This window comes from Cydia fagiglandana, chromosome 3 (genome assembly GCF_963556715.1).
Source record: "Cydia fagiglandana chromosome 3, ilCydFagi1.1, whole genome shotgun sequence".
In the NCBI taxonomy this organism is placed as follows: domain Eukaryota; kingdom Metazoa; phylum Arthropoda; class Insecta; order Lepidoptera; family Tortricidae; genus Cydia; species Cydia fagiglandana.
This window is the reverse complement of record NC_085934.1, coordinates 17,377,402-17,596,460: the sequence shown is the minus strand read 5'-3', so window position 1 is coordinate 17,596,460 and position 219,059 is coordinate 17,377,402. Positions and strand designations below refer to the sequence as shown.

The 219,059-nt window shown below is 38.0% G+C and overlaps 1 protein-coding gene across 1 annotated transcript; it reads right to left on the bottom strand.

The window, feature by feature from the left end:
- Positions 1 to 993: 993 nt before the first annotated feature.
- On the bottom strand, positions 994 to 213,819 carry LOC134680300 (cell adhesion molecule Dscam2). Its single transcript, XM_063539410.1, has 39 exons — positions 213,680 to 213,819; positions 199,024 to 199,124; positions 183,154 to 183,325; positions 144,757 to 144,899; positions 110,377 to 110,535; positions 108,855 to 109,004; positions 108,087 to 108,207; positions 52,167 to 52,389; positions 44,382 to 44,628; positions 43,391 to 43,544; positions 38,058 to 38,209; positions 37,454 to 37,544; positions 37,010 to 37,176; positions 30,820 to 30,965; positions 30,466 to 30,601; positions 27,922 to 28,041; positions 27,431 to 27,607; positions 26,699 to 26,843; positions 26,264 to 26,412; positions 25,329 to 25,548; positions 24,601 to 24,746; positions 23,998 to 24,166; positions 23,523 to 23,671; positions 20,510 to 20,656; positions 19,943 to 20,095; positions 18,465 to 18,594; positions 18,186 to 18,364; positions 17,399 to 17,578; positions 14,503 to 14,691; positions 13,503 to 13,691; positions 12,973 to 13,118; positions 12,246 to 12,387; positions 10,170 to 10,320; positions 7,924 to 8,075; positions 4,678 to 4,821; positions 4,004 to 4,150; positions 3,409 to 3,475; positions 2,395 to 2,469; positions 994 to 1,843 (listed from the first exon to the last, which is right to left on the bottom strand). The coding sequence occupies exons 2-39, from the start codon at positions 199,067 to 199,069 to the stop codon at positions 1,792 to 1,794; spliced, it is 5,625 nt and encodes a 1,874-aa protein (XP_063395480.1). The 5' UTR covers positions 199,070 to 199,124; positions 213,680 to 213,819; the 3' UTR covers positions 994 to 1,791.
- Between the last annotated feature and the right edge of the window lie 5,240 nt (positions 213,820 to 219,059).

Sequence of the window (219,059 nt, the reverse complement as noted above, 5' to 3'; positions counted from 1 at the left end):
TTTAAGCAAGCAAGCAATTGTAAGCAAGCCATTTTTCGATTTGCTTTGGAAACCTTGCTCCTTAGGGGCTGCGAGAAAGTGTGAGCTTTCCGTAATCGTAATTACCTCTATATGTTAATACATAGCTGTTGATAGTATCTGCTACTTCATCAGCAAACTAATTATGTAAACATTAAGTACTTCTAACTGTACAATCTTACAAACGATTAAAAATCTAATCGCCACTCTGTGGCCTATTTTATAAAGCCTCGCTGTGGAAGTCTCGCTTCCGACTTCCGCTTGTAAATTGTAACTTGTAGCTTTCTAAAATAGGCCACTGGTCAACTCTGTGATTTTCCAATATGCCATTGATGGGAAAACTTTCTACTTAAAGTGTCGTATTCAAAAACGCCATTATTACGTTTTTTTTAGTGTTCTTTGCCAAACACTTTTTTTCTGTATGTTTTTGTAAAACACATATTTTGTATTATTTTCTCTTAAGTAAGAAAATATTCCTACCATCGCACATTTGAAGACAAGAGCGGCTAAATTATCATATTATAACATCGTTATTTATACCACGGTATCGAATAAATGCTGCAACAATTAACGTTAACAGTTATGGGGTATTTGCTGCAGCGAGTTCGCATCACAATTATATTAGCCCATTATTTAGAAACTACACAGAACGGTTAGAATTACGTTTTACTTCTTGGATATGGAGAAACAGACGCACGATAATCGGTATAATACCGATTACTCTATAATTTCAGCTTAAGAGTGCGAAAATAGTAAAACCTCTTAAATATCCAAAGTTTATCTATTATAATAATTACTTCGCATCTGCATCAGTCCACAATAGTTGCATTATGTACCTCCATTACCGTATTTTAATTATTGAAAAACTATTAACCCTTCGTAGGTATGTCTAAGCACTGATCAGTGCTAACGAATTTAAACCTATTGTATTAAACAAAGGATTTTAATTCGAGCGCACTGATCAGTGCTTAGACAGATGAAAGGTTAAGATTTCGCTAACACTGACATGGAAAGGACGTAGGTAATGCTATCCGTTCTGATTAGGCAAAAGTTTATATTAAACATTAAGGACTTCATTTTATTACATTCTGTAGTGGTCTCATAATTAAGTATAAAATAGTTGAATTATGAATAGGATGAAAGTTTAAATGTGTACAAATAATTTAATTTATAAATATTAATAGGTACTTGAAATAATTAACTCCTTAGAAGTATCGTAGATTACAAATGACCGCTTGCTTAGCAACAAAATTACAAAATTAATTAATCTTAATGTCTATTGTATATTAAGGCTAGCGTCCAAAATAATCTAAATCCAGGCAATGACAGTACGAAATGTATAAAAAAGCACATCACACGTCCATATGTTGATATCTATTCATACAATTGCATTAGTCTCTTTTTCAGAATTAAACCACAATCTTATTTGAAGCTTTTGTTAATAGGACGAGCGAAATAGGTACTTACTTCCGTATTTCCAATCGAACGGCATCTGAATGTTGGACGGACCAATCAGTTGATCGGATTGTTCATCACCATAACATAAATTAGGAAAAATATAAGGGTTTCTTAGATTTTTTTTGTAGATCAGACATTCTTAAATTTTTTTCTGATGGCTGATTGATAAAATAACTATAACTATTTCATAGTGTTTAGTAAAAATAGGGAATGATCCTAATATGTATAGTAAGTTTTGGCTTTGAAACAGCGCAGACTTCATTAAATGCTATAAAAAGTCGTTTTTTTCACTGTCAGTCATTGGTCATTTTACTGTTAAACGTGGATTGTGCATTCTCGACGTTCTTGTTCTTTTCTTTGTTGATATCTGAAAATATATAAATAGGTAGGTATAGCATGTAAGAGGATAAGTTTATAAAAAAATACAAAAATGTAATAACAAGAACTAGAATTGTTCAAATAAATAATTTTAAATAGACGTCTAAGATAGACGAACAAAATTTTGACCCAGGTTTTTATTTTTTGTCACGACGACAAATTGATTTTAAAACATTCCATATAGTATAATATTTCCACAAGCGTGATGCCGAGCGAGGAGATGTTTGTAAGTAGTTTGGTTAGCAGCATAAGTATTTTAGTGCCACTTGCACCATCCCACTAACCCGGGGTTAACCGGTTGAACCTGGAGTTACCAGTACAATTTGACACCGAGTTAACGGTTTAACCAGTTAACCCCGCCGGGTTAGCGGGATGGTGCAAGTGGCCCTTAGGGGATGAGTTTAAAATGATTTTCTCACGCTCGTATATACCCCTTTAACAATAAAGTTCTTCTTTAACTATTTTGAACACCTCACCCGTTTAGCAACTTTTTCTGTTGACTGTACCTACTACCATAGACCCTATATAAAATGTACTCACTTGTCAATAAGAGAAGATATATCGGCAGGCGCGGGCGCGTAGACGGAATGTCCGTCGCTCCCGTTCGGTCCCCCACTGCGGACAAATCCCGTCAAACATTACAGAGTACAGGGCTACAATCGCGAAAATCGAAGTTCGTAAATTGCGGGGATTTTTCTTTGTCACTCTAATTACGCCTTCACTGAAGTAAAAGAGAGAGATCCCCGCAATTTGTATATTTCGGTTTTCGCGGTAGTCCCTCAGATTTATTGGTAATTCTGTACCTACCTGTAGTCTTTATACAAGGTGCCTCTACCTGGAGCATTCAGTGCAGGGGTCGGTCTTATTTACTTTTAACACTACTTCTGATCTACAATTTTTAAACCAGACAAGAAGCAAAATACCGAAAAATTTACAAAAATGCATCGCTACGTTATTGAGTTCGTATAATTAGGTAGGTACTACGTTGTGCTTCTAGTTCGACATTCGTTATGTTTATTTTTGATTAGTGTATATTTAATTACGTGCTTAGTTTTTTTCATTTGGCTTAAGGATTTTACAAAAATGCGGCTGCTCAGTTTTTTTTTGTAACATGATATATATGTAAATTATAAGAATCCTTAAAAATATTTTAAAAACATATATTATTTATTTATTTACTTGATTGCTAAGAGCCACAGCAAAGATATACATATATAACTCAATCCTCTCTGGCCACAGTGAAATACTATAATAATTTTCTCTGTCACTCTTAGCACAAAGTGTTCGGGGGTCGGATAAATGTAACAACCTCTTAAGCGGCCCACAGATTACCAGTTTGCCGGACGATATCAGCCTGTCAGTTGTTCGGAACTGTCACCTTTTGCGTTTAACTGACAGGCTGATCGTCCGGCGAACTGGTATATAATCTGTGGGCTCCTTTGCAACGAAGCAGCCGCATAGTGCCGTGTAAGGTAGACTCGGCGCTCCTGGGTGCGACACTCTGCGTGCGGTGTGGGTGTGGGTGTGGGAGGGCGGGGAGGTACCTGAGTCTACCTGCTGGTGGTGCGCGCCGCGCTGCGCCGCCCGCTGCCGTACACACTGCCCGGGGACCCGCCCGAACCTACACCATAGTGCATGGGAATAAAAATCACTTACAAGAACGCATACAAGGCTAGTTACTTTTGCATTTTTTTAAATCAAGTACTGACTATAATAATTCTACTATGGCCTACCGGCCTGCTACCCTACCACGAATTAAGAGTGTAGTTCGTAAAATTATTCAATTGTTTACCATACTATGTTCGAATTTAAACAAATTTTCTGCGATAGGGTACCTAATGTAAACGCACGCTTCACGTTCACGCTGACCGCCACACATTGGTTAAAAAAACAAATCAGTGTCAAGCTCCTAGACCACGAAACGCACACTCAGAGCGTGCACTTTCGTCGCTAATACATCGGTATACCATGCATGGGATCGCCCAGGATGCGTTATACCGTTTGCTGGAACGCGGAACCGCGTACGAGGAAACTAAGAAAAAAATAATCCCGGGACACGAGCGGTCAAGACAGCCGGCGACAGTGTTGAGCGAGCTTTTCTTTTCCGAGGTTTGAGAGTGTGCCTTCCATGACCCCAGAGTCGTATTACCTTTAGTAGTAGTGTTGGCGGCGCTGTCGCTATCGTCGCCGGAGTCGGTGTGCGTGTCGCGCCAGCCCTGCGCGCCGGCGCCGGCGCACGCGGCGCGCATGCGGTGCCGCGCCTCCACTGTCGAGCATTTAGACAGGCTCGATTCGTCTACGCAGAAAGCTGGGCTCATACCCTCGTGGAGCGTTAGAAGGGGACTACCAGCCAATTTGTGTGGGGGTAATTTTGATTTCTACTTTTATTCATTAATTAGAGGAATATCAATTTTAATTTGTGATCATTGTTGTATTTTCATTACTCAATAGTTAGGGAAGGGACCAAATTCGACCAGAATGACAGTATTGTGACATGGCTACCGTACTTAAGACTATTTAATGCTCATAATATGCTCAACTAGAACAGGATCGTGCCTTGCCACAAATGCCGAAAATCAATGATGCATTATTTTCCTCTCTATCGCTCTTGCATTTTAAAGCGATAGAAAGCCAGGTAATAAGATTTTGGTTTTTGTTGTTCGCAGTAGATTATCTGGTTAAATTTTCTATCATTAAGTAGGTACTAATGCAGGTATAAGTCGAAAAAAAAATTCGTTATGTTAACCCAAAGCTATGAGAGTTACCAGGAAACATCGCAAATAATGAATGATCGTGAGATATAAGTATGTAAGTGTAGTTTACCGTATCGGTAGTGCTCGCAGGTGCGGTGGCGGCGGCGGTGCGGCGGCGCGGCGTCGTCGTCGCGGCGCGCCAGCGTGCGGAACTGCAGCGAGTGCGCCGCCGACACGCCGAACGTCGCGTACGGGCTGATCTCGTACAGCTCTGCTGGGAAACCAAACAAACCATTGACGTATATCTCACGACGGGCCTTACGGGCACTAAAAATGATACTAGTTTAGCGGTGTCACTCACGAATTCGAGCCAATCGCGCAGTCTAATGGTAACATTCCATTTCTAACCGCTGCTGCACTACCGGCACTGAACGCGTCGCTGTCATTGTCAATTTCCATAGTAAATTCAACAGTACTCGTAGTGCAGCAGCTGTCGTTGGAAATGGACTGTCACCTTAACGCTACTAGTTGCGGCCAATCGCGCGCGTGGTGCGAACTCATCAACCAATCGCGTTGCAGCGATGTCACACCGTTGTACTGCCCCATTCATGCTCCTTTCTTACTGCCCGTAAGGCCAGTCCTGAGATATACGTTAATGAACCAAACACTCACACTCATGTAAATCAGCAGCAGCGGTTATTTCATGATGGCGTGAAATAATTTATTTTAAATACAGTCAAATACCTATTGAGCGTGATTTTACATACAGACAACGCTTGTTAAATACAATTTCTATTTAATAAAACGCATATAAATATAAAAAGCATGTATAGTAGTCACTGGATACACAGAAGCATGCTTACCAGAGGAGTCGTCATTGGACTTCTCATTTCCGTTGATAGACGAGGAGGAGTATAGCTTCTGTCCCTCTCTCAGCTTCTCTCTCTCCGCTTCGTTGCTCTCGCTCAGCTTGCGGTCGTCGCGCATGTAGTGGTCACTGGATATACAGAAGCATGCTTACCAGAGGAGTCGTCATTAGACTTCTCATTTCCGTTGATAGACGAGGAGTATAGCTTCTGTCCCTCTCTCAGCTTCTCTCTCTCCGCTTCGTTGCTCTCGCTCAGCTTGCGGTCGTCGCGCATGTAGTGGTCACTGGATATACAGAAGCATGCTTACCAGAGGAGTCGTCATTGGACTTCTCATTTCCGTTGATAGACGAGGAGGAGTATAGCTTCTGTCCCTCTCTCAGCTTCTCTTCCTCCGCTTCGTTGCTCTCGCTCAGCTTGCGGTCGTCGCGCATGTAGTAGTCACTGGATATACAGAAGCATGCTTACCAGAGGAGTCGTCATTAGACTTCTCATTTCCGTTGATAGACGAGGAGGAGTATAGCTTCTGTCCCTCTCTCAGCTTCTCTCTCTCCGCTTCGTTGCTCTCGCTCAGCTTGCGGTCGTCGCGCATGTAGTGGTCACTGGATATACAGAAGCATGCTTACCAGAGGAGTCGTCATTAGACTTCTCATTTCCGTTGATAGACGAGGAGTATAGCTTCTGTCCCTCTCTCAGCTTCTCTCTCTCCGCTTCGTTGCTCTCGCTCAGCTTGCGGTCGTCGCGCATGTAGTGGTCACTGGATATACAGAAGCATGCTTACCAGAGGAGTCGTCATTGGACTTCTCATTTCCGTTGATAGACGAGGAGGAGTATAGCTTCTGTCCCTCTCTCAGCTTCTCTCTCTCCGCTTCGTTGCTCTCGCTCAGCTTGCGGTCGTCGCGCATGTAGTAGTCACTGGATATACAGAAGCATGCTTACCAGAGGAGTCGTCATTAGACTTCTCATTTCCGTTGATAGACGAGGAGTATAGCTTCTGTCCCTCTCTCAGCTTCTCTCTCTCCGCTTCGTTGCTCTCGCTCAGCTTGCGGTCGTCGCGCATGTAGTGGTCACTGGATATACAGAAGCATGCTTACCAGAGGAGTCGTCATTGGACTTCTCATTTCCGTTGATAGACGAGGAGGAGTATAGCTTCTGTCCCTCTCTCAGCTTCTCTCTCTCCGCTTCGTTGCTCTCGCTCAGCTTGCGGTCGTCGCGCATGTAGTAGTCACTGGATATACAGAAGCATGCTTACCAGAGGAGTCGTCATTAGACTTCTCATTTCCGTTGATAGACGAGGAGTATAGCTTCTGTCCCTCTCTCAGCTTCTCTCTCTCCGCTTCGTTGCTCTCGCTCAGCTTGCGGTCGTCGCGCATGTAGTGGTCACTGGATATACAGAAGCATGCTTACCAGAGGAGTCGTCATTGGACTTCTCATTTCCGTTGATAGACGAGGAGGAGTATAGCTTCTGTCCCTCTCTCAGCTTCTCTTCCTCCGCTTCGTTGCTCTCGCTCAGCTTGCGGTCGTCGCGCATGTAGTAGTCACTGGATATACAGAAGCATGCTTACCAGAGGAGTCGTCATTAGACTTCTCATTTCCGTTGATAGACGAGGAGGAGTATAGCTTCTGTCCCTCTCTCAGCTTCTCTCTCTCCGCTTCGTTGCTCTCGCTCAGCTTGCGGTCGTCGCGCATGTAGTGGTCACTGGATATACAGAAGCATGCTTACCAGAGGAGTCGTCATTAGACTTCTCATTTCCGTTGATAGACGAGGAGTATAGCTTCTGTCCCTCTCTCAGCTTCTCTCTCTCCGCTTCGTTGCTCTCGCTCAGCTTGCGGTCGTCGCGCATGTAGTGGTCACTGGATATACAGAAGCATGCTTACCAGAGGAGTCGTCATTGGACTTCTCATTTCCGTTGATAGACGAGGAGGAGTATAGCTTCTGTCCCTCTCTCAGCTTCTCTTCCTCCGCTTCGTTGCTCTCGCTCAGCTTGCGGTCGTCGCGCATGTAGTAGTCACTGGATATACAGAAGCATGCTTACCAGAGGAGTCGTCATTAGACTTCTCATTTCCGTTGATAGACGAGGAGGAGTATAGCTTCTGTCCCTCTCTCAGCTTCTCTCTCTCCGCTTCGTTGCTCTCGCTCAGCTTGCGGTCGTCGCGCATGTAGTGGTCACTGGATATACAGAAGCATGCTTACCAGAGGAGTCGTCATTGGACTTCTCATTTCCGTTGATAGACGAGGAGGAGTATAGCTTCTGTCCCTCTCTCAGCTTCTCTCTCTCCGCTTCGTTGCTCTCGCTCAGCTTGCGGTCGTCGCGCATGTAGTGGTCACTGGATATACAGAAGCATGCTTACCAGAGGAGTCGTCATTGGACTTCTCATTTCCGTTGATAGACGAGGAGGAGTATAGCTTCTGTCCCTCTCTCAGCTTCTCTCTCTCCGCTTCGTTGCTCTCGCTCAGCTTGCGGTCGTCGCGCATGTAGTGGTCACTGGATATACAGAAGCATGCTTACCAGAGGAGTCGTCATTGGACTTCTCATTTCCGTTGATAGACGAGGAGGAGTATAGCTTCTGTCCCTCTCTCAGCTTCTCTCTCTCCGCTTCGTTGCTCTCGCTCAGCTTGCGGTCGTCGCGCATGTAGTGGTCACTGGATATACAGAAGAATCTGAAAGTGTTTTGTTTAAAAATGTTCACTTTCTTCATCGACTTGATTATAGTAATTTGTGATTTAAGAGCCCATTCACGTGCACACTAGCGCCACAGCTAAATAATCTGTATAATAAAATAAAAATAAGTTTATTGCGCACAAAACAGGCAGTACAGTACATAAGTAAATTGTTGTGACATCGGGTGGGTGCATAGCATGGTAAATATAGTACCGAATTTCCAGGGGTCCCCGCACTAGGCTAGGCCTGTACCGCGGGAGACCAAGTATGCATTTGTATGTCATGCATGTTGTAGCAACATAAAAACTAGTTTGATGTATTCAAAAGGTACTTAAATACACAATACAGTACGTAGCGGCTTCCTTTTTTAAATACCTGTCGTTAAATTTAAATAATCATGATTATTTTGCAGTGGCGCTAGTGTGCACGTTGATGGGCTCTTAAACAATAAGTAGCGACATTGATTTGGTTAATTCAATTTTATAACTGAAATTTTATATACAGATGGAGTCTACACATCAGCTAACCGCGCTGACAATTGTCACCTCACAATGACAGTTTTATTCACCGTATATTGCTGGTTCACCAAGTAAACATTGACGCTAGGTGCCGTCGTTACTTACTGAACCACTTGAAGCTTGAAGCAGAATCACAGAATAATAGTACTACCGTACAGAAAGGAAACTTCCTACAAAACCGAAGTTTGACAGCGGTTCAGGGTCGAATCATGCTGTCCCTTTCTAATATATGGCACTATCCCTTTCGGCTATTTAGGGTTGTCAAAAATCAAGTGATTGTCTTATCTGTGGTCGTGCACGCTAAAGGAAGTCAAGTGGTGCCAACCCTAATAATTGCTCGGAGCAATGCTGAGCCGAGCGGAGCCGAGTTTGACCGAAGTTAGGAGTTTCGCACCCCAAATCTCTGCATAGGGGGCGCCACTACCACTATCCATCACAATCTGGGGCTAAAACCGCGAAACAAGAAAATCGAAATTTCCCTTTAGTACCGTTTGGTAACCAAAATTTCGTAACCAGCTACAGAATGGGAATCAAGATTCCCAGTTTGTAGCCGGTTACGTATCGGGCCAGCGTGGTACCGCTTGGTAACTAAATTTGGTAACTAGCTACAAAATGGGAATCCAAAATTACCTGTTTGTAGCCGGTTACGAATTAGGCCAGAGTGGTACCATTTGGTAACTAAATTTTGTGACCGGCTACAAAATGGGAATCCAAAATTACCTGTTTGTAGCCGGTTACGTATTGGGCCAGAGTTACTGATCGGAGTTTATTCTACCAAATCTAGGCTAAAACGGTGTAGGTACATACGAAAGCACTTCAGACCTATTGTCATTGCATACGTTTATTTTAAGTTTTAATGATAATTTCTAGCTGACTGTACATTTTATCAAAAATCTTTGAATGCCAAATGCCACCACTTAAACAGTTAGAGATGGCTTCCCAAGACCATATTCGAGTGACAGCAAGCTGCCTTTACTGCCCCATCTCTACTTTTCACCCTTAATACAACCTAATGAACCACTTCAAAAGTCCCATTTTGTAACCAGTTACAACGCGGGATATTTTTTCCCGTATGGAAGCTGGTTACCAACCGTGGCTATGAATCGGTAATTCAAAAGTCCCATATTTTGTAACCACTTACAAACCGGGATTTATTTTTCCCGTTTCGAAGCCGGTTACTAAACGCGGTTACAAATTGGTAATGGAAAAGTCCCAATTTCAAGCCAGTTACGAATTCATATTTCTTTCCCTTTTCGAAGCTGGTTACCAATTTTTAGTTACCAATCGGTACTAAAGGGAAATTTCGTTATCTAACCTCTCTATCACTCTTGCATATTCTTACAGATAACTAAATTTCGATTTTTGCGTTTCCTGGTAGGTTGCTAACAAACCGCCTTGATCCATCAATGTCATATTTTATTGTCGGTGAAAATTTGTCAAAAAACAGTTTAAGGTACAGTATGTATAAGTTACCTACTCTATGGTTTACTAGCTAGCTTAGTGCTGCACTCTGGCGGCAGAACATTGCAGTAATACCCCCTATTGTCAAGTTGGCTATACCAACGCTTCACTCACTTGCGCTTGCCCTGCACTACGCAGATGATGGCCGCGACGGTGACCACGATGACAACGGCGCTCGCTATGCAAGACAGTACCACTGTACGTAGTGACGTGCGGCGGTCTCCACCCGATAGGGGGGACATCGGTTTTGTTGGAGGTATGCGACCTGGAAGTGTCAAGGAATGATTGAAACGATTGATTGATTATAGTGTAAACAACATTATTTGCGGTATTTGACGTCTGTCACTCACAACAGCAATACTACGTAAAATGTCTTGCACATCGAAATCACAAAGGAAAACAACTGCACTGCGAACGTTTACGTTCTACGTCTTTTTTTTTAATTTTAGGGTTGGCCGGACACCACCGTCATGAATCGGTAGTCGTCTAAATAAATCGATATAAATTTTTCATTTTTCTTTTAATAAAAATAAGGAAAAGGTGGATAATTAACTGTAAATATGGATATATTTATCGTCACTTAACAGACAACAAATTTGACACAGAAATAACATATATAAACTTTAAAATAGATCCCCAGTTAGTTTCAATTTTGACAGTGGGTGCGACCTACTCGGTCGGTGTATTAAATGCATTTAGCTTGCGGGAAAACCATATAATTCTAGCTTTATTTAAATCTCAAATAAAAATTCATTATACGTCACAATTCGATACCTCAGTCTACGTGCCATCCAATCGTAATCGCTTGCTGTGACAATCGATTTGCGTTAGTTACATCTCTATATACGTCAGTCATAATGTGTCAAATACCGCAAATAATGTTGTTTATACTATAGAAGGATTGATTGAAGGGAGGATTGTAGCAGAATTATAATCATACCTCCTGTCAAAGACATATGTAACTTCGTATAAGATGAATAAAGTCTTAAGAAAAAAACGTGCCTCGGAAATCAAGAAATAGTCATTCTCGGATAGATGGCGCACACACCTTTAGCCTATGCTCGGCTAGATGGCGTGACGACACCGTTTCATATTTAACAATTTCAACACAGAGATATCAGTGAATGAACATGGGTCAAAATGATATAAAAATAATAAAATCATTTATCCATACACATGTATAAATTTTTTGATAATTTTATACGTGTTTATTTTGAGTTATAGTCGTGTCGTGTGTCGATAGATGGCAGTAAATTTACAGTGACTAAAACATTTACTATGACAGGACCGCTCTATACTATGTATTCTTTTTGCTCCTGTTAACGCCTGTGTGTGCGTCAGGGTGGTTTGTTAGGGTGGTATTCCATCCGTCCAATAACTTGGTCCAATGACATTGCGGCTCACTCTTTCATTAAGCAAAATCTGAGATAAAATACACATTGGACAAAGAAATTGGACAGTAAAGGCACCAGCATCTTTCACGATTTATATCGAGAGTCCAGGGCACTAGTATTTCTTTGAAGTGCATCCAAATCTTGCTCATCTCGTGAACACTCACGAGATGTTTGCTGTAGACTATGTGCTTTTGGTTAACAGAACTGGAAGAGATCCCTCTTAACTAGGGATAAGTTCGCGCTTGTACTATATTTAAGTTCTATCTGATCTAACTGTATTCCTCTCTTCTGTACAATAAAGTGTTACTTACTTTTTGCAAAACTTGCATTTGTTGTGCGCACTATCTCTAAATCCGGAATTCACCTTTTTAGGGCTCCGTACCCAAAGGGTAAAACGGGACCCTATTACTAAGACTCTGCTGTCCGTCCGTCCGTCCGTCCGTCTGTCACCAGGCTGTATCTCACGAACCGTGATAGCTAGACAGTTGAAATTTTCACAGATGTATTTCTGTTGCCGCTATAACAACAAATACTAAAAACAGAATAAAACAAAGATTTAAGTGGGGCTCCCATACAACAAACGTGATTTTTGATCGAAGTTAAGCAAACGTCGGGCGGGGTCAGTCCTTGGATGGGTGACCGTTTTTTTTTGCCTTTTTTTGCTTTTTTTTTGCCTTTTTTTGCATTATGGTACGGAACCCTTCGTGCGCGAGTCCGACTCGCACTTGCCCGGTTTTTGGTAGTAGCCTTCCAATCTCATACTATTTCTTAACTTAATAGTATAAGTAATAGGTACCTCCTGCTAGCGTGTGTGTGTCTGCCAAAAGCGTGACTCGCTCGGTGCCAGCATCGTTGACGCCTTCTATGGCCAGTTCGTACCAGGTCCCCGGCGTCAGGTCACCTATGACGTGGCTAGCCGAGCTCAGGCTGTCGCCCACCTGAAATAATACGTATTTTTTTATGTAAATACTTAAATCACAAGGATTTATTGTCACGTGTTGATTCTACAGTTTAACTTAGGGTTTTCATGCTTTGGAATCTCTGGCTTCCAGGCTCACCTTCAAAACCTGACATTAAAAACCATGTAAAATTTGGTGACGGCAGCGAGAAAAGGTAAGGATTTATACAGTGGAGCATTTATATTAGTCAAAATGGCTTGTCACTTGGAAGAATAAGAGACATAAGAATATGAAGGGCTCCGAAGTGGCTCCCAACTAAGGGTGGCAAAATTTTCTAAGATCTGACCACATCTGGGATATCCTGGGATATATAGGGAAGAATGTCAATCTCTAGTGTCGAAGGTCAATTTATCTTTGGGACACTGAGTCCGCGTAGTTAGTAGGTACAGCCTGGCAAAAAAGAGTAAAAATTAAAAAGTGACAATACTGTAAGTGCCGTCCCGTTCTCTTATATAAATTGATTTGGAAAGAGACGACACTACAGTATTGTCACTTTTTAATTTCTACTGTTTTTTGCCAGGCTGTAACTGGTAGGTAAGCATACACTTGTTCATTATCAATTACCTTGATCCAATGCTCAGTGTCCGCCCTCCGGTACGACACTCGGAAGCCCAGTATGGGACAGCCGCCGTCTCGCCACGCGTAGAAGTTTATCTTTATTGCAGTGGAGTTCATGTAGACATGGTCCTCCGGCTTTGGTGGCTTAGGCCCTTTAAAAAAGTGCAAGATAAGTTAGACAAATTAAGCGCGTTATAGAGGCAGACAGTTACTTGGTCTAAACAGAGTCTCAAAAGTAACAAGTAAGTTCTTGTCTGACATTTTCGTTTTGTGAATGTGTTTCAATGCGATCCGGATAATTTTCAGTATGTAATATACTTATGCTTGTAAAAAAATGCAACTACCGACTGTTTATAATGATCCAATGCTTATGGAAGTCACAGAGATAGCGAGCGGCATTTGTTTAGTACAGACGCTGTTGCATAAGCATGAGCTGTGTAACTATAGACTTTTACTGGTGTTGATTGATCGCACATGTGTGTAAAACCTGTATTAAAGAAAAAAAGGTTTTATTGCTAAACATTGCAAGTACTCACTTCCGCCTCTGGTTGTCGCAGTCAGCACTTCACAGGGTGGTCCTATGGAGACCTTGTTCCGCGCCTGTATCCTGGCGTTGTACGTGGAGCCGCATTTCAGCATGTCCATGGTGTACGATGTGACCTCGGGAGACAACTCCACGGTGTGCCAATCGGTGTCGGCAGCTTGCTTGTATTGGAGAATGTAGCCTAGAATAACAGAGTACTTCGTTTTTATTTTGATAAGCTAATAATAGATAAATCATAAGGTCATTCTTAAATTAAGGTCATACAATGATTAGATTCCTTTTATATTCCCTAAAGTTAAGAACATAACTAACAAAAAACGTCAATTTTGATTTTTGAGAGTTACGACACTGCTTCGGGCGCGGTTGTTGCTAATGCAAGACACGACCAGAAACAAGGCTCGAAAAAAAGAAAGAAAAAGAGAAACATTTATTTTCCGAGTGTCTATAACCCTATATTTACCTAAGTGAGGTGATCCCCCGTCAGCCGGCGGCAGCCAATGTAACCGTGCGCTGGACGCCGTAGTGTACTGCAGGGTGAGGGCGGGCGCGGCCGGCGCCAGCACCGCGATCACGCTGTACGTGGTGGCGTCCTCTCCCAGCGTGTTGCTGGCCGACTGTATATCACTGCATATTCATCTAATAGCGGCGATCCACCGTCAGCCGGCGGCAGCCAATGTAACCGTGCGCTGGACGCCGTAGTGTACTGCAGGGTGAGGGCGGGCGCGGCCGGCGCCAGCACCGCGATCACGCTGTACGTGGTGGCGTCCTCTCCCAGCGTGTTGCTGGCCGACTGTATATCACTGCATATTCATCTAATAGCGGCGATCCACCGTCAGCCGGCGGCAGCCAATGTAACCGTGCGCTGGACGCCGTAGTGTACTGCAGGGTGAGGGCGGGCGCGGCCGGCGCCAGCACCGCGATCACGCTGTACGTGATGGCGTCATCTCCCAGCGTGTTGCTGGCCGACTGTATATCACTACATATATATTTACCTAACAGCGGCGATCCACCGTCAGCCGGCGGCAGCCAATGTAACCGTGCGCTGGACGCCGTAGTGTACTGCAGGGTGAGGGCGGGCGCGGCCGGCGCCAGCACCGCGATCACGCTGTACGTGATGGCGTCCTCCCCCAGCGTGTTGCTGGCCGTGCACGTGAAGTTGCCAGATGATTGCTCGTTTACTTCTGCAAAAAATACAAGAAATAGTTTTGGTTCGAAGTTTTTTAGGTGGTCGGCATTCTTGTAATAGTGCTTCTCTTGTTGTATAGGCAATGTCGTCTGCGTTGCCGAAGGTCTTAGTAGATATTACAAGAAAGTAGAGAACTACAGTCTCCACGCGAGGTTCGAGAGCAGAATGCGGCGGGTCAATCAATGATCGAAATCGGGCTAAGCGTCATTTATTTATTCTTCATTTTATTTATGCGTTCAAGTCATCTTCTTAGCGATTCTCCTAGTAGTGTTCTATGAAGGTTTTTTGTAGAAGGCTGAGCTAAGGTTGCCTCCAGAATCTCGCGAACTAAATTGACAGGTCAATGTGCACAAATGATACCACAGTTTGGCCAGTGCTGTTCATATCGATATTTTCAAAAAAGTTTGAATTAGAGAATAACGCGAGAATTCACCGCTAGCGGCGCTACTGTTGCGCGGTCAGTTAAAATGTATCTTTAAGTAATTTAAATTATTTTACAAATCTTACTTGGTATTTAGAAAATTGTGCAATTTAATAATAATAGACAAAAGGATATTGGATAAACATATTGTAGGTAATTAAATAAATATTTTATTATATTTATTTTATTTTATTTGTTAGGAAAACTTGCAGCTAGAGTAACAAGTTGTGGGTGATAACATAGAAACAGTGATTTTGGCTCAAAATACAAATAAGGCCGACCCAGACGGGGAAATAAGATACTCGTAAGATTTCTCATTTATTTTGTGTGGTGTGGACGTAAAAATTAAATCGTCTCGGTGATCCCTATTGCTTCGATTGTAAAGAAGACCAGTCCCTAAACTGGACATTCAAGTTGACAATTAGGTCAGAATTTAAATACATCATCATCATCATCATCATCATCAGCCTACTCTCGTCCACTGCTGGACATAGGCCTCTCCTATTGCACGCCATTGAGCACGATTTGCGGCAACTCAGATCCAGCTCTTGCCTTAGAATTTAAATACAGTCAGACCAAAAAAAGTCTGCAGCGAATTTAATAGCCCACGCAGTGCAAGTATTATTTTAAACGTCAAAATTCTATGAAATTACGACGTATTAAATAACAGTTGCATTGCGTGGGCTATCAAAATCGCTGCAGACTTTTCTTGGTCTAACTTTAATTATCGATCAATCTCATCTACCGGTCACATTGTATAAAATTAAAACACCAATTTTAGATTTATGGCCACAACCGCGAGCTCTTGATATAAACAACTTGCCCTCAAACCTGCATATTAAGAGACAACAGGAGTGGTCATATCTCCATACAAACGTACTCGACTGTTTCCTCCGTGGGTTTTGATGCTAGAGTAATGATTTTTTCAACACCGATTAATATTGTCAATATATGTGTCGGACCGTTATGCTTTTTTTGATATTTTTGTTTTTTAAGGCGCTAGAGCCTTTCAAAAATGGCCAAAATGGCCTCATTGACTATGCCGCAATGAGACGCGTAGTATTCAAAACTGTTATCAATTAGCCAAAAAAGCAAAACGGTCCGGCACAGATAATATCATAATCATTTAATTGGTTAAGTTTTGGAGGAGTAAACACTAAACAGTCGAGTACGAAACTTCGATTTCTGAGATTTTTACGCAGGATTTTTCGCCTTGTCCTTATCGCACTAGTTTTAGGAGCCGCTTCCGTTAGCGAGATGAGTATTTTTACCTAAAATATTTAAAACTCAGCTCCGGTTTCGTCTTAACATTGAAATTTGTCAGTTTCACATCCGCACCTCCTGATTTGATTGGTAACGTCACAATGTTACAATCGAATCAAGCACTTTTCTCGTCACATTCATACAAATCGAAATCGTTTGTGACCCCTTTACTCGTATAACTATCACATGGGTAGTAAGTGCATCTTACTTATCAATATCATTTTATCGACATATACCTCTGACTATTTTTTCTTTGCTATTCCTGGTATCATTTTATTTGTCAAACTCATGTCAATTTAGTTCGCGAGTTTCTGGAGGCAACTGCAGGTATTTCAAATTTTATAAATATTAAAAAATATCCAATATACACAATACAGTACACAATTTAAAATATGTCTCACGAAAGTTTAATATCGAATATCCAATATTTTGGAAAAACTTTCGCGTGTTTCTGGTAGGCTTCCGTAGCTCAATTGGTTAAGAGCAACGCACGGATTGCGGAGGTTGCGGGTTCAAGTCCTGCTGGAAGCGTAAATATTTTTTTCCTTTAATATAAAATTTGTAATATCGCTCGCAAACGTAGGTATATATCTGCTTGTTTAAAACTTGGTTGAGCTAGGTATTGTTAGCGGGATTTTGAACGTGCCCTAACTGACAGCGTATGTTCCACCCACTCTGTCAAGATGGATTCCCGCGAAAAGGACAGTAGCGTCGGTCTCAGCATTGTCGTATATATTCAGTCCAAGAATAAATCGTTTACTTAAGACCTAGTGCGTTTCCCTGTTATTAGTATATAGGTACAGTCCGTTTTTTTTAGCATTAGAAAGAACTTCGCAGAAGTAAGCTTGTGGTTCCAAATCCGGCACTATTAGCGGTAATAATTTGAAGTAAATTATATGTATTGACCATGCTTCATTAGATAATTCAATAATTATTAACAATTAAAGAGCCTGATAAAAACTGCACGCTTGCTTCTGTGGAGTTCTTTCTAATGCTAAAAAAAACGAACTATAGGTACCTCTGATGTGCAAGTGTCCGCGCGGCGTGACCTGGTAGAAGGCGTGGTGCGTGACGGGCGCCTGGCGGTGCGTCCAGCGCGAGCGCGGCGCCGGCAGCCCCACGCACGAGCACGCCAGCAGCGCCGCGCGCCCCGCGCCCACCACCACCACGCCGCCGAACGATGCTATGCGTGCTGGAACTGAAAACGATACTTATCACTCCGGATCAATAAATTAATATAAACTTATTCGTGGGTTATTAGGCACAGGAAACATAGCCGGTGCTCTGTTTAACGGATATGTTACAGCTTCGAACCGGAGATCATTAGAACCTTTAGGTACCGTCAAATCACGCCATGCGCGTAGGTATAGGAGTTGATGACGTGATAATAGCCCAAAAAGTTTTCTTGCACCCGTTATCTATTGATTTGGTTTGATTTAAACTACGCAATTTAAAAATGACTGGAAAAAAACTTTGTCGATACAATTAAACGTAAGGGCTGATTTAGACGGCACGCGAACGGGCATACGATTTTAGTTACATTGCGGTCTGTTGGTTACGTCCAATTCAACCGACCGATAACCGATTCAAAAACCGCAATGCAATGAAACTCACATGCGAGTTCTCGCATCGTACAAGTGAGTCCTTAAGCCCTATTTAGGTGATGCCAGAACTTGCATGAGTGTTTCATTACATTGCGGTTTTTGATCGGTCGGTTGAATTGGACGTAACAAACAGTCCGCAATGTAACTAAAATCGAATGCGAATTCACGCGCCGCGCCATCTAAATCAGCCTTCATGCTTACTTCTAGCGTTCGGGCCTTGCCCCACCACGAGCGTACTCTCCCCCTCTCCTGAGCCCGTTGTGGCGGACACCCAGAACTCGTACAGCTGACTCTCCTGCAAGTTCCGGACGGGGAACATCAGCTCCAGCTCCGACTTCATCTTGTCCACGGTTACCGTGTAGCTTTGGTGTTTGCCTAACCTGAAAATGTGACACTTGGTTTCAAGTTTGCTGAAGAAAAATGTCAGGGAATGTAAATATCTAGGTGTAGCTTTGTAGGCTTATTTTGTAGATATCTTACCGGCCTGCTTCCCTGTAGTACACAGTGTAGTGAGAGATGATCCCGTTAGGGTGAAGTGGCGGGAGCCAGCTCACGAGGACGGAATCGCTGGAGTAGGCCAGCGCTTTGATTTTTTGAGGGGCTGATGGAACTGAAAAACGATACCAAATGACATGTATTACACATTAGTGTCTGTTTGAGGATATTTGCCTACTTCTTTTCTAAGGACGGGAACGTGCCAGAATTTCCCCGAACCGAGTGTCACTAGAGTCAGTCCAAGAAAAGGCTGCAGTGGATTTGATAGCCCACGCAGTGCAAGTGTTATTTATACGTCATAATTTCATATAAGTTTTTACTTTTCTAGGTCCGACCCTATTCTTAAACGAAAAACAAGATGGCGGTTTCATTCTTTATGGGATAAAGTAGGGCCTTGCTAATCTAGATCCCTTAAAATCCACTGTCCGCGGTTATCCAAAAAAACTCGACGCAAACAGTGGATTTACAGGGGGTCTGGATTAGCGAGGTTCTGATAACTAATTATATATCTAAATATTATCTATTGATTTTTTATATCTATAGATTGTGGCTATCTTCGAGCAACACCGGCTTCCAACACGGAAGGGAGGCGGCATTCGCACTATTTCCCCTCTGCCGAGGTACAAGATTAGCGCGTCAATCTAATATACCGCGGGTAATAAAACTAGTTGCACTTGGATTTTTCACTAGACCGAGTCCAGACGCGCGCGTGAACAGTGCTGCACAAAAATGCCTGTTTGCTCGGTTTTTTGCTATAAAAAGAGGTCAGGGACATCAAATTTACAAAAAGAAAGTGTTATATTCCACATGTAATTTTTTTTTACATATCATACGTTTAATTACATTTAAATACAATGATTATATTTTAGTCACAAGTATTTGTTGGATTTATCGATTTTGCTCGCTCAGTACAAATTGCGGATCGGTCGAGCGACAAATCCGACTTCTCATCTCTCAGAATACAATGACATACTTCAACGAAAATGTGTTAGTGTGCGTGTTGTGACACTAGTCACTCGTCCGTACACAAAAAGAGAACGAGGTTTGCAAGATTTGTCTTTGACGTGTGTCATTTTCTCTGTATTTGTGTCGTCATTACAGAGGGCCTACCGCGAACCACGTTCGACGTGTTGCCTCCCTGTCACACTTACGTATGAATTTACAAGTGCCATAGAGAGGCAACACGTCGAACGTGGTTCGCGGTAGGGCCTATGATTGGATTTTGTATGTAAGTGTGTGAGAAGTGCGACTGTGTGCACCTTCCCCGCGCGAAAAATGGCAGAAAGATTTGTACGGTGAGATATCGCTTGGGCACCTCCCTTCCGACGTGTCGGAAGCCGGTGTTGCTCGAAGGTGGCTATGGACTACTTGCTGGTATTTCTTGCGTATAGCATATGCAAGTACGTATAGGTTGTCAATAGTCACTTGATTTCACTTCCTAAATGTGTACCCATTAAACTTACCGTCTTCTTCAGTCATGCAGTACACTGGAGGGCTCCGCTTGCCATCGCCCGCGTTGGTGAACGCAAGCACTTGCACAGAGTAGTTGGTGTACTTGCGTAGCGTGTGCAAGTACGTATCGGTCGTTGTTACTCGCTTGATTTCACCCACGTCAGCTAAATGTACGAAAAGAAATGATTAATTTGCATGAAATCGCGAATCTAAGGAAAATTAGAATAAGTCCGAGTTAGAGCCGCCATACACGGACTGCTCGAGCAGTAACCCAGTGATCAAATACACGGACTGCTTTTGCAGCTTGACCGCATGATGAAATTTCACCGCGCAGCCAACCGCCCGAAGTAGTTGCAACTGCTTGAGCGGTTCGTGTATTGCGAATGACGATTTTGTATTGAAACTGCAGATCACCCAACGGCGACCGCTTGAAGCTGTTGGCATTGACTGCTCAAAGCAGTCCGTGTATGGCGGCCCTTACAGTCAACATCAAGACGGACGGTAAGTGATGAAACACAACAATATAATCTTACAGATTAGATATGGTAGGGAAATTTGGATGAATAAACAATAATTACCATGGTCACTAGTAAGCGGCGAGTAGATGACTTTGTATCCTTGGATAAGCCCGCCGTGCTGACCCAGGGGTGGCGGAGTCCATACCACCTTCATGCTTGACGATGAGAGTGGGGAACAAGTCACTCTGGTCGGGTGGGACTCTGGCACTGGATGAAATAGACGTGTGCGATTAATCAAAAGTATATTAAGGCACTTGTCCCACCGCCGACGATGAGCGATAAGCGAGTAGAACGATAAACTAGAAACGAGTAGGCGAGCGGCGAGAAGCGAGTGTTAGCTCCAATAGTTTTGTCGCTCGGCTATAGGCGAGTGTTCGAGTGCCACGGGCTATTACTCGCGTCACTCGCTCGGGCGGTGCAGCGTAGCCGAATACGCAGACTGATTGGTCTCGCAGCTTGAGTCCTAGTTCTTGAGTACCGCTGAGCTAGTTTTATCTTATCGCGGCGACAAACTAGTAGAGCGAGTGTTCTCGCCGGCAGTGTGAACAGCCAGCGATGAACTATTAATATATGTGTCTCTTTTACTAACACAGGATCCTAATCTTTTGTTCGTTTCTTGGGCGAGAAAATTGCCGATAGTTAATCGCTTACTCGCTCTTGGTGGGACAAGTGCCTAAACAATACTCGTTAGGTTTGAATTTCGTAATAAGTACTCCTTCTTGTTCTTCTGCATTTCATACCTATTGATACAGTAACCTCAGCCATTTTTTCTAGCGATGGCGCCTTACCTTTGGCCTACTTTCGAATAGTTGGCGATACTTTTAGATATTTAACAAATGTAACACATATCAGTGAAAGAATAAGGATCAAAGTCAAATGGCGTGCTAAAAGTTTTAAAGATTTGTGTCGAAAGATGGCAGTAAATGTACTGACTACATAATTTACTTTGACAATATTCCTCTAAATCAATTTTTTTTTATTATGAACATATCAAAACCGGATCAATTTATTTATTAACCCTTTATAAGGCATAAGGGTGCCAGAAATTATGCAAAATTGAACCGTATTACTTTGAAATAAAGTGCAAAATCAGGTGGGAAATATATTCCCTCTGCCTTATAAAGGCTTAACAAATATATGTGTACATTAGTAATTACAAATAAATCCATATTTTAAACATGCAGATACGTCTGCGAGCGATATTCCAAATTTTATAGGACCGTTTGGCCGGAAGCGTAATTTTTCCATTTTTTAATAAAAAAATTATCCTATATAAAATGTGGAATATTCCTCTAATCTAAATTCCCTTTGACTCAAGTAAGACGTGTAATGACTCCAGCCGTTTGTTGTGTTTTGTATAGTTCACCCAGTTAAAGCGGTTATCTCCTTCTAAATAATGTGGTGGCGAATAAGAGTAAACGACACGCACTCTGTACCAAATGAATGGGCCGCCGCGGCTGTACCTCGCATGCGAGATAAACTACCAGTTTCTTTCTAGAGTCAGACCAGGAATAGATTGAAGCGGATTTGATAGCCCACGCAGCGAAAGTGTTATTTTAAACGTCAAACTTCTATGACAATATGACGTATAAATGACACTTGCACTGCGTGGGGTATCAAATCCGCTCCAGACTTTTTTCGGTCGGCCTCTATAGTCCGTTTTTTTTAGCATTAGAAAGAACTTCGCAGAAGTTCGCTTGTGGTTCTAAATCTGGCACTTTTAGCGGTAACAATTTGGAGTAAATTATATGTATTGACCATGCTACATTAGATAATTCAATAATTATTAACAATTAACAAGCCTGATAAAAACTGCACGCTTGCTTCTGCGCAGTTCTTTCTAATGCTAAAAAAACGAACTATAACTGTATACTCCTTGGCGCCACTTGCACCATTCCACCATTCTGGGGTTAAGCGGTTAAACCGTTAACCTAGTGTCAAACTGTACTGGTAACCGTGGTAACCGGTTAACCCCGGGTTAGTGGAATGGTGCAAGTGGCTAGATAGTAGATATACTGGAATCAGTTATGTAACGCTGCCATACATGACCCAAAATTTTTTTATTAAGCTATGAGCTTCATCCCATCTGATATTTGAGTAATTCTAAGCATTTCTAGCCTGGGGTAGGGAGGGAGGGTGGGGTACAAAGACGGCCGCCACCCGTCATCTTTAAAAAAATCTATTCTGATCCTGGTGGGTACTAGGGCAAGTTTGGTATCATTTTCGTATAAACCAAAGACGTAGAATTCATTGCTGATATTTGTTTTTTTCAGTTTCATAGTAATTTTACAAGAAAAACGTAAAAAGGTGAAAAATTTGGTTGGAGATTTTTGCTACTCGGAGCCGAAACTACAAAAGATAGAAAGTTGAAATTTGCAGACTAGATTACATTTATAAAGTGTACAAGAGATAAGAAGCGATTTTGAGAAATTCAGCCCCTAAGGGGGTTAAAAAGGGGATGAAAGTTTGTATGGGGTTCAAGTTTTATTTTAAGCTAGGAATTTGAAACTTCGTAAAACGATATATTATTAAAATACAAGAAAACTAATTTCAGCGTTTTTGAAAATTCATCCCCTTAGGTGGCGAAAAAGGGGTTGAAAGTTTGTATGGATATCAAAAAAATTTTCGAACGCGGGACTTGAATCTTTGTATTTAGGAATATTATTAAAAGACAGGAAAAGTAATTTCAGCGTTTTGTAAAATTCATCCCCTAACAGGGTTAAAAAGGGGTTGAAAGTTTGAATCCATTACAAATCCGAGTAGACACACATTTCTTATTGGCTCCCAGGCTTGAAATGCTTAGAATTACTCAAGGAACATATGTGATGAAGCTCATAGCTTAATAAAAAATTTTTGGGTCAACTTTATAACTGACTCCGCTAATAGTTAGAAACCGTAATGGCTCCTCTACACGATGGGCCAGCGCCGGCCACTCCAAGGGACGCATTTATGCGTTAGAGGGAGCAAGTGATATCGCTATCTCATTCAACCACATGGCTGCGTCCCTTAGAGTGGCCGGCGCTGGCCCATCGTGTAGAGGAGCCATAAAGTTTGCGAGTCACAGTAGAGTTACCTCCTTCCAAAGTGGTGGCGGCGACCGGCGCAGACGGCGGGCCTGCAGCGACGCCATTGAACGCGCGCACGCGCACCTCGTACCGCGTGAACTTCCTTAGTGCTGACAGGCTCAGCTCCGTCGCTGACCACCCATTTACCGTTAATGTCCTGAAATAACGTTTAAGGTATATTTCTTGCCACTATTTTATCCTGACCCTGTGTTATCCAGAGGAAGCCCGTAAGCAGTGTGTACGCAAAAGATAACGACTTCTTACATAGCGAGAATGATAGGTGCCTACATCAGTTTGTCTAAGCTCCTACCCCCTACCGACAAAAATGACAAAATACCTCATTGAATTGACTCGTAGCATATAATTGTAGCATGTCCTCACGTATCAGGGCTTCTAAAATCACGTGTTTGTGTATTTTTATGTTTTGAAAGTTATCTAACAATTTCCATAAGTTAACTTTGATTAAAACATAAAATGTAGTACCTAGTAGAGTTCCTAACAGGCGTGCCTCCCGGGCTGATCTCGGTACAAGAGACAGTGTAGCCCAGCAGTTCGCCGTGCCACGCTTCCCGCGGCGGCGGGCGCCATGCGGCGTGCAGCTCGCCCGGCCCGCCCGGAGTCACGTGCACGTTCGTTGGGGGCTCGGATGGTGCTGGAAATAGGACATTTTAAATCTTTTCCGAGTTTATATAAATTTATTAAATCTTTTATGAACAAGAAAATTTAAACCCAGACAAAATCTGTCTACAAAACTTTCTAAAACTTGACCATCAACCCTCACAGATACACAGCATTGGCGAGGAACTTAAAGAAGACAAATGTGTTAGTGTAGGATATCTGTGTACGAGTACCTACTAGCAGCTACCATGAGTACCCCTATTAAAATTCCCAGATGACTGCGAACCTCTTAATTTTAAACACGTAAACTATATATTTAGTCACCCGTTCCCTACTATACCTATGTTGCGTCTTGTCAATGAACTCTGCAAACCCCTAGGAGATCGCGCACTCCAGTTTAAGAAACCCTGATTTTGGGTCCTACAGTTCCATTAAAGATTTCACATAATATCCAAGTGACAATTTTACCTTCTTCTTGCGTCTTCACGACGACGGGTTCGGTGTAGGCACTTCGGTCGATTTGGTTCACGGCTGCTAACCGAATCATGTAGGCCGTGTGTGGCTTGAGTCCACTGAGCAGTGCCTCGTAATGGATATCGCCTTTTTTAGTCAGCCTATAACAAAATTTTAATATTACACTTCGCTAAGTAGCTGGAAGTATAGTAGAGTTTGCGAATTGAAAAGATAAAGTCCATCAATGGTTAGTCTGTTAGTACAGTGTTGGTATGGTATATCCCATGATGATGCTGATGATGATGCTTCCAGCCGATTTCGACCAAGGCGACCACTTCGACTCCTAGTTAGCTCGGCGCTCGTGCGCCCGAATATGGCTGACGTGACCGATCTTTCATGTGAACCCCCGCGCACATTGAGGGCACGTGAGAATATCAGCCACATAGAGGTAGTGAATGGAAGCAGGCTGGCGTGCTTTCAGCTCGCGTTTAGCGTCGAGGTCAACTTTAAGTTGTTCCTCGAAATCGCGCACTATAACCCATAACCGGTGACTTGCCTTCTACCTTCCTACACCCTGACTACAGGATAAGGGCTGATTTAGACGGCGCGCGAACTCGCATGCGATTTTAGTTACATTGCGGACTGTTGGTTACGTTCAATCCAATCGAATCGATCAAAAACCACAATGGAACTCGCATGCGAGTTCTCGCATCGTCTAAATAGGGCTTAAGCTGAAGACTTACGCGACTTGTGGCTGCTGTGCCGCCCCATGGACGGACACGTTGATAGTGACAGCGGCGTGCCACTGGTCTACGCGGACTGCGCCGACAGCGCTCAGGGTACAGTGCTGAATGGTGTAACCCATGAGCGGCGAATTGCCGTCGAAGCCCTGACTCCAGGATAGCCGCACCGCGCGGCTTAGGATCTCCGTCACGGATAGAGAGTGGGGCGTGTCGGGTTTCTCTGAGGAGTGAAAAGATATATGTAAGCGTGATTCTTTTCACTAGATGGTCGTACTTATCGGAAGATCAGCTCTGGAAGCCACCAGCAACATGCTGAGATGGGGCCATTTGGTGGGGCCATTTCATATTATGTATTGTCTCATTCGTTTGTGCTTACGAATAAATTAATTCTAATTTATTCTAGAGTCAGACCGAGAAAAGTCTGCAGTGATTTTGATAGCCCACGCAGTGCAAGTGTCATTTTAAACGTCAAACTTTTATGTAATTATGACGTATAAATAACACTTGCACTACGTAGGCTATCAAAATCGCTGCAGACTTTTCTTGGTGTAACTATATTCAAATGTCAGTAATAGTATAAAAGTAAATAGCTATTACAACGTAAAAGTAAATAGGAATACAGGAACGAGATCAAAATGACGAAAATTTCGGAGTTTATTAGCAATGGGATCATAGACTAGGAATCCTCTAGCCCACGTTTAGAGCAATTATTTCATGTAACCGATAATGCCAAAAATGCGGGGGTGCGCGGGACGAGGTGAATGAAGTCCCGTGCCGTGATTGGTCCGTTCAAAGACACGGACGTCACACAAAGACACTTTTGACTCGAACATGCGCAGAGGGGGTAGCGCGACTATGCTGTCTGGAGGATGTTTTGTCTGTGCATGGGATAGACAACGGGACGTAATCGAAAGAATCATGAACTTGTTACTCACCTTGGACGGATAGGTAAATATAATGGTCGCTATGACCATAGGCGTTGACGGCTTGGCACTTGTACACCCCAGAGTCCGGTCTATCGGCTCTGCTGATATATAATTGGGACCTTAAACCACTATCAGTCTTTGCTTCGGAGACACTTAGCCTGAAACAAAAGATTTTGTTTGAGTACGAAAAGAAAGTAGATTGTCTTAAAATGCTGAATATTGAACTGTAGGATTGTTTTTGGTCAGTAGATTTTACTTGCTTATATGAGTCTATATTCTCTGCGTTCTCTAAATGACTCATTTTTAGTGACCTAACCATTTTTATCTATCTAATAAAAGGAGTTAAAGGATATTACGTAAACGACACTACTTCTTTTCTAAACTAAAATAAATTGTAAACAGAAACATTAAAAAGGTTTTCCAAATCAGGTTTCCCGTGCTCACCTATAAGTATTAAGATCTAGGTGGTTCATGTTGTGCGACCATTGCACGCGTATGGGGTTGTCGCCCCGCACGTCGCAGAGAAGCGTGGCTGGAGAATCACGACGTGCCGTCATGTTGGTCGACGTCAATTCAAACCGTGCTGGTTCTAAAGAAAATATAATAAGTTATTCTACATTTTCTTATACACGTATCTTACTTTTATATGTCATCTTCTGTACATAGTTTTAGTTTGTCAATAAAGTGTATATATTCTATTACAAGCGACCCGGTCCGGCTTCGCACGGGTTAACAAATTATACATCTAAACCAGCGGCCTCTCACTTGCGGCCCGCGAGCCTGCCTGGCTATTTTGTATGTAATATTGACAAATGACAATGTCTGATAAAGTCCTAATTATTAACAAAGTGCGGCCCTCGACCACTTCGTTGACTGCTATGTGGCTCTTGGCTGCTAAAAGGTTGCCGACCGCTGATCTAAACCTTCCTCAAGAATCACTCTGTTGATAGGTGGAAACCCAATGAAAATCCGTTCAGTAGTAGTTTTCAGTTTATCGCGATTACAAACATACAAACACACAGACAGACGCAGCGGGGGACTTTGTTTTATAAGGTGTAGTGATATTTTACCTGTGATGACTTAGCGATAGCGGCCCCTACACAATAGATATAATTTTAAGGTTAGGTAATCAAAGTCTGCATTGGCTGATATTATTGATGTTGAGCTAGTACCTACCATTGACATCAACCTTAATGGTTTTAGACAGGGGCGAACCGACCCCGTTCTCAGCTTTGCACATGTATTGCCCCTCGTCATAGGGCAGTGCCGACTCGATCCACAGGGTCCCGTTTGAATAGAACTGGAAACGTCCACCGAGGTTCACCAGCGGGACGAAGTCGGATGATGCAGGACCTGGAGTTACAACGAAAATATAGATGTAGTGAATCATTCATTATCATCATCAAATATGACAAACTGTTGGGGTCGACTACAAAGTTATTAAGTAGGCTTAGCATGAGTGAACCTGTCTTTTTTTATTTCTTAATTAGAAATGGTCGGGTAATTTCGCTCAAGCGCGGTAAAGTAGGAATATCTACTGTTTTATTGCTTGTTGTCATAAAATTGTGGTTTAGCAGAGTTGTACGCTCTTGGCAACGTAATCCAGAACGGCGGCGTCGAAATTTTGTATCTTCTTGAAATGAGTCAGGCCATTATAATGAAATTACCTCTCTGCTTCATCCATGTGACTTGGGGACTGGGCGAGCCCGTAGTCTGGCAATGTAAAGCCACTGGCTCCCCGGCTAGAATGGCTTCGTCTTTTGGTTCTGTCAACCATTTTGGTGACACTGCAGCATGAAAATAAGGCAAAAAGTTAGGCGACGAAATGGTGTTGGGTTATGTCATTTGTTTGGACATGCTGTTTGGTTTCACTCATTATATAATGTACGAGACGAATTAATGTCATAAGGACGTATTTTTAAAGTGAGGGTACAAAAGGAATAGATTAAAGAAGGACATAGTGCGTCAAGCAAATCTTGTCAGTAGCAATGTAAAGCAAACTAAAGTAGGGCAACACTCAAAGAGTAGTATTGCGCTAAGAAAAGCAGCAATGTACAATGTACATCGAACCTAAACTTTTTTTTCCGCTGAGCGCGCCCGTCAATTCAAATTGTCACTCGCGGATTCTCTATTGGAAATGTTTGAAATTGTTATTAATAGGTATGGACGGACAATTTAAAAGCGGTGTGTGATGTTGATAAAAATGATTAACTAATTTGAAGATCTCAAAATAAAATTAGAAGTGGACTATGCCGTTAAACAAGAATGTATGAATAAAATCATTGCTTCAGCAGGTAGATGTCCTACTACTGGATTTTAATATTTTATTAGATTTCTCAGTTGCCACCGTAGGCATTGTAGGCATCTTAGCTTTGATTAAGCACAATCTTATTTAATATATTCGTATTTAATGGTGACACAGCAGAAATATCTCTTGAAATAGAATCGATTCAGAATGTAAACAAAGATGATGGCTGTCATTCGCGATCCACATTCCACAGATAAAGCACAGATGACACGCGATTTTCGAATTATTCGAACACAGTGTTGCTAACCCGCGATTTTTCAAATTTGCCGCCGTTTGCTACTGACAAGATTTGCTTGACCCAGTATAGCTTGGTAAAAAAGAGTAGAAATTAAAAGTGGCAACACTGTAGTGTCGTCCCATTTTCTTATATAAATTGGTTTGAAAGGGACGACACTATGGTATTACCAGTTTTTAATTTCTACTCTTTTTTGCCAAGCTGTAGGGAAATTTAGGGTGCAGGGACTGCAGGGCGTATAAACATAATCAGGAGAGGAAGAAGAAGATGAGTGATTAACTTACCCTATTTTACCTAAAACATAATGAATAGCCCTATGACCTACAACACATTACCTTGTCCTGCTGCTTTAAATATTTAAATTGCTAACCATCAATGTAAACTAATACCTATAAGTTATTTATTAAGAAAAATCGTTATTCAGCTCACTAGCGAGCTCGCCAGACAAAAACATCCACCATGTTTTTTCGCCATCGGGCAAAACATAGTTAGTTTACATACCTATATTATGTTATGATTTTCATCTAGAGCTCCTTTAAATGTAATAAATCTTCATCCAAGGTAAAACCGGTAGAAATCTCTTGTCAGTCGAAACATTTATAATCAAACAGGCATCACGCGCATCATTAATTCACAAAATATATTCAAAACATAGTATCTTACTGAATTTTCCTAAATCGTTACCATTTTCATAATCAAGTAGTTTTAACCCCCGGCGCAAAAAGAGGGGTGTTATAAGTTTGACGCGAATGTCTGTTTGTCTTTGGCATCGTAGCTCTCAAACGGAGGGACTGATTTCGATGCTGTTTTTTTTTATACGTGAAAGCGAGTTTCCTTGCTGTGGTTTTTATCTATGTTTGACAAACATCGATCCAGCAGTTTGGATAGTATCAGCTCTTTTCTAAAATGGTGTATAGATATTATGTGATACAACCTCAAAAATATCTGTATAATAATAGATTTCGAATCTTCTTATAAGCTAACATAGTAAAACTTTGCAAAAAAAGTTAGGCAAGAAGTTTCGAAGTCAGGATATTATTTTATGTATGCGTGATGCGTAGAAAAAACGTCGTCCAAACTTAAAGACTATTTGGTATCTCCTTTCATACACACTCACAGGTAATGTTACCAACTCCTCTAGCTGTCTGTATTCCAATGCTGAGCGAAACAAACATAAAATACAACTTTATAACACTGCATGTGAACATTAAATATAGAGGGAAGTGCTTTTATGGGGTGTACCATTATTATATTATTATATAATGAGTGGTTATGTGCACACTGACTCCTTTATATCTGGGTCACGTTTCATAAAACCTGTAACTTGTAATACAAGAGAAATTTCCTATTATAAAAGAAAATAAAAAGAAACTGCCGTAATTTTATTACGAGTTACTGGCGACGCCCAATATAAGACTACTTGTGTATATATTTCATATCAACTTTACAAAAACAGCTGTTGTAGGTTTCATATAGTATAGTTTGAACTCTATCTCGTCAGAAATAAGACTCAGTTTACACAAACCACACAGTGCACGTTTTTAAACTAGATGACAAGTGAACATCGCCAATCTTTTACAAACATAACTCGGTGCTCGTTAAGCGTGATAGTGCTTGTGCTCGGATGCTCAGGTGCTCAAGTGCTCATGTGCTTGCTCAAGTGGGTACCTTTGACGACCAGTTCGGCGGTATAATTGACTTTGGCTGCGGAGTTGGATGCAACGCAAGTGTATAGACCGCTGTGTCTTGCGAACACCTCTTTGAATACGAGGTTGCTAAAGAAATCAGCGCCTCGCTCTTCCACCTATATAAGTATTTTTATTTTGATTTCGTGGACATTACACATGTTTGTAGTTTAAGTTAAATCTATATTTATTACAAATTAAATGAAGACACGCTGATGCGTAGAACGAGTATTGACATATTATGTCGCTTTAGTGACTAAAAACAAGTGAGTCTAAACCGTAAAACTATTCAATGTTAGTATGTCTCACAACACTTTAAATTCGATTGTGAACTTACCTGTAGAGACGAGGGTATGGGCACATTGTCTTTCAGCCAGGTGAAGTGAACTGGCATGTCACCAGAGGTCACGCTGCAGCTGACCTGGGCGCGCTTGCCCTCCTGCAGGTTCGCAGAGAACGAGAATGGTTCGATTTCTGGAGGATCTGGAAAATTGATTCGAAGTTAGGAAAGTTGATAGTGTTGAGTATGTATAGATTTATACTGGCTGATTAGTCGTTAAATGTTAGTATGAAACTTGACGAGTTCTATGTCAATATGTCACAGCGTCAATAAGAAAGGAATATCTGTTTTTGTATATTATGATGGTTTAATTTAAATATATATATTATGTTTCGGACCTCTGAGTATTACTTAATATGGTAGCAGCATCGTGTGAATGGTTAATGAAGAAAGATATATACAAGTAAGTGGAAAAATGAGTAGTAACGATAAAATAATTATACCCGTGTTTGACGGAACCGAATATGCGAATTGGAAAATTCGGTTGATGAAATATTTACAGTTTAAAAAATGCAAGGAAGTAGCTACAAGAGATAAAACAGACAAGGACGATGCTAGTAAATGGGAAGAAATGGATATTCAGGCTACGAATTATATTTACAGCGCTATTACCAACCGGCAGTTAGAATATATAAGCGAGGTAGAGTCGGCATATAAAATAATATTAAAATTCGACGAAATGTATTTGAAAGAATCAACCGCTTTACAAATTGTGTGCAGAAATAATCTAGAAAATATAAAGCTAGCTAAATATACGGATATAAATGTTTTCTTCGACGATTTTGAACGATGTGTCAATGATTTGAAAAATGCCGGCGCCATTATTTCTGAAAGTGAAAAATTAAATTATATGCTAAAAGCGCTACCGGAAAGTTATAGCTATATAGGCGATTTAATAGACGTGTTACCGGAATCTGAAAGAACTGTTGAATACCTGAAAAGTAAAATACGAATGAAAAATTTACAAAAAGTAGATGAAGAGCTACCTAACCGATCGAACGCATTTAAAGTAAATACTGAAAATAAACCGACTTGTTTTACGTGTGGAAAGCCCGGTCACGTGCGCAGAGATTGCTGGCACGGAAGTCGTGGTCGCGGACGCGGACATTCAGGTCCACATCATGGTCGTGGACGCGGTGACCATAATTTTAGACCAAATAGAGGTAGAGGATCTTACCAGAGCAATACATATTATAACAGAAATAGCTTCCACACATCTATTGTGCATAATTCGACGAAAAGTGAAGAGAATACGGTAAAGTCGGGTCAGATAAATTGGCTTTTAGACAGCGGCTGCACAGATCACATCGTAAATACTGATGAATATTTTGACAAATATATAACTTTAAAGATGCCCGTAAAAGTAAAAGTTGGCGATGGAAGATTTTTGAACGCAACGAAAGTTGGCAGCATTGCGACATATTTTCCTGTTTATGAGAATAAAAATAAAGTGGTCATAGGTAATGTATTTTACATAAAAGAGATGAAAGCAAACTTGTTGAGCTATGCGAAGATTACAGACAATCACACAATAATTTCGTCAGGACATTTGTCAAAGATATATAACCGGAATAGAGAACTAATAGCAATTGCGAAGAAGGAGGACAGATTATATAAAATGACAAGCTTCATTACAAAAACAATTGGTGTAAATGTCGCAAGCAGTAATATGACAATTAAAGAAAAACTTCATAGAACACTTGGTCATGTAAATTTCAATCATCTTGACGTTATGTGCAGAAAACAACTATTGGAAGGAATACCTGAGCAATTAGAGACAGACTATATGAAATGTGCGATCTGCGTTGAAAACAAAATGCATAACTTACCATTTAATAATAATAGGACGAAAGCGGAAGATATATTACAGATTGTGCATACGGATGTTAATGGACCACATAGAACGACAGGACATCAAGGAGAAAAATATTTTCTAACATTTATAGATGATTTTAGCAAGCTGGCAAAAGTATTTTGTATCGGATCAAAGGAAGAAGTATATGACTGTTTTGTGGAATATGTAAATGAGCTACAAAATTTAACAGGAAAAGTAATAAAGGAATTGAGATGCGACAATGGTAGAGAATATATTAACAAAAGAATTTTTAATTATGCGAGAGAAAAGGGTATTATGATTAAGCCCTGCCCGGCATATGTGCATGAGTTGAACGGTACAGCAGAAAGATATAATAGATCGATTATGGATATGGCACGATGCCTTTTAGCAGAAGCAAAAGTTGACAGACGATTTTGGCCAGAAGCCGTAAAAACAGCAGCTTATTTAAAGAACCGAATATTGACAAATACTCAAGAAAGAATGACTCCCTATGAACTATTTTTCCAGAAGAAACCATCTGCAAAATATTTAAAAATGTATGGCAGTAAAGTTTATGTTAGAACGCCAGAAGAAAGGCGAAGGTCAAAATGGGACCATAAATCAGAAATGGGAATTCTACTCGGATATACAGATGTTGGTTATAGAGTACTGATTAATGACAGAATTATCATAGCAAGACACGTAGATATAATTGAAAAAGATGTGAAATTAATTGCTTTTGACGGTGAGGAAGAAAGTAAAGAGGAAAATAAAAAAGAAGAAGAAAAGTGGGAAGATACCCTAAATGAATATGAACCTGAAGATACAGTACAAGAGAATGATAATGATAATGACGACAACGTAATCGATGAGACGAGAAAGTCTAAGAGACAAACTAAAGCACCAGTCCGTTTCGACGAAGAATTCGGCTACTATTGTATAACTGTTAATTATTGTGATGCGATGATTCCAGATACTTTTCAGGAGGCGACCAAATCTGACGAGGCAGAGCAATGGAAAGAGGCAATGGATAGAGAGATGAACAGTCTTGTGAAAAATAATACTTGGACGCTGGTAAATGCTCCAGAGAACAAAAAGGTACTTGACGTTAAATGGGTGTATACGAAGAAAACCAACGGTCTCTATAAAGCAAGGTTAGTGGTACGAGGCTTTCAACAGACAGATAATGTCGAAGATACATATTCACCTGTAGCTAGAATGCAAACTTTGAAATTGCTTTTATCATTTTGTTGTCAATTTAACCTACATGTACATCAAATGGATGTAGAGACTGCCTTTTTAAACGGTAAAGTGTTATCCGAAGTGTATGTCAAACAACCGTTAGGATATAACGATGATACTGGTAAAGTATATAAATTATATAAGTCCTTATACGGATTAAAGGAAAGCCCACGTGCGTGGTACGAATGTTTTCATAAATTTGTGTTGACCTTAGGGTTTCGACGAAGTAAATATGACTATTGTCTCTATGTGAAAACTGATAATAAGCAAACAGTATATATATTAGTATATGTAGATGATTTATTAATTGCTTGCAAAGATGAACAAATGGTTGCTACGATAAAAAATAAATTGAGTAGTTATTTTAGAATGAAGGACATGGGAAAAGTTAAAAACTATATAGGAATTGATGTTGAGTATGATTACAGTAAAGCGAATATTTTAACTTTGAGCCAAGAAAAATATATAGAGTCGTTAGCAAAAAAGTATAAAATTGAAAATTCTAAATTGTATAAAACACCGATGGAGATTAATATGAAACTTGACAGATGTGAGCTGAATGAGGATGTAAAATATCGAAATTTGATAGGAGCGTTGCTCTATATTAGTTCTGGTACTCGACCAGATATAGCTTATTGTGTCAATTATTTGAGCAGGTTTCAAAATAGTTATAACGAGACTCATTTTAAATGTGCATTGCGTGTTTTAAAATATTTATACGCGACAAAGAGCCTTAAGCTCACGTATTGCCAAAACTTGAAGGCTAATATTATGGATTGTTATGTAGATGCCGATTGGGCCGGAGATGTTTTAGATAGAAAATCTACCACAGGATTTGTAATAAGGTTATTCGGAAACGCTGTGTATTGGAAGTCAAAGAAACAAAGCAGTGTAACTAAGTCTTCAACATTTGCCGAATATATAGCGTTATCCGAAGCCGTAACTGAGATCATTCTTTTACGAAGTGTGCTTAATGATGTGTTTTTAACGTTCAATGATCCAGTCAATATGTACGAAGATAATTCAGGTGCGATGATTATCGCCAAGTATGGTAATTTTACGAAAAACTCAAAACACATTGAAGTGCATTATCACTATGTACATGAGAATTTTAAAAATGGTGTTATAGATATTATAAAAGTGAATTCTGAAAATAATGTGGCGGATATCCTGACTAAATCGTTAGGTCATGTTAAATTCTTTAAATTTAGACAAATGTTAAATGTAACATAATATACACCGTGTTATACATCGTGTTCATGATAAAGTTTAACAATTGTAATTGTTCAAAAAATGTGATTTCAATTTAATTTAATATTGTACATTAGTGTTGCAAGTGTTTATGTGTTGCCATGTATAAATCTAAGGAGGCGTGTTGAGTATGTATAGATTTATACTGGCTGATTAGTCGTTAAATGTTAGTATGAAACTTGACGAGTTCTATGTCAATATGTCACAGCGTCAATAAGAAAGGAATATCTGTTTTTGTATATTATGATGGTTTAATTTAAATATATATATTATGTTTCGGACCTCTGAGTATTACTTAATAGATAGGTTGCTGTTTTATCTCATGAAGCTCTGTTACCACAAATAAAATACTTGTTATATTCGAAAACTCATTTAAACTGTACTTTGGGCAATAAAGTACAAGTAGAAACTAGTATATTTTATGTCAATTAGGTGAGTTTTTAAGATTTTTCGTGGTTGGGCAGATGTGTATTATTATTGTGTAAATGAAAGAAAGCGCCTGGCGTCCGTTGGCTCGTTGAGTGGACGACATCCGGAAAACTGCGGGTCACTTCTGGATGAGATTAGCTCAGGACCGGGACAAGTGGCGTACTAGAAGAGAGGCCTATGCTCAGCAGTGGGCGATAAAGGGGTGATATGATGATTAAAAGTTTTAGTTTTGATGAACAAAAATTTTATTATCACTTCTATACTGTGGCTTATTCTTATAAGATAGGATTTAGAGGCCCTTGTGGACCTAAATCTTTTACTTCGACCCATAAGGAGCTGTTACACATTTGCACCCTATTTTAAACTGTGTTTCTAAGTAAAGTTAAAAGAACTTTACCTATACATTACATGTTTAAATACTTTGAAAAACGTTGCCACTTCATCTTCGTTAGCCAAGTAAAATGCTAAGTAATGGTGTCACTAACTCCATTTGGAGATCGAATACGCGCGTATAACGTTTTACTGCAAAGAACACTGAAGCGGCATTTGAACTATATCATTTCAACTATTTTTATACAACTTAAACGATTCTTGTTTGGAACAACAATTAAGTTGGAATAAGTATCGCCCCTAGATATAATGCAGATTTCCAAGGAGACTATTCATGTCTAACAATTAAGCAACGTCTAATTAGCGATGAATTACCATGACAAAGAGCTTGCTTTTCAATTCATAACAAAGCGAGTCTAAGTAGGCACTCTATTGTACTGCATTAAGCGAATTATGCAAGCTACATTTTAACCTTTAGAGCATTTTGTGTATATTTTAAGTTCTTTCTAAAGCTTTGATTTATATGTATGTGGTATGTGTTGTTATACTGTTTTGGTAGTTTGGAAAGGAAAATTAGGTAAGTGTAACCTATATTGCTTAATTGACTTTGAATTATTTTTTAAACACATTTTTTTCAACCTAAACTTTTCTTTTTGCAGTTCAATACGTTTGGCTTTGTACAAATATTTACCTGAAAAAAGACGCAGAATCAAGAAAATCTTGCTTCCTGCGGGCGCAGCATAGTTCCATTTCTATCGTCTGTCACTATGCCCGTCACTTTTGCACTTACATACTTGTTAGAACGTGACAAGCAAGGTAACAAACGATAAAATTGCTACCGCCGCGCCGCTGGTATTTTATAAGTTTGTTTAAGCATAGGTATAGGATAATTCGCCAGTGTTACTGTTAGTAATTGGCCACCCTGAACTAAAAATGAATTCTATTCACCTATAAACAGAATTTATTTTAATATAAGGCGGCTAATTATTGAAACCTTATATTAAAATGAATTCTGTTTGTAGGTGAATAGAATTCATTTTTAGTTTAGGATGGCCAATTACTGGCGGTGGCCAGTTACTGGCGAATTACCCTATTTACACGTTGATTAAAACTACTCACTGCTAACAACAAGCTGCAATTCCCTGCGCGCGATTTCCCCATGTGGGCCAGTCACAGTGCACATGTAAGCGCCGGCCTGTGAGGGCTCCACTCGGGACACACGCAATGCTCCCTCCATGTTACTGTCCCATTCTACAGGACTCCCGTCCCGCTCCCATTTGACTGAACTATAACAAAAATAGCACGCATTAGCATGACGGGCCTACAAACGCTTTTCGCTGCAAGACCAGCATGACAGATTCGCAGTGGCATAGCGTGAACTAATCTTGCCATGGGCGAAGTCGCATCTGCGAGACCGTTTTCTTTCAATGTGCCTTCGGCGGCGGCCCACTTCGCCCACGCCTATAGCTACGCCACTGCAGACTCGCTACGCGATTACTATGCTACGTGCTACGGAGTAACGTAGCGTCGAATGGGTTAGTCTAGAACCGAACCAAACATTACCTGATGGGATAACCGGAGTAAGGACAGTACATCACTAGCTCCCGGCCGGCCACTGCTCTGATTGGGCCAACGGAACGGACATACGGTGGACCTGCGAGAAAAAATAACACCGTAAATACCTTGAGAGTCAAAACAAGTTGTATTTAGGAATGGCGACACTTATGTTGCGTAACTAAAGTAGAAATATTTCGTAGCCCTAAATGAAAACCACAAAGATTCATTCGATGTATTATTTAGAGGTCTGGTCTGGAGGTGACTTTTACTAACAAGATCGGCTACATCAGACACTTGCGAGCACACCAGCGACAGCAATGGAGTTGACAACAGTCGCCGTGACCGAAGTCGGCCGTGGAGTTATTATTATTACTGAAGGTGACGGTAGAAGCTTGATGATTATGATGATCTGACCAATTTCGGCCACAGCAGCGATTGTGTGCTCTGGAGTAGGCAATTTTTAGGTCCTGTTAAATTAAAGTGTAGCTGTTCCACTCTCTGGTGCGCCCTTAGGTGGCTCACGTACCCTATCTTCTCGCTAAATTTTGGGCACATTTTGGGCACGTCAGCACACCACCTATATAGTTGCAGGAAATTGAGGTAGGCTTACCGTAAATATTAAGCCTAGAGGTATGCGAGACTTCGCCGAGAGAGTTGGCCGCCTTACACGTGTATAGGCCGCCGTCGTCCGACCTCACCGCCGAGATGTTGAGGTAGCTCACTACATCATTGGTTTTGGTCGCAAACTGTTCTACGCTGTAACTGGACACAGATTATTTATTATTTATTTATTTAATCTTTATTGCACAAAAGAAAACCTTATAGTACAAAAGGCAGACTTAATGCCATAAGGCATTCTCTACCAGTCAACCTTAAACAGTTAGGCATTCTTTACCAGTTACCTTATTCGTAAGTACGAGCAGGCCGCGTAGCCAAGATGCCAATCGCTTACGCTCCGTAGCGATCGAAACGCAACTGTCACTTTCGCACTAATATGGAAGAGTGATAGAGAGACATAATGGTTTTCGTTGTCGAAGCGATAGCGATTGCAACCTTGGCTAGGCCGGCTGGTTCTTCTATATTCTATACTCTGTCTCTTTAGGTGTTTAAATAAAAGTAAACAAAATCTACCCTCAAATGACTCCTAAAATTCCTAAAGCCAGTTTAGGGTAGATGAAAACATTACATGATCAAATAATGTAGGTTAAAGGCAGGTCGTTCAATGACAGTTTTGGTTTTTTATTTGCTTGGTTAACCAATAAATGTTATAGGTACTACAAAAAAATGCACAAATTATTTGTTTACTTTTATCAGGCGTGGCTCCCTCCGCGATTTCGTCGCTTTGCTACAGGTAGCTAAAAGTACATATCCGTTCCACCCCAATTTTGATATCTGTGCTGATCGTAACAGATGCGTTTTGTTAGAGAGTGAGTCTTCTGTACCTAGTACTATTATTTATTCTGTGCTTTTATTTAAATAGGTACCTAAAGATACAGAGTATAGAAACTTAAAGTGTCAAGCATTATAACTTACTAAAATAACCCATACAACCATTTCCAGTCGCCGTTACGACGCGGTGTAGACACATCTTGTGTCGACACCGTCTGTTTCGGTCACAATTCCAGTCGCAGAGTCGTCGCCGTGTCGACACAGTTACCAGAAATGGGGAAGGGTCGACACATGACACAAAGTGACATAAAGTGTGGTCGCCGTGTGCACACATTGTTACGAGTTTGCGACTACTTTATGCCAAAATCATTCGTTCATTCGTTCATTTTGTTCCTGTCAAATGGAAACTGTCAGATGGAAAAATAGTTAAATAAAAATAAGTGACATTAATACGCCATCTCTAAAACGGATTACAAGACGTAATTATATATTGTTTGCATTTATATTACAATAGGATTTAAATTATTATGGGGAATTAAACTGCTCGAGTGATTTGATAAACTAAGTGTAATATAATCAACGCGCCACCACATTGTTTTAGTTTAGCCGGAAATGAAATTGTTTACTTCTCAGTGCCTGTGTTCATAACTATATTATTTGATGCATTTTTAGTACTTCGATGCGTATACTATACTTAAATAACAGAAATAACGCTTTACATACTACGAAACTTGTTAATTATGATGTATAAATATGGTTTAAGGCTGAGAAATATTGCAGTCACAAAGTAGTCGCAAATGTTTCGACTTTGTGTCGACTCTGTGTAGACACATGACACGCGCTGTCAAAAGTAATAACAAAGTTACTGGATTTGCAAAATGGCTCCTTGTGTTCATTTGTTTTCAGATATTCTCAAAGTGTAAAAATGCCGTGGTCAGAGATGGGACTTAATAGATTGAACTGTTTATTCGACTAATTAATGGAATAAAAAAAGTTAATCCTCAAATTTTAATCGCGATTAGTTTAGTCGACCTAACATAGATTGAAATTGAATTAATCTGAATATTAATCGAATAAATTATCGATTAAATCTCGGTTGGAAGTTTTTGTACGTAAAAATAATAAAAATGTCTTGCATGCAGATGGTAGCCAAACACTTTGTCATAAAAGTCGAGATGGGTGTCGATTTATAGGTTTTAGGGAGTGCCGATTTCGAAAATGATGACCATTTTGGAATCATAAGAGCTTGTTGCTAAGCCTACATGAATAAAGTATATTTTGATTTTGATTTTGATTTTGAATCCAAAATGGCGGCCATGCACTGTGTCATAAAAGTCGTCATGGATGTCGTTTTATACGTTTTAGGGGGCCCCAATTTTGAAAATGATGACCATTTTGGAATCCAAAATGGCGGCCATGCACTATGCCATAAAAGTCGTCATGGGTGTCGTTTAATAGGTTTTAGGAGGCGCAGATTTCAAAAATGATGACGATTTTGGAGTCCAAGATGGCGGCCATGTACTATGTCATAAAAGTCGTCATGGATGTCGTTTTAAAGGTTTTGGGGGGCGCAGATTTAGAAAATGATGACCATTTTGGATTCCAAAATGGTGGCCATGCACTATGTCATAAAAGTCGTCATGGGTGTCGTTTTATAGGTTTTAGGGGGCGCAGATTCCGAAAACGATGACCATTTTGAATTCCAAGATGGCGGCCATGCACTATGTCATAAAAGTCGTCATGGGTGTCGTTTTATAGGTTTTAGGGGGCCCCGCTTTCGAAAATGATGACCATTTTGTAATCCAGAATGGCGGCCATGCACTATGTCATAAAAGTCGTCATGGATGTCGTTTTAAAGGTTTTGGGGGACGCAGATTTCGAAAATGATGGCCATTTTGGAATCTAAAATGTCGGCCATGCACTATGTCATAAAAGTTGTCATGGGTGTCGTTTTATAGGTTTTAGGAGGCCCTGATTTCGAAAATGATGACCATTTTGGAATCCAAAATGGCGGCCATGTAGTATGTCATAAAAGTCGTCATGGCTGTCGTTTTATAGGTTTTAGGGAGCGCAGATTTCGAAAATAATAACTATTTGGAATCCAAGATGGCGGCCATGCACTATGTTAAAAGTCGACTTGGATGTCGTTTTATTGGTCATGGTCATCATTTTCGAAATCTGCTCTTCCTAACACCTATAAGTCAACATCTATGACGGCTTATATGACAAAGTGCACGGCAGACATCTTGGAATCCAAAATGGTCATCATTTTCGAATTCTGCACTCCCTAAAACCAATAAAACGATATCCATGACGACTTTTATGACAAAGTGCACGGCACACATCTTGGATTCCAAACTGGTCATCATTTTCGAAATTCATGACGACTTTTATGACAAAATACGTAGCCGCCATCTTGGATTATAAAATGATCATCGTTTTCGAATTCTGCACTCCCTAAAACCTATAAATCGACATCCGTGACGACGCAAGTTATCTTTATTTTCAGATTTAACAAATTGCTACAGAATACAAAGGACAAAAAAAGAAGCGAGGAGGTAATGAAACAAGCAAAAATACAGATGATTCCTCGACGCAATTGGATGCTTCTTAAATTGTGTCCAGATTTTTTTGTCATAAAAGTTTTTATTTTTCACATATTACTCACAAGTTCCGTGACATTTCGACCTTGTAATTTTTTAAGTAAATGTTTTTGTTTATCTATGAGGATCTCACTAGAATAATATAATCATGTTTCTATTTGATGATTGAAATAGTAACGCAAAAAAAATATATATATTTGCGTCTTATATTCCTGCCGAAGACTTTTATTTTTCCTTTTCCTTCTACACAAGTTTGGCCACGTAATAATAATTTAGGGCTCTCAATTTTATTTTGACTTTTACAACAGTAAAGCTACGAGGCCATGTTTGGTATCGTTTTCGTATAAATTCGCAGTACCAAATTTAGTTATGGTATCACATTGACACCATTCCAAAGTAAAAACATATAAACTTATTATGAGTAAAATACTTTCTTTCAAACTCCTCTTCACGCTTAAACTGCTGAACAGTTTTAATTTAAATTAGTACACATATATTTTTAGTCCCGAGACACGACATAATAAGTTATCTCAAAAATCATCCTTTAAAGGTGTGAAATGAGGTGTAGGGGGGAATTCAGAATTGACTTCTTGAAGTTAATACTGTTTAAGTTTAGGTTTGAAGTCATGTTTTTTTATAATTTTTAACTAAATCAAAGATGTAGACCATCCCAAATTTAATATAAATCAGTTCAGCGGTTATTGATTTCCCGTACAAATTTCCACGCCACTTTTCACACCTTCAAAAGATGATTTCGGTTATAAGATCTATCCTATGTCCTGTTCCGGGACGCAAACTATTTCTATACCAAATTTCAACGAAATCGGTTCAGCGGTTAAGCGTCAAGAGGAGTTTAAAAAAAACCGGCCAAGTGCGAGTCGGACTCGCGTAATAAGGGTTCCGTACATTAAGTCCGACACGCGCTTGACTGCACATTTCTAATAGGTTTTCCTGTCATCTATAGGTAAAGAACTATTTTGTGTATTCAGACGGACAGACATACAGACGCACGAGTGATCCTATAAGGATTCCGTTTTTTGCTTTTGAGGTACGGAACCCTAAAAAGATTTTTTTTAATTTTGTGGAATGGTGTCAATGTGATACCTTAAATGGATTCAGCAACCCAGATTTATACAAAAACGATACCATACACGGCCTAGCACCTTCACCGATGTAGATATAACAAGATAAAATTGAGAGCCCTAAATAAACTTTCAAGAGCGGATATCTCAAAAACTATTCAACATATCGAAAAAATTGACTGAATAAACTTGTAACAAATTAAATTAACTTTCATTTTGTATAAGTGGCCATGTCGCTAAGATGCATAGTTTCCGAGATATAATCGAAAAACCGGAAAATGGGACCTTCAAAGCCCCCTCTCTTCCCCCCGCTCTACGGCCGGGGACTTTTGATATGTTCACCTCCTAACTTGTCCAAACCAAGTTACAGAGTCAAAAATTGTGTTCCGAGCATTTCCCTCTACAACTTTTTGGGGCATTCGTTGGCTGACCTAAGTAGCTTATTGCATTTCTTTAGAAACTTTTCTGTAAAAGGTTGACGGGTGTTGGGTGGTTATATGGTTTTGGTCGATTATTATCATTTGCATCGCATTATCATTTGCATCGCCTATGATGACTTACTAGAATTACTTACGAGCACACAAGACACTAATAGTAGTTTGACAAACCTTGGTTTTCAAGAGGTATTTTATATTGACATTTGCTGTCACAAATTTGCTGTCAGATTTAGTCGCAAACCGCACGCAAAGTGCACACAAATGTGTCGACACCTTGTTACGGAAAAGTGTACACACGGCGACGACACTTTGTTTCGAAACAATTCTAGACACATTGTGTGGACTCTGTTACGACACATCTGACATTTAGTTACCACTTTGATGATTCTGCGACTGGAATGGTTATATGGGAAGATTGATGGTATAACTTACCGATGCCCCTTGGCCATTGTGTTAAGGGTCTGGCCATCCAGCATCCAAGTAAAGTGTGGAGGAGGAGACCCCGCAGCCGAGCATTTGAGGGTCACCACCTGCCCTGGTCTCAGGACTTGTTCTATGAATGTGTACTGGAGTTCTGGTGCGGTATCTGTTGAAAAATCACATATTTAGTTATGTCCACTATAATTTGTTAAAATGGATACCAATTTTTTCAAGCTGCCTAAGAAAAAACTAACAAACAACAGGACGTATGGATTTCGGTCAATGAGGTTGTCTATGTTGCTCTAAGAAATATGTTATGGATTGATGACGTCACTGCTTAGAACGCTTCTGATTGGATGAGAATTGTGGTTAAAGCCACCAACACCAACGCCAACACCACACCATACTGCATCTTGTTTACTGTGCCAGCACTGCACCCATAAACAGCCGTTACCACTATTGGCGAACTCATGTAATTATTGAGTTATTTTGCGTATTCCTGCGCTACCAGTTCCAAATTTAAAATGTTTTTGAATGGCTACGAGTATCACAACTTTAAGGGCTGATTGAAACGGCGCACGAACTCGTATGCGATTTTAGTTTCATTGCAGTTGGTTACGTCCAATTCAACCGACCGATCAAAAACCGCAATGTAATGAAACTTGCATGCGAGTTCTCGCATTGTCTAAATGAGCCCTAAAAATGCGTATTGCAAGTCAAACCAACTAACCTCCTAGCCGCAGCTCAGCGCTGGCTTGCGCCGAGTCCCTCTCGTTCCTGGCCATGCACTGATACACGCCCTTATCCGCCCGGTGCACCGCCGATATGACCAGCTGCTCCCCATGTCCCGTGATCCTGACACGTCCACCGGACACGCCCGCCCCGAGCGGCATTCCGTAGTGCAGCCACTCTAGTCGCGGTGATGGCCAACCGCTCCATGAGCAGACAAAAAGTTATACAGACGTGTGATAGAGCCTCTACTAAAACTGCAACTCGATCTAACCTCCTAGCCGCAGCTCAGCGCTGGCTTGCGACGAGTCCCTCTCATTCCTGGCCATGCACTGATACACGCCCTTATCCGCCCGGTGCACCGCCGATATGACCAGCTGCTCCCCATGTCCCGTGATCCTGACGCGTCCGCCGGACACGCCCGCCCCGAGCGGCACTCCGTTGTGCAGCCACTCTAGTCGCGGTGATGGCCAACCGCTCCATGAACAGTTGATGGTGGCTGTGCCACCACTGTTCACCACCTGAGAAATAAATTAGAGTTAATTGTTTTTTTTATTAGGTTCGATCAGCCGTCGGCAACCTTTTAGCAACCAAGTTGTCGCGAGCCGCACTTTATCAGACATTGTCGTTTGTCAACATTATATACAAAATAGCCAAGGAGGCTCGCGCGCCGCAAGTGAAGCGTTCGCAGGCCGCATGCGCTGGGTTAGATGGTTTAATTTTCAGGATTGTGTGTTTTTATGTGAGTGCCAAATAATATGATTACAGGGATGCGAATGTCAATTTCTCTACTTGACAATTTTTTTTATATGGGGCTAAAGAAAACGACTTTTATGCGATCATGAAAGTCAAGCCAAGGTCAAGAATATGCGCTCAGGATATCGATTAAAATAGCAATGTCACAAGAACTTGGAATAGGGGTGGAAGTTTTCCAACTTTACTTTACTTTGAAGGGCGGCAGAGGGTTAGAATAAAAAAAAGTTAAGTTGTTAATCTGTTAACTTTGAAATCTAAATTAGTGTCCGCATGTTGAGCTTCTATTAAACTTATCCAAGTTCTTCAGTAACGCTACATTAGAGTTGAGTGGCCATTAATGGACTAAAACTTTGTCTTTGTTACTAAGCCCCCTGCAGCGTACATAAACTTTCACCACGTTAGATATACCGTCTACTTACATTGTAATATGATAACATGATCAAAACTCCACCGAAAGTCATGCTCGGATTATTAAAGTTGTGACCGACTATGTAGGTATGGTAAAACAATAGTCAACTTTAATGTAAACAAGCTCTGCCGGCGTATTATGGATGGCTTTATCCATCTTTATCCACGTGATAAAATAACTGTCACTTTTTAACACCGTGGGATAGAATGTGACGGACACCGTTTTATCAGACTTGGTGACGAAAACGACTACCTTTTTTGTTCCCGACAACTACTTACGTTGTGGTAGCTATCACCTCCTAGATAATGGAACCATTCACACGACTGCACACCAGTACTCTCCAATTGTCCGTTCCCGGACACTCCTTAATAATTTCTTATCTTTTGCACCTAACTCCGACTTGTTTGCCGACGAAAGTCATAAACTTTTTAAAGATTTTTTACGTTTTTGCGAATCAAACATGTAATATCTTAGTAGCTTATTAATCGCTTTATTATTACTTAGGTACTTTAATTTTACTACTTGATTTTACAGTGCATTGGTGTTAGCTGTAATGCTGTAAAATTTGATTTCAATAAATATCAATATCAATCAATCAGGCTCTCACGTAGACAAGAACGACCATCATATCCGTACTGATGATAGACAATCAGGCCAATTCGAACGTAGCTACACTAAATCTAACTGATGTCATTCGAAGTTATCGTGTCTTTTGCTCGTTCTTGGCCGTATACTTATTATGTATTGGCGGGGGCGAGACGCACGATAATTAATCATGTATCAAATATCAATCTCATGTCAGTGTACGTTCGAATTGGCCTGAATATACCTTAGCCCAATAATAAAAAAAAACCCTAACATGTCAATGCACGTAAATAGCAGGATACCCAAATAAAATCTCCGCCGTTTTCAAAACTATTCATCAATGTGCGGCCTGTTTAAAAATTGATGTGACCTACAGTTCTTCATCTCATTTGCAATTCCTTCGTTCTAAACTATAAAGGGTCAGGAGCATCCCGAACAAATGTTTGCGTCGTCCGGCCCAATTGAAACAATCAGAAAGGGACCGCTCTTTCTCACTGCTGCTTCAGCTAAGGATTTATTACACGAGAGGAATTTTAAGTGTCTGAGAAAAGACTCGGCAATTCTGGTGTGTGTTCTTATGTAGGTAGGTATGTACATATAATCAGCAGCAAACGTTGCTAATAGGGTGAGGTGTGCCAAATGTATTGAGTCAAACATTATTATTTTTGTGCGGAAATCATTTTGAATTTGACACCCGCTGTTTCAATAGGTAATACTTCAGGTGGCTATGTGTGCAAATTACCTAGCTGAACATGAATTTCATTGCGAAGGTGTTATTATAATTAAATTAAATTAATTTATTTAATAGACAACAGTGGTCCATAATGGTTAGTAAAAAAGATGAAAAACTAAGTATTAGTGACAAAATCACAAATTACTTTTAATTAAATAAAGTCTAATCTGGCTGTTTTGTTATCGCTAATCGTCAATTTTTGGCTACAACTACAAACCGCTTGATACCCGTAAAAATAGAATTATTTATTAATGGCTAAACCAACGTTTTAATATAATATTATATTAAAACTTAATCTGGCTGAAATCATCACTAAGCGTAAAAATAAAAGCTGCTAAAACTACTTACTAATTTTGTCAATGGATATTGGATAAACATCAAAGTTAAATTTAAGATAATAGGTCATCTATAGGTCATCCGTTTTTTGCAGAATAATACTGTGCAAGCGTTCTATGACGTCATAAACCGCAGCTTTTACCGCCAAATGGAAAAACGCGACAATTTATTTTAAAACACATCAAGTTTGGTCGTGCTCTATTATTTTTGGGGTTAAAGCACAACATGTTGGTTTATATTTAATTGCACTGCAATACAGATGACGCACACATACACAATATTTAATAAAAGAAGCGACTACTACTCGCTTGGCAACGAGGCTTTCGTATTTTGTAACCAAATATTGCGACCTTAGTAGCTTCCAACCGTGTAGTAGCCACGGCTACCAAATTATACCTATTGCACTCCAAAGGTAGGTAGGTACCTAAGATAAAGTAAGGCTAACCGTGTACTATGCCATAGACGCCAAGATATGGTTCGATGGCTTATTAATAATTTGTATATATAAGTAGTTGCTAACTATTGATACTCGATTTTAAATGTAGTCTAGGTCACCCGGCTCACAACTGGAATCGGTTTTGCTACGCCCATGCATTAATCAAAACCGTATATCACGATTTATCATGCCACACATTACGGTTGAACATATACGTTTATACCGGGTGTGGCCTGTAACATGAGCAAATAATTAATACATAGATTGTACTCCTCAAACGGTGACACTTTTGTTCTACAACTTTTAAAAATTATGAATTATTTAGACTCCCTATTTTTCATACAAAATAAATATTATCTTCAATGGACGCCGTCGCCACGCCATATCATTGTGATTGACGTTGCTAGTCACGCCTTAAACAAAACAAAATTCGCAATACATTCCATCTTAGAATAAACTTTAAAGTGTATTAAAAATCAAACCATAAGTTATTTTTAAAAGTCGCTGAACAAATGTTAGTCAGTAAGAGGAGTACAGCCGACAGTTTAATTTTTTGCTCATATTACAGGCCACACCCGGTATATATTTTTGTAATAGCCCTTTAGAACATTTTACACAAGAGTGCATGAAACCACTTAAAGTTATATTAGTAAAAAGCCATTACAAGTCCCTACAGTCACGTTGCCGGCTAATCCAGTCATAATAACACAATTCACGACGAATACATGAGTAAGGAACGAAAATATATTATCGTTTGACCCATCCGGGGCCGCGAGGACGGGTCGGAAAGGACAAATTAGTTACCCCTAGGGACGTTTGCTTACTGCGACCTTCCGCACCCTTCATTTCGCAAAAAGTTATTATATATTTTCGTTGTACAGCACTGGCAAAATGTTACACAATGAAGGCCACAAAAATATCTGACACGATCTTATAATTAGAGCCATAAGACCGTGTTATATATTTTTGCGGCCTTCGAAGAGTAACATGTTTTTCTAACCGCCAGTAGGGAAATATTTAAAGCACATTTAATGTTTTTATTTTTCTAAAGTAATAGCTTGTCCGAAGTAAGATATTATTTCCGAATTACAAAATTCTAATTACGATTTCTTACTAGGCATTTAATAAAGCATACTAACCTACTTAATAATGTTTCTAAATATAATTTTTAAGAAAAAAAACCGACTTCTATGGGGCCCGGTGAAAGATTATGGTAGATGGTGCACTATGTAGAAAAGGAGGTAAAAACAGTACTTTCTAGTAGCATTTCGTGTCCGTAAGGGTCGTAGTTCTAGCCTAACCTAACCCACTTCTCTGATAGCAGTTCGGTTCTGTGAGGATCGCAGTTCGAGCCTAATCAAACCCATTTTTCTAGTAGCATTTCGTTTCTGTAAGGCTCGCAGTTCTAACCAAACCTAACCCACTTTTGTTCGGTTCTGTGAGGATCGCAGTTCAAACCTAACCTAACCCACTTAACGGCGCATGCGGTGCGGTGTACGGGGGTTTGAGCGGGAGGGGTTTGGCATCATCATACTTTATACCTACATTTTATGGTAGGTAATCATAGCGGTTTATTTAGTTTAGGTATCATAGGGGTTTTCCGGGTCAAGTTCCGGGTCTCTGAGTCAGAGTCCGGGTCCGAGTCCCGGTCCAAGTCCGGGTCCGGGTCCGGGTCCGAGTCTGGGTCCGAGTCCGGGTCCGAGTCCGGGTCCGAGTCCGGGTCCGAGTCCGAGTCCGAGTCCGGGTCCGAACCGGATCCGGGTATGAGTCCGGGTCCCAGTCCAAGTCAAAATCGAAATTCGAAATCACCAAACATGTACTATGCGTCGTTGAAGAGTTCTGTTCTGATCATCATCAGCAGTTCCACTTCATCAAATGCGACAGTTTTTAATGTAAATGCTTGATTTTATGATGAAAATACAAAAAATTCTATACGTATGCCTTTAAGATTTGAGGAGTTCCCTCGATTTCTTATGGATCCCATCATCAGAACTCGAGCTTGACAGAAATGTGGCTTAAAAACTAAACTTGCTTAACAAACATAACGAAGAGGACAAATCGCCAAACGTGAACTATGCGTCGTTGAAGAGTTCCGTTCTAATCATCATCAGCAGTTCCACTTCATCAAATGCGACAGTGTTTAATGAAAATGCTTGATTTTCTGATGAAAATACAAAAATCTCTATACGCATGCCTTTAAAATTTGAGGAGTTCCCTCGATTTCTCATGGATCCCATCATCAGAACTCAAGCTTGATAAAATTGTGGCTTAAAAACTTAACTTGCTTAACAAACATAACGAAGAGGACAAATCGCCAAAGGTGAACTATGCGTCGTTGAAGAGTTCCGTTCTGATCATCATCAGCAGTTCCACTTCATCAAATGTCACGTTTTTGAATGTATATGCTTGATTTGTTGATAAAAACACAAAAATCACCATATGTATGCCTTTAAGATTTGAGGAGTTCCGTCGATTCCTCATGGATCCCATCATCAGAACTGGATTTTGACAAAAACGGGACCAATCTGTATGCATATACATACAATCAAAAAAATAATTTTCAAAATCGGTCCAGTAATGACGGAGATATGGAGTAACAAACATAAAATATAAAAAAAAAATAAAAAAAAAAAAAAAAAACATACAACCGAATTGATAACCTCCTCCTTTGGGATTTGGAAGTCGGTTAAAAAGAGACACGGCGATATTTATAGTTACTCGCCCAGCGGTGAGCTATAAATATCGCCGTGTCTCTTTTATTTACACGGGAGTGCTTATCTTTTGTTCGTGTTTATAGCCGATAGCTCATAGCTTACTAGCTCGCGGTGGGACCAGTGCCTAAAGCAAGTTTATCTCCAAATTACAAAAAAAATATAACGATCTCTTACTAATGCCGAAAGCAATATTGTTCCCTTCGGCTCGATTCGGGAAATGAATAAGAGATGCACTAGATATGAAATAGTAAAGATATGTGACGTTCCACGGAAAAAGGTATCTTAATCGGAAGATCAGCGCTGGAAGTCGCCAGCAACATGCTGAGATGGGACCATTTCGTGACACTTTATTTTTCACTATGTTTTTTCTATGTATGTCTGTTGTCTGTGTGTTTACGAATAAAAAACTATTCTATTCTATTCTATTCTAATGGCGGCTGGCGCCGCGATTCGGGAAATTAATTAGAGATTCACTAGATATTAAATAGTAAAGTTATGTGACGTTCCACGACAAAAGGTACCTTATGGCGGCTGGCGCTTACGTCGCATAGCGCCGCAATAATATTGGAGCGACGTTAATAATCGTAAGCGCCAACCGCCATAAGGTACCTTTATCCGTGGGACGTCACATATCTTTACTATATTATCTAGTTAATCTCTAATTCACTTTCCGAATCGCGCCGCTTATCTTATTTCCTCGCCATGTTGACTTCAAAGCAATATAAACTTACTTTTATTTATTTCACTTTAGGGTTCAGGGGATAGAATTTTATCAAGTTGTGCTGTGCTTGTTTTGTACGCGTATCCTTTTATTCATGAGTGTTATTAGATTGTTATGTGACTTACTTTATTTATACATAAATTACGTAAATTGGGTTGATGAAGGATTTGTTCCGGCAAAATTGATAATAAATATTTCATTACAAAAGACATTTTAATGAGTTAAAACCCGATGTTCTCATTCATACTTTACTCGTTTAAAATTATGTAGGTATAATAATTGGATTAGTTACCCTAATCTCCTATTATGAACGTTTCGTACAATATATAATTAAATTCCATTATGAATAAAACAATGTTAAATCTTATAGTAACGATTGGTATGAAGCTAATACAAAGTAACTAGCACATACGTAAATACGTCATACAGTTTCATTATTTTGTATTACAATATATTTATTATTTTGCTATATATAATAATATTTCTGTACCGTAATATACTGTAATATTCCTGTATATATAATATTTCTGTTCTTAAGAGACCTAGTTGAATCATGAAAGTGTCCGTGAGACATGCTTTTAGCTTACAGTGACACGAAATGTGACAACACAGACTGCTCGGTTAAATTCGGTTCGTCCAAAATTTATCATAGAAAACTCTACAAATAATGCAGGTTGTGTCCAGTCTGCATTATTTGTGCTGAAATGTGCTGAATAAAGAATGCACTGAGCAGCTTACCCGTAAATGTTACAAATAAACTATTTTGAAATAGAAACTTTAGACACATTTATGAACTGTAGTACCATTGGCAGACAGTTTACTTTACTAATGTCAAATATGTTATGGTGCTTCTACACTAGGAGTTATAACATGACTAATGTTATATTGATGAGTTTATCATCGTGTGACATAGCATGGACGTATCGATCGATAGTGTTAGATTATGTTGTCCCACGATGTGACAACGTTATATAATTGCCAGTGTATTGAGAGCACCATAAATTAAAACAAACTATATAAACACAATCATCGATTGGCTGTTCTTCGCAAACCGAACACCTGGAGGGTGCACTTGCAATCTAGGAGAAGGATACAAGTGGCTGCTCATGCGTCTCATTAACTGACTGCCTGTGCAACGTATTTGTGTGAGTAGAGATTCCAGTCTATCCTCCTGTAGCGTTCACAGCAGTTTAAAGGCCTGTGCACACCGGCTGCGTGTGCGTGGCGTGTGCGTGCGGCGTTGTAGTATACAGGTCCTTATGAGAGACGACACACCGCTTGCGTGACGTGTGCGTGTGCGGCTCCAACATTTTAGCCCACGTGCACATCACGCACACGCAAGCCGGTGTGCACGGGCCTTAATTCTCACCTGCGTGTGTGGCTGCACGTGCGTCGTGAGATGAGCGCGCACATTGAGCTGCAGCCGCAGCGTGATGTGTCCGTGCGCATTGGCGGCGCGGCACGCCCACCGGCCGCCATCTTGGATGTCGGCGCGGCGCACGCCCAGCGCGTCGTGCGAGCGCGTGTAGCGCCCGCCGGCCTCGCCGTCGCGGAGCTCTCTGAGCACTCCACCGGCGCTTTCACGGTACCAGCTGTGAACAAGGAACAATAGCTACATTATTGGTGAAATGATAGTGTGGATATTATTGTAAGAAAAATCATTGCAGCAATTTAGCTGAGTCTGCAGAGCCTCCCAACCCAATTCAGTTAAACCGTATTATAGCGCTGCAGCGCGTAGCACTCTCAAACAATTAGTTACGCGTCAGTGCGAGTTAGCTCGTACAGTAGGTGCACGTCATATACGCTCATTACGCATACATACGTTTTAACAATTGAAATACGTTCGTCGCTAGCATGCGATAATGCACAGTTATAATACTTTTTGTTTTTGTTACAATGCATTTTAATTTAGTTTACATAAGTATTTATAATATTTATGCTGGTTTCAAAATGAGCAAATTGAACAATGTTTAAAAGCTCTTAATCGTAAAATATCTAGCTAATTGGGAATGAAACTTTAATCGCTTTATAGAAATCTGTAATTTATTTAATTTAATTTAATATTTTAAGAATTTATATGTAGCCGTTTTAATTGTTTAAGATAATATAATGTGAGTGACGCGTGAGTGAGGAAGAATGTACAAACTAAAAATAATTTATGTTAATTTATTTGTTTTATAATTTATGTTGTAATTGTAATATGGATATCTTATCCGAAATAAAAGCTTTTTAATTTTTTTAATTTAATTTATGAGACAAAAGCACCTCTTGACTTGAAGTTTGAAATCAAATTTCATAGTTTTGCCTCGGTTTATAATAATGAACAATAATAATATAGCCCTGTATTAATATATAATATAACATTAATATAATAAATTATTATTACAATAAAGAATAAGTACCTATAAGTAAATGAACAAAACACACTACACCCCATCCTTTCATTATATCTTCTACTCAAGAGCCGTCTTCCGCCTCGAATGGCGGAAGCCTGGAAAGTGACGTCTCTATTATTAAAGGCACCGTTCGAATAGTGACAGTAAGCTTAAAGTAAGTCGCGGTCGATTGCGGCGTCACTTATTACCTAATGGTATGATTTTATCTATATATATAAATGCAAGTGTCCTGACTGACTGATTCATCACCGCAGAGCCGAAACTACAAAAGCCAGAAAGTTGAAATTTGCACACCAGATTACATTTATAAAGTGTACACGAGATAAGAAGTGATTTTGAGAAATTCAACCCCTAAGGGGGTTAAAAAGGGGATGAAAGTTTGTATGGGGTTAAAGTCTTTTTTTAAGCTAGGAATTTGAAACTTCGTAAAAAGATATATTATTAAAATACAAGAAAACTATTTTCAGCGTTTTTGAAAATTCATCCCCTAAGGTGGTGAAAAAGGGGTTGAAAGTTTGTATGTATTTCAAAAAATTTTTCGAGAGGTGGAGTTGAATCTTTGTATTTAGAGATATTATTAGAAAACAGGAAAAGTAATTTCAGCATTTTGTCAAATTCATCCCCTAACAGGGTTAAAAAGGGGGTGAAAATTTTAATCCATTACAAATACTTTGAAACTTCTTAGAAAAGCATAATAGCCGATTACAAAAAAAAGTGATTGCAACGTTTTTGGAAATTCAACCCCTAAGGGGGTTTAAAAGGGGATGAAAATTCGTCTTCGGGTGCAAATTTTATTTTAAGCTAGGAACTTGAAACTTTGTAAAAAAGTATCAAATTCAAATACAAGAAAACTAATTTCAGCGTTTTAGAAAATTCATCCCCCAAGGTGGTGAAAAAGGGGTTGAAAGTTTGTATGGATATCAAAAAATTTTTCGAGCGCGGGACTTGAATCTTTGTATTTAGGGATATTATTAGAAGACAATAAAAGTAATTTCAGGGTTTTGTAAAGTTCATCCCCTAACAGGGTTAAAAAGGGGATGAAAGTTTGTATAGGGTTAAAGTTTTCTTTTGAGCTAGGAATTTGAAACTTCGTAAAAAGATATATTATTAAAATACAAGAAAACTAATTTCAGCGTTTTTGAAAATTCATCCCCTAAGGTGGTGAAAAAGGGGTTGAAAGTTTGTATGGATATCAAAAATTTTTTCGAGTGGTGGAGTTGAATCTTTGTATTTAGGGATATTATTAGAAGACAGGAAAAGTAATTTCAGCGTTTTGTAAAATTCATCCCCTAACAGGGTTAAAAAGGGGTTGAAAATTTTAATCCATTACAAATGCTTTGAAATTTCTTAGAAAGGCATAATAGCCGATTTAAAAAAAAAAGTGATTGCAACGTTTTTGGAAATTCAACCCCTAAGGGGGTTAAAAAGGGGATGAAAGTTCGTCTTCGGGTGCAAATTTTATTCTAAGCTAGCAACTTGAAACTTTGTAAAAAGGTATTAAATTAAAATACAAGAAAACTAATTCAAGCATTTTTGTAAATTATCCCCCAAGGTGGTGAGAAAAGGGTTTGAAAGTTTGTATGGAGATCGGATATTTTGTGAGTGCGGAACTTGAATCTTTGTATAAGGGCATTAAGGGTAAAAGTAATTTCAGCAACCAACATCAAAATTCACTTGACTTAAAACTTCATACAACTTTGCTAAAAAAGAAAAGTACTTAATTTCAACATTGCTTGGATATGAAAATTATAGGTACTAAAAGATGTAAAATGTTGAAGATAAAGATTCCACGCGGACGAAGTCGCGGGCAACAGCTATATGAAATACATTTCAATCACGGCGGAAATGCATCCGATGAACCGCAAAACCAGTAGGTAGGTATTGTCGCTGGCTGGCCGCACTTTTTAAAATCAGAGCGAGTACATTCGCTGTAGAAAAAAAAATCAATCTTTTAATACACGTAAATTTACGTCGCATCACAAATGACTTAATCAACTGCCTATTTCTCTTTCAAGATAAATAATTTTTGACCTAACCGCTTCATAGTGCTGCCAGCAACGCTGCCAGCAGTCGAAATTGGAATGTAGGATACCTTATGTTACACGTGTTATGTTATGGTAATAAAGTTAATGTGCCTAGCTAGACATATATTCTTAACTTATTTATTTATCAGTGTGAGGTGAAAATTTCGTATGCTAGGGATGCTGGCGCAAAAGGATGACAGGACGGGACACAATAAGTGTTAAAACAATTGGAAGCTCCTGATTTAAGCAGTGTTGTTTTTAGGTTTCCGTAGCCAAATGGCAAAAAACGGAACCCTTATGGATTCGTCATGGCTGTCTGTCTGTCTGTCCGTCCGTATGTCACAGCCACTTTTCTCCGAAACTATAAGAACTATACTGTTGAAACTTGGTAAGTAGATGTATTCTGTTAACCACATTAAGATTTTCACACACAAATAGAAAAAAAAACAATAAATTTTGGGGGTTCCCCATACTTAGAACTGAAACTAAAAAAATGATTTCTCATCAAACCCATTTAGGGCAACTATTATAGCGACTGTCAACAAGATGTGCCGAGTGCCGCTAAATTTATATATCGCTGGGTTTAAATATCCACGAGGCCCCTATTTCACCGCGGTGACAGGTGCGACAATTGTCGACATCACTATTCTTGACGTCACAGGCCTCAATAGAATACGGTAACCGCTTACCATCGGACGGGCGATGTGCTTGTTTGCCACCAACATATTAATTAAAAAAAAACTCCATTATATCGCCAATAAATAAGTAGGTACCTACTTATTTTGCGAAGCTAATGACAATTGTCAGAAGAAACACGACAATTGTCACGAAATTCCGACTCAACTCATTTCCTGTCAAAAATTACTTACCGAAAGTTCTATTAAATCGTGTGTCAATTGCCATCATTATCATCATTTGATATTTGATATTTGATATTTATTGAAATAAAATTTTTCAGCGTTACAGCTCCAATCCATCATAAACTAAGTACGCAAGAGAAATACCTGTTTTGTGCCGACATAATAAAGTTTTTATTAAATAATACAATGATGTTGGAAAACAAAAATACGGCCCGCCTGATGGTAAGCGGTAACCGTAGCCCATGGATGCCTGTGAAGTCAGCAACAGTGACATTTTTCAAATTGTCGCACCTGTCGCCGTGGTGAAATAGGGGCCAGATTTCACAATACAAATTGGACTTTTACGAAATATCATGTTGTAAAAAAACGGTACGGGGACGTAAAGTCCCGTTTTAGTTGACTGTGCACAAGAGTTCTTAGCTAAAGGAAAAATAAAATTATATTCGAGTAAACGACAGTCCATCGGTATCCCAGGAACGGCACGCGCGCCGTCATTAGCGGGACAAACACGCCGCCGGGATTAGGGGAAAAATGCGTGACATGTCACTTCGCGCAAATACTGAAGCGAAACGAACTTTTTGTACTACATATTTGTCTCTTTCTAATAAATAGAAACGGGGTGTTGGGGGTCTGACGCCATAGCTTTTATAAGGGAGGTGGGAGGTAGAATCAGGGAGAGAACCTCTGATGCTCGCGCGGGTTCGTACCTGGTGCAAAGGCTGGCCATCGCTATCCAACGTGGTAACGCGGCAAGTATCATGGGCACCTTTGCACTTGGTACAGCCCGCGGAGGTCTTTTAGATTAAAATATTTTAATATTTAGATATATTTAAGTTACTTTTGTATGATTATTTATATACCATTAACCTTTTGTATAATAAATAAATATATTTTTGTTATAAATAGAAATGGATTAACGTGATCACGAAAACTCTTAGCAAATACGATATTTTCGATAAAAAATATGAACGATCAATGAACTAAGTATTTGCACCAGGTGATTGGGCCCAAAGGAATAATTTTGCCAGTTGAATTCCTTTGAAAGAGTATTTCTCTTATACGTTTGAAGCGATGGGTCTAATTCAAAGTAATTATGGAGCATAATTCTGCCTTTGATGTCAGACGCAGCCCGAGTAAACGAGCAAAATAAAAAGAACAAGGTCTAGTTACGTTTAAGAGTTCCATCATTTAATTATTTACCGATTTGTGTGGGTTCGGTCGGGCCGGCGAGGCGCGGGCCGCGGGGCGTCTACTGATCAGGTAGCGGGTACAGAGCGGCTACCGCGAAAACCGAAATTCGCAAATTGCGGGGATCTTTCTCTTTTACTCCAATGAAGGCGTAATTAGAGTGACAGAGAAAAATCCCCGCAATTTGCGAACTTCGATTTTCGCAGTTATAGCCCAGTACCTACTACCTTAGGGATGTTGCGAATATTCGCAACCGCACCCGCAACCGCGGAACTTCCGCATTGCAATCGATGCGGAGCTTGATGCGGATGCGGATGTCGAACAAGTCCGAGCCTTTAAATATCGGCATCTGCGGATGTCCAAAATTCTGCATCCGCAACATCCCTGATGCCTACTTATAAAATATTAGGTACGTAAAACAATTCCAAATTTTAGTTCAATCAGTGTGGCTACCATCAGTTTGGCACTGTCATAAACGCTATCGAGAACGTAAGTTTCTTCGTATGCATCTTGCTCGTACTCGCATTTTAGTGCGAGCGAGATGTATAGAGAGTAAATTACGTAGACGTTAGCGTTTATGCCAGTTTTGACACTGTCAGAGACTTACCTACAGATACATACTTAACAAGGTAACGGTACCGGGCCCATGTAATGTAAGAAGGCCCACCTTATTTATTTCTAGACACAAAATACAACTATGAATATCAGGAAAAAATAACTGAATTAAATTATTTATTTTATCACTGACGTAGGTATCTAATAGTAGCTTTGGTTTAGGAAACAATGTTTAATATTAACATGAACCATTTTGATAAAAGGATCTAATATTTAAAAAGTGGGCTTTGTTAGGCACTGGGCCTTACATGGGTCAGGTACTCAGGTACCTTAGTTGTCAAAAATTGTATAACAATTTTTTAATACAATTTACATGTACTTATAATACATATACATGTATAATATATATACATTGTAAGATAAATTAAAGTTTGTAAAAATACAGTCATAACATAACACGAGTAGACCGTTAAACGGTTTCATTTTTATGTTATAACCTTTTAACCGCAGACTCCTAAAATGATGCACTACCGTTGATTGCACCTACATGTTACCGTGGCATGCAATTTGTAATTTTATTGTTGGTTTTGCTCAAAACTTGCCCATTTTATTTTACGGTGTAGTCTCAATTCTCTTTGTCTGGAAATTCTGAAATGTATGAGTAACAGAAAGTAATTATTCGATTATACACAACACAATTTTCGATTGTGCGCATATTGCAATTACGAGTAATTAATCCTGTCATGTCGTATCATATTACAATTATTATTTGGGAACCTACTTATTTTAATATTTTAAATGTAGTTGAAAAGCTCTCTTACCATTTATATGACTATTTTTTACGAGCCAATTACATTCGTGAATAGAAGTCGCGTTAATGTATAAATCTATCGGCCCGATTCGAACAATGTTCATAAGAAGTCACAGCGGTACGATACCGATCTTTCAGTGTCAAGAGTGACGTTTTTTGGTTGAATGAATGTGGCTGACAGATCGGTAACGTACCGCTGTGATTTCGTCTAAGCATTGTTCAAATCGGTCCGCTAGATTCCACAAATCTAATACAATGTACAAGATATATGTACATACAATGTCAAAATATCAAAAGTACGACCAAAATGGCACGCGTCATTGAAAGTATTGATTTTAAAAACAATGTGATTGCGTAAATTATAAGTACATATTACTTTTATGACAGAAGATTTCAGAAGAAACAACCACCTAGTGCAAGTCCTGAATAGTTCTTCGTATTTTCCAGTCCGCTAACCTTACGTTTCGGTACGTACGACGTACGAGCAGCCGCTAGCCCGCTAGACCGCTCTCTAAAGTGGCCATGTTTTTTTCATTGGTAGTCTGCCTAAAGAGGCAAAGAGGAGGAGGAGGAGGTGGCGAAAGCGCACTCATGAAATGATCATAAACGTGATTGTTTCCCTTTTAAATAGGTTTAATTATCTTTAAGCGTACGCGTCATTCTAGACCTGGATGTCCTGGATATAACCGCAACACGTCTTGCATGTAAACTGAGGGCCTACCGCGAACAACGTGCTGTTATATACATATGTATAATTATTTTGCTTACCAGGTAAAACTAAAATGTAGGTGAAGCATTGACAGCAATATTACTGTATAAAAATTCGAATAATAGTAAAAACATTGTCACTCGTAATTTACTCTTTAACATCTAGTAATATCCTAAATCTTTTAGTGTGTAAGTTTGTGCAGTGTATTTTGGGTTTAATAAACTGTTTGGGTTGTATTCAAGAGTTTTCTTCGAAACTCCAACGGAGGCTGCCCCAATAACAGTTCGAAGTGTTGCCTCCCTGTCACGAATTTACAAGCGCCACAGAGAGGCAACACGTCGAATGTGGACTGCGGTAGACCCTCTGCGTCAAATTCGGTGTTGTCAGTTTTGAAATGGTATTCGTGTATTGTATTCAAGTGTGGAAATTGTGAGTGAACGCTAAACTGACTCCTGACAACCTTTCCAAATCACAAACACGTTTAACAGACTGGCAGCCATTTTTTGGCTTCTATTGTATATTTTAGGACAAGCAAAACCTTTTCCGGTCTGTAAGCTTTACCAATTTGAATAACAAATGGCCGTCCCAAGGATTGTTTACTTAGGTAAATATATTTTGAAATTGAAAAGCTAAATTACTAAGAACTTGGAACATATTGTACAATAGACAAGGAAAATTTTGGAGGTTAGAAATTCACTGTCCTAACACTCCTAACAGATGCTGGTCACGGAACGTTTGTAGTCTAGTATTTGTTTCTTCAGCTTGATTAAAACAGTGATAATTGATACTAAGTACGTACTTGCCTCGGCTACAACTCATTCCTCTCGTAATAAAATTGAAAAGTTTGAAAGAACCATTTTGAGAGCTATCCGAACTAGCTTGTATGAACTATGTTAATGAAAATTTGAACATTACTCACTTAAACATCAAATTCCGTCTCCAGTGTCTCCACTAGTTTATCTAATACATCCTTACCAATAAGTTATAAGTGACATTTCTTCAACCAAAAACATCACATTGACACTGACAGATCGGTATCGTATCGCCGTGACTACTTATAAATATTGTACGAATCGGGCCGTTATCAAAAAGCTTTTATAAGTCATAAATGGCGTAAGCTTATTTCTTCATATTAAGTACAATTTAAAATTCAAATTCCTTATTTACATTTAGGAGGCTTTATCTACATCGGAGGCCTGTGGGATAATTTAATTTGGAACCTATCTTAAGCCTTCATATAAGTATCTTACGGCATAGATTGGTAGAACGTAAAGACAAAAATGTTTTGTAATAAAATAGGAGGCGTATTTTCAGATTGTAATATTACCTTATGAATTTGATCTGGATGTGTTAGATTTGATCTTTCAGTATTAAAAGTTAAGTTTCTGGTTGAATAAATCTCACTATTGACACTGACATATCACATCCATAACAAAATCCAGTTTAAATTCATAACCAGGGGCCTATTACTGCATAATAAAATACTAGGTATACTATTGCCGAGTTTGTATGTAATATCATTACCTTGGATTTTATTATGCAATAGGCCCCTGTTATTACATCAGAATACGCTTCCTGTTACATGTATATCTTAGTCTCAAGTGAAGCTTCTATATATAGTATCGTTCCACGGCAGAGGATATAGACACCGTACATGCACAGACCTCTCCCGTCAGGGGTTAAAAATAGGGGTTGTATAACAAAAGAGTGCAGCAATTCGTCGCAACGCCGGGGTTAGGCATCAAGTGAGCTCAATTTCACAAAGGGTGCATTTTCTCTACGTTTTACTGGCAATTTGAAGCATCGTGCTGACATAGCTCTTGGAAACTTGATAAACTATGTAACTTAACGATCTGCATTGCAGTAATAGAAATAGTTAATTAATGCATATATTCACTATGCTTTATAAAACAAAGGCCTGCCGCGTCTGTCTGCTTGTGTGTATGCATGTTCGCGATAATCTCGAAAACTACTAAACGGATTTTCACCTATCAATAGAGTGATTCTTAATGAAGGTTTAGGTGTATAATTTGTTAAGGTTTTGTGTAACCCGTGCGAAGTCAGGGCGGGTCGCTAGTGTGTAGGTATTTAATCATAAAATTATGTTTATGAGAAGTTCGGCGTTTGCAATACAAGCATCAAAGAATGGTTAAGAAAACTTGTCTATTAACTATGAACAACAAGACATACATACGATAGAACATGCAATTACATTATTTACAGAAAAGCCACCATATAAATTTCAAGTTTCGGTTACTTTAATTTAAGGAGTCACAATAAAATCTCTAAACTAAAAGAAAAGTATAGTACATAAATATTAATAGACTGGCTGCCATATTCTATAATTTTACTACCTGTTGTACTTTACGATAGTCTTTGTATATCAGTCTCATTTTATGTACACAAAGCTAAAATTAATTAGTACCTATAGTTCGTTTTTTTTAGCATTAGAAATTAGGTAAACAATCTTGATGTGTCTTTTAATTGAAAAACACATTTTAAAAATAAGTTACGGCAAATATGTAACAATTATGAATCTAATACGATCATTTATATTCTTCTGCTTTCATCAGTAATAGTTTTTGAATTTTAAAAAGCGATTCAATTAAAAGACATGTCAAAATCGCTTACCTTCTTGCAAGTTCTTTCTAATGCTAAAAAAACGAACTATAAGCTTAAAAATGTTATTTGATATTGGTCAGACAATCCACAACCAAACAGAAAAGTAAGCGGATTTTACAATCGTTGGTGCAAAAGTACGTAAAAAAGCAGTAAAATATATATGAGTATATATGTATGTGCTACTTTGTAAGAGGCTCGGTAACGGCCAAGGCGATTAGGAGAAACCCGGAGAATATGAGCTGTAAAAACTACGAGAAATATTACCGTTTTACTGGAGTATGCCGCGTCTGTCTATATATACCATGTATACAGTAAAGTAAATGGCCATTGAGCTTTATTCTAGTTCCTGAGGTAAATTAAACAAAGAAACTTTATGTAAAATTCGATGAACTAATCTCACGAGTTGACTTTCGATCTCTTTGAGTCGTTGTATTTCTTTCAGCTGCCTTTTCTTAAAACCAATCTACACAGCTTCTTTGTTTACAAAGTAGACAAAGTCGTATGAGCTATCCGGTAATAAAACCGTGTAATAAAGTGGGGGTCGATCAGGTTTACGAGGGGGATATGTTCTGTCCACGAGTCGAAGGCGACTCAATTTTAAATACAGATCGTCTCAATGGGCGTGACAATTTCTTGTTAACGGTTATTGTGAACCGTTCCGTATTGTCATCGAAGCGAAAATGTACTCGTATGGCTCGATATATTTTTGATTAGATACGCGAGGAGATATATTTTTACGCATATGTGAAAATCATGTCGAAGTTTACATTTATGTTTTAAACTTGACACTACAAGAAGTGCAAAAATTGATGAGGGTTTAGTTTTGTATATTTAGTTCAACGTTAATAAACAAATACCATTAACAGTTTATGACATTGAAAAATGTTGATTAAAAAAAGCTTTTAATTACCTAATTAAAAATAGGAAATAAAGAAAGACTTTCCAAGTGTATTTAAATGTACCTAGTAAAATGTGAACTCTGCAGATGTATCACTTAGAGGTTTAACATAAATATCGTAAATTATCTCAGTAAACAATTGTCTCATGTATTTCTTATTAGGTATGTGCATTCGAAATTAAGCTTCCAGGAAATCTGCGTGGATGCCTCGCACACTCCCTTACGAGTCTACACATTTATTTCCATTATACGGAGCAAATGTAAACGCTTCTCAATTTTTTAATTCAAAATGTTTAGTATTAAGAATTCCGCAAGTTGATATAAAATTAAAGTAGCAAAATTGAATTTGTTTCTAGCCAAACTTGATATTTTCCTTAACAACATTTTAATTAAGGATCCACTTGTAGACCTGTGTCTGTAACTATAGTCTTTATTGCGTCGATATAAGGTTTATTATTGTCCAATTTGTTTTTGGTGGTTGTTTATTTGTTGAGTAATTACCACGGCGAATGGATTTTGTCGGCGTTTATGGAAAATATAAATTTTCTAAATGTGATATTGTTTTCATATTCATTTTAGTGTATCTATATCGCACGGAATTGACCACGGGCGTAGTCAGGTTTTAGTATCGGGGAATAAAAAATGGAACCTCGACACGAAAAGAAGAAGAAGTATCGGGGAGGGTTCAAGAAAATAAAACGACTAAAAGTACATAAAATAACCCTTATACAAGAAAAATATTAGAGATGTGAAAAATAAAAATATATTCTGAAGTTTTCGGGGGGGGGGGGGGGGGGGGTTTGAACCCCCAAAACCCTTCCCCTGGCTACGCCCGTGGAATTGACTACAGCAGTCACCCGACTGCTATAGTTATTGGCCACTAATACATAGTAATTGGCCACTCCTAACAAATCAGAAAGAAACAAGCCAATTGAAGCCTTGTTGTTAAGTTTGGCCAATTACTATGTAGCGTCCAATAAATAGTTATTGGACTGCTATATAGCAGTCACCCTAGGTAGGTATTGTTTTTGTTGCGATCGGTCAACTTACGCCGAGAACACTACGCTCTAACGCGCGTTGCAAACTTTAACCCTTTATACGCTACGCCTATATAAAGCTATCAACAACCTCTACACTATCTCAGAATTAGGATATTAAATATGAGAATACAATTGGGTAATTACCTAAATGTACTAATCAAAGTGATTAAACTAGGTTGCAGAGAAATTAATCTAAGGTAATTTATTTTGATGTTTCTTATTGAGATTTAAGGTTTTTCGAGCTTTGTCTTAACTAAATATCCTTTCTTTCGATTAAAACAAAACACTTAAGAATTAAACCTTGAAAACGCTTATCAGTATGCAGAAAGAGGACGTAAGTGGGGCTGTTGGTTCTTACGATCCCACTAGGAATGCCGCGAGCGTACACGGCAGCACCGGCAAGGGATTTAAATGTAAGCAAACAACTTCACAACTGTGAACTTCGCATCCCTTGGTGCTTTTAAGAAATCTGAATACGAATAGGCTGTTTTATGCCATTTAGTCGGCCTTTTCCTGACAGATGAAGATGGAAGTCACAAATTAAGAAGAAGAAGAATGAAAGATGAATGAATGAGATGATGATGAATGAAGATGAAGGTGGAAGTGGTTTTTATTAGTCACATAATGTCACAATAATTCTTGAGGTCAATACTTCCGTGTCAGTATGGAGCATTTTTTAACATTTTTGGCGTGTCTAAATATTTTAATAGACTTAAATCGTATTTAGTCAGAAATTTCAGACGAAAAGAGCAAATTACTTTAAATGCAAGACTACGGTAATATTGAAATTAAGATGTAGTCGGCAAGCTGTGTAAAATTAGGTAGGTACTGGGCAAATAAAGGTGAAAATTAAATAAAGGCCAGTATAAACAGTATTTCATGTTCGCTGAACCATTTAGTGCCCTTTCCAACTTCATTACAAGGGTCGCTATGATGTCGCTCACGGCAGCGTGACTACGTCTTGTTAGAGACAGGTCAAGAAGAAGGACTAGGTACTGATCTGCCCATCATGCTTCAGAATCTTCATGACTTATAAACGCATCTTACATATAATTATGTTTGTTGATTTCAATGTAGTATTTTAAAATTGTCATTTTGCCAACGATATTTTTATAATTTAAAGCTGCAATTGTTTTCTATCCCATTGTGAAATTCGTATAATAAAGTAATCTTCTGAATTCTTCCTTATAAATAAGGATTCAGGAGACGTGAGCAATATAAAACTTGCGCATTTAGTACAACTGTTTTGTACCCGTAATACTTAGTAGTATTATTAACGTTATTTATTCTACTACTTATAAAAAAAAAATATTTACGACATGCATGGATGGACACCCTACAATTTAGAATATGTCCGTCAAATACCGATAGAGTCCGTGCGGAAATAGAAGAGTCGTGGAATAGAAAGGACCTTTAAGAAGATGATTTAATACATTCCGCACAGACTTCGGGTTCGATTATAAAGATAGTTAAAAGGGCAGGTCAAATCAGAAAACATATTGTTACCTAGTTTAGTATTGAATTATAATCCACTGTTGGGTTCATATTTATGCTATGTTTGTGTAGATCTGATCGCTAAACCGTTGGCCACGCGAAGTTGACAACCCTCGCGGGACTCCACTCAGCGATATGTGATGGATATGGCCTCGCGCCGCAAGTCAAACAAGTTACAAGCTGCAGCGGTCTCAAGTGTCCCAGGAGAGTCAAACTTCTGACGTCATAGCCTCTAACATACTCGTATTTGCGCAGTGGATTTTCATGACAAAGAAATTTTCTAGTTACAGACGATTGACCCCTGAACAGGCAATATACCTACCTACTTTATCAAGCGCTACCATACCTACTTGTTATTAAATAGGTAGACACTGTTAGTCAACCTCGTTTAACAATATCTCTGCCGTGATAGCTATTCTCTTTAATCAGGGCAGAGACGAATCCAAAACCCCAAAAGCAATAGGTCCAGCTGTTCTCAAGTAATAAATGGTATAACAAATGACTACCTACCTATCTCCTTTTTTTGTAACTATATGTCGGCGGTCGATCGTCGATCGTCAGATCTTGAATCATGAAATTCCTAGGCGTATCATGAAACGCCGCCATTTCATGATATGCCAATAATTTGCTCAGGCATATCACGAGCAATGTAGGAATTCGTCGATATTCCTACTGGCGTATTAGGTAACAGAAATAATGAGATTGTGCACAAAATAATGTTAAAATTTAAGAGAAGAGCATTTCTTTTGATATCTCATTTTATTTGTGAATTTTTTATTACCTACTTTTTGGTTCGCTTAAAGTAATGAAAATATTGTTTTGCTTTATTATCAATTCAATATTTTGTCTAATTCTCATCGTTTGTTTTAGGTGAAGCTTAATTTTGCACATGAACAATAACCAATAACCACTATGGGTTGAAATGAATAGAGATCATAATAACAAATATAAAAACTTCCTAATGATAAACTAAACATTTTTTTAAATTACGTTTTCTCCAATATGCTCGGAAATGTTCACCTTACTGTAGCAAAAATAGTACGGGAAGTTCTTCGTTAATGTCAAACTCTAACTAAAAAACATCAAACTATCGCTGTCCTGTTCTAGCGGACGGGAAGTAAAAAACACTACAGTAATAACTTATTACTGTAGTGTTTTTTACTTTTTAATAATAAAAAACGCAAACAGCCAATTATTATTGCCGCGAGCCGCTTCTACACGACCCGATCAGCTATCATTTCACGTGTATGATCGTGCGAATACTGCTTAATAAAATCAAAGATTAATTTAATATTTTTTTTAAATCTCATCCGTGTTCATAAAGCTTACATAGTTTGTCAAAGGACTTTCTCATTTCAAACATAGACAAAGAGAATCATACTATCTTTGTCTTACACTAGTACTAGCACCCAAAAGAAAAGGATGGGTGTAGTTTTCCTGGTTCTTACTGACTGACAAGTTGGTTTGACAAACTATATTGCGCAATTATATTGAATGAACGAATATTGAATGGTACTGAATGGCAGAATAAGTTAGTGCCTTTAACTTTTAAAAATTAATTAAAGAGGGAAATTGTTTTTGACATTTTGGATGTGAAGGTTTGATTTGAGTGATGCTTGATGCTTAAATAATAATTATTTTAGCTTATTTCCTCGCATGTTTGGAGAAAAGCACTATTTATGCCTCGGCAGGAATAGCAATTCGTGGATTCGTAAAATCGAAACTCATCCACGAATTGCCCTTTCCCGGCCTCTGCAATAATGTACTATTATTTGTACTTACTGATGAAATTGTCACAATTGTGTACACTTAAAAAAATACATATTAATTACTAAAACTCACATTTAAGATTTAATTACAAATATTAATCGGACTAGAGAAGCAAAATAATAATACAACTGAATATGAATACTAGAGCTCGTAAAAAATAAGCTGCCAAGACCTTGAACACGCCAAAGATCGAAACAGATTGGCTATCGCGTTATTGGTCAATCTGGGCTCCCGAGGGAGCGAGCTCAGCGCCATGATATGCCGCTCGGGGCGAGGCGAGGATGTAGCGCTTGCTCAAGTTACAGAAAGCAGCGATTTTGTGAAGCTTATAAATCATCATAACAGTTGGGAATTTTAATGCCTTGGGTATTGCTAATTTAGAAAAAAATGCTATATACTACTAGTACAGGAGGTACCTAGTAGGAAGGTAACAATTTTAAACTAAAAATCGTTATTTTGCGTGAGGAAATTTTTTACTTAGATATATATGAACCTTTTCAGATACACAAAGAGAAAACGAACTAGAGTTAGACCATGAAAAGTCTGCAGCGATTTTGACAGCCCTCGCCGTGCCAGTGATATTTTAAACGTCACACTTCTATGATATTATGACGTATAAATAACACTTTTACTGCGTGAGCTATCAAAATCGCTGCAGACTTTTCTTGGTGTAACTCTATTATAATGCCTTTATGAAGTTTTTTATTTGAGTTAAGAAGAATAAGGAAAACTGCACAGTACAAATAAGCTACATAACATAAATCAATCATAACGTAAAAGGAAATTTTACTGGTAGACAGGATTAAATAATCGGAGCTGCACGCTTCATTAGGCACTAGCTTCGCCAAAAGTAAAACTTGAAAACTCAAATATACTATGTACATATACTTAGAAATGTAGTTCTCCGCTAGTTTCCTTATAAGACCCCTAAGAGAACCCCGACGGTGATAAGTGTGATAACCAACGACATTATTTATGTCACCGCTCACCGCCACGAATGTTCTCGTTTACTCCTCCCGAATATTGTCATATTGTCATAACGCGTGTTTTTTGCGACATCATATCATTTCATTGCGAGGGTACATCTTCCTCAACCTAATAATTTTGAAAGCGACAAAATGTCAAAAGGTTCGTGAATGAAATTGGAGATTGAAGGAAAACGTAATAACAAACTTTGCGAGAAAATTGAATAAGGAAATGAATGCGATTTAGTCGGCGTTCTAAATGGAAAGTTCGCAAGGATTCCTTAACTTCTTGAATCTTTTCATGCTAAACCTTTGGACGTGAAAGTTTCATGGGTATCCAATAACCGTTGTGTTGAAAGCAAAAGATGGTCGGCTCGCCCGAGGCGTAATGCGAAATGGCTGTTGCACCCCGGAGGGATATCAAGGCGGAGATACCTTCGATAGGCAATAAGCAGGGTTTGCGGCAACCACATGGTATACCTACGTAGGTAATGAAATAACTAAAATACTATACATGCAGCAATTCATAATAAACATACTTGGATAAGATACAAAAGACTTTTACCAAAAGTAAGATGGAAATGCGTTAACTGATAACGAAATAGAAGCATTAAATGAAATAGAAGAATTTAACAATCAGAAGTATGGTCAACAATTGATCAAAGTTACATTTTAAATAAATTAGAATACGTTCAATATACCAGTTCAAACAATGTAATACTTAGGTAACATTCGGCCTAATAATTAAAACATTAATACTTGGTACAGTCAGTTTACCAATGTTTTTAAAGTAAGCGTTACGATATATTTGGCTACATTTGTCGTCACTATCTATTTGATTTTGGCTATACAGTAAGGAGGAAATTCGAATTTTAAGGCTAAACATTTCACATTCAACAATGTTTTTAAAATAAACGTTTCAAGAAACCTTGATTAAAAATTGTCTGAGATGTTCGTAACCAAGCAGTCTGCTCGAACCCGTTTTTATTGAAGCTAAGAAAACAATGTGGTCGATGGAATGTTTACACACTGAAACTGTTTTAAAACTGAGCCCTTTTGTAATGAGCAAACTTTACACAATCGATTGTCGACAGCAACGCGATAGTCTTCTCAGCAAGGTTCGAATGGTTGGCAAAACTTGGCGAGCACAGGAACATCAAAGGCTGGAGTAAACCAGTATAATTGTGCTCTCCTGTTACCCATTGTTACCTACCATGAATCTAGCAATTTCTGTACACTGGTTCGTCCAAAAACTGGACTCGCCGGGATTGGCGCATCCAATGAGTACGTTTATGACCGGCCTAAGTTTGAACAACTTGTTCAAGATTGTCGACAATTTCCGGCGATAGAACAGGTCACGTCGAAGAAATCTTCTTTCATGAGATATTTCTAAAGAAAACAAAGTTGCTGAGTTTGAATTCAGCTGTCTCTACTTACCTAAATAAATAAAAGGTGTGTAGACAACTACAATTCTTCCAAGAACTCACAATAATAATGAAAATTTAACATTTATTTTGTACCTGTTTAAGTCCATGAAAAACCCACATGTAATTTTCAGAACTTTTCCTATATCCTCTGCTTAACACAGGGCGCACAGGCCGTCTCCCATGAATGATAGAGGTTTTACTATAGAATATAATAAATTGGCTATCATTCTAAAACATAATACCTACTAAAAGGTCCTGACCATGACCACGGTTCTTCCAGTAAAGAAACTCGGTCTTACGGTGGCAGAGCCTTGCTCTTGTAATCTCTTTGTACTCATATTTACAGTGCCATGTGTGATACTAAGGTTAGTATTTGTACAAGTTAAGTTAGCTAACCTAATACGACGCTTGTAAACAATGATATAACTGGTTTTTATATCACTTGAACCAAAATATTTTGGTGCCGTAAACAAACACAATTTAAAAGTTGAATTTGTTTTTATGCGATAGGCTCGCAAACAGCGACATCAAATATTACGACTCCTGAATTATGAAGTTGGGTTCGATGTTATGGGGATGGCTTGCGGGCATCGATTCTCGTTAAAGTGTGAGGTACGATGTTGGTGACGTCATTCTACTTATAACAATTATAATATATATCTTGTAGAGTCTGTGTGAAAAGAGTCGAGTCTTGGAATATAAGGGAACCAATACATTCTACGATTCTTCTCTTTCCGCACCGACTGTGATTGTAGGTATAATGGCGATTTCAAATAAGTTGGTAGACCCTGTTTTTGAGACCCGTGCGTTATTTGTGTGATGAACAGGGCCCATTTCTCGAACGGTACTCAACTAGAGTAACTAGACTAATATTATTAGTCCACGGACTGTATAGGTTTCCATGACAACACATTAATTATGTTAGCTTTGTCCGAGCAATGGGCCCCTGTCAGAGTATTTTATTCGCAGTGCATATCGCTTGTACCTAAAATATAAAGATCTTACCAAATAATGTATTTTAACTAAAATATAACTTAATTGTAAATAATTTATACAAATAAATTAAACTTAAAGTAAAATAATATTTTAAGGACTAAACTATTTACGTTAGGAAACGGTCGCTTGGTGATGAATGAGGGAAAACCATCGCTCCCTTTGAAATATATCGACTTTCTGTTAACTTCATCTATTTATTGCACTCTAGAGATTTCATGTCGGCCCACAATTCCACACAACATAAACTAATTACAAGCAAAGCGAACTATGAGTCGTTAGTTCAATTTAGAGAAGCCTCCTCGGCTTAACGTGACCGGAGTGGCGTAAAATTACCCAAGTTGCTAATAACGCGTCCGAAAACTCACAATTTAACTACTTTTGTACTTAATTATAGTACTTATTTATATACGAATATCAGATATTGAAAAATGTTTAAGTATAAAATAGAAGCTAAACCTGGGATTATACAAGAGCACAACGAGATAAAGCAAACTAAAGCCGGATGTTTTAGAAAACGTGATACTGACGGTGAATGAAAAGGAGCGACTGGATAAAAAACAATAAAAAGTGTTTCATGTAATAAAAGAGAAAAGTGTGCTAATAATAAAGATAGAAAAGGTAAGATGCTAGTAGAATAATTGCTTTAAAGTTTGCAGTCGCTAATAAAAGTAGAATGTACGGTACCTATTATTTTATACTACCTATATAGAAACCATTTATTAGAATAGAATAGAAATACATATTAATAGTTTTATTCGTGAGCACAAACATAAAAGAGACACATACAACAATTAACAACAGAATTAACATATTTATCAACATTAATCTTTTGTAGGAAGCTGGAATTCATAACGGAACCCTAAAACGATTATACATACACGTATGATAAATCAATTCAAGTCGTCTTCATTATCTATTCAAATTCAATCTAAAGCCAGAGGTATTCAGAATCGTACGAGCTTAATAACAATAATAACATTCTCCTAACACGAGAAGAAGATGTAATGTAGAAAGGAAATACGTCGTTTAATACGCTAGGAATTAGAAAAGTTGTTGAGACATTGGTAAGCGCTAAGAAGGAATACCTAACTCACAAAATTTAACAACCTCCCTGAACAAATTATAACAGCGCCCATAAGCTAAAACTTATCTAAGAACCATCGTTTGTATATCTCGAATCCTTTAGCGAAAACTGCAACCAAATGACCAACAAACAGCCTTTCACCGTAAATCCATATATATATCGTATCTGTTTCGTCAAGGATAATAAATACATAGTAACTAATCTAAGTGCCAAATAAGTAAGACCTAAAATAAAACTGATAAATTTTTATCTTGCCCAACTTATTTTCAACATCTGTACCAGAAATCCTGTCGCACGTTTGGCAGCCGACAAGCGGAAGCGGTGGCGACAGCGGATGCGCTAGCGGGAAACGTTCCAACGATTTATATGTTCCGCCCACTCTGGCGACCCATTGCCCTATAATGGGGGAATGAGACGTTTGATTTTCCGTAGTTGCTTCATTCACTATTATTTTTCTGAGCTCGGGCTTACGACTCAATGTTTCCTGTAGGGCTATGATGGTCGACTGGATAAATGATATGGCTGTATAAATGATGATAAAACTGACATTTTATCCAGTTTTTATTGATTTGTCGTCTTTTCCACTTTTGACAGCGATAGTCGTTAAATGATTAACTGCATAACATGGTCGTTGGATAATATGTCATTTGTCTACATTTCCAACTTAAACTTAGTGGATAAGTGGATAAGTTAAATGATATAAATGCCACTTGTCTAGATTTATACAGTTTTATAACACTCATACCGTTTTGTCCACTTAGACAACAATACACGGTAAATGGCTACGATTGTTGGATAATTAGACATATAGTCGATTTTTGACGGCTAGCCTTTGATTAATTTGTCGTAGTGCTCACTGGGTCACGATAAGCGCCGTTAAGAAGCTGTGATTAGTCTTAACTTAATTGATTCATTTGTGTTACGAAAATTAACTATGTAAATTGTATTGTTTGTATTTTATTGTACTTAAATCGTACACATATAAGTCTATAGCATTCGCTAACACACTTTCATGCATCTAACTTAATTAGAAATGGCTTAACTGTGGTAACACAATGGAATCAATTAACTTTGGACTAATTACAGGTGCTTAACTATGTACAACTTGTTTGCACTTCACTCATAAGTCATAAATGTTCTTGTGGTATATAAGTGGTAAAAAATGCAATTTCTTGAAGTTAAAATATCAGTAGGTAAGTATCTGTTTTTTTTTCTTAAATTTGAATTTACATATAACATTATCAATACGTACATTATTTCTACGGATGGCAAGATAATAATATCATTTCTTCTTGGCAGCTGCTGCTATCGAAGAAAAATAGCATAAATAGATAACTCCAACGACGGGCCATTAAGGACTACATGCAATCCATTTGATATGCCCAGAGAGGAGTTTCGGCACATATATAGAGTGCGCAAAGAATTGGCACTCTATTTGTGTGCCAAACTCGACGCTGACCTCAAGCCTCAACATGGCGATGGATTGCCGGCACATTTTAAAGTAAAGATACTCGTATTATGTTGCACTATTCCTCAAATCATTCTTATCACCTTATCTAATAACGACATACCAACTTACAACTCTTTGTTTTAGGTTCTAACATCACTATCACTGCATCTACTGGCTGACGGTAGTTACTAAAGAGGAACTGGACAAGACCATGGAGAAGAAGTAGGAATAGTTGAAGTTGAAGAAGTTAGAGAAGTTGAAGTTGAAGAAGTTGGAGAAGTCGAAGTTGAAAAACTTGAAGAAGTTGGAGAATTTGAAGTTGAAGAAGTTAAATAAGTTGGAGAATTTGAAGTTGAAGAAGTTAAATAAGTTGGAAAAGTTTAAGTTGAAGAAGTTGAAGTTCAACAAGATGAAGATGTTGGAGAAGTTGAAGAAGGTTAGGAAGATAAAGTTGGAGAAGTTAAAAGTTGCTTTTTATTTATTCTCCATACAAACTTCCACCACCATGTCATCTCTTTTTCACCCTTATGGTATGGCTTAGGTATGGCTAATAAAATTGGTCACAAATACATAAACATTCTTTATCTCTTACGAAGTTTTAAATGATAAAAGGCAAGTCCCATTTCAAGAAATTATTGAACCCCTATACAAATTTCCACCCTTTGTTTACACCCCTAAGGGATGATTTCGGGGATAAAAACTATTCTCTATCCTTCCTCACAACTCAAACTATCACCATACCAAATTTCATTTAAATCGGTTCAGCGGTTATTGATTGCCCATACAAACTTCCATCCCCCTTTTCGCCCCCTTAAGGGGTGAGTTCTGAGATAAAAAGTATCCGATGTTCTTCCCCGGGAGTCAAACTACCCCTATACCAAATTTCAACTAAATCGGTTCAGCGGTTTAAGCGTGAAGAGGTAACAGACAGACAGACAGACACACTTTCGCATTTATAATATACTAGCTTTTGCCCGCGACTTCGTCTGCGTGGAATTAGTGACAGCAGCTAAAGTAGGTATAGCGCCTGGATAATGCTAATAGCAGTTATTTAATTCGCGCATTGCTTACTTCAATTAATAGATAATTCATTAACTCTTTCAATTCCACCCCCCTTTGATTTTTTCCTTCCTTCCTTTGATAATTTCCGACATAAAAACTATCCTAATATATATCCTTCCCCGGGAGTCAAACTATCTCTATACCAAATTTACTAAATCGATTCAGCGGCTTAAGCGTGAAGAGGTAACAGACAGACTGACACACACACTTTCGCCTTTATAATACTAGCTTTTGCCCGCGACTTCGTCAGCGTGGAATTATTAATTTAGGTACGTAGCTATTAAATATTTTATTCAACCTGCGTTTTGTTGATTCCCCATACAAACTTCAACCCCCCTTTTCACCCCCTTAAAGGGTGATTTCTTGAATGAAAACTACCCTTTGTCCTTCCCCGGGACTCAAACTATCTTACTTACTTACTTACTCCTCTGGCGCCGCGACCCAAAGTGTGTCTTGGCCTCCAACACGACTGCTCGCCACTGATCCCGGTCCTGTGCCGTGTCTCGCCAGTTCTCAACCCGGAGCTCGCGCAGATCAGCGTCCACCACATCCGACCATCGATACCTAGGTCGACCAACCGGGCGGCGTCCTATCGGTTTTCCCTCAAACGCTCTCTTCACCGCCCGATCACCTTCCATTCGCTGAAGATGGCCGAGCCACCGAAGCCTTACCAAACTATCTCCATACCAAAATTCGACTAAATTCTGCACCAGCGCCGGTCCTGCACCGCGCGGGCGGGACAGTTCCTATTGACAATGTTTGTTGTGCAGTTGTTGTTAAGTCCCCATACAAAATTCCACCCCTTTAAGGCATGAAATGGTAGGCCCGTATATTTACATGTTTATGCAAGTAACTGACGGTCTTTCCACCGCTATACATATACAACCGGCTGACCGTTTTTAGGGTTCCGTACCCAAAGGGTAAAACGGGACCCTATTACTAAGACCCTGCTGTCCGTCCGTCCGTCCGTCCGTCTGTCACCAGCCTGTATCTCACGAACCGTGACAGCTAGACAATTGAAATTTTCACAGATGATGTATTTCTGTTGCCGCTATAACAACAAATACTAAAAACAGAATAAAATAAAGATTTAAGTGAGGGGCTCCCATAAACGTGATTTTTGACCGAAGTTAAGCAACGTCGGGCGGGGTCAGTACTTGGATGGGTGACCGTTTTTTTTTGCATTATGGTACGGATCCCTTCGTGCGCGAGTCCGACTCGCACTTGCCCGGTTTTTTTTATTTATAATGGCATCTAAACTATCATCTGGCAAAGTATCAGGAGGCGATGATTGAAAACAAAAATTACAATTTCATGTGATCAACTGACGGTCTTTCCACAGCGATACAACCGGCTGACAATTTTTTAATTCACGATAACATCTAAGAAACTATCATCTCAGTCAAATGACTGACGATATTTGCTTCTGCCGCAACATATAGGGCTAGTATAAGGTGACGCTTACGGGAAAGGGGCTGTGACCCTCGCTCTGGTTCATTCCTTGTCCAACAAATATCACTGGCCATTTAGCGAGGTAATGCCGCCAGTATTTTTGGCACATTACGTCCGGGGTATAATCAGAGTGGGGGGTAATATTGTATTTGTTAAGTCATTTAGTTTTACTTATTACTAGAAGAGGTACAGTCATCAGCAATAGTATCTTACACAACTAGGGCCGCAAAAATATGTGACACGTTCTTATTTGGAGCGCAATAAGAGCGCGTCATATATTTTTGCGGTCCTAGTTGTGTAAGATACTATTGCTGATGACTGTACATATTATTCGCTGGGTCGGAGAACCACGAATCGATCACAACGCGCACCGTGGCCCAAAAAGAAACTTTCGGCAGACCAACTGTCACTTTTTACTAGCGAGGTTTACCTACGTATCTGTGTATTTAAAGTAATAATAATAAATAAAGCACCAGGACCAGCTTCCATTATTAACTTTAATGCTGACTCTCCCTTCAATTCCAACATGTAACGGCAAAGGATTACACCTAATTTTCTTTGCAGGTGCATACATTTCTTCAAAGTAGGTATTTCCCTTTTGAGTTATTTTCTTTGGCGAACTGTCTGGCACTAGGTCTGCCCAATTGCTGCTCTTTACTGGTTTTTGGGAAGTTTTCTTAGTAGTAGATGTAGTATATCAGAGCCGCGATATGTTTACTGCTAACGTACACACAATCACATTTTCCACTCGTAATATAACGACTAGAATCAATCTGTAAAAAATAAATTATTTCTTTACTTTCTATTACATTAATGGATCATAATATTATGTATGTACTACGTCAAAGATTGAAAAAACAGAAAAAACAGCTTACATTCAAGGACTTTTGTCACTGAAGTTTGACGAATTAGGTACATGAGCTTCAATGGTGTGGCTCTTATGAATCTTATGATCTTCACATTTGATTTCTTTTAGGTACATCTTGCACATGTTAAGCCAAAACTTATTATTATCCTTTTGGAAAAACACGAAAAGTCTGCATTATTAACGACACTACAGTCATATCTAATACCTTTAAACGAGCAATTCTTGGATATTTATTTATTTATATGTAAGTATATATATTTCGGGGATCTCGGAAACGGCTCTAACGATTTCGATGAAATTTGTTATATGGGGGTTTTCGGGGGCGAAAAATTGATCTAGCTAGGTTTTTATATGTTTTCCGAGCATAGCTCGGTCTCCCAGATATTAGTTACCTACTTATATGAAATGCGTTATTCGATTTTTATTTCTTTACTTCTCGTAAAGTCGGCCATGAGGAAGTCCGTGTGAGTGTACTACCTGAAATTTATTGATTGTGCCATTTATGCCATTTTAGAGGGGAAATGTTAGATTTACCTGTTCGAATAGAATGTAAATTACAATATCTCATTGAAATTATTTGTTCTCTTCGTTGACAGCCAGCCATGTGACATTTCAAAGTCCGCTGTCATATCGCACCCAGCGAATAGGTTATGTTTTATTTTCAAATTAAACGATTTCTTTTTCTAAACTGCAACATTCCTAACTGTATGTACATCGGTAGACCTTATTTCAAAAGGCATAAAGTCCACCGTGGGTGATTGTACAATTCGGCCGTGCTTATAATAAGAGCAGTAGAGTCAGACCAAGAAAAGTCTGAAGCGGATTTGATAGCCCACGCAGTGCAAGTGTTATTTTAAACGTCAAAATTCTATGAAATTATGATTATGACGTATAAATAACACTTGCACTGCGTGGGCTATCAAATCCGCTGCAGACTTTTCTTGGTCCGACTCTAACTCATTTTGAAGTGTCATTCAATTGGATACTTTGTACTTGTACAATATGTTCTACAACTGAAAGAGATTTCAAAATGAGTTACTGCTCTTTTAATAAGCACGGCAGAATTATTTATTTGATTTTGACAGATCACCGTATTTTAGGTTAATAAGGTCGACTACTGTCCTTAAAATTTTGTATGACATTACAAGCAAATAACAGCAATCGTGAATTAAGTATTGTAGCCGAGTCTACTTTAGTCCGATAATGTAAACGCTTATTTCAAAGACTATGAATTCTAAGTACTAGAAATAAAGTAGATTTTGCGACATGACATGATAAAGACGGTTAAATTTGAGGCGATGGAATAAAAGATTCACTTTTAAAAAAAACCTTATATAAACTCAATTAGAATCTATATTCCAAAATCTTAAACCATCCAATAACTTTTAACTATCAATGCCACATGTGCATAAGTGGTGTGTGCGGCATGTCATTTAGCCAACTATTCATTAAAATACGCTTTAAGTAAACTTGTTTAGAATTGATTTTTCAAAAGCTCAAACTATAGATAAATTTAACTGTCAATGACATATCTAGATAAACGGTAGAATGTGGTTTAACCACCTTTTCTTTAAAATACACCTTAAGTCATCGAGTATAAATATGATTTTTCAAAACCTCACAACATGTCACGCTATCATTAGTCACATATACGTTATCCTCGCGAACTATTAATTAAAATACGCTTTATGTAAACTTGTGCAGAATTGATTTTTCAAAAGCTCAAATCATGGATAAGTTTTAACTCTCAATGACATATGTGGATAAGTGGTAGAATGTGATTTAACCATCTTTTCTTTAATATACACCTTAAGTCATCGAGTTTAAAATTGATTTTTATAAACCTCAAAACATATCACGCTATCATTAGCCACTTATACGTTATCCTCGCGACTTTTTACCGAATTATATCATTTATCAGATAGTCGTCATATCATGCATTAAGTGATTAATGATACGGTGACATAACCATCATAGCCCTCCTGGAAAATGAAACTTAAGTTTCTCTTAGCAAAGTAGTTTTTGTCACACTAGATATATTGTCAGCTTAAAAAAAGGTTCTGCTGCTGTAACCGCTCATTTCCTTTTTTAATTGGAAACATTATCGGTTGAATTATTATACAGATAAATGTACCGCTTTTTTATAAAGTAAAGGAAGGGAAATAATGGCATGTAAGTATATTTCGAAAAGAAAAATGCTGGTCGAACATTGTTTTTAAGTAGCTTATTATTTTAGAAGTACCTTGGTGAGAGAAACAGCTGTTATGTCTTTTATTGAGCACTATGTTACAGTCTGTAAAAAACATATTTTGTGGCGAATGGAATAATAAGTAAGTTTCAAGTACCTAAATAATAAGTTGATAAGAAATGTGTTGTTCTGCGTGGCCGTGCGATGTTTAAAATAAATGTTTTTGTGTATAATCCTTTCTTTTTTGTTCGTAATTAACTACCTAATTAAATTATTCGAAGGTGGAATAGAATTCAAGCCAGACATGACTAAGACAATCATTAAGGAAAGAATCGAAACTAAAAAAGTTGTAAGGTTTTTACTGGAATAAATAGGTACATACATTTAATTATCTTTAGAAATAAATGTAAAGAATACGTCGTTCTGTTCTGACTAATTGAGCACTATTTAATTATACACTAGCGATGAATCAATAATGGCGGTTTACTGAGAGTCACTAAACCGGGTTTCCACTAAATGTTAATCGAAATAACAAAAACTTACTGGCCTATTCGGATTTCGAGATAATCACAAGATCTAGAGACGATTTAGAGATCAACTAGATCTACATTAGATATCGACTAGATGTGACTTGGATATCTAAGTCATAACTTGTCGAAATCGTTCAAGAGGTCCTCCAGAATCGCGGAAACGTCAAATTTGACATATCGGGGGGTGCAATGGTGTCATGGAGCACCTGGTTTTGTACCCTTGTGTACCCTTCAACGGCCAAGTCACACAACATTAACTATAATAATAAAGAAATCGCAGTAAGGAACCTTAGACTTGGCACGACTTTGTCTAGATTTCATTACTTTTTAGAGATAAACAAGCAGCTCCATCGAGACTTGGCTAGTTTTTTACAGAATGTTTTTGGTGGGATCTATCTTACAAATATCTTTAAATTATCCATATCGTAACTTGTTGAAGTCAAGTAGAGATCTAATTCATTTTCCGAATCGAGCCGTCAATTCGTAAACAAGCCACCGTATCACTGGGGTTCTAAATTGGCATACCTTTTTTCCGGTTCGGTATTTTACTTAATATTTACGGAATGCTTCCAATACCCGGAAACAATAAGATTATTTCGAGAGTAACTAGAAAACTCGGTTATTTAGACGTAGAATATGAAATAGAATTAAGGTTACATCACAATTCCTAATAACCTCAACCACCTACTCGCAAGTAATAATAACCGTACCAATAGCCGAGCAATTGAGCATGCGTCTGTAGTTAAAACCTCTTTTTTTAACAACTTATATCAGTAATGTAGTATCTCTCTCTTTAGCCCTTCTCTACCCTTCGGGTGTAAGTAGGCCTCGCTTCATTTTACGCCATTCGTCATAGTTCTGTGCAACCTGGAGCCACTACTTCCCCGCAGTCCTTTTGATATCGTCGTCCCAACGCATCTGGGGTCTACTTTGGGGACTACCATGGTCACCACTCGAGTAGTCGTTTACTCCACGATTAGGTCTTTCGTGCTATATATGACCAGCTCATTCCCACTTCAAACTGGCTACGCGTTCTACAACATCAGTAATTTGGTACTTAACAAAAGTAATGAGCGATCAAAATTAACCAAAACTGCCCTGCGTGTCTAAAATCCACTATGTATCCGTATCCACAATACCTAAGCTATGTAAACACCCATCATTCGTAATGAAGCTCATCCATCTTGCTCGGCCATTTACGGCCCGTGATGTCATACGGACGATTTGATACCGTAAATGATGATTTCAGTAAGCCCACCAGAAGTATTGTGTTGAATTTGAGTACGTAGTATGTTGTAGTTAGGTGTATTTTCAAACTTTCAGTTTTATATACTTTAGCGAATAAAGAACCGACGCTACTTACGGCGCGATTCGGGAAATGAATTAGAGATGCACTAGATATGAAATAGTAAAGATATGTGACGTTCCACGGCAAAAGGTACCTTATGGCGGCTGGCGCTTACGCTATTATTAACGCCGCTCCAATATTCAGCCGGGCAATGGTACCTTTTGCCGTGGAACGTCACATATCTTTACTATTTATTATCTAGTCATCTCTAATTAATTTCCCGAATCGCGCCATCATTTACAGATCTGGTATTGGGAAATTAGTTTGATTAAAAAAGTAATTTTTATCTGACGTGCCGTAGTAAAAGTTGCTCAGTTGGACCTACACATTAACGGGTTTAATAAAGGTATTTCGTTCATTTACAGTTACTGTATATACTAGTTAATGTCGCATCAAAATAAAGGATGACTCAAGTTAGACCAGGCCGTCTCCGCGCCGGAGCTTCCGGTATCCTTTTCTATGGAAAGCATCACATGATCGCCTGTCATGTCATAGAAAAGTAAGCGCCGGAAGCTCCGGTTCGGACACGGCCCGGTCTAACGTGAGTCATCCTTAACACTCTTCGCAGTACGTGAAAGATATATTATATTCCACGCTTAACGATAGTTTCACAGTTTAAAATAAATGGGTTTTGTCCAACTCTCGCTGCATTTCTGTTTTACAGTTTAAAATATTATAAAATCCGTTCACAATTTAAACCTCGAGCTGTGTATTGATATGATTCACACGGCAATTGGAATAAATCAAAACTATTTTATTTACACGCCAATCAGCGATAACAAGGCCTTGCTTGCGTCATGTTCATAATTGGGTTCTGTTCTAGTATAATTTGATGCATTGTAAAACTGGTTGTTATGTTTATTTTTTATTTAACCGTGTATTTATTTCATGCTTTATTTTCTTCAAACATAGGACATAATATGATTATATTGATTATCACACTATATAGTTACAGTTTTGGTACATGGAAGAAAAAATAGTTTATAAAACATATGGCAGAAACCATATCTCAACGGTGGAACCGTTCTCTAAGCACCATACTGGGCTGGCTGAGATGTAGGATCAGTATCGCCGTTATACGCGCCACCAGCATGTGTATCCGAGGCACACGCCACCGTTTTAAGTCGATCAATTATAAGTATCGTCCGATGCAGTCTCGATTTAAAAAGAATAGTTTGTAAGTCCTCATTTCCCAGTTCACTACAGTTTCTAGCGAATGGCGAATAGACGAGACGGTAGCTTTTACCATATTATAAAGCAAATAATCTTTAATAGGTACAAAATATCGGCTTCACAAGCATCTCATAACAATTACAAGTTTGTAGCGCCATCCCTAAATACAGAAAACGTTATACTGTGTATATCACGATCAACGAATTTTTTTTTCTCGCAAAAATGCCACAAGAAATCGCTTAGTCTAAAATAATTTATCAATTCGACGCAAACATGTTTTCTCAGTTCCCATGTCTTCTAAACTCACAGAACACAGAACAGTGACAGCTGGATAGTAACCAAACATGTAGTTATGTCAATATCGATGTACTCGTAACTATATGAAAACTAACCTTTTGTAATTTTTTCGATGTATATGCAATTCAAATAAACAATTCACTGAACACAAGTACCTGGTACCTGGACACCTGCCAAAATCTTATGAAATTGTAAATGTGTCGTTTTCAAGAAAAACGTACGACAATGTCGCTTGCTATAAGGGACAAGGGTGCTCTGACAGGTTATTTCGTGTAAAGATAGGTACAAGAAATTTCGTCCTTATGGGAAGGGACAATGTGGTACCTTTTTCTTGAAAACGACACATATGTGTATTTATGTAATGTATAAAAAATCATAAAAATGAGAATAAATACATAACATGTTATTGGATAGAAACATATTTATGTATGACATATCATCAACACAAGTCACAAATATTTTGAAATAAATACGGCTGCTAAATGGCCGACCCAAGCCTGCTAAAGACACGATCATTCCAAATGATGTTTTAAGACGTGAAATTTAGTAATTAGGTACTCCAAATTTTGAAAGGTAAAGTAAGAAGAAGACGTACAAAAGCACCTTGCTCATTAGCATAAACTTCATACTTATAATTTGAACCTTCCTAAGCAAGAGTTTCTCCAAGATAAATATTCTGTGTTACTGTGTAATAAAGGGCGTTGAGGGTGTATTCTGAGAAAGATCCATTAGTGGCCGCCCGGATGAGTGACACGTGACAAATGGCTGGCGGTTTGGTAAATGGACCCCGCCGTAGATTCGGGACTGGCCAACCAAAACTATAATACGATTATGGGAGTAGCTGCCAGATTAGAACTTTAAGATACGTCAATTAATAGATCTAGAAACGATATGGATTATATGTGCCAGTGTCAAAAGTGACGTTTTTGATTGAAGAAGCGTCACATTTGACACTGACATATCTAATCCATATCGTTTCTAGATCTAAGTGACGTATCTTAAAGTTAGAATCGGGCCGTAGGTAGGTAGGTACGTAAGATGTGTCGAGTGGGCTACGGATGAGATTCATTGTGATATCCCATATCCCATATTGGGATACCCTCTTCCAATTGAGGGGGGATTTAAATCTTCTCGGGGCAGAGGTGTACGGTTGGAGCCGGTAAAGGTTTATTTGGCGTTCATAAGTGCATTGTAATATGCCTACTTGAATAAACTATTTTTTATCTTTTTTTTATCTTTTTTTTTTATACTCATAACTGTTAAACATTTTAGCTCCATGTATATTCATAATGTAGGTAAATACGGTTTGTCTATATGATTTAAGTACATACCTATTTATATTTAGCCCACTGAAGATATTTTTCTTACTTACTTAATTACTTGGTTGGCGCGAAGACTCAAAATGAGTATTGGCCTCCGACACAAGAGCGCGCCATTTTATTTATGTTTCTTATAAATGATGAAATACACATACTCACATTAGACCCCGTTCTTTATGAAGTTGAAGGAAGTCGTCCTTCAGATTCCGAGATTGTATGTGCGTAGTAAGTATGTATGTATTTCTGTTTGTCTCATATTGATTGGCAGACATTACACGTGTGTGCCGAAAATTAAGGCTTCCACGAATGAACAATAAATAAGTACCTACGTACTTACAAACGAAATATTGTTGAGCAATAAACAACGTTCTTATGATTTATAAGCTCACATCACACAAAATAAGAGCCATAATGTATATTTTATCTGTGCAGCCTGAATAACCTATCTGGAAGATTTGTAGACATGTCGGTGTCGAGTCGGATCTAGGTTTCCATTACTTGTCCAGTGTTATTTTCAACGTGGTATATTATTGCTTTTACTATTGGACTAATGTAACTGACAGATAATTTAAATTACACCTTAACACTTTAATAACAAGGTGCAATTGTAAATAATTAGGTAATAAATAAGATACCTTTGTAAAACGGCCGTTGTATTCTATCGTTCGGAAAGTGCGCCCGCGGGACGTGTGAAAAGAATTACTGAATTTTTGTATCTACTTACAGACAAATTGTTTAGGTAAATACTTTTATAATAATACTGTAAAAAAGGAATTTTTCTGCTTACTTTCATATATTTTTTTTTTAATTCTATCTCTGGGGTAACATATTGTTCGTATCACGAAACTACCCATGACGAACTTCTTAGCATAAGAAAATTCACACAGGTGTTCCATATAGGTACTGGATTAGGGATAAATAAACATTTTTTTTAACAACTATCTACCACTTATTAGTAATAACTAACACGATCTCAAAGTCCGGTGTTAATACAATGTTAAAGATATGAAGAGTGTGTAAAGTTCTAGCTACTATTAAACATTAAACAGAAACTTCGTAAAACCGTTAAGAACTCGAGTAAAATTTTACTGCGTTACCGTTACTTACAATTTAACGCCTAAACCCATTCCAAGAATGTAACGTAAAATAGTTTGGGCTATATTTGTTTGAGTAGAAATTGGAATAAATCGATAGTTGTAATTGAGTAGCAGGTGGCCGATGGCCAGTTTGTATTGAGTAATATTTACGTTTCTTATACTCGTACATCTATCTAATATTTGCAACTGAACGAACGTACGAGTGTTATGTACAAAAGACACAGTGTGGAACAAAGGAATCAATTTAATTAGTTAGGTACGAGTAGGGGTTAGTTAGTTTTGCTGGGCATTTTCCGCAAGCCGACAACCATTGTGCCTATTTTACGTGAAAACGAGGTAGCGATACTCTAGCTGCCCCAGCTCCTCCACGAAACCTAGCAGTATCTTTAGGTTGCTAACTGCCTCCTTTAGTGTGCACGGAGTCCCTAGGTATTGATTCCTGTACCTATACTTCTACCTGTTTACAGTCTAAGAGTTTTGCTGTTTCCTCTTCCTCCATGCATGAAGAGGGGTAAACGCAAAGTTGTAATTTATGTAGGTAGGTATTAAATAATTTAAATTTGATTAAAATATTAATTTAAATTTAATATTTTAATAAAGGCAAGGGCATATGCCTTGAAAAAATTCACGCGGAAACGATATTATATTTGCAAAGACAGACTCCAATCAAATCCTGATTAAGGTAAAAGCCGAGTAAAGTATGTACTAATTTTCTTTACTGCGGAATACGGTAGATATGTATGTTTAAAAATAAACACGATCCGTGTCTTCCACTTACATCATACATCTACAGCGGCGGAGCTGTCAGGACGAATCCTCCGGAGCTTGTGCAGGATAATTATGCCACGTTTGAGTTTCCCAGAAATATGCCCCTTGTATTACGCCACTGTCAATCTTGACGACATGGCGTATGACGTACGCTTTTACGGAGCAGCAGCCCTGTGTTGGGTAATTAAATTGTTCCTCGTGGTAAACATAGTAAAGCGACAGAGTCATTTCCTGTTAAGTTCTATTTGTCATGTCATTTTATTTGTCGTAATTCCGGATTCAAATTAAACCACATAGATAGCCATTGTAAAAATTAATATAAATAATAGAAATAACGAAAAAAATGGCGCTCACTTTTAACCCCACTTATGTTTTAAGTTTGCGGCTTTCACATTAATAATACAATTGATACGTAGTTGACAATATTATAGACCGTTTGTGTTTTCGAATACCTCTACCAATATTTGGTCTCGCCTCCGTTATACTTACTACAAAACCAATTACGTAAAAATGCCTACCATATTTGAAGTAATAATGGATATCTACATTTTAATTGTTTGTTCATTCTCATAGCTTAATCAATATTACCTATTGCTCTCCACTGTAATATTTCATAGTGTTAAATTAAATCCCTATGCCATCGGCACTAGGTTTAGTTTCGCTTGGCGCGTGTAAAAGCTTTATTTACTACCTGTACAAGTTTCATAAGCGCAAACACGAATTTATGCATGTTTGTTCGGGGCTCTAATGCGACAAGGCTTGAGAAGATTCGACCGACTTAACAACGAGGTCAGATTAATTCTGGATCTTGCCCCACAAAGGCGTTTGAGACCAATGTATTACTAGGTAGGCAATTACCAATGCAAAATTGTTACCCGAATTTCGCTTGTGCTTGTTATCCATAAGCGCTTCGATGTACTTGCGTACCTATACGAAAATCCTCCAGTACCTTAAACTACAAGTGGCAGGTACTTTTTGAATTAGGTAGGTACTTATAATAGATCACCAGTAAATAACTTTTTGGCAAAAATTTCATTTTTGGTACAAGCTTTTATCGCTGACTGTATTTTTCTTACGACAGACAACTAATACTCATCGAGACAATTCTAAAAACCCCTAACACAATTAGGTTGCGTTGTTTCATCACAGAGTTCCTATGGCCACCTCCTGTCTCCATCATCAGATCAGTTCGACAGTACCATATTATTGTATTGTCACCAGAAGTACATAAAGCTGCCAATTTTCATGACGCTACGATCCTTGGAAGATGGTTAAATTAGTTACCTTAGATTCCATTACATAGTTAGTTACATACAGATCGAGAGTTCATGGCCACCTCCTGTCTCCATGATCAGATAAGTTCGACAGTACCATATTATTGTATTGTCATCAAAACTACATACAGCTGCCAATTTTCATGACGCTACGATCCTTGGAAGATGGTTAAATTAGTTACCTTAGATTCCATTACATAGTTAGTTACATACAGATCGAGATCGACCTAATAAAAGCTTGTTAAAATCGTGATATTCGTGATAAGATGAGGTGGAAAGAGCCCGATAAATCAACACTTTGATAAATTTTTGTGTCGAGGGAGGGATCTATTTGTAGTCTTGCAATGTAATATAGCAATGTTATGATATAGTTCGAAATTTACTGCATAAATTCGATATTCGATAACGATACATAATAATGTTTGATCAATATATATGTATAGGGAATCGGTTGAGAAATTCGAAACATCGGACTGGGCTGAACTCACATTAAATAATACATATATTGAGGTTGTACGACACGGATTTTTCTTTGCTACAAAAGCACATATTATTATACCTACATGTCGTGTTTGGATACTCGTACAGTTATAATAATTTTAATCAAACTTCATCTGTAAGTTCATTTGAATATTACACTTTTCGACGCCGTGTCAAACACAATAGCTGTCACTCGGACGCCACGTCACTGAAGTGTCAAAACTAAAATTGAGCTTTATGCATATGCATGTGTTGCTCTGTGGTATGTGACCGATTAATCGGTCTTTGTCGTTGGACCGGAGGTACAGATATATCGGTCATTGGCGTCTAAAAGGTTAATGTGATCCAATAATGACTGTTGTGTTGTGCAATAAGGAAGGAATCCAAAAAATCGATAAGATACAAAACTATTAAATTCCCTTCCCTTCAACATTTTTTTCTTCTATATATTGATAGAAAAACTTCCTCAAAAAATAGAATAAGTAAGTTTTTAGAAAATAATCGTGAAGATGTCGAACATTCATTAACCATCGTCGCAGTTTTTTAAGAACATTTAAGAAGGAAAATGTCAAGGAAAAAGAATTGTAACATTTTTCAATCACACTTTCAATGTTGGAGCTACGGAGTGTTTTACTTTACTGAATCAGCTGGTAAGAATTACGTAGCCATTTTTATCAATGGATGTTAATTGAATTTTGAGATGTATCTCAGTGTATTTTTATTTGAAATCTTTTTATCCGACCGGTCAAGGCCACGCGCTCCAAAATTTCGTAAAATAGACTCGCTATTTTGAAGTGCGGATTTATGTTTAACGAAACCGAGAAAAAGTATCTACTTACGTGGTAGGAATTTTTTCTTAGTTTCGTTCACTGTAGAAAAATACACGTGAGGTCTCTATACTCACTTTATACGAGTAGAATGACTTTGTCATACGGTTTCTCTTGCCCTGAGCAAAATAAAATATGTTTCTCTTACCCCACCTGGGCTATAACGGCGAAAATCGAAGTTCACAAATTGCGGGCACCTCCTTCTCTGTCACTCTAAAAGCATCTATTGGAGTAAAAGAGAAAGATCCCCGCAATTTGCGATTTTCTTTTTTAGGCCCCATGTACCCCTAGTATAAATTTCGTTCGATAGCGTGACGTGACGCGCCCAGGTCACCAGGCTTACTGGAACCTGGCGCGTTCCCTGAGGAAAGACACGGTGGTGGCAATGCCCCCACTAGTCGTCCCTGGATCCGGCGCTTCGGCCTTCTTCGACGCTGAAAAAGCGGAATGTCTGGCCAGCAGTCTGGAGGCGCAATGCTCCCCCAGCCTGCAGCCAGCTGACCCAACCCATGTAAACTTCATAGACAAAGAGGTGGAAATTTTTTCCAAACAGCCCATTTCACATCCCCCGTTAGAACAAGTTACCAACAGTGAAGTTAAGACCCTAATTAAAAAGCTCAAAAATCGTAAATCTCCCGGAAATGACACTATACCTAATAGAGTCTACAAATTATTACCAGATGCTATAATTACATTTCTAACGTTAATCTACAACGCAGCACTATCGAATTGCCACTTCCCAGAGGCGTGGAAGTCGGCAAACGTAATTGGAATACACAAACCTGGAAAACCGGCCAATAACCCCACCAGCTACCGTCCCATTAGTCTATTGAGCACTATGGGCAAACTCTATGAGCGCATAGTGCTCAATAGACTAGTCAAACACATAGGTAAGGAAAATATCATAATAGATGAGCAGTTTGGCTTTCGAGCCAGACACTCATGCCCCCAACAAATCCATAGGATAGTGGAGCCCTCGCTCTACTGGCTCACTACCTTCAGGCATTCGATCCCCACTGGAGCCATATTTTTGGACGTGGCGAAAGCGTTCGACAAGGTTTGGCACAACGGCTTGTTATACAAGCTGTACACATCCGGAGTGCCGAACCAGATAGTCCATGTCATCGGGGACTATCTGAATTGTCGAACCTTTCGCTACAAAGTTGAGGGTACGCTCTCCGATGCCCACCCAGTTAGAGCGGGTGTTCCACAAGGGTCTGTCCTTGCCCCCACCCTTTTTACATTATTCATCAATGATATCCCAAAGATCCCTGGAGCAAATTATGCCCTGTTTGCGGATGACACGGCAGTTTATGCCACGTCTCCGCACCCTTCTAGATTGACCAAGATCCTCCAGTCCGCCATTGATGCCCTTGGGGATTGGTGTCGGCGCTGGAGGGTTGAGGTCAACCCGGAAAAGAGCCAGGGCATAATCTTCACCAGGGGGCCTCTGCCGACTCGTCGGTGGAGGTAACCCGGCCTCTCCCTCTTCCTCTCACCACCACTGCCGTCACATCCCTATCACCAACATCCCATCCCTCAGATCCGCCCCCACCACTGATGCCAGGTGGCAAACCCCTACTACCGCGAACATTGTACCGACCCAAAATGGTTCGGCGCTCTTGTCCGTCGTCTGTACTCAAGAAAATAGCTAATGTTACCTCTGGAACTGCTGTCGCTGCTTCTATTCCAGCTACTTCTCCTGCGTGGGAAGAAAGTGACCCGTTCGAGTTCTTCACCATGAGCCCCTAACGGGGCTCATGGTGAGAGACTCGAACCTTGTCACATTTAGTTGATAAGTTAGATTTAAGGTAAATAATTTGCTATGCCTTAAGGGCACATGTCACAATTATCCGATATTAAGCATAAGAGCCCAAACCGGGCTCGGCTTAAAAAGTCCTATTCAAAAAAAAAAAAGACGTGACGCGCTTGCGTTAAGTGTCATTTTGTATGTGATTTTGAGTTTCCAAAACGTCCCACTTGACGCGCTGTTCAAAATCCTAAACAAAAATAGACATAATGTAATCACGAATGCTCGATCACTTCAGAAGGGCTCCCACGAAAACCGAAAATCGCGGGGATCTTTCTCTTTTACTCCAATGAAGGCGTAATTATAGTGACAGAGAAAGATCCCCGCAATTTGCGAACTTCGATTTTCGCGTTTATAGCCCAGACCTTAGTGGGAAAACTCGTAGTTATGACTGGTTTTCTTCTTGAGTTAGGGAACAATACACGATAAATGCACTACTATGACAAATGCGTGAAACTTTAATTAAATTCATGTTCATCTAATTCAACGTCATGCCAGCTGCATGTCACTAACTTCGTACCATTAGAGGCAAACTAAATTATGGTTCGACAGTTTGCGTATTTGACACGTATTTTACACTGACATTAGAATGGTATCTGAATGTTACAAGTTTACTTCGTACGTCGCGCTCGCGCAAATACATGTAGGTACTAGGTACGAACAAATACAGCGAAATACACGTGCAAATGACATCAGTTTAACGTCAAACGTAAGTTCGTATTGGCCTCCCGAACTCTTCTCGGATAATTATAGTGTGCTAAAACAAAAGATAAGCGCAACTGCAATAGTTATTTTATATGTTTTACAAGGGGGCAAAGATGTTGTTTAACCGCTCGTGCTAATATTGATACCGCAAGCTAAAGATTCCAAAATTGATTCCAAAATTCCAAAATTGGTTCAAAAAATGGAATCTTGAGCGTTGCGAGGGTTTCAAAGCACGAGGGTTAGGTAAACAAAATTTGCCCCCGAGTGTAACACAAAATGTTTTACCACACCAACCCGAAGCAAATATTAAATTTAAAATATCAAACAAAATCAAATCAAATCAAATTTAAATGAATGTTATTAAATATTTACCATCCAAAATCATCATTTAAAAGTCAATTCTAAAGAATACAAAATGTTTTTTTGAGAGCACTTTGTTACAGAACCCGTACTCCTCTGGAATCATCAGCCAAGTCAGCCAAACATTTCAATATGATTTCCCTTTGTAATAGAAGACTCTTCTTAGACACAATTTTCTTCTTCAAAATCTTAAAAAATGAAATTAATTGTCCAAATTTGCTACAAAATATTATGTTTAATGTACCGCATCGCTCCTTACGTCCTCGTAATTTGTTTTATGTGAGTTTCGCACGAACTAATTATTCTAGACATACTTTTTTCAAACGAGTATCAAAAAACTATAATGAGTATTTCTGTGACATCGATCCATTTATGCACTCTCTTGCAGCTTTAAAAGAATATACGAGATCCAAACTGCTCTTGATAAAATAAATTATGACTATAATTAGTAGGTAGTAGTATTATCAGTTATGTTTTACTTATTTTCTCTTCGCAAAACGCTTTTGTACCTTTTAATGTTTACATTATGAACCTCCAGGTCTGTTCTTATATCTTTTTGTAAGTTATATCTATATTTTTATGTATGACTGTATGTGTTCTGAACAATAAATAAAATAAAAAAATCTACCAGCAAACATAAGAAAACAACTCAAAATTCATTTAATTCAACGCATTTGATTACTTTGCCTCACATGTGAATAAAATACAACTTGGCTATCAGTTTTTTAAGTTCAAAGTAAGGCTTTCCCAGCTGGTGTGGTGAAAATAATTACACCGTATCGAAATTAGTAATCAATACGAGTAAATGTTGTACCAGACCGAATGGGGTAGATAAAATAAAATTACGAAGAGTAAAACGCGTGTCAAACTGCCAGTTTTATGCCGGTAACAATTCCTGAAAACATACGACAGTGTGGTGCGAGCTGGGAAGCGGTAGTGTTTACTTTAGAAAAGTTAACTGAAGGTACGGCATGTAAGGTCATGGGGAAGACTGGTTAAAAAAATATTGTCCTTTGACGATTTGGGCGGTAGGTGTCAGTTTCGACAGAAACCAGTTGAGATTTTGGACAAAATCTCTATAATTTAGATTCTGGTTACTTCAGATTACCTATAGTTCGGTTTCTGAATGAGACGGTTTCGGAAAAAAACGTATGAAGTTTAAGTCACTTTTTTTTCAATTCAATTTCTGAGTAGGTCAGATTCTTAGCAGGTTACGGTCATTATAGTATCAAATCAGATGACCATTAAGTTTGATACGAAAACATGAGATTTCTCATGTATACGTACCTAACGTAAACATAGCCATGTCAGATAAACGTCAGTCCATACATGTGGTTGACCATTGGCCGCCTATTTTCGACAGAGGGGAACGCCTGTTAATGACCACTCAGTTTGGTTATGTTCTCTAAGCTCGGGAGACGCGGTTGGCAATGTCAAACTTAATGATCTTCTGATTTGATACTATAATGACCGTAACCTGCTAAGAATCTGACCTACTCAGAAATTGAATTGAAAAAAAAAGTGACTTAAACTTCATACGTTTTTTTCCGAAACCGTCTCATTCAGAAACCGAACTATAGGTAATCTGAAGTAACCAGAATCTAAATTATAGAGATTTTGTCCAAAATCTCAACTGGTTTCTGTCGAAACTGACACCTACCGCCCAAATCGCTTTGACCACCGTGCACCGTCATAATTAGATTTATACAGGGTCGCCAAGAAATAAGTGCAGTCCCGTTGCCAGGGAGCTTACGGAATTATACTTACTGAGCAACTTTTACTATTGGACCAACCCCGAAAAAGCGAAAGAAAATTCGGATGTTCCATACATTTTGGCTGGTCTAATTTCTATGGGAGAGTAAATTTTTTTCGCGATTTCGGGGTTAGTTAAAATAGTAGTATACATAGATAGTAAAAGTTGCTCAGTATAATCAATGTGGACAAACGCAAGAGTTGTCTAATTTTTATTTATTTTCAGTTGTATAGGTACTCGTATCGTTAGCCTGCGTACTATGGCAGGATAATTTAAGTACCTATATAGGTAAGATAGCAAATAGTAATATTGCCACAGGATTAGACCCGCAAACTTTTAAACAGAAGTAAATTTTCGCGCGATATCTTTTGACCCCTTCTAATTTCCTGGCTTTACGCCTGTCTTAAGTATCGCCGATTCCAAAGTCAAATCCAGAGCGGAAGTCAAACAGGCTCGGTGCCGTATCATACCGTGGGTAACGCAGAGCACACACGCTTAAAACTTAACTGCCGCGTCACGCGCGCCGCTTAATGAGGGCCCTCGTGTGAGCATACATGGATGACGTACGTGCGTTCACATATGTTACTGCGTGGAATAATTGAGGGGGTAAATTCTTAGTAATTTGTAATTTGATCATGACATGTAGTTTCGCTTTTTCCTCTAGATTACCTATTCCATATAACTGGTACTATCGATTTTTAACAAGACCGTTTACAAATGCTTGGTCACCTCACATTGTCGCTTCATTTTTCAGGATGATGAAAAGGGTGCAGAAGAAAAAAGTGACTTGTATGCCTGTATGTCAAATCAAAGCAAACTTAGCTGCTGAGTAAAACGCAAAATTATTCATCTTAACCACCATGAGCCAAATATTTTTATACTTTGTATTGAAGCCATCTCATAAAATATAATATTACCAGCTAATGTGAAGAAACAACTAAATTGATATGTTCCTACAAATAACTTTTCACTCTACGGGTGCGGGTGTGATTACTCGTAAAACTTAATTAAGTAAGTACTTAAATTTCTTTCCAAAGCTCAGATTTGCTTTCAAAATCTTAGAGCATGAAAGCTTCTACATACTTGTAAGTACTTTGCTACTTGTAATAAGTACTCGTAATTTCAGTGTTCACTGAACAACTGTGGGACATTTAATAATGATTAGGATCAAAGATGCACACATAAATTCTAATTTACTTGCTAGCTAGGTTTTAAATTTTGATGCAAACGACCTAAGCACGGCAAGTAAAGTTTGTGCAGCTGTATAAAAGAGCATCTTTTATTTTCATTGCTTCTTTTAAAAAGTAAATATTAACGAGGATAGTGGACGCGGCCGCTTCTCTATACAAACGTAGTCCCCATGGACACTACGTAGTCCCCATGGACACTACGTTTGTATGGAAAATCGATCACTTGAATTCGTCCTCTTTCGTCTTAAAAGCGAAAATGATAGAAAATAATATGCATCCTAATAAAAGTGGTTCTGGTCCCTGTCGAAAGCGGTCGAATCCAACTTCTGCCGACCCACATTGCCACCTCTGCAGAAACCTGATGGGACACTGGCCCACTCCGCGACAGAGAAAGCAAACTTGTTTGCTTCTCTGTTTGCGAGCAATTCACGTCTAGACGCAGGCTCAAAACTTCCACCTACGCTACCTCAATGCAGTTCCTCTATGCAGAGAATTGCTATTCATCAAAAAGAGGTACGCCGAGCTCTGCAGAATCTTGACGTGAATAAGGCCAGTGGACCAGACGGTATACCTGCACGTCTACTAAAGCAGTGTGCGCCTGAGTTGTCTTCTGTACTGACACGCCTGTACCGCCTCTCTCTCCAAACAAGAACGGTGCCGAAATCCTGGAAGCTTGCAAACGTGCAGCCAGTACCCAAGAAGGGTAGTCGTGCTGATCCCTGCAATTACCGACCAATCGCCATTACCTCCATGCTCTGTAAAGTCATGGAAAGGGTACTTAACGGCAAGCTGCTGGCATACCTCGAAGCAAATGATCTGCTCAGTGACCGTCAATATGGCTTTCGCCGAGGTCGGTCTACTGGGGATCTTTTAGCGTATGTCACGCACTGCTGCGGCGAGGCCATCGAGAGGAACGGTGAAGCGCTTGCTGTTTCACTGGACATCTCGAAGGCCTTTGACAGGGTTTGGCACGCAAGTCTCCTTAGCAAGCTTCCTGCATACGGCATCCCTGCTGACTTTTGTAGCTGGCTATCTGATTTCTTGAGTGAACGGTCGATCAGAGTAGTTATTGATGGCTGCTCTTCGGACCTCATGGCCATTGACGCCGGTGTTCCTCAGGGGTCTGTTCTCTCCGCAACCCTTTTCCTGCTCCACATTAACGACATGCTGCAACCCAGCATTGTAGGTTATGCAGATGACAGTACGGTTGTTGAGAGATATTTGGCTAGTGCAGGGGACAGCAGGGAGGATATACGTTCACAGAGAGAGGCCATGGTTGAGCGAATGAACTTGACCCTTAGTCTCGTTTCCCAGTGGGGTGATGACAATCTGGTCACGTTCAATGCCTCCAAAACGCAGACGTGTCTATTTTCCGCAAAACGGAGTCCATTCGACCTGACTCCTTCTTTCCAGGGTGCATCTGTACCTATTGCCGACAGCCTGGAACTCCTCGGCATGGAGCTGAGTTCAGTCCTCAGCTTCGGCAGCTTCATTGAGTCTAAAGCACAAACTGCGGCCAGAAAGCTGGGCGTCCTAAATAAGGTGAAGTGATACTTCACACCTGGACAGCTTCTATCACTTTACAAAGCTCAAGTCCGGTCGTGTATGGAGTATTGCAGCCACCTGTGGGATGGCTCAGCTAAATACCAACTCGCCGCTTTGGACTCAGTGGAGCGCAGAGCCAGGAGGATGATTGGCGACAAGAAGCTAACGGCTAAGCTTCAGTCTTTGGCCCATCGGCGGAAAGTCGCCAGCCTGTCGGTATTCTACAGGTTGCACTTCGGGGAGTGTGCCCAAGAGCTACACGAGCTTATTCCACCGTCCCCATTCTACCATCGGACTTTTAGACGCACGGCCGGTTTCCATCCTTACTTGGTAGATATTCCACCAATTCGCACGAAGCGCTTTGCTTCTACTTTCCTTATGCGCACTGCCAAGGAATGGAATTCCTTGCCGGCGTCTATATTTCCGTGTTCTTATAACCCGGCAACCTTCAAATCAAGAGTGAACAGGCACCTTCTGGGCGAGCTCGCTCCATCGTAGGCCACGTCTACGCCTCGGCTAGTCTGTGGCCATGAGTAAGCCCATTCATAATAAAAAAAAAAAGTTAATTATTTTCTAACTAAGTAGGTATACTTACAATACATCCACCAACCTACTCGTACCTCGCCCAACCGGCCCAACCCACCAACTAAAGGAAAGAGCCGATGACCCGACATTGAGTATAATGATGTCTTAACTTGTTAACGTAGGTACACCTACGTTTTCTAGATATAACCTGCCTAGACAAGTTAATTTACTTACAAATTTCATCATAATATTTACCGAGTTAGAAGTTTTAAATTTAAGCAGGTCAAATAGCAGTCACTTATGATATGTAAGTGACCTAATTCTCTATCTATGTGACCTAATACTCAATCTGTATAATATATCCTATGCTCAATCTCGGGATTTGGTGTCTCAGACCAGAAAGTCATCCAAGATTAGAGAACGGCTATTAAACCACCTTAGCCGGGGTTAGCAACGGATGTCCTGACTCTCGACCATAACTCAAACGCGAACGAACTCGCCGTAATTGAATAAGGAAATACTTAATAAAACGAGGGCGGCGCGGCGGTGAAACAGTTGTAACTACGCGGTTTTTGCTAGCACGGCTAGCAGAAAACACGGACGTGTATCACAATGAAAGTTTCTGCGATCTAGATTCTCACTAGATGGAAGCACCGTGACGAGAGGTCTTTTGACAGCTGCTGTCAAAATCTACCAATAAAAAAAACATGGTTAAACATGATTGGTGGACTATGACAGCTAGAACTCTCGCCACGGTGCTGTCATCTAGAAAAAAACTCGATCGTGGAAACCCTTATTAACGTAGCAGGCAAACAACTATAAATCACATGTAAGTTTTTAGCCAAAGGATTATTTCGTTTGCAGGGCAAGTGATACCTCTGTGTTTGTTAAATTCACATCTGCTATAGATGCATACCTTATAGCTAAAGTGAAAAGCAGAGTGTTTAACGCTGGTGTAAATATCCATTTCCTCTCGAATCATTGCCACTCTCTCTTCGTCGATATGTCGGCGGCCGATCGTAAGATCAGGCAGATCGTAATGTTCCTGTGTAATGTTTTGACGATAGTCACATTAAACCAATATATAGGTAGGATAGGTTCGTTAGGTTGCTTCAGATGCCCGAAGGGCAAACTGCCCAGAAATAGGAGAACCGCGTAGCGGGGCTCCGTCAACTCAGGGAACGAGTCAAAGATTTTCACGTTTCACGACATGCCTAGGAATTTCACGATATGCCTGATCTTACGATCGGCCGCCGACAGATATATGTATGCATTTATGTAGTATATTGGTGGAATGGGTCGCTTTGACCCTTGGTTAACAATTTACTGTCCTTGCTTAATGCTATTCGTGGAGTATTTGAGGTTTAATTTAATTATTATTAATGTAAAGCTAAATTAATGATATTTATTCAAATAAATACGATTTAACCACAATCACATTATAGTAATGTAATTGAAAAGCTAGCTGCCCTGGGGCTGCGTTAAGCAATAATCAACTGAATTCATTAAAATGAATGACATTATCCGCATGTAATGCTCCCACATATTATTTAGTGAGATGCTAAAACGATAGGTAGGTAGTTTCGTTATTGAGCTGATTCTCAGCTTTGCCTAACACTACCTTTGTAGCAGTGAGTGTAGAAGAAAAAATGGAAACATGAAAAATTAAAACTTACTTAATGCTTTGCAGAGCATACGTAATAAATTATTGTGGTCTTTATTAATACATAATTAAATAATGTCCGACATATCTTAATGTTTATATTTATAATACTGCAAGCAAGAGTGACAGAGATTTGGCAAAATAAGTGCCTACATTATGTATTAAAAAATATATTTTGTTCCGTACACAACACTGACACATTACTTACAACTCTTGACACGGAATCCGTCAGATTGCCCCATAATAACAACCCGTACCTATCTTACCTATGATGAGTGCACAAAATAATAAACACATGAATCATCTCCCTTATGATTTGATTTTTTTTTCCATAAATTTATGTTAAATCCATGATAAACTTCGTCGACGTCGCCAGTTTTAACAACACTAATCCGTTATCGCAAGTTATAATTAAACCAGGCCAAGGCGCTTACCGAGGCTTAGGATATGCACATTAAATGTCACCTTTATGCGTCTGCCGACGGTACCCAAAGGCACTTCGCAGAGGTTAATGAGGGCTAAGCTAGGGTTGCCATATTTAAGGATTATGGCTGACTTTTTATAAACGAGGGGTCCTGTTTCACCACCAATAATTTAAGCCGGTTGATGTTTACGTATAAAATAACGTGTTATACTATAAAGATGAATAAGACCTAAAATGCAAAAATTTAATACTTTTTGCAAGAAAGCTAGACCTCAATGAATGTTACATTCAGAATACCTTTGTCTTGTAGCTTTAAATTGACGAAAATAATATTTTAAAGACCAAACCAAACAAATACAAAGGTACATTTTCACGCCACTGTTCGGAAATGTGGCAATAGATGGTCTAAAACCAAGCTGGAAAGTAGGCAATAGCTGTAGCACCTGAAGCACCACTACTACAATGTTTCATTGTTGTCATCATCTGTCATTGGTGACAGTTCGCTACAGCAATGAGTATCATTTAAAACATAAGAATCAATAAAAGGTCTTTTTTTGCGCAACTTTTTCCTTCAAAAATAAAATTAGGTTATTTATAGCACCAATTTCTTGTTTAAAAAAAAAAAAGAAATATCAAAACCATTCACTTAATTTTTTTTTACAATTATCCATTCAGTTCACGCTTAAGGCGTTTTTTACTTTTGTAGCTGTTTGTGGTTTTATTAGCAAAAACGCTTCTAATTTTAGAGTCGGTTTGAAGCAAATAACAGAAAAACGCCTCTTAAAAGTGGTAAAAAAAGTAAAAAAAGGCGGGATCTGAAAATACCTACTGAATTGGATAGTGTAAATTATGTTTGACTAAAAAATACGCTCTACGCTCGCTATAAAAATGAGTTCTTCTAGTGAAGAAAATGATATTCTTACGCCTACCGAAATTCAAGAGACAGTACAGGCAGTGGCTATTAGTAATTTGCTACCAGAGAAATCGCGGGCTAGTACTTATAGTTATGCAAATGTTGTCTTATTTCCTCGCAGTAGTCGTGAAAAGCACTATGTAATGCCTCGACCGGAAACGCTAAAGATGGACTCGTATTATTCGAGGGCCTCCACTAACGTGTCGGCCCTCGAATTCACTCGTCCATCTTTTAGCGATTTTCCGTCCTCTCCTACAATGTACTATAGATACAGGATAATAAAACATCTGTAAATGAAGTTGGTTGTTTTTTTACGACCTTCTAATTATGTGCTAATAAATATCAAGTGGGTGCTTCATTTATATTTTATTTTCTTTATTGAGGAAAAGACAGATGACTTGCTATTTGCTAATTTTCACAGAAATGGCACCCGATGAGTACCTATAAATGACCCCGCAGCAAACATAAGGAAAAAAGTGGTTTCAGTCAAATCTCACGAAATTTTAATAAATATGGTGTAGATTCATGAAGAAGAATACTTTCATAAATAATCAATTTAGTTATTTCATACAGTCAACAACAGAACTATGAATACAGGCAAAGTGCCAAAAATATGTATACACGACCTTAATGTACAGGCAATAAAGTACTGTATACATATTTTTGACACTTTGCCTGTATTCATAGCTCTGTTGTTGACTGTACAATATGCATAATTATATTTTGTACCATACCTAGTTTTCGTAAATCTTAACATCAGCAACTGTTACTCGATTTTAGGAAAGACATCAAAGAAAAAAAACAATAAAACCTAACTATTTCTGGAAGTATACCTACTCCAGAGAGTCATGCTCTTATAAAAAAAAAAACCAGGAGACTTTCACCTAGACCATACTAGAATTTCGTGAGATTTGACTGAAATACTTTATACTGAATACTTTTTCCCTATGTTTGCTGTGGGGTCCTTTGTTCTACGGACAGTTCGACACTGCACAGATTACTGGGACTAAGGTACGCATATATTTGTTATATAATTTATATACATTACATGCAATCAAACCTACCTACGTTATTAGATTGTATTAGTTTTGAAAACTCACTTGTTTAAAATTGTCACATTTGCTGAGGTACCTACGAGTAACTAAAGTAAGATTATTCTACTGTATCATTACTAATTGTAAAGAAGAATAAAAGGCTATCTACTCGAATTCCTGCGGGGCTTCGAGAGGAAACGATGCATTTTGCTCACACTTTCCAGAGACCAGTTTTGACGAAATATTTGAAGACTTAATTGAATATTGTTGTTTGTGCAGTCAAGACTCAACTGCTCACCTTAACAGGCAAAGATAAGATAAAAATATAACAAAATCAAGATTCGCATGTCATGTCATAGAGGATTAGGAAAATCATGTCACATATTTTATAAGCAACGTTTCTCGAGCATTTAAAATATTCAAACAGCACTCAAAAATATATCAGAGGTGAGGCTAAATTGCAAAAATATACATTCATTACCCATTCAAGCTTTATTTATTTGCATGAAGCGGCTTAATTCTCATCCCGTGACGTCACGGCGGATAAAAACATGGCCGTCCTCTTGTCATGTTGACAGCGCGGACCGCGTCGTTTGTTCCACGCTTTTCTCTTGTTTTTGCGTGGGGGATGAGTGACGATGTACGAGGGGGCTGTTGACGTGATACCGAGAAGGTCGCGCTTTAACCATGTTAGAATACATAACTTTTTTCGCCTACAGGCTTCAGTTTCTTGATAAGGGTGGCTGTTACCTTATATTATCTCTTTATCATCATTATTTCAGCCTATATACGTCCCACTGCTGAGCACAGGCCTCCTCTCATGCGCGAGAGGGTTTGGGCTATAGTCCCCACGCTAGCCCAATGCGGATTGGGGACTTCACATACACCTTTGAATTTCTTCGCAAATGTATGCAGGTTTCCTCACGATGTTTTTCCTTCACCGAAAAGCTAGTGGTAAATATCAAATAATATTTCGTACATAAGTTCCGAAAAACTCATTGGTACGAGCCAGGATTTGAACCCGCGACCTCCGGATTGAAAGTCAGGCGTCATATCCACTCGGCCACCACGGCTAGCGTAATATAAGTAAGATACGTTAAGCTTCACCGTGAATTGGACGCTGCATACAGCAAATTACATTACAGTTTTATATTTTCAATTATATAAATATGTTAGGGTCGGTTAGGCAATATGTGTAAAATTTCGAATGCCGCCAAAGTCTTCCGTGATCAAAGTTTTGCACGGGACTCTAAAAACGTGATATTAGTAACTTCATGTCAGAATAATGAGGTTAAAATCCCACAGATTATAAATGGATCTAACAGTCAGGAACCCAAAAAAGTCTGTAGTTTGTAATTTATGTATTTTACGATTCGCATATCTAATTACATAATATCACCTTAATCTGTTTTAAGATTTGCACGTTTATCATCATTAGATTGATGATACTTCACGGCATGACTTGCCTTCCAGCTAAGAGACGGAGTTTAATATAATGATATTACGCTATGATTAAGTAAACGCTGATCCAACGCGAGTTGTAATTAATAGTAAACGTAGATGAAAACGCTCTTACGAGTAACTAATACATTTTAGCATAGGTTATAAGTTGCCAGTTTTGTATTTATGCCAACTTATAACCTTATTACAGATATACAATTTCATAACGGTTTTGTATCTATTCTGTATGTATATTAATGTGTTTATTTAAGTAAAGATAATATTTTGTCAATAATGGCGATTAACAAGCACTGAACCTTTTTTGAAAGATTCAATAAATTCAAATTCATCCTAGAATTTTATTTAGTTCATCCTAGAATTTTATTTATTCCAGTCCCCAAAGTGTTTTTAAAAAATGAGCCCTATAGGTTAATATAAATCCTCCATTCGTTTGACTTGAAATCTACTTATTTATTTATTATAATATAAAAATCTCCAATTAAAAGTATCAATTTATGTGCTAAAGTACTAAATGGCAGGTTATCAAGAAATATCTTATTTACGGTTCGTCGACTACACTTGCAGGCAACTACGAGTAGTTATAATCCTTACTAATCTAACTAACGAATCACTACTGAGAAATTCTCGTTTTTAGGGTTCCGTACCCAAAGGGTAAAACGGGACCCTATTACTAAGACTTCGCTGTCCGTCCGTCCGTCTGTCACCAGGCTGTATCTCACGAACCGTGATAGCTAGAAAGTAGAAATTTTCACAGATGATGTATTTCTGTTGCCGCTATAACAACAAATACTTAAAACAGAATAAAATAAAGATTTAAATGGGTCTCCCATACAACAAACGTGATTTTTGACCAAAGTTAAGCAACGTCGGGAGTGGTCAGTACTTGGACTTGGGTGACCGTTTTTTTTTTGGTTTTTGTTGTTTTTTTTTTGCATTATGGTACGGAACCCTTCGTGCGCGAGTCCGACTCGCACTTGCCCGGTTTTTAATATCACTACCTAAGCTAATTAAGGAAAATAGCATGTTATTTCAATGTAGACTTTACTCATTTTATTGCTCATAACGTAGCTTACAGTACCTTGTTTACAACTACGTAAACATAATTAGGAGGTAAATGCAGAGGAAACAACAAGTAGCAGCGGCGATATTCTGGAAAACATTAAATTATAAGATACTGAAGACGTAATCGATATTTCACAGCAACAGGCAAACTGTTAGAAAAATTAGGGTCACTAATTTACATATGTGTACCAAATTTCAATTTAATTGGTCCAGTAGTTTCTGAGAAAATAGGCTGTGACAGACGGACAGACAGACAAACGCACGAGTGATCCTTTAAGGTTTCCGTTTTTTCCTTTTGAGGTACGGAACCCTAAGTAAGCTAGGTATACAAAGTATTCCAACGCCCTAGTAAAGTCGGGCAAAATGTCTGAATTCAAATAAAAATCAGCCTAGATTTTCTATCTCTGGTTATCGGTCAGGCTTCCTTCCTTTAGAATTAATCATTTAAGTTCTATCGGGATCAAAATGTGACGAAGCTACATTTGTTTGCTTTTGAGTTTGATACTACCTACGTGCATAGGAGCCTGAAACAGGAGCAAACATTTAGACAGGTGTCTCCTTTCTTTGAGTAACTCGTTTCTTGCTATACTCAACATATTTTTTGTTGCGTCTTAAGTATTTTTATTGTACTACAGGCCCATGTTTTTGTTTGCTTGTGAGTTCTACTTTAACGCGTAGGTTTATTAACTCGCGTAGCATTAGTAGCTAACAACGTTAAATCCTTAACGGCAACATAACGCGTACGTTCGCTTTACGTTTTATTACGCGCGTTAACGATGAGGTGACTCTAATGTACGAGGGTTTAGTGGAAAAGGTATAAAAGTAGATATAAAATGAATACAGTATGTTTATCTAGTTTGTTTGTCCTACTTTAAAACGAAATACCACTACTTTTGTTGACGTGAAATAAAACCTTCCTAGTTACAATCTTCGATCCAAGATATAAAAATATGATAAACTTGAACGGAATTGGACGCAACCTACGTAGTACTCTGTAGGGTACTAAAGTTATGTTCTTACCTATATAATAGCAGAGACATATATAACCCTTAGTGCCATGCCTTATGGGAAACGGTCGCAGAGATAGTTCAGAGCCGGAAACCGCTACCAACTTTTAGTATGTTGTTGGGCATGGCATTGGGTCTCCAAAACTGCCGGGAGACGGCGGCGCCGGCCATCTACACACTACCTATACACTCTCTGATAATAGTCAATCAAGTCGCAGCTAACTAGTCGCGTTGCTACGTATACAATTAAATAGTTGGTGATGACTTCTGTGATTAAATCTTGATGATATTAAATCTTCCTGGAATCGCCATCACACAAAACTTTACTTATTGTATTATTTGGTGTCCTCGTAAGTTTATCTTCAATTAAAAAAGATGTTACGGGTAGCGGTCAATGACAGTTTAATTTTCTCATTTAGGAAACACCATAATTTTAGATCAATATTGGAACTTAATTATACCCCTGCATTACTAACCATCAATTAAAAATGAACTAAACTTAAATAATAAGTAAGAAAAAAGACAACTAGCCCGCTTTAAAATATACAATTGTGTATGGTCCGTCCGTTCTATCTAATAATAATCGAGGCTAAAAAAGTCTTTCGTGAAATTAAAACATTAATAAAATTTAAAATTCATTCAATTAAGAGCCAACAGGAGTGGTCATTTCTCCATACAAACGTACTCCTCTGATTTGACTTTGGAATCGGCGATACTTAAGACAGGCGTAAAGCCAGGAAATTAGAAGGGGTCAAAAGATATGGCTCGAAAATTTACTTCTGTTTAAAATTTTGCTGGTCTAATCCCTGGGCAATATTAGCTATCTTACCTATATAGGTACTTAAGAGCCAACAGGAGTGGTCATTTCCCCATACAAACGTACTCCTCGTTTTCCTCCGTGGTTTTTGAAGCTAGAGCAATGATTTTTTCAACACAGATTAATATAGTCAATATCTGTGTCGGACCGTCTTGCTTTTTTAATATTTTTGTTTTTTAAGGCGCTAAAGCCCTTCAAAAATGGCCAAAATGGCCTAATTGACTATGCCGCAATGAGAGGCGTGGCATTCAAAACTGATATCAATTAGCCAAAAGAGCAAAACGGTCCGACACAGATAATTTCATAATCATTTAGATTTCCAAATTTGTTTACGATTGGTTAAGTTTTGGAGCAGGAAACAGAGGAGTACGAAACCTCGAATTTTGAGATTTTTACGCAGGATTTTTCGCCATGTCCTTATCGCACTACTTTTAGGTGCCGCTTCTGTTAGCGAGACGGGTATACATACCTAAGATATTTAAAACTGAGCTCCTGTTTCGTCTTAATGTCGACATGACAGTCATGCAATTAATTTTAAATGGATGAGGCTAGAAGTAACAAACACAAACTTATAAAAAGTATGCTAATTAAAACACTAAGTAAGGTTGTCAATTGCTTTTATTTTCGTCTTGTAAATTTCTAAGGATCTCTTTAATGAAAATTAACAGATATGAAAAAACTTATTAAAAAAGAATACGTAGTTATTTGTTTTACAAGGGGAAAAGTTGTTGTTTAACCTCTCGTGCTAATATTCATATCTGAACAAGCAAAAGATAAATTGAACCGTTGCGAGAGTTAAACAACTTTGCCACCGAGTGAAACACGAAATTTTTCACCACACCAACACAGGGCAAACACTAACTGTAAAATATCAAACAAAATCAAAGCAATTCAAAATGATCGTTTTTAAATATGTATCATCCAAAATCATCATTTAATAAAAGTCAATCCTACCAACCAACATAAGGAAACAACTCAAATTTTTCATTTGATTACTTTGCCTCACATGTGGATAAAATACAACTTTCTTTTCAGTTTTTGAATAATCAAGAAAGCCCTTACCAGCTGGTGTGGTGAAAATGACCTAGTTTATGTGACTGCTACATAATGAAAGGCATTAAAATACGAGTGTGGGTTTATGAAACGAATGAAATGAGTTTCATAATAGTATCACACGAGTGTTTTATGCCTAATTATGTACAGTTACATACACTGCTTTATCTACTTACATATTATAAACTTTCTATGATATATTCTCTAACCTCATATAAGCCGACATTGGGGCACTTTCCTCTCTGGCGGAACTCGCGGATATGAAGTGGCGTCTCCGAAATATCTTTATCGCACATTTTCACGAAACTTTTGTTATAGTTACTTTAAAAACAACAACACAAATTATTTTTTACTTACAAACTAATTAAAAGATAAACTGTACGTCAAATGGCGGCAAATGAAAACTTTTTTCACGCATGTCACGTATCCGTAGTTTTTTTTAAATTCAGAGACAAACTAGAGCCGGGGTCGATTATCATATCGTCCGATACCAACTTAGATGCGAGAATTGTCAATATTGTATGCAATTGTCATTTGATTTCAAATAAAAAGTCATCTCGACTGATATTGGAATAGGGGTCAAATGAAATTACTTTTTTTTTTCAGAGATGTTCGAAATTTGAATGCATTACCAAATCGATTTTGATATATAGTTCGTTTTTTTTAGCATTAGAAAGAACTTCACAGAAGCAAGCGTGCAGTTTTTGTCAGGCTCTTTAATTGTTAATAATTATTGAATTATCTAATGTAGCATGGTCAATACATGTAATTTACTTCAAATTATTACCGCTCTAAGTGCCGGATTTGGAACCACAAGCTTACTTCTGCGAAGTTCTTTCTAATGCTAAAAAAAAACGGACTATAGTAATGAAGCTATTACCACATTTCCACAGATAAGAAATTTGCTGTAACAAAACAGTTTATCGTAATGTGGGCCATTATTTACGGATATTGAAGGCATCATAGAGAGTTTATGATATGTGTGTAGATAAACACCTTAATACAGTTGTCAAATGCTCTTACTTTCACCCTGTATCCCTGTGAATTCGCAAGGACCGCCCTCACACCCAAGCTGTATTTGTATTGAATGTGCGAGCACAGAAGAGTTGAGTTCGAGCGTAACGTGGCCTCGAGGTCCGTAACAGCCGTGTGAATGGAGAGCACACTTATACTGGTTATCCCAAGTTCTCGAATCGCTAGTGCTCGGTAAGCGTTGGCAATAATATTCCGGGTCAAATAAAAACTTGTACAGCCCTCGGAGCGGCGTAATGAAGCCCGCTCGTTAGCTGTCGCGTGTATCGTCGTTTTTGTAAGGTCAGCGAGCCGGACCATTACTTTTTTGTCTCCTAAATCTTTAGTTATTTGTCACGTACGCTGCTGGTTCATATGGTCTAACTGCTAAATCTTGAAAGTCAACTTAGGTGTACATTAAGATTTTACTACTAAAACTTTAACATAGAAAAATCCTAGAAGAAAGTGCCATAGTTCTTATTTCTTATTTCCATTTGAAATTAAGTAGCAAGATTCTACTAACACACTGTATTACCTATTTACGAGTAGGTACAGTACATTTTAAACTTATACGTAAAACTACTATAATAGTAGTAGTAGTAGTAAACACTGTATTGCACAAAACAAGTACATAACACAGAGAGAATACATTTACTGTATTCTCTCTGTGTTATGTACTTGTTTTGTTATTTTTAATGGAGTACCATTAAAAATGTAAAAACAATAAGAAAGTACGCAAACTCAGCTAAATAAACCAACGCCGTTCCTGTCATTCCTTTTAACAACTTTTTAAACCAGATAAACATTTGCGCAGAGCCAAGAAACTTATTTTCGCCATTAACCTATCATAACAAGTGCAATAAATATTTGCAAAGCTTAAGCTGGCTCATTCAACGTGCTGCTTTAACTTAATGCGGTATATTCGAGTTGTATCAGTTGTTTAACGGTTGTAAGTAACGCAAGTTCTGTAGTAACTGTGCTAAGTTATAGCTTCAAAAACTTATAACTTCTTGGCTTGTGAGACGATCGTAGTTTGAATTAAAATTGGAGATTTATCGTCTTATAATTATAATTTTAATAACAAAACGAACGAAGGAGTGGCCTCAACTCCTGTTTTTAGTAAAAAAAAGGGTGTGTTAATATATTTCATATGATAAGTATGAAGTTTTTTTTTTCAAGATTATTGTTAATCTTTATTCCATTAAAAAACACAGCTATTTAGATATTTAATTACTTTCTTACGTGTATTGACCGTCGATTTATTGTATTGCCCCACTTGTGGGTCGCGACTCATAGTTTAGGAAATGCTGGTGTAACGAGTTCAAAGGCGCACCCATTAAGGACACTTCATTACGATTTGCTGAATGATGCCCACGGGTAACGTTTGACCTAAAACTTGCCGCAGTTTATAGAAAAAGAAAATTACTGTGCTCACTGACAAACTGCCTAATCGTGAATTACTCCTAAGGCCGCATAATACCTACTATTGGTACGAGATATAAGTACCTATATATACATAGATGTCATATACTATTACATCCTAAGTAGTTTAGACAAAATCAATATTTAAAAAAAAACCTCTTTGAAAATAAAGGGTCCATATAGTCTCAAACAAAGTCAAAAGTAGTGTTGTCAAAGTGACAAGGATTAAATTTGAATACAGAAAAATCTTTGCCTTTCAAAAACCTATATTATTTTGACATAAAGTGCCCATGTCGAATACTACTAGTGCAGCGTCGAGCACTAGTACTTCTACCTGACTGTCAAAAAAGTGTCATCAAAATACAACCCGTTTTCTTTTTTAAACTTGTTAATGCCTTTCGTATCCAATCGTTTCTGTAATATTAAGTGCTAGTAAAGTACCTACTCTTCCGTAGTTTTTAACATTGGATGCTACTTTTAATCTTTGGTTTTATTTAAATAGCACAATGAAGCGCTAACATCCGTATTTATTACGATGGCAATAATCATGCGAGAGACTCACGTGATGGTCGCTGGTGGGTTGGCGTGGACCAGACACGGCAGGACGACGTCGCCGCCGCGTCGCACGCTCGTCTCCCACTGGCCGTGGTAGACTGCGCGCGGAGCTGCCGCGCCGGTAGACGCTGGAAAAGTTGGAACGTTAGTGTTTTGTTTAATAACAAGGTGTTAAGTCCCCTTTGTCATTATTGCTGTTTTGAATGTAGAACCTTCTTGTATTTTATTTTAATTCAAAATAGGATTTGAATGCTGGCTACCCAGGGAGCCGACGAGTATTGAAAGGTTAAGGTCCACTTGCACCATCCCACTAACCCGGGATTATGAACGAGCGGTTATTTAAACCGTTAATCTGGTGTCAAATTGTACTGGTAACCATGGTAACTCCAGCTTTAATTGGTTAACCCCGGGCCAGTGAATGGTGCAAGTGGCCCTAAGTTAAAAAAGAAAATGCTCGCCTTTTTACGCACTACGTCATCCTGATCTTGGTTGGGCCTCAATACAAGTTGGTAGCATAAATGGTATTATAAGTATTCACGCGAGATATCAATGCTGACTGCTGCACTATTTTCCAGCTTTTCGTAACTAATAATGACTTACCCCCTTATTCATAAAAGTCTACTAAATTGACACCTGATAATAATCGTTTGTCCCTTTCTGACGGATAGGTATGATGGAAAGGGACAAACGATTATTAATGGCTTGTCGACTTTAGTAGACGTTTATAAATAAGGGGGTAATTCAATAATGTTAGCTGTTCTATTTTACTACTCACGCGCAACATCGATGCTGACGGGCGCGCTCCGGCGCCGCTCGCCGGTGAGCGAGTCCAGCACCGAGCAGGAGAACTGCGCGCGCGCGTCTTCAGCTCGCACTGAGCGGACCACCAGCTTCCAGCCTTCGTCCACTAGAAGCGTCGAGCCAGCTGTCACAATAAGTGTTATTGAGCAATTTTCATAACCAGAGCTCGGCAGGGGTGAGCCATTTTGACGTCACTTATGTCAAGTGTAGATATTAGTATAGATACACCTTAGAAAGAAATATTAAAATAAAGCTTCTTCTTCTTCTAAGAAGAAGAAGAAGAAGAAAATAAAACTTTATTAATTATAATTAAACTAAAATAACAATGCCTTATGTACAAACAAACTTTAATAGTAGCATATGGATAAATATAAATATTATTTGAAGAGGTTTACTGAAAGCTTGCTATAAAATTCATTTGATTTAATGGCGATGTAAAGATCGTAGCGGAAAGGCAGCCTAAATAAAATAATTTCTTTAGTTATTAAATTACACCACATATACCATCGAATGACACGGCATGTCCATGTTGTGCAAACTCTGAAAACAGCTCAGCCCCGCCGAGCTCTGGTCATAACTAAATTGCAAACACGATTTCACCTTTCGTGGGCACGTTGTATTCGGCACCCAATGTAAATAATTTACGATTACAATTAGAATTTTTAGTGGCGTTAAAACTATTTAGTTTAAATTATTTAAATCGTATGGAATTGTACAATAAACAGATAACAAACAGTTAAATTATAAATTGAGTCAAATCAGCCACTTGATAACCTCGTTTTAATTCATATTAATAGTGTAAAGCTTTAATACCACATTACCATATTGATATTTGATATTAAGTTTCGCCGCAGTTACTTAACGAAAATTATTTACTGAAAATTTGGTAATTACATGTTTGATGCGAGGCAAATTACGCGCTTATATTTAAACACCTAGCGGAAATATCGAACAAAGGAAACAGTTGACTGGTCTATTTAACCTAACAGGAGCTATTATATTTTTGAGTATCATTCGCATTCTCATTCGGTTCTCATTTTTTTTCTCTTAATTACACAGGATTTTAATATAAAATAAAAGATATTTATTCGTGACGTTCACAAAATATGTAGTCGTACTAACATGTACAGACAACAACAGCAAGGCAGCAAGGTAACATGTACAGCAACAGCATCATTTTGACGCTTGGAGACCCTTATATATCTCTAAAGATAATTTGATTAACTATATAATGTTTTAGTTTAGTTCTGGTTTTGACACTCAGATACATTTACAGGTACATATACCTAAATGATTTTAGTTTCTTTTTGTATTTTTGTGTTTTTTTCATATCTTTCAAAATACCATGTCGGCGTGTAAAGGTGCCTTTATGGCCTATTTTTTGAATAAATATTGAAGTTTGCAGTTTGAATTTACAAGACTTGGTACACTATAACTTGTATAAAGCAACCAGTAACTTTCATCTACACTAGTTGTAGTATGTTGTGTCTACTTACAGAGATGCTCAGAGGCAGGCAGGACAATGTCATCTCTGTACCAGGCCGCGACACTTGCATGTTCCCTCAAGGAGGCCGACGCGGTGCAAGTTAGTAGCGCCGGGCCTCCCACCTCTGCGGGCGTGGCCGTCACGCGTGCTTGCCACTCTTGCCATACCACTGTGAAAGAAAACTTATATTTAATATAAAACCCATAGGTACATTACATGTTTGACGACCGGTCTGGCCTAGTGGGTAGTGACCCTGCCTGCGAAGCCGATGGTCCTGGGTTCGAATCCCAGTAAGGGCATTTATTTGTATGATGATACAGATATTTGTTCCTGAGTCATGGGTGTTTCCTATGTATTTAAGTATTTGTATATTATATATATATCGTTGTCTGAGTACCCACAACACAAGCCTTCTTGAGCTTACTGTGGGACTTAGTCAATTTGTGTAAGAATGTCCTATAATATTTATTTATTACAATTGAAACCATAACTTTGTTCTAGAGTTCTGCCATCTAGCCAGGTGCAGAAATGTTCTATGATGGCGATACAAGCCAACTAATTTACCAGTAATAATATTAAGTACCTAATAGTATTCCATACTTTAGTTTTTGTATAATTCATAACCAATTAGAGGAAACCCCTTAAGTCCAATGCGCATATGATACATGTTATTTCAATTACTCATCAACAATTATAGACTTAAATAAGTAAGGGCCCGATTCGGATTTTGAAATAGACATCTATTAGATATCTTTTAGACATCACCAAGATACGATAACGATATGTTTAAGATCTAACCTGTCAAATTTGACATTTGCGCGATTCTGGAGATACTCTAAGCTTGAACGATTTCCACAGGATATGACTTAGAGATCCAATTCACATCTAATAGACATCTTACTCTATCTAACGTAAAAGTGACATTGGTTGCCCCAATTGCGCTGAAAAAGAGAACTAGTTGATATCTAAACTATAACGTATCTATATAGAATGAATCTAAGTACGTGTTGTCGTCTCGTGAATATCTTGAAGTTCGATTAGGTACGGCAGTAAATACATACATTCAAAATATAGCTAATATAAACCGCACTTTTAAGTGTGAAGTGTCAATTGATATTCCATTACTAAAACATGAACCGCGAGTGGAATTATATGAGCGAATAATAAAATAGGTACCTGCTCGATGTTATTTTAGGTTTGACCTCATCAAATGGGCGGCCCAATCCTAAAACTCTTACTATTCTTTTCGTTAAAAAAAATCCTTATTATGCCTTATTTTAAGCATAATGGATTCTATTTGTGGAACTTATGAAAAGTACTTAGTAGTTATTTTTTTAATGGAAGAGATTTATTAGAATGATTTCACTTCAAATATTGGTTCTAAATATAGGTATTTTAAACATACGTAATATTTATCACATCAAACCGATATTTAAATCTATTGGAATCACTGTCAACTGTCATTGTACGTGAGCGAGATGGATGTCCGTGCTCGGATCCGGGACAGCGGATATCAATTTTGATTTTTTTTTAATAATATAATTACGTATTTTCGCTGCGTCATACAAATATTAATGACGGGTGGTTATTTTTGTCTGCTTTTATTTTTACTATAGGTCCTCTGTACGGATATGTTGGTCGTATTTGTCTACGTGACAGCGTGATAAAACGGTGTCCGTCTCTTTCTATCCTGCAGAGTTAAAAAATGACAGTTGTTTTATCACGTGGATAAATATGGATAAAGCGATCCATAATAGGCTTGCTGCTTGCTGTTTTCTCTTTTTAAGGTGTGCATTACATATAATTTGTATTGGCAGTAATTGGTTATGATGTCAAATATACTGGCTTTATTCGTCCTGTAAATAAGTTTTCATAATTGAAACCCCTAGATGTCAGTATTTCCAACGAACTCGTTAATTTTCTTCTGCAAAATTGAACAAAAGTCACCTTTACGAGTCCCCTGGCGTTCATTCGAGCAATTAAAAATGAGTCGTATAACAGCCGTAAAATTTGCAGCGTTTCAGTTGATTACTCGAATTGGTATTTATGTGGTATCTTTAGTAGGTTCCTCGCAGCGAGGTAAAAATAAATTGCTTTCGGCCTTGAGCCATGAAAGCCTTCAATTTTGGGGTCTATCGCTTACTCGGCTTTCACTATAAGCTCTCGCGGTTAGCAAAAAATTACTTTTTTTATAATGTATTATTTTAGAATCATTTATTGTTACCTGAGAGGGCTGAGAGAGGCTGAGAGCAATGTATTTAAAAAAATATTAAGTTCATAAACTGTAACACGGGAACGATTTTATAAGACGTACTCCTTTTCAAATAATTAGGTTTTGGGCTCTGGGTAATATTAAACATATTGACAATGCTGCTAACCTACGATTCCGATCACACGTAAAAGGATGCAAACATATACATATACATAAACATGTGGTGTGTGTTTGACCATGGGGCTTTAAATCCAGGGCTCGATTCTACTCGCAAAACTGAGCTACTTTTAGGCACTGGTCCTACCGCGAGCTAGTAAGCTATGAGCTATCGGCTATAAACACGAACAAAAGATAAGCACTCCCGTGTAAATAAAAGAGACACGGCGATATTTATAGCTCACCGCTGGGCGAGTAACTATAAATATCGCCGTGTCTCTTTTATTTACACGGGAGTGCTTATCTTTTGTTCGTGTTTATAGCCGATAGCTCATAGCTTACTAGCTCGCGGTGGGACCAGTGCCTTATTATGGCACCAACCCCGAAATCCCGATTTTTTTTTTTTACTTTTTCATATATTTTGGCTGATCAGATGTCGACGTTTTCTAAGGAAAAGCTAAAAAAAATCCCCGATTTTAGGGTTGGTCCCATAGTAGTAAAAGTAGCTCAGTCTAGCGAGTAAAATCAAGCCCTGGATTTAAAGCCCCAAGGTCAGACACACCATGTATGTATAGGGACGTATAAAGCTTGCTACTTAAAATTACAGTGATATTGTTCTAGTTCCAGAATAAATGAGTGAACATAACCTATACGTGAATCTCTTTGTTACACCAGCACCAGCACAATAAACGACCGGAAAATATTTCCAGGGACGAAACTGTTGTTTCTTCAAATGTAATATGTATTTTTGAGGTATTTCTACTATCTGAATGTGGTTTTCCTCAAACCTCAATAGTTTAAAACAAAGCAGCAGAAAGAAATAACTAGCCATAGCCATTTTTCAAACACTGAACGTACATAGGACAATCTTTCACAAAAGACAGATTCAAACTTTCAGATTTTTAACACCCTTTTATTTATGAAAACAGGATATAATCGCGAATAATTTGAAGTTTTAAAATTACCTCCGACTTTTCGAGAACGGCATTTTCCCCATGGTCTCGGTGAAGACTGGCTAAAATAGACATCAACATGATTTCGTTTTTTTTGTGGTTTTTGTTCTTGAGTGTTGTGTGTCGATCGAGTCTGTGCAAACATTAAAAACTTTTCTTTCTTATCGTCCCATATCCTATCGGATGTCGGCGATCATCATGCGAAAGTTTTCTCTGTTCTTTGCCGTTCTAGAAAGAGTGGCGGCGTCCTTGGTACCGGTCCAATCTCTAATATTTTGACTCCACGATGTTCTAGGTCTTCCTATACCTCTTTTACCTTCTATTTTACCTTCCATTATATGTCTCAGTATGTTGTATTTACTATTTCTGTAGATGTAACCTAATTAAAAACTTTAATGTTCCAAAACCCGCTCAGCTAGATGTTCCTTTATTAACCATAACCAAGCCATATCTATTTACGTTTTTTACATACACGTCGCCTCACAAGTACCTACACGTATAAGCTAATCAGATTTTATTTAGCATAACAAAGTTGCCGGCTTCGGCGCCTCGGGCGGCTAGTTATCACCGGATGCTCCTGGGAGACAAGATGGCGGTGCTTCCGATATTGACATCCATGGGAAAGAAAATATATATTACTACCTTACTGGGTTTAAGGCCTCCCCACATCTAGCTTCTTTCGAGCGTCGGCGTCCACAACTGTATGGCCGCTGCTCGACGCAACGTCGACGCTACGTCGACGCAACTGCGCAGCGACGTCATTTTCCATAGCGTTGACCAGACGCCGACGCTCGAAAGACGCTAGATGTGGGGGGGGCCTTAAAGGCTGTAACATCTAGGGAGTTCAGTGACGTACATGACTTTATTAGGGGTCCGTACCCAAAGGGTAAAAACGGGACCCTATTACTAAGACTCCACTGTACGTCTGTCTGTCACCTGGCTGTATCTTATGATGTATTTCTGTTACCGCTATAACAACAAATACTTTTTTTATAAAAAGTACGGAGCCCTCGGTGGGCCGACGCGCACTTGACCGGTTTTTATACTCTGCGAATCTGTAATATGTGAAAATTGTGGGTATTTTTTTTATTTTTGTAATAAAACTTTTAATGTGCATGTTTTTTTAGCAAAGGGTGATAACTAAGTTGGTCGTTGTTATTTAGAACTTGGCAGGTTCACATTATACATATAATCTCGACTAAATAATTTGTTTTGAAATATTACAGACGTAGGTATAAAAAATATATATATGAAGGAAATTAATCCACTTTGACGGACAAGGTATAATATTTCTGACTACTACTTAACGGAGTAGGAGTACGGAACAGAACAGAGTACTTAAACAAATGCCATTTAATAAACTTAATGTCAGCTCATCAAATTAATGTAGTCAAACAAACTCCCAATTGGGGTAAAACCGTGATCAAACAAGGGTCATTCAGGTATTCATTACTTGAAATGAATTTTACGTGGACAGAATTCCAGTTTTCGCATCGGGCTAGAGAGGGAAATAACCACATATGGCAACGAGTATACATACAGACCACATAACATTGACATTCCTGTAGCTAAAATGATCGCTCTTATGTAGGTATTATAATAGTAAACGAATAACATTTTAGTAATTTAATTTTTTGTGTTTGCATTCGTTTGACACCATCAGACTAGATAATTTATTTGTTAAATATTTGTTAGTGTCGACAGGCGTGTCTCACTCCGCGATTTCGTCGCTCTGCTACAGGTAGCAAAAAGTACATCCGTTCGGCCCCAATTTTGGGGTTTGCCATAAGCCGCGCGTGGCGCTGTCGCCACCTAGCGGCCATATCTGTGCTGATCGTGACAGACGCGTTTTGTTAGAGAGTGAGTCTTCTGTACCTAGTACTATTATTTATTCTGTGGTGTCGAGTGTAAAGCCGACCACTGACTAACAGTCCGCCGGACGATATCGGCCTGTCAGTTAGAACAAAAATTTGATAGCTCCGAACAACTGACCGGCCGATATCGTCCGGCGGACTGGTAATCAGTGGGCCCCTTAACGGAGCGGTATGAGTAGTAAAATAAAGTATGTGGAAGCGACTTTCTTTGTTGGGTTGATTGAATACCATGCGAATGCGACCAATACCGATAGGCACAAGTATAGGCTTTATCACGGAAAAGGACACGAAACACCTTTTATCCGGGTGAATGCCACCTTTCCCTAGGGAAACGTGGAAAACAATACACGCGATCAGAGCAGTAAAAACCCTTGGGTAGTTTTCAAAACACTTGTAAGTAAAGGTCCTAAGAATTATGGCTCCTCTACACGATGGGCCAACGCCGGGTACTCCAAGGGACGCATTTATGCGTTAGAGGGAGCAAGTGATATTTCTATCTCATTCTACCGCATGGCTGCGTCCCTTGGAGTGGCCGGCGCTGGCCCATCGTGTAGAGGAGCTATTAGATATTTGCACAGAGTTTGTAATGACAAGTGTGGAGGTGTCACCATTGACTTGATATACGTCAGTACATTTCGTGCCCCACACGCCACGACTTGATATGTTATACGGGTTGTTTACGTGCAAATTTTGACATGATGACAGTTTATTAGGTACTTCATTGACGTGGCGACGAAAAGGTTAACTTCCTCTCTTTGTCACGTGGCACAAAGTTAGCTTAGACGGATTCTAGGATACCTATTTTCCGTTTTCGAATTTAAGTCAGGGTTCCGTACCCAAATTGGACCCTATTACTAAGACTCCACTGTCTAGTCTGACCGTCTGTCTGTCTGTCTGTCTGTCTGTCTGTGTGTCTGTCTGTGTGTCTGTCTGTGTGTCTGTCTGTCTGTCTGTCACCAGGCTGGATCTCATGAACCGTTATAGTTCATGAGATCCAACCTGTAGTTGAAATTTTCACAGATGATATATTTCTGTTGCCGCTATAACAAATACATACTAAAAAATACGGAACCCTCGTCGGGCGAGTCCGACTCGCACTTTTCCGGTTTTGTTCTTTCTACATTTCTATAGATAAAAAAAAAATCTAGCTGGTATTTATTATTTGGTGGGAATACGATGCACAAAGATATTTTATCAAATACAACTCCAGTTGTCTCTGTTTTGTGTTTAAGTCTGTTTGTGTGAGGTATTTTCAGTTTGATAAATAGTTAGTCCCTAACTAAATAGACAATGGTTACAATATTACAAATAAGTAGATTATGGGCCCGATTCGGATTATGAAATAGACATCTATTATACATCTTATAGACATCATCAAGATACGATAACGATATGTTTAAGATCTAACCTGTCAAATTTGACATTTGCACGATTCTGGAGATAATTTTGAACGATTTCCACAGGATATGACTTAGAGATCTAATAGATATGTTACTCTATCTAACGTAAAAGTGATATTAAGTAGTTGCCCGAATTGCGCTGCAAAAGAGAACTAGTTGATATCTAATAGGGTGATTCATTTTATGGAGAAAAAAAAATTGTAATATTATTCCTGACTTTGCTCACCAATGGAATCTCCCCACACTAAAAACTATCTATTTCAATTTTCAAAAGAATCGAATAACGTTTAGAGGTTGCGCAAGTTGAAAAGGTAGAGTGAGAATCCCATACATTGCGTGAAAATGAACTATGTTCTAAAATGACAAAATATAATGAACTAATACTAAAATCGAATGAGGAAACTGAATTTTGCGTCTAGAACACGATAAAAGCACTTTTCCTATGGAAACAGGTGGAAAAACTGAAAAATCTTAATTAGAACATTTATCGAGTAACCAAAATCCAAGTTTACTACTAATTTTAAAATTTATTAATATGTAGAAGGCTCAGTATCACACTACTCTCCGCTTTGATGGTAGCCGCTTAAACCATTTTCTACCCTCCGATGTAGAGTCGTTGGTTATTTGAAAAATCTTTGTTGATGTTGTGCAACCTCTAAATGTTGACCGATTTAAAAAAATTTTAACGTATAATATTTTTTTATCAGTTAGAACAAGAATTCGAGCAAAGTTAGATGAAAATCGAAAATTCGGAAAAATGAAACACCCTAATATCTAAACTATGTATAACGTATCTAGAATGTATCTAGAACGTGTCGTCTCTTGTGAATATCTTGAAGTTCGAATACGGCAGTATGTCGTAGTTCCATGTACTCTGACGTAATTGAATCCATAGTCAGTGTTTAATCAATACTGGACACTGTAAATCAATAAGCCTATTAAATTAACAGCCAGCCAGAATCATTCACAAAACACCCTACACATAAACTGGGGATATTCGTACAGATGTGTGACCATCAGTACGGATATGATGGTCGTTCTTGTCTACGTGACAGCATGATAAAACGGTGCCCGTCACTTTCTATCCCACGGTGTTAAAAAGTGACAGTTATTTTGACGTGGATAAAGATGTATAAAGCCATCCATAATACGCTGGCAGATCCATTTGGTAGGTGTGTAAAAATCTGCCAATGTTTGACAGAAATTAGAGACTTTCCGAATTTATATTTTTAATTAATGTTAGCTAGTTAAAAATTAATAACAACTTTAACTTTAAATTAATGCTAGCTAGGTATTTATAAAATTCAGTAAAGCAATTCAGACATATTGAATATATTTTCCATATATAGCGCAGATAAAGGATTCTATTTTTTTGAATAGAATAGCGTGCGACAAGCGAATACTGTTTTATGAATCGCTATACTGTGCCGGTGATAGTTGTAATTCAATACTGGTCTATTTCTATTACTAGCTACATTAACTTAATTATTGATTTTATATTCTATTAATAATGCAAATGGGGTAATCCAATTGCAGGGCATCGAATTAATTCGGTACAGTAATGTGGTCATGAGAGTAGAGTTTTGTTCTCTTTCCGGTTTCACTTTTATTTTATTACCTTTAAAAACCGGCCTAATCGCACTTATACACCAAAAGAAACGCGCACATTTTTTACAAATTTCTTTATTTTGGTGCTATGATTGACCACTGTTTTTTCAGTCGTATCGGCAATAACATACATCTCCAATCTTATCTTTATAACGAAATACATTGTAAGGAGCTGTAAAAGTATAAATAAAATGCTTTTATTGGTACAATCAGAACCAGAGCTCGGCGGGGGTGAGCTGTTTTCAGAGTTTGCACAACATGGACATGCCTTATTGTCATTCGATGGTATATGTGGTGTAATTTAATAACTAAAGAAATTATTTTATTTAGGCTGCCTTTCCGCTACGATCTTTACGTCGCCATTAAAACATGAATTTTATAGCATGCTTTTTTAGTAAACCACTTCAAATAATATGTATATCCATCCACATCCATCCATCCAGCTACTATTAAAGTTTATTTGTACATAAGGCATTGTCATTTTAGTTTAATTATAATTAATAGAGTTTTATTTTAATATTTCTTTCTAAGGTGTATCTATAATAATATCTACACTTGACATAAGTGACGTCAAAATGGCTCACCCTTGCCGAGCTCTGATCAGAACATCATGTCAACCTGCATTTACAAAGCGATTTTGATATCCTAGGTCTAACTTTAACTGCTATTCCTTTATTTTATTGCAGAGAGGTCGAATTCTTCTTCTTCTTCTCTCGTGTCGAGGTTCCTCTTAAATTTAAACAGTGGAAGCCCAGAAAGCAGCGGTGCAGCCCTGACCGTCGCGTCCCTCAGGTCAGATTCCGAGCAGGAGTACGGGCACGCGGGGCACGCCAGCAGGTGCGCCATAGTTTGCGGTGCTGTGTTGCAGGTGCAATGAGTCGAATGGCCGCGAAGCAGTCCCCAAACGGCCATGTTTTGTTTACAACGGCCGACCTGGGACCTGAGCCTGTTCAGCGCCTTCCAGATGGGCCATGGTTCCTTGTGGCCGGGTGGTAGTTGTTCTGACACTGGTACATATATGTCTGGTGGCGGGCACCGGCTCCGCCAAAGTGAACAGCGAGCGTCGGAGTGTTCGCCCAGCAGCGGGCTGGTACATCTGACAAAACTTTTGCGGCTTTTAAGGCGGCCAGGCGGCGGGTTATGGCCGTGGAGCGGATGGCGTGGGTCAGTCTGTTGTTTCCGCATTTCGATAGCACATGCCACCTCTCTGCGAATGTCTGGTGGAGCCACACCCGCAAGCGGGTACAACTTGTTGAGCGGGGTCGGCTGTAGGCAACCAGTTATGGTGCGGCAGGTATCGTTGAGTGCGGCGGTTACCAGGCCTGCGTGTGCGGACCGGTGCCAGACTGGGCAAGCAAACTCACCAACAGAAAAACATAGTGCCAGTCCGGTGGTGCGCACAGTATGTGCAGTCGCACCCCAACTTGTAGATGTCAGCCTCCGCAGCAGGTTATTACGCGCGCTGACCTTCATACGGGTGTTGGCGCAATGGTTTTTAAAAGTCAGTGCCCTATCTAGCGTGATTCCCAGGTACCTTGGTTGGGAGCAATGCTCTATTACCTCTCCGTCCCACATTACGATTAGGGGCCTGTGCGCTTGTTTATTGCGAAGATGAAATGCGCAGGTCTGCGTTTTACTCGGATTCGGCCGAAGGCAATTGGCCTTATAATATGTCCCGAGCTGTTCCAGCCCTTCCGACAAGATCTCCTCGATCCTTTCAAACGATTGGCACTGTGCTGCTAGGGCCAGATCATCAGCATATAGAAATCGCTTTGTTTCTGGCGGGCAGGGCTGGTCGTTTGTATAGATGTTGAAGAGGGTCGGAGCCAGTACGCTTCCTTGGGGGAGACCATTTTTTTGCCGTCGCCACCGACTCTTTTCCGCATTGAGTTGGACCTGAAAGCAGCGGTTACGAAGCAGCTCACTGAGAATCCTGACAAAACCCCTGTCCCGCGTGATGCTAGCAACTTTATGTAGCAGGATCCTGATGTTGACAGTGTCATAAGCCGCTGATAGGTCAACAAACGCGACTCCAGTAACCATGCCGAGTTCAAAACCATCCTCGATGTGCTGCGTTAGCTTTAGTGTCTGGCTTGTGCATGACTTCCCAGCTCGGAATCCCGCTTGTTCTGGTATAAGCTGAGGCTCCACAACGTGTATCAGTCGATTTAGCAGCAAACGCTCAAACAGCTTGTATGTATGGCACAGCAAAGAGATAGGGCGGTAACTTTTGGCGTTATCGGGGGATTTTCCTGGCTTCAGCAGCGCGACTACCTTAGATTTTCTCCATGCTTTTGGTATGTTGAGCGTTATCAGGCAGCTGTTGAAGAGGTTGAGAAGCCATGACATTGCCGCCGGACCGAGGTGTTTGATTTGCTCCACCGTGAGGTCATCCACTCCCGACGCTTTCCCATTTTTCAGGTTTTTAACCGCAGTGGAAAGTTCGCTTACCGAGAATGGCCAACTTAAAGCGTTGTTGTCTTCCTGGTCTTCTGAAATAGGAGGAAGTCGAGGTATTATTCGGTGGGGTGGTTTTCCGTTCAGCAGCAGCTGGCTCGCAATTTGTTGGCCTTGATTAGTCCTGGGCGCACTGCAGTAGGCGCGTCACCGGTGAGTTTGTGCAGGGTTGACCAAGCTTTTTTACTGTTGTGCGTCATGTCGATGTTGGCAACAGTATCTTCCCATTTTTTTCTGCGCGACTTGGCTATTTCTTCCATTAGTTGCATGCCTGTCTGTATGGTTTCATCAGAGAAGGGATCATTTGCGAATTGGGCTTCGTACTCATGCAGCAGCTTTGTCGTCGTTGAACTTAGGCCAGGGATATAGTTAGCCCGGCAACCTCTGGGTATCGATCGACATGACACTCTTCGCACAATGTCGATAAACGTGTCATAATTCTCAGCTAGAGGTGGCAGGGAGCCGAGCTTCTCGTCGATGCTTCGAGAGTATTTGTCCCAATCTGCTTTTTCGAAGTTGAAACGACGACGGAATGGGACAGTGATAGGCTGCACGACAGCCTGCACTCGGCACATTATGGGCCTGTGTTGTGTTCTGGGGATAGGACCGCAGACATCCTTGGAGCATTGGGGGCTGATATTCTCGCTGACAAATATGAGATCGGGGTTGTAACTGCGCCGCCAGCGACCACTATTGAAAGATCCCGGTAACTTGGGATTATGGAGAAGGAAGAGTCCATTGGTCTCCGCCCACGCTTCAACTGCCTGACCATCAAGGTTTGTCTCGCGGTAGCCCCACGTCGTGTGGTGGCTGTTGAAGTCACCGACAACAATTTTGGTGCGGCCGTCGGTCGGTTCGCAAAGGTCCCAAGGGCGGAACGGTTGGGCTGGGGGTTTGTACACCGATGTTATTGTACATGAGCAGATGTCCACAGTTATGAGCTCCATTGTTTCTCGACAAACGGAAGAAGTGGCCGTCACCACTAAATCCGGCTTGGCAAAGATGGCACTGCCGTGTTTTGGGTGTGGTATTTCCGCTATTAAAGTCAGTCCGGGGATCTGAGGCCGAGTTTGGCCTGTGTCACGATGAGTTTCCTGGACGCATAGGACATGGCATTGCGTCTCGCGGCACATTTCCGATAGGAGTAGCGCTTTGTCCTGTGAGAAGCCCTCTATATTGATAGAGATAACAGTCAAGGCAGGCTTCGAGAAGCGCCGCTGGTGATCGCATGTATTCTTTCTTGGAGGAACCATCGATCGAACCATAGAGGTCGAATTAAAAAAAGGGCACTTATGGTTTGTATATAATTAACTCGACTTATTCTAAAACGTACTCTCTAATAAACTTTATCTAAACATAAAAAACAAAATATTGCATTGTTGTGTAAAGGCAAGGTAAAATTGCGGTAAAATGTAGCTCCAGTTTATCCCCTCTTTTAAGGCCATAAAAATCGTAATCTTTCCCCTTTCATACTGGATGCCCCTTAGTTTTTATACTGAAAGAGATAGCAGTTGATTAATGATTCCTCGTCTGATTACAGTATTGCGTTCAAGGGCAGAGGATGAAAAATTACCCTTATGTTCTAGACAATACGAGTCGACAGGCTATTATTCTGTCTAGATTGTTGTTAAAATTCATTAGCAGTAAAAAAATATTAAGGGTTAAAATGCTTAATATTGTTTTATTCCGTGTTACTTACTTAAATATTTAGTGTAATTCTTTATACTTCTGCAGCACTCGTTGAAAAATTAAACGATGCTCATTTGTAGCAATTTAATCACCACTTACACCTTATAAAACAAAGTCCCCCGCCGCGTCCGTCTGTTTGTGAGTTTGTATGTTCGCGATAAACTCCAAAACTACTGAACGGATCTTCATGCGGTTTTCATCTATCAATAGTGTGATTCTTGAGGAAGGTTTAGATGGATAATGTGTTAACCCGAGCGAAGCCGGGGCGGGTCGCCAGTCATTATTAACCCTTAAATTGGCATTGTGCATCACCGTGTACGTTAGTTAGTAAAAATTCCTGTCATAAATATATCTAATTTCCTAAGCTTTTATTTTCAGAAACTACTTAATAATGATGTTACGAATAGTACTAAAATATGTGATATGGCAAAAAATTGAAATTAACGTCGCTATTCAAAAATTTGTTCGAAGTGGCTACGCTCGCCAGTACCTCTAATAAGTTTTATTAAATTTTAACAACTTTTCTGTATGCAATTTATGATTTGTACGTTTTGTGTTTCATAAGAAAATGGTAAAGTATATGAATAATTGGTAATTTTGTGAGCATAAGGCATAATAATAAAGATAATCACCGGTAAATTAGAATGTACACCACGGTTACCATTGACAAGTTTGTAAATATTCAACTACGGTAACCACCGTGTACGTTGCCAACCTATCTGTACTTAACTTTTGTTTTGAATCTAACGATTTTGCGTGTCCTTGTTTATTTAAAATATTTTTAAACAGTATGCTTTCCTTTCTTTGTCTGTAGTATTTAACACTATGTAGATCGCATAAGATTTTGGCTTTAATTCCCGTAAAAAATGTATGTTCTGATTATGAATCAGATTCCGATGAGGAACCCACGCGCATTCACACAATTCTATTCTGACAATAGCTCTGATCCACCTTCTTTAAATTCTTCTTTGGACAGCTTGTCGGACGAGGATGAGGTCGATAAATACTTTTAATCAAGCACGATTTAATTCTGAAAGCACGTTGATTCTCTTTCGAGCATATTAGAGTTCTACACTCTCCATCCACAGTTATTTATGATGCTTTGCCTACACTACACTTGAACACTCATCGCCATTAGGGTAACAAGAGCTTCATATAAACACGTGAAAATGCCAGCCATACCAGCCTGAAAAAAAACAGAATTAGATACAGCTTTAGGTTACTTTTAGAACTTCCGGTTTGAACTATTCGAAGGAAATTGTAAAGCGACGGAAGATTGGTAACCGATGAAATGAAAGTTGAGAAACTGTGCCATAAGAAATAGCGTCCTACAGAGTTACAGACAGTCTTTGGTTTGACAACATGGGGCATTTTCCTGAGAGGGGACCGAAAAATGTACGTTACAGATATTGTAAGGAGGGAAAGACGAAATTTTATTGCGTCAAATGCAATATGCTCCTTTGTTTCATCATCGGAGAAACAAAAAAAACCAAATTGCTTTTAACAGTTCCACACTAAATGATGTTTTTTCATAATAATTTACGTTAATTTTTACATAATATTTTACTGGCTTCTTGGCAGCGGTAACCAGCGTGTACATACAAGAATGTTACTTTTCTTGTTATAAAATTGGCAACGTGCATGGTGATGTACATAGATTTTCTGAAAAACCGATAATACTGGATTTTTTTTAACATTTTTCTGTAGACCCCCAGACGGTATTAAATAAAGGTATGCTACTATATTACTTGTTTTTACAAATTTTTACTCTTGCCAATTTAAGGGTTAAAACCATTGTAGGCCTTGCATGGGCATAAGCTTCTTCACGTAAGAACCTACTTAGAATGTTGTTTTGTTGAACCTTATAAAAATAATTATTTAATTATTCCAGTCATTATTAATTATTTAAATATTTATGTTATGGAAATACCCACGAAATACTCCACATGTCACGATAGGTCAATAAATATTAACATTCAAACTACTTTGAGTTTGAGAGCTATTTCTGCAACATTTTATTACTCTGCATTTAAATTATTTATAGCCTGTTATTGCCTGAAGGGATCGCCTAGAATCCCCGTATAATGAGGACTGGCGTAGTACGCTTCAGGCGACAGTGCACTATTTATCTCCTCGAGAAGTGTACCCCCCTCCCCGCTCTTTAATCTATTCCAATTAGCTCAGGGATCCGGGCTGACGAGAGTGCAGCGATCGTGAAACACGATAAATCGGTCTCAGATATAACCACTACACTAGAGTAGGTGACTATGACGACATGTATTCTCCTTTGACACAAAGCTTGATGTTTAAATCAGTGGTATGTAAAGGCAAACTTAATTTGCATCAGAACCCCTAGCTAGTGTAAATTTCATTCGATAGCCTGACGTGCGTTCGCGTTTTCGTTATGTCTATCTATGTATGGGATTTTGAATAGCGGGACGTTTTGGAAACTCAAAATCCCATACAAAATGAGTGTTAGTATGTTAATGTCCTTAAACTGTCAAAAGGTTCACAGGTTTTGTATTACAGGTAAGGAAAAAAAGTTAAAATTAAACTGAAATAATCCATTTCTGAAACCCTCCATCCTTAAAATATATATTTATAAATATGTGTGGTATCATTAAATTTGTTTTTTATTCACTTGGTTTGATTAGGATGTTCTCTTTTAGAAATTTATTCAACTGAATCTTTTATACAACAAGTTAACGAAGTTTAAATAGAAGGTAGTTACTTTACAGAACTATAAATAGTGCTATATCCTTCGTGAACGTAGGAGCCTGCAAATGCAGCACAGACGATGCAATTTGGTCGTGCCTTTTACTCCAGGCGGGTGTTAAATTGACGAAAAGAGAGTGCAGCCTTCGTATGACGCGACGAATAAACCTTACGTTGCAACAAATTGCACCTATTTATTGTGGCATGTAGTACGCGGTCGAAAGTTTTAATTTATGACCCATTTTGTACCTTGTCACCGTAACAATAATATGAGGTAGGTATCTAGCGACTTTCATATTGATTGTCACTGTGACAAGGTACGATAATATTATGTATCATATCCTCCTGAGCCCCCCTTGTCATTATTGCAGTTTTGAATTTGGAACTTTCTTAATTCAAAATTAAATTTGGATTAAATCCTTTATAAAGGCCTCAGGGACTCAGGACTCTCAGGAGGATAAATTAATACATCAACTATTAATATGTGACTGCAATTAAATTTTCACGTATTTTTTTAAAACATTTTCTATTCATAGAATCCCTAGCCAGGTCAATTTATTTTTAAACTACCTACTTCGAAAATACGGAAATAAAATGACGCGAAGATTTCCCGGGCATATCTGCGAGTGGCGGGCTCCGCGGATATTTTCCTCTGCAGATAACAATTTGGAAACGTGAAAATAGTATTTGCGAAAGCAGAACTTTTAAAATACAAAAGCTTTGTTTTCGTTATAACTTTTACGTTGAAATGTGAATTCAATAATTCATATTTTGGTTTGACGTAATATGTACATAATATATGTACATACCGTGTATAATATTGTGAACATCTGAATTGCAATCATTGGCTAATACCTCTGTTTTGCTTTCAGATACAAAAAATGGTACCTAAGTAGGTACCTACGTAACAATGGATCAGTGTTACCTAATATCATCATCAGATTTACTAAAGGTTTGCAAGAAACATTCAATCCTTAAATTTAAGTCATAATACATATAAGGTGCAGAGAACAATAAAATTCGAGTGCGCGATACTTACAACTACTTAATCGAAATATCTTCCATATTTCTATGTTCTATGTTTTGGAAGATATTTCGATTAGTTGAAATTACCCCGCAGTCAAAATTGTCCCCATGCACATTATTTAAGACATTTTTATTTGAACACGGTTTAATATTTTATTTTCTAAACTATTTTTCCTCATTTATTTCGCAACCTGTAAAAGCTTACGTATAAATAAACTATGTACGGTTCGATTTCTATTTACACGTTTATTCTGTAATCAAAGAGAAAGCCTCGTGAATCAATGATTCAGTTTTATTTATAGAAGCGACAGGAATATTGCGCCAGATCCGAAATCGAATATAAAAATAAATAATTGGAAACGCAGTGGCCATTGAAAAAAGTACTGCGTATATGAATGCGAAAAGCTTTTATTTTTATCCCGTATTCTTCAATGATTCGTGTTTGTTAGAGTACACGTTTGATTGTCTTAAACATGGGAATATGTTTATCTATTAATACTTACTATTCGCAGAAAAATATTGTGTGATAGTAATGAAAGACCACCATATCCCTTGTTTCTTTATTAATTTATTCAATCCTAGCAAAATGCCGAGATAACGCGAGGAAAAAGGAGAAGAGTTGTTGTATACGTAACGTTTTTAAAGCTTGAAAAGTTCCTTATAACATTACCGAGATTCTACCTCATAGGAAATTCTACTTTTTTGTGACGAAGTGTTATGGTTATTGAAAATATGAAACAATATGCAAAATATATATCGCAAAGGAAACGATTCTCCTTTACACATGTACAAACAGCAACACTCCTAACTGTACATCGGTGGACCTTATTACAAAAGGCATAAGGTCCACCGATGTCAGTTAACAGTGTGGGCGACAGTACAGAATATTATATGTGGACCAAAGGAAGGTCCCATTATATTCTCTTGACAGCACGTGTCACCTGCAAGGGAGTGCGCAAATTACAAACGTGACTAAAGTGATGTTGCGAGATTTAAACAGTATACAAGGTAAAATCGCAGACGACGTCTGGTCATTAAACAGATTTAGATTCTTGTACTAACAAACTTTCTGATCCCTAGTTATAGTCTGTATCTTTAGTTCTGTTTCAAACTGGAAAAACGTAGGAAAAATAAAACCCCAGCGGTTTTAAACTTCAACCTAAAACAGGAAACAAATGCGACCAGTTGACAAAAAAATAAATTAACTTTAAAATGGGTCGCCCACCGTGCATTTGCATTTTGTTCGCAGGAAGTTTTAAAATTGTAACCCAAACATTCTCATTTGCGTGTAAAAAAAATCATATTACGTCCAGAACGGATCTAGAGGGAAATAATTCATGGCAAAGCTGAGTCAGGGGAATACCTAATGTCTTTGCCACAAATGATATACGACCGCGACTCTTTGATAGAGAATGATTTATTAAACTAGGTCTTATGGCTTGTGTAATAAGACCCGAGTATTACCTACATTAAGTTAATTCCCTTAATGGCTTTGAAAAAGAATTGCAGATACTGCGCGGCCAGTGGTTATGAACTGTTGGCACCAGGTTTCATTTGAATAACGCGTGAGTACAGTCGGCATTAATTCTTGGTTTCGATGTCCTCCCCTTAGGTTGATATTTGAGAGATAATATTGGTTATTAATGTTATTACGGCACACTGCAAAACTTAAATTGTTTGTTCAAGCTACAGATTAAACTATCCCCTAATCAAAGTAAGCCCCTTCAATCTTACTTTATAGTGACTTTCCTAAAAAAATAAGGTCCAATATTGGTTTTAAGTCAGTTAATGGGTATTTAGTCCCACATAAATCTATTTATGTTAGCTAGGTAACTTACAATTAGTAGCATATAAAATCCTTCAATCTCTATAGATCCAACCACTAGATCCCGATGGATCTAGTAAGCATTTTTTCATTCGTTAATAACGAATCGTTATATCCAACTTCGGGACGTTGGATCTAATGAGAACTTATTTAGTAATAGGTCCAGTTGAAATGATAAATAGATGTAATATGATTTCTTCAACTTCCAATTTTAACTTACGTTTTAACCGTGCCCATTAAATGAAAACTACATATATCAAAAACTTTATAGTAATGAAATAAAAGTCAGTGTTGCCAACTTGGCATAAATTATGCCAGATCTGTCATATTTTCACTTGCTTTGGCACCATCATTTTCCATTTACCATCTGGCATATTTTTAACATAATTTAGTCTAAGCCAAGTTTGCACCAACTTGGCAGCAACAATATGCGCCATCGCCTTATGTGGTTCATATTTTCATATGAATTTTGACTTTTTTAGACGGATGGACGTCGATTGACTATATAAAGTTGGTCAAGCAGATCTTGTCAGTAGAAAAAGGCAACTAATTTGATTTTTTTTTGTAATTTAAGTGTCTATATTCAAGTGATAATTTAGCATTTTTTTAGAACAGGTATTTCAAAAAACTTTGGCATAATTTTGGCATAATCTAGACATTAGTCTAGCATTTTTTCAAAATCAGAGTCGGCAACACTGATAAAAGTACTGTAATACGATCTATTAAATATGTCCAGTAAACTATGTTGTCGTTCCTAGGGGAAGTTTTCTCAGTTCCAGCCCGTCCACATTAAACTTGGTGGATATTGTGCTCAGTCCTTGTCAATACCTAAATAATATTGATAGATTATGCTTTCGCTAGATTATACTACTTTATAGAAATTATCCGTTGGTCCGGATTCGCGTTTCACCTGCGATCTTTGTGGCAGGAAGTGTCGTGCTGCGATTGGACTTTACAGCCATAGGAAAAGGTGTGCCGCACCCCCGGTCTCCGACGGCGCACAGGCCTCTTCTCAATAAACTGTCGCTGCAACAATCATCTGTCAAGATGCTGTGGCCAATGATGATGATAGAAATTATATATAAGTATTGTAGAACATTTCTTTAGTACATGTGTAATTATTTACTTTCTTTTATTGAGAAGTGTCACAGCGTTTACATTAAATTTATTACTGCGTTATACAAAAAACATGAGAGCTTTTAGCATAGCCTATATAGTTATTTGACTTATGAAGATATTTCAAAATGATATATCAGTATAGCATAGGTAAACACATGCAGCTCAAAATAATTTGAGTTTGAAGATATTGACAATTGAAGTATAGCTAAATTCTTCTCAATTGTGAAATAATCTAGGTAGTCTAAAGTACAATACAAGATGAAATTGCGAACGTACTGGTAAATATAAATCACATTACTCTCAAATTATATTAACGGTCGTGCCAGGATAAGCTAAGTGATTCTGCCAACCGAGTTTTGGCTTGTAACTTTTATGGATGGTGTAACATATTTGTAACAAACGTGCCAAATTTCAGCTTTCGCCCCGCAACGTTCAAGATTCCACTTTTTGAACCACTAGCTTCGCTCAGGGTTAGGAATATTCCGCTTGCTAGGGTATCAATTAGCACGAGCGGTAAATCAACAAGTTTGCCACATTGTTAAATAAATAAGTAGGTGGGTATTGTTACTGACATGAAAAATGCACTTACTGTTATTATTCTCTTTATTTATTTTTGGTCTTAAGTTAGGTTATTTATAACATGAATATAAAAGTAAAATATAAAAACACTTACAAAACAATAAACAATACATATAAACAAATTATAAAAAAACCTAACCTACGGTGCCGCCGGCAGCGGGGCAGGGCCCAAGCTGCCGGTGGTCAGGGCCGCAATAACTTACTGTTATTGTTAAGGAAACAATAAAGTTTTGCTCGGATAATTTTAAACACTTCACCTACTTAGTGATTTTAGCTGGTTGTATTGACTGAAATCATTAGTTAAGTAAACAAGGTAAACTTACTAGTGTTCGGCATGCCAATGCCCAATAGATGTTCGAGATGCCAATGCCACTTTGCTGTCACCTCTATTGACAATGACTTAAGTTTTAATATGACATGGGACGGCGTCGAGCACCAGTACGTTTACCTTACCGGATGTACATCAACCGCGTTTCCCGGCCACTATGGGAGTAAGCTCATTAGTGCTAAGCTTATCTTGCCATAAAATATAGCTCCATTACAACCCTCTTAATGTTAAGATTTGTTTGGGTCCTGGGTCGGTATAGTTTATTCACGACGTGGGAAACATTCAAAATTCACACTTGCTATGTAAATGTGAACGTGCTAACTAATCTTGAGGTTCGTTATTTCGGATTAATATAAGCAACACCCCTTACTAAGAATTTAACGCTGCTGTGGGAGAAAATGTGAATAGGTAATTTTATCGAACATGGCCGCAAGAAACTTATGATAAGGCTACTAACTATTCCATTGGAAAGTTTACCGAAGTTTTACGGTTCATTAATAATTCGTTGCTTATCATGAATAGTGACACAAAACAAAATGAAATGCCATTCGATTTTAAATCTTACCAGTAAAAGATAGAATATTAAATGCAATAGCATTTCATTTTGAGTTGTGCCACTGTTAATGATAAGCGTCGAATTATTCTGCATTAGTACAGTTTCGTATAGTTTTGCTCTCAATGCGGTTTGATGCATAAATTAGGTTAGTTTCAGTACTTTCAGTAGGCTTAGCAGGAATGCGCCGCGATAGTGTCTCTTGCACGAGATTTTAAACATTACTAAGGGCCACTTGCACCATCCCACTAGCCCGGGGTTAAGGGGTTAAACCGTTAACCCAATGTCAAATTGTACTGGTAACCATGGCAACACCAGGTTTAACCGATTAACACCGGGTTACTGGTTTGGTGCAAGTGGCGTTAAGAGTCTCTTTCTAATTGTTCCAATTTCAACGAAAAGGGCTTATTGTCGGTTGTCAATAAGGCGCTACTTAGGTATAGGCTTAATTTGAAATCAATCTTATCGACAACCCACAATGTAGTACATTTCGGTTGAAATCTTCTGAATTATTAGTAAAGCCCAAGGGCAGGCGTGTCTCACTCCGCGATTTCGTCGCTTTGCTACAGGTAGCTAAAAGTGCATCCGTTCGGCCCCAATTTTGGGGTTTGCCATAAACCGCGCGTGGCGCTGTCGCCACCTAGCGGCCATATCTGTGCTAATCGTAACAGACGCGTTTTGTTAGAGAGTGAGTCTTCTGTATCTAGTACTATTATTTATTCTGTGCCAAGGGCTACAAGTAGTAAGCCTTCAAAAGCAGCATATGAACCGCAAGCCATCAAAGGCTATATGAATACAGAATACGAGTATATAGTATAGCTTCCCGGACAATAACTCGTAGTGGTCCACGGACACGTATGACAGGTGAACATGAAAAAATAGATTTTTATTTCCATTACTTCCTAAAACAATCTGCCGTATTCGAACTTCAAGATATTCACAAGAGACGACAGTGACGACACGTACTAGATCCATTCTAGATACGTTATAGTTTAGATATCAACTAGTTCTCTTTTGCAGCGCAATTCGGGCAACCAATGTCACTTTTACGTTAGATAAGTAAGATATCTATTAGATTTGAGTTCGATCTCTAAGTCATATCCTGTGAAAATCGTTCAAGAGTATCTCCAGAATCGCGCAAATGTCAAATTTGACAGGTTAGATCTTAAACATATCGTTATCGTATCTTGGTGATGTCTAAAAGATATCTAATAGAAGTCTATTTCAAAATCCGAATCGGGCCCAATGTATGCAAAATATGTACTCGTATGCGTAAGAAAAAAATGTATGCAATATCTCCTAAGGAAATCGAATGTACAGATTTTTGAGTCGTAAAATTTAGGTATATACCTACTTATCATTGGAATAGCGTCGTACACCCAAAGCATAATCCCCACATTCTGTCAAAGAGACAGACAGGCCAGGGTGGGTATTAGATTAACTAAAGTCGTGAATATCCCAAATTTGGTTACTTACTCGTACAAATGTAGCTCGAATTCAGCACAATTTATTCAAACCTAGCCTAAGCACTAGGGTGACCCCAAATCAGTGCACCGGCCGGACGTTTAAATGGAATGTCTAATGTAGTTGTCCGGGCTGAATTATTGGCGCCCAGACTAATGGGCCGGGCTGTCCCGCGATACCGCTTGATTTATACACACCCCGATGTTTTCCCAGCCGATCCGAGCGTTTTATCTCGCGGTACATGGAGTAAATGGTACCCATTTGACACCTTGCTGCGACCATAGTTTTCGGACTAGTGTATGACCAACTAAGAATTTCATACACGCAATCAGGTAGGCTTTGAATGTATGCTTATTGTTAACCACGTGGTGGCTTTATTTACTCTGATGCTGCGTCTAGTACCTTGATAGAAAATGGTTTTTTACTAGGTACTCCCGATTTAAAGTTTTTCTGAAGTCTGCTTGACCTTAAAAAGGACTATTATTCTCTGTTAGTGGTACTGTCAACATCATAAATATTATGCTTGCTGGAGTCTTAGAGCATTTAATAACCGGAGTCTCCTTTAAGAGCTTACCCCTCTGCCGAAAACCTTGCACAATAATTGTGCAAAGTTTTGTATGGACTGACATGGCTATTTGTACAAATCATATACATACAAATAGCCATATATTTGACGTGCCACGTGCCCCTCCCCGGCAAAAATCAGCAGACTGTTTTGTACAGAAAATGACAGCCAAGGCGTCTCCTGTCACTAAATACTCTAAGATTGGAGTCCTTTCAGTTGACTCTATCGACACATTGTTCTAAAGAAAAACAGAATATTAAAAGCACCTAAACCTCAGATGGAGGGTCGAATAAATCACATAACTCGACGTTTGGCAGTCGCTAAATCAATTTGTGGCTCCGTCCGAGCTTTGACCAATCAAATAATCCCAGCCGAGCCGTGGGTGTATTAGGGCGGGCTATTGCCAAAAATGTTTACATATTGCTGTCAGACTAGGATTAGTTGTGTATTCAGAAACCAAACAAAATACCTAATCAAATAATACTGTTATGAATATTATATATTATATATATACACGGTGGCCAAAAAATAAGTGCATTCCCGTTGCCAAATTTTTTTTTCGCGATTTCGGGGTTGGTCCCATAGTAAAAGTTGCTCAGTATAATCCCAAATCAACCCTGGGAACGGGAATGATCTTATTTTTTGCCACCCTATATAATATTATGTTCCTACATCGGGCTTACCCGTATAAAATGGTTTACATCAAGCGATCGCACGCTTAAAATATGTTATCAATATTCTTTTGATATCTACGCTACGTCTATGTACAGTCGACGTCAAAGATATGTTTACATTTTTCGCCTTATTACAAAGGCGTAAGGTGCAAAAGTGTAAACATATCTTTGACTATACATAACTACATAATGTACATTTTGAGATGAATGGCAAAAGGGGTGTCAGCGGTTCGATTTCCACTTTGAGAGGGGAGGTTATTACGACGATCACCGCCGCAGTATGAATTTCTTTCAAAAAATTGTTTTATTATTATTTTGCGACAATGGCTATTCGACTATGTAGCCCAGTAATGTTCGGCATTGATAGTAGTAAACAAAGTATTTATTACATATATCAATTTTGTATATCAATTTAAAGTGACATTCCATTTCCAACTGCAGCTGCAATACTGTTCATTTTACTATGGAAACGCGTCGCTGTCACTGTCAATTTCCATAGTAAAATGAACAGTATTGCAGCTGCAGTTGGAAATGGAATGTCACTCTTAACGTAATTACAAGTAACCCAATTAACAAACATCGACCAGAGATAAATAGTTAGGTAACGCATCATGTTTTCAGAAAGTTATTAATACAATATTAAAATTAGTTGTTTTAAGCGATTAATTACGTGCAACCACAGCGGATGGTTAAATATTTACGATTGAGTTTAATATTACATGTCCAACAAAGGCGATCGCTGCAGATGAATAATTAAATTTTATTAATTAATGTTTTATTTTCAGACTACAAAAGTAAATATTAATGCCAATTTTCATGTGATTAATTTCATAATTTGTTTTTTTTTGTTAAAATATTTTTAAACATTCAAAACTTAAGTATTTGTTAATAGACCGTAAAACTTTGGGTCGCCTTGAATCGAGTTACTGGCAATGTATAATTAAGTTGGTACGTGGGTAACCGCTTATTTAACTTACCACGGGTTTTTATTATGGTTTTTATTTACAATTTTGTTGAGTATTAGTTAACATTGCTATACTCACCACAATCATCTTCTTTACCTTTGTTAAGACCAATCAAGGGTGGAAGAGATGACATTATGACCTCAGTCGCTAGTTGGTATTACGGCTACTATTATACTGCTTGTCCTGTATTATTTGTTCTGAATATTTTATACCTACTATACAGGGTGATTCATGAGACGTGAGCAGGACTAATCCTGCACACTCAGTAACTGATAATTGATCGATCACCGTCGTATTTAGGTAAAACAACCACACTTTTTCCTATTTTTTAACTTTTTGGCGAGGGCAAATTTAATTCCTTACAATCATGGTCACCCTACAAGACCTAATTAATAAACATAAAACCTCTTTAACCGTAATGACAGCAAGATTACGAAGAAAATAAACTGTCAAACTTGAGTGAGATACGAGTTTTCAAAAGTAAGCAGACCGTGATGACATTCAATTTGACACAGAATATCGGTAGTTTAGTATTCTAATTGTAGGGTGACCATTCATGTCATAAATAAATTAATAATTTTTTTTCAACACGACTAGAAAATTAACGTTAACTTCACTAATACTGATACGAAACAGTTGCTTATAATTTACGAAATGCACAGTGTTAGTCCTGCTCACGTCTCCTGAATCACCCTGTATACTCCATAAAAGGCAGAATAAGAAAATATAATAATATCGTAAAATGTTTTTTTTTCTTTAGTTAATATACACAAATCAATATTGAAAATACAACTAACAATGTGAGTCTCAACTGTTGGTAATTCTTCTGTACTTTCGAAGGTTTTTTGTTTTCGTGGAAAACGTAAGTATTCATTTAAAAAATAATTCTTAAACCGAGAGCGCTCTAGAAATTGGCACAACACTAACCAAAACCTTTATTTATCGAGTAAGCAATACCATCCAAACAGCGATATATCCCAGTGCTCCGATATATCTTGACGTACATAGATGGCTTGCGTGGCGCGTCGGCACAGATCAGACTCATTAGATAGAGCATTATATGATGACTTGAAATTAGCCACAATACAGTTAGTCATTTATCAAATTTATTTTTGTTGAAATATATCATAAACCCTATCTATCTTTTGTTATGATAATAAGCTAACTTTTACGACATAACTAGGATATTAATAGGGCGTAAGAACCATGGCTACCGTAGACCTTACATTTAACCTTTTGGAACATGCTCGTTGTATATATTAATGCAACTGTAACTTATAGATTGATATATAGTTACAATTTGCAACTTTTGCAAGTGCGAATACCAGCCTACTATTTTCATGCTTATAGGTAGGTATATTATCGATTTCAAGGAAAGCGAGACGAGAAACCATTTATAAAAGAGGAAAAAATCATCACCCCAGAAGTCTTCGTCAACGCCGTGAGTAGGTACGTTATAAGGGCCTGGCAGCCTAGCCAAGGTGACAATTGCTTGAGCTTCGCCATCGAATCGCTTTATGTCTATCACTCTTCCATATTAGTGTGACAGTGACAGTTGCGTTTCGTTCGCTACGTAGCGTTAGCGATTGGCATGTTGTCTACGGGGACTGTTTACTCATTGATTAGTATTAAGACTAAGTAATAAGTTTAGTGCGAGTTCATACATTTACTAATAGCGTTTAGTAGCAAATGTACGTACTCACACTTATTAATATAAAAATAGGCCATAATGCGAAATCTGATATGAGGTAGTGTATGCGCGTCTGTACCGATGCGATGTAGTTTGACAAATGAGGTATTGTCTTGTCCGTATCGGATGACGCATCGATTGGTGCTGCGCTCATTAATCTCCTTAAACCGATTACGGAGCCGTGTCCATTTGTTTTCTCCCGGTCCCGACAAATTTGGAGGATATGATTGGATTGGATTATTGGTTATCTTATCAATGACATTGATTATTGGGGCATTTCACGCCAAGCGGGCAGCGGAAAAAGGGTCAGGTCATAGAATTTGCTGAAATTTGCAATAATTATACTACTCGATATTCTATAAATACGCAGTCTTTTATATTTTTTTTTATTTGGCACCGTTTCCGGTTTGGAAGCATTTAAAAAATGGACGAAAATTGAGGAGAGCATTTTACGAAAGCTGATGCAGCTATTATTTAATAAACTGAAAAATAAGTTTAATATTGGTTTGTATACAATTTTAATTGCTTTATCTTGCAGTTATAACAATTTTGATATTTTTTAATTTTTTCATACAAAAAACCGGAAATGAAAATTTCAAGTCAAATTTATATAAAGTTCGGTATTTTTGAAAATTTTTATTTTTGCCTCAAAATGTAGCTTATAGTCCATCACAAATATATGGAAAGTTTGAGAGTGGGATCTGCATTAGTTTCGGAGATACATGAACTAAAGTGCAAACGTGCCGGTCTGAGCGTCGTACTGGCGATTCCTTAGTTACCCAGTCAAATAAAGGTTTTGTCCCTGGAATGACAAATAATAAGCTGGAAACTCGTATAACCACACCTTCGTGTCGGCGGTCTTTAAATTACGATATAAGTCATAGAAAACCTCGTGTTCGCGCCGGAGTTTATTCAAGGTCAAAGGTCACAAAAATTGCTGTATCACAAATATCAAGGTTTCTATACCTCCAACGATGTTTACATATCAATGAAGATTGCGTTCTGCCCGTGATGACATACGGAGCCGAAACGTGGACACTCACGGTAGGACTGGTTCATAAATTCAAAGTCGCTCAGCGAGCTATGGAAAGGGCTATGCTCGGAGTCTCTCTGAGGGATCGTATTCGAAATGAAGTCATCCGTCAGAGAACTAAAGTCGTCGACATAGCCCACCGGATTAGCAAGCTGAAGTGGCAGTGGGCCGGTCATATTAGCCGTAGAACCGATAACCGTTGGGGTAGACGAGTTCTCGAGTGGAGACCGCGCATCGGAAAGCGTAGCGTAGGACGCCCTCAGACTAGATGGAGCGATGACCTTCGCAAGGCGGCTGGCAAGAGCTGGATCAGAGTTGCCGCAAATCGTGCTCAATGGCGTGCAATAGGAGAGGCCTACGTCCAGCAGTGGACGAGAGTAGGCTGATGATGATGATGATGATGATGATGAAGATTGTAGAGCATACAATTTGAGACAAATCATGTTCAGGGCATTTTTCCCGATCCTCAACCGTTTTGTAGGAATTGTCGGATAATTTGGATATAGACGGCGCAAAACGCGTAGCGGTCAGCCATACACTCCGTAATGCAAGTTCACCGTGAATTCCGGTTAATAATAAATAAATAAATATTATAGGACATTCTTACACAGATTGACTAAGTCCCACAGTAAGCTCAAGAAGGCTTGTGTTGTGGGTACTCAGACAACGATATATATATAATATACAAATACTTAAATAATAAATACAAAACACCCATGACTCAGGAACAAATATCTGTATCATCATACAAATAAATGCCCTTACTGGGATTCGAACCCAGGACCATCGGCTTCGCAGGCAGGGTCACTACCCACTAGGCCAAACCGGTCGTCAAACTATAACTTCTATAAAGTTATTTATTTCATGAGATGCTATTTACGGATCATACGCTGATTTTAGAACAAAAGTTGTCTCTCCTGTGGACAATAGTTAACAGCTTGTGTGATTTGATTTGATTTTGATGAAGCTTTTATCGCGGACTGTACTTTTTTTCAGTTATCTGCTCAATTCTGCGAATATATTTTATGGCCATGATGATGTGCTGATGTCATTATATGTTCTTATTTATACATTAAAAACGACCAGCTTCGCACGGGTTAATAAAATTATACATAAACCGTCCTCTTGAATCACTCTGTCTATTTAAAATACACAGGGACAAACAACGGGAAGCGACTTTGTTTTCACCTATGTAGTAATGTCATTAAAAATATTGCATTGTCATTGGTTTTTCGTAAATATGCCAAATTTTAACTCAATGTAAAACCAACAAATAGTCAACGTTTCCAAATGTTGAAGACAGATCGAAAAGATACATATTTCCATCGCCAGTTAAATAAAATATTGTGGAAATGTTTACTTGTATTATTTGTACTTCAACTTTACCTCTTTTCTGCGGACACTAGAGGCAATAAACCCTAATTTTCTAATTAATCCTAATGGAATCGTCTTGGGTCGTCCCATTCATTTTTCGTCAAGTTCTTAAATTAGTCCTATTCTGCTTTCATCACTCATTCTACATTGAAAGCCACCGACGATTGTAACGAATGTAGAATGAGTGACGAAATCAGAATAGGACTAATTTTAGAATTTGACGACCCAAGACGATACCATCCTAATGAAGGGGTACTTCTTTTACATATTAGCTTATTTCATAAAATGATTGCATAAATGCACAAAAGCTGTTAACTATTGTCCACAGAAGAGGCAACTTTTGTTCTAAAATCAGCGTATGATCCGTAAATACCATCTTATGAAATAAATAACTTCATAGAAGTTATTATTAACCGGAATTCACGGTGAACTTGCATTACGGAGCGTATGGCTGACCGCTACGCGTTTTGCGCCGTCTATATCCGAATTATCCGACAATTCCTACAAAACGGTTGAGGATTGGAAAAAAATTCCAAAACATGACTTGTCACAAATTATATGCTCTACAATCTTCATTTATATGTAAACATCATTGGAGCTATAGAAACCTTGATATTCGTGATAAAGCAATTTTTGTGACCTTTGACCTTGAATAAACTCCGGCGCGAACACGAGGTTTTCTATGACTTTTATCGTAATTTAAAGACCGCCGAAACGAAGGTGTAGTTATACGAGTTTCCAGCTTATTATTTGTCATTCCAGGGTCAAAACCTTTATTTGACTGGGTAACTAAGGAATCGCCAGTACGACGCTCAGACCGGCACGTTTGCACTTTAGTTCATGTATCTCCGAAACTAATGCAGATCCCACTCTCAAACTTTCCATGTATTTTTGATGGACTATAAGCTACATTTTGAGGTAAAAATAAAAATTTTCAAAAATACCGAACTTTATATAAATTTGACTTGAAATTTTCATTTCCGGTTTTTTGTATGAAAAAATTAAAAAATATCAAAATTGTTATAACTGCAAGATAAAGCAATTAAAATTGTATACAAACCAATATTAAACTTATTTTTCAGTTTATTAAATAATAGCTGCATCAGCTTTCGTAAAATGCTCTCCTCAATTTTCGTCCATTTTTTAAATGCTTCCAAACCGGAAACGGTGCCAAATAATAAAAAAAAAAAAGAATGCGTATTTTTAGAATATCGAGTAGTATAATTATTCCAAATTTCAGCAAATTCTATGACCTGACCCTTTTTTCTCTGCCCGCTTGGCGTGAAATACCCCTATTGTATTGTATTGTAGTACAGTCAGCAGCAGAACTTGCTAAGCGGGCGAGGTGTTCAAAATGATCTTGACGCGACTTTATCGTTAAGAGAATAAGAGCGTGTCAAGGTAGTTTTGAACAACTTGCCCGCTTAGCAACTTCTGCTGCTGACTGTACGGGCGATTTTTCCGCAATTCGACGTCCTGCGCCTATTTTGTGTGATAGAGGGTGGGCTAGTTCTGCCAGCGCAGCTCCTCGAGGAATCATATCAAACCTTTGAAGTTGAGTAGGACCTCGAAGAGGTATCCCGGGGATCCGAGGTGTTTTGCCCTGTATGGGGCCACTCCAATGCATTCCAACACCACGTGAGAGGCTGTTTCTTCCTTTTCCATGCCTTGATTATAATTATTTTTGAAGCGCCGTTCTATTTATCTCTTCTAGCCATTCTATTCACGACAAAAACATCACAGAAATATTTTAATGCTGCTTACAAATTGATATGACATTTGGAATTATCTACTTTCGATATCAGAGCCAAATTTGAATAGCTTTTCCAAGATTAATATCTTAGAAGCCTGTCAGAATCTAATATCGCCCTTTATGTATTTGTATAATCACAGCGCGGAAATTATAACTTTTCATTCTTATATGTACCTACTGAGAAAATAGTCTTTCGAAGAATCTTGTAGGTTAGCTAACTTTTGTGTTAGAATAACATAATTCGGAATGATGGATCGTATTTCACGAGAACATAATTATTCATTTTACTAGCAGTACTTAATCTAGTATTTTACCCATATTTAGGTCTAAGATATCTCCAATAACATGTGCATATTGATAACATTATTAAGAAAGCCTTGAGTACATCATTGGACTCGTCGCGCAATATCGTGCATGAGGTTCTTGTCTCGATGCTTTTCTAACCATCAATTGAAAACGAGACACAAAGCTTCACGACAATAGGAACAGCTGATAATTAGACTAACAGTTTGACTCCTGTATTACTTACTTACTACTTACTTACTTGGTTGGCGCGATGACCCAAAATGAGTCTTGGCCTCCAACACAAGAGCACGCCACTTTGATCGGTCAGGAGCGGTATCCCGCCAGCTTTCGCCGACTCCGAGCTCACGGAGATCTGCCTCCACTCTATCTGCCCAACGGTATTTCCGTCCTGTTGGTCGTCCTAAATACCGTTGGACTCCTGTATTGATATTCTAATTTATTCGAACGGCGAGTTCTGTGTGTCACTCATTATTTTGAACATTGCAATATTCCGATCTTCAAAAAGAGGGTTGTTCAGTTTAAATCGCTACGCAGTCGTTTTGAAACAAAGCTCAGCATAATTAACTTGAAGCAGAATTGAAGCCTATTATTTCTAACAATAATGCTAATAATAGGTACATATTCATGTGACGTAGATTATAAATGACAACGGTGCACTGTTTGGAAGGAGTGATTATATTAATTTTGGGTTTGTGCAATATATAAAGCATTCGATTTTTTTTACAAGCTTTTATTTACTTTCACCTGACCATTGTCTGTGTGTAATCAAATCTTGTAAGTTAAATTTGATCCACTTCCCGGTTTCCGATTGAGCTGAAATTTTGCATACATACTTAAGTCGGGTGACCATGCAATATTATGGTGTCATCGAGCTGATCTGATGATGGAGACCGGAGGTGGCCATAGGAACTATGTGATAAAACAACGAAACCTAATTGTGTTTGCGGTTTTTAGAATTGTCTCGATGAGCATTCGTTGCCTGTGGAAAGAAAAGTACAGTCAGCGATAAAAGCTTGTACCACGAATTAACTTTTTGCCAAAAACTTATTATTTGTTTCAATTTTAAATTTGAAACATGTGAAAACATCCCACTCTGAGTATAAATGATACAAGGAAGCGCGTTTTTCAGGAAATACTACTGAATACTCGTAGCCTTCGGCAAACAATAAATCGTAGCAGAACGTTCATTAGCGCGGCAAGTAACTGCCCACGAGCGCACAATTAACGTCATCATGATAGTAATAGCAATGGCAACTGTGGATTGCCTACCTGGCTATCCACACCGAATTTAATAGTACTTTATACACTACCTACTACGTAAGGGGTCACCGCGATATAATATGTATACTTTCGGTAGAGACACACTAAAAGAAAACGAACTAAAGGACGTCGAACTCAAAGATGTCCTTCTGTTCTGCTGGAAAACAAGAAGACTTGAGGAGAATAGTGTGGGAATGCCGCCGGGACAGTAACCTGCAGCTCCAACTCCAGGGAACTGGGCTGAATGAACGCGACAAGCGATAGAACCCTATAAACGAAATCGTTTATAGGGTTCCGTATCCAAAGGGTAAAAATGGGACCCTATTACTAAGACTCCGCTGTCCGTCTGCCCGTCTGTCTGTCTGTCACCAGGCTGTATATCAGTATCAAATGTTGTCTGGTTTTTTCTTCCTAATATTCAGTCTGCACGAAATATTATAGATCTATTATCATACGTCACTTCCACCGGCCACGGCTGGCTGTCGGCATCAATAATGCATGCCTATTAGTCGCAGGCCGTTCGACCTGGACCATTAAACTGTTTAATTTTCGACCGGAACTCACACAGATCATCTCCATTTATGAAGGCTGCTAGTTTCATCCACACTGTGAGAATGATATTCGTTTTTAGGGTTCCGTACCCAAAGGGTAAAAACGGGACCCTGTTACTAAGACTCCGGTCCGTCTGTCTCTGTCTGTCTGTCACCAGGCTGTATCTCATAAACCGTGATAGAAATTTTCACAGATGATGTATTTCTGTTGCCGCTATAACAACAAATACTAAAAACAGAATACAATAAATATTTAAATGAACAACAGACGTATTTTTTTGCCGTTTTTTGCGTAATGGTACGGAACCCTTCGTGCGCGAGTCCAACTCGCACTTGGCCGCACCATTCTAGCTAACACACATTGATGAAATATTTAAGTACGGTTTACTTTATAAGATTATGAATCGTTAATCACTATCGGTATTCATATTCATTAGAAACTTGAATCGAACCTTAATTAATAATTTACGTGCATAAATTGGTCTCGAGTAGGTACATATTAAACCTTTAAAATTATATCAATACTGAGCTTGTACACAGTATGTCATATTTTTTAGGGTTCCGTACCCAAAGGGTAAAACGGGACCCTATTACTAAGACTTCGCTGTCCGTCCTTCCGTCCGTCCGTCCGTCCGTCCGTCTGTCACCAGGCTCTATCTCACGAACCGTGATAGCTAGACAGTTGAAATTTTTACAGATGATGTATTTCTGTTGCCGCTATTACAACAAATACTAAAAACTGAATAAAATAAAGATTTAAATGGGGCTCCCATACAACAAACGTGATTTTTGACCAAAGTTAAGCAACGTCGGGAGTAGTCAGTACTTGGATGGGTGACAGTTTTCTTTTTTGTTTTTTTTTGCATTATGGTACGAAACCCTTCGTGCGCGTCCGACTCGCACTTGCCCGGTTTTTCATCTCTCCCATCCCATGTAAATTGGGAGTAAAGGTCGACGAACTACAAACGCGGGATTAGATTACGACTTTGTTTGTAATCCTTTGCGAACGAGATTGGCTTTTCTCCAAATTTTCCCGCCATAATATTTATGACATCAAAATAGAGAAGAAAATGTGAGAAAATCGTATTGAGGATGAAAAAACAACTAAATGTAAACGGTTGGGTAATAGGATTAATGCACGGAAAAGAGTACCTAAAGTGGAAGATTTGAAGGAAACGATTCGGCATTAAAATCATTGTAATATGAAAGGTTTTTTTATCTGTATAAAATACATAATACATACATTGCACAACATGAGACATAACTTAGACCATATACGACATTAAAACATGTCATCACAAACACTGTTTAGTGTACATATATGTATGTCAACCATAAATATCTAACATCTTTTCGTCAAGAGTGTATCATCGTTTGATTTTAGCAATTTGTCTAATTTAAATATAGAGGTCCATATTTTGGAAGAACACCAATTAAGTTTGAGAATAAAATCTTAATTTTACGTAAGATGTAGTGAAAGGCTTATGGGTACCATCGCCCACACTGTTAACTGTCCATCAGTAAAACTTATTACAAAAGGCGTAAGGTCCACCGCCTGCAACCACCTGCCGTGTGGTGGCCGGCTTTAGAATAGCGCCAACCTTCACATAGGATAGGGTGTCGTACGAGGTGGCTAAGTCCACAAACGAAGCAAGAAGCTATTTCGTCACAGGGGAGATGGTCCTCTTAGCATTGTTTTGCAATCCATCTAGGAGAAGGATACTCCAAAATAAAACCCGGAATGGAGTTTCCGTAAGGCGCGAGTAGGGTCCAACCTGAAATATGCGGCAGATTCCTGCAGCTGACCTGTCTCCACACGTATTGGCTCGCCTTTCCTGTGGCATAAGACAGTGAAGCCGAGAGGGTAATGCAGGTGCTGGGCATCCCTGCGTTTCCTTAATTCCGTCCCAGGCGGTGTAATGTATGTTACACCATAAATCGTCTGCAATAGACGTAAAGGCCAATGATGATGAATGATGAAGGTCCACCGATGGTCAGGTAAGAGTGTTGCTGTTTGTACATACTTACCCCCTTATTTATAAACGGTTACTAAAGTTAGCAAGCCGAGAATAATTGTTTGTCCCTTTCCATCATACTAATACGTCGGAAAGGGACAAACGATTATTATCGGCTTGTCAACTTTAGTAAACGTTTATGAATAAGGGGGTTAATGTATAAGTAAATATATATCGGTCGAGTGGCCGCGGGAACGGTAGCAGCACTAGCGTACCGTCGTCCAGCTTGTAACTAGCATGACTGACCTGCCCGCGCGCGCATGTCGCGCGACACGACGGCGCCGTGCGCGTTGTGCGCGCGGCAGCGGTATACGGCGGCGTGGACGTCCTGCCGGTAGCGTGTTGCCGGAAACGGCAACAGCACTAACGTGCCGTTGTCCAGCACCTGCCTGTAACAACATAACAATCATAAACTAAAATAGGTCTTAAACAAAAGGTAAAGTGACCTAACCCTCTAGAGCCGACGCTAGTGACTACTTAACGAACTTCATGGTTCCAATGAGTTCCGACCTCTTCTCGGTAACTCTCCGTTTTCTCGTGTATTTTAAACAGTACGACTTTTAACAAACGTTACGTAGGTATTATTCATCACATCATTTAAAACGTCATTCTGTCATTGTACGTTCAAATTGGCCTGAAACAACGATTTAATATCGTTACAAATAAATACAAATAAAACTACTTACTTAACTTAATTTGCCGTGTACTTACCTATATATTTTCAAAATTAGCACATTAAGCGAAAATTAAAAACCTTATTATGTGGAATTTTGTAACAACTTGTTCGGCTTTTATATGTTATCTAAACTACATCCTAAACTAATTAAGGAATACATTACTAAAAAAGTAATAAATTCCTTAACGGTCACGAGATCGTTTTACCAAGCATTCCATCAGTTTTCTACTCGGCTATCCAACAAAGACACGGAAGTTCGAACGCAAACAACCGTAATTCACTTACGGGCGGTAATCACAAACAATCAGCGGCACGAAACATTTGCCAACTCATCAATTGTGATAAAATTCCAATGTTCGACTTTAATTTCCTCCGCGGACTGGCAGGCGACAGAATTAAGGGCAATCTGCCTTGTTTTTTTTGTAGGAAGGAAAAAAGAAGGAACGTAATTGGCGCCCGGGCCGCGCCCCAGGATTGGTCGGAATGTTCAAAAGGTGCTTTGCTTGTGCATATTTGAAGTGAGGCTGAACTAAGTAGGTAAGTAGTTTTCGAGGACGTTTATATTACACTACTAATACCTTCTTTTATGTGATTTGGGCGATGCCGATGCAGTCGTAGCGGTAAAAGAAATGTGTGCATAATTATTAACTGTTCAACGGGACTTATTCGCGCAATTTTAATAATGTGTAAAAATCGCGAAAGTATAAATCAGTATGTGCATACATAATTGTTGTTGAAATGGCAGTTCCGCGGACTATTCGTAAAAACGAGTTTTGAGTAATTATCTAACTAGCTTCCGCCCACGACTAAAATAGTAAAACTGTACCATACATTTTTATTTCCTACCTAAATATACTAAATTCGATTTTAATTTACATTTATTTTCGCCGAACCCTGAAACGAACCAACGAATCGCAACATTACGTAACATTGAACGTTGGGACGGTTTCCTTTGATTGTAATTGTTTTCAGATTATCTACTGGAAAATAAGAAACCAACTTTGTATTGTACGATTGGAAATTATTTCGCCAAATCGAAAATTGTGGCTTTCTAAACTAAAAGATATACCTTATAAGAACTGCATCAGGTAAACATTTCGTGAAAAATGATTTTTTTAATGTTCTCTTTAAAATGTTTTGTAGTCCGTCCGGCTGTCTGGCTATTCAAAATGATAAATTAAACCCCTTTGAAATATGTAATTCAGTCAGGGTCTAATTTAAGTTTTCTAAAATCGAGCTCATTTGGTATTTAACGTGGCGACGATACGATGTACGATGGTCATTTTGGCTAGGCCCAGATCAGATTTCTCAATCCACAGAGCCACTAGTGTAATAATGTTTAGAGGAACACTTTAGCATTCTAAAATGAAGCTTAAAAGCAATGAATAGAGGCCACATTGTACAGCATTTAGATCTAAAGCAAACGATTACCACATTTTGAGAATTTCCATCGACTTTAGTGAACCAAATACCGTAACGTCTGTATTAATTATCAGACTTAAACAATACTCTGTATCTGTCTACGTCGAAATAATCGATGGTATCATGACACGCAACAATTGACTTGAATTGAAACTTAGAATAGCAATTCCTAACAGTTATTGAAGTTACTGCGCGCACCATATTTCTTCACGGAACTGCGTTGGGTTTAGCTTGTTCCCTTTATGTGCCCTAAATGAATTTATAAGGGTCTTACTCTTAGGGAACTTTCTTTTTCCTACACAGTTCAGTTCTCGCGCATGAGAGGAGGCCTGTGCTCAGCAGTGGGACGTATATAGGCTGAAATGACGATGAATGATGACACAGTTCACATACTAAATAAAATGGAATAGAAATAATTTTATTTAGTACGGTAATTATCTAGAAAATATTGAGTGGTTAATCCAGTTTAAACTATATTGCAATGAAAAAAAAGACCTCATTTATTTATGTTATGTACCATCACGCTCCGCGATTGTTATGCCATTTAGGGCCCTAGCTAACTTGGTTCTTCAATAACTACTTGCGCTATGGCATGTCCAATTTAGCTAGAACCCTAAATAGCTTAACATTCCCGTGTGGTGACTGTACAAAGTTCCTGTTAGTAGGAGCATACGACAGTAATAAATAAATAATTATGTTCAGGATTGTTTCCAAGAACTGGGCAAACTTTAAACGTAATTTTTCATTACGTACAAAAGAATTATTTTAGCAGCAAAACTATGAAAATTTTCTACTAAATTATATTTTACATTTTGACAATTGTAGCGTAGGTTCATCAAAAAGTTACAACGACGATACGTCCCGATACGTCACATACGACTGAAATCTAAAACTTTGGAAAAGTCGCATAATTTTCATACATTTTATTTTTTTTCATTGGCAATTGAGATTTTCGCTCCCATAGCAGCGAGTTTTTTGTACTTAATATTATAAGGAAGGAAACACAGGTTTTTAAAAGGCTTATATATATGTATAGATATAATTTATGACAATATTGATATAATATGCCCGAGGGAAATTTCCGGAGTCGATTCGTCCCCTATTCGAGGCCACCTAACTGCTTTTCTATTTTAACCATTATATATTATGGTTCCAACAATTTTATTAAGTACCTAAGGTAGTTATTTGCATTAAAACTTCCGGGGGTCAGGTCAGGTCTGAAAGACTGACATCAGAACAATTTTAGTCAAATCTGGATAATATGTAGTAGATTCTAGTTTCGTGAACATAACTATGTAAGGGTATACTTACTTTTTATTATTAAATTTTTGCAATATTTAAGATACATACAAATGTTAGATTGTAATCATTTATTTTAAGTTTAGTTTTATTTTCATTTCATTTCATTTATTCTATTCTTAAACAATACAATCATTGTGTCAGAAATCACATTAAATACATTTTATAAAACAACAATAAACCATTAATACTAATACTAAATAACAATTATAAATACCTTATGTTAGGACCTATCATATATTTCCTCAATACTATAGGAGCATCTAGTCAATAAGAACGACTTCAACTTACGCTTAAATAAGAACCAGTCCGTAATTACTTTTAGGTCAGTAGGGAGCTTATTAAATAGAGTGACCGCCTGATATCTTGCACAATGTTTAGCTACCTGAAGCTTTGGAATGAAACTGTGCTTTATGTTTTTTGTCCTTGTGGCTAGGCGAGACTCCTGTTCTTCAACTGTACAAACTTTAGCAACGTCTTTCACAAACTGGGTAAGAAGAATGAGGACGTACAAGCTGGGACCCGTGAGAATACCTAGTTTTTGAAAAAACTCTCTACATGAACCCAGAGTAGGAATGCGTACCATTGCTCGAATTGCTCTTTTCTGGGCAATCAAGGCTCCGTTTATATTATATAAAAAACTATTTCCCCAAAACCTTATACTGTACCGCAATCTTGACTCTACTAGGGCATAATAAACAATTTTGAGTTGATCTAGATCTAACACATCTCTGAGGCTTCTAATGGCATAACAAGCGGAATGGATCGAATTTACTATAGCCTCCAGCTCTTGCTTCCAATTTAGATTAGCGTCAATGTAAACTCCTAGAAATTTAACGTGTTCAGCAGTATTCAAACTGACTTGGTCCATAGTAACATTAAGTTTGTCAGTTTTCTTGGCGTTTAGTTTGAATAGTAAAGCTTGGGTCTTGTCTGAATTCAGGCGTAAGTTATTAGACGTGAACCAATGGGTGAAGGCTGAAATAGCACTATTGGTAATACTATTGAGCTCGGCCATGCTATTCGCAGATATCACTGCGTTTGTGTCATCAGCAAAGACAATCAAGGAGCAGCTCGGCACGACACTAGGCACATAATTGACTAGGTCATTAGCAAATAGGAGGAAAAGTATAGGGCCCAATATGGAGCCCTGTGGTACCCCTCTGTTTACTCTAACTAACTTTGATTTAACAGGAATATCAACTCTACATTCACCACTAACTTCAAAATTATTTATTTCGACATATTGGTTCCTGTTTTGAAGATAGCTAGCTAAGAGATGATACGCATTACCCCTGATTCCATAAAATTTAAGCTTTTCCATTAGAATCACATGGTCGACCGTGTCAAATGCGGAACTCAGGTCAAGGAATAGTCCTACAACTCTTTTACGATCATGTAGTTTAGTGATCACATCATCGATTAGGGCATCTACGGCATCTCCTGTTCCCTTATTCTTCTGGAAACCGAATTGTCGCGGGTTAATTATATCATTCTCCTGGAGGTGTTTTAAAAGTCGCGTATATTTATTTTTGGATATAGTTTAAGTTTTGTAGGTTAGTTATTTAATTAAATAGAATGTTAGATTAGCATATATGGTTCACTAAGAACACAATCGAAGATTTCTCAGAAATAACTAATGTTCGATGAATATACAGATGTAGTGCATAATTGTTTTCCATCGTATTTTCTCGGAAACGTTCGCATTTGTCATGCATCTGTACATGGTATAACGGGTAGGTTTGTTATAAATGGCCTTCGTTTGATCCATACTGAAAACGACGCTATGTATACGAAATAATTTTTGGTCAATCTAAAACGGAGATCGACGGCTCGATTCTGAAAATGTATTAGATCTCTACTAGACCTCAACAAGTTACGATATGGGTAATTTAAAGATATTTGTAAGATAAATATGTCAAATTTGACGTTTCCGCGATTCTGGAGGCCCTCTTGAACGATTTCGACAAGTTATGACTTAGATATCCAAGTCACATCTAGTCGATATCTAATGTAAATCTAGTTGATCTCTATATCGTTTCTAGATCTTGTGATTATCTCGTGTCCCGAATACGCGTGCTTCTCTTTCACTTGGTCAATTATATAATTAAACTTATTCACAATTACATTTTGTATTAAATAAGTAGGCATTCATTATTTGAGTTTTTTTTTAACAGAAATAAATTATGTTAAAATTTACTCCAAGCCAACAACAACAACAACAAGCAAGCTTTATTAACTAAGTTATGTGATCCTTCTTTATTAATATTAAGTAACTGTATAAATATTTTACACATTAATTTATATGGAAATAACCTATTTACAAGTTGTATCTATATTTTCAAACGGACAACGTTCAACTTTCCTAATGAATACCTTTGCTCTAACAAAGAACCTAACTAATTCCAGCTTCACAAAGCCCTTAGTCCCTTTAAATCACATGACCCAGCTATCTCATTAAACTCAATGATAAAAATTTATGTCAAAAGTTAACCGGCTGGCTTACAAGGGGCTATTAAGTTTTGTTTTTGAGTTGCCGCTTATGGGCCCTCTTTGTTAACGAGATTCAAACTTTGTTTTGGCGAAAAGCAACTTTGAGGTGTAATTGAGAATTTTAATATCTTTGTAAAGTTGGAGGTAAATACAATATTTTTATTCAAGTTTCACATATGTACATCTCATTTTCATCATTCATTTTAAAAAGAGCCGCTGTTTGGTGACCTTTGGTCTAGTGAAATCATGTAATCGGTCAGTAACTTGTCAATACTAGGAGTTAGCAACTTAATCATGGGATTAGTCGTCAAGCGGACCCCATGCTCCCATGAGCCGTGGCAAAATGCCGGGATAGCGCCAGGAAGAAGAAGACTAGACTAGTTAGCAACTTGTAGTGGTTAAACAAAAAAAAACATAAAATGTAGTGTGTGTTCTTTCATGTTTTTACTACTACTAAAACATACATATCGGAGTCTTACGAAGCTCTGCTAGGTACTCAATTTTTTTTTTTTAGTTTAGATGCCGCACAAGGACAGTAATATATATATAATATGTGAAACAAGTAAGACAAATAAACGATTTATTATACTTCAGATAGAAAAAGAAAAATATAATTTTTAAGAAAAAAAAACCGACTTCTATGGGGCCCGGTGAAAAATTATGGTAGATGGTGCACTATGTAGAAAAGGAGGTAAAACCAGTACTTTCTAGTAACATTTCGTTTCCGTAAGGGTCGTAGTTCTAGCCTAACCTAACCCACTTCTCTGATTGCAGTTCGGTTCTGTGAGGATCGTAGTTCGAACCTAATCAAACCCACTTTTCTAGTAGCATTTCGTTTCTGTAAAGCCCGCAGTGCTAACCAAACCTAACCCACTTTTGTTTGGTCTGTGAGGATCGCAGTTCAAACCTAACCTAACCTACTTAACGGCGCATGCCGTGCGGTGTACGGGGGTATGAGCGGGAGGGGTTTGGCATCATCATACTATATACCTACATTTTATGGTAGGTAATCATAGCGGTTTATTTAGTTTAGGTATCATAGTGATTTTCCGGGTCAAGGTCCAGGTCTCTGAGTCCGAGTCCGGGTCTGAGTCTGGGTCCGAGTCCGGGTCCGAGTCGGGTCCGAGTCCGGGTCCGAGTCCGGGTCCGAGTCCGGGTCAGAGTCCGGGTCCGAGTCCGGGTTCGAGTCCGCGTCCAAGTCCGAGTCCGAGTCCAGGTCCGGTTCCGATCCGGGTACGAGTCCGGGTCCCAGTCCAAGTCAAAATCGAAATTCGAAATCACCAAACGTGTACTATGCGTCGTTGAAGAGTTCTGTTCTGATCATCATCAGCAGTTCCACTTCATCAAATGCGACAGTTTTTAATGTAAATGCTTGATTTTATGATGAAAATACAGAAAATTCTATACGTATGCCTTTAAGATTTGAGGAGTTCCCTCGATTCCTTATGGATCCCATCATCAGAACTCGAGCTTGACAGAAATGTGGCTTAAAAACTAAACTTGCTTAGCAAACATAACAAAGAGGACAAATCGCCAAACGTGAACTATGCGTCGTTGAAGAGTTCCGTTCTGATAATCATCAGCAGTTCCACTCCATCAAATGCGACAGTTTTGAATGAAAATGCTTGATTTTCTGATGAAAATACAAAAACCTCTATACGCATGCCTTTAAAATTTGAGGAGTTCCCTCGATTTCTCATGGATCCCATCATCAGAACTCAAGCTTGACAAAAATGTTGCTTAAAAACTTAACTAGCTTAACAAACATAAGGAAGAGGACAAATCGCCAAAGGTGAACTATGCGTCGTTGAAGAGTTCCGTTCTGATCATCATCAGCAGTTCCACTTCATCAAATGTCACGTTTTTGAATGTATATGCTTGATTTGTTGATAAAAACACAAAAATCACTATATGTATGCCTTTAAGATTTGAGGAGTTCCGTCGATTCCTCATGGATCCCATCATCAGAACTGGATTTTGACAAAAACGGGACCAATCTATATGCATATACATGCAATCAAAAAAAGAATTTTTAAAATCGGTCCAGTAATGTCGGGGATATGGAGTAACAAACATAAAAAATAAAAATAATAACAAAAATAAATAATTTTTAAGAAAAAAAAACCGACTTCTATGGGGGCCGGTGAAAGATTATTGTAGATGGTACACTATGTAGAAAAGGAGGTAAAACCACCCACTTTTCTACTAGCATTTCGCTTCTGTAAGGGTCGTAGTTCTAGCCTAACCTAACCCACTTCTCTGATAGCAGTTCAGTTCTGTGAGGATCGCAGTTCAAACCTAACCTAACCCACTTAACGGCCCATGCGGTGCGGTGTACGGGGGTTTAAGCGGGAGGGGCTAGTAAGATTGCATCATCATACTTATATACTTACACATTTTATGGTAGGTAATCATAGTGGTTTATTTAGTTAAGGTATCCTAGTGGTTTTCCGGGTCAAGGTCCGGGTCCGAGTCCGGGTCTGAGTCCGGGTCCGAGTCCGGGTCCGAGTCCGGGTCCGAGCCCGGGTTCGAGTCCAGGTCCGGGTCCGGGTCCGAACCGGATCCGGGTATGAGTCCGGTTCTGGGTCCGAGTCCGGGACCCAGTCCAAGTCAAAATCGAAATTCGTAATCACCAAATGTGTACTATGCGTTGTTGAAGAGTTCTATTCTGGTCATCATCAGCAGTTCCATTTCATCAAATGCGACAGTTTTTAATGTAAATGCTTGATTTTATGATGAAAATACAAAAAAATCTATGCCTTTAATATTTGAGGAGTTCCCTCGATTCCTTATGGATCCCATCATCAGAACTCGAGCTTGACAAAAATGTGGCTTAAAAACTTAACTTGCTTAACAAACATAACGAAGAGGAAAAATCGCCAAACGTGAACTATGCGTCGTTGAAGAGTTCTGTTCTGATCATCATCAGCAGTTCCACTTCATCAAATGCGACAGTTTTTAATGAAAATGCTTAATTTTCTGATGTAAATACAAAAATCTCTATACGCATGCCTTTAATATTTGAGGAGTTCCCTCGATTCCTTATGGATCCCATCATCAGAACTCGAGCTTGACAAAAATGTGCATTAAAAACTTAACTTGCTGAACAAACATAACGAAGAGGAAAAATCTCGAAACGTGAACTATGCGTCGTTGAAGAGTTCTGTTCTGATCATCATCAGCAGTTCCACTTCATCAAATGCGACAGTTTTTAATGAAAATGCTTAATTTTCTGATGTAAATACAAAAATCTCTATACGCATGCCTTTAAGATTTGAGGAGTTCTCTCGATTCCTCATGGACCCCATCATCAGAACTCGAGCTTGACAAAAATGTGCATTAAAAACTGAATTTTCTTAACAAACATAACGAAGAGGACAAATCGCCAACCGTGAACTATGCGTCGTTGAGGAGTTCCGTTCTGATCATCATCAGCAGTTCCACTTCATCAAATGTCACTCTTTTGGATGCATATGCTTGATTTGATGATAAAAACCCAAAAATCACTATATGTATGCCTTTAAGATTTGAGGAGTTCCCTCGATTCCTCATGGAACCCATCATCAGAACTGGGTTTTGACAGAAACGGGACCAATCTGTATGCATATACATTCAATCAAAAAAATAATTTTCAAAATCGGTCCAGTAATGACGGAGATATGGAGTAACAAACATAAAAAATAAAAAAAATAAAAAAAATAAAAAACATACAACCGAATTGATAACCTCCTCCTTTGGGATTTGGAAGTCGGTTAAAAAAAAACATACAACCGAATTGATAACCTCCTCCTTTGGGATTTGGAAGTCGGTTAAAAAGTCGGCGAGTACCGGACCGGAAACAATTTTTCTCTGTAAATAATTGGACGTTCTTTTGAATAACATTGTAACTTTTAGAAACAGAAAAAACAAAAGAAAACTTAAATAATAGCCAATTAAAATTGTAGATAACTATACATCTTAGTGCCGGAATATCAATTTACCAAACTAGTAGTTCCAGTCCATGAGAACAAGAGGGGTTTGTCTATCAAACTTCGAAAACCTGACTCAAGTTAGTGAAGGAATTGTTAATGACCGACTCTTGGTCAGATCAAACGACTGACGTACAAAGTTTCAAGCTGTTTAATGGTAACATTCCATTTCTGACTGCAGCTGCACTACTATACTGAACGCGTCGCTGTCATTGTCAATTTCCATAGTAAAATGAGCTGTCGTTGGAAATGGACTGTCACCTTAATACGAGGAAGAAAACGGCGCCAAGTTAGTATTAACTAACTAGTTCTACGAAATAAGCTCAATCCTGTAGAAAGCATCGCGTACTGTAAAAAGTAGTATAGGTTTTTATTTTTGATGTTGTAAAATAACATTTGAGAGAAAATACGCAAAGAGGCAGGTAGGTAATGCTGCATTACGGGGCGGTGCACTGCTTCGGGATTAATCCTTTGACCCCCTTACTCGTTGCACTACGTGCGAATGCAATTTTACCGTATCTGGGCAAATTGTGATTGAGTTCTGCCTTAGAAAAGGTAGATAAACCACCTTTCAGACTCCAGTTAAATTAATAAATAAATATTCCATGCAAATCGACTAAGTCCCACAAGAAGCCCTATAAGAAATATAATAATGTGCCTCATACGTATATAAATAGCCTTACACTAGACAATGTGATGATAATAATCAAAACATTCAATTACAAATAGCGTATATACTGAGAAACGTCACATTTGCTGTCCTTAACCTGTATCATGTAGCGTAATTGATATAGACATTAGTTCTTTTTCCGTAAGGTTTTTTTCAAACACAAGCTTTTTCTTCAAACACAAACCGTTTCTGATATTCATCTACTAGTTGAATCGGACACGCGTCAACGTCTTATAACATCGATAAAAACAAACAAAACAAGACAAATCATTAGTTACCGGCTGTTAAATGTAAACAAATGGCCATAGCTAATGCTCGAGTAACCACGTGGAAACTAAGTAATAACAACAATAATTATCGTTTCGCCGAAATCCTCGACGACCTCGGACGGGGGATAGGATGCCTTAAATTAAGGGAGAGCGCGTAGAGAATTATAATTTTCATTTCCTGTTCAGTTTTTTACTTATATAGTTGTATACTGAGTGTTCGTAGAACCGACCGTGTTAGAAACACCGAACTGCGTTCCAAAACCGGCATTGTGGATGTGGGCAGGAAGGCCGCCAAGCTAAAATGAGACTGGGCAGGGCACATCTGCCGAATGCACCCGGAGCGCTGGACCAAATTAGCTACAGACTGGGTCCCACAGGACGGATCTCGGAGCAGAGGAAGACCAAAACGGAGATGGCGGGACGACCTTGACACATTTTGCAAAGAGTGTCGGGAGGGAGTGTGCATCGGATAGGACCAAATGGCGGGAAAGAGGGGAGGCCTTTGCCGAGCAGTGGGACACTCCTACAGGCTAATAAAAAAAAATAGCTGTCACTATTTTCAAACTTGTTTAGCCCATAATGGACGGACTAATAGAACTAAACCAAATGCATTTTTTATATATTGTAGAATATGTAAGTACTTACTACGTACGTACGTAAGAACGTACGTACTAGTATTGCTAATACACCATGCTTGTGTTGTGACTTAGACAACAATCTGTGTCACAACACGTGGCAGAAAATTTTACGGCTCGCCTGATGGTAAGCAGTCACCGTAGCCTAAGGACGCCTGCAACTTCAGTCTGCCTGCAGCTTGCTCTGGGACTTATGGCCTACTTTAAGATACGTCAAATTTTTCTAAAGATACGATTTTGTTTGAAGAACTGACTTATCCGATCCATGCCGTATATTATCAAGTTTTTGACGTATCTTAAAGTTCGAATCAGGCCGTTAGTCGATTTGATAATTATTTGTTTTTATTTTGATTATCGTCTCTCCCATTACTAAATATAATTATGATTTCTTTTAATGATTATTTTTTACTCATTGAATTACCACGATTTGCGCTGAAGTGCAATCACAACACAATTATTTATATCTGAGAAAATCTTCCTTACACTCCAGTGCACCTAAGTGTTACATAGATGCCTCAAGTAACCTGACAAGTGCGTTCCTCTCTGCGCTCACCCCTCATGACATACAGGCGTCCTTCGTAAATTTTCGCGGGCCACTGCTCAAAGGATGCGGGATCATTAGGGAACGTTTCGTCACTCGAGAGTGCTGAAAAAATCGCCAAGTGATGATAGTGAGATGCTGGGAATTAATTGGATCTTGTCTGGCGAGGATTGTTGAATAGTGAATCATGGAAATAGACAAAACAAAGTAATTATATCGTATGCCTAACTCGCAAAACTCGTAACTCCATTTCAAGGAAATTAGTAATTGCTACCTTGGACAACAATACTTATAGTCGCAAATCTCGTAACTCCCCCGGAGGAGTTACGAGGTTTGCGAATTAGGCCGACGATATACCAATTAAGTAGATAATCTGAGTATCTTTCATAGCCGCCAGCATGGAATTAATACTTCCCCAGTGACTCTATGGGCGTTCGGTGACGGTCAAAAGGCGGATACGTTTATTGTTTTATCATACGCAACCAACCCCAATCAATCTAATATTTAAATGATATACGAGTACACACTCTAGGCACCTACGGACTGATGAAGGGATTGGCTGTGTGCAAATAAATAATAATAATAATAATGAGCCCCCAGGGCAGCTTGTGGCGAGCTGAATGGGAAGTGACGTCCCTTGGGTCCCATACCCCCGAGAGTCGGTCAGGCCCCTCTCTCCGGCTTGCCTTCACTGGCCGGCTGGAGTGAACACTGAGCAGGGGCCGCAGGACTCTCACCTCTGGCTTGCCTTAACCGGCCGTCCAGAGTGGGGTGTCAGAGCTATATGCTCGCAGGGCGGAAGTGAAACATGCCTAAGACGCGAGTTGGCACAGTGGCTGTTTACAGCCACTGGGTAGAAAGCGGTGCACACCTCTCCACGCCCTGAGCCGCTCACGTGATGTTGTCCCCTTGTCGCTCCGTGCGAGCGGCCGTTTTTGGGGACCCATATTGTGAGTTGGCGAGTCACCACCTGGCCCATTTTTTCATGTTTTTTTTAACATATGAGCAGGGCAGGTGCCATAGTCTCCTCCATAGTCCCGGTTACTAGTCCACTAGCAACTCAACCCAATAGCCCGGTTTATTTTTGTACTTTTTTCTTACAATAGTCCTACACTAACCGGGGCTTGTCCTTGGGTGCACTACTATAGTGCAAACAGGGATAATCGTCGGTTGGTGTCACACTACATTTAGAGTAAATTGTCTTATTACAAGGGGCCTCTACGTGTTGGCTTCGGCCCCACGCACGCCTTCCAAATGTCCGGGACCCCATGGTCCCGAGAATTTGTAAGAGACAGCCATAATAATAATAATAATAAGCCCCCAGGGCAGCTTGTGGCGAGCTGAATGGGAAGTGACGTCCCTTGGGTCCCATACCCCCGAGAGTCGGTCAGGCCCCTCTCTCCGGCTTGCCTTAATTGGCCGGCTGGAGTGAACACTGAGCAGGGGCCGCAGGACTCCCACCTCTGGCTTGCCTTAACCGGCCGACCAGAGTGGGGTGTCAGAGCTATATGCTCGCAGGGCGGAAGTGAAACATGCCTAAGACGCGAGTTGGCACAGTGGCTGCTTACAGGCACTGGGTAGAAAGCGGTGCACACCTCTCCACGCCCTGAGCCGCTCACGTGATGTTGTCCCCTTGTCGCTCCGTGCGAGCGGCCGTTTTCGGGGACCCATATAGTGAGTTGGCGAGTCACCACCTGTCCATTTTTTCGTGTTTTTAAACATAGATTGGGGCAGGTGCCATAGTATTTCCACAGACCCGGTTACCAGTACACTAACATCTCAACACAATAGTCCAGTTTCTTTTGTTTCTTATCATTGCAATAGCCCTACACTAACCGGGGCTTATCCTTGGGTGCATTACTATAGTGCATACAGGGATAATCGTCGGGTGGTGTCACATCACCTTTTAGAGTAAATTGTCTTTTTACAAGGGGCCTCTGCGTGTTGGCTTTGGCTCCACGCACGCCTTCCAAATGTCCGGGACCCCATGGTCCCGAGATTATGTAAAGGACGAACATAATAATAATAAAAAAAAAAACTAGATCTACCTACTTCCAACTAAACTACCAACTAAACTAAGCTAGATTCTACTAGTTGCCGCGCAACTATTTCACCGATCACTTCAGTACAGTTTTAGACCAGTAACAGACTAACAGATGGGGAAGCTTATCTGCAAGATTAATTTATTAAATATCCGAGTATTTTCCTTTGTGATGTAAGAAGTTTGTAGAACTACAGCAAATAAGACTTCTCCAAGTAAACTCGTATGCTAATAAGTCGGCAAGTACCAGCTCATAAAAAATAAAACCTAACTACGTCTGCGGCTTAATAAGATTCGCGGAAGCTGCGCTTCCCTGAGTTAAGTACTTTCTGTTGTGGCTTGACTAACTATGGTGAAGCCCGTACCTACATATGGAACAAAGTTAACAGGTTTTCTAATAATGTATGTATGTTTAGTTTTGGTTTGGTGATTTCTATTATCTGCGCTATTGTGATTAGCTGACACCGACAAGTCTTGGTAGTGCAATTCACATGGGACTTGCTATATAGAAGAAATATAGGTTCTACTGTACGAGATTTCGGCATATACAATACAATACAGTTGATACGCTAGAATTGACCACACTTAATTTCTAACTTAATAAAACATTAAGAATATATCGTGACTACTTTGAAAAAATCTCGTATCTCGCACTAATACCAAATTGCAAGCCAGTAACTATGTATGCATCCCATTTACTTTTTTATATTTGTACATATATTCTATTCCGTAATTCCTGTAGTTACAGTACCATTAACATCCCAATAGGTTCTCTGTAGTATCGTTGGTGAATGGCGAATTCTATATGTGACAGCAAAATTGAGTGGTGTGCCGCTAACACATACGAATTTCTATGCAATGTACCATACAACTTTGACAACTGTACTGACTGTTTCACGCACGTCAAATGTTTTCAGCAAGTATCAGTGCATTAGCGGGCCCGGAGTGATCCGGGGCTGAAAGGCGCAAGCATTAGTCTAATGACTGGCCGAACTGGATGCCATTCACTTTGAGTGTGGCCGGCGAATCAACACGCCCTGTAGTTAGTACAGTCTGTGTACACGGGATAGATGTACAGGTATATGTCAACTTCTGCTTTAGTACCTAAGGGCCCGATTCGGATTTTGAAATAGATATCTACACTGAGAGAAAAGTACTACAAAAATACACTTAGAATTACAAAAATAAACTTAATCCGGGGACAAGGAGAGTTAACTAATAGGAACAAATTGACTTTTGCAATTTCTATTAGTTCTTGCAATTTCTATTATCTGTTTGTTGAAATTATATTTGGGATTACTGAGCTGTTTGTAGAAATAAATAAACTTTACAGAAATAGTGAAACGTCCATAATTATTACTAAAACTTCATTTTTTCCCCCAGTACAGAATTGATTTTTAATTCCTGGTGATGATTTTTCTCTCAGTGTATTAGATATCTTTTAGACATCACCAAGATACGATAACGATATGTTTAAGTTTTTACCTGTCAAATTTGACATTTGCGCGATTCTGGAGATACTCTTGAACGATTTCCACAGGATATGACTTAGAGATCCAATTCACATCTAATAGATATCTTACTTTATCTAACGTAAAAGTGACATTGGTTGCCCGAATTGCGCTGCAAAAGAGAACTAGTTGATATCTAAACTATAACGTATCTAGAATGGATCTAGTACGTGTCGTCTCTTGTGAATATCTTGAAGTTCGAATACGGCAGTAAGAGCCAGTCGCTGTAGACGATCTACATTCGTAATCGTAATTAAAAATAGCTGAATAGTGGCTTTGTAAGTATAACAGAGAACCAGCACCACATATTTTAATGTTAATAATTCTTAGTCTAATATTAAAACTGAAGTTGTAAGCGGATTAGGAAATTTGACTCAAGTTTATGTGATTGCTGGCATACAGTACTTTATTTAGGTACCTACTTATACACATAATATAGGTAGGTATTAAGATCTCTATGATGTGTTCAGGAACTGTACCTATGTTACAACCGCCAATGCGTTATTCTACCGTTTGCAATTGACATTTATTTTCATTTCGAATAGAACGTCATCTCGACATACATATTTATATAAAAAACTAGCTGTTGCCCGCGACTTCGTCCGCGTGAAATCTTATCTTCAACATTTTACATCTTTAGTACATACCTATAATTTTCATATCCAAGCAATGTTGAAATTACTTTTCTTTTTTAGCAAGTTGTATGAAGTTTTAAGTCAAGTGGATTTTGATGTTGGTTGCTGAAATTACTTTTCTTGTATTCTAATAATAGGTACCTATGCCCTTATACAAAAATTCAAGTTCCGCACTCACAAAATATCTGATCTTCATACAAACTTTCAACCCGTTACTCACCACCTTGGGGGATGAATTTTCAAAAATGTTTAAATTTGTTTTCATGTTTTTTAATTTAAAACCTTTTTTTGCAAAAAGATCAAGTTCCTAGCTTAAAATTAAATTTACACCCCAAGACGAACTTTCATCCCCTTTTTAACCCCCTTAGGGCTTGTATTTCCAAAAACGTTGCAATTACTTTTTTTTCTAATCGGCTATTATGTCTTTCTAAGAAGTTTCAAAGCATTCAAATTCAAATTGAAATTCAAATTCAATTTCTTTAATGTCAAAATAACACATGTCAAACAAAATCACAATAGAACTACAAAATATACAACTAACACTAAACACTCAACTATTACAAAACACTAACACTAAAATAAACACACATAACCAGATCAAGGAAAGAAGAAGAAATCATTAAAACTTATACATTACAAATGTCATTATTTACGAAATTATTTAATGTTAAACTTACTGTAGAATTCCTTAACCGTAAAAAATGCCTTATCAATTAAATAGGCTTTCAACTTCTCAACAAACAGGTCATAAGAAGCCGCCTCTTTAATCTCACGGCTCAGGCTGTTAAAGATTTTAATTCCATTTGTAATGGATTCAAACTTTGAACCCCATTTTAACCCTGTTAGGGAATGAATTTTACAAAACACTGAAATTACTTTTATTGTCTTCTAATAATATCCCCAAATACAAAGATTCAAGTCCCGCGCTCGAAAAAATGTTTGATATCCATACAAACTTTCAACCCCTTTTTCACCACCTTAGGGGATGAATTTTCAAAAACGCTGAAATTAGTTTTCTTGTATTTTAATAATATATCTTTTTACGAAGTTTCAAATTCCTAGCTTAAAAGAAAACTTTAACCCCATACAAATTTTCATCCCCTTTTTAACCCCCTTAGGGGTTGAATTTCTCAAAATCGCTTCTTATCTCTTGTACACTTTATAAATGTAAACTGGTGTGCAAATTTCAACTTTCTGGCTTTTGTAGTTTCGGCTCTGCGTTGATGAATCAGTCAGTCAGTCAGTCAGTCAGTCAGTCAGGACACTTGCATTTATATATATAGATAGATAGATAGATATAAGTAATATAAGTAGATTTTTAAATGGAAGGGCTTGCACACTCCAACCAATTATGTATTGTTGTGACAAGGTCCAAAACGATTCATTAAACGACATTTTTAGACTTAAAACTAACATGAAAGCAATATTATATTGTGCAATTTAATTATTTAAAGAGCTTTAGCATTTTACCATTTAAAACATCAAACATAAAATTTTTACAGATTAACATTTTCACGACGCTGCTTATTGAAATATTCTAAACTCTACCTAAACTTGTTACGTATTTTTAAAAGACAAAATTATGTTTCAAAGTTGTATTATACAGCTCTTTTGAATTCGCAAAAAACGTATTACTGTTCCCGCTTAGAAGAGTAACCTTGTTCGGCCCGGCAAACGCATTTAACCCGCTCGCTTTGACAAGCCTAAATTATGTAAATCGCAGCAAACCCTCGGGATTATTAGCGTGACAGCCCTGCCCTAATATTTAAACTAGAAAGCATTTTACTGAGTGACGTCATCACATTAGCCATGTTACATTACAAAATTATTACATACATGTCGATGCATGGTTATCTGACTCATTACTCGAATCTTTTCATATCGTGAATGAATAACCTTTTAGGTAGGTGCCTACAGCGGAGCTGCAAATTGCATGAACACATTATGAATAGAATTAATTCATGCACTTACCACTGGCCATGCACTTACCCAATGACCCACTCCAAATAGTTTCCATTACATTTCGGTAACTATAGTCCATGTCGTGACTTTCATCCATTACCCCAATTTATGAAAAGTAACTACTTACCTTTTTTTTTCATGTATATACCTACCTACTTATACATTCCTTTATAAACATTAGATCACAAAAAACCATGCAAACATAAAACCAATAAAAAAATCACAACTTTTGTTTGACCAAATTTCTTCATAATAATTTTAAATGGGAATTTCGCATAAAAGTCGCCACAGGTTGCTGTTACGGCTATGGGCCCGATTCGGATTTTGAAATAGACATCTATTAGATATCTTTTAGACATCACCAAGATACGATAACAATATGTTTAAGATCTAACCTGTCAAATTTGACATTTGCGCGATTCCGGAGATACTCTTGAACGATTTCCACAGGATATGACTTAGAGATCCAATTCACATCTAATAGATATCTTACTCTACATATCTAACGTAAGAGTGACATTGGTTGCCCGAATTGCGCTGCAAAAGAAAACTAGTTCATACCTAAACTATAACGTATCTAGAATGGATCTAGTACGTGTCGTCTCTTGTACCTAAATATCTTGAAGTTTGAATACGGCAGTATGACTTGATTTTTTTTTCAGGATGTTTCGATTTGTTCACAAGACAGAAATGTGTGTAGTTATCTCCTGAGTTATCTGGACGCACTTTTAGGGGTCGCGTTCTCACGATTACCCTTGCTCCAACAAGTTAAATTGGCGCAAGATCTTGTACGAAGATACAATTAAATGCGGAGTGACCCACGTCTGATAGCATCTGCTTAATTTGGACGACTTGATTACATTAGTAAGACAGTCTTGATTTTGATCTCGATCTTAAAAGGTTAATATAGGAAATAAAATACTTACAAATGAGCGTGTATGAATTTTACAGAAAGAAGATAGAAAAAGACAAAAATGTGCTTGATACCAGTGCACCAGGGATCCTGAAGTAAATTTAGTTATCAACTGCTCTGATAAGAATGTGCAACTGCTGCGACTGAAAGTAGATTTTTAATTCGTGTGTCAATTGATAGAGTCGGTACGAGCGCGGAAAGAGAAGAGATACTACCGTATATTGTCTTTGCTACCGATTAATAACTTCAGTTCGATTGACCATATCATCTACTACTAAAGCAATGTAACGGGTCACTTAGTATGTACAAGTATATTCCAGACAATAGGTACATATCGTAACATACTGAGAAACGGCCATTCCTCAACACACACAGACGCGATGCCACACAAGCCGATAATTCCCTGAATATGCATGAAGGGAAACAAAACAAGATTTTACGGAACCGGTACCTGTCTAGTTTGTGACATACGGAAGGGTATTTCATATAAAATATATTATCCCAGCGATAATGATGCAGGTACTGCGAATTTTGCAACAATGTTTTTTATTAATATTTAATTTATTTTCAATTCTACGCGAATTTTAAATTGTAAGTATGTACATTGCTAATGTGAAATCCTCAGTCCCACTTAAAATTTTATTAACTACATATACCTTCTTATTTTTTTAGCCTACTTTGATATCCCACTGCTGGGCAAAGGCCTACCCTCGGTTTCTCGACTCGACCCTATCATCGGCATTTTCCCACCATTTGGGGAAACTTAACCTAATATTACTATAAAAAAAAATATAATAATTATGGACTGAATTAGAATACTATGGAGTTATAATTAAACGTAGCGGGCACTAAAATAATAGCCACCCGTAAACTCCCACCGAGTATAATTCAGATAGCGCGCGTGACGGGGCCGTCATAACTCGCCGCGACGATTGTGTGCAGCCGAGCGAGCTGTCCTGCACTAAGGCCGAAATACCCAAATATATGGGACGAATTTGGAATGCCGAATTTATAAGCTCTCGTTATTTAAACGGATCAAGGATCTGGGTGCCTAGCCAAGATGAATATCGCTTGCGCTATGATAACAAAACGCTTTGTGTCTGTATCACACGCGTATTCGGGAAACGAGATAATTACAAGATCTAGAGACGATATGGAGATCAACTAGATTTACATTAGATATCGACTAGATGTGACTTGGATATCTAAGTCATAACTTGTCGAAATCGTTCAAGAGGACCTCCAGCATCGCGGAAACGTCAAATTTGACATATCTACCTTACAAATATCTTTAAATTATCCATATAGTAACTTGTTGAGATCTAGTAGAGATCTAATTCATTTCCCGAATCGAGCCGTCACTCTTCCATATAGTGCGACAATGACAATTGTGTTACGTTAGCCGCTAGCCAACATGCCAATCGTTTACGCTAACGGTTAGCAGTTAATACGCACCCAGAAACGGAAAGATACTTTTCTCAAACATGCAATGAAATATTGATGTTATGTTCCTTATAATAGGCTGCGAAGTATGACGTTTCAGGTGCGGCTAGGACAAACGGTCGTTAATGGAATTTCATACACATCTTGCAGGCCTAGGCCGGCAAAGTCCTCTTTTTTAATTTTCATTTCACAGATATTTGTGACATAGCATCGTGGCATTCATCCATTAAAAAAACTAGAGGCAGTATTTGCTTTATGGTTCCTAATGACACTCTGCCACTACGCCTATAAAAAAAAACAAAAAACAATGTTTGCTATAATTTGCAGTTTTATTTGTATAAAATCAACATGAACTTAATAAATAATACATTCTATAATTTTATAATTTTAAATTATAAATTTAACTACACAAATAAAAACATTTAAAATATTTCATCTAAACGTTAGCGGTAAAAAGGTCTACTCAAACACGCGTAGTTATATTTTTTAAATTGTTATGGAGGTAAAGTTGAAAAATATTCATTCTGTTTTATTGGATTTATGGTGCGTTGTTGATTTTTTGACTTTAATATGAGTTCCGACGAAATAATGAAATTAATATTAATTGTAATCGTAGGTGTTGGAATTGGCAGCGTAAGCAGAATTGATTTTAAATAAATAACCGCCAAGTCAAAGACGAAGTATGTATATGGTTGCTTATGGCAATTTTATTATTTGAGAAACTAAGAAAAATGGCTTACAGTTTATTAGAAACAGTTTAGTGGCATATTTTAAATGAATGTAACTACAAATTCGTCAACACTGTGGAAATTATACTTATTTACTCCATGCATAAAGCAACGATGTATGTGAAACATGATATCAATATGAAAGACTATGTAAACTTATGTGACGAAAACGACAGTCAGACGGATACAAGGCGAAAAAATCAAATATACATGAAAATATACGGGTAGTAAAAATACACGACTCGTGTAAAACATACGCGTGATAATGATATAGGTACGTGTTGGTTATATTTTGGGTGTAGTTTACTTTTAGTTTTTTCTATAAATAAAACTTGGGTTTCGTGGATTTTTTATTTTATTTATTTCATTGCATGTTTGAGAAAAGCACTATACATACCTCGGCGGGAAATGGGGTTGCCCGCGCTCAGACCTATCCGGCCTCGCTTCGCTCGGCCGTCTATATGTCTTCGGCCGGCAACCCCTTTCGTCCCGGCCTCTGTAGTAATGTACTATTTGATTATGATGCAGATAGAGGTTCCTCTCCCAGCGACCTTTACTACCAAGCAGCTTGAGGCCCGCAAATGCATAATATTAATACGAATCTTGTTTATTTTTATTACTGTTCTGTTGAATTAATGACTATCTCCTTCGTCTATTGAAAGTAGCTGTGCTGCAACGACCAAAAATCTTTCACCATTTGTTACAATGTGTTTTACTGCCGCAGCGTTATATAGACGTTTTAAACGCTTTAAGTTTTATGTTTGTTATATCCTTTTTAATAGCAAATGCTTGCAATACTTCAGCAGTTATCAAACAAACTTCAGTAGAACCTGTGTGTGAGATAAATATGGAAAACTAGAAAATAACTATACCTTTACTTCAAATACCTACATTCATTCAACTTTTCTAATATGTAGCTGGTTTGATAGTGTGCGCCTTTGTATGGGAACCTTGCACTTTGTGACTATACGCTGAAGCTTGGCACAGTTAATTCTTAGCTGGTCTTGAGCAGATACAGACCGGGAGCCATCCGGGTGCCCCAGAAACTTTCAAATTGCCAAAATAAATGTGCACCGCGATTAAAAATGCGCCATCCAAAAAGCGCGCGGTCCGTGACGTCACAGGCCGCACAGCTGCGCAAAATGTCTGGAAAGAATCATGAAAAATGTTTTCCGTAATTCAATATTTTCGTTATAACTCAAGGAATGTAATACATTTTTTTAGATACATTTGGACGGTAAAAATTTTACGTTATTATGTTTAACAAAAAATTCGTGATATTACATTTTTGCATAATTTTCGTGTAGTTGAATGTTTTTTTATTGAACAAACATTATAAAATATTTTACAGTACATATGGTCCTATTTTTCCGCACTAGTGCGTAAAATAGCACTTTTCGTGCGATGTCAAAAGTTTAAAGGGCCATATGTACCTACTGTAAAACGTTGTACGATACACGTGCGAATAGATAATTCGCAACTCGTGTCGATTTAAAACACTCCCTTCGGTCGTGTTTTAATTTATCGCCACTCGTTTCGAATTTTCTCTTTTACGCACTTGTATCGTAAAATAATAACTATTTCATACATGTAACGCTTGAATCAATTTCGCATTCAAGCGTTCAGCTGAAAAACAATCGAATGTAATCTACATATTTTCGTTATCTTACACAACAGTAGGTATTAACTCTTAAGCCGAGTCGGCCATTAAAGCACATCCCTATTTCATATATAGAGCGATGAGTTTATACAGAATAGGGTTTCAGTGTATTTGCCTGGCAAACTGTAGTGTTATTACATTATGTTTTAATTTTGGATGCGCAGCTCGCAAAATGGCGGTCAGGCTCACGGCAGGAACGGAGATGGGTTTAAAGCAGCACTGTAATGACATTATACAAGTACTTTAGCATTACGGATGTGGAAGCTTTGTATGAAATAGGGTTGCTATGTATGGTGAGGTTTATAAACATATAAATACTTAACTTGTAACTACTATGTTGCTGTAGGTAGGTATACATACTTGTAATTGTGTTGTTTTGAACGCACTTAAACATAATTTGTATATAACTAAATTTTTAGCTTGGCATAAAAGTGTTTCTATCAAAGTGACGTCAAGCATAGTCGTGAAAGTAACCCGAAATTTAAATGAATACTTTTTCAACAACTTGTATGAAACATTTTTTAGTATTAACACACTAGACATACCAAAATCACAAACACTTGACCATAATTCAAGAAAAAATTAGTTTTTGGCAAAGATTTCATTTTTGGTACAAGCTTTTATCGCTGACTGTACTTTTCTTACGACAGAGAACTAATGCTCATCGAGACAATTCTAAAAACCCCTAATACAATTAGGTTGCATTGTTTTATCACAGAGTTCCTATGGCCACCTCCTATCTCCATCATCAGATCAGCTCGATGGTACCGTAATATTGCATTGTCATGCGGTTTATACATGCATGGAAAATTTCAGCTCAATCGGAAACCGGGAAGCGGATCAAATTTAACTTGCAAGATTTGATTACACACAGAGAGACAGAGAGACAGACAGACAGACAGACAACGGTCAGGTGAAACTAAATAAAATCTTGTAATAAAATTGCTTTCTGCGTCTAACAGCTTTGTAATGTTCCAACAAAGGCGCACCTATCCATCTCCTTACCATAACGTTTGTGTTATCTCTACCAACAATCGAAGATTCCTTTTTTATCCAAATTGCTTCGTCGGCGCGAGTCCGCGGGGAGCATTACAAAACGAGCAGGTTCGTGAGTTACGAAACCTTCAACTGAAACAAACTCTAATGCTGTTTCTGGGTTCCTTGTATACTTTAGGCACTAAATGGCTTTAATATATCTATATTTTTCCTTCTTCGACTATATATTAAACAAATCTTCTTTTGATTTTTCATGGGGGACATATTTAATGCTCAGGGTTGCGTCAGGGGGAGAGGATGGGACACTAGTGTGCGTAAAGCACCATAACCAAAGGTATCATACTACATTCATTGAATGCTGGCTATAATTTCAAATAACACAATTTGACCGAATCATTTCGTTACAATCCTGTGACAGTACTTACTTACTAGTATTTACATTCGCACTTTAATTTATTTACTAATTAAAATATGTTTATATTACGGTGAGCGACAGATCTAGCGTATGCGCATTTGCGCAAGTGAGCGCGTATGTTAGAATCAGATTCTCTCAGACTCATACCTATGCAAGGCTCAAAGTGCGCAATCTACTGCAAATATGTTTATTATTTTTTTTTTTTTCATTTATTTATTAACATAAAATAATACATTTAAAAAAATCATGACAGCGAACAAAGCCCCCTGAGGCTTAACTGCCGCTGTAAATCGCTCTTATTTACTATTAATATTAAGTATATTAAACTATTAAACTATGGAGTATTTCATTTCACGAAGTCGGCAATCATGTTTCTTATTATGAGGTGTTGTAGTCTAGATTCCCCATCTTCGTGATATGAGACACTCCTATAAGTGTGACGTCTACCTATAATTTACTTAACTAAGATATAGGGCTTTCAATATTTGTTTACATTTATGTGGGTTGTTACTGATATTATTATAAGTTACTTCGGGTAGTTTGTTTAGGGTATGTGGTAACAAATATTCCCTTTATTATAATACATATAATAAATAATGTATTAGGTACGTTTGCATTAATTTTTTAAGTATACCGACCAAAGTAAGCAATGAAAACAAATTAATATTTATATTTTAATCCGACGCCACGGAATCTTACATCATTTGCTATCGATTATGTTTTTTTCTTAACTGGCGTTTAATCATATTATGGCTTTTTGCTCCAATTTTCCTCCCCCGTTATTGTTTTATTATGAACGCCCGGACGATTTGGGTATTAGCCTAAATTGAAATACTCTGTTATGTGGCTTTTGTTTCGAAGCCCAAGGTCCTTTTTAGTGAGATCATAAACACAAATATCGTTGGTTTTTAGCTCCAGAAACATACAATAGAGGATTTTAGGTACCTAAAAAGTCGTGATGAAGCCTTGTATGATATTTACAAGTTATAAGAAAAATGGCATGATCAGTTCTAATTTATTAAAAAAAGTGAAAAAAATATGACTAGGCTAAAGCTATTATAGAAAAACCTTCGAATGTTTTCGGTTATAGCTTTAACAATAGCCTTCGTTGATATAGTTTCTATGTATGTAACACAATTGCTATTTGTAATGGTATAATAGGTACATAAAATAATTGTCATTATAAGGCAAACTATGCCGAGTATTTGATTTTAGATTTTACGTATGTAAAAACAAGAGATTCATACTGTTTCTTTAGACAACTGTACGCCCCATTCGCACCATTTAGCGTAAACGCTCAAACACAAAAACCATTAACCGAGTGAAGCGGGAAAAAAGTATAATGGAGACTGTAATGCGGAAATTACGACAAAAACATTGTAGTTTTCTAACAAAAGATCCAACATGGAAAAATTCGAGCAAAATTATTTTTTTACTCTCTCTAAGCTTGCCACAAGAGTCCTGGGGGCCGATTTTTGAATTTCGACCACTCGATTTCGTGTATTTCGTGAAATAATATCTCCACTACTAGGCATTTAAATTCTACTAATATAATTGAAATCGAGTGGTCAATACCAATCGATTCCAAATTTCGATAGCTCGTATTTCAAAAATTTGCATTTCGCCTTTTCCACCGATTTTCTAGTGACGAAATCGTGCGATCGAAATTCAAAAATCGGTGCCCTGTAATACTTTTACCTATTACATTTATTGTAGTTGTTAAACGATGTGGCCAGTGCTGAGTGGTCGGTAATTGGCATAATCCCCAGGAATGTTTCGATAACCTACATAAAGCTCACCAAGATTATTCAGAGAAAAAATATAACTAAAAAAGTTAGTCACAAAAACTAATAAACCAAAAGCGGTGACAAAAGTTCTGAAAACATAGCGTAATTCAATTTCTATCAGTGAAGCATCACAGTGCCATACGTCCACAAATAAAAACGATAAAAAATAAAGTAATATTTTTCAGTCGCAATTTTATTTATAACAATATTTGGGAGGTTACCTACGTACTGTACGCTATTCATAAATAACTTCTATTCCCAGGACAATAGGTCGTAATTCAGGCTTTGCGGGGCGTAGTGTTAGGCCGTTAAGCCTGCCCGGGCAGCGAGCTATTCTAAAAGTTGCTCGGAAACTTTAATGAGCAATAGTCGATACTGGTGACCTGAAATATTTGCGAACGGATTATCAATATTTCGCAATATTTTATTTTTATTATAGTTAATTTTTCTGGCAGATAACATGTGGCGATGAAAAGGAAAAAAATTGAACTATAGGGCATTACGATAGTGACACGCGTATTCGGGAAACGAGATAATCACAAGATCTAGAAACGATATAGAGATCAACTAGATTTACATTAGATATCGACTAGATGTGACTTGGATATCTAAGTCATAACTTGTCGAAATCGTTCAAGAGGACCTCCAGAATCGCGGAAACGTCAAATTTGACATATCTTTCTTACAAATATCTTTAAATAAATTATCCATATCGTAACTTGTTGAGGTCTAGTAGAGATCTAATTCATTTTCCGAATCGAGCCGTGAGTCGTGTTTTAATTTATCGCCACTCGTTGCGAATTTCCTACTTTCCGCACATGTATCGTAATGCATTATTACAGTTAGTATTTTCCTCGCGTTCCTGTGGTGAAAAAATTGTGTTTCACTCGAGATCAACGTTTGTTTAACCCTTATGTCTTAAAAACTCTCACGTTCTAGGTTCCAGTTTCCGAGCTAGCTTATTCCTAGCGAGCTAATTTATTATTATTAAATAATCACAATCATCAATCAGTGTTTAAATTTTAAACACTGATGTTAGCACGAACAGCTCGCCACAAGCTGCCCTGCGGGCTTTTTATTATTAGTAATTAAATTATTAATTACCATGATAACTTTACTGAGGTTCGGTGACAATTTTTATTTATTTGTGAGAAGGTAATAGAAATATCGGAAATAAGTCCGTGTAGTTATTATGCAATATGTCACGTCACCAAACTTGTTTTAACCGTACAATGTGGTAAAAAAGAAGTAAAATGCTTGTATTTAATACAAAATTGTCTAAGTGTATCAAATAATTGTGTCCTATTATGTAATTTTGTTAAACTGCATTTACCTATATAGTGTCATTGGCCCAATTATTTAATTTATAGGCATATCAACAACAGGGGCCTCGGCCTACTAAGCGTGTTTCTGACAGCTAATTATCAAACGATTTCCTTTGCTAAGGGCTTAACTTAATTGAAATCCAATCAAAGCCTGCTACGGCCTACCGAGGCCTTTAGAGGTCTCGATTAAAATAAATTCCGGTTTAAAATAAACAGGGGTTAAATCAGGATTATGACTAAGGTTCTGAGTAGGTAATTTGATTAATGGAATTAACTGAATAGTTTGATCAATCCTTTCACGTATGTAGGCTAAAGCAGTTTAATTTAACTTCGGACAGTTAGACAATCAAGCGTATAATATAAGTTTTATTTATATGTTAGTAACGTATTTCGTAATTTGTATCAATTTACTTGCCGCTTGTAATATTTACAGTCGCATGTTAAACAAACGCTTTGTAGAGAAAGCTACTAAAGATGTATTTCATAATTACCTACTTTCCTTCGTATTTTCACGGAAACGTACGAACGTGTCTTGCTATTTCAGTCAGTCTCGGTACAAAAAGGTTGACTGTATTAGCATGACAAATACCTACGAACGATTCTGAGAATTATGCACTACATAATCTATGTGAACAGAAAACCCGCCGAGCGATGGTTTCAATGCGATGAACGCAGCGTTCAACGCATGGTCAACGGAATGTAGGAAAAAAACACGGGCAAGTGCGAGTCGGACTCGCGCACGAAGGGTTCCGTACCATAAAGCAAAAAAAAACCAAAAAAAATGCAAAAAGAAAACGGTCACCCATCCAAGTACTGACCACGCCCGACGTTGCTTAACTTTGGTCAAAAATCACGTTTGCTGTATGGGAGCCCCACTTAAATCTTTATTTTATTCTGTTTTTAGTATTTGTTATTATAGCGGCAACAGAAATACATCATCTGTGAAAATTTCAACTGTCTAGCTATCACGGTTCGTGAGATACAGCCTGGTGACAGACAGACGGACGGACGGACGGACGGACGGACAGCGAAGTCTTAGTAATAGGATCCCGTTTTACCCTTTGAACCCTAAAAACAATGCACTTACATTAGATTATATTAGTGTAAAATGAATGTGCGGCAAACGCATTGCGTTTCACGCTGCTTTTGTCGCATGAAATAGCCGCACGCTTTAATGCTATAAGCGGTATCCAGACGGGACGATCAAATCGACCGAATTGATCAGAATTGAAATCGGCGTCAATCTCCAATTTAATTACCAATTTTAGATTTATGGTGATATTAGAGCCCTCTAATTTGAAAAAAATGCCCAGAACGAAAATACTGGCGTCACAAATTGCTATTCTTACGTCCGCGCCTCATTTTATCGGTAATATTGGTTATTATCGGCGGATGAATTCGGCGCGCCAAATTGGCGTTTGCGTCCGCACGTCCTGATTCGATCGGGCAATTTAATCAGATTGGCGAAAAATGTACTAGTCTGGATACGCCTTTAATGCCGACCGCTATATTAAAGCGATCCTTAATGGGAGTATTCCCAAAGAGACGCGCCCGGCCATCGATCGTTCCTTATTTAGCTTTCCGCTAACGGAATTCGAAACTATGATTTAAAATGGAATTGGCAGTTCAGTACTAGAATTATAAAAACGTAATTAATTAATTGACTACAGGGTAAGAAAGAGGTGGATACTCTTCTATTATGTTTTATCAAGTATAAGAATACACAACAGAAGGTAATTATGAATAAATCCTTGACAAGTTTTAATAAAACTGTAGTCGGTGCTACGCCCCAGGCAAATAAAATGCAGCAGTCATTTCCTGGTAACGAATACTCTTGAATATTAAAAATACATTTTTTGAAAACACAACGTCACGATAGAACTAATTATAAAAACTTTTTACAAAAAAAGAAAACCGACTTCAAAAAGGATGAAATAAAATATTATCCTTTTTAAGTATATATGCGTTACCAACTGATATGTTTGAAGTCGGTGCCAAGCCAACTTTTGAAGCATACCAAGATTTGGGCGCGATTCGATAAGGATGTACATTGGATTGCCTTACACGACGACAATGAACGTACTTTCTGTAGGTACAGTCGACGTTAAAAATATGTTTACACTTTTCGTCTTATTACAAAGGAGTAAGGTGCAAAAGTGTAAACATATCTTTGACGTCGACTGTACCTCGAACCTTCTTGGCACAGTCCGTACCATGTTTGTCGGCACGCAAGCGTGGGATTGGGACAGAAGTTATTTCCCGTCCCTTATTCAGAGGACTAAATTTCAAAATATAAAACAATTCAAGGAATTTAGTGAATTTACTTTCTTGCCAAATTTCACCTAAAGCGGTTCAGTTGTTTAGCCAAAAAAAGGCGACAAAGAGGCAGACAGAATTACTTACACATTTATAATAGTTAGAGTCTGTGCGGAAAGAGAAGAGTCGTGGGATTTGAGGGCGCGCCAGTGCTATTTTATGGTTTTTGCTATGCTGACAACACTGGTCACGTGATTATAGTACGACACTAAAGGTCATGATACTTGAATCCCTTTTGTTCCGGTTTTTTACCACGGCTTACTAAACGGAGCCTGGTGGTGGTGTCGGCTCGTCAACTCAATCCTCTGATTTAGCGTAGGCACTAGTTTTCTTTTTAAAACACACTTGTTTTTATATCTCAGATACTAAAAAGTGACTGCGATTGACAAAACTGCTAAAACTATTTAAGAATCTGCCCAATACAATTGTAATTTTAGTACCAAACAAGATACGAGTCTCATTTATGTACTGCCTAATCTGTGCAGTCCAACAGTTATTAAAACGGGGTAGATCGGGTAGAAATTGGGAAATAGAACTGTAATTTTATCTGGGATATATTTCACCCATTGTAAACTTGACTTGTAATGTATGTGTACATTATTAATAATAAATATGAATATGAATAAAAATAGTGCATAAGTAGGTAGGCCTTATTGGGATATGTCCGGTTCTCTCATCTCACGATATTTTACTTCGCCGAAAAGTCACTGCTAAATATGAAATATAATTTCGTAACTAACAGAACCTACAAATAAAGAAATATTTTATTAGAAAAAGATTTATTCTTTGTAATCGAAGTCTGAATTAAAATATTCAATGTCACTTATGTTTGAACTAGCTTCAAAACAACCAGGGACACTCATAGAACTATCTTCATCTGAACTGGATGTGCTTGAATCCGGCACGTAGATTACGAATTCTTGCATATCACCTACTTAGCGGTCTCTTATTCGAGATACCGTAGGTACTTTTACACAATCCTGAAAAAGAAATTACATATAAATATGCATAAAATGGCAAGTATCAAGACTATTTGTCAGTTATTTTAAAGATCATGAATGACCTGCAGATTTATGAAAATTTATATATTTTGAATGAATATACTTACCGATTATGTACCGGAGACAAGTTACTTAGGGGGCTTATTAAATAGGTAATTATTTGATATTAAATACAACATCATTACCCGCGAATAGCGGAAACACGTTCCGCGACTTTTTGTAAGTCGATAGTCGGCTTTTAGCAGTTTTCTTCCCGCTGACAAAACCGAACAATGTTAAATATAATTTTCCTTGTGGTTTATGTACGGTTTTATCGTGTTTTGAAAATATTTTATACATAAAACTTGCGGTTTTTGTTAATAAAAATATACATTGACAGAAGTTTGTTTACTTTTTACAAGACAGGTGTCAAAGGTTTGATTGCCATATAAAATTTAAAATGTTAGTTCCCGTTTCTGCCACGACTCTTCTCTTTCCGCACAGACTCTATTAGTACAGTTCTAATGGGATTTATAGTCATAAACATATTGGCTTGGCACCGACTTCAAACATATCAGTTGGTAACGCATATATACTTAAAAAGGATAATATTTTATTTCATCCTTTTTGAAGTCGGTTTTCTTTTTTTTGTAAAAAGTTTTTATTTTTCCATTTTTAGTTTTAATTGTTAAGAGCGCGACGCATGAATGAAAAACAACATCATGATTAACACTAAATTCGTGTACCTACTTTAGTAAATATATAATCAGGAATTTTCTCGAGTCCATCTGGGAAATTATAATTAGGATTGTTCATTTTTTTTCAAATGTTCTATTTCGAAAACCATTTCGAGATATAAGGTTTTTAAACAGTTTCCGACATTTGCTGCGATATAATAATTGAGGATTGAAGATATTTCAACAAATATCCTTATGACCTTAGTTTGACCTTCTCCTGGGCTGAATGTAAAGTCATTGCATAATAAAAGTTATCGAACCATAGTAAATAAATCCGTCACTCACGTATTGTCAAAGTTATCATTGTCATCGATTGTCATAACAAAATTTTTCAGTTAAACCGCTGCGCTTGTTTGTTACAATTTGATTTATAATTAATACCTAAACAGTAGATTTCATTGCTTAATAATATATCAAAAACCTTGTTCCTATGTGTGGGAATGATTCACAAAAATAATAGTTCGAATCCACGAAGACCTACGACGTGAAAGATGGTGCCGTGAATTAAACTTGGAATACCTACCTACTTCACGTGTTACACACAGTATTGCTGTGAGAATCACGTTGATGTAAGTATAAATTAATATTAATTTACTACAATTAAGTATTTAAAAGCTCACTTTATTGGTAGGGTCGTGGTATCTATTTATTTTCTGTGGTAATGTAGCCAGAGTATCTAAAGGCAAACCGTTAAACAGAGATGGTTGCCTACTAGAAAGAAGGAATATACAAGAATACATAGCCATACTTAAAATTCAGCCTGAAACTGCTTTAATAAGATATAATTTCTAATTTCCAGGTACATGTTGCAGTTCAAGCTGCTGATATCATGGTGGACAAGACTTAATAAAGAGTTGTGAATAATAAAACATGTTTTTGTTTACCTACTTTTTTATTAATTTGGGAAATATATTATATATGTTTCCAAAAAAAATAGTAACTTTACATTAAATGTATGTTTATCATGTTCTGCACGAGCATCTGACAATGATGGCTTCTTGTTGACCATCCAGAAGAGAAGTGTATGGTTTGTTATTTACTCTGTTCCCAGGCATTATTTACGGTCGTAAAGTATTACGACGATTAATAATTAATATGACGTTCGTTTCAATACAAAATGCTCAACTTTGTTCTGGGCCCAAGTGCAGTTACATATCTCACAGCTGTATCTAAATAGGAATCACGATGACCTGAAATAATAGGATATAATTAGCAAAATTGGCATGTTCCTAATATAGTAGTATAAGTATGTAGTACAATATCCAAACAATGGTGACAAGCCGGCAGAAAGCACCCACTGGGTGCTAAGCTACCTTTAACAATGGACGCTTGTAACGATTTTATGAATCCAATCTTCTTACAAATCGAATCAGTTAAAATATATATATATGATGTAGGTAACTTACATTTGTATTTTTGCTCCCTTGATTTCAGCCAAGTTATGGTTGGAGTTGGATGCTATATGGATACATACTCCAATAAAACTAAGTTATATTATATAACTTAGGCAGATTTCTGGAATCAGCTTTCTCAAATTTATAGCGTAGGTATTTTGAAATTAATGATTCAAAATAAACGAGTTTTCCATTCCAGACGATTGTTATTTATAGAAACTCGTGACACTGACATTGTCGACAGGTGACATTACAATCAATTGACAATGACAACTATTTTTTTAATGCTTGTTGTTGCTTGTGCATTATCCTAATCAGCCGACGACATGTAATTTACGAAAAGTCGTATCTCATATTTTCAATAAATTATAAATACTCAACCGAGCCACGAATTACTAAATCATTCAAATTGGTATCTTAAATTAACCTATATTTTCAGAAAATAAAATAAAAATGGGGGTCTAAAAAAAATGAACAATCCTAATTCCTGTCACTACACTAAATCCATCCTCCGCCCCGCCACTGACCCAATCCCTCAACCACCCCTAATCCATGTACCCCTCGGCCCTGAACCAGCAGCCCTTCAACCACCATTATCCGACCCCTTAATCCCCGACCCCTTAACTCCTAACCCTAACCCCCGATCAGCAGCCTTACCAGCTTACCAAGAGTTTGACATTGATTTATTCGCTAGCTTGTGTGTAACTTAATTTCTTTGCATCTCGCTCGTACTGGCATATTAGTGCGAGCGAGATGCATAAAAAGTAAGTTATGGTCGTTAGCATCGCTAACTTAGCGAATATGTCAATGTCAAACTCGTGGTAAGGCTACACTTGCACTACATCAAATTGGCGGTGTTCGGAAGCAAATGCTCGAGTTACTTTAGAAAACACCGAAATCACTTTACACGTGCCTTTAAAAACTGAGGAGTTCCATCAATTCCTCATGGATTCCATCATCAGACCAGAACCAAAAATAATACGGAAACACCTTGGAGGCAACTCCTTCCAAACAAAAAAAGAATTACTCAAATCGGATCACAGGTGCCGGAGTAATCGCTGAACATACTACATTTAAAAAACCATCATCATTATCATCAAAACAATCTACAGGTCTACTTTATCAAAGTGGCGGTTTTCGCGAGAAAATGCTCGAGTTGCTTAAGAAAACACCCAAATCACTATGCATGTGCCTTTAAAAATTGAGGAGTTCCCTCAATTCCTCATGGATCCCATCATCAGAACAGAACCAAATTAAAATGGGACCAACTCGGAGGTAGCTCCTTTCAAACAAAAAAAGAATTACTCAAATCGGACTACGGATGTCGGAGTAATCGGTGAACGTACATAGAAAAAAAAAAATAGCCACAACCGAATACAGAACCTCCTCCTTCTATGAAATGGAAGTCGGTTAAAAATGGCGCAACGGTTGTATTTCATTATAATGAAATCAAGTAAATCAATGTACTGCTGACACAGCCTCGGGACGCAGGATGATCCAGACGTGATCAAACCGGAACCTTTTCTGTTAAAAAAAAATGAGAATATAAAATATCTAGAGTGAGCAACTTTTTAGTAAATATTATGTTGCTGATTGAATATGAAGCTGTAATAAATATCTTAATGTGTTACTCCTTTCCTGTTAGTCTTACATAGGTTTTGCAACGAAACCGAAATAAAAAGTTATTATGTCAAATATATGACAGAGGTTCGAAAATTTTGTCGGTAGGGCCTTGATTAGATAAGGGTTAGCGCACGAACCGGTCCTTGGGGAGATCCTTTGAGGAGGCATTTCTATAGAAGCGAGCAACTTTTCATTGATATTGTAATATGATGACCCTTTAAAATATTGAAACTAAACTTGAGAGATTGCAAGTTATGCTCGTTCTCTATACCTTATACTAGTAAATGCAATCAGCCGTTCTAGTAACCGTTTGAAAATATTGGAACTGGCTCACACTAAGCTGAAAAAACTCAGCTTGCAAAGCCTCACTTGGCACGCAGAACACGTGCACAGAATCAGGCGCCGACGTTTAGATGCGTCCTAGTGTTGTTATAATCGCTTACCAAACGAAGGCGACATTAACACAGATGAACCAGTATAAGCTCGCTCTTTGACTGCTCGCATTTTCTACCGATTTCGAGCTCAAAGTGATACGGAACACCATCGTTCGACTCGCCAATGCTGGTAGGTAAGTGATGCGAATCATTGAGTAAGGTGTTTCGGTGAATGGCAGCTCTGAACGTTCGCTGAAGCACCTTTGGCAGGACGTGCTGTGCCATTTATTTGTTGGCCCGGACATGGTGCTATTGGAAGCCAACTCAGGCGATTTAAGCTATTAAAACCCCGGCATAAGGTAGCTATTTTGTTAAGATTCCTTTAAGGAAATAGTCGTTTATCGAAGTCTGAATGAGCAACATTCCTATAATTTGAAATCCAGACAGTGGTTTTGGTTACATTAACTATAAGAATAACCTTTAAACAATGTAAGTTTATTTCAACAAATAATAAAATAAATAAATATAACACACATCACACCAATAAATGACCTTACCACAGAATTTGAACCCGGGGCCATCGGCTTCATAGGCAGGGTCTCTACCTACCCACTTGGCCAGACAGGTCGTCACCCAAAACTTTTATTTACTCAGAACACACAAAAAGCCATACAAAAGTTTTATTTATTTCAACGAGTACGTGCACGTAATTGGATCGAATCCCAATATGCGAGAACATACAAATCGAAAGGAAATATTCTTCCCAGAAGTCTAACATTCTCCCATACGTTACCTCCACGGTTTAATTGGGACAAGGCTTCGCTTCCGTTCCCAATTTCCTGTACATAGTGCAGCGTCTTATAATTGCAGATGGCTACCGATATCCGCCTTTATCTAAAGCGAACTGCTGATCCATACTGCCTCGAGGCAAAACAACCCTGACCTTACATTAGAATACCAGGTCGAATTTGGAGCTACATTCAAGCTTTAAACATATGTTATCGGTGTTTCTCGTCTCAATAACATCAATATAATTACACGTACAGTGAAAGCATTTAATTTACCTACGTACTATTTTGTACCTTTTCAGTGTGACAATAACTAGTTATGAAAGTCGCTAGGGAACTCATGCTATTGTCAATGTGACAAGGTACGAAATCATACTGAAATTGAATTCCTTAATGTGAGGTAAGTACGAGAAAAGATTTTATAAGTTTTATTCCGCCTTTTGTACGTTGTTGTGATACGATGACATTTTTACAATTTGTAAGTTTTCATTGTGTATTTTAAGTATTTCAGAGTATCCTGTCACAACACTATCAGTAGGTACTAGCACAACAACTGGTATATCACCAGACTAAGGCTCTATAATTGCTTAGCTCCCGATACAGTCTATTCAAAGCACCTGATCCATATTCCATGCGCTCATCGTTTATACGCCCCTGTTTGATAACTTTTTACAATTTCTAAGTTTCAATCCTGGGCGTAGTTGGAGGATTTGAAGATGGAATACTAAGCAGATGTTTGAGTTAGACGTTACTAAGTTTTTGTGGTGTAATTTTCAAATAGCATTGTCTCAAAACTTCAAACTTACCTGTAGTGCTGGTAAAGTTTTAATAGAAACTGATCACTGGTAGCTGTGATTTCTTTGTTTTAAACTTTTCTAACTTACACTCTTAAATAAAAAGGATAATCAGATGATGCTTTTAAATTCTAGAATGCCCGGTTGATATTGAAAAAGTAATGTTTCTTTGTGGGTGCACTATTTTATTTATTTATTAACATAAAAGTATACAGCTTATACAGATACAATGTCCCACAAAACAGCTTAGTTTACACGGTTTGACTGTGGGATCGTGCAGTCTCTACTCTCTTATATTACATTAAAGTTTACATCTGTCAATACTAATAATGCTCAACAATTACTAAATGTGATTTACAAGGTAACTACGCAGCTTTTTACGCGTTATTTGACGTTCCGTATGTTTAATTGTGAAGTATATTTAAGACTAATAGAATTGAATAATAAATAAGCAACGAAACAATGTTTTTGGTGATACCAGAAACCAGAATTATCATCTCTACTGAATTCCGCTTTGAATAATAAGCAGTTAAATACATCCAAACAGGGAAAATGTATGGTAAAGAGGTTCCGATGTCGGAAATGTGGTTGAATATGTATGACTGGTAACTGACGTTCGATACCATTGGAGATCGAAAACATGCAATTTTAGATGTTAAAATTATTTATGATACTAACCATCAACAAAGAAATATCAGTTGTATGTAGGTATTTTCATCAAATCATCGCCCACGTTTGCTTTTCTGCCCAGACACCAAAATTCCAGGTAAAAACCACGTAGATAAATTTGCGAGTAAAACTTGGAATTCAGCAGCGTATAACCAAATTCTGTATCGAGCTCAATATGTCAGCCAAGAAGCACGTAGCCCATCTCCTTAATAAAGAGTTCTCAGCACCTGAGCCCAGATATTTATAAATGTATGGCGCGGGGTGTTTTTCAAAGCTCGGTGTCAATTCGATTTTTGGATTACTTATTCAAGAAGCTCGGTGTTCGCGGAAGTATCGGCTGGAAATGTTTGAATATATTTTAGAATAAATTGAGCTACCTTTGTATTATGTTTCGTAGAAGTGCGAAATGGAAAACTAACAAAGCATAAATATTTCAGTTCAACGTATGTACAGTCGCCATCAGATATATCGGAGCGGCCGAGGTGCTCATAAATATCTGAACACGCACTCTAGCGCCCTGACAATAGAGGCGTGTTCAGATATTTGCGAGCGCCTTGGCCGCTCCTATATATCTGATGGCGACTGTACACAATGATGACGGACAGCATTACTTCATATCATGTTTTGAACGTATCTATAAGAAGGAAATGAATGGGTCACCAAGGTGAATTTTTACAAAATATTGGAGTATAAGACGGTATTATTCCATTATAATTTTTTAAATGATCATTGCTGCTTAAGTATTTATTAGGTGTGCTTTTGTATGAGCAAATCCTAAGTCTAGGTATTAATAATAACGACTCATAAAGTAGAAAAGATCCGTCTACACAGTGCGTGCGGAGTGCTTTAAAAAGCAGGGTGCCTTTTAAAGCTGTGAATGGCTAGATATCTTGGCACATACAGCTTGGTTTATTCAAGCGATGTTATGGAGTTTAAACTACATGCAAATACCCTAGGTTCACGTTGACTTTCTTCATATTACTTTCTAAGTCACGTACTTCATTTTGTGAAACCTCAAAGGAGTAAACTTATTCAAAATGAGTTATTCCATTATACTGTAGTCTTTTGTAAGAAAGTTATACAACATTTGTACTCATGTATCCCTATTAATTTTCCAATATTTTTCACGCAAGTGACTCAGTTTATTTGCTGTTATATGCTGATTCTGTCGTAAATCTATCGCAAACCCCTAAATCTACTTCCCAATTTGCGAAAGTCTGATATAGAAAAGTTTATGTTGCAGTTGGAGATACCTACATATGTGTGAGGAAACAGCACACGACATCTGCGCAAGTGCGCATCGATGCTGTTGGCGAGCAGGGACGGCGGCTCCATCAGACACGGGCCGCGCATCACACTGGCTGTTGACACTCACTACACAATAACCTCAGGCCAGGCACGTCGTCGAGCGGCGCGCCGTCCGGCATCTGCCATGCCAGCTGCGGCGGCGGGAAGCCGTGCACCGCGCACGACACCTGCGCGCCGGTGCTGTTGGCGAATACCAGCCGGGAAGGTGGCTCCATCAGATACACGGGCCGCGCATCTCACTGGCTGTTGACACTCACTGCCACACACTCACCTCAGGCCAGGCACGTCGTCGAGCGGCGCGCCGTCCGGCATCTGCCATGCCAGTTGCGGCGGCGGGAAGCCGTGCGCCGCGCACGACACCTGCGCGCCGGTGCTGTTGGCGAACACCAGCCGGGAAGGCGGCTCCATCAGGAACACGGGCCCGTGCTCTTGGCCCTCGCCGCCTGCGACCAAAAACGCACGAGTTAACAGGTAATTACTTACATTATTATTCGAATATTGCTTGAGAGCATGTACAAATTTACTTTTTTATAACGTTTTTTTTTCAGTTATAGTAGGTAATTTAAAATGAAGTGTATATGTTACCGTAAAAAGCTGTTTTTAGAGAAAATGCGTTTTCACTAGCTAAAATTAATTTTTTTTTCATTGATTATTCTAAATTAATTTTAAACAAAACTAGTTTTGAATAGGGAAAACGAGCTTTCACTAGTTAAGACTTGTTTTTACTGTAATCTGCCAAAGTCGAATGATAGAGGTGTGACCCCGAGCGAAGCGAGGAGAAGTGTGTTAGGTTAACTGTGATCAAATAGAGTGCGCAGTAAAGTTTAGTAGTCGTGGTAAGTAAAAAATTGGATTTAGGCTAACTTAAGGTAAAAAATCACCTAATCGTACTTACTTCTCATAAGGGGGACTGAAGTTTTTATGTTAAACTACTGCTAAATACCATGTATTATTACAACGCTGGCAGTAAAACTCTCGCATTACTTTCCAAAGTAATTAATCATACCGAGGTTTTTATTTCATGCAAGGTTTTATCACGTAAATTATGCTACTTTCACCCACGTCGATGTTGAATCATTAAAAAATGCATATTCATGTTTTTATTACGCAATTCTCTACAGTAAATATTAGGTAGGTATATGAATACATTTTCATAACGTGTTTTAAAATGTTATCGCTTTATTTCACAAAGAATAGTTAAATATTTTTTTTACAAAAGCTAAAAATTTAACAAATACAGTCAATATCTTTACCAATTGCTATAGGCTAGAAGTTGCTATCGTTCTACAAATGACAAACCTAAAACGAATTTCAAAATTCTTATTACACACTCGACTCGACCGAAAAAGTTATACCTAATGTGTTTGTGTAGGTGTTGAATAAAACCCACTTATCAAATGAATGAATTTAAAGAATAATATGAGTGTATTCCCACCAAGTTAGAAATGCAAATTGCGTATTATGCATGTCCGTCCGCCTGCTAATTCGGCGAATCGCGGCTAACTCGAGACCGGATTGACGGGATCGTCGGTTTCTGGGGCGACTATTGATTTCTCAATTAGGTATGTTGATTTAACCGTGTTACTTGATACTTTTTGGGGAATAATGGCGAAATATTTAGTAAATTTTATCTTCACCTTTTTTAAATTAGGCTACTATTATGGATATCCAAATAAAACAAAACTTTTCTTTGAACTTAATTGTAGATATAAATAAGTACAAATAATTAATAATAAATATTAGTAAAAATTTCAAGGAAACGATGGAAATTTGTACTATTCTTTTGAGAAGTGATTGTCATCCATCTATTTGTGATTGTTACACAATCATTGGATAATGATCACAAATAGAATGTATATTTCATGAAAGTAATCCGCACATTTTTGATAATATTATAATTATAGCGTGACCGTGGTGGGTTACCTATAAATTTCAATATAAGTATTACTAATGAATTTTCCGCATAATGTCCGGTACGGACTACAATTGCGATTTTTGGAGAAATGACAAGAAAGCACTTACTGGATGACGCTTCTCCAATTTATTTTTAATTCGGGTTATCTTGAAACACCAAACAAACTGCAAGCATAATTTGATGAATTTTCAAGAGCGTAGTTTATAACAATAACTGTTTACACAAATTAAGAAGTTGGAGCCCAAAACGATAATCCAACAAGATGAATGGATCCTCGTCGGATGATCCAGATCAGCTGGATTTAAACAAATTTAATATTCGCCGTGCTTAGGGCTAACGGTTTTTGTTAAGAGAAAACCGTCAAATACACAACAGAGTGTCGGTTTTAATTACGCTTTTGTATCTTACCCAGAAGGTCCAATTTTCAAAAAAAAATTGAACTGGTTATGTCATTTTTGGTCAAGACGGTACTTTTAAGCTCGAGTTCATTAATTTTGGTGTACTTACTGGTTGGACTGTAAATTTTAAGAAACTGCATCATTAATTTGAAGTTTAACAAAAATTACGTCAAAACTCGCGCGATGATATTTGTACAGTCGGTTCCCTAACATAAGTATCCACTTTTCTATGGCTTTATGGGTATTTAAGCTGGGACACCTACCGTACCTAGGTAGGCTAATATTAAAATGCGGTCTACTTTTGCAGTTTTGTATTGCGAAGAAGTAGAGATCGTTCAAAATACATTGTTTATGTTAGCTGCTACGTCAAGAACTACTTACTATTTCATGCGTTTAAATTATACTGATATGATGAAAACCATACTTATCAAGTTAATGGTAAACACAAATAGATCAGAGAATCAGAAGATGCTAAATTTTTAATCAGGTTATATGACGTCAGTGCTAACTCCAACCGTTCAAAGCTAAACCAATCTCTGCCTAGAAACGTTAGTCAGGTTGTGATTCAATTGCTGCCCGATGTTGCAGCAAATTAACTGTCCAACGTCTGCAGAGGTACTGTGCTTCTGCAGTAGTTCAGTCAATATTAGATTCGAAAATGTTACTGGTACTGAAAGATAATTTTAACATAAAAAGTATACGTATTTTTATTATATAAACGAGCAATTCTTGTTTATTTATATGTATATTTAATTATATACATTTCGGGGATCTCGGAAACGGCTCTAACGATTTCGAAGAAATTTGCTATATGGGGGTTTTCGGGGGCGATAATTCGATCTAGCTAGGTCTTTGAGTTTTTTTTATGTTTTGCGGTCAAAACTCGGTCTCCCAGATATAAGAATACACGAGTTAAATCGTAAAATTAGTTTAATATTATAATTATTCTTCGATTACCATATGTTATTGTTGTATAACTATGGTATACTTACTCCTAGCAATGGCACCTTACTAGACTAATAATACCTGACGCATAATCTACCACTATCCTGTAATCAGTTGTCTTTTTACTTTATTTATCATAATAATTTTTAAGAAAAAAAAACCGACTTCTATGGGGCCCGGTGAAAAATTATGGTAGATGGTGCACTATGTAGAAAAGGAGGTAAAACCAGTACTTTCTAGTAGCATTTCGTTTCCGTAAGGGTCGTAGTTCTAGCATAACCTAACCCACTTCTCTGATTGCAGTTCGGTTCTGTGAGGATCGTAGTTCGAACCTAATCAAACCCACTTTTCTAGTAGCATTTCGTTTCTGTAAAGCCCGCAGTGCTAACCAAACCTAACCCACTTTTGTTTGGTCTGTGAGGATCGCAGTTCAAACCTAACCTAACCTACTTAACGGCGCATTTCGTGCGGTGTACGGGGGTATGAGCGGGAGGGGTTTGGCATCATCATACTATATACCTACATTTTATGGTAGGTAATCATAGCGGTTTATTTAGTTTAGGTATCATAGTGATTTTCCGGGTCAAGGTCCAGGTCTCTGAGTCCGAGTCCGGGTCTGAGCCTGGGTCCGAGTCCGGGTCCGAGTCCGGGTCCGGGTCAGAGTCCGGGTCCGAGTCCGGGTCCAAGTCCGAGTCCGAGTCCAGGTCCGGTTCCGATGCGGGTACGAGTTCGGGTCCCAGTCCAAGTCAAAATCGAAATTCGAAATCACCAAACGTGTACTATGCGTCGTTGAAGAGTTCTGTTCTGATCATCATCAGCAGTTCCACTTCATCAAATGCGACAGTTTTTAATGTAAATGCTTGATTTTATGATGAAAATACAGAAAATTCTATACGTATGCCTTTAAGATTTGAGGAGTTCCCTCGATTCCTTATGGATCCCATCATCAGAACTCGAGCTTGACAGAAATGTGGCTTAAAAACTAAACTTGCTTAGCAAACATAACAAAGAGGACAAATCGCCAAACGTGAACTATGCGTCGTTGAAGAGTTCCGTTCTGATAATCATCAGCAGTTCCACTCCATCAAATGCGACAGTTTTGAATGAAAATGCTTGATTTTCTGATGAAAATACAAAAACCTCTATACGCATGCCTTTAAAATTTGAGGAGTTCCCTCGATTTCTCATGGATCCCATCATCAGAACTCAAGCTTGACAAAAATGTTGCTTAAAAACTTAACTAGCTTAACAAACATAAGGAAGAGGACAAATCGCCAAAGGTGAACTATGCGTCGTTGAAGAGTTCCGTTCTGATCATCATCAGCAGTTCCACTTCATCAAATGTCACGTTTTTGAATGTATATGCTTGATTTGTTGATAAAAACACAAAAATCACTATATGTATGCCTTTAAGATTTGAGGAGTTCCGTCGATTCCTCATGGATCCCATCATCAGAACTGGATTTTGACAAAAACGGGACCAATCTGTATGCATATACATGCAATCAAAAAAAGATTTTTTAAAATCGGTCCAGTAATGACGGATATATGGAGTAACAAACATAAAAAAAAATAAAAAATAAAAAAAACATACAACCGAATTGATAACCTCCTCCTTTGGGATTTGGAAGTCGGTTAAAAACCAAAAAAAATTGCTGCCGTTTTCAACCCACCAACGCAGTGGCAGCTGACGTTCACGCAGTTTCATTTAACATTAACCGCTTCACGAGTTATTGCCACTAGGGATTTTAAATTATAAATATGAAATTATTTTCTTGGCCCAGAATCTATAATTGAAACGAACTCTGGCAATTCGAGTACGTACGTAATTAAAACGTAAATTGTTTATTATTACTATTATTAGATACCTAATAATTATCCAATTAACGTATCGAGCCCGTACTGTATATTTAAAGTATATAATGCTACGCCTTACCTAATTGAGAATAATTCATGTGGGACTAGGTCGATCTGTGTATAAAGTATAAATTGTCCTCTAATATTTATTTATAGAATTAAATAATTGTGTTCTTTATGAGCACTAAATTTTGTGAAATAAAGCATTCATATTTATTAATAGACTGATTTTTCATGCAGAAAATTATAATACGTCTTCATTTAACATTTTAGAGCTTAGCTTTCACAAAACTATTAATAATCGTAATATATTATACGTTTCCTTAATGTGTCAAAAGGTCCTCCACATGTTAGCCTCGGCTCCGTGATGGAAAATATATTAAAATCGTAATAGAAGATAAGCGCCCGGGTCAAGAAATGTGGTAACGTATTAACCCATTTTCATGACTTTCCCAATTGTCCACGATTTCGTCTAGCCCCGAAAACTATAGAAAAGAACAAAGACATAATAATAATATTGAATTACAAAACCTGTTAAAACGTATTTTGTATCACGTACGTCCGTAAGAGTAAGACCCATGGCAATTTTTGCGCTTTTGAATTTGAAACTTTCTTTTATTTCTATGTGAGTTCAAAACTCGGATACAAAACAAAAGTAGGTACACGGGGACTTACGAGGCTGTAAGTGAGTAACTATCATTCTCTTCTTCATTCAATGAATTATCAAAGTTTATTTGTAAATCTTAATTAACATTCAGTCACCGTCAATTATGACGATTAATTCTAATTAATTAAAGCATTGTGGGGACGGAATTAGTATTTAACCATTTAAAACAGAGAGACACTAGTTGGAAAATATAAAATTACAGAACCTGTTAAGCCGTATTTTGTATCACTTTATGAGTTAGTAACTTTCATTCTCTTCTTCATTCAATTAATTATCAAAGGTCATTACTATCAACATTCACTATTCAGTCACTGTCAATTGTGACGATTATTTCTTATTACGAGTAATTAAAGCATTGTGGGAACTGAATTAGCATTTAGTGAAATAAGACAGATCACTAGCTGGAATTACATCCTAAAATAGTCTAAGAAAAAAAAACATATTTAATTAAAATGAAAACCAACGTCTCTATACAAGGACGACAATGCTATCCGCATCCATCCGCATTGTCGTCCTTGTAAGGAGTCACAAGGAGTTTTCTCGACAACAGACAACGTTCTTCTTCTTCTTCCTCGCGTTATCCCGGCATTTCGCCACGGCTCATGAGAGCCGACAACGTTATACGTTTAAATTACACATTTAATCGCTTTTGTAGTTATTCAACGGATGATCATAGAGAAGCATGTCATTCAAGAGTGACGTCAAAAGTTTACATCGCACAGTTGTGCGGTTAATAAAAAATACTGGCAAAAAATTGTATATCAGTAGTTTTTGATATCCCTCAGTATTCATATGACACTGTTAAAAAAATCTTGCTTAAATTATTTTGTGTCATAAAAGCTTGAATCCCGATGGGTACCTCATGAATTTCATACAAAACCTCCGTGGACCTAAAATCGCCATACAAAAAAGGCATTGGAAGAATGAGCTGTGTGCGCTTCAGGGTAATCCTATCCTAATGAAAATTTGTACGCGTGGTCAGAAAGAGATAAAGCACGCATTAAAATAAAGAGTAACGTCCTAATTACTTCAGCTTTTTCTATTCTAAACACTTTCAGTTTGCCCCTCGTATCAGAGGAATGCCTCAAAAATACGGGATACGCTTCTTTGTCGTTTCATTATAAAACTTGTACAATAGTATAAATGATTAGAAGTTCCATTACATTATATACATTGTCCACAGCAATAAAAATAATGAATATGTCAGCTCTAGCATAAAAAAAAACATTGTTACACTTAGTATTAACTACTTAGTATTACCACTTTAGGGTATTTGCTGTTTTGTCATCTGTTGTAAAACTTGTATAATTGTTGTATAAATTATTAGAAGTGCCGTTATATTGTACATTGTCCACTAGAGCGAAAATAATCAATATATCAGATCTTGCAGTGAAAACAAAGAATCAATATCTGTACCAAAAAATAGAATGCAAGAAACAGTTATGATTTGCGTCACTGTTTTAGCTAAGTAATACTATTTGAAGATTTACATATAAATAAAGAAAGACTTGTAGAGACCCTATGTTTTAAATCTCAACATTTTCATCATTTTTTTATTATATAAAAACTTGGCACAATACGCCGTCTACACGACCGATCAAACCATGGCACAATCTTATAATCTGTATACCGCTCTATTTGAATAAATAGTTACGAGTATTCTTAATAGAAGTTAATCAACAATTGAAAAAAAAATCATAAATATAGGTACATATGAGGTGGGAAAACGCACGATCGAAATAATGTTACATTTATTTTCTCTACAAACTTGTATAAAGTCATAACTGCTACGAAACTCGTAGCAACCATGTAGCCCGTAGACTTTACAGCGTAGAGCCCTAAAATCGTTAAACTTTGAGCTTTGGCTAACAGCGGCTCCATTTTCACGCCAATAAAATGTATTAAAATCGGATAGAACGTGTAGATATTAGATTTTTTTAAGAAATTAAACGTATAATACTTTAGCCTGTTTTTATATCTTAGTACCTACTGACTAACGGCGCGATCCGGGAAATGAATTAGAGATTAACTAGATACGATATAGTAAAGATATGTCACGTGCCACGGGCCACGGGTAAAGGTACCTTATGACGGTTGGCGCTTACGCTATTATTAACGCCACTCCAATATTATTGCGCTAAGCGACGTAAGCGCCGGCCGCCATAAGGTACCTTTTTGCGTGGAACGTCACATATCTTCACTATTTCATATCTAGTGCATCTCTAATTCATTTCCCGAATCGCTGCGCCCGCCGCCATAAGGTACCTTTTTCAGTGGAACGTCACATATCTTTACTATTTCATATCTAGTGAGTCTAATTCATTTTCCGAATCGAGCCGTAAGATATCTGATAAATAAACGAAAATATCAAAAATTTATAACAACGTATCGCGAGCTCAATCACGTCAGCAGCGAAACAGCTACAATTAACAACTTGATGAAAATCTCAATTGCGCAAGTTTTAAAGTTTATAAGTTATTCAGTTTTGCCCTGGCACGGCAGTGCAAGCGTTTATGGAGCAAAAGTTGGGGGCTTAAATAAAGGACGATACAGACAAACTTAAGAGCTTTATAAGATGTTAATCCTAAGATTTTGCCGAATACCATTAAACTGTACAATACTAGGAGGGTAATGTAATAAAGTATAATTATAAGATTATGGCAATTTTTGTTTATGTTTTTATCTGTGTGATGTACATACGGCGCGATTCGGGAAATGAATTAGAGATTCACTAGATATGAAATAGTAAAGATATGTGAGGTTCCACGGCAAAAGGTACCTTCTGGCGGCTGACGCCGCTCCAATATTCAGCCGGGGCAATGGTACCTTTTGCCGTAGAACGTCACATATCTTTACTATTTCATATCTAGTGAATCTCTAATTCATTTCCCGAATCGCGCCGATAATTTATTTCATACCATCATAATTTGGCTCATTAAACTACCTTGATAGTCTCTAAAAAATAGATTATTGATAACTTGTAACAAGAAGATATCTAGGTACTTAATCAAGTGCCAACCAATTAAAAACTACGAGACCATAGTATCTATAGTGGAGCTGGAGAAATGGCAATAATGTAAATAAATATACCGGGGGCCAAATTCGACATGTACAACTGTCAGATTTCGCATCCACGTCAAATCAACAGTTGATTTTATTCCATACTGAGTGTTGATTCCATCAACGGTGGATAATATCATTCGGTACAACCAAAACTCAACTCTAAACTAAGGGCGGTTCGGTTTGGTATGCTTGTCACCCTAACTGTGGATTGTTAATGTCAAATTTTGACATTGTACGTATTCGAGAACTTATGATTTTTCCCACATCAACGGGAGATCAACACGATACGTCAAACGTCGCTTGTCGAATAGGGATCCTGATTTCGTTACAACTTGACACGTAAGTTAAAATTTTAACGAAGGTCGTTTTCATTGATATATTAATAAATAGTATTTTATACAATCGTAATATAATAGAGAGCTTTTCAGTCGAGTACCGTGTTTAGGCCACGGAGCTTGCTGAGTGGCCTTAGTGCGTACGAGATTGAAAAGCTTAATTTTATCAAGCTATTGTATACAACACTTTTTTCATAAGGCAATAATTATATTATAAGTTAATACCTACTAAATAACTACATGCGTCATCAATCCTCGTATATTTTAACCGAAATCATGTTTTCTGTAAAAATAATAACAATCATGATTATACTCTCATATTTCTGTTATGTCCGTTTACTTGTTTGTACATCATTTATTGACACAACTACAAAAACAGTAATTAATTGTTATGCACAGGTTTTTTGTTTGAAAAAGTTAAAATGGGTAAAAAAGTTAAAAAGGTTAGAGAGTTATAGCGGCAGCGGGCTTTGTTCGAGGGTTGCGCGAATGCTGGAGTGAACAAAAGCCTCGGATGCTATTTTGCCTTTCCACCACTCCTAAAATTACCTACTAGAGTTTTGTCAACGCGGGCTAAATTTAAGACGCAAATTCATCGCAAAATACTTAATTGATTTATTTATTTAGGGAGAATTTTACAGCATTAGTTAGGTACAGCTGTAAAATTATCCCGGGCGCCAATGCGCTGGAAAATTAAATTTGTTATAGTAAAGCTATAGTAATAAAATTGTAGTGCAACTTAAAAATTTATAGGAAATGATTCATTATGTGCAACAATTTCAAATACATTTTTGGCGTACTTCTAAAGAATTATTGTATAAGTAGGTAAAAATATTATATTATTTAATAAATGTGTTCTGTAAATTATATTCTTACACGAATCAATACACAGTAAGCGGGTCCTGAGACACCATGCGGTTGTGATAATTATACTTGCACCTTCTTAATATTGATTTCCAAAAATGTCGCACTTATCGTGATTATGATAATATACGAGTATATAACTTTGTGTTATGTACCTGATTCTTTCAATTTCATAAATAGGTCCAACGTTCTATAGGTGCATCGTTCACTTTTCTCTTCATGTCCAAATTATTTTCGTTACAAATCTCGAACAAACACCTGTGTAACCCTATGATTTATGCTACAAAATTGGCATTTACTGCTAGCCAAATAAAAAAAATAAACCCATAAAAACCCCGCCTTACCGCGCTGGGACTTCGTCTTTTCTGTAATCCGATTGGGATGAAACGCTCAGGCGTCTGTGATCTGACTGATCTGACAAGGATCGAATATATGTCGCAAAAACTAAAATCGGTTTATGTGCAACCTAATAGTTACCACGCAATGTAAAAGATCCCTATGGGTAGAAGTGTATCGCCAAGGGCCCCTGAAAACAATAAGATAAGATAACCACGCAATGTAGGTACTTAGGATTTATTTGAAATTGTGTATTTCTTAGGTATTTCAAGAGAAAATCAGGAGAACTACGGATCTTTTCAATCACTGAACTTTAGAAAGTTATAAGACGGTAAAGTCAAGTAAAACGTACTTACTTCCGAGCTAAGCAGTAACTCATATTGAATTTTTTTTTTCAATTGTATACTTTGTACATGTACGATAAATGTTCTGAAATTATAATTATTAAATAATTATTCTGTTCTAAAATTGAAAAACATTTCAAAATGAGTTACTGCTCTTATGCTTAGCGCGGCAGCGTAGTAAGCTGCATCGCTGTTGCGTCATTACTTTTGCGTGCGATGAAGAATAGAAAAACAGAAGCAACGTTTTCAGCCATAATGAATTATATCTCAACTTACTGTAACCTAATCCTATTTCTTAAATTCAATCAATCATTCTTCCCTTTCTTTCTAAGGTATCTTGAAGCATACTGTCTTGTTCACTCAATACGTTTCGTTTTACACAGTAACTAATGCACCTTACATATAATATTCTATTAAACATCTATTATTATCGAAATTATTATGTTTGGGGCTGCAATAACCAAGTAATGCCAATTAGTCTGCACATGAAGTTTAATAGACATTTCAGAATTGAAAATTCAGCTCAAATGAATTAATGAAGTGTTAGAGCGAGTTAACTAAGCTCAAAATCTAGGATTCAACGATATACGCTCGTGGTCAATACGAGCTTAATTAAGGCGACGAGCTTAAATTAAGCGCTTAATAGTCTGAATTAATCTTTTGTTGCTTTAAATACTGTGATAAAGATTTACTTTTTCTAAGACACAGATTTAAAAATATTTTTTTGGTCACTTCACTTTATTTAATTTAAAGTTTTCCTTAAAAAGTAAACATACATAAATTAGAAAATTCTGAAAATAATTTTAAGTTTAACATGAAAGTTTCCTTCGGTCCCTGGAGATCGCGTCCTCGTGTACAACCTTTTTGTAAATCCAACAAAGAACTTAACCCATAATCTTTATAATAAGACATTCCTCAAAAAACTCACTCTAACCTGATCCTTTGCATTTTCATTATACTATTTATTTTTCCAAATGTCGACTCTACAGCGTCATGTTTAAGTTGCTTTTAGTTTGGCAACATACAAGTTCATCTTGCACGCAAAAATCATTAGCATATAAACAAGGGACAACAAGTCTTTCGCGACGTTTAATGAAACTGCTGGCGAACTCATTAGGGGTCCATAAAGAAGGGTGCGAAAGAGAAAAGCGGAGGGCGCCAGTTTAAGGTTTATCATTAAAACGGAACGAAGAAAACGGAAGCGAAGTTACTGTTAATTAGATTTTGTTAAACAGAACAGAGCTCTTTTGGTCATTATTTGCTTCGCTTGAATAGACAAAAAATTTATGCGTCTCGTGTCGCCTATATTTTCAAACTATAATGTAAAGCGTTGTTGCCGTAATCCCGTGGTGTTAAAAAGTGTGTTTATCACGTGGATAAAGATGGATAAAGCCATCCATAATACGCCGGCAGGGTTGCGTTTATATCGCAGCGACAGATAATATCGAGGCAATACTCTTCTTCTAATATCAATATCATTCACTGAAATAAAATTCCAGAAGACTGCTGCTCTCGCATAATTAAGTTACGTATGTTTATTTTACCGCAAAAACCCGCTTTAGTACGCGTATTTAGTTATTTATAACTAGCTTTCCGTATCGCCTCGGTGAAAACGTTCTTACGATAGGTAACATAATTATATAATCTGATCAATTTTTATAGAGCCCATTATATAATATTATACTCAATGTCAATATTTAAATAACATATCTACTTTGGATTCCTCTATTTCTAGAATTATGTATAGATATTACAGTTTACAATTAAAACTCTCATAAAAGAAAACTGATATGCATTTAGGCAATTTTGATATGTTTAAATTATGCATACTCGCAAGAAACGAGTAAGTACCAACTAGACCTTAAATATTTATAAACGCCCTCAAAACATCAAAAACTCAGTTTCGTCTAGACGAAACAAAGACTAATGAGATGATAAAATTCATGAAAAACTCGAACGAGTGCGATAACTTTTCGTTGCTACCAGACTTTTCCATTAATCTGTGTATTAAACATTTATACTAATTAGCATTCTTCGGGGTTGATAAAAAGCGGACTAGACATATAATAATGTCGCTAAGTTTAAATAATCTCTTAGCAGTCTAATATTTTCTCGAGCGAATAAACTACCAAGGGCGATGCGTCTAAATGTAGGTGTAATTTTGGCTCTTAGGTAATAAATATATGTATTATTGCCCTTGTAACTAAATCCTGTATAGTCTTAAATTTCAACATCACAACCAAATAGTATGATTTCATTGATACGAGTACATTTTTGGGCAATGCAATCAAGACTGACTGGCTGCAGAGACCACAGAGCAATGGAATTTTGCACATTCCTGCTTAAATAACTCGGAGCTTAAAATATTTAAACCACATCGTTAGTGACGGAATGGACTTTGCTTTTAATATTTAATTGGGTTGCGGTAGCGCAATAAAAACTATTTCATTCATTAGTCATTACGAAAAAGTTATTATTTTAAATATATAACCCGTGGCGTGCCCTAGTATCACACGTGTGATACTAACTCAACACATATATCATCATATTATATTAATTTCGAACAAAAAGAAAAAAAGGATGCAGAGCTAATAAACTGAAGCTTATATTTTCTATATGAAGTCGACCTGGAACTTCTGAAACGCTACACCACTCTTAATATTCTTAAAAAATAAAAACAAATACCTAATTTACTAGCACTCACCTGTTTTATTTTTCACAGAAAGCATAAAATCGTACACCGTACTAGATGCAACTAGTTTAGAAAGAAAAACTTTCCAACTTTCCGGAAATAAATCGCTTCAAGTGGGTGCGTTACGAAATTCATTCGAGAGTTTTCCGTTAGTCCGTTCAAGTCGCCGGAAACTCGGGAACAGTTATAGGAGTAAGAAGATCGGTCTTTTAAAAGAACTACACATAACTACTCAATTATGTAAGCCCTATATACAGTGATACCTGGTTAAGTGGGACCTGGATAAGTGAGAAACCTCTATAGCTGGGACTCATGGTGCGGTCCCGACACTTTAGCACTGAATTGCCTCTGTTACTGAGAAAAAACGAACCTCTATAACTGGGATTCGTTATTGTGATTTTATAGTCACATTTACCTCTATAACTGAGACAGAGAGTGTATTTTACCTCTTTTACTGAGACTATATTTATAAGATTACATTTTCCTAATTGTTTTTTGGAATTTTATAGGGATTTGACTTCTGTATCTGAGATAACGTCAATCTATGACCTCTCTAACTTGGACTTCATTGAACAATTTCCGTATTCTTACTAACTCTTAGTCAATCCACAAATTCCGCATTTGCCTAATTGTGTCTAAACAACTTCAAGTTTGATTTAGTTAATTTATGTAAGTAGTTAAAACTACCGAAACGAAAGCTGAAATTTTGATAAGTAACACGAAAAAATAAATTTTCATTTATTAAATTTCTAATACGCATTGAAGTCCATATCAAATTTAATTTAATTTTGAAATATCTATCCTTTGGAGAATCATTCAAAATTAATTCAAAGAAATATTTAAACAGACTAAAAAAATATTTAGGGACAAGGATTATTTTACCTTATTTATTTTTAAAGATAATTACTAAATACCCTATTAACCACCTCTATAACTGAAATATACTCTATTCTCACCTCTATTAATGGAACCCTCTGTAAATGAGACAGAAATTTATTTGTACCTGGCTAACTGGGAGCCTGTGTAAGTGGAAAACCTCTTTAAGTGAGACAAATTTGCTCGCCCCTTGAGATCTCACTCATCCAGGTTTCACTGTATTTTAATGTGTTTGTCAGTTCGCAGTTCAGGTGAGTGAGGGGTAACATTCATTAAAATGTGCTTGAAGTAAAATAACGGTATCTATAATTTAATATAATTACTTCAATCTGGAGATTACCTATACAAATCAGCAGATCATGATTTTATCGTTGAACTTGTTACATTTAGGCAAATTTCATTACTTAAAAAAATGTAGTCTAATTTGATTTAAATTCTTTAATGACCATTTTTAGGTAGACCGACCTATAGTCACCTCTGCCGTAGAAAACTAGAATTATCCTAATGCGGTCGACCTCGACGTTTGCATTAGGAAAAAGAGTAGGTGTACCTATGAGATAAGACTACATAATCCTTAGGATTCTATAATATATATAAAAAATATTAAGCATCGATTAATTGTGCATAATCCAGGCTTTATTTGTCGAAAACCATTTCGGGCGATGTCCAATATTCAACAAAAAATACATAGTCAATTAGTAACGTATAAAAATCCGCAAACAAGTGATATCTGGCTGCATGTTTTATGTACACGCCCGGGCCCTGGGGTCCCAATTTCCATTTTAATTGACAGGACTTCGATGTAAATCTGGCCTTTGTTGTGTCAGGATTAGAGTTGTAAAAATATTGACTGGCTTTTGCTCCGTGAAGCATAAACTTGATGGAGTATGCCCATCGATAGCGAGATTGCGTGGCGAGCACTATTGTTTATGGGACCGTGTCTAAATTGACCTGTATACGAGTAAAATTATGGTTGAATTCTTGTCACAGCGGATACAGAATACACGCCTCGAAAAGATTTACGCTATGGTGAGTTTCGGATTTTTTGAGGTAAAAGTATGCTTGGAGATGTTTTGGCATACAACAATGAATTTAAAAGAAAAGATGCTGGTGATATAAACTAGTGAAAGGTCCTACAAGCACTTGAATGTAGAATTTCGCAAGTTATCTAAAATTAAACACCAGCTCCAATGAAAGTTTGAGCAATTCTTTTGTCAAAGTCACCAACCCGACAGCGACCCGACCCCGAGTCACAACTTAATTTGTCAACACGAATTTGGGTAAATCAAGCTCTTGCACACAGTCTATAAAACCAACATTAATTAATTTGAATTTAATTACTTTTTACACTGTGCCATAACCGACTATTTGCTTTTTAAATTCTTACAAGGAAACGTTTTAAATAATATTTCATTTATTTTATCTTAATAAAAAAAAATCTGTGTTAAATACATTTACGTATGAATTTTCAACAAGTCAATCAAGTTAGTAAAGTAAAGCTGACTGAGGTAAAATAAATAGGTACGCTCTTTGCAAATGTATTTACAATTTCGACTGTACTCAATATTAGGTAACCTTCTGACGACGTGGTATCAAAAATTGCCAGATTTTTAACTCTGTCAACTTGACGGTATGATTGGAGCCCACGTGTAGGACGCGGGTCGTCAGGAGGTTAACTGTTCTTAGAGGGCTCGAACAGTTCATGCGGATGACGTAAAAATTACGTAATTTTGCACACAGGAGATGTTTGTTTTAAAATTTTCGTGTGACATGTCGCACAAAGTAACAAAATTTGAAATCATTCTATGAGTGGTTTGACGTCATCCGCATGTCGAGACTTGGTTCTTACCCATGGCAAATAGGATGAGCAGGGCGGACACCACCCACGAGCACATGATGACGTCACGGGCTGCTCACATCGCTATTGGTGGCACACTGGAGGTTGGGCATCTGAAACAAATTGACAGTTCGGTAAGATTTTTGTTCAATTACGTATTGTATGCAAGAGTGCTTAAGCTGTTTTGCTGACTGTGCCTAAGCAGATTGTGTGCACTTGTGCAGATTAGAAAGATATAATGTGTGAGAGATGTTTTTTGGGTGTACTTAAAAAAGTCATTTTAAATATAGAAGACATTTTTTTTTATCACGGAGGTATTTGATTATAACCTATACCTAACCATTAATTTATTTCATTCTGCAACTACTAATTTAGGAACATAGCCTCTTCTCCAGGATGAGAGAGTTTCAGCTATCGCTGTCAGACATGCTACGTAATACTTATAACAGAGCCTATATGTATCTTTTTAAAAAAATGCTCAAATGAATAATATTGTTTTATTGATCCGAGTCCCAGGACTGCAAAATTATCATAAATTGGCTCTAGAGAAAGATCATAACAGACGCCGTGAGAATTAAAAAAACAATTAATCCTGGCTGGCATAAATTTTGTCCGATAACAAATGAACGCGACGAATTTTTAAAGTACCGGCGTTGATAAAGTGTCTCGCTTCCGGATGGGGGTTAGGAAAGGAAGCTGCGGGGACTGCGGGGTTGAAGTGCTAGTTTTAAAACGCACATTTAACCGGCATAAATCGACCTTTAAGATAGGTCACAAATTTTAAAAGTGGAAAAATTACTGCGTTGGATGAAAGTTGAACTCACGGCATCTGGGTCGACACTCCAGCGCTAGATAATTCATCATCATCATCTCAGATGGCAGAGCGCTGGAGTATCCGTCCAGAGGCCATGGGTTCAAGTCTAACCACAGACAGTAATATTTCCACTTTTATCACTTGTTGGCGTTTCTGCTTGTTTAAAAATTTAGTCAAAAATGTGTTAAAGATAGGATAAGGATCGGATATGTCAGTGTCAAAAGTGGCGTTTTTGTTTGAAGAAACGTCACTTTTCACACTGACATATCCGATTCATATCGTATCTTTAGCATACTTGAATCGGAAATTTATATTTAGTTCGGAAGTAAATAAGGCATGACGATATTGACGATGATGACACAAATATTATTAAATATTTAAATCGACTCGTCAGTTATGTTATGATATTAAAAATCCATTAAGCTCACAAAATTATAAACAGCTAAAGCATTAAACAAAAAAGTCATAATGTGTCAAACAATAATTTTTAAGAAAAAAAAACCGACTTCTATGGGGCCCGGTGAAATATTATGGTAGATGGTGCACTATGTAGAAAAGGAGGTAAAACCAGTACTTTTTAGTAGCATTTCGTTTCCGTAAGGGTCGCAGTTCTAGCCTAACCTAACCCACTTCTCTGATAGCAGTTCGGTTCTGTGAGGATCGCAGTTCGAACCTAATCAAATCCACTTTTCTAGTAGCATTTCGTTTCTGTAAGACTCGCAGTTCAAACCTAACCTAACCCACTTAACGGCGCATGCGGTGCGGTGTACGGGAGTTTGAGCGGGACGGGTTTGGCATCATCATACCCACATTTTATGGTAGGTAATCATAGTGGTTTATTTAGTTTAGGTATCATAGTGGTTTTCCGGGTCAAGGTCCGGGTCTCTGAGTCAGAGTCCGGGTCCGGGTCAAGGTCCGGGTCTCTGAGTCAGAGTCCGGGTCCGAGTCCCGGTCCGAGTCCGGGTCCGGGTCCGGGTCCGGGTCCGGGTCCGAGTCCGGGTCCGAGTCCGGATCCGAGTCCGGGTCCGAGTCCGGGTCCGAGTCCGAGTCCGAGTCCGGGTCCGAACCGGACCCGGGTATGAGTCCGGGTCCCAGTCCAAGTCAAAATCGAAATTCGAAATCACCAAACATGTACTATGCGTCGTTGAAGAGTTCTGTTCTGATCATCATCAGCAGTTCCACTTCATCAAATGCGACAGTTTTTAATGAAAATGCTTGATTTTCTGATGAAAATACAAAAATCTCTATACGCATGCCTTTAAAATTTGAGGAGTTCCCTCGATTTCTCATGGATCCCATCATCAGAACTCAAGCTTGACAAAATTGTGGCTTAAAAACTTAACTTGCTTAACAAACATAACGAAGAGGACAAATCGCCAAAGGTGAACTATGCGTCGTTGAAGAGTTCCGTTCTGATCATCATCAGCAGTTCCACTTCATCAAATGCGACAGTTTTTAATGAAAATGCTTGATTTTCTGATGAAAATACAAAAATCTCTATACGCATGCCTTTAAAATTTGAGGAGTTCCCTCGATTTCTCATGGATCCCATCATCAGAACTCAAGCTTGACAAAATTGTGGCTTAAAAACTAAACTTGCTTAACAAACATAACGAAGAGGACAAATCGCCTAACGTGAACTATGCGTCGTTGAAGAGTTCCGTTCTGATCATCATCAGCAGTTCCACTTCATCAAATGCGACAGTTTTTAATGAAAATGCTTGATTTTCTGATGAAAATACAAAAATCTCTATACGCATGCCTTTAAAATTTGAGGAGTTCCCTCGATTTCTCATGGATCCCATCATCAGAACTCAAGCTTGACAAAATTGTGGCTTAAAAACTTAACTTGCTTAACAAACATAACGAAGAGGACAAATCGCCAAAGGTGAACTATGCGTCGTTGAAGAGTTCCGTTCTGATCATCATCAGCAGTTCCACTTCATCAAATGTCACGTTTTTGAATGTATATGCTTGATTTGTTGATAAAAACACAAAAATCACCATATGTATGCCTTTAAGATTTGAGGAGTTCCGTCGATTCCTCATGGATCCCATCATCAGAACTAGATTTTGACAAAAACGGGACCAATCTGTATGCATATACATACAAACAAAAAAATAATTTTCGAAATCGGTCCAGTAATGACGGAGATATGGAGTAACAAACATAAAAAATAAAAAAAATAAAAAAAATAAAAAACATACAACCGAATTGATAACCTCCTCCTTTGGGATTTGGAAGTCGGTTAAAAACAAAATAGAAACACACCATTAGGTCGTCAGTACAAAGTTAATCAATCAAGCCCGGTCGACACGGAAGTGGGATATCCAACAAAACGTCGGCGGAAATTTGTCGGTACACCCAAACCATATCAGACACAATTTACTTTTTTAAACTTTTGAGCTAGATTTATTTATTTATTTTATTTACATGGAGAAGCAACAGCTATAACTATGCTAATAACAACATCAATAGTGACACAGAGCCAATTATAGGATCTCACATCATCATCACACATTTATGAAGTGAAAACTTCTTTAGCGGCGCTGGGCACTTTTTGAGGTGGGGAAAAAATGATAAACTCGAGACAGCGTAAGGCGATCACGTGACCGTAAGGTTTGGATGGCCGCTCATTTAGATGGCATTTAAATAAATAAAGTAAAACTCAATGACATTACATGAAAAAGGTTCTAATCTTGTACGGGTTGAAATACGAGGATCTCACAGTTACATTCCAACTTTATATCACTCAAATATAATTCAATAAAGCTACATCTTGATGAAATCGCTAATAAAAGTGAACTCTAGTACTGGCGAATAAAACTCAAAATATCATGACCAATGATATTTAGATGCGAGGTCTGCAAGGTAACTTTACAATTTCTATTCGAATTTAAAACAAGCTCACTGACCAGCAATTTCGGAACTAAAGTTTTTCAATAGAAAGGAGGATGGGTCAATTATACATAAATAGTGCTGCAGACATTTTGGACTAGCCATTGAGTTTTCACTTCTGTCGGCACTCCCAGAGTGCAACCCGTTGTTTTTTTTTAAATATGTAGGTAATCCAATTTAGCAACGTCGCTTCACAGTTAACATTAGAAAGAACTTCGCAAAACTATAACGAACTACTGACTACTACGAACTAGGTACTCGTACTACCAATGACTACAAAACAAATATTACTGATGAAAAAAAAACAAGAATACGAACAGAAAATTCGATTAAGTATGACATTACCTAGAGGCCAATTTAAACTTAGATTTTGACATTTAAATGATGTCATTTTATTATCTTTCGCCCGTGTACGAACAAGTACTAAATTTTACAAGCAAATGATAACAGAATGACTTCATTTAGATAACAAAATGAGCGTTCAAGTTGGCCTCCTGATATTTTTATTTGATAAAATAAATGTATGCTAAGGTAAAATCTTCCCTCCTTTAAATGTACACCTTATTTTATAGGAGGATGGGGCCAATTTATCGCTCCAATATCTTGACCTAGCCAGTCGAATTTGTAATACGTACCCAATTTAACATTCGATATCTTAATTTTCCTTCCGGTTGTTTTACGGCTCAGTAATTTAAACTGGGAGTCTGATGCAATTATGTATTCCAAGCTTTACGAGTATATATTCTAGCTGACACATAACAGCATATACTTATTTTATGTTGATACGTGACTGTTAAGTCTTTCTGTTACAGGAGTTGAGAAGAAACCATAAAAGTTTGATAAGTACAAGATGATTTTGCAATGTTTACGACCCCATCGAGTTTCATAACTAGGGTGACTGATAACATTTAAAAGTAAAATTGGGAAACGACTTCGTACAAAAATAAGGTCTATTTTATAGAGATATAAAATTCATTTTAGATCCTATCAGTGATGGTAAAAGTATAATATTCGTAATAACCAAATAGTAGTCTCATTAATTAAACACACTCCACCAAAATAACGTGAATTAGGAGACGCCGGGAAATAAATCAGCTTGGAAAAAAAATTCCTACCCTTACATACGAGTATTTGCCCTGTATGTATATATTATATATTTTATACCGTACGTCAGTAGCCTAAACTTACGAGTATACTACATACGACATCTTTACAGAAATAGGTTTTGCATGTTGGAAGAAATGGCATAAACTGAGAGTCCTTTTCAGACCAGTTGCGAATGCCGTTTTTAACGCAGTTAAAACACGGGGCATGTCAATATAATTATACTGTTCTGTATTACTTAAACAATCATTGAACGTATATTTCCCAGAAAATATAGCAGCCGACCAGTGTTACTATTGTTTACAAATCTAGTTCTGAAAACAAAGAGATGCTATGAAATTGCAACATTTTCAAGATTCGATGTAATATAACGAAGTGATTCGAAACTTGAAACTACGTTTTACCGATTTTATGATGTTTCTGACACAAAACCAATAATTTACTTCAGTAAATCGGTGCTGCAGCTTGCATTGTTTATTGAAAATCCTTGCTCATTCAAGAGTCAAGAGTAATATATTTGAGAAGATATTTTACTTAGGTATAAGCCGTGGAAATTTTTTGAAAGTAGATGAACTTTGTTTCAGAAACATAACGTATAAATTAAATATCATCATATTTTTATGAAGATTTGCGTTTTCATATATGTATATATTACATATATATATTATGTTATGAACTTATGTGTGTATTTGTATGTTGTGTATGTGTGTTATGTACTCGTAGATTGTAGATATCATGAAAGAAGGTCCCAAAATTAATAATTAAGTTTATCTCGTCAAGTTTAAATTTCTTATTATGTACCTTCTTACTAAATATATATCTCTGAAAATAACAAAAATTTTCGCCCATTTACAGGAATAACTTTTAAAATACTTATTTAATACTTTCATACAGCATCATTTTTCTGTTATTTGGAAATAGACTTGAATTTAACTTAACAAAACGATATAGAATTGAGTTACAGCTTAAAAGACAAAATGTCTTCCTTACTTACTTCGCGGTTTTGAGTTTTAGTATTCAGGAAACGGAATAGTTATAGTTATATTATTATCGGTTGTATTATTTTCTTTTCTAGAACTCGCACTATGTACACATAACGTAATACAAAACCGATATACTATAGCAGACAAACATTTGACTTTATCACGATCGACGTTTGATGAGAATGTCGGTTTTGTTTTTTTTTGCAATAAAAATGTACAGTCAACGGTAAAAATATGGGTGTAGACAACTTACTCAAAAATATGTCCTATAGAGAACTATGGGACATATTTTTGAGTAAGTTGTCTACACCCATAATACACTCACATAAGACATACTTAATTCACTGATATAAGAGTTATGGGACATATTTTTGAAATGATTTGTACACCCATATTTTTACCGTTGACTGTAACTTAATTGCCGTCATTTGTTTTTATATATTATTCGAGATATCTTAACATTTATATATCCCCTAATGAAATATTTATTGGATTTGCATCTTGACCAATTTGATTGAATCGAAAATACGCAACGCATGACAAGTATGTTTCTAAGCGTACAAATTTCAGGGTTCAGATGTCATACTTAATGCATTGCATACGTTGCGTACGTGGGATAAGTGTGTCCCTCGCCTAATTGACGTATCTTAAAGTTCGAATCGGGCAGTATGTCTTTCAATTTATTTCTTTCACACCGCGTGACAAAAGCGAACGAACGAAATCAGGAATGAAAACTAAAAGTACCGAACTCACCTCCGTCATCGCGATGCTAGGCCTCGGTTCCCTAGAGCAATCGATTACAAAAACGAACAATACAAAACACCTACACGGGCGGTTCTAGATCGCCAACCATTTTTTTCTTCCCTTGCCAATCGCCCTGTGAAATGTTGTCTATTTGTCTACCATGATCCATCGGAACCCTGTCATTAAGTTAGACACTATTGCGTTACAATAAGGCTTAGAATTGCTTGAGTACAGCAAGGTATTCTGGTGTTATACATTTGGCAAGCCTGGGATCAATTATGCAGGTCAGTACGGTGGTTAATAATGGAGTGGGACTATTCAGGGAGACGCGTTTCGGCTCTCAACTCACAATGGCAGAATCCAATAATGCTTTATATATTCACTCGATTTGTATTAGCAATGGAATTCAAGTTGTAGAGTATTATTAAATTAACGACCTCCTAGCCGAGCAATGGCTGCATTCTGGATACAACGCCGGAGGTCCTTGGCTGGAATAACGTTAAGGCATTTATTTATTTTTATAGTAAGTATTATAAATATTACTACACGTTTTGCTCAGTTTGGGGTACCCGCAGTCCACATTGAATTAAATAAATTTAAAAAATCGGGCAGATAAAGAACTTAACAGGTACTAACTATAGTACTACTATGACAACAACATTGCAATAAATATTTGCACTGAAATAATTTTAAAACACCTCATTATTCTCATCAACAGATTACTCATCATCATCAACTTTTTAATTTTGCATCAAATATCTTTATAGTTTTGAATGAATGAATGAATGAACGTTTATTCACAAGAACATATGGTACAGTACAGTGGATTGAGTGGATGTTATAAATTTATAATGTTGACCCTTAATATGTTCTGCCATAAGGCATGTGAAAATTGTTTTTCCATGACTCATCCATGAATCATTAAAACAATCTATTTATTTATACTACGTATTTCTTTTATTGCTAGCCATAGGTAACTGTCTGTTATTCTTAACCGTCAACACAATCAGATCTTTTACGAGGAACAACATTAATTTTCATGTTAATCAGCCTCGTATAACGGTTATAAATAAATGGAATAACGATAATTTATCGACATTCCTGGTCCCATAAATTCAAGTACCCATTACTTTTCTACGATTCCAGTCTATGCCAAGCAAATATAGCCGTTATTACTAAGTAAATAGGAAGCTATGTGCTCGTATGAAGAGTAACGTAGGCCACAATAAAATAATAATGAAGTTATAGGCTTCTTTGGAAAACACTCGAGAAACTCCGAGAAGCGACGAAGTTTGCAGTGATCGGTGGTAACACGGTTATAGAGGGTACAACTTGTATTTTCTTCTAACAATTTGTGTCGTGACGGTGTTATATGGATACCTTCGAGCAACACCGGCTTCCGACACGTCGGATGGAAGGAGCCCAAGCGATATCTTACCGTACAAATCGTTCGGCCATTTTTGCGGGGGGAAACGTACAGACAGTCGCATGGGTGCACTCATCACGGCTCCTCTACACGATGGGCCAGCGCCGGCCACTCCAGGGGACGCAGCCATGCAGTAGAATGAGATAGCAATATCACTTGCTCCCTCTAACGCATAAATGCGTCCCTTGGAGTGGCCGGCGTTGGCCCATCGTGTAGAGGAGTCATCATACTCAAAAATATGTCCGATAATATTTGTTAATTCGCTGGCAAGTAACCATATTTTTTCACTTGACTGTACCAAGAAGCAGCATTTGTATTTTGATAATCTGTTATTGATCCATTACCTACTGACATTATTGGCAATGCATGTATACCCAAAAATGTGTAAGTACGAGTTGATGCACAAGCAAATTGAGATCTAATTGACATATTAACGTAAGTTCGAAACGGCCCCCGTGTCACGCATAGCAAAAGCATCATTAATCATTATGATAAAGTACAGTTTGTACGGTAAACATAATATATCGTTTTCTGCATTATACACGTAGTCACGTACCGTACGTCACGGATTTAAATTTTGAAAATAATAGTACATTACTACAGAGGCCGGGACGAAAGGGGTTGCCGGCCGAAGACATATAGACGGATAGGTCTGAGCTAGAATCTCTACCTGTATATTAAAAATTTTTTTAATATACAGGTAGAGATTCTAAGACTATTTCAGGCAGGTGTTTGTCGAATTGTTGTGTAGAAAATGTGAAATAAAACGGGACCCTATTACTAAGACTCCACTGTCCGTCTATCTGTTCGTCTGTCTGTCTGTCACCAGGCTGTATCTCATGATTCTGATGAACCGTGATGTATTTCTATTGGCGCTATAACAACAAATACTTAAAAGTACGGAACCCTCGGTGGGCTAGTAGGACTCGCACTAATCCGATTTATCCGATATATCGATTTGTTGTTATAGCGCCAATAGAAATACATCATCTGTAAAAATTTCAACTAAATATCTAGCTATCACGGTTCATCAGAATCATGAGATACAGCCTGGTGACAGACAGACAGACGAACAGATAGACGGACAGTGGAGTCTTAGTAATAGGGTCCCGTTTTTACCCTTTGGGTACGGAACCCTAAAAATCAAGATTCTGAATTTGATATACTCGTATGGTAGGTACACTTGTATTATATACTGTCGTATTCGAACTTCAAGATATTCACAAGAGACGACACGTACTAGATCCATTCTAGATACGTTATAGTTTAGATATCAACTAGTTCTCTTCTGCAGCGCAATTCGGGCAACCAATGTCACTTTTACGTTAGATAGAGTAACATATCTATTAGATGTGAATTGGATCTCTAACTCATATCCTGTGGAAATCGTTCAAGAGTATCTCCAGAATCGCGAAAATGTCAAATTTGACAGGTTAGATCTTAAACATATCGTTATCGTATCTTGGTGATGTCTAAAAGATATCAAAAAGATGTCTATTTCAAAATCCAATAGCCTAAATTTACATTTAAGTCCAATAGCCTAAATACCGTAAATGTACCTATTCTAGATTTCAAATAAGTGCTGGACGATGGAAACTTGCATTAATGTGAGTCGTATATCAGATACAGTTTGACGCGCACGAAGACACATCGCTGCGATAAAGTCCGGTCACTTGACGGGCGAGCTTGGCTCGCCTCCACGATCAAAGAGCCAGTTGCACTAAACATTCTGACAACGTTGCAGTACGGTTACCATCAGTTTGTCACTGACATAAACGCCGTCGAGAACGTAATTTGCTTTCTATACATCCCGTTTGCACTAATATGCGAGTGCGAGCGAGATGTATAGAAAGTAAATTACGTTCTCGACGGCGTTTATGTCAGTGACAAACTGATGGTAACCGTACAGTTCGTTAGAATTTATTTGAATTTACTTGTATAAAACTTTAACAGTTATCTATGGGATGACAGCTGGTCAGCCGCAAAGTGCACGGCGAATTTATCAATGAATTCATTCATAATTTCTCCATGCAATTTCGCAGCTCACACACTGACATATGTGACATCCCACGGGTAAAAGTACCTTATGGCGGTTGGCGCTTACGCTATTATTAACGCCGCTCCAATTCTAATTAATGCGGTGCTATGCGACGTAAGCGCCAGCCGCCATAAGGTACCCTATCCCGTGGAACGTCTTATATTAGAATTATATCAGGCGTGGCTCACCTCGCGATTTCGTTTCGCTACAGGTAGCTAAAAGTCCATGCGTTCGACCCCAATTTTGGGGTTTGCCATAAGCCGCGCGTGGCGCTGTCGCCACCTAGCGGCCATATCTGTGCTGATCGTGACAGACGCGTTTTGTAAGAGAGTGAGTCTTCTCTTCTGTACCTAGTACTATTATTTATTCTGTGATTATATTTAAATAATGTCATTAGTTATCATGTCATATACTTAGCTAACGGGTCAGACTTCAAACTAACTCGTCCATATATTGGCAGTGGGGAGACGCTTCTCCTTTCGGGCAAACTCTGCTCCGTTCGGGTCAGCATTGCTCCGAGCAATTATTATGGTTGGCACCACTTGACGTCCTTTTGCGTGCACGACCACAGATACTTAAAATAATCACTTGAATTTTGACAACTAAATAGCCGAAATAGCTCATCCGTGCCTGAATCGCTGTCAAACTTCGGTTTTGTAGGAAGTGTCCGCACTGTACGGTAGTACTATTATTTATTCTGTGCTATAATATTGGTTCCTAGCCTCTGCAACAATGTAGGTACTATACTGTACTATACAATGTAGGTACTAATTTTTACCAATAGGGATGTAACGATACATGATTTTGCCGATACGATACCGATACCGATTATTCAAGTAAATAATCGGCGATACCGATACAGATACCGATATTAATGGCATAGTATTTAGCTAATAGATATAACAAATAAGGAATTATATACTTATTATGCATAAAACATACATATGTATTAATAGACACTCGAATTTGTGAAGTGTGAAAAACTGTAAAAATGCCAAATCAAAATCAAAGAAAACATTTATTTAGGGGTAACCACCAAGCAATTAATGCAAAAGTAAATCCGAATCAGTAATTATAGTTCACTTTAGGTAGTTTTTACCCGACTACGTCAACGCAAAAGGAGGGTTATTTATTATGGAAACAAAGTGTATTCAAATTATTAGCAGCGTCATTCGTTTTGCGCGCTTTTCAAACTGTAACATCGGCTGAATTTAAATCGGCGATGCCGATATATCGGTCTGCCGATTATATCGGCCGATATATCGTATCGGTATCGGTATCGTTACATCCCTATTACTTGGTATGTCAGTAAGAGTTAAAATGTTGAAAATCACAATTTATACAAATAGAAAATGCAATGCGTTTATCCCGTGGAGTTGACGCGTACGTAGATACATTATTAATATCATGGCAATACCTCCCGATCGCATCACGAGCGCAAATTCGGCCTTCATTTAAATTTAACGCCAATTATATTAGCATACGATCTTTCTGCCGTACCGTGTTTGTTTCAGAAAAAACGCTTCATATTTTATGCAAATAAATATTCCTAATTTGCGAGTTTTGAAACAACTTCGCTGTATTAATCATAAGAAGACAAATTTAGAATGGAAATTTTTACTCGAACTCGAGTATCTGCAGACGGTTGAATTCAAAGTAGCTGAATAGACGTTTGTTTCATTTTAGCATTTCAAGAGTATAAAATATTTTTTCCTTTTGCATTTGATAATTGAACGAATTTTGTCGATTGTTTATAAGGACATCGTGGCAACTAATCTAAAATTCAGCGGCAGTTAAAATATTCCTAATACAGGTATAAGAACCTTTCGTCTGTGTTTGGTTTGAATTTTGACCACATTTTTCAGTCAGGCTGTATTTCATACGATTGAGGTTTGAACACTTTGAACCCATGATTTTAGTAATAATTACACACAGGTACGAAAGGATGGTTACCACATATCGAAATACGCAGCTTGGACAGAGACAGGCAAGGACCGACAATTGAATTTGAAAAAAAAGGACCTCATACAATCGTGATGGTTCAAAAATATCATTCTACTTAGAAAAGACTTGAAATTTGATCACTACTACACAATGGGTGACTTAGGTCATACTGAAAATTCCTGGACTGGCCATCTTGATGTGTCTTTTAATTGAAAAACACATTTTAAAAATAAGTCACGTCAAATATGTAACAATTATGAATCTAATACGATCATTTATATTCTTCTGCTTTCATAAGTAATCGTTTTTGATTTTAAAAAAGCGTTTTTCAATTCAATGACATGTCAAGATTGCTTACCTTCTTGCAAGTTCTTTCTAATGCTAAAAAAAACGAACTATAGAAAAGTTAAGTCTTCTCATACATGTATCAGAATCCACAAACTTTCAGTATGACCCTCGTATACTATACTGCTAGCGACTGAAACAAACGCCAGCAAGTCAGATAAACGTAGCGACTAGACTAACGTTGTCGTGTATCTGTAACGCCAAATCTAGAATTTTCTAAATTACCCTGTTTACGGAATCATCCCAACATACTCGTGCCTGATAATATTGTAAATTGAATCTGCCTAAAGTAGCAATCGTTCTTCTACATAGAGCGTTGGGAATTGAAGACGAGAAGCGATTTGTCTTAATTCGCGAGGAGTCGGGTTAGCTGTGGGCTTATTTACATACTTTGAAGTTCATGAAAGTAACTACTTAATCGAATTAAGTTTCAACTTTTTACGGTTTTTACTAACAGAAGAATAAAATCTAACTTTGAAAGTCTACTACTTAATAATGGCGATTGGTGAGAAGTTATTTGTAGTTACCTATTACGGACTGTTTTTTATTATGTTAAGGAAATTATATTTAAAATTTAAATACTAATAAAAAGTACCTACTTGGTTTCGTCCCAAAACTGAGCTACATTAATATCCAGATCCACCGCGCAACTGCTTTAGCAACCGCCCTGAGTTAAGCGGTAGGTATACCTATAAACTAAATAAGCGAATAAAATCTGAAAAGTATAAGACGGAAAATTTGATTTCACAACAAATGAGCCAAGATTGATAATTTCAGCGCTTCGCAAATCACATCACCTTCTTTAATTGGCAACCTGGAAAGCAAGTTAAGTTTTGATGAGAATTGAAATTAAATTAATTCATGATATCTTTCAAGATTATGTCAGTCTTAACGACTTTTTATGACGTAATGAACCTAATAAGGCAATTTCAAATACCTGCTGCTGCTGTTTATACGCGAAACGCACAGTCACGTCACAGTCAAACGTGAATATCGATACATTTGACCGACTTTCATTCACCGATTCCACTCTCGGTGATGCATGAACGCAGACTTGACATTGTTTACTGAAGAAATTCGGGGTTACAAGGCCATCATTATGCAAAACATGCATGTCAGAAGACCTAAGATGGCCGGCTCTTTACCATTTTTCACCATGCCCGTCACGTTCTAACAAGTATGTAAGTGCAAAAATGACGCATGACATGACAGGTGTTAAAACGCGATCTTGATACCTCAGCAGTACGGATATGATGGTCGTTCTTGTCTACGTGACAGCGTGATAAAACGGTGTCAATAACGCGGTGTTAAGAAGTGACAGTTATTTTATCAGTGGATAAGGGCATCCATAATACGCCTGCAGGTCGTACTGATTGTCAAAGCTCTGTACTTACTTGGCAAGCGATAGTGTGGAAGCGCGTCATGCACGAATGTCATATTCCCAAAATTATGAAGCTAGGTAACATGCAAAGTTGCTAAAGTATATATCATATGAGACATTCCACTTAAATCGTACCATAACCGCGCTACTACAATTCATAAACTGTGCATTTTATAGTCTTGATATTATATTTGAGGAAGCCGTTATCACAAATGGATATCACATCTGAAACTCCATAACATTCAGCGCTAAAATCACGACGCGTTGTCGTTTTGCCACTAAAGCAAACCACTGACGAGCCTTCCAAATGGATGCCGTTACAATGGATTCATCCAAATGGACGACATCCTAATATTAAACATTGTACGTTTTTGACATTCACGGACCGATTTTGGATTGCAGCCACGCTATTTGGACTGTTGGAAGGCTCGTCAGTGGCCACCTTAAGAGGCATTTTCGCTACATACTGGGAAAGGAATCCCGTGCGATCTGCTACAACATAGCGCTACGACTCTAGTTCAATGGTGAATGTGTTAATTTCGACTTTGCTGTTGTGCACGTGCAATGTTTAAATTGTGACCTTAGACATCACAACTTACGGGTGTCACTAGACGAAAAATCATATAACATATATCTATTTCATATTTATGAAAAAAAAAAACAATTATCATCCAATCGACAAAGATTGTAATTTCTATTTTTCGGAATAAAACGGTCAATTATCACGCAACATTAAAAATACCTACGTAGCTATTACTTAATTAGCACAGCGTACGTCGCGCTAAAGCAAATTTTGAATGAGATTTGGTTAGCACACGTGTTACTCTGTCAACCACTTACTCAGCTTATCGCTAAGGCAATGCAAGCTTTAACACGTGCATTCAGCCGATGTCATAATAATCGATAGCGACAGCTGACGCCCACAACAAACAGGCACCGCACTCCAGAGGGCCTTAACCCTACAGCTACCGCATAATCTTAATTACGTACCCGGTTTTTTCACCGTTCTCGGGTTATAGTTTGCGGGACGGGTCGGCACGACCGCGCGCAATGGCGACGCGAGGCTGACTAAATCAGAATCTGTGCCTCTCCAGGTCAGGTCAGGTGTTCGGGTGTGTTCACCAAGGAATAAATTGTATGAATGTTTTAAAGCGGGGTTTGTTTTGGAGGAACGGTTAGTTTCATTGGTTGTGATTGGTTTAGAATGTCAATGTTTTGAGATGTGCTGGCGAATGTACTATCTGTTCGCGTCCGTACGTGGTGTAACTTTCATACTAAACACGTTTACCGAATATCACGCGAGATGGCGCTGTACCGTAAGTGGCGATTTCTACATCGCGCTATTGAAATGTATATGGGGATTGTATACATATAAGGGTTTGGAATTATTTTTAATATATTGGCTTTATTTGTGACTGGTTTATTTTCCTTCATTGATAAAGAACGGCCTTTTTGGTAAAGTTAGGAGTACAGTATACACTATCCGCAAAACCTAACTGGCAACCGCGGTCACAAATTCTTACATCACTTTTGAATGGTTACAACCACAACATTGAAATAGAACATTACTGAGACTAGTCGTTATTTGGGTTACAAATATATACTACAATTTCCTTATAAGTAACATACCTCTCTGTTTGTCTTATTTTTAATTACACTGCATATAAGTGATAGGTAAACAATCTAATTTATTGAAACATTTAAATTTTGTTAGGATGTGAGATAAAGATTTTTTTTCAATGAGTTTTCAACTTATGGGTACCTAAGTTAAATCTCAGCAAGCGGATTGTTGCTACTAAATTTGAAAATTGCTTATAAGAAAATATAAGTACCTTAGTAAAGAAAAAAGACACTGTATAAGAAAGTAGTAGGTATAATGAAATTGTATTTAAACACTAAAGTAATTGAACAAAGTCAAGTCGTTTTCTAAATGGTTACTCGTTCATTATTTATTAACAATCAAAACGGAATGAGTTTCTTCACTCTTCAACCGAAAAACAAACAACCATACCCAAAAGCCATTCAATGTAAACAAGGCCTTACCCAGCATCCCTCTCACACAGACACAGCATTCACACACACGCGCAAGCAAGCCCGCATCCTTTCTTGATTTGTTACATTTGCTAGTGTGTGACAAGTGCCTGTGTACGTGTACTGACGTCGGCGTTTATTTGTATTAGTTCCCTGAAAATGGCTGCCGCTCATCAAGCGCATGCGCGAAGCCTTCAAAGCGTAGCACTCGCTGTGGTTTAAATGTTATTAAAATCCCGTCTTTATTACTATAGTGTTAAGGTTGTAAATAGGTTTAAGACGGCGGTACATGTGTTTGTGGTTCAAGATGCGGCGCGCTTTTGAAGTTGGCGCTTGAGGAAGGTAAAGGACTCTCGGCGCCGCGGATCAGGGCTGTTAATCCTGATGCCTTCCGGAAAAGTGTTTGCTAGAGGCAAACCAGAATAGTGTGATCTCCGATTATGCACAGTTTTAGTGGTTTCTGTGGTTGCATGTTTGATCGAGTCAAAAGTTCGCCTGCGTTGATAGCAGTGAGAATACGAGGCAGAACGGCCGCTATTGATAACGCCAGTAAAGGCTACAACGCAGGAATGCACTTTCAAAAGAAAGCTGGAAAGCCGTTTTATAATATAAAACATTTAGTTCAAACGAGTTTGAAGATACTATTACATATATGACATAAAGACGTACTTTATGATTAACCACTGATGAAACTCTTCGTACACAATTTACCTTAGTTAAAGGGAATAAATATTATGTGTCATGTTTCTACTAATATGTATAAAGCTTTGTTCAATAGTTTAAATACTTTAAAAGCACATGATGAGTTGATAACTCGTCATGCATCGCGGCATACCGCTAAAGTTCCGGCTACGAGTGGGGAGATAGTTCTACGGGCTACGGCGTAGCGCCCGTAGCACAGTGAAATATTTGCCGGCTTACAGGCCAATTTGAACATACACTTAGATCTGAATCATTCAAATATCAATGATCTCTTATAGTTATCGTGCGTCTCGCTCGCGCCAATATAATTATTATGTACTGTACTTACTGAGAAGTACGAGCGAAATGCACGATAACTGAATGGCATCAGTTAGACGTCATTCTGATGTCGGAGCATATCTTACATGTAATTAAATCACACCTTGAGGCGTATACCGATTCTAAAACAGGCTATGAAATTTGTCCTGGATTTTATACGGATATGACCTCTCAACTCAATATTAAAAGTAAATTTTATGGTTGAAGAAATCAGCTAAATAATAAAAGATGTCCAGCAAAATACAAACATGCCTTTAAAACGGAAAAGAATTCACTTGTACGCAAAGCGCTATGCAAAGTAGGTACAGTCAAGGAATTTAAATTCCGACCCATTTCGTACTTTGTCACAGTGACAATCAATATGAAAGCCGCTAGAGACCTCATACGGTTGTCACTGTGACAAAGTACGAAATGGGTCGGAATTTAAATTCCTTGACTGTACATATATCTACGTTGCGAATCTGATAGCTAGATTACTTTCAATCTCAAAACGGCAGGAACAAAATGCTATTAATTTCTTTATCAGGAATATCCATTGGAAAACTTGCCTAAAAATGCAAAATTGTTTATTCACTCGTCTAAGCATTGTGAGAACGGGTTAAGGTTGCATTTGGCATAATTCATTGCTAACAGAATGTGGGAGCTTTTGCAAACGACATGGGTTGTCATTGAGATCTGACCGGTGAGGAGAAAATTGGAGAAATCAAAAGAGTTTTCAACTCGTGCCGTGATATTTGTACATTGAGTTAAGAGGTAACCTCTTAAGGGTGTAGTGGATTCAGCCAGCAGAGTTTTCGAAAGATCCTAGATCATAAGGGGTCATCCAATAATTACGTCACACAAATTTCAAGGTGTTTTTAACGATTATCGTTCTATAAAACTTTTTATTTAAATGTACAGTAGGTAAATGAAATAATTAAAACAAATTTTCCGTTACTGATGTAGTTAAAGTGACGTCATAAAGTTTGTGACTCCCCCCTCCCCCTTGTCACATTTTCTTGCCCCCCCCCCCCTAAACGTGTGATGTAATTAATGGATGACCTCTAATACGGTTGGCAAGAATATAAATAGCAATCTTGAGATCTTTATTCTCTAGTTACTTTTTTCGATTCGAAAGCTGATCGAACAAATTGCGCTCGATACAAAACCATTAAGATTTGTTACAATTTTTGCAGAAAACCTTTTACTTACAGTCTGTGCGGAATGAGAAAGCTCGTGAAATGTATGGGACCCAACACATTCTACGGCTCTTCTTTCCGCGCAGACTCTAACATGTAAATTGTTTCTAAAAATGCGTTATGTTATTTAAGATCGAACTCATCGATTACTTTTTTAGTTTAAAATAACAATTCAACGGCCGTTTGCTCAGTGCTTAGCGAACTGCTTTTAAGGACCTGAACTGTTGTTTCAGTTAGAACAAGGTCTGAACCCCAACGCGACCTTTAAGACCACAATTACATCTAAGCTCACTTTATTACAGTTTAGTTTCCAGCGCAAACCTCTAAGACGCCCTTGAGGGTGATATACGGCGCTGGTGTGTCATTCCAACGGCTTAACGAAACCAGAGGACCTACCGTGAACCACAGTCGACGTACCTCTCTGTCACACTTGTTAATTCGTACGTAAGTGTAACAGGGAGGCAACACGTCGAACGTGGTTCGTGGAACGTCGTGGTGAACCTGAACCAGCATAATCTGCAGTATTCGGAGCGCACATTACTAGAGTCAAAGTCAGAGGTCTACCGAACACAGAGTCAGTAGTATTGTGGAATGTAACTACAGAATAGAACCGTCAAATTCTTTGATACTAGTTGCTCTTGTCCCCGACCCAAGCCGTTACGAAGTACGCTCTCTATTACACCGGTTTTTCGTTGATTCGATTCTCGAGGGCTTTTTCTATTCGACCTGTTCAATTTCTTGGTCCAATGTGCGTTGCATCTCACTCTCTCATCAAGCAAAAGGTGAGACGCAATACACATTGAACAAAGAAATTGGATAGGTGGTATTATACCATCATTAGACAGTACACGGTATTATGGCCCCTCTACACGATGGGCCAGCGCCGGCCACTCCAAGGGACGCATTTATGCGTTAGAGTGAGCAAGTGATATTGTCGTCCCTTGGAGTGAGTGGCCGGCGCTGGCCCATCGTGTAGAGGAGCCATTAGAGAAACGCGGGTGCCACTGCCACCATGTATCACTTGCCTTGCGGCCGGGCAATTAGTGGTAGTTGGTGGTAGTGTGGGTTTTACGTTTACGACTCGTAAAGTGTGTGTAGTACTTAACGTAATAACAATAATAAATATGTAAATATTTCCATTGATATAAGTACCTAGGTCCTAATATTAGTGAAAATGCCGTGCCGCACTGCCACATATACATATAGCCTCGTAAGACCCAGGGCAATTTTGGCGCTTTTGAATTTGGAACTTTCTTTTATTTCTATATGAATTCAAAACTCGAAACCATCACAATTTGCGAAATACTTTTTCGCATGTATTACAACATTTTACAGTACATATGGCCCTTTAAATTTTTGCACCACCCGGACGGTAAAGTAGCACCATATGTACCTACTGTAATGGCTCCTCTACACGATGGGCCAGCGCCGGCCACTCCAAGGGACGCATTTATGCGTTAGAGTCAGCAAATGATATTGCTATCTCATTCTACCGCATGGCTGCGTCGCTTGGAGTGGCCGGCGCTGGCCCATCGTGTAGAGGAGCCATAAAAATATTAAAGCGAGTTATTCGCGTTTTTGAGACGGTTTTCTGTGTTTAAGACGAACATGCTCGACATGTCTCGCTCCTTAACGAGATTCTTAATCTAGAGCAGCTCGCATTGGCTAAGTCACCGACGTTTGTAGATAAAGATCGTTATAAAAAAATAAGGGTTTCTATTGTACCTTTTCGGAACGGAACCCTAAAAATTATGAGCAATTTTGGACTTAAATAACGTGAGTAACCCTTTTAAATAAATGTAAATAAGTCTAAACACCAATCAGTAAACAGGCTCTAAGTATCACGGGAGTTTTGTATTTAAAGTAGGCACTTACTTGTTCAAATTGTTGATAAAGTAAAACGCGGTCTATTCCGCTGCGTTTCTTGGCCGAGCACTGCCAAAAATATTTGATGGTCGACTTCATAAAGAACGCATAGATTGTGCGTTGTTTCTTTACCTATGAACCTATACCACCATTCCATGAATTTCGACTGCTGAAGTTTGCTAAGGACAAAATGTAAACATGCAACACACAAAGATTTCCTGTCCTTTATTAATGTCCAGCATGTCTTTAATATAAAAGTTTACAAAGTCATACAA

Excerpts from the sequence above, each read along its gene's own strand:
- LOC134680300 (XM_063539410.1), bottom strand. The coding sequence starts at position 199,069 with ATGTGCTCGTGGGTGGTGTCCGCCCTGCTCATCCTATTTGCCATGG. Across the intron at positions 109,005-110,376 it reads GCCTGCCTCTGAGCATCTCT|CTGGCTCGACGCTTCTAGTG; the intron begins GTAAGTAGACAC and ends TTATTGTGACAG. Across the intron at positions 26,413-26,698 it reads CTAGATCTTAATACTTATAG|GCTAAGTGTCTCCGAAGCAA; the intron begins GTGAGCACGGGA and ends CTTTTGTTTCAG.